This window comes from Phyllostomus discolor, chromosome 6, assembly GCF_004126475.2.
Source record: "Phyllostomus discolor isolate MPI-MPIP mPhyDis1 chromosome 6, mPhyDis1.pri.v3, whole genome shotgun sequence".
NCBI classification, from domain to species: domain Eukaryota; kingdom Metazoa; phylum Chordata; class Mammalia; order Chiroptera; family Phyllostomidae; genus Phyllostomus; species Phyllostomus discolor.
The window spans coordinates 79,557,934-79,788,246 of record NC_040908.2 but is presented as its reverse complement, the minus strand read 5'-3'; the positions used below and the strand labels follow the sequence as shown (position 1 = coordinate 79,788,246).

General features: G+C 43.6%; 4 protein-coding genes across 9 annotated transcripts in view; 2 read left to right on the top strand and 2 right to left on the bottom strand.

The window, feature by feature from the left end:
* The first annotated feature begins 34,881 nt into the window (after nt 1-34,881).
* Nucleotides 34,882-47,492, top strand: IL10RA (interleukin 10 receptor subunit alpha). Of its 3 annotated transcripts, XM_028517559.2 has the most exons (7): nt 34,882-35,064; nt 37,037-37,157; nt 37,719-37,903; nt 38,804-38,973; nt 39,566-39,713; nt 41,399-41,517; nt 44,620-47,492. In XM_028517559.2, exons 1-7 carry the CDS (start codon nt 35,004-35,006, stop codon nt 45,544-45,546), a joined length of 1,731 nt encoding a protein of 576 aa, XP_028373360.1. In that variant the 5' UTR covers nt 34,882-35,003; the 3' UTR covers nt 45,547-47,492. The 3 variants fall into 3 exon arrangements, with proteins under 3 accessions (XP_028373360.1, XP_035884388.1, XP_035884389.1); XM_036028495.1 differs by lacking the exon at nt 34,882-35,064 and having other exon boundaries at nt 36,665-37,157; XM_036028496.1 differs by lacking the exons at nt 34,882-35,064; nt 38,804-38,973; nt 39,566-39,713 and having other exon boundaries at nt 36,675-37,157.
* SMIM35 (small integral membrane protein 35) lies at nt 44,159-169,200 on the bottom strand. Its single transcript, XM_036028502.1, has 5 exons — nt 168,935-169,200; nt 73,913-74,029; nt 72,857-72,890; nt 72,070-72,201; nt 44,159-44,442 (listed from the first exon to the last, which is right to left on the bottom strand). Exons 1-4 carry the CDS (start codon nt 168,939-168,941, stop codon nt 72,108-72,110), a joined length of 252 nt encoding a protein of 83 aa, XP_035884395.1. The 5' UTR covers nt 168,942-169,200; the 3' UTR covers nt 44,159-44,442; nt 72,070-72,107.
* On the top strand, nt 159,207-194,528 carry TMPRSS4 (transmembrane serine protease 4). 4 transcript variants are annotated; one of them, XM_036028498.1, is made up of 13 exons: nt 159,208-159,488; nt 175,750-175,783; nt 179,168-179,281; nt 181,875-182,030; nt 183,029-183,158; nt 185,697-185,783; nt 186,735-186,775; nt 188,975-189,134; nt 190,397-190,563; nt 191,321-191,419; nt 191,607-191,749; nt 192,962-193,111; nt 193,529-194,528. In XM_036028498.1, the coding sequence occupies exons 1-13, from the start codon at nt 159,486-159,488 to the stop codon at nt 193,538-193,540; spliced, it is 1,296 nt and encodes a 431-aa protein (XP_035884391.1). In that variant the 5' UTR covers nt 159,208-159,485; the 3' UTR covers nt 193,541-194,528. The 4 variants fall into 4 exon arrangements, with proteins under 4 accessions (XP_035884394.1, XP_035884391.1, XP_035884390.1 ...); XM_036028497.1 differs by having other exon boundaries at nt 185,679-185,783; XM_036028501.1 differs by lacking the exon at nt 192,962-193,111 and having other exon boundaries at nt 159,207-159,488; nt 185,679-185,783.
* A 17,553-nt stretch (nt 194,529-212,081) lies between these two features.
* The window catches only part of SCN4B (sodium voltage-gated channel beta subunit 4), a 21,466-nt gene continuing 3,234 nt past the window's right edge, over nt 212,082-230,313 (bottom strand). The window contains exons 2-5 of the mRNA XM_028515943.2: nt 223,203-223,375; nt 221,993-222,221; nt 219,459-219,588; nt 212,082-215,924 (exon numbers count right to left, since the gene is read on the bottom strand). Of these exons, the coding sequence (XP_028371744.1) occupies nt 215,831-215,924; nt 219,459-219,588; nt 221,993-222,221; nt 223,203-223,375 (626 nt within the window). The 3' untranslated portion in view covers nt 212,082-215,830. The remainder of the gene's footprint in view (nt 215,925-219,458; nt 219,589-221,992; nt 222,222-223,202; nt 223,376-230,313) is intronic.

Sequence of the window (230,313 nt, the reverse complement as noted above, 5' to 3'; positions counted from 1 at the left end):
GTAGGGATAGGGATAATGATAGTAAGAGAGAAATGGGGAGAGATCCCTGTTCTTCTCCTTGAGTGTTTGACCTACAGTACCCCCTTTGAAGATCAATGTCTGTCTTCAACCCTAGCACAGACAGCACCATTCACTTAAAAAAAAAAACATAAACCAAAAAACAGTGTGACCAACATATCACATTCCAATGTTAATGGAAAGAAATATTTTATCTGGAGTTAAATCTTGACTTTGCAACTTTATTAATTGTGTGACTTCTTACTCCTATGAATCTCAGTTTACTCATCTGCAAAATAGGGAAAAGAAAGCCATGCTCTCAGGATTGCTAGGGCTATTAAATTAGTTAATGTATGTAAACAGACTTAGAGCAGTACCTTCTGTGTAGCAAATGGTCATTTTAGTTACTCAACAACTCTTCATTGGGCACTATTAAGTGTCAGGCTCTGTGCTAGCTTCTGGAGCACAAATATGAATAGGAAGAACTGCCTTTCTGCAAGGTGTCTTACAAGTACTAAATAAGGCAGGCAGTGTTCTAACTATAAGAGAGGTGAAAAACCAGAGTGGTCACAGAAATATGAGTATTTTGTTTTTCTCCAGATGAAGACTTGCTACCAATAAAGGATTTGGGGAGTGCCCACTGAGACCCATTTGTCCCCTCATGGGGGTTGGTCATAGAAAAGATATAATTATAAGCCTCAGCTGATCAACCCAAGTAAAACTAGTCTTCAACAAAATTAACTGTGCTAAGTGAGCTAGGGACTGAGGGCCTGGTCAAGGTGCAAAACCCTAGCCTTAATGCACCTCAAAGACCTTTAGTATGTTTATGCTTTAATAATCCCAGTTCTTAAAATTTCCCCTAAGAACTGATCTTAAAAAGAGGAAAACTTTACACACAGTGATGATATATCAAAAGCTGCTTTAAAAAATTTCATGCTGCTGACAAAATTCAGCATGCATTTAGGATAAAGAACTTTTAGCAAAGTGGGACTAGAAGGAACATATCTCAACATAATAAAGGCCATATATGACAAACCCACAGTTAACATCGTACTCAACAGTGAAACGCTAAAAGCATTTTCCTTAAGATCAGACACAAGACAAGAATGTCCACTTTCACTACTTTTATTCAACATAATATTGGATGTCCTAACCACAGCAATCAAAACCCAAAAAGAAATAAAAGGCATCCAATCTGGAAAGGAAGATGTAAAACTGTCATTATTTGTAGATGCCATGATACTATGTATAGAGAACCCTAAAGATTACAGCCAAAAATTATTAGAACTGATAAATAAATTCAGTTAAGTAGCAGGATACAAAATTAATATTCAGAAATAGATTACATTTTTACACCCCAATAACAAAGTATCAGAAAAAGAAATTAAGGAAGCAATTCCACTTACAATTACACCAAAAGAAATAAAATACCTAGGAATAAATTTAACCAAGGAGGTAAAAGACATATACTCAGAAAACTATAAGACATTTTAAAAAATGAAGAATATGCAAATAAATGGAAGCATGTATTCTGTGCATGGACAATAACAATTAATATTGTTAAAATATCAATATTACCCAAAGCAATCTATAGATTCAATGCGATCCCTATCAAAACACCAATGGCATTTTTCACAGAACTAGAAAAATAAACCTAAAATTTATATGCATCACAAAAGACCCCAAATACCCACAGCAACCTTCAGAAAAAAAGAACAAAGTTAGAGGAGGCACACTACTGGATTCAAACTATACTACTAGGTTATAGTAATGAAAACAGCATGGGACTCTCATAAAAACAGATGCATAGGTCAATGGAACAGAATAGAGAGCTCAGAAATAAACCAACATCTATATGGTCAATTCATTTATGACAAAGGAGGCAAGAATATATTATGCAGTAAAAACAATCTCTTCAATAAATGGTGTTGGGAAAATTGGACAGATACTTGGAAAAAATGAAACTAGACTACCTTCCTATACCATGTACAAGAATAAACTCAAAATAGATAAAAAATGTAAACATAAGACCTGAAACCATAAAACTTCTAGAAGAAAATATAGGCAGTAGCCTTGGCTGGTGTGGCTCAGTAGATCGAGTGCTGGCCTGTGAACCGAAGGGTCGATGGTTCAGTTCCCAGTCAGGACACATGCCTGGGTTGAGGGCCAGGTCCCCCAGTAGGGGGTGCTTGAGAGGCAACCACACATTGATGTTTTTCTTCCTTTCTTTCTCCCTCCCTCCCCCTCTCTAAAATTAAATAAATAAAATCTTTAAAAAAAGAAAACATAAGCAGTAAACTATTTGACATCACCCTTAGTAATTTTTTTAATGTATCTCCTTGTGCAAGGGAAACAAAAGAAAAATAAACTAATGAGACCACATCAAACTAAAAAGGTTTTGTACAGCTAAGAAAATCATCAACAAAATGAAGAGACAACCTACTGAATGGAAGAAGATATTTGTCAATGACACATCTGATAAGGGGTTAATATCCAAAATATAAAAAGAACTCATAAAACTCAACACACCCAAAAATAAACAATCCAATTTAAAAATGGGCAAAGACCTGAATAGACACTTCTCCAAAGAAAACATACAGATGGCCAATAGACATGTGAAAAGTTGGTCAACATCACTAATCATCAGAGAAATGCAAATTAAAACCACAATGAGATACCACCTTACACATGGCAGAATGACTATTATGAATAAATTACAAACAAGGATTGGTGAGGTTGCAGATAAAAGAGAACCCTCATGCACTGTTAGTGGGAATACAGACTGGTACAGCCACTACAGTAAACAGTATGGAGGTTCCTCAAAAAAATAAAAATAGAGCTATCATATGATCTAGCAATCCCACTTCTGGGCATTTATGCAAAGAAATCCAAAACTAATTAAAAAAGATATATGCATCTCCATATTCTTGTAACATTATTTATAATAGCCAAGACATGGAAGCAGCCTAGGTGTCTATCAATAAACAATCGCATAAATAAGATGTGGTAGATACTCATATATACAATGGAATATTACACAGACCTAAAAAAGGATAAAATCTTACCATCCGTGATAACAAGGATGGACCTAGAGGGTACTATGCTAAGTGAAATAAGTCAGTCAGAAAAAGAAAAATACCACATGATTTCACTTATGTGAGGAATCTTAAAAACATAATGAATGATCAAACAAAAAGGAAACAAACTCACAGTTACAGAGAACAAACTGAGGGTTGCCACAAGTGGAAACAAGTTTGGGGGACCAGGTGGAGAAAATGAAAGGATTAAGAAGTACAAATTGGCAGTTACAAAATAGCCACAGAAATATAAAGTACAGCTTAGGAAATATAGTCAATAATATTGTAATAACTATATATAGTGTCAGGTAGGTACTAGCCTCATCAAAGGGATGACTTTGTAAGGTATGTAAATGTCTAAATGAAACCAGAAAAGTCAGCATTCATGCTGTCTGTCTCACCAGAACCAGTAAGTAGAGACAAGGATTGAATCTTTATGGGTGCTTTATTCAGTTGCTGGAGATCTGAAAATGGCGGGTTACATACCCTAAAACACCATCTTAACATCTCATCTCAGGCCAAACTTTCTTTTCCTTTTTTTGAAAAGATTTTATGTATTTATTTTTAGAGAGAGGGGAATAGATGGAGAAAGAGAGGGAGACAAACACACATTGATGTTTCTCATCCCACACGCCTCCCCACTGGGGACCCGGCCTGCAACCCAGGCATGTGCCCTGACTGGTAATCAAACCAGTGACCCTTTGGTTCACAGGCCAGCACTCAATCCACTGAGCCATGCCAGGGCCTCAAGCCAACCTTTTTATAAGGTGAAGAAAATGGTAGATAAGGGGTTTGAGAAAACATTAATGAGGTAAGAGTTGCTGTCCCAGTGATTTTCCTAGTATTTCTTTACTTACTGATCAACAATTCTTTATCTGCATCATGAATGTTCCCTTCCTGGAACACAATGGCCAGATTCATCTCCATTGCTTACAGACCTGCCCAGGGCACAAAGGTTGAGTTGCTTGCCCACCTCCTGGAGCATAGGTGGCAAACACAAGGCCCAAGGGCCAAATCCAGCCTGTCACCTTGTTTTGTCCAGATCAGTACCTAGTTTCTATCTGGTGGCAGCACCAAGCTCCTTGCCCCTAGTTAAGAAGTAGTTTACTTGTACAGTCCTAAAATTACATTCAGCCTTTTGAAGGTAACTGTGAGGCTGATGTGGCCCCTGGTGAAAATGAGTTTGACACCCCTGGTCTAAAAACAAATAAATAAAATCTTTTTTTTTAAAAAAAAGGTGTATGAGGATTAAAGGGAAAAAATTAAACACCTAATCTCCTTTTTTAAAATCCTCACCCAAGGATATATTTATTGATTTGAGAGAGAGGGAGAGAGAAAGAGAGAGAAACACATGGAAGTGAGAAACACTGATTGGTTGCCTCCTACGCACACTCTGACTGGGGATCAAACCTGCAACCTGTTGGTGCATGGGTTGACGTCCCAACCAATTGAGCCACCTGGCCAGGGCTCTAATCTCCTTTTTAGTGGGAACTGCATTTAGAGTTAACTACATAAACTTAGTTGATGAGAATGAAAGAAAGCTCTGTTTTACTGAATGTCAGCTAGTCCATGTAAAAATAATATTAGAAATACAAAAGCATTTTTTGTAAGCTCTAATGAAATTGATTCAAGCAAAGATTGTTGACCAGTATTAAAATCATTATGTAATTGTACAGTAAGTGGAGGCAGTCTGGCTTCCTCACCCAGATGTCTGGGTAATTAAGGGGAGCAGTGTTCCCATAGCCTTGGAGGTATAACAGGGTGCAGCCAAGGGGGGTCCCCAAATGGGGATTTGTAATGGGATCCAGAACTCAGGGTGTTCAGGAAGTATTAGAGGAAAATATATATATGTTGTCCTCACCCCCACTAGTCTGAGCTGGGGGATGGGACACATGGAGCAGGGCCATTGACAGCTGTTTTGTACAGCAACAGCTTTACAGCTAACCTCTGGTGTGGTCATTTAACACATCTATAAACCTTTAACTGATGTCATGGATATGTTAAATAGCTGTGGCCATGCTTTGAGCCAGGGGGATGGGAGTGACTTCAACCCAGGATGTAACTGGGAAGCAACTCCCCCTGGTTACAGCGCCTACATGAGAGCTTGGAGATGATTGGCTCCACATCACGGGGCCATGCCTGCCCAGACTTACCATGGCAGCCCAGTAAATCTGGAAGGATACAGGAATGCTGGCAGATGTAACTGATTGTGGGAGGAGTTGGAAATGGGGCTGCAGAGGAAGACTGGCGCAGAAGACTAGCCCAGGCATGGCAGCCATACCAGGTTGGGACCATGTGGCTTTGGGTTGCTCCCTTTTGCCATATAGCTTAGGAAGCAGGAGAGACTTTGCCTGGAAGAAAAGGGGTGAAAGGACTCTTGCTAGTGGGCCATGAGAAGGTGCCACAAGGCTTTGGATTCACTGGAGATTGTGACGGCGACACAGCTAATGGTGCCAGAAGCCTGAATCACGAACTGCTACTTCTTTTCCTGAGATACGGTACCCCAGACTGGATAAAGGGGAGAAGGAAAGACTGTGTGGATTTGTGGGTATTCTAAAGAACTTTAGTATTTTAATGAAGACATTAAATCATTACTCTAAGTTTGTATAACTTTTAAATAAATAATTCCTTTCCTTTTCACCAATCTCTAGCATTGAGAAACATTTTTCCTCTGGTAGTGGGCAAAGCAAACCTAGTATGGGGGAGGAACCCCGGAGAAAAAGGGAGGTTCCTTTTAGTAATAGTATATCGTTCACTCCCACCCCCACCCCTTCTGTAACAGAAGGGCCTGATAACCAGTGTTCTCATAGTCTTGAAACTGGGTCTGATAAACCGTTCCCATAACATGAAGTGAGCTCGCATGTGCAGAATTATGCTATGTTATGTAATGTTCTGGCAATTTTCCAGCTTTGTTCCCCTTTAGTATTTAAACAGGTAGGGATTCCCCGCTGGGGGTGGTGATGATGAAAGACATGCAAGGGGACAGGTGCCTCTCTGGCAAGCAAGGCCCACAACATGGAACATGCAGATAGACATTCAGCTTGCAGCATGCATGGCTTGCCCACCCGTGAATAAAGGCATGCCAGACATCCCAATGGCTCCATGAATATTTTTCAGTCTGCACAAATACCATGAACCTGTCCAGCCTTGAAGGGTGGCAACACAGTAATCCACCTATTAGAATGGCTAAAAATTAAAAACCTGATCACACTAAATGTTGATGGAGATATGGAGGAATTAGGAGTGCTGGCCGGAATGGAAAATGTACAACCACTTAGAAAAACAGTTTGGCAATTCTTAAAAAGTGAAACATATACCCACTATATGCTTTAGCCATTTCACTCCTAGGCATTTACCCAAGAGAAATGAAAGCGTAAACCCATAGAAAGTCTTACACAGGAATATTTGTTCACAGCAGCTTTCTTGACCCAAAAAGGCTCTTTGTGTAATTCATAGATCCCTTTATCCAGCTCAACAAAACAACAAAATAGAGATTTAAAAAACAAAACAAAACAAAATACAGTTGGGATTCTCTAGAAGAGATTAAGTGAAGGAGCCCCTCATCTACTGGGGTTAATCCCCATGACATACAAAGGAGATCCCAAGGCTCTTGAGAATTTGATACAGCTGAAACACTGTCAGGATGGACTGAAAGGGACAAAGAGAAGACAAAAAGAAAAAGTCTGCTGGACCACCCAAATTCTACAGACAAGAAGCAGGCTGATAAAACTACTCAGCTGTAAACACATACACGTTACATGAAAAAAGAAAGATGACTGGAAGAATGGAGTCTTGAATCCAGAGAACAGAGCAGAGAACCATAGTGGATAATTTCCAGGCCTTGGAACCTCATGGAGATTACTTGGCTGGATTGTGAAATTTGGCGGGGGGGGGGGGGAACCAGTGATCCCTTTATATCTTTTATCTTTTTCCATTTTGAATGGGAATGTCTATAACTGTTAACCTATGCTAGATGCATCATTGTCTTTTGGGAACAGAAAACTTATTTTCTGGTTCCAAAGATAGAGAATAATTTTGCCCCAGGGTGGATTATATCTAGAGCCTCACCTGTATCTAATTTAGATGATTTCACTGATGAAAGGTAGATGAGATTTTGGACTCTGAGTTAATACTGTAATGCACAGGGGGCAAACAGAAGGCCTGCCAGCCAAACTGGCTCTCCACCTTGTTTCTACCCAGTGGCAGTGCTGAGCTGTTGCTTAACAGTTAAGAGGCAGTTACATTCATACAGTCCTAAAATTACATTCGGCCCTTTGAAGGCAACCTCGAGGCTGATGTGGCCCCCGGTGAAAATGAGTTTGACACCCCCATCCTAGAGTCATGTAGGTCACGTATTCCAGCTTCTTGAACAACAGCTTTCCATATGTATTAATCACTTAAGCCTATCAACTATAAATAAAACCAAAATCTTTAACTCTTGAGTTCCCTTATCACAACCACTATGTTGTACACCTGAAACTAACATAATAGTGAATGTCAACTGTACCCGAAAAAATTTAAATAACTATAACTATTTGTAAAACAAAAATTATTTAAAATAACCATAATCACAGTAATCTGTTACTCAATACACAATGTAAATAATATTTAAAATATAACATCAATAACCTACAAATTTGAGGGGGAGGAGGGATAAAAATGTAAAGTTTTGAAAAATCAAGTTATCAGTTTAAAATAAGGAATGGTCATTTTAAAATATTTTACATTAGCCTCATGGAAACCACAGGGGAAAAACATGTAGTAGTTACACAGAAGAACATGAAAGAAGTTAAAGCATACTGATAAATAAAAGCATTAAATCACAAAAGAAGACAGTAAATAAGAAGCAAAAAATATTGGATTTATAAAACAGTCAGAAAACAATGAACAAAATGGCAATAGTAAGTCCTTATTCATCAACAATTATGCTACTTTAAATGTAGTTGGATTAAATTTTCCAATCAAAAACATAGAATAGCTGAATGGATTTAAAGAACAAGATCCAATAATATGCTGCCTATCCAAGACTATAGCTTTAAAGATACACATAGACTAAGTGTGAAGGAATTAGAAAAAATAATTCAGGTAACTGTCCACCAAATAAGGGTTTTATAGCTATACTTATATCAGACAAACTTAACTTAAACTAAAAATGGTTTAAAAAAAGAGTCAAAGAGTATCATTATGTAGTGATAAAAGGGTCAATTCATCAAGAAGATACAGCAATTATAGATGTGTATGCACCCCACATCGAAACACCTAAATATATAAAGCAAACACTAACAGAACTAAAAAGAGAAATAAAGGCCAATGCAGTAATAATTAGTACTTTATTACCCTATTTTCAACAATGAATAGATCATCCAGACAGAGAATCATTAAGAAAACAGTGGATTTGAACATTATAGGTCAAAGGTACCTAATAGGAACATATGGAACATCCTTTCTGACAACAGCAGAATACATATTCCTCTCAATTGCACATAGAACATTTTCTGGTATAGGTCACCTGTTAGACTGCAAAATAAGCCTTAGAAAATTCAAGAAAATTAAAATCATACCAAGTATCTTCTCTGACAGAATGGTATAAAACTAGCAATCGATAGCAGGAGGAAAACTCATGAACACATAAAAATTAACACTCTCCTGGACAACCAATGGATCAAAGAAGAAACTAAAGAGGAAATCAACAAGTATCTTTAGACAAATGAAAATGAAAAAAACACAATATGTAAAAACTTATGCAATGCAGCAAAAGACAGTTTTAAGTGGGAAGCTTATAGTTATATATGCATATATCAAAAAATGGAAAGATATCAAACAACCTAACTTTATATGTCAAAAAAAACTTTAAAAAGAAGAACAAATTAAGCCCAAAGTCAGAAGGAAATAAGAAATAAGAAATATTAGAGCAGAAATAAATGAAGTAGAGAATAGAAAAATAATAAGTATTAACAAAACTAAGGGTTGGTTCTTTAAAAATATAAACAAAACTGGACAAACCTTTAGCCAGAATAACCAAGAAAAAAAGAGAGAGGACTTAAAACAACAAAATTACAATGAAAACAGGAGACATTACAACTGGTACCACAGAAATACAAATGATCATAAGAGGCTACTATCAAATAATTATATACTAACAAATAATACAAACTATAACAAACAGAAACATTCTTAGAAACATACAACCTACCAAAATTGAACCAGAAAAAAATAGAAAATCTAAACAGATCAATTACTAGTAAGGAGATTGAACCTTAATAAAAATTCTCCCAACAATGAAATACCCAGGACCAGAGGACTTCACTGGTGAATTTTAACAAGTATTTTTTTAAAAATTCATGCCAATCTTTCTCACACTCTTCCAAAAACTATAGAAAATGCGGGAACACTTCCAAACTCATTTTACAAGGGCAGCATTTCTGTGACACCAAAACAGACAAAGACAATACAAGAAAACCACCCTGGCTGGTGTGTCTCCATGGATTGAGTGCTGGCCTGCAAACCTAAGGGTCACTGGTTCAATTCCCAGTCAGGGCACTTGTCTGGGTTGCAGGTCAGGTTCCCAGTAGAGGGTGCATGAGAGGCAACCACACATTGATGTTTCTCTCTCTCTCTCCCTTCCCCTCTGTCTAAAAATAAGTAAATAAAATCTTTTTTAAAAAAGAAAACTACAGGCCAATATCCCTGATAAATAATATAAATGTAAAAATTCTCTGTAAAATACTAGAAAACTGAACCCAGCTGTACATTAAAAGAATCATTTGCCACAGTCAAGTAGGATTTACTCCTAGAATGAAAGGATAATTTTTTATTTATATATTATCATATAGTTATTAATAAAAACATTTTTATTTTTACATATAAGATAATTGCAAAATCCAATTGTTTGGGAGACAAAAATGTTTCCAGATACTAGGGTTTGTTAGCACTGCCTGCCCCTAGAAGTTAAATACAACTTTCTTTTTCAACTGCACACAGAACATTTACCAAGATAGACCATATTCTGGGTCATAAAACAAGTCTAAATAAAGCTCAAAGTATCCAAATCATACAAAGTATTTTCTCAACATCTATACTTCCCAAAACATTTCAAAAATTTCAAAAGAAGGAAGACTCTCAAGCTCATTATACAAAGCCAGCTTTATCCCAATTCTAAAACCAGATAAAGATGCTACAAAGAAATAAATGTATAGGCCAACATCCCTGATGAACATAGATGCTAAAATCCTCAGCGAAATATAAATTGAATCCAGCAATACATTAAAAAGATTATACGCCAGCCCTGGCTGGTGTGACTCCGTGGACTGAATGCTGGCCTTTAAACCAAAAGGTTACCAGTTCAATTCCCAGTCAGGGCACATGCCTAGATTGCAGGCCAGGTCCCCTATAAGGGGCATGTGAAAGGTAACTGCACATTGATGTTTCTCTCCGTTCCTTTCTCCTTCCCTTCCCCTCTATCTAAAAATAAAAAAATAAAATCTTAAAAAATAATTTTAAAAAGATTATACACAATAATCAAGTGGGAATTATTGCTGGGATGCAAGGTTGGTATAATATCCACAAATCAATGTAATACACCATATAAACAAAATGAAGGATAAAAACCACATGATCATATCAATAGATTCAGAAAAAGCATTTGACAACATCCAGCACCCATTTATGATAAAAATTCTTAGCAAAATGAGCCTAGAGGGAACATATCTAAACATAATAAAAACCATATATAGCAAACCCACAGCTAACATCAGACTCAAAAAGGAAAAAATTAAAGCATTTCCCTTAAGATCATGAACAAGACAGGGTTGTCCACTTTCACCTCGCTTATTCAACATAATAGTGGAAGTCCTAGAAATAGCAAGCAGACAAGAAGAAGAAATATAAAACATCCAAATTGAAAAGGAAGAAATAAACTGTCACTATTTGCAGATGACATGATACTGTATATAGGGAACCCTAAATATTTCAACAAAAAATATTAGAACTGGCAAATAAATTCAGTTAAGTAGCAGGATACACAATGTATATACAGAAATAGTTTGCATTTTTACATACCAATAATGAACTATGAGAAAGGGAAACTAAGAAAACAATCCCATTTACAATTGCATAAAAGAGATACCTAGGAATAAATTTAACCAAGGAGGTAAAAGACACATACTCAGAAAATTATAAGACACTGAAGAAAGAAATTGAAAAGGTACAAATAAATGGAAGCATATGCTGTGCTCATGGGTAACAGTAAATAACAGTTAAAATGTCCATACTGCCCAAAACAATCTCTGGATTCAATACAACTCATATAAAAACACAAATGGTGCCCTGGCAGGTGTGGCTCAGTGAATTGAGTTCCAGTCTGAGAACCAAAGTGTTGCCTGTTCGATTCCCAATGAGGGCAGCAGCCCGTGTTGTGGGCCAAGTCCCCAGTAGGGGACACATGAGAAGCAACCACATACTAATGTTTCTCTCCCTCTCTTTCTTTCTCCCTTCCCCTCTCACTAAAAATAAATAAATAAAATCATAAAAATAAAAACACAAATTACATATTTCACAGAATTAGAACTAATTATACAATAATTTATATGCATTACAAAAGATTCTGAACAGCCATGGTCATCTTGAGGGGAAAAAAAAACAAAGTTGAAAGTAGCATGCTACCTGATATCAAACTATACTACAAGGCCATAGTAATCAAAACAGCACAGTATTGGCATAAAAACAGACATATAGATCAATTTAATAGATTAGAGAACAGAAATAAACCCACACCTTTATGGTCAATTAATACTTGACCTAGGAGTCAAGGACATTCAATGGAGTAGAGACAATGTCTTCAATAATGATGTAAGTAAAACTAAACAGATACATGCAAAAACATGAAACTAGAATACCTTCTTATACCATATGCAAGAATAAACTCAAAATGGATTAAAGACTTAAATGTAAGACTCAAAACCATAAATATCCCATAACATAAGAAAACATAAGCAGTAAACTTTTCACATCACTCTTAGCAATTTTTTTTGGATATGTCTTCTTGGGCAAGAGAAACAAACAAACAAAATAACCCAATGGGACTACATCAAACTGAAAAGATTTTGCACAGCAAAGAAAATCATCAACAAAATAATAAGACAACTCACAGAATGGGAGAACACATTTGCTAATATGTCCGATAAGGGGTTAATATCCAAAATTTATAAAGTACTTACAAAACTCAACACAAAAGCCACAAACAACCCAATTAAAAAATGGGCAAAGGACCTAAATAGACACTTCTCCAAGGAGAATATACAGATGGCTAATATCACTAATCATCAGAAAAATACAAATTTAAACCACAATGAAACACCATCTCACACTTGTCAGAATGTCTATCATCAATAAATCAACAAACAACAAGTGCTGGCAAGAACGTAGAGAAAGGGGAACACTTGCACTTTTGGTGGGAATGCAGATTGGTGCAGCCACTGTGGGAGGCAGTATGGAGATACCTCAAAAAATTAAAAATGAATCTGCCTTTTGACTCAGTGACCCTACTTTTGTGAATATATCCAAAGGAACCCAAAATACTAATTTGAAAGAACATAAGCACCCCTATGTTCATTGCAGCATTATTTACAGTCACCGAGATACAGAAACAGCCCAAGTGTCCATCAATACACGAGTAGATAAAATAAATATGGGACATTTACACAGTGGAATACTACTTGACTGTAAAAAAGAAGAAAATTTCATCCTTTCCAACAGTGTGGATGTACCTGAAGAACATTATGTTAAGTGAAATAAGCCAGTAAGAGAAAGAGAAATGCCACATGATTTCACTCAAATATGGAATCTAATGAACAAATTGAACTAACAAGGAAAATGGGGACAGACTCATAGATGGAGAGTAGGATGACAGCTAGGGTGGAGAGTTTAGGGGGTGGAGAGGTGGAGCAAAAAGGAAAAAGGACCCAGGGACATGAACAACAGAGTGATGATTGCTGAGGGGAGAGAGATATAAGGAGACTAAATGGTAATAGAAACAATACAATAAATATTTAAAAAGCATATGTGGTATATAGAATTCAACACCAAAAACAAACAATTCAATTTAAAAAAACGGACAAAGGATCTGAACAAACACTTCTTCAAAGAAGACAAACAGATGGCCAATAAACATATGGAAAGATGCTCAATGTCACTAATCATCAAAACCACAATGAGATGTCAATTCACACCTGTCAGAATCGCTGTTATCAATAAATCAACAAACAAGAGTTGTCAAGGATGTGCATAAAAGAGAACCTTCTTCACTGTTGGTGGAAATTGGTCTAGCCACTAGGGAAAACAGTATGGAGGCCTCTCAAAAAATTTTAAGTGGAGCTGTCTTATTACCCAGTGATTCCACTTCTTGGTATATATCCAAAGAAACCCAAAACACTAGTTCTACAAACATATGCATCCCTATATCCATTGTAGCATTATTTACAATAGCCAAGGTATGGAAGCAACTCAAGTGTTCATCAATAGACAACCATATTAATGTGGCAGTACATGTACACAATGGAATATTACTTGGCCATAAAAAGGATGGAATATTTAAGAACTTTATTTATTTATATATATATATTTTAGAGAGGGAGGAAGGGAGGAAGAGAGAGTGAAACATAAATGTGAGAAAGAAACATCAATAAGTTGCCTCTCATTCATGTCCTTGTAACAGGGTGCAGCCAAGAGTAGGACCCCAAATAGGGATTTGGAATGGGGTCCAGAACTCAAGGTGTTCAGGAAATATTAAGATGTCCTCACCCCCCAGCCCACAGGTGTGGGTTGGGAGAAGGGACAAATGAAGCATGGCCATTGAGAGCTGTTTTGCATAGCCACAGCTTTGCAGCTAACCTCTAGTGTGGTCATTTAACATATCGATAACCTTTACCTGTTTGCATAGGTATGTTAAATAGCTGTAGCCATGCTCTGAGCCAGGGGAATGGAAGTAACTTCCCTGCCAAGAGGAAACTGGGGGGCAGGTCCCATAAGTTACAGCACCTGTGTGAGAGCTTGGAGAAGACTGGCTTCATGACATGGGGCCATGCCTGCCCAGACTCATGATGGCAGCCCAGTAAAGCTGGAAGGCTTTGAGAGTACTGGCAGGTGTAACTGATTGTAGGAGGAGTCAGAAATGGGGCTGCAGGGGAAGATTGGCTTGGGGATTTAAACCCAGATGCGGCAGCCATTGCTTGGACAGAACCACTTGGTCTTTAGCAGAGTGGGGACACCCATGGCCCTGGGAGAGAGAACTGCCACTCGGTTTTGGCAGAGTGGCAACCCCCCTCCTTGCAGCCATTGAGGAGGGAGAACCACACAGTTTTGCCAGAGTGGGGACCCCCGCAGCTTTAGAAGGGGGAACCACCACCCAACTTTAGCAGAGATCCCAGCAACACAGCTGATGGTGCTGGAACCGATGGAGGCTTACCAACCGAGACAGATCACTGAGAAGAACCAGGGGCTGCCTGAGCCATGGACTTCTATTTTCTTTCCTGAAATACAGTACCCCAGACTGGGCAAGGGGGAAGGAAGGACTGTGTGTGTTTGTGGGTGTTTTAAGGGACTTTGGGATTTTGATGAAGACATTAGGTCACTACTTTAAGTCTGTATAGCATTAAATAAACATCTCCTTTCCTTTTCATGAATCTCTGGCATTGAGAGACATCTTTCCTCTGGTGGTGGGCATAACAAACCTGGGGGGTTTCTTTCGGGTATATGGGCCCAGGCCCCCACTGTTGCTCTGTAACATCCTTACTGGGAACCAAACCCATAACCTAGGAATGTACCCTAACCAGGAATTCAACTGGAGACACTTTGCTTTGTGAGATGATGCCCAATCAACTGAGCCACACTATTCAGAGCAGAAAGAATGAAATCTTACCATTTGGGATGTCATGGATAGACCTAGAGGGTACTTTGCTAAGTGAAAAAAGTCATTCATAGAAAGACAAATACCATATGATTCCACTTATATGTGGAATCTAAAGAACAATACAAACAAACAAACAAAACACAGACTCATAGAGACAGATAATAGACTGGTTCCTTGAGGGGAGGGTGTTGGGCAGCTGGGTAAAAAAAGTGAAGGGATTGAGAAATGCAAATTGGTAGTTACAAAATAGTCATGAAATGTAAACTACAACATAGGGAATATAGTCAATAATATTGTAATATCTATGTGTGGTGCTGAATGGGTATTAGAAACATCAAAGGAAACTTTGTCAAGTACATGCCTATCTAACCACTATGCTGTACACTTGAAACTAATACAAAATAATATTGCTTGTAAATTGTAATTGAAAAATAAAATTTTAATTAAAAATATGTTCTCTAACCACAATGGAATTATCTGAAAAATTATTGCCAGAAAGATATCTGGAAAATCCTCAAATGTCTGAAAACCAAATCCTATACTTCTAAATAACCCATGATCAATAAAGAAATTGAAAGGGAAATTAGAAAGTATTTTGAACTGAATGAAAATGAAAACACAACATATCCAAATATATGGGATTCTGCTAAGCAATACTTAAGGGGAAGATTTATATTACTAAATCCCTAGACCAGAAAAGAGTTATCAAGTAAATAAGCTTAATTTCTTAAGAAATTAGAAAAAAAAGAGAAAATCTGCCTCAAACTAAGCAGGAAAAGGAAATAATAAAGACCAAGGTAGAAATTAATGAAATAGGAAACAAAACAAAAATAGAGAAAATCAATGACACCCAAAACTGGTTTTGTGATTTCTATAAAATTGATTAACCTCTAGCCAGATTGGTCAGGATAAAAATGAAGAAGACACAAATTGCCATTATCAGGAACAAGTGAAGTGACATCATCCAACAAGTCCTATAGATATTAAAAGAATAACACAATATTATAAACAACTTTACTTCAAAAAATTTAAAAACTTGGATAAAATTCTCCTTGAGAAACACAAATTACCATGATTAATTAAAAAATAAAGAGATAACTTGAATAGCCCTATATCTATTCAATTATTTTGAAGTGCAGTTAAAAAACTTCTGACAAAGAAAACTCAAGCCCAGATGGCTTTACTAGTGAATTTCACCAAACATTTAAGTAAGAAATAATATCAATTCTACACAAACTCTTTTAAAGTAATTAAAGAGAAAGGAATACTTCCCTAGCTATTTTATGAGAGCAAATTACCCTGATACTAAACCAGACACATAAATTTACCAAAAAGAAAAAGTGGGGAGGACTAATAGCCAAATTCCTCATAGACATGGAGCAAAAATTTTAAATACAATTCTAGTAAATTAATTTCAACAATATATTTAAAAGGTAATACATCATGACCAAGTGTGGTTTCAGGGCTTCAGGGTTAAATTCACATTTGAAAATCCCTCGATGAAATTTACTGCATTAACAAACTAGAAAAGGAAAATCATATGAACATTTCAATAGATGCAGAAAAAGCCCTCAACAGATGCACAAAATTTAATACCCATTTCAGATAAAAACTAGAAATAGAAGGGAACTATTTTAAAAGCATCCACAAAAAACCTACAGCTATCATTACACTTATTGGCAAAAGACTGAATGTTTCCCCCTAAGTTCAAGAATAGACAAAGATGTCCCCTCTCACCACTTCAGCTCAGGTTTTTCCGGAAGGTTCTATCCAGGACAATCAGGCAAGAAAAAGAAATAAAAAAACTTCCATGTTGGATAAGAAGAAGTAAAACTGTCTTCTCAGGCAACATGATCAGCTATGTAGCAAAGCTTATGGAATCTACAAAAAAAGCTACTAGAACTAAAAAGTCAATTTAGCAAGGTAACAGTTTGCAGATCCATATTAAAAAATCAATTATATTTTTATATACTAACAACAAATAATCAAAAATTGAAATTTACAAAGCAATACTGTTTACCATTCATAAAAAATACCAACCACCACAATTAACCATATGCTGGTCCATAAGTCAAGCCTCAATGACTTGCAAAAATTGAAATCATTCCTAGAGAGATGTTATTTACGGGCATATACTTGCAAATAGTGGATAAGTTCTGCAGATCTAATCTGGCCAACAACACCTTATTATAAAATTCAAAGCTACTAGAAGACAAAATCTTAATTGTTCTCACCACAAAAAGAAATAATATGTGATGTGATGGAGGTGTTAGTTAATGCTAAGGTGGTAATCACATAATAGTATATGAGGGGGACCCCCCAAAACCTGGAATTTTTAATAAAAAATCGTGTATGTATAGTTACATGTTTAAACTTCAGTCACCTTCAAAATACAGTATTCTCCATTTGAGGCAATACACTTATCAAGATATTTTTTTCCACTGCTCAGAAAAGTTTTTGAACTTGTTGATTTTGATGCTTTTTACTGCTTCTGCCCATTTTTTTTGCTTCACCTCTTCCACATCAGCAAAATGTTTCCTTTTGAGGAATTTTTTTTTAACCCAGGAAAACAAAAAAAGTCACTTAGGGCAAGACTGGGTGAATAGGGAGGGTGGAGTATGGGGGTCGTGCTGTTTTTGGTCCAAAACTGCTGAATGCTCAGTCGTGTGGGCAGGTGTGCTCATAAATCGCCCATCATGAACACACTGAAAAAACTTTCCAAAAAAATTCACCTAAGCCAAATATAGCCTCTCACTACAATGCCAGCTAGTACACAGATATGGATGGGTTCTTAGAACACTCACTTGGTGAGGGAAGCCTGTACTACAGAGGGCCTTTAGAAGATAATTCTAATTTGGGGGTCTCCCTTAAGCAACACTCCTATTCTGATTCATTCTTTGAACCATTGGTCACTATGATTTTATGGTTTTACATTTCCAAACATTTGGTGATTATTTCTTAGTTCATTATATTTGGTCAGAGAAGAGGGTCAATATTATATAAATTATTTGGTATTTGTATTCTTTGGTATACATTGTATACCTTAAACTTATACAATAGAATATGTCAACTATATTTCAATTTTAAAAATTAAAATCTTTCAGAGTATTCTAAAAATTGATAGAAAAGAGATAATTGCAAAATCTCTACTTCCAAGAAGCAGATAAAGTTCTTATAAATAATCCAAAGGCCAAAGTATTTTTATAACAAAAATTAATATATTTTTAATCAAGTGATATACATAACTGAACTTATGGGATGTGACTAAAACAGAGCCTAAGTGAAAATTTAAAACTTTCAATGTATAATGAGAAATGAAGAAACACTGAAAATCAATGATCCAAGCTTCCATCTCAAGATGAATTTTCTAAAAAGCAAATCAAGCCTAAAGAAAATAAAGTATATAATACAGAAGAGTAACAGTTTATGAATAGAAAACAGAATTTTTAGCTCCCAGGCAATATGTTGGTATAGGTAAATGCGGTACTTACATCCTTCCACAACCACATCAAAATTACAACTAAACTACAGAACAACCATCATTCAGAACTGCCTGAAATCTAGCTGAAAAGTAGTCCTACAACTAAAGATACAAAGAAACCACATCAAGACTGGTAGGAGGGACAGAGACTCAAAACAAGCTTATCTCACACCCACATGTGGTGCTTAAAAAAACAACAGGAGGGAATTTGGGGGTATTTGGGGGTTTGGGGGGTGGTTTGTTTTTTTAGAGAGAGGGTGAGGGAGGGAGAAAAAAGGAAACATCGATGTGGCAGGGAAACGTTGATTGGTTACCTCTCACATGCACCCTAACCAGGGACTGAACCTGCAGCCTAGGCATGTGCCCTGATGGAGAATCAAACTGGTAATCTTTTGCTTTGCTAGATGACACTCAAACAACTGAACCACATCGGTCAGGGCAGGAGGGACATTTTGGCTGCCAGGGTCTCCACCGAGGAGCAGGAGGGACATTTTGGCTGCCAGGGTCTCCACCGAGGAGCAAGGGGTCCCAGCCTCACAATAAGGCTCCCCAGCTCTGCAGGGCTTCAGTGCCAGGAAGAGAAGTCCCCATAACTTCTGGATGTGAAAACCAGCTGGGATTGAGGTTGAATGCGATGGAGGCTTCTGGAGTCCCAGGCATTCCTCTTAAAGAGCCCACACACGAAGTTACTTGGACTCACTCCCTTTGAGCTCCAGAGCTGGGGCAGTAGATTGAAAGATACAGGGACACAGAGGGAGGAACTAAATTGTCTAGCATCAGGGTGTGGGCTGGAGGGGCAGCTGTCTCCCAGACAGAAGTGCTAGCAGAGTCTAGTGCTCATTTTCTGAGCTCTCTTCCCCTGACAAAGCTAGAGGGCAGGCATTATACCTGAGTATCCATCAACCTGACTCACACTATTCGTCTGCCCTGGTGGTTCCCAAAGACCTTGCCCCACTCAACTAGAAATAAATTGTTTCTAGTGTCTTTTCCACACCAGTGGCCTGTCTTGCCTCATGCTTCAGTCTTTCCAAACAAGCAGCATTTGGTCCCAGCATGTCCCATGTATCTCGCCAAGTGGCCCTAGGCTCAGCACTAGCAGAAGCCATCCTTGTACTGTAGCTTGGCCTCTCTTGGACACCTCCAAGCCCAGCACAAGTAACAGCCATCTGCAGATTAATTTGTGGCTCATGCTAGGTAGCTTCAAGCAGAACACAGGTGGTGGCTGATCTTGGCCTGAACCTCCTCAAATGCCCCAGACCCAGCTCACCTGGTGGCCAGATGCAGACAACACTGAAGCACCACCCAACCACCTCCATAAGCAACACACTCAAGGGGCAGACTCAGCGGGCACCAGAGTCCTGCTGAAGTCCTACTCCATGGGGTAGGCCCCTGCGCAGCTAATCCTCTGGAACGATCACAGCCAGTTCTTGCAGCCAATTGACCCGGGGGTAAATCTCACCCATTGATGTGCCAACAGCAATCAAAAATCAACTACAACAGGAGGGTGCACACAGCCCACCTGGAGATGGAAGGGTGCACCTCGGGTACCCAGCTTGAGTGATCATGGAAACTGTGCCATTGGACCCTACAGGACACCTACTGCATAAGGCCACTCTACCAAGTCCAGGAGACATAGCAGCTCTACCCAATACGTAGAAACAAACACAGAAAGATCATAAAAATGAGGAGACAAAGAAACATATCCTAACTGAAAAAACAGAACAAAACTTCAGGAAAAGAACTAAACAAAATAAAGACAAGCAATCTGCTAGGTGCAGAGTTCAAAACACTAATTATAAGAATGCTCAATGTACTTAGGTAAAGAATAAATTAACTTAGTGAGAACTTTAACAAAGAGACAGGAAACATACAAAAACAGAGATAGAGCCCTGGCTGGCGTAGCTCAGTGGACTGAGCATGGGCTGCGAACCAAAGCATCACAGGTTTGATTCCTAGTCAGGGCACATGCCTGGGTTCCAAGCCACAGCCCCCAGCAACCACACATTGATGTTTCACTCTCTCTCTCTTTCTCCCTCCCTTCCCTCTCTAAAAATAAAAATAAATAAAATCTTTTAAAAAAGAAAAAAACAGAGATAGAAAACATAAAATAGAACCAGTCAGAAATGAAGAATACATTAATTGAAATGGAGAATACATTGCAGGTAATTATCAGTGGAGTAAAGGAAGTAGAGGATCAAATTAGAAGTTTGGAAGAGAAGAAAGCAGTAAATATCCAATCTGAACAGAAACTACAAAAAATGAATCTATAAAAATGAGAAGAGTGTAAGGACCTTCTGGGACACCATCACACCTAAGAACATTCACATCACAAGAGTGCCAAAAGGAAAAGAGAGAGAAAAAAATTGAGAACCTACATGAAAAAAATGACAGAAAGCTTCCCTAATCTGGTCAAGGAGATAGATATACAAGTCCAGGAAGTGCAGAGTCCCAAACAAGATGAACCCAAAGAGGCCCACACCAAGACACATCATTATTAAAATGCCAAATGTTAAAGACAAAGAGAGAATCTTAAAAGCAGCAAGAGAAAAGCAGTTAGGTATCTTCAAGGGAGCTCCTATAAGACTGTCAGCTTGTGTCTCAACAGAAACATTGTAGACCAGAAGAAATTGGCATGAAATATTCAATATGATGAAAAGGAAGGACCTACATCCAAGATTACTGTACCCAACAAAAGTTATTATTTAGGATGGAAGGACATATAAACAGCTTCCCAGATAAGAAAAAGCTAAAGTAGTTCATCACCACTAAACCAGTATTACGTGAAATGTTAAAGTATCTCCTTTAAGAAGCAGAAGGAAAAAAAGAGTAAAATATGCATAATAAAATGGCGATAAATATGTATCTATCAACAATTGAATTTTAAAAACCAAATAAACCAACAAACAGAACAGAAACAGACTCATAGATCAGAGAACATGCTGAAGTTTGCCAAATGGGATGGGGATTGTAAGGATGGGTGAAAAAGAGGAGGGGATTAAGAAGTACAAACTAGTAGTTACAAAATAGTCATGAGGATGTAAAGTACAGCATAGTGAATATAGTAAACAATATTGTAATAATTGCACATTCCTAGGTGGTTGCAAAACTTAGAAAGTTCCATTTGGGAAGATCCATTTGTAAATTATATAAATTTCTAGCCATTATTCTGCTATACACCTGAAACTAATATAATATTGTATGTCAACTATAACTAAAAATAAATAATTTAAAGTCAAAAACATTTTTAAAAAAGAAACAGAATTTTTAAAAATTGTAAAAGTTCTTATCACAAGAGAAAAATCTATAACTATGTTTGGTGATGAATGTTAATGAGACTTATTTTAATAATTACTTAATACATAGAAATATTGAATCATTATATCATACACCTAAAACTAATATAATGTTGTATGTCAATTATACCTCAATTTTAAAAAATTATTATATATGTATGTGTGTGTGTGTGTATATATATATATATATATATATATACATATATATAGCCAAAAGTTGATTTTTTGAAAAGATGAATATATTTTATAAACATCTAGCAAGACAGCCCTGGCTGGTGTAGCTCAGTGGATTGAGCACAGGGTGTGAACCAAAGGGTCGCTAGTTCGACTCCCAGTCAGGGCACATGCCTGGGTTGCAGGCCAGGTCCCCAGTGGGGACATGTGAGAGACAACCACACATTGATGTTTCTCTCTCTTTCTCCCTCCCTTCCCCTCTCTTTAAAAATAAATAAAATCTTTAAAAAAATCTATCAAGACTGATTTAAAAAAAACATGGATTAATAATATCAAATGAATAAAAAGTAATTATTACTACAGATTCTGTAGATAATATATAAATAATGAAGCTATACTTTGAGCAACTTTATTCTAATAACTGTGACAATTTGGATGGAATGGATAAATTCTTCAAAAGAAAAAAAACAACAACCCTGATGTTTAGTAAAACTAAGAGAAGAATACATGAAAAAATTGGAATATTATGATATTCAAAAGGAAACTGAGTTTCAGCTTCCAGCTCCTTGCTGGATTGTTAGAGTTTTACTGTGCAGCCACAGTATAGGAGTCCAGTAAAGATTGAAGAGGAATTTGTGGGTAGATTTGGGGCTCCCTAGTCTGTGGCTCCCTTCTTTCCCCAAGTTTTCCTTCTCAACTTCCAGCTGCTTTAGCAGCTTTGAATCCTGATCACTGACTTAGTTCTCAACCCAGTAAGACTAAGACTCATTCTTGTGTGGACTCAAGTGCCCCATGTTCCATGAATTGGGAGGAGCTTTCAGGGACCTTACAGTTTGATTTCCTCCTTTCAAATAACATGACCCTCTGGATTCTGCCTGCTTTGCTGGCTCTCTGGTCCCTCAAAATAGTTGGAGTTATCATTTGTTTGTTTGTTTGTTTTTGCAGATTATATAACAAAAAAAAGATTTCAAACTTCTAGAAGAGTTGCAAGAAAAATACAAAAAAAACTATATATTTTATAAAGATTCATCAATTGTTAGTGCATTTCCATAAATGTTTTCATAGATAGATGTATCTATCTATAATGTCTATCTATAATTATGGAAAACATTTTCATAAATGTTTTCATAGATAGATAGAAGTATGTGTATATCTAGATATGGACATATATTTTAATAGATTTTATTTCTTTAAAGAGCTTAAGATCGACAACTTAAAACTTAAGTTGTAGATCTAAAAACTTAAGAATGCAGTACAGAGGGTTCTATTATACCCATACCTGATGCGGACACTGACCCACAGTGTCCATGGCATTGTGGATGAGACGAGACAAATTCACACAGACTACCAAAGTCCTGTGGAGGAAAGGGGCTGGCATGGCCACTCTCTCAAGGGGAGAGCAACTTGGAGTGCCTTAGCCACTCTCTCAAGAGGAGAGTGTGTCAACCCTTGCCTTGACAAGCTTTTATTGGCTTTCTAATAACATACACCAAAGAAGGTTCTCATTCATTATGCTCATTTTCCTTTAGATAATTACTTTTTACCAATAGCAATGGAAAGGATGTTACTGCTTACTTCTTACAGGTTAATAAGGAAAAAATGTTACAATTGCTAGGGATTGATAAGAGTAACTGGTCTGGTTACACTTCAGTTCTTGGGAGAATTAGCACAGACTTCAGGAAGTTACTTTAAAGATATTCAGTAAGCATTTGCTGCCTCAACTCAGGGTGAGTGAGTTTTAGCAAGAGCAAGGCTTAAAGCAGCCTAGGTATAATGCAGGCCTGGTTTCCCATAGGAGAACCGACAGGTTTAGTGTCCTGGGTGCCACCACGCACCTATGGGCTTTCCCATAGGGCTGAGCTACATTTGCCATTCCACACGGATAGATTTCCTATACATACCCAGTTTCCTTATTATTAATATGAGAATATGTGGCTATAGTTAATGAACTAATGTTGATATATTTTCACTAACTAAAGTCCATACTTTTTTCATATTTCCTTAGCTTTTACCTAATGTCCTTTATCTGTTCCAGAATCTCATCTAGAGCACTACATTATATCAGTTGTCATGCCACATTACGTATAATCATCATGTCTCCTAAGCTCCTTTTGGTGTGACAGTTTCTCAGACTTTCCTTGTTTTCAATGACCTTGACAGTTTTAACTGTTTGGGTTAGGTATTTTGTAAAATTCCCCTCTACTGAAATCTGTTTGATGTTTTCTTCATGGCTATACTGGGATTATAGGGTTCTTAGAGGAAGACCACAAAGATTAAGTGCTATTCTCATTATATCACATCAACGGTAGGTACTACTAATATGAATAATCACTGCTGATGTTGACCTTGATCACCTGGCTGAGTTTGTGTTTGTCAGATTTCTCTGCTGTACAGTCACTCTTTTCCCCTCTTCTCATACTGTCCTCTTTGGAAGGAAGTCTCTATGTGTAGTCCACTCTTAAGAAGTAAGGAGTGATGCTCACATCTCATTGAGGGTAGAGTATTTACATAAATAACTTGAACTTCTAATACATGGAAGATTTGTCTCTTCTCCTAGTTGGGATTTTTATATATTTCATTCATAATTATCACTGTTATCAGTCAGAGGGTTATTCCAAATAAACTATTCCACCATTACCTGAACTGGATCTTCCCATATCTAACATTCATTGGACACTTATTATATTCCACGCATTATGCTAAACATCTTTTGTGTGTCTTGTTTCATTTAGTCCTTGCAATAACCTTGTGCAATTAACATCATCATACCCCTTTCATGGATAAAGAGACTGAGATTCAGTTACTCTACTTGTGAACCACATTATATTACTGTGTATGCCTTGCACACTATACCTATACCTTGGTCAACTTCCTTACATTCTTGGTCCACCCAAGTTTGTGCTGCTAGGTGAGCCCTGTCCTGAATCCTCTCTTTAACACATTTCTCAGTCTTTCTCAAAGGTTTCCTATCCTCCCTTCCCTGCTGTGTCTGGTTGTGTAGTAACTGGGTTCTGACATCAGTTTGCCCCAGAGCCCACCCCAGAATTCAGTTCCACAATTATCCATGGATGCCTGAACTCTCAGGCCCAGATGGCAAGATCCTGGCCATTATAGCAGCCCCAGGGGAGAAGTGGTCACAATCCAATGCCTCTGCCCACACAGAAAGTGCCCTCCTCACCAAAGGACAAAACAACACCTTGCAGCTGTGAAGACCTGAGAGGTCTAGAAGTCTGTTTCACACTCTGAACAAAATCCCCCACCCAGATGTTAAAAGGTGAGAGAGATCATGGAGGGAGTTGAAGACTCAAAAGTCACTATGGTTGGAAAAGAAACCAAACAAGACAATTTCTGGTTAACCCACCTGCCCCCACAACAGCCCAGTACCACTGAATGGTAAGGCTCAGCCAATTATATAGTATAGGGAGTTCAGCTACTCAACACTCACAGTTTTGCCCTCCTCACCCCTACCCTTAGATAGGCCTCTTATTGGGAACCATAGAGGGGTAAAAACAGAGTTGGGGGCAAAATCTCATTTGATTTTTACAAAAGCCCTGGGAGGATGACAAGACAGGGATTTATATCCTCACATTACCACAGAAGCTGAGTCTTAGAGATATAAATTGATTTGCCAAATACAACAGAGTGAGCTGGCAAGTTGTCTAACTCCACCCTGGCCTTTTTATACAAATAGTTCAATGAGAAAAAAGAGAGTCACTGCTATTATTTAAAAAACAAACAAACAAATAAGTTGAGGTGCTCGATGACAGTGGTCAATAAAAAAAGTTGCAGATGAAAACTGTTGGTCAAACAGTACTCCACAAAGTTGGGGGTCATTCAAGAAGATTAAAACCACTAGTGTTTATCAACAAAGGTTCTCTGTAGATGGTGTTGAATATTCTGCAGAAGGAGGGAAGAGGGGGGCAGGAGGAAGACCAGATGGGTCCACAGTCCCAGGGAATGCAACTCCTCTCTCTGACTGCCACCTCCTAGAGTTCCATTCTTGGTGTGGACCCCTGTGCACAAAGCACTTGGTGGCATGTGCCCTGGAAACCCATTTGGATCAAGCAGTGCAGGCAGCAGACCTAGAGCTGGAGTCCCAAAAGAGGAAACAACCAACCCCAGGGTCTGCTCCTAGTCACACAGATCTCTGAGGGTTGTCAGCACCTGGCCTACTGCCTAGCACACAGTGGGGCCACATGAAATGTTTGTTGACTTGAGTTGGGTGCTCCTGAAAGGTACTAAGGCACAGAGAGGCGACATCATTCTCCCAAGATCACATAGCCATTAAGTAGTAGAAGTTAATGGTCAACCCAGGTTGACAGACTATTCAGCACTTAAACCCTAGTGCTTTACCCTCCACCCTATAGTCTCTTGTCCCAAGGACCAGAATAATGTCATCTTCTCATCCTGTTTCCCACGATTCACAACACAATGTCTCCCACACAGCAGGCAGACAAAAGGGTTTTTTTACCAAAGCTTAGAGATCTGTCCCTAACATCAAGCTTGGGGCTTTTCCTTTCTAAAACACATGCCACATAGGGCAGGAAGTTAAACGATGGTGACTGAGGGGGGAACAAAAAGGAAGTCCCTGGGTATCAAGCAGTAGCCACAGGCTGGGACTATTGTAAAGGGTAGGTGCACATGTACCATATTGACCCCTGCACAGTTCCTGAAACCCAGATGCCTCTCCCTGTGGGCCTCACCTCAAGCTCAGCACATCCTACCAGTGCTGGTCACACCCCAGTCAGCCATCTTGTCCCTCTGCCTGAAACACTCTTCCCTCTCCTTTTTACCTGGTTCCTTCAGATTTCATTTCAAGCAGCACCTCCTCATGGAAGGTTTCTTGGGCCTGTGGCAACAAATCAAGTCCCAATTACAGACTCTCATAGCAGTTAGACAGTTACAATTTTCATTTTCTTTGGGTGATTACTTGGTTAACATACATCTCCCCTTCTAAACTGTAAGCTCCAGAAAGGCTCTGCCTTGCTCACAGTGTATTACCAGTGTCTGGTGAATGTCCAATAAACATGTCAAATAAAGGACTGATTAAATAAATATAGAAATGAATGTTGAAAAATGATCTTCCTCTATGGCAGGATGAAAATGTCTTCCCAGAAGATGTCTATGTCTGAATCTCTAGAACCTGTGGATGATACCTTATATAGAAACAGGGTCTTTGTAGGTGTGATTACATTAAGGATCTTGAGGTGGGAGATTATTCTGGATTATCAAAGTGACTCTTAAATGCAATCACATTTAGGCTCTTAAGAAGCGTTTGCTATGAAAAAGAGACAGAGGGAAATGCAACACACACACACAGAGGAAAAGGCAACAGGATGGAGACAGAGACTGACTGGAGTGATGCAGCCACAAGTCAAGGAATCTGGCAGCCACCAGAAGCCAGAAGAGGTGGGAATAATTCTCCTCTATAGCCTCCGGAGGGAATGTGGCCCTTTCAGCCCCTGATTTCAGCCTAGGGAAACCAATTTCAGACCTCAAGCCTCCAGAATTGTGAGAGAACAAATTTCTGTTGCTTTAAGCCAGCCAATTTATGATAATTTGTTACAGAAGCAGCACCCCCCACCACCACCATCAACTGATACACTTCCCAGCCTTGACCTTCCTCCTCACTCTAACCCCATCCTTCCTCTCATCAATCTCCATGAGGAAACACTTCAGATTTCGAGGAGGGAGAAGAATCACAAAAGGGAAAAAGGAAAGGAAGAATCAAGAAAAAGAGAGGAAAGGGTGAGGGTGAACGGCTCAAGTATGAGTATGTAGGGGAAGTGTATTTTACTCAGATGTGGGAGGCAGGCCAAAGCTTCAAGAAAAGCCCATGTTCAGTCTGCCCCCATCTCTCTCACAGTGAATATTCTTGGGAGGATATGAGAGACAGGCTGAGAGTTCTCAAGACCTCTGTCTTTCAGCTGCTGGAACGCTTCCCTTCCAATGGAAGAGCCATCCTATAGCCAGGTGAGCCTCATTCACTGGCCTCCAGTCCCATACTGGCCTTGTCATTCCCAAACATAACAGGCACACTCTTACCCCAGGAGCCAGAGAAATATCTCATTTTGAGGTTGAAAAGGGACCATTTCCTGAGATCAATGGGTGGGCAAGCATCTCATATTCACATGGAAACCCTTCTGTTAATTTATAAATGTAGACGCAAGTAGTGAACACTTACAAGAATTTCATGAGCCTCAGAGCATTTGTTTACTTCAGCTTTCGGAAATTAGGTTTAGAACTTCTATAATCTATAACATTAAACATGAATCGCCTATTTGGAACTTTATACTATGCATCAAAGTGTTGATAAAATTGTATGTATTTATGAACATTTGTTACTTAATCAAATAATTTTTATGTGTTAAAAATTTATTTACCAAGTCAAAGTTTTTAGAAGTGTAAAAATAACCCCACGTACACAAGAACTCTAAAAAGCTGCAAAGAAATGCTAATTTTCCTTTCATGGGTATTGAGAATTTTCTAGTTGGGTTCCTTGGTGTCCTGAGAAGAGGGGCTCAGGTAGGAGAGAAGGGCAGGTTAGTGAGGGCAGAAAGGACATTACTGGTTACCAGAGAGACCAGCAGGACATCCCTGCATCAGCCACCCAAATATTGGCTTGTGAAAAGAGTTTGGAAGAAGGTGAGAAGAGCATCAACCAACTTGTTTTCATGTCCCCAAAGGTCAGATGGCCACAGAATGAGCCTGAGGGTGAGGTGTCAACCTGCCGTCATCTGAATGAGCTCTTCCTCTCTGACTTTCGATTTCTTGTAAATTATAAGAACTACAACTGCACCCTAGATGGGAGAGCTTCCCTCTTCCATGCCCCCTCCCACCGCTGCCCCATGTGCTGGGCATGTGCACACTCAGCACTCACCACCCCCAGCTGACCTCCAGTTACCACTGCCTGTCCTTGTTATTAATTCTGTGAAAGAGAACAAAGCCATATTTCCAATATGTTCTGGGAAAACTGCTAAAACGTAAGCAGGGGGACAGAGGGATTGACATTCATGCAAAGATTGCAGGATTCAATGGGGACTTCAAGATCTCCTAGAGCCATGAGAGACACGGAGAAGAGGTTTCAAGATGTGGCCAAAATGTGCTTGGTCTGGCAGTGAACAGAAAGGAGACCCAATCCATTAAAAAATAATAATAATAATAATAATATCAATTGTACTAATACTCCCCTTGCATGTGTATTACACCTTAGAGTTTACAAAGCAGTTTATATCTAAGCTGATCCTTTTGATATCAGATCAAAGTTATTTATTACAGGCCTAAATCCCCTGAAAATACATGCATTGAAAAAGGTCATTGTCTGACTAATTTTTGTACCCACAGTGCCTAAACATAGGTATTTAACAAATAGGTACTTACATTCATCATCAACAACCCCAACAGTTTGGAAGAAAAGGTGTCATCTCATTTTGCAGTTAAGAAATCTGAGACCTGGGGAACTGTGACTTGCTCAAAGTCACAAATGACAACTGACAACCTGAGGCTTAAATCCCAATCTCAGATCTTCCCATCCAGCACTCTCGCTGCTGCAAGAGGTATGGTGGAAAATAGGTCTTTAAACTCTTAAAGCTAAAAAAGCTGTGATTCAAGGGGTTAAAGCAATTCCTGCATCCTAGAGTAATAATTAGGATGTGTCTTCAGATGGAAGCCTTCCTCTGTCCTTGTGAACTTTCTTAGTCATGTCAATATAAGTAAGTTCATGTCCATCATTTTGGGAAAAGCCCTGGGCATCAGCAGTGTACCCAAGGCAGGTGCCCTGAACTGAGGTTTTCTTTGGCAATGCCAACTGAGTATTTCCTTAGTAGAACTCACGGCCCTGAGGAGTTAGAGAAACAAGTTTTCCCCAAGTCTGAGTTTAGGCTGCCTCATCCCACACCTGAAAATCATCGTTCTTTGTCCAGATATTGCTGACAGAAGACCAGGGGCCCAGACAAGGGCAGGAGAAGCAGGTGGTCCTGGTATCTTTTCCTCTATGGATGAACAATTGTAGCAAGGCCCTGGACTAGGCCACACAACTCCGGTCCCACTTGCACCATTTCCTAGGCCTACCAAAGCGGGAAGGAGATATACCAGCAACTAGCCCCATGTGGGCCACCTGAGCTTGACTATATCTTAGAGGTGGCACTAGGAATTTACCTTGAGGGATATTCATATTCCTGTTGAAATCACTTCAAAAGAAAATTAATAGTAAGTGAACTTTAAGCAGGGGAAGGAGGCCTCTCCTCTCTGGGGACAAAAAAGTCATTCAGAGACCTGGAGATTTCCAAAGATAGAAAGTTAGCTGGTCTCTCCTGCCACTAACTGCCAGAAACTTAAGGAAGATTTTCAGAATGGTACTGACCTGGTGCAAGCACCAAGTAGCTATGTCTTGAAGTAGTTTTAAATTGTCTCTTTGGTACTTTGTTATTCTCAAGCCTCCAGCAGCATTTAAAAATCTTACGGTCTCTGTGACCACACTTGAAGTGACCAACTACAGCCCAAAGGCAACCATCGCAAGACACTAAGAGGTGAGCTATGAGATTGCCACGATGGCTTTGGGCATGTGAGGCTTCCCTGACAAACCCCCAAGCTACCCAGGAATAGAAATACAAGAGCAGATGGACTTCCTGCATTTGTGGGATGGGGACTCAGACTGCTGTTAAGTTGAGAATTCAAAAGAGATGACATCCCTAAAAACTGGAGAAGTCAAAGTCATCTGGACTAGAGAGGGAAGACACAACTGTTTCTTAAAATGACATGGGATTTTTTTTTATCAATGTTCTGTTCTTAACCTCTTGCATCCCAAGTTCATAAAGCAATGACAATGGGCTAGGTCTTCACCCTTCCTGACAAGGTCATCCTGGGGCAGGGCTCAGCACAGCATATGGCCTGGATAGAGGCCAAGTGAATGCAGACAAGCAAACAACCTGAGAAGGGGACTGGCTTCCTCTACTCAGTGTGAGGCCTTCCTGCTGAGTATTTCTACTAACCACACCCTCTCTCACTTGGGAAGCCTTTATCAGTTGCTCTGACACTTTCGTATCCGGCCTTACAACAGCTGGGAAGGTTATAATGATCTGATCTTGTCAATGGCTAACAGAGGTACAGAGACTGGCCCAAGGGCACACAGCTGGCAGTGGCCAAGCTGGAGCTAGAACTAGGTCTCTTATTTCCAAGAACCACAGGCTCCTCCCAGCAGCCTTGTGAACCATGGCACTGACTAAGAATAAAGAGAAGGCCCAGACAGACTGCAGGTGTGAGAAGGCTGTTAGCCCCAGCTCTGCTGATTCAAGAAATTAGCAGGGGAGGTCCCTCACCTTGGAAATTAGTATTTCTTCTCCTTTCCTCTAGGCCAAAATAATCTTAGGACTGTATAAATGTAACTACTCCTTAACTGTTGAGGAGTTGAAATTACATTTGGCGCTTTGAAGGCCACCTCAAGGCTGATGTGGCCCCGAGGTAAAAATTGACACCCCTGCTCTAGGCCAACAGGTATGGCACCCTCTCACAGTCTTCATAGTTCCACAAGCTTAGCTGCTGTGGTGTGTCAGGCAAAAAGAGAACTTCAATCAAGAGTACAAGGTTTGGATTTGGCCACTAACTAGCCAAGTCACTCTGGCTAGTCACCTCCACATTCTGGGTTTTCTCTCCATTTAAAGTGCAAATCTGCCATGTCCTTCTCCTTTAAGGATGCCTGTCACCCACCCAGCCAAAAGTCAAACTCCCTACTTGAGCCTGAGTCACCCTCTAAACAGTAAAGAGGGACATTCAGAAGGGATTCTGTCCCTTCTGAGCTCTTCATATGCAGTGAGGAGGGAGTCAGGCAGACGGCAGAAAATAATTAGGTTCTGTAACAACAATGAGCAGGCTCCTCCTAGAGCTGGGGCTGGCCCTTAGTGACCTCTTCATCTTATACCTGTGATTCTCCTCGACTCAATGACTACCAAGTGTCCCCAGGCAGCTTCCTTTTCTCTGTCTCCTCCTGGAGGTCAGTTCCATCTAGGGTTCTCTCCCTGTTACGTGTAGCTCTGACATAGTGACCACAAGGTCTGGGACTTCCCTAATCACCAGCACAGAGACAGAAACTGCAAGTTGTGCTTATTATCACACTTGAGTACAGACTTTCTTCCCACTCAGATGCCCACCCTGTCCCCCAGCGAGGCCTGTTTAGAAGCATCATCTTGAAGACATAAATGAAGTGAAAATGAGACAGTGGAACCATCTAGACCTCAAAATTTGCCCTAAAAATTTCCCAGTGTGGCCATGGGAGCAAGACGTCTGTCTACCCAGCTCTGTCCACAGGTTCCCTGGAGCTCACCACACTCTCTTTGCCAATGATACTCAGCCCCAAGCTGTTCCTCCTCCCCCACCCTCACTCTTTCTCTCTGTCAACTCACTAGACATTTGTCTTTTCCAAGAAATCCTCCAACATGGGGGAGGGCACTGATGATCTGCTGGTGAAAGCATGACCTCTGGAGTCAAACAGACCTAAATTGTTATTTTAACTCTGCCACTCACTGGCTGAGTGATGCAGACAAGTGACAACATATGTAAAACTAACTTCCCATCTGTAAAACACTGATAATGATGCCAATCTTGCAGGGTGGTAATAAGAATTAAATGAAACAATGTTTGTGCATTAACCAGGGTAGTTAACACTAGCTGCTATAACAAAAATTCCAGAATCTAGATACAATAATAGTTCATTCTTCACTCAAATCACAGGCTGACATAGGTATGGTGTCTTTCCTTAATTCTTCCCTCCAAGAGATGATTTGGGCACCCAAGCTCTATTCATTCCCTTAGAGTCTTGTACAGGCTGGGCCCTTTCCACCTGGCAGACAGAAGAGCACAGACAGAGACACCAGGCCAGGAAGTGGCACCCATCAATTCAACTTCATGTTGGTTAAACTCCAGTCACTAATTTCACATAATTGCAAGGGAGGCTGGGAAATATAGTTGTCCTGAGTACCCAGGAAGAGGAAATGGGATTGCTAAGCATCTAGCCAGTCTCTTCTATAATATGGCAAGCATTTAACATAGTGCCTGATACATAGTAAGAGCTCAGTAAACAAAAGACACCATTATAATTATTTTCTATTATCTGTCCCAATACTGGTATGAATACCAGAAATCACAGAACAGTAGGGTGGACTTTTTGGAACACTGAGAATGAATAACTGAATACAAATCAAAATGGGATTGGAAAAACAAGCTACAGTAATATGTCTAACATAACTCCTGTTCTGGATGCTCTCTGTGAGACCACAGGATACACTGGAATAGCCTACACTCAAATGCTGGCTCTGCCCTGAGCAAAATGTTAACTTATGTCAGCCATGGAGTTTTTCTCATCTTAAAACAGGACTGCTAACTTACCCACTTTACAGCATTCTTCAGAAATGCCGTATTCCCTCTTTCTAAGTATATACTTCCCTCTGTTTGGAACACCCTCTCTATCTGCTCCTCACCCCATTACCTCCTACTCATCCCTCCAACTTCAGCTTGTATGTCACCTCCTCCAGGAAGCCTTCTCTATCCTCCACCCAAATTGTGGTTGAGTGCCTGTTCCTGTGTCCCAATATTAGCCTGTAATTCCCATTCCAGACCACTTAATACATTAAAATCTATGTTTACTTTCTGTCTTTAGCAAACTTGTTAATTTCTTGATAGAAGGGACCTTGTTTTGATCACCACTTTATCCCAGCTTCAGTTCAGAGTATAGCTCATAATAAGTGTGCCATAATAGTTGTAGAATGAATTAATTAAGAATCCTGACCTTTTTTCAAAATGATGAGTTAAGATTTTTAAACTCTTATAGCTCAACAAAAAAAACTAAAAGTAAAGGTAAGTTCAGAAAGAAACAGCACAGTGTACAAAAAGTCACGGGGAACTAAAAAGTCATTCCAGAAAGCAGCCACACCCCGTGGGTCATGCTTGGGTACTTCTGAGCAATTGGCCACCCTTAATCTCTCAGTTGAGCAACAGAGGGTGCAAAAACATTCTCACACATTAAAAACCCTGGGCTCTTCCTCCCAGATGATCTGACACCCTGGCAATAAGAGCTGTCTGATCAGAAGGGTTGGCCGGATGGACCATATGACCCTGCTGTTCACTCTCCGTGTAGCTGGGGCATCCCTGGCCTTCATGACCATCATCAAAAAGTACAGTCTTTTCAGTCCCAAAGCAGACCCTCAGACCAGACACAGGATGGGATACCTCCACCCCCATACACAAACATACTCTGAAGCAGATGTTACCATCCAACGAAGGTGGAAGGGACAGTGTTTGTCTCCCATTCCCTCACATCTTTGGTGCACCTGAAGTTTCAGATGAGTCAAGTGACACAGAGATATAGGTGATGCTATTAACCAGCAAAAAATGATAGCTGTACACAGGAGAGTTCAGGTAAGCAAGAGAAACCAAAAGCAGCTAGGAGACATCATGAGCAACCCTCCAAAAAAATATTAAGTCAGGTAGAGGGCTGCCCACTTTAATGTCGCTCTACACTGAAGTACTAGGACAACACCAGGACTCACACACATGAGTCCTTGCACATGTCCCTGAGAACCTGGGACACCGCTCCAATCCCCACCTTACTCGTCTGGTGAAATTAGCTCTTAACAACCTCACCCCATCTCCTGCTTTCAAAGGGGCAAGGCTGTGCATAACCACTTGCACCCCAACACACGCACAGGCGCACACACCCTCCTCGGCTACCCAGACTGCTTTTACAGGATTGCAACCAGCCCAGGGGATCACACGGGGGGGGGGAGGGGGGGGGTTGACAGGGTAGGTTGGGAGAGTGGGCCGGAGCCCCGCCTCCGCCCAGGAAGGTAGCGCACTCGCAGTGCAGCTGCATCCTCCAAGCCAGCAGGGGAGGTCGGAGGCGGAGGCTGTGCACTGGCTGGGGGACTCAGCTCCCTCGAGGCCCCGCCCCGCTGACGTTAGCCACACACGGCGTGGGTGGGGCGGCTGGCCGGAGTTTTCAGTCTCTGCCCCGCGGAGCCGCTGCTGGAGGCTCGAAGCCCAGCGTTGGCGTCGGCCCAGGCCCCAGAGGATGCTGGGCGCCCAGGATGCTGCCTTGCCTGCTAGTGTCGCTGACCGCTCTCCTCAGCCTCCGCTCCGGAGCTCAAGGTAGGGATCAGGTTCGGCCAGGCCCTGCCCAAGCCGCACCCGCCCGGCTGAGTTGTGTGGTGACCAGACCCGACTCCCACTGTCGTCACCTTTACAAGAAATTTCTGCGCCCCCACGGACACCCCCCCCCCCCCCCCCCGGTCTGGCTGGCCCTCTGGAGAAAGGGGCATCCGTTACCTTCTCGCAATCGCTCTCATTCTGGCAAACCTGGGTCTCAGGCTCACCCTTTGTGGAAGCGGTACATGCTGAGATTCCTTGGAGGGTGTGTGGGGGGGCGGCGGGGGTGGGGTGGGTAGACAAGTTAAATGACTTTCTTCCCTAACTCGTCGTCCGCTGCCGCTGAGGAGTCATAACTTTATCGCTGGCTTTTTTGTTGTTCTACTTCAAATGATCGGACTGCTATCCCTCTCAGGAATTACTTTGATCCCCCATCTTACTCTACCTTCCCTTAGCCCTCCAATTAACCTGTTTCTGCCCTTTGCATCTCTCTCCCACCCCAGCTGTTTTCCTCCACTACACCTATCCCCGCTCCTTTTTTTTATCCCCTAAGGCACTCCCACTGCCATCCGCCTCCCTCCTGCCTAGTTCTACCCCTTACGTCAGTCTCCTAACTCAGTCAGCTGTGCCAGAAAGTTTCTGTAACTGAGAAGAGCAAACCCTGGAGAGAGAATGAAAGAGGGGGGAGGTGGAGGGGCCAAGAGCAGAAGCAGGGAGAGTAGGGACTGTAATCTCTTCTACATGCCAAAATACAAAGTAAAACCTGCAGTCACCCATTCACATGATCAAGAGTTGAGTTGGGGATGTGCAGCCCAAACACCACAAAGACCTGCTGCATTTTTCACTTTCTACCTAATGTTTAGAAATTGAAGCACAGACTTGAAGATCAAAGACAATATAAGAAATAGAGCAAGAGACAGGTATACTTTCTAAGTGAATATAACAGTCAGAAAAGAAGAAGCATTATTAGAGAGATGATGAGAAGTTAGGGAACAAGGGAAGCCTGAGAGAGTTGCTAACAGACAAGAGACATTGAGGGATCAAGGAGAGAAGAGGAACTGGGTGTGGATATTAGCCTTGACTTATTTCATTGCTCTTGATAGGCAAGACTTTTAATGTAGGTGTATTTGTTGTACTCTTACAAATGAGAAAAAAGATTCAGTGAGGTTTAATAGTTTGCCCAATCACACTGGCAAGTACTAGTTTGAAACTCCTGAAGTTGCCATTTCCCAAGGTGAATGATATGTGTTGAGAGGGAAGGGGAGAAAGACAGGCACTAGTATTTAGTGTCTCGCTATGGAGCCAAGGATGTTCACTCTTTGTGGAAAGAGCTGCTTTATTCTGTATGTTCTCACCCAACTCAAGGCTGGGCACCTGGCCATGGGTAAAGCCTTTTTAGAAGCTGGGGAATGGGGCAAGCCCTCAGCTTGGGGTTGTGCAGCAGACCTATGAAGAGAAACAGTCAGATGCCAACAAGCAGGGTATCTGTGTGCCCAAAGAACTCCAAAGAGAAGGCCTTGGGCTGGAGCCAGGATAGGAACCAGGTGTGAGGATTGAGGGCAGGCCTTGGAATGGGGCTGGAGCAGGGGCAAGGTGGCAGAGCCAGGCCACTTCTGCTTCTGATCACTAACTACACAGAACACTGATTCAAGGACACATCTGTTCTGGAATCAGACACATTTGCATTCAAGGCCCCACTCTTCCCCTTACTAGCCCCATTGCCTTGAGCGAATCACTTAGCCTCTCTGAGCCTTCATTTCTTCTCAGTAAAATTGGGGTAATAAATGCCTACCTTGTAGGGCTATTGTGATAATTGAATGAGACCATATGTGTAGAGTATTAGCAGAACACCCAGCTCATAATAAAGTACTCAATAAATTGGAGCTGTTAAAATGCTTGCCACCATATCACCATCACCATCATCGTTCCTGGGGGTGGGCTCTGCTAGCTCTGATACTCATACCCTTCTTCCCAGGGACAGAACTGCCCAGCCCTCCATCTGTGTGGTTTGAAGCAGAGTTTTTCCATCACATCCTCCACTGGATGCCCATCCAGAATCAGTCTGAAAGTACCTACTATGAAGTGGAGCTCCTGAGGTAAGGAAAAGGGAAGAAGAAAGGAGTAGGTGAGTCCATCCCCTTCTATTGCCCTGACACAGAAGGATACCTGCCTTGTTACAGAAGTATACCAGGAAGGACCCTGACACATATCTATCAGTTGACAGGGACTGATTAAGTCTCATATGTGCTGGGTGAGAAAGCCACAGTATTGCCTTTACCCTCAGGATTTTTCTATCTTATTGGAAAAACAGGAAAAGTACCCATAATTTAGTTAGAAAACAAAGAAACCCTAATGATTGCAAATGTAGTTGGGAGAAGGGACAGATTAGGCTGTGTTGCAGTGAGTAGCCAGTCTTTTGGAGGAGTTGGGTTTGAGCTACTCATATTTCAGTCTAAGAGTCTTTTAGAACACAGAGAAGTTGGTATAGGTCCCAGAACCATGGGAGATTGCTTTGCAATGAGATGCCCTGAACTAGAGAAAATATCCCGAGGGCTATACCATCATGGCAACCCTCTCCCCTGGCCTCTTGCTTCCCTCTTAAAGGAGATAGGTTTGAACAAAAGTGTGAACCAATGCCTACCCTGCTTTCTCCCCAGTTATGGAATGGAGCTCTGGAAGTCCATCTCTAGCTGTAGCCAGACCCTGGTGCCATGCTGTGATCTCACCATGGTGACCCTAGACCTGTACCACAACAATGGCTACCGAGCCAAAGTCCGGGCAGTGGATGGGAGAAAGCACTCCAACTGGACTATCACCAGGACCCGCTTCTCCATAGATGAAGGTGCTTTTTTCTCTCCTGGGCCTAGAACATGACTTTCGGGGTCCTTTCCACCCAGAAGCTCTAGTCCAAAACTGTTCTCCATGTTCCCAGAGCTTACCATGTTAGCCTGGCTTCTTGACCAGGGACCTAGTTGCTCAAACAAACCTGAGTCAGGATTTTGGAGAAGGTTTAGATGAAAATAGTCAAGTTGTTCAAGATTTAAAAGGGAACTGGAGTTGCTTATCCTACAGAAGAGAAGTCTTGGGGTGAGTTGGGGCAGCTCAGTCACAAGGGTCAGAACTGTGTATTTAGAGGGTTCTGGAGAGGAAGCAAATTCACAAAGTATTCAACACAGGGAAGCAAGCAGCAAGCAGAATTGGAGCAGGTACCCCCCCCCCACCCCATTAGGGATGGACCCTCAAGGGTCAGGGTTTGAGGTTTTGAAGTGGGGAGATAACTACTGAGGAAAAGGTAGGAGTCTCTCTTTGCAGAGATAGAAGAAAAGGATAAGTCCCAACCTCAGTGGGGCTCATCCATTCTGCAGATTGGGATCTACAGAGCTCTGTCCAGGTGATAAGCCTGCACTGCAGAATTCAGAGCCAGAACTGATGGTCTAGGATGGTCTAGGTCAGTGACTCCCAAATGCCTGTCTGAAGGCCACTTCTCAACTGGCGGTGGAAACATTACATGGGGAGTATGTTTACAATACTGGATGTTTCCATGGCCCTGCTTCAAAAATTTAAATTCACTGTCTTGAGTGGGCCCAGGGCATCTGTTTTTTAATGTGTTCCCCAGGAAGTCCTAATGGTCTGCTATGTTGGAAAACCTGTTTTGTGGTATGTAAAGCTTGACCCTAGAGGCCAGGCATGAGTGGGGGATCCAGGCCCTCCCCTGACCTGCATGGTTTGCCTCCCTGTACAGTGAATCTGACAGTTGGCAGTGTGAAGCTAGAGGTGCACAGTGGCCTCATCCTCGGAGAGATCCAACCGCCCAGGCCCAAGATGGCCCCTGAAGGTGACACATATGAAAGCATCTTCCCACACTTCCGCGAGTATGAGATTGCAATTCGCAAGGTGCCAGGACACAATAAGGTATGGGATTCCAAAGACCATAGGTAGTGGGCTCTACCAACCCTCACCTCTCTCATGCTAGCAGAGGAAGGTTGTATGGTCATAGGGGCAGGGAAGGGAATTGAGATGACTTCAGCCCTCAAATGGATGCTCTTGCCAGGTAGCAGGGAAGATACTACCTACTAAGTGCCAGGCACCACAGGAGACATTTTGTGGCTACTGTCTCCTATCCTCTTGAAGGTGGGTATTTTACCCATTGTATAAATGGGGAAATGAGCTCCAGGGAGCTGTGTGATTGCCCAAGGACACCCCATAAATGGGAGGTCTCTGGATCTACAAAATTCATCCTCTTTGCCTTCCACCACAGTAGATTCCAACCCCTTCTGGAAAGGTCCTTGGCATCTATAAAACACTTCCTTTTCTCTTTTAATACAAAATGAACCATGGTGATTACAGAGACCTTGGGCTGTGTTGATTATGCAGGGTTTGTTATCTTAGAAAAAGAATACTAAAGGAGATTGACCTAGATCATCTCTAATGGCCCCTCCAGCTCTCATCCTCCACGTGTCATGAAACAAGGGTATTTTGTTTATTGCTGTTGTTTTAATTTCAGCTCACAAAGAAGGTAAAACATGAAAACTTCAGCTTTCCAACCCCTGGTGAGGTGGGAGAGTTCTGTGTTCAGGTGAAACCGTCTGTGAGCTCCCGCATCAACAAGGGGATATGGTCCGAGGAGGCGTGCATCGTTGTTTCCCGGCAGTGTGAGTCGGTCAGGGCTGCAATTCAGACCACATGGCAGGGCAGAAAGGGCCTTACACAATCCAAAAAGTTGCTGATGTCAGGCGCTATGCTAGGCAGGCCCCAAACAGTTCTCCATCTCCATCCTCACAGAGCCCTGTGAAAGATCTCCTATTGTCCCCATTTTAGAAATGAGGAAACTGAAACTTAGTACATGTAAGGCACATCTTAGGGCAGAGCCAGGTCTCCTGATCCTGCAGTGCTTCCACTTGAGCACAGCTGTGCCTCCCAGAAACCCACAGGCCACCCTCAGTCAGCAGTGGTACTTCCTGTTTCTTCCGATCCCCTGCTGTCCTCTCTTAGATTTGAATCACAAAGGGCCTTCCCTATTTCCCTACCCCTCAAAGGAAACAAAACAGCTGACTCCTTGCCACAGCTGCTAAAGTCAATAAACACTATGCCAGGTTCTCAGCCTGCACTGGGAAGCGGAGGGAGGAGAGGATTTAGGATGTGAAGACTGTGGTCCTGCCCTGAGGATCTTATTTGGGGACAGGGCATGACCAGTGGAAGCTGTAACCAGCAACTCAGGAGAGCACATGTCAAGTGCACAATGAATTATGCACTGGGGGTGCCCATTCCATAGTGCTCAGGGTTCATCAAAGACCAAAGTGAGTACTTACATTTTTATAGTACACTGAATTTCATTGAGGGCACTCATAAACTCATTGCCATTTAAGCCTCTCTTCTATTTAAGCAGGATAAGGCACCATTTGTTTGTCAGGCAGCCTTAAGAGCTTTTTCTGTATTCACTCACTGATATAAGAAATAGCTTTGTGGCCCTGGCTGGCGTAGCTCAGTGGATTGAACGTAGGCTGGGAACCAAAGTGTCCCAGGTTCGATTCCCAGCCAGGGTACATTCCTGGGTTGCAGGCCATAACCCCCAGCAACCACACATTGATGTTTCTCTCTCTCTCTCTCTCCCTCCCTCCCTCCCTCCCTCCCTCCCTTCCCTCTCTAAAAATAAATAAATAAAATCTAAAAAAAAAAAGAAATAGCTTTGTGTAGAGGTCTGGGTTCAAATTCCTGCTTTCCCACTTATGAAGTATATGGCCTTGGGCAAGTTACTTAACCTCTCTGCACCTTGGGATCCTAATCTATAAAAATAAGGATGAAAATAGTATTTCCCTCCTAAGGTTGTTATAAGGATCAGATAACTTAAGTAAAGGACTTGGTAGATGGTAAGTGCTATCTATTTTACAACCATCTTATGTAGTGAGCACCATTATTTTTCCCATTTTATAGATGAGGAAACTGAGGCTCAGAGAAGCAGAGTAATCTGTTCACAACCTCACAGCTAGTGAGTGGTGGGGCTGGGATTTGAACCCAGGTCTGGTTGCTAAACCCTCTGTTCTTACCTGCTGTACCATCCCAACTCACTGCTCTGCATGCAATGGGGTGAGTACAGAGAGCCTGCAGTGGAGCCACTGTATCTAATGAGAAGATCCTTCAGGGTCAAGGTTGGGAGGCCAGGCAGGGATTCCCAAGAACCCAGACATGTCCAGAGTTGTGGTCTAGAGGTAGCCTGGGGTGGTGGGGATCTCCTGAGCCACTCACTGAGTGGCTTCCAAGAGTGGCTATAGGATCCCCAAGGACTACCCCTCCATGATCCATGGTGCCTGACCACAAATGCATCTCTCTGGGCCTACAGATTTCACCATGACCAATCTCAGCATCTTCTTTGCCTTTGTCCTGCTGCTCTGTGGAGTCCTGGCCCTCCTGGCCCTCCAGCTGTATGTGAGGCGCAGGGGAATACTACCTTCTGTCCTGGTAAGTCTCAGGGCACTGCCCTGTCCTTCCCAGCCCCAGCAAGACTTCAGAAGATAGGTGCTCAATTCCAGACTGTCCCTTCCCTCAGCTTGGATGTTATCAGGAAAAGCTTTGTTAAGCACCATCAGGAGAGAGGGAGAACTTGACCAAAAAGCCCAGTGCTAAGAACATTGTCTTCTAGTGGCCCAGATAACATATGTACTGAGTAGTACCAACCTCCCACATGTCATTTTGTTGCTATTTAACTAATAATTGGCCATGGACCAGCCCCTGTGCATTACTACCTCATTTTATGTGAGGAAACTGAGATATAGAGAGATTGTTACAGACGCAGGGTCATACAACAGGGACAGTTGGATGGAGCCCAGTCTTTCCCACCTCAGGGGCTGGAAGAGTGCTCTGGAAGAGGAAGGACAAAGGGCTGAAAGTGCTGGCCCTTGGGCTGTGTTCAGAGTGGTTTGATGCTGGAGAGATTGGATGCTGCAGAGGAGGGGTTTATGAAGGAAGCTGGGATAGCTGAGCCCTCCCCGATGTCTCCTGTTCCTACACAGTGCTATAAATGCTGCACTCGTAGTCAGCCAGCCTCCAAAACTGAACTTCCAGCACTAAACAGTATTTCCAAACCTCAGCCTCTCTCTGGCATGGGATTTAGGTTGCCTGCCAAGTACCCCACAACCAGCTCATGGCTGGAAAGGGACCATCCAGAGGGATGCCATGGTCTTTGGGAAAAACAAGGACAGAGAAAAATACCCTCTGAAATTATTTTTAATAAGAACTCCAGGAAGTGGGGAGGCAGGGAGAGAAGAGGGGTGGAACTGCCCGGTGTAATTAGGGTCTTTGTCCAAGCAAAAAAGAACTGTGCTCCTAGCTGCAGGGCCCTGGGTAGAGAAATATGACAAGGAGACTGAGACCAGGCAGCTCCCACAGCCTGTGGGACTTATAAAGTGCTTCTCCATGTCTAGCTGAAGCATGTCCTTTTTCTGTGCACTAGGCAGATTCATGGCCCACAAATGCATGCATCGGCCTGTTTGACAAGTACTTCGAGCATATTCTATGTGCAGGGCCCGGGCTGGGATGGGCTGGGATGGAGAAGAGTACACTAGAGGGCTGGCTTTCAGGATGGATAACTAGAGAGCAGAAGGGTGCAGGAGGGAGGTCCTGGTACACTGGATGGAATATTATTAGGCACCAGGAAAACATCTAGGAAAAGTGCAAATGTGGAGCAGCCAAAAATGCCAAAAGAGATGACAGCCAACCTCTGGTTTCTTTTTTCTTCTGCACACTTGGATCACAGAATTGAGTTGTCCTTGGGAATTTCTTCCTCCTCAAGACAAATACAGCCCAATTCCTACATCAAATGACCGTGGTCGTTACTAACTAGGTGAATAACTTACAGTGAACAGAGCACTTTCACATTCCTTAGCTTGTTCTCATTCATTAGTTGTTGTGATCTGATCTTTCAACAATATATCAAGGTATTATTGGACAAGTGGAGATTTCAGATCAGGACAGTTGCATACAAATTCCAGGTTTGTGCTTTACTGCTGTGTGACTTTGGGCAAATCACTTAACTTCTCTGAAGTTTAATTTTCTCCTCTAGAAAGTAGAGATAATAGTGCTTCCTTAGAGAATTATTGGAGAGTAAAACTGAATTTACCAAATATTTACTGAGTGCTTTTTATCTACCAAGCATCACTCTAAGCTTGTTACATGCATTAACTGCAACATGAGGAGGCAAGTACTGTCATTATTTCCATTTTACAGGTGAGGGACTAAAGCACAGAGAGGGAAAATTAATTTGGCTAAGGTGACACAGCTGTTAAGAGGCAGTGCTGGGATCTGAACCCATGAAATCTGGCTTCAGAATACACATTTTTAATTTCCATCTATGTAATGCTAATGGGAACTCAACCAATAAGAGTTGCATTAGTCATCACATACAAAAGGAATGAGGGCAGGTGTGCCATAGCGAGTCAGTAAATCAGTCCACAAACTTTATGAATACCTACAACAAAGCTCAGTTTAAGCTTTGGGAACAGAGTGGCAAACAAGACTAGTAGCGGCTACCCTCCAGAAGTTTGGTGTCCTTTTAGGGGTAGGGAATAATTGTGTGTGCATGCATGTTGGTGGGCTGTGGGATGGATGAAAAAAAATTGTAACATGATTGGAGAAACTAAGTTCTGGGTGGAAGTAAACTAGGTCAATGTGGCAAGAATGTCTGGGCAATCAGGAGGGCCCCTGTAAGGAGGTGACATTCAAGCTGAGACCTGAAAGACACAACCATGGAAAGTGCTAAGAGAAGAGTATTCCAACCAGAAAGAGTAGCATGTGCAAAGGCCCTGAGATAGCACCACACTGATATGTTCCTGTGCAGAAAGAACACCACTGTGACTGGAGCAGAAGAGCTCACATTAAAGGCCCTGGGGTCTTCAGCAATTAATGTTGTCCTCAGCTGCTAGTTCTATGCTTGTTCCCACACTACAGCCAGCCCATGTTTGTGCAAGTCACAATTCAGGGAAGGAAGAAATGAATTTGGTGTTTTACATCATGCATTTTAAAAACAGAAATGAATAGGGTAGAGAATACAATACAATACAACAATACAATACAATAGATCATAGTACGCAGGTAGCAATAAGTGTTTGGTGAAACTGGTTTTAGTTATTTATATATGTTACATATTTATGGGCTACTTACATACAGGTTATTGTATAACACGTTTCTTATTTCGGGTCATAGGCAAAAGAGTTTGAAAGCTACTGTTAGATGAAGGTGGGTCCTGTCTGCTTTCTGCTTGAAAGCACAGCCATTGAGAAAGCTGACCACTCCCAATCCTCCTGTCATTCCACCTGGGCTCCAAGAATGCAGGCTTTTTCTGTATCTAGTTCTGAGCTGAACTGAGACTTTCATTTGAAGGAAAAAATTCTGAAACACAGTGAAAGGAACAAGTGGCAGTGGCCAGGCTCTGTAGTCCCCTTCCTTTGGAGTACTATCTCCTAGAGTGCCCCACATTGGACTGACCCATGGCTTCCCCCTGGCAACACTGGGGTGGGTTCCTATAGATGACTCTCTGCCTTACCCACTCTGCCCTCTCCTCTCCAGGTGTTCGAGAAGCCCAGTCCCTTCAACCTTATCGGTCAGCTTCCCAGCCCAGAGACCCAAGACACCATCCATCCTATCGATGAGGAGGCCTTCTCCAAAGTGTCCCTGGAGCTGAGGAACTCAGAGCTACATGGCAGCACAGACAGTGGCTTTGGCAGTGCCAAGCCATCCTTGCAGACTGAAGAGCCCCAGTTCCTCCTCCCTGACCCTCACCCCGAGGCCGAGAGAACTCTGGGAAAGGGAGCCTCCTTGGATCTGGACAATAGCTGCAGTGGTGGCAGCAGCAATAGCACAGATAGTGGGATCTGCTTGCAGGAGCCCAACCTGAGTCTGGGCATGGTGCCCAGCTGGGAGCAGCAGGTGAAGAGTAATAGCCAGGGCCAGGATGACAGTGGCATTGGCCTTGTGCAAAACTCTGAAGGGCAGCCAGGGGATGTACAAGATGGCTCAGCTCCAGGCCAGGTCAGTCCCCTGGGGCCTGAGGTGACTAAGAAAGAAGACCCAGCTGTGGTGACATTTCAGGGCTACCTAAAACAGACCAGAAGCACAGAGGAGAAGGCAGCCAAGGAAAGCTGCCTGGAAGAAGAGTCCTCCTCAACAGATGGCTTTGGCCCCCCAATCAGGATGTGCCTGGATGCTGAGGAAGCCTGGCCTCCACCAGTCCTGGCCAAGGGCTATTTAAAACAGGATCCCCCAGAAGTGACTGTCGCTCCCTCATGGGCCCCAGCTGGACAGTGGAACCACCCAATGGAGGAGTGGTCACTCTTGGGCTTGCCCAGCTGTGGTGACCTAGGAACATCTAATTGGAGCTTTGCCCATGGTCTTGCCCCTCTGGACTGTGTGGTAGCCCCAGGCAGTCTTCTGGGCAGTGTTGACTCAAACCTGGTCACCATGCCACTGATTGCCACTCTGCATTCCAATGAGTGACTCAGGCAAAGGGGCTGCTTTTGATTTCCGTCATGTCCTTCATGGACTAGGAGGAAGGGCCCAAGGGGTCAGAAGTGAAACATGATGCCAGTCTGGGCACCTTTCTGCAAGCCCAGTGGGGCCCAGCAGTGCTGGCTGAGGTCCTGGGCAGGAGAAGGCCATCTCACTGACCAGCAGAGTGTGTGGGTGGTCTCTTCCATAGACAGGGCCCTGCTGACTCTGGCAGAGCTGAGAAGGACAAGTCAGAGACCTCCTCTTTCCTCAGGACTTCCTATATAATGAGGAGTATTTGATCAGTGGAATCATGGGGCTTCTGGAATTGTGGTGAAGATGCTGGGGGAAGCCAGCTCCAACCCAGGTCTCCCCGCTTATGCCAGCCATGTGTCAGATCCTCCAGTGAGATGGAGACTGGAAGGATGCAGTCTTCAGGGCCCCGGAGCAGGGGTCATTTCTATGGGGAGAAGGAAGGAGCAATGACCAAGTTTAATCCCTGAAAGGGTCACCTGACCACTAACCAGCCTGGAATGGGCCCTGTGGAGAAGCTCCCTCACTAGCAGGCCCCCAAGACAGGAAGCTTGTCATAGATCTTATGGTGGTTCTGTACTGGTCAGCCAGTCAGTCAGTTAGCTATCATAATGGAGCCACAGGGGAAAATAAAAGGAACTAAGACCCAAAAGGGGGCTTCTGGCTCAGAACTCACCCCCCTAGGGCTGTCTCATGTCCACATGCAGACATGTCCCTCTTTCCAGCCAACACAGCAGCAGCCCCCTGAGGGGCTTGCAGTGGCCACACCACTCATCAGCCTCATTTTGCTGCCCCATCATTTACCAACAATGCCAGAAAAATCATGTGTGTTGTGTTGGTCAGAAGTCAGCCCTTTAGGTAGCCCCTGGGTATGGGCACCTCCTTGTCTGCCTCAGGGTCAGGGTCAGGACCTAAGCTTGTCTGCTGCTGACGTCAAGCCTCAGGCCCCCGGGACAGGGCCCTGGGCTGTGATCTTGCTCTCTCAGTGCTCAGCTGTGTGACCTTGGACCATCCACTTTTCAGAGGGTCTCAGGAACCCCATCTGCAGAATGAAGTTCTCTCCATGCTGAATGTTAGTGAAGCTTCCACCTGTGTCTGACCTGGGCTGGGAAGATACACCACAGAACCCATGTCTGCACAGAGCCAGCTTCCTTCACATGCTGGGGCTAACAGGTGGAGCAGAGTCCACGGCATCATGCTGTAAAAGCTCTAGACACTGAGCCCCACAAGGGGCAGGTGTGGGCCCAGCTTCCCAGCAGTCAGTTTGGAATATGAATTTAAAGCTGATTTAAAATCCATGGACAAGGAACTGGGAGGCGTGACAGGCCTGGGGTACGCCCTCCTAAGTCTTCCCATGGCCTTGCATTTCTCTGTGCCTGAGAACAGATGTGCTAGCCCAGGGAATCCAGCCAGAACCCCTCCATCCTGCCAGCGAGCTCTAAATGCCAGCCTTGTAACAACTCCCTCTGGAAACAGGCTTGAGGGAAGATCCCTCAGGTTTCCCTTGGAAGGGTTATTTATTTATTTATTTAACTTTATTTATTGGGAGGCAGCATAGTACAGTGAAAGAATTCTGAGTATTTCAAGAGCCCAGAAGTTCCAGTTCAGACTCCACTGCTTCTAGCTGTGTGACCTTGGGAAAGTCACTTGTCCTCATCTGTTTTCTCATCTGTAAAACTAGAGAGCAGCACCTGACTTGTTTCATCCCTAGGGGTGTGAGATTCCCCTGACAAAGTGGTTGTGAATGTGCCTTGAACACAAAACTCTGTAAATGAGTGATGTGTTTTTAATGTGAATAAATTGTCAAGACCAAAGGAATCATGTGAAATCAGTCTGATTTCTGATGACATAGTACCTGGTGGAGGAATAAAGTTGTTGATAATTGGGGATGATAATGAATAAAACGTGTGATGTCACCCTAAGAACTGAGGACTCAGGCTCAAATCAGACAGGCTCAGGTACAAAGTCCTCATGCCAACATTTATTGTCTATGACCTTGGGCAAATTACTGATCCTTTCTAAGTTCCAATTTCATCATCTATTAACTGGGAATAATTCCTCATGTGAATGTCATTCAGTTTAAATGAGATCACATGTAAAGAGTTTCACACTGTGCCAGGCACATGGTAGTCTGTGCATAAATAGTTCTCATTCTCATTTAAAGCTGAAAGGAAAATGGACAAGTTTTCTTGGAAACCAGTGAAAATGAAAGATAATGACAATATATGTAATAAAAATATGTAAAATAATGGAATGGAGTGTAAAAAGTATGTAATGTAATGAAAGAGATTATGAAAATGCATGTAAATGAAAGTATGCAGGGGGTTCTTTCATAAAATGGAAAGAAAAAGGTAGAAAGTATAACAGTATTTGGGGTGTAAATTCTGACTACTTGGAAAGGCGACCCTGGAAACCCCTCCCTTCCAGGAAGACAGCAAACCAGACCTCCCTGGAGTCCTGCCACCTGCTCCCATGGACCTGGAGCATCTACGGCTGTTTCTTCTAAGTGCGGAAGCAATCAGCATTCTCTTCTAAAAGCCTGCTCCTTCCACGAAAAGCCACAGGTGTGTGGGTTTGAATCTCTCCCCATGCTCAGCCCAGGGGGTGGAGCAAACCCAGGGCTGGTGGCCTGAGTCTCTGGTGCACTTTGCTCTTTGTCCCAGCCTAGATCCTTGAGGAGGTGACTGAGGACATCTTGTCTCGTCCCCTGAATCATCTCCAACGATGCCTCTCCCCTTTTCACTCTAAGAAAATAACAAGTTGTGGGGATGTCTCACTTTCAGAGAACTTGACTAATATCACACTATTTGGAACCTGCTCAGGCTTTTGCCCCGGAGGCCTCCTTGCCAGATTGGTAAGAGGTGTAGGTCACTTTCTCCTGGAAATGAGTGTTGGAGATGGCTTCTGCCCTAAGGAAAAGCCTGTGAGATAGGTTGGATGAAGGCTGGCCAAGGTGTAAACACTGAGAGAATGAGGCCATCAAGTTCAGGGAAAGCAGTCAGCTGGAAGGATAGGAGTGTCCAAAGCCATGAGCTCTGGCTGCAGGGCATGCCTGCTCCCCTCTGGTAGCATGAGGGCAGTTCCTGCCAGGTCTCTTCCACTTTCCAGCTGCTCTCAGACTGCCTGGCACAGCCCTGGTGGCCAGAGAAACTGAGCAGGTTCTTCCAAACAGCAGGCAGTGAGACACTTCTAGGCTTCTCAGGAATTTGGATTAAAGTCCCCAACAGAAGGCCCCATTGATTATTAAACTGAGTAACCTCCTCCAGGGGCTTTTCCAGGCCGAGGAATGTGTGATTCTGTGCTTTTGTGAGCTAACGGAACTTCCTCTTAGTAAGGAGAGAGGGGAAATGGACCAACGTTGACTGAAGAGGAAATTCTACTGAAGTGTGTTTTCCGAACTTTGTAAATTGCTATAGTCAGAGTCTGTCCTGTCTTCTCCAAAAGATCTCTACCCCTCCCAAACCACCCCCAGTGCACACACTATCACAGAATACATACAGTCTCTGGGAATGGTGAATCATATCATGGAGCCCATGCCGCACTGCCAGTGGAAGTTCTGTGAACCCCACATGTGAACAGAGAAAAGGGTGCTGTGGGCTGTGCCTGCCTAGGGCAGCACCCTGGTAACTGAACGAGGCAGGTTTAAGCAGTTAGTGCTGATTTTATCAAGCCCCAACCTAGAGGACACTGAGTAGTAGGAGGCATGACTCATCTGTTTCCTGTCATGATCATGAGTCTGGGGTTTCTTTTAACGCAAATCCACAATTTAAAATTAAATGTGTTTTTATTAAAATCCCACAGCAACTTTTCTCACTAAAAGCTTGGTCTTTACTTCACCTGGCTCCCATAAACATTCAAAAAGGGTGGAGGTGTTACAGAACAACAAGGGGGGGGGCCTCAAAGGGCAATATACTATTCCCCGAAGGAACCCCCCAGCTTCGTTATGTCTGCTGCCAAAAGAAAGATATCTCTCAATGTCCAAGATTCAATGAAAAAGGAATTTATTATTCATTCAAAATAACAAAAACTAAAGTTCCCCACAAATGCACACAGTCCTCCCAGTGCCCTCCACGTGGCAAAAGGGAACACTTCCAAAGCCTTGTGGTCCTGACTCTCACCCAAGCCACATGGTCCCAACCAAGACACCAAAACCACATGGTCCTAAACAGACGCATGGTCCCCAAAAAAGAGAGATGTCCGGTCCCAAAGAGAGATGTCCGATGGCTGCCTCACTGGGTTTATATCCCAGCACCAATCTTCTTCTGCAGCCCCATTTCCGGCTCCTCCCAAAATTGGCTATAGCTGCCAGCATTCTGGGCAGGTGTGCCCTGTGGTGTGGAGCCAATTACCTCCAAGTTCTTCTGGATCCTATTACAAATCCCCATTTGGGTCTCCCCTCTTGGCTGCACCCTGTTACAAATCCCTCCTTTCAGATTTATACCCACTTTATAATCTTATAAAGGACAATGGATGAAGGTCTCATCTTCTTGTAACTACTTCCTGCTGGACATGGACATCGTCCTACCTACCTTTGGTAAGGGGTACTCTGAAAGGGGGGGAGGGATTCCTTCCTGTAAGGGGAAGGACCTTACAGAATCCTGGTCAGTTGGCTGTCACCAGGAAGTCACAGGCTTAGTGTCCAAAGGCTGGCATTACTGGACCATTGGCATCCTGGTCATATTCTGGAAGTTACAGACTTGTAAAGAGTTGGAAGCACAATTAAATCATAATCCACTAACTGACAAAGTCAAGGACTTAAGTAAAGAATGGCTTATCTGGAGGAAGGTGTACAAGGCATGCTACACCTATCCAAAACCTTTGTGGCCCACTATAGTTCACTCAGGCTGAGGGGTATATATATATGTTAGGATTTCCCTCCTTTCAGATTTCTGGGCCCTTTCTGCCCAAGCCCTCAAGACAGAAAAGGGAAAATCAGTTCAAAGTGAAGCCCACAGATCACCCGAACCCTTCACCAGCCCAACCACTTAGTTCAGCCAAACCATTGAGTCTCAGGGGGCGATGATGAAAATGGGCTCCTTAAGTGAGGCCTGTATTACCGTCAATCACTCAGGTAATGAGGTTCTAGGCATATGCCCTACAAAAACAGAAGAGCACACAGGTTAATGTACACAAAAATTCCCAAGCCAGTCTCTGTGCCTGTGACACTGTCTTTTGGGAAGACATCTTGTTACAAGGCCCTTGCTACAATGATATTTAACAGTGGCAATTTGAAAGATCCTTTGTGCCTGTAAATTGAAAAGCAAATTTTCAAGACAGTTAGTTGCGCCCTTTCTGATGTTCAAAACTGAGTATTGTATTTTCCTCAAACGTTAATTTTTCTTCCTAAGATCACCCTCACTGTTATTAAAGGGACTACTTTGAGTTCTGCTTTTAATTTTGATTCTTCGTTTGCATAAACACACCAAGAACAGCCTGGATAACTTATGATCTTTAAGTCTGCTTTGCTGGAACTCACAGGGAACCTTTAGATTGACTTCTCAGTCCACCCCTCAGGGCACAGAAGCAGAGCCACACATCCGCCATCTGGCTTCACCTGTACCAGTTGTTTCACTCAAATCCTTGAGGCCTCCAATGTGCCTACAGGTTCCTTTTTGGCCATCTTTTAGGAAAGCAACCTTCGTTGCTTTCCTTTCAGTTCTTCCCTGAAAAGACTGGCACGAACTGCACAACCAACCAAAGTACCAGGCTTTTCTTGTGGGCTTACACTAGCTTTGCAAGTCAATCCCAGTTCCCCAGGGCTTTCTGGTGGTGACCAGAACCCATACATGCCTCCTTAGGTGTGACATTCCAGTCAAAGTCTTGGTTAACAAACCCGCTATTAATGACAGGTCGTATTGGATTTATGGAAAGAAACCTTATGTCATCATTCACTCCTTCAGAATGCCAAATTCTGGAGGGATCAGGTAGGGAGAAAAATACAAACTGAAGGAAAATCCTTTCCCTTCTGATATTCACCAGGCTCAAAACTTTCCTACAGAGTGTGAAGTTTCAACTTTCCTTGGAATCCTCAATTTCCTTTTCAGAGCAAATACAGAGCAAAATCCAAAATACAGAGTTCCAAAACAATACAGGTATAGGCATTCTCTTGCACCAATGTATCCATCGGTGCCTCAGAGACATGCTCCTTCAGGCCATCTCTTGGCAGAGACATGCCCCTTTGCCTCTGGCCGAAGCACTCGTCAGCCCCAAATGACCCTTCCTGGGTCCCGAGCAGCAAAGGCATACTCCCCAACCCGTTACAGCGACCTTTCCTAGGTCTTACAGGTGACCTTAAACAGGTCTTCAGAAACAGGTTTCTGATCAGAAACAAAACCAATGTTAGAAATTTGTTCTTTTCCCATGAAACTAGAAAACTAGTTGAGGTTTCCTTTACTCCAGGTTTAACATCCTTTATACTAATTTTACTCATCCAGATTTAACCATCATTTTATTTTAATCGTGGTTCCTTTCCCACACTGGGAAGGATCTATACTTAAACTCAGTACTTAAACTCAGTATGTGGCAGCCAAAAGTCCCTAGCTTTACAAACACTTTCATGACATGACAAACACTGTCACCCTATATCAGGATTCGTTGTCTCTTTCCAAAAGAGGAATTTCAAACCTTCCTTCAGAATGCAGGTCCAACTTTCCCTTTCTGCCTCAGCAGCAGCAGTAGGGTTTTCATCTCCCTTTGGCAGTGCCCATTTTACCCATGTGTGGTGAATCCAGGGCTTAATTCCCATCAGCTTCAGGGAGGAATGTGTTGTCGTCAGGACATTGTAGGGACCACTCCATTGTTCAGACAACTGCTGTTCAGGGCTTGGCTCTTCCAGGTCTTTAGAAGGACCTGGTCCCCTGGCTGGAATGGGTACAGGGACTCGTCAGAGGGGTAGACAGACCTGCAATGAGCAAACTTATGCAAAATGGTTAGTGTTTGCCCTAAATGCTGTACGTATTGCTTAATTTGTGCCTTGTGTTCCAAATCCAGAGGGGGTGCACCTAAAACAGAAATTTGGAGGGGTTTCCCATAAAGTCAACTGGCTCATCCCCCACAGTCACTTGTACCTGGGGCTCCTGTGGGGAAAGAGTGATGGGCTGGGAGATGTCCATTTGGAGCCCCTGGGCCTCCTCATTCATTGTCATCCTCCATTTCTTGCTTTACCATCATTCGTCCTGGATTCTTACTCTTCCTTTTCCTTTTATGATGTGGACACTCATTCTCCCAGGGCCCCTCCTCCTTGCAATAGGCACATTGATTATGGCCTAATGCACCTTTCTTCTTCTCCATAGGGCCCCTTCTGCCACTGGCATGGTGGCAGGCACCCGATGAGTTTCCTTTTTCTGCTCTAGGGTCCCTGCTTCTTTTGGATTCCCTGGGCTAACTCCAAAAACACTGTGGCCCATGTTGCCTTCCCTGCTTCCTGGGCATTGTAGACTTTAAATGCTATGTCCACTAGCTGGGAGGAGCTCATTCCCAGTACTCCATCTACATACTGAAGTTTGTTCCTGATATCCGGAGCACTCTGTCCAATAAAAGTCATGTTTACCATTCTCATATTCTCTGGTGCCTCTGGATCAACATCAGTGTATTTCCTATACGCCTGATAGATCCTTTCTAAAAATTCAGAAGGATCCTCATCTGGCTTCTTCTTGAGAGTTTGTATCAGGTTCAGACTCCTCTGCTTGGGCACTCCTTTCCTAAGTCCTTCCAATATGCACCTTCTATAGTGTCTCAAAGAGGTTAAGCCATCTCTGCTATTCGGGTCTCACTTAGGGTCTACGTGAGGAATTGCCTCAACTGGGTTAAGAAATTCCTTGGTGTCCTCATCGTGGAGGTGCTGGGCCTCCTGATCAGCCCTATTTAGAACCAATCGTCTTTCATCTACTGTTAGCAAAATGTTCAGGAGAGCCTGTACGTCTGCCCAATTTGGGTGATGGGCGGCAAAAATAGAGGCAATAAGATCTGCCATCTTCTGAGGATCATTCCTATATGAGGGATTGGCATTCCTCCAGTTTTAGTAAGTCCAAAGTAGAAAACGGAGTATGTGCCCAATAATAACCAGCGCGCTGGCCTTCCTCATTTATTCTGCCTATCTGGTATTGCCTCAAAGGGTATTGGCTGACTACACCTTTGAAGGCTCCCCAGTTATAGGAGGTACCCTGGTGAGCTTTGGGGGGTGAGACACAATCCTCAGCAAGTAGACGTGGAAGAGTTGGCTTTACAATCTCTGCTCCAGGGGAAGTTACAAAAGGAGATGGTTCTGCCTGTGGAGGGGGAGGTACCATGGCAGTGGCAGTTCTCATCACCTGTGAGGCTGGAGGTGTAGAAACCACCACCTGTGAGGACAGCAACCCCATGGAGGCCCCTCCCACCTGCAGAGGGTGGTGCCCCAAGGTTTCACCCTGCAGAGGGGGCCAGGCCCCTCCCAACTGTGAGGGGGATGGCCCCATGGATATGCCCCCTACCTGCAGGGAGTGGGGTGGAGGCAAAGCACAGATCCCTCCCACCTGCTGGTGGGGCTACGGAGCAAAGCTACCACCCACCCACTGGAGGTGGGGTGCCCCAGATGGAGGCAATGCACACCATCTGTGAAGGTGGCGGGGAAACTGGCTTGGGGAGCCAGGGAGGCCTCAAAGGTGCCTCCCACCTGCTGGTGAGGCAGCAGGACTCCAGAGTCGACCCTCGCCCACTGGGAGTAGGGTGCCACCAGTGCAGGGAATGCGCAGGCCCCGCCCACCTGTGAAGGTGGTGGCAGAACACAAGCTGCACCCACCTATATAGATGGTGACAGCCCTTGGGCTCTGGTTTCGGGAGCCAAGGACACCCCTCCCACCTGTTGGTGGGGCTGGTGAGCAGAGTCAACTCGCAAAGGGTGCAAATCCGTGGTGGAGACTTCTCCCACCTGCAAGGATGGGGGAGTCACCGTGGTTCCCACCTCTTGGGGAGGCAGCTGCACCACTGGAGTTCCCCCTGCCTGCGAGCCCCCATTTTCTGGGTTTCAAGCATTAATGAGGTTTATTTCCTCATTCTCTCTCTCTTCCTGTGTTCTACTATCAGGGAGAGGTCCTGAGACCACTTTTCCCTTCATGACCATTACATGCTTCTCTGTCTCTGGCACAAGGCTGTTGTGCAATATTATAAATGCATTAAGATAGTGCAACTTTCGATAGTTCACACTGCTGGCAATACTGTTTCAATCTAGAAATGATGCAGCAACTCAAAGAACCATTCACGGGCCATCTCAGCTCATCACCCAAAACATAAGTAGGCCACACCATGTTACAACAATAAACCATTAACTGCTTAATCAAGGGATTTTTGTATGTCAGCTTAGCACAGTAGTTCTCCCAATCCCTTAGGATCCTACCCAATGGGCTCCACTTAGGAACCGGCTCAGAACTATTCTTAGTTTCAACAATGCAAGCAAAAGTTCAGAGCAAGAAGAATACAGATGCCATAAACACCAGGTATTTCCAGCTCCATTATTCCAAAAAAAGCACTCAGAAACCAAGTTTTCAACCAAAACACTTTCACATCTCTGCTCCCTCCCCGTTTCATTTCCTTTTCACCTTTCCAAGCGTGATAGGTGGCTGATGCCCTCAGGAGGAGTGCAGAGAAATTCTCGAGACTGGGAAAACTCCGAAGGCTCACTCTCTCACACCTGAGGGGGTCGGTCTGCTACGGACAATTATCATCCCATCTGGGTCGCCAAAAACTGTTACAGAACAACAAGGGAGGGGCCTCAAAGGGCAATATACTATTCCCCGAAGGAATCCCCCAGGTTCTTTATGTCTGCTGCCAAAAGAAAGATATCTCAATGCCCAAGATTCAGTGAAAAAGGAATTTATTATTCATTTAAAATAACAAAAACTAAAGTTCCCCACAAATGCACACAGTCCTCCCAGCACCCTCCACGTGGCAAAAGGGAACACTTCCAAAGCCTTGTGGTCCTGACTCTCACCCAAGCCAGAACAACAAGGGAGGGGCCTCAAAGGGCAATATACTATTCCCCGAAGGAACCCCCCAGCTTCGTTATGTCTGCTGCCAAAAGAAAGATATCTCAATGCCCAAGATTCAGTGAAAAAGGAATTTATTATTCATTCAAAATAACAAAAACTAAAGTTCCCCACAAATGCACACAGTCCTCCCAGTGCCCTCCACGTGGCAAAAGGGAACATTTCCAAAGCCTTGTGGTCCTGACTCTCACCCAAGCCACATGGTCCCAACCAAGACACCAAAGCCACATGGTCCTAAACAGACGTGTGGTCCCCAAAAAAGAGAGATGTCCGGTCCCAAAGAGAGACGTCTGATGGCTGCCTCGCTGGGTTTAAATCCCAGCACCAATCTTCTTCTGCAGCCCCATTTCCGGCTCCTCCCACAATTGGCTATAGCTGCCAGCATTCTGGGCAGGTGTGCCCTGTGGTGTGGAGCCAATTACCTCCAAGTTCTTCTGGATCCTATTACAAATCCCTATTTGGGTCTCCCCTCTTGGCTGCACCCTGTTACAGAGGGACCCAATAAACACTGACCAAGAAGAGCGGGGTCAGGTGAAATTAATGTTTTAAAATGATGAACTTGGGCCTTGGTTAGTGTGGCTCAGTGGATTGTGGGCCAGCCTATCAATCACAGATTGCCATGTTTGATTCCCAGTAGGGCACATGCCTGGGTTACAGGCCAGGTCCCCAGTGGGGGACAAGTGAAAGGCAACTGCACATTGATGTTTCTCTCCCTCTTTCCCTCCTTTCCCCTCTCTCTAAAAATAATTTTTTTGAAGGTAAACTTGGCATGAGTTAGAAGGACAAGGAGAATGCAGAAAGACATGGTTGAAGGCATTTCTCATAGTCAGCATTTCATTTAATCAAGAAACATATTATCAAGCACCTAGTATATGCTAGACATGGTGCACAGTTCTGGGTCCAGAGTGGTGAACCAAAGAGGCACAGATTCATAGAGGGCACCATCTGGTTATGAAGATAAACGTCAAGCTAATAAACAGACTAACAAATATATTATTACAATCAGTGATAAGTTCCATGAAAGAAACTAAAATTTCACACAAGGGGTGAAGGCAGGAGTCAGTGTTAAAGAGAAAACCACAGGCCTCAAATGGCACCCTTGTGCTAAAGCCTGTGATACCAAACCTAGACATAATTGTCGTTTCAACCTTTCCCAAAACAGTAATAAATCTTCCAGTCAACAGTAGTAGTGTAATCTGTCACATGGGCCCTCTCCAACCCCCATGAATGAAGAGGCAATCTGCATGATAAAAATCCTTCCCATTTTCTTTCCCCTGAAAGAGGATGTTCTGTTCTAAAATATAATCCTTTCTTTTCTTTTGTTAACAGCTCCCTTGCCCTCCCCTTCTTTCATAAAAACCAATTGCTAGATGGAATGCTGCCTGATTCATGAATCACTTAAATAAAGCCAATTAGATATTTTTTTCTGCCTGTATTTTCTTCTAGGATATTGTGTTGTCTTTGTTACCTTTATGTTTTTAATTCATTTTGAATTTATTCTTATGTATGGTGTAAAAATGTAGTCTAGTTTCATATTTTTAATGTATCTATCCAATTTTCTCAACACCTTTTATTGAATAGACTCAATATGGTATTTTTATCTTATTGTATGTTCTTGCTTCCTTTGTCAAATATTATGTGACCATAAAGTATGGGTTTGATCATGGTCTATGACCTTTTTAATGTATTGCTAGATCTAGTTTGCTAATATTTTGTTGAGAATTTTGGCATCTACATTGATCAGGGATATTGGCCTCTAATTTTCTTTGTCGTTCTTTTTATCTGGTTTTGGAATTAGAATAACATAGACCTTGTAAAATTAGATTAGGAGTCTTCTTTTCTCTTGAACTTTTTAGAATAATTTGAGAAGGATATGTGTTAGCTTTTCTTTGAATATTTAGTAAAATCTACCTGTGAAACCATCCAGTCCAGGATTTTTGTATGTTGGCAGTTTTTTGTGTGTTTTTTAGGATTTTCTTTTTTTAATTAAATACATTTTATTGATTATGCTATTACAAGTTGTCCCATTCCCCCCACACACATTTTCCCCTCTGCCCTGCACACCCCCTCCCACCCACATTCCCCCCCTTTAGTTCATGTCCATGGGTCATGCATATAAGCTCTTTGACTTCTACATTTCCTATACTATTCTTAAACACCCCCATCTCTATTCTGCCTACCACTTATGCTACTTATTCTCTGTACCTTCCCCCCCTCTCCCCCTCCCATTCCCCCGCTGATAACCCTCCATGTGATCTCCATTTCTGTGATTCTGTTTCTGTTCTAGTTGTTTGCTTAGTTTGTTTTTGTTTTTCTTTTAGGTTCAATTGTTAATAACTGTGAGTTTGTTGTCATTTTACTGTTCACATTTTTTATCTTCTTTTTCTGAGACAAGTCCCTTTAACATTTCATATAATAAGGGTTTGGTGATGATGAACTCCTTTAACTTGATCTTATCTGGGAAGCACTTTATCTGTCCTTCCATTCTAAATGAGAGCTTTGCTGGATAGAATAATCTTGGATGTAGGTCCTTGCCTTTCATGACTTTGAATACTTCTTCCCAGCCCCTTCTTGCCTGCAAGGTTTCTTTGGAGAAATCAGCTGACAGTCTTATGGGTACTCCTTTGTAGGTAACTATCTCCTTTTCTCTTGCTGCTTTTAAGATTCTCTCCTTATCTTTAATCTTGGGTAATGTAATTAGGATGTGCCTTAGTGTGTGCTTCCTTGGGTCCAACTTCTTTAGGACTCTCTGAACTTCCTCGACTTCCTGGAAGTCTATTTCCTTTGTCAGAGTGGGGAAGTTCTCCTTCATTATTTGTTCAAATAAGTTTTCAACTTCTTGCTCTTCCTCTTCTCCTTCTGACACCCCAATGATTCAGATGTTGGGACGTTTAAAAGTGTCCTTGAGATTCCTACGCCTCTCCTCATTTTTTTGAATTCTTTTTTAATATATTTTATTGATTATGCTATTACAGTTGTCCCATTTTCCCCCCTTCACTCCCCTCCAACCTGTACACCCTCTCCCACCCATATCCCCCCTTAGTCACGTCCATGTGTCATACTTATAAGTTCTTTAGCTTCTACATTTCCCATACTATTCTTACCCTCCCCCTATCTATTTTCAACCTACAACCTACAATGCTACTTATTCTCTGTACCTTTTCCCCCTCTCTCCTCCTCCCACTCCCCTGTTGCTAAGCCTCCATGTGATCTCCATTTCTGTGGTTCTGTTCCTGTTCTAGTTGTTTGCTTAGTTTCTTTTGGTTTTGCTTTAGGTGTGGTTGTTAATAATTGTGAGTTTGCTGTCCTTTTACTATACATGTTTTTTCTGTATCTCCTTTTCTTAGATAAGTCCCTTTAACATTTCATAAAATAAGGGCTGGGTGATGATGAACTCCTTTAACTTGACCTTATCTGAGAGGCACTTTATCTGCCCTTCCATTCTAAATGAAAGCTTTGCTGGATAGAGTAACCTGGGATATAGGTCCTTGTCTTTCATGACTTGGAATACTTCTTTCCAGCCCCTTCTTGCCTGTAAGGTCTCTTCTGAGAAATCAGCTGACAGTCTGATGGGAACTCCTTTGTAGGTGACTGTCCCCTTATCTCTTGCTGCTTCTAGGAGTCTCTCCTTCATTTTTACCTTGGCTAATGTAATTATGATGTGCCTTGGTGTGTTTCTGCTTGGGTCCAACTTCTTTGGGGCTCTCAGAGCTTCCTGGACTTCCTGGAAGTCTATTTCCTTTGCCAGAATGGGGAAGTTCTCCTTTATTATTTGTTCAAATACGTGTTCAATCTGTTGCTTTTCCTCTTCCCCTTCTGGTACCCCTATAATTCGGATGTTGGAACGTTTAAAGATGTCCTGGAGGTTCCTAAGCTTCTCCTCGTTTTTTTGAATTCTTATTTCTCCATTCTTTCCTGTTTGGTTGTTTTTTTCTTCCTTCTGGTCCACTCTATTGTTTTGAGTCCCAATTTCCTTCCCATCACTATTGGTTCTCCATGCATCTTCCTTCATCTCTTTTATGGTAACCTGCATTTTTTTTCATCTAATTTGCGTCCAAAATCAACCAATTCTGTGAGCTTCCTGATCACCAGTGTTTTGAACTGTGCATCTGATAGATTGGCTATCTCTTGGTTGCTCAAAAGGATGAGTCCTGGGGCATTGATCTGTTCTTCTGTTTGAGACATATCTCTCTCTCTGTGTGTGTTTTTTTTTTTTTTTTTTTTTTTGGTCTGGTCGCTCCTGTTATGGTGAGAGGCAGAGGCAGAGCCTTAGGTGTTCACCAGGGCTGGGCACCCCAGTCGCTAGATTGTGACGTTGTATGTGGGGGCGGGGGCAGGAGGGAACAATGGGGGTAGCTCTGTTCTCCTGGGACCTCAGTCTCTTCTCTGGGATCCTGGGTTGCGCGCTCTGCCCTGGTCCACAATCGCTGCCTCACTGGGTCCTCCAGCTGCTGCTTGCATACTCAGGGTCCACCCGCTGCGATCTTCTGCACCCCAGATGCCTTACACACTCCCCGTTGCCTTATGTGCCCAGTTCTCCCTGTTTTCCGTGCTTGCGACCTGCACCTGGCTGCTGCTGGTCTCCGCCCCTCCTACTGGTCTGGATGAAAAGGTCTACTTCAACTTCTTGGCTGTCCGACTTCCATTCAGATAAATTCTCTGTCAGTTCTGGGTGTGATTCTGCCTCTAAATTGTTGTTGTTCTAATCTTGGTTGTGTGTGGAGGTATGGTGTGTCCACCTATGCCTCCATCTTGCTGGAAGTCCCATTTTTTTTTAATTCTTGTTTGTTCATTCTCTTCTGGTTGAATATTTCTTCCTCAAATCAACCGGTTGATTTGAACCCCTGTTTTCTTCCCGTCACTGTTGGTTCCCTGTAAATTTTTCTTTATTTTGCTTAGCATAACCTTCATATTTTTCCTCTAACTTGCAATCATATTCAACCAATTTTGTGAGCATCCTGATCACCAGTGTGTTGAACTGTACATCTGATAGGTAGGCTATCTCTTCATCACTATGTTGTATTTTTTCTGGAGCTTTGATCTGTTCTTTCATTTGGGCCATTTTTTTTTGTCTTGGCACGCCTGTTATGTGGTAAGGGGTGGAGCCTTAGGTGTTCACCAGGGCGGGGCAACGCATGTCCATGCATTGTGACCCTGTATGTGCAGCAGGGGTCTGAGAGGGGACAGTGCCACTTGCTCCACTCTCTGCCAGTTTTCAGTCACTTCTCCTGCTACCCACAAGCAAATTGGGCCTTTCTGGTGCAATGTCCTGGGTAGGCAGGTTTGTGTAAATTCTAGGAGGCTGTGGGTCTCTCCAATGAACTCTCCTGTGAGGCTGGGAGTTTCTCCCATTGCTGCCTCAACCCTCACAGGTGTTTTCAGTCAGAGGCTTTGAGGCTTTATTTCCCCGGGCTGGAGCCGTGGGTTGCATAGTCTGTCTCACTCTCCAGTTGTTCCTCCCAGTTTATCTGCATGCAAATGTGGGACTGCCCGGTCCTCCAATCACCACCTTGCCTTGAGTCCTCTCTGCCCCTCCTACCAGTCTAGATGAATGTTTCTTCTTTAACTCCTTGATTGTCAGATTTCCATATAATTCAATTTTCTGTCAGTTCTGGTTGTTTTTGTTTTTAAATTTGTTGTTGCCCTTCTTTTGGTTGTGCAAGGAGGCACAGTTTGTCTTCCTACACCTCCATCTTGGCCAGAAGTCTAGATCTTTAAATTTACTCATTGAATTTTGGTTTTTGACAGCACAGAAACTGAGTGGAAGGCTGCCTTAATCAGTTTGGGCTGCTATATTGACAAACTTAAACAGCACACACTTACTTCTCACAGTTCTGAAGGCTGGGTAGTACAAGATCAAGGTGCTAAATTATTCAGTTCTTTTTTTAAAGCATATTTTATTGATTATGCTATTACAGTTTTCCCAATTTTCCCCCTTTATCCCCCCTCTACCCTGTGCCCCCAGCCCTCCAGTATCCCCCACTTAGTTCATGTCCATGGGTTGTACATATAATTTCTTTGAGTTCTCTGTTTCCTATACCATTTTGACCTCTCCCCGTCTATTTTATGCCTACCAATTATGCTTCTTATTCCCTGTACATTCCCCCTCATTCTTCTCTCCCCACCCCACTGAAAACCCTCCATGTGATGTCCATTTCTCTTATTCTGTTCCTAGTCTAGTTGTCTGCTTAGTTTTTGTTTTTGTTGTTTTTCTTTTTTTCATTTGTACCTACAAAGGAGTGCCTATAAGACTATCAGCTGATTTCTCAAAAGAAACCTTGCAGGCAAGAGGGGGCTGGAAAGAAGTATTCAAAGTCATGCAAGACAAGGACCTACATCCAAGATTACTCTATCCAGCAAGGCTTTTATTTAGAATGCAAAGGCAGATAAATGCTTCCCAGGTAAGGTCAAGTTAAAGGAGTTCATCATCACCCAGCCCTTATTATATGAAATGTTAAAGGGACTGATCTAAGAAAAAGAAGGTAAAAAATATGAACAGTAAAATGACAACAAACTCAGAACCATCAATAAATGATTCAGTTCCTGGTGAGGACTCTCTTCCTGGTTTACATATGACCTCCTTCTCCCTTTGTCCTCACATGACAGAGGGAGGGATTTAAGAAAGAGGGAGGAAGGAGAGGAAGAAAGTACATGCATGAGCACCCATGAGCACAAAAGAGGGAGACAGCTGGTCTCTCTCATCTTATAAAGGCACTAATCTCATCCTGGGGGCCCACCCTCATGATTTCATCTTATCCTCTTCACTTCTCAAAGGCCCCACCTCCTAATACCATCAAATTATGGTTTGGAGCAGGGAATTCAGATGTGAAAACTTTTGTGCTCACTATGACTCAGCTCATGGGTGATCCCACACCCTGGGTATGGAGATAAGGATACTGGGAGAAGATCACCAAGCACACCCAGCAGGCAATATGCAGTGAGAACACTCACCTGATGATCTCTGCCTGGAGGGAAAGCAGGCTCCCATCCCTTTACTCTTTGAGTGACAGGAGCCATGCTTATGTTTGGCACCTGTCTTGCCGACCGCAGCCAGGAGCCTCACTGACACCATGTTGTACCTTAGAAAATTGTGGCCTACCACAAGAGTTCACCTGAGGGTTTTCAATAAACCAATTTATCTGTAGAGGTGGTAAGCTCTGGAGTCGGCATGGGTATGAGTGCCTGGTGCAGACTGGTACATGATGGGCAAATTCCTGCCACACCTGTTTGCCCCTGCCTGCACAGGGAAAGAGGGGTTAATGGAGGTTAAGTCCTCATAATGGCCCTGGAAAGAACATAAATATCCTTCAGGATTCTGCCACCTTGTCACCCCAATCCTGGCAGTATTCCTTGCCCTCCAACTTCCCCACACTCTCATCTACCTATGTCCCCAGGGCATTTCCTCAAAATATCACCTGCCTAAGAATCACCTGGAGGTCCTTTTCTTCCTAAGCTTCTCCCCTAAACCCAGAAGTTCTGAATGTTAGTTCTCAGGGGCCTCCTTAGTAAACAAGTTACAGGTGATCAAGTTGCAGGTCATCCTCATACACACTCAAGTTTGAGAATCACTCTTTCAGAGAATAACTTGATGATTCACTGCTTGTTCCGTTAAACACCCCACTTCCCCATTTGGATGTCTGCTATGCAACTGAAAATTATAATGTCTTGCTTGCCACACATTCATTTGTTCCCCAGGCTTCCCCTCCTGAGTAATGGTGTCACAAATCAACACTAGGAGTCATCCTCCCACCCCCCACACACCCCACATCCGATCCACTAGGTAGGTCCTATCAGCTCTACCTTCCAAATACATGGTGAATCCAACCACTTGTCACCACCCCCACACTAACATTCCAGTCCCATCCATTATCATGCCTCACCTGGACCACTGTTCATCCCCTTATTGTCCCTCTGTTTCCACTTTGCTCCCTTAGTCTAATAGAATGTGATTTGTACAGTATGCTTAGTCTAAGACAGTAGCTGGCGTAATCTTTTTAAGACATAATAGAACTCATGTCATACTATTCCTCTGCTGAAAGCCCCTCATTTGTAAAGAAAATATTTTTAATTAATTTTTTTCGAGAGGGGAAGGGAGGGACAAAGGGGGAGAGAAACATTGATTGGTTGCCTCTCGCACGCCCCCAACTGGGGTCCTGGCCCACAACCCAGGCATGTGTCCTGACTGGGAATCAAACTGGTGACCTTTTGGTTCACAGGCTGGCGTTCAACCCACTGAGCCACACCAGCCAGGGCAAAAGCCCTTCCCTCACCCCTTTGCTCTTGGTCCAATCACAATGTAAAATACAAATGAATTGGTATCTGCAAGACCCTGCTGACATGCCTCCTGCACTCTCCTCCTTGCCCACTTTGTTTCAAGCTCATTTCTGCCTCAGGCCATTGCCCTTGTTCTTCCTAGGTCTTCTTCTGAATTCCTTCCTCATTTTATTTGTGTTTTCTCAAATAGAGCCTCCTTGGAGAGGTTTCTGCTAATCACCTTACCCAAGTATCCTCCCCATCTCAGTTCCATCCCTCTCTAGATCTAGCTTTTTTCCTTCAGAGCACTTATCATTATCTGAAAATTATATGATCTATTTATGTGTTTACTTGCTCATAGTTTGTCTGTCCCAACAAAATATAAGGTCTCTGAAGGCAGGGACTTTATCTGTTTTCACTCCTGTATTCCCACAACCTAGGGAGTAGACACTCAGTTTGTATCTGTTGAATGAATGAATGAGTGAGCAAGTAAATAAATGAATAAAGATAGACTTACAATATAAGGTGGTAAGTGTTGTTTTGGCCTAGATTGCTCCTCCAGAAGCAGAACCTGATTCAAGGACTTGTGGGCAGGTACTTTATTTGAAAGGTAATTACAGGGAGTGAGAGTGAGTAAGGGACCAGGAGAGAAGGAAAAACCGAAACTGGTCCTTGATCCTGTCAGAATGTTTGTTGGAGCATATAAACGCCTCTTCCAACCCATCAGATTCTGAACCCTATTGGCTGAGACTTCCTCTATAAGTTCTGACTCTCATGCACTCTCAAGCTACTGGTGTGCAGGAGGAGGCAAGGCAGAGAGCAAGAGATGTGCAGTGGGCACTGGAGATGAGACTTGTCAGCACGAAGCCGGTTACAGCCCACTTGAAACTGGCTGGAATGAGAGGCGGAGCCAGGGATGTGAGGCAGGGCATGAGAAGCATCTACTGTATGTGTCATGACAGAGGTGTACACAAAAGTCCACAAGGTGCGGAGAAGGGGTCTTAGTCCAGCTAAGCCATTAAATACAAATGTGCTGGAGTGAATCAAAAGTTGTAAAATATGTGATTTATTAAATTATATTAAGTGTGGTTGGGAAACTCTCCCAAAAGTTGAGAGATAATAAGATTCAAGCCCACAATTCAAATGTGGGGCAAAGGGACAACACATGTAGTAGAACAAGCACCATGCAGCACAATGCAATGGAGGGAAGAAAGCAGGGCACTCACACAGAGTGAGCTTCTATCAGTCCACTCAGGCTGAATGGGCTTCCGTGGCAAGTTTGTGGGTCTGGAGATGCCCCAAGAGCATGCAGGAAGAGGCAACGGACCCAAGGAGTAGAAAGAATTCTGGGCTGGGCTGGACCTCAGGAGGCTGGTTCTAGGCTCACCCAGCTCAGTAACCATCTGTATCGTTTTGTTTTGTTTTTTCAACGTAAGTCTATGTGTTAGCTCTCAGCCTCAGTCTTCTCACCTAGCAAATGGAGAGAGTAATCTTTAATCTGATTTCTCTCTTAATGCCCTGGGCATATTGCTGCTATTGAATCTACTACATTCAGTACTCAATTATCTGTGAGTGCTCAGAGAACAGAGACTATCTCAATTCATCTCTGTATCCTTCATACCCAATCAATGTCAAACACACAGTATATGTTGCTCAATAAATCTTTAATGGGTAAATGAATGCATAAGAGAATGGACTTCCTCACAAAGAAAAGACTGTAAAGAGGGTGAAGGAGTTTAATATCTACATGTGAGATGGCAATAGCAGCCTGAAGGTGAATGGATAATTGAGAGAGATTGGACTAATCTGAAAAGAAAGCAGGCTATACATAATTTTCATAATTTTAATTTTCATGCATGTCATCTTCTAAGCTTAGCCATATTATACCATGATTATCCCCTCCCTTGCTATTTTCATCCGATAGCTCTTAGGTGTTGTAGGAACTCAGGGCTACAGACCAAACAGGAAGCCTAAAGTAAGGGGATGTGGTCAGGAGGCAAGACAAGGAACTGTGAAAATATTCAACATGCAGTCATTCACTCCTTTAGCAAACATGCACTGAGCACCTGCCATGAGCAGGTCCTTCAGGAATACAGTGAGAAATAAGATATGATCCCTCTCCTCTGTGCCTCACTTCTGCAATACACACACACAGAGATGCCTCTGCATACCTCTCCCCCACCCCCATTCCCTGGCACTGTGGACCTGAAATCAACCAGGCTCTGAGGTAGCCTCATAGCTGGAAGGGACCTCAGAGTCCTCACATCCAACAGCAGCTTTATACAAACAAGGGATCCAGAGCCCACCAGCTACTTGGTCTAAAATGGAAGATGAAGCTTCTTACATTTTCTACCTGTCTCCCTCCCAATGGCTCCCTGCTTATATATGAAGAACTTCACCCAAGGCTTTGGGGAAGGGAGACCACCCCATGGCTCCGCAGGTAAAGATCCAGGACTTGGGGAGTCCAGCAGAGCCTTGACCTGCAGTGCTGGCCCACCTGTTGTTTTGTTGGCCTGCTGCTACTCTGGCAGACAGAACATTTTCACTTCTGGTCCCCAAGTGTGAGAACTCACCAGGCCACTGGCTTCCTGTTTTGTACCAGATCTTCTCAACTATCACTGTTTTTTCATCACTAAGCAGTTTTAAAAATAGACTAACAATACTCCCATCAGCTCCTTACTTTGGTTCTCAGATCCCTGGGGCAGAGAGAGGGGCATCATAGATGCTGGGCCTTCCACAGCCACTGGCAAAGAATGAGGTCATTGTAACTACATGAGAATCTACCAGAGAGCAGAGCCTCTCCACCTGCCCAGTCTCCTTCTGCTTTTGACCATCCCTTAGGTTATGCCTTAAATAGGAAAAGTCACTGTATGTGTTCTGTCTCTGGAGCTGTGCCTTACTTAGTATTGGCACCGGGTTGAACATGACTGAGGATGAAAAAAGAAATCAATAGCTTTGGTTTTTAGAGCAACCAGGAGCAAAGCCCAAGATTCTATAAAGAAACAGGAATCTTTCAACATCAATTTCTTTAAGAGTTCCTGGCTATGGCCACAGCCATGCAAGGCACTATAGAGAACTCAGAAAAGGTGTGTGACCTGACTTTTGCCAGCAAGAAGTATCAAGCACAGAGCGAGGTTAACCTCAGAAGAGACTGGACACCCCTGTGGTGCTTAGTGTATTATGGAAGTTGCATGAATGAATTGTTATGTAGCAGCTAGGAGTGAGTGGCCAGAGAGGAAATAAAGGCAGAGCCCTCACCATTGCAGTCTTACAAAGAACTTAATACAGGAGGCTAAAAGCAAAGGAAGACATGTCTCATCCAGTTGTCCTGAGCCTGGTTCGGTAAGACTGGCAGGCATTGTGAACAATACCAGCAAAACTATGCTAGTGCAGGAGTAGGGAGCCCTTGAAAGTCTGTGTGTATCATCTCCACTATCTGGGGAAAGGAAAACCTTGAGACTGTGTATTCATTCCAAGACCTGGAAGAGGGGAAGGGAGAGGGTACACAGTGCCCAAAGAAAAAGCCCATAAAACAACTTAGGTTAGTTGCCTGCCTCCTATCATGTATGCAAAATGAACAAATGAGGTCTGGAGCAAGATAAGGATTTGGGCTAACAGACCCCCACACATACCTACGTTTGTGTAGTCACATCTACCCAGGGGAAGCTGGGACCACCTTCGCATGTCAATCAGTATGTAAACTTCACCCCCGTTCCGCCAACTATATAAGTCCTCAGAACAAAGGACTCTCTCCCTTGGTTCTCCTGCCACATAGGTGACTCCTGGCCACCTGACCTCTGGCCACCCTGCTCTTGCCCACCTGCTTTTGCCACTCTTGTTTTTGCTTTCCCATTAGAACTTAACACTAATAGACTTTGTTTGCACACTAATAGGCTTGCTGTTCTGTAATTCTTTACTAAGTCAACAAGAAGAACTGAGTTCCTAGGAGTTTCTCTCACAACAGAATGAATACAAGGGGGACCATCAGTAATTAAGTCAGGGGAGCCAGAGAGTATTTGTAATTAATAACCAGAAGATGGCAAGATTCACAGGTCTTAAAGAAGGCACCCTGGAGAAGCTGGCATGAAGAATGGGCCGAATTTGATGATTTGGAAGCAAAGGAAGTACAAAAAAATAAGAGGAAGAATGAGGAATGGGTCAGTGAGAAACTCAGATATGAAGACAGGACATGGGGAGCCCAAATTTCTGAGAATCCCTACTCACCCCACTAGGAGACCCAGAAAAGACATTAGAGACAGAGGGAGAAGCCTGCTTCCATGGGGGCCAGGGAGCTCATGGAAGTCACTAACAGGGACAGAGGCTAAATAAAAGTGGGTGACAAAGGATTATAAAGAAAATACATTCTGCCCTAGCTGCTCTGGCTCAGTGGTTGAGCCCTGTCCTGTGAACCAGGGGTTTGCCAGTTTGATTTCTGGTCAGGGCACATGCCTGAGTTGCAGGCCAGGTCCCTGGTGGAGGGCATTTGAGAGGGAACCACACATTGATGTTTCTCTCCTTCTCTTTCTCCCCCTTTTCCCCTCTCTAAAAGTGAATAAATAAAATTTTTAAAAGAAAATACATTCCTCCCTGGCCTTAAGCAAATCACTTCACCAGACCCTGAGCCTCTGTTCCTTCACCTGTGAGGTTGTGCAGATAAAGCCTGCTCTGCAATAAATATGTGCCCAGCAAACTTGAATGTTTTGTCTTCCTGGTAAAGAAGGGTTTGGTTGGCAATGGTCCAGTCTTGGATGCTGGTCAGATAAATCCAAAGCCAATGAAAGGCTGAGTAATATCTAGGACCCTAGACCATTGGGGTCTAAAGAAACTGTAGCAATCAGTCACCTTTCAACTGCCACTTCCTGAGTTGCGAAGTTATAGCTACACTTTGTGCTTGCATCTTTTGTTTATAGAATAAACAATTCTGCATCTGTGCCCCAGTGCACGGCCAGTGGACAGCTGTGTAGACTTAGGCAAAGCATGCCATCTCTCTGATCCTAGGTTTCCCCATATGTAAAATGGGGCCAAGAATAATCCCCATGTCAAAAGGTTGTCCCAAGACTCAAGATGCAGTAACGTGCATAAAAATGCATTGTACTCTGTAGACTGTGCATTGTACAAGCAGTTCTGTTCCTCCTCAGATCACTGGGCATATTTCTCTGGGACAAGACAGCCTCCTGTGGCCACAATGGGTGTTTCTTCTCTGCCCAGCAAGCATCTATTGAGCACCTCTTATGTGCTCCATGTTTAATTACTAAAAACCCGTGGGACATAACCCTGCCTACAAAGAGCTCAGCCTGGTACAGAACAGTACAAATGGATGAAACATGGTGCTCTACAGTCTGGATCAAAATGAGTGGTCTCAAGTGTGGAGGCCTGAGGAAAACCATAGGAAAGATGGGCTTGAGCCAAACATGGAGACTAAATGTGGTTGGATGGGTGGGTGGGGGCAGGGGATAAAAGGCATTCCAGGTAGGAGAAGAGCCATGGCAAAGGCACCAAAGAGAACAGAGTGGCAGAGGAACTAGAAATGGCCAGCCCATAGCACTGCTGGCTTTCATGACTACCTCCTGGCTCTTGGGCCAGTGGCATAAATAGAAGAAGGTTCTGGGGAGGCCTGGCATGGCCATGGGTCTGAGTGCCTAGCCAGTGCCCAGCCCAGGCCATCTGTAGCCAGATTTCTGGGAGTCTGTTCCCTAATCATTTCAGAATGAGTTGAAGTAGGCCCTCAATAGAAACCTGTAAAAGCCTAGGGTGGAGTCAGGGGCCCAAGGGTAAAGAAAGCCACTAGGACTGTGGAAGTCAGGACAATGAGGGGGAGGCAGAGGGGACAGGGAACACGTCAGAGGGCCCTAAAAGAGGAAGCAGCCCAGTCTCAGTTCCGCTCCCAAGGATGGGAAATACCCTCCATTCTCCCAGCCCTCAACAGCTGTCCCTATCTCTTTACCTGAAGTTACCAACCCTGGGGCCAGGACCACCTGGGCTCTGTGCCCCATCCTTTCATGTTTCTCCAAGGTTGCTGAGTCCTAAGCATTTCCAGGGGCCTGGAGCAGTCCCGCATGGGTTACAGACTCAGGATCCATGCTGAGCAGGGCATAGTTGAAATTTTATTGAAGCTGGACACCCCATGGATTAAGGAATGGGACCCAGCCCTCAGAACTGAAATCCAAAGAAGGGTACCAAAGTCAGCCCCTCCCTCCTCACCCTTCCTATCCCACTGGGCCTTCAGGAAGGGAGGGATTCAAAGCCACTGGGGCTCTTCCTCATCCCCACTTATTCAGAGACAGAAGAGTTGGAGCTCAGATGAAGACTTCCAACTGCAGAGATTGGTTTATTAAGTCTGAGCCTGGCTACACTGGGAGAATGGCCCTCAGACCCTGACAGGAAGCAAGGGGGTAGTAGTTGGTAAGTCACCTCTCCTTTCCCCCTTCCTATACAATCTGCTGTGACCCAAAGCAAGAAAAGGAAAGAGAAGATAGGAAGACAAATATTATGACTTCTCTCCTCCTCACCTATCCCTGTCCTGGGCTTCTGAACCTTGTTGGCCTTTTTGTTGGGACATCAGCAAGGAAGCCATGGCTGGAATTTCTAACTGCAGGTTGCGGCAGTGTCAAGCCTGCTGTATTCACAGCTTCCCCAGGAACTCAGTTTCCCTGGATTGAAAAACTCCACATTAAGAAACAACCTATTAAGATGGCATCCCAGGGCAGGCTCAATCTCAGCAGGGCAGAGACTGGAGGAAGTAGTGACTCACAAGGCAAACTGTTCTGCTATCTACCAAGCTGCACTTGGTTCCTGACTTCCCTTGTGCATTCTCTGTTTTTTTTATGTCTGGCCTGGGCTCCTCCCCCCCCACTCTACCATTTCTGGTCTAACTTCCCCATCTCAGGGCAGGCCTTGCACAGGAAATGCAGAACACCAGGAGTCAGAGCTCTCCCACCCCATGCTCACCCCATTGCAAGAGACTAAAAACAAGAACATGTTCTAGACTGTTATCAGCCCTGCTGTCGAAATTGTCTTGGTGGCACTGAGACCGGTAAGCAGCAAGGAAAACAGAACCAGGTGGTGGACAGTGTCTGGAATCACCTTCATTCCCATATCATTTTGTCTATTAAAGATAGGACAAGTTTTCCCTGGTGTCAGCCCTGCAAAGGGAAGTGGTCTCCTGTAGCATTCCAGGTAGAGCTCCCTTCTGGTCTCCAGGTCCAGCCCACACTGGGCTGAGCTGGGGAGGGCTTTGCTTTTCAGGATACATAGAACTCCCCACACAGGCCCAGGGACCTCCTGGGGACCAGTCCTTCCTCCCTAGGGAATGGCTGCCTCTTTTACTCCTGTAAGAAAGCCACTGCTACTCCGCTGGACTCTGTCCCCAGAGGCCTGACTCTCCTGGACCTTTTATGCCACGGGAGGTTTGGTATGCCCAGAAAAGTTGTTGTCCACAAAGACCAAGGAAGATAAAGGCAGCCTGAGGGAGCCCAGGAGGTACCGGTGCTGACCCAGGAGCCTCCTCCTACAGAAAAAGAAAAGGGAGGCTGACAAAGTGATGAGGCTTGGTAAGGATTCCTTTATATTGTCATGTCTTCCCCAGCTTCTCCTGAGCAAGAGGAGAGTGGCAGAGGGAGGAACACCTGGAGAAGCTGAGTGTGGTGGTCTGTGGGGGGCAGGGGGAGAGATGACAGAGAAACTGAGGATCCACAAGGGACTGCTGGAGAGAGAAAATGTTTGGATTGAGAAGAAGCAACTGGGATGTGGAGAAGGGATGAGCTTGAAGGCAGGGGAAGGAAGGTATGACCAAGGAGTCAGCCATCCATGAGGCCAGCCCATGGTTCCTGGGCTTAGAAACTTCAGAAATGAAGATCTGGAGTGATGCTTCTTGGACAGAGTAGGCATCTGGAGCCTTAATCTCAGAGCAAAAGGTTGAGACATAAGTTCTACTTTAGAAGGGTCTGTCTGATTAGAAATAGAACCTCCCCAGGAAAGAAAGGCAGGGCATGAATTAGATGGACAAATGCCAAAGAAACAGCCCAGGGCTGGCAGGAGGTGGGGATAGCATGACCCTGAGCCTTCATTTCTGAGATCATCTTCTACAGCAACCACCCCCAAGAAGGTATAGGATGAACCAAATTATCACTTTGGGTTCCAAGCAGACCTTGGTGCTAGGCTTGCATGCCTGGACTGTCTGAAAAGTTTACTGGGACATCACTCAGGAGCTCACCAACCTTTCACTCACCTCTCATGGGCTCCAAAAAGCTGGATGCTGCCCCCACATCAGACTAACCTATTGGAGAATCTCAGGTAGCCTGGACTGCTGATGTGGCCACTGATGGTAAAGGGTAGACCCATCTCCTGCTCCTTCGAGTTCCTGAGAAAGAATATCCAATCAGGTTATTGGGGCTGAGAACCTAGCTTCTTTCTGAACCAGGACATGGAAAGAAGTTCCTGGCAGTGGCTCACTGACTTACCTTCCAGAATAGAAGCTACCCCATCTCTCAGAAGCAGATGAGGAGCAGGCCTGCCCTGTGGCAGAGAGGACAAGATGGCTTATCCCAAGAGGATTTTCTGACTCTTGTTCCCTGAGTCCCTGATTGTCTTCATTTGCTCCTCTCAACACCACACTATACTTGAGATTACATTATTTGTAATTAGACCTAGACACTGAAATACCTGGAGACAGAGACTATGCTTAGTTATCTTTGTACCCTTAGAAACTAATACCACAATACCTGCCATAATAGATCCTTCCTGAATAAATGATGAGTAGATGATGAATGAATGAATGAATGTTAAGGGAATCACTGTCATCAGGGTCTTACATGATCTTATCCATGTACAAAGTTTTCATTCACTTTCTAAAAATTCTAAATAGCCCCTGGCTCCTTCTGTTTCTCTTGTTTGCTTAGGGGAAGGGGAGGAGACAGAGAAGGGAAGCAGTAAGCTTTGGTTTCATATCTGATCCTTTCTCAAGCATACTAACCTTCCACCCCCACCTTACCCAGACCTGCGCTGAATCTACTCACCGAATTTGATACAAGTTGAAGACAAAATTAGGTCCTAGGGAGACAATCCAAAAAGAGAGGATTAGAATATCCAGGGAAAGCTGCCCGTCACCCCTCTGGGAACATCTGGTGCTCCCTTACCCCTGTCTGGGAGGAGTGGAGTGGCTGGTTGGGCCTCAGGATACTGTGGGTAAGTCCCAAGTTCCTGAACTTTCTGCCTCCTGCCCCATACCCCATCTTCCCAGACTGAATCACCAACTTTTTCAGGACATATGCTGCCACTGGGTATTTCTCTTCTAAGGGTATTGATTACCCTGGGAAGAAAGCAGTCCTAGCTTGGAACCCCAAAGAAGCAGATCTGGGCTTCAGTCCAGACTCTACCATTTCCCTGACTTTAGCCTCACATTTTCATCTATAAAAACAGAGACTAAGAATTTTGTTCTTGCATGGAATTTTAAAGAAAATCATATTATGAAAATGGGCATTGGCACATAGCAGGTGTTTAACAAGCATTTGTGGAAGCTGTTGAAGTTAATTGCAGATCTGGGAAATGTTCTCTACCTCTCAGCATTTCAGCAGGCCCTCCCAGCTCTCCCGGATCCTAAGAAAAGTGCAGCTGTGGGTCAGAGTTGGGCATATCACACCAAATTCCAGGAGCCTCCCACTGAAGCTAAAGCATCAGCAAGCTTAGGAGAGGACCCCAACCCACAATCGGGGAAGAGATAAACAGGGAGCCAGAGCCAGGGACACTTGGAGCTTGGCCAGTCTAGGCTGTTGCCTGTGGCCTGGAGGCCCATACAGGCCTTAAGGATGAATTCCTGTGAGCTCTGAGAGAAAAGGAACCTGGCTGTTTGGGGTAGGAGGGGTTCCCACTCCCTTGATAAAGGTGCTAGTACCCTACCCCCACCACCTCAAGTGCTCATCCACCTACCCAAGTCTTCAACCACTGCAGCCACCACAGGAAACATTTTTGCATGGCACCATGCTGAAGAGTTTGCAGCCCCACCCAATTCCCCAACTGCTACAGGAGAGGAGGGATTTGGCAGAAGTGGGCTACAGAGTCAAGTGTTCACTCACCATCCCAGCAGTACCCATGCTGGTACCATTTGGCCAGGCTGTAGCCCAGGACGAACACAAGCAGCAGTGATAGCCCCATGCCAAGGATCAGACCCAGGGTGCTGATGGAGTCCTCACCTGCAGAGACACAGCATACTTCACCCAGCTGCCCAGAGCCCTCTCAAAGCCCCTACACCAACTAACCATGTCTCATTGTTATTGCCTCCCTCCCCATTGCCATCAAAATGACTGGCCCTTGAGACTCTTGATCTGAGCTAGCTAGTTCAGCTAAGTCATACTAAGATATGAATGTCAGATACCTGATTTTTTACAGTTAGCTTGTTTATCCAAAGCAATAGTTCACTGGCAGTAGAAACTGAAAGGCCTTTCCAAAGCCACAGACATTCTAGTTGATAAAAGAGGCACTAATGGTTAGGGAAGAATCCAGGAGGTCACTCCTCAGCATGAAGGCTGCTGATCATGAAGGGAAGCTTGGAGGGCCCTAAGAGCAGAAACCTAAAGATCCTCAGTAGCCTCCTCACAAAGCCCACATACCCCGTGTCAGGGTGTTAACTACTCTTGGGCTCTGTTTGCTACTTATACTCATCACTTCTTCCCTTTATGTGGTATGAACTTCTAGCTAAATTCATATTTTATTTGTAAAGCCAAACCAAGAGAGAGAAGAAGAGAAAGAGAGGGAGAGACACAGACAGACAGATGAGGGAGGGAAGGAGAGAGACAGAGAAAGAAAAAAAACATTCAGAGAGATGAGATGGGCTCTAAGAAATGGCAGAGAGGGAAACCAAGTTTGCAGGAAAGGACTGACACGGGCGTAACATGGAGACAAAGCATCCACCCAAGAAGGGAAGGAAGAATAAGGCCAGCCCCACCCCTGCCATATGGCATACCAGAGTGTGGGAGAATAAACTGATGCTCCATCTCCATGGCCCCATGTGTGTGTGTGGGGGGGGGGGGGGGCTCCAGGGTGTTGCTGAGAGCCTAAGAGGTACAGTGAGTAAGTACTACCTTTGGCACAGCAGGCTTGTGTTCAATCCCAGGTCCACCATTTGCAAAATGTAGACCAAAGCAAATCCCTTTCCCTCACTGGAGTTCAATTTGTTCTTATGAAAATAAGCATGATAATAAATATACAGTCCATGTGATGATTAGTGGAGATGCCATATAGAAAGAGCACTTAGGAGAGGAACTGACATACACTAAGTGCTTAATTGACATTAATTATATCATCATTGTTGCTTTTAATACGTTATCTAATAGTACAATTGTATTTTCAAAATACTTTGCAATACCCCCAACCCACGCCTTTCCCTCTCCCATGCCCCTTGGCCCTTCTTCCCATTAAAGCAGCCAGGTTATTATCTCCTCATTAAAGAGTATGTGAGAGCAGAATGCAGAAAAAATAGGTCTCTCTTATAGTTTTAGATTACAAAAGCCCGGGCCCTTAGATAAATGGAAAGGATTCACAACATAGACAAGTGAGCAAAGCAAGCTTACCCTCCTAGCCAAATCAGGAAAAAATTCTCCAGCCTGGGGAGGGATGGAGAAAGATAGCACTGGGAAACACTGAAAAGATGTCACTGGGTCCCAGAGAGAGTCCTCATTCTCTGATTCTAAGCTGAGCCCCAGGGAGGCAATAGAATTCCCAGGCAGAGCTGTGGATCTGAGAGCTGAACTGAGCCCCAGAAAAACAAGAGTCCAGTAAGAATAGTTGAGTGGAACTCCTTGGCAGACAGAGCCTCAGACAGCCTTGAAGAGTTGCTGTACTCTCTCATGGCATGGAAATAACCAAATGATTTGTGTCCCTAGGAAAGCAGGGAAAGTCCCAGAGAGGCCCTCCAGATCTGAAGGAATCGCACAGCAAGGGTCTAGGCTCACCTCTGTAGCACCCTGTATGGCTGATGCTCAAAGCCCAGCCCAGTGGATGGTCGTCACTGGGGATGCACCATGGGTGCCAGTGTGAGCAGAGGGCATCAGGGATCAGGCATCCTCCCCAACTCCTTAGTTCCCAAGAAAAATGGGAGAATCCCCCAAACCACTAATGGCATCTTCTCTGTACCAAGCACTGTTTCTAGACACTTGTGGCAATAAATGCAACAACAACAACAAAATAAATCCTTGTCCTCATGGAGATGATATTTCCCAGTGGAGACAGATAACAACAAATAAATTATATGGTATATTGGAAGATGATTACATGCTAGAGAGAAGAAATAGAGCAGAGGAAGAGATGGAAAGCATAGTGGGAATGAAAGTATAGTTTTAAATAAAGCAGTCAGGAAAGGCCCTGTGAAGAATGAGACAATGGAGGAGAAAGCCCTAAAGGAAGTGAAAGAGAGAACACACCATGGAGATAGCTACAGCAAAAATGTTCTAGGCAGAGGGAGCTGTAGGTAAAACTAAGGCAGAACATGCCAAGCACATTCCCAAAGCATCAAGGAGCCCTGAGTGATGAGTAGTGGCAAGGGATGAGGCAAGCAGCCAGAAATGAGGGAACAGGAGCCAGATAAAGTAGTGCTTGAAAGCAACAAGGGTAGTTTTGTTTTTTGAGAGCAAGATGGAGAGGATTTTGAGGAGAGAAGTAACATGATCCAATGTTTTAAAAGGATCATTCTCATAGTTACTGTGTTAGAATAGATGGAGTAAGGGATAATGATGAAGCAGGGAGACCAGTCAGAAAGCTACTGTAAATCCAAGCAAGAGATGACCATTATCCCTGACAGGTGTGGCTAGGTGGGTTGGGTGTCATTCTGTAAGCTAAAAGGTCACTGGTTCTGTTTCTGGTCACGGCACATGCCCAGATTGCGGGCCAGGTCCTCAGTTGGAAGCATGAAGGAGGCAACTGATTGATATTTTCTCACACATCAATGTTTCGTTCTTCTCTTTCTCCCACCTCCCTCTCTCTCTAAAAATAAATATTTAAAAATCTTTAGAAAGAGAGAGATGATCGTTGGAGGGAAGTAGTGCAAGAAACCAAGAGGTCAAAGTCAGGGAAAGATCATTTATGTGGATAATGGAGAGCGTAACAGTGACCCAAGAGCTCAAGAACTCAGGATAGGACCCAGCCATGAGTGGACAGATGACTCAAACAGGTGTGGTAATGATGTTATTGGTGTTTGTGGGAGCTGAGGTTTTGCAGGGTTTCATAAAGAAAAGTCTCTTTGGGAATAAAAAGTACCAGCAGGGGACTCACAGGCCTTCTGGAGATCCAGCTGGTGAGGGAAGGAGATGCATCACCTCTGCTTGCTAACCATTTTCCCCTCCCCCAAAAGTGCTTTCTGTCCTAGGCAGCTTGCAGACACAATTGCTCTATTTATCTCTTTATCTTCCTAGGATGCTCCTTTAACTAATATTATTTATTTAGTCTCCCTTTGTATACCTTTAAATTTTTTATTATAAAATATTTGATGCACACAAGAAGTGCATAGAATGACATGATGAACATCTATGTGCCTACTATTAATCTTCAGAGAATTCAAAAATTTTGCTATTATTGCTTTATAGGCATGGATCTCAATTTCAAGAGTAGTCTTCTTCTACCTCTCCCTCTAAGTAACTATTCTCCCAAATTTGGTGTGTTAGCTCTCTATTCATGTTTTTTATACTGTTATTTCATTTTATCCTCATAAGGTATACATGCAAGGTCTGTCCAGAAAAAGCCCCAACAATTACTTAATATAATGAGAATGGTTTGTGCAACATCAAAGTAACCTGGCAGCCAAGGATAGTGGAATGGAATGAGCGTGAATGAACAATGACAACTTCACTGTACTAGTGAGTGGGGGTGGTAGACACTGTTGAGTGAGCATGTGTATTGTGTGGCTGTCACATTCAAAATGATGAGCAAGTAGAGCAACAAATCTGCATCAAATTTTATGTTAAGCTTGAACATTCCTCCATGGAAACTATTTGGATGATTCAGAGGGCCAAGCTATGGGCAACTGGTGATTGGCAGCTTCATCATGACAACGCACCCACTCATGCATCACATCTCAGCAGAGTTCTTGGTGAAACATCAAATCACCCAGGTGACTCAGCCCTTCTATAGCCCAGATTTGGTGCTCTTCCCAAAACTAAAAACACCTTTGAAAAGGGAAGAGATTTCAGACCATCAATGAGATTCAGAAAAATACCATGGGGCAGCTCATGGCGTTGGGAGAACTGTTGTGATGTCCCAAGATGCCCTACTTTGAAGAGGACTGAGGCATCATTGTCCTATGTGCAATGTTTCTTGTATCTTGTATCTTCTTCAATAAGTGTCTCTATTTTTAATAGTAATAGATGGATACTTCTGGACAGATTATATATATATTAAAAAATTGATTTACATGTTTCATTTGTTTTCAAATTTTATATAAATGATACTAGGTTTACTAATCACTGCTAGAATGTGAATCTACCTGGAATTCATTTTTGTATAAGAGAAATACCAAATACTTAAAACTGAATAATACTGAAAACACAACATTTCAAAAACTGTGGGTTGAGGAGACCAGGTCCCGGGAGATGAAGGCAGTGCAAATTCCCCGGACAGAGCTGAAAACTTCACAAAGCAGAGAAGCCCCACAGACGTGCAGAGTGTCCCCCACAAGGATGAGCTCAGTGCATGTGAGAGAATCTGAAAGGATTAATGGGAACAGTGTCTAACATTCAAAGAGGACTAAGAGTAAGACCTGTTCCCATAGGCCATACTGGAGAAACTCAAACTTCACAGGGCATTGGACAGAGAACTCAGGAAAGCGTTGCCTCAATAGTGGGGAGCAGTAAGCCCCAGACTGATCCCACCTAGCAAATCATAAAACTAAGACCAGAAGGATGAAATGGCTTCCAACAAACTTAACGCTTCACAGAATATTGATAGGAAACAAAAATATCCAGCACCCAACAAGGTAAAATTCACAAGGCCCAGCATTCAATCAAAACTACCAGGCATGCAGAGACACATGTCCATAATGAGGAAGATAATTACTCTATTGAAACCAACCCAGAAATGACAGGGAGTGTTACAACTGGTAAAGAAAGACATTTAAAACTAGTTGTTATAACTCTATTTTATATGTTCAAAAATTAGACAGAGACATTCAAGATATAAAAGAGGCCCCAAATCATATTTCTACAAATGAAACCACAATGTTTGATGATTAAAAGTACTTTGGATGTGATAACAGCAGATTAGACATTATAGAAGAAAAAAAGTGGTGCACATGGAGACATAGCAATAGAAACTATCCAAAATTGAATACAGAGGAAAAATTAATAAAGCAAATGAAAAGAGCAACCTAGTGCATGTGTAATTAGGGTCCTCAAAGGAGAAAGGGAGGACAGAAAAAATATTTAAAGGGATATGCCCCAAAATTTTCCAAGTTATACATTCAAACAATATATTTCCACCCTGGTTGGTGTGGCTCAGTGGATTGAGTGCTGGCCTGTGGACCAAAAGGTCACTGGTTCAATTCCCACTCAGGGCATATGCCTGGGTTGTGGGCCAGGCCCCCAGTTGGGGGCATGCAAGAGGCATCTGATTGATGTTTCTCTCACACATCAACGTTTCTCTCCCTCTTCTTCTCTCTCTTTTCCCCTTTCTCTAAAAATAAATCAATTATATATATATTTCCTTTCCTACAAGGAATTCTGGTGCCAATGGTTGATAACATAACTGACTTTCTTTTTCATTACATCACAGAAAGCCTAGACTGCCTTAGGAAAGAAAGGATTACATTTCCTTCAACCAACTCTCCATAAGATTCACCCCTTTCAACAAAACTGTATGAGTAAATTAGAAAGTGTTCAGGACAATGGTATGGTCTCTGGTAAGAGCTTGGGGTGTATTTTTTTTATTGTTTATAATGACAAATATTTAGAACTAAACAAAGCAGATGGATAGTTAAGGTGTGCTTTCTTAGCAGAAATTGGGCAGCTGTACTCTTTCTCTTCTGTGCCATGCCTGTGCTGAAGTGGGACACTCCTCAGACACAGCCATACTTCCTCAGAAACAGGTTTAGAACATCTCTGCTATAGGAAAAATTAAGATGAACAGAAAATCCTCTCCTGGAAATTTATATAGGGAAATGTTTCAACCAACTCTAATACTTCCATTGAAATGCAGGTTTTATATAAGTCTTAGTAACTATGAATTTATGGTAAATTGATAAAGTTAATAATATCTGTTTCCCTTCACAAAATCAAGTTTAAGAAGGGTTAATAGAACATTAGTCCCAAAGATGGTGCTATAGGTAGAAATTCTTTCATATTTTCCAAATATGTTGTCAGATATGTGAGTCCAAAAAGATTTTTTTTTGCTTAAGTTAATTTTTACTTTTTTTAGGCTGCAGTGTTACTGCCACTGTAAATAGAGCTTAAAGGAGTTAAACAATTACTCAAATCTACATGTGAGCTCTGCATGCCAGAGTCACAGCAAGAACCCAATTCTTCCTGGCTCCAAAGTCCGTGCATGCTTTTTCCACTATCCTTTACTGTTTAAAATAATGTGCTCTGCAAAATTATTAAACAGAAATCAAATAAATTTTAGAAGGCATCTTCAAAACTGTGCTATCACTTTCAGAATCTTCTTTATGTCAATAGTAAGATAACAATATTAACCGATTACTGAAGCTATTGCTAATTTAATATACCAATTACCATCAGCTTTCAAAGGAGTCATACTTCCATTTTCTATGCTGGGGAGGCATACATCCACATTATCCAAAACCAGTTTGAAAGCACTAAGATATCATTAAAAATGAGGTTATTCAAAACTGAAGTTCTATTTTTGTCCCACTCACAGTTGTTATTTGACCTGGGGGGAGCCACTCTCTCAACTGTCACTCTTACCATTAAAATGCAGATTTTGTGTATGGATCAGTAGCCATATAGTCAAAGGTTAATGAGGAGACCGTGTGACCACACTCTTATTAGTCCTGATCCCACAAGGAACTGTGGGTGGTGGGAGAAGAGATGCATACAAAACCACCTTTCTCTCCTTACTTTACTGCCTTCCCTGAACCATGCTGATTGGCCCAACTTTGCTAGTGGGCAGGATCAATGTGTGTTAAAAGGCCATAGTTGTGATCCTTCTATTCTATTTTCATATGTCTAGAGCACTAGGAAACCGGTCTAACCATCATATCCCCCTCATTTACACTTAGGCACTCTTAGTATGACAGGTCCCTGCTCTTTCAGGCTAGAGTGTGATAAGATTCAGGATTTAGATTTGGGCTAACAGGAGAAAATATGTCTCAAGGGTCTTCAATCATGCTTATTAATATACCAGACAACTTTATAAGACAAGTATGTGGAGACTTGAGACAGAGGACCTAAGATATGTTACTTTATCTTTCTTTAACCTTTGTCTATTGTTTCTTCATGCATATCTCCCTCAGAGATGTTGCGTACTCAAAGGTAAGATTTCAGTATTCCTGGGTCTGGCCGAAATATCATCTTCATTCCATTAAAACTCCTCTTAAAAACCTATAAATATTTATTTTACCTGGCTGGTGTAGCTCAGTGCATTGAGCGCAGGCTGCAAACTAAAGTGTCGCAGGTTCGATTCCCAGCCAGGGTACATGCCTGGGTTGCAGGCCATAACCCCCAGCAACCACACATTGATGTTTCTCTCTCTCTCTATCTCACTCCCTTCCCTTTCTAAAAATAAATAAATAAAATCTAAAAAAAAGAAGAAGAAAATTTTTAAAAAAAATTGATTTTATGAGCAAGCCTATACTTGTCCTCAGGTAAAATATTAACCTAGGAAACTCACATGTTTAGTTTGTAAAGGAGAAAATTGTAATTTTTACTTAGATTGATGAAGAAGAAAGAGAAGGTGGAAGAGGAAAGAACAGTCTGAGTAAAAGTAGGGATGAAAGGTAAGTTAGGAGTCTGGGGAAAGAGAAAGAAAAAGAGGTAATTGAGAAAAGAAAAAGAAAAATGGCAGATACCAAGTTTAGGTGAAAATAGTATTTTCCTTTTTAGAAAATTAAGATGCAGATGAATGGAGCCAGTATTCAATAGGTCAGACAAATAGAGTGTCTGGACTTCACTGCCTGAACAAATGGCATAGCAACCACACAAAGTGTAGTATAAGTAAATAACCAAACCAATGTAAATTTTTTATAAAAATGTAAAAAACGTACAAAGATCCCAACCTAGAACAAAACATTACTCAAAAAACAGAAGAAGGAAGGTTCTGGTCAAGGTGACAGCGTAGGTAAATGTGGTACTCAAATCCTCTAACAACCACATCAAAACTACAATTAAACTTCAGAACAACCATCATTTAGAACTGATCGAGACCTAACTGAACAGAAGTCCTACAACTAAGGACATATAGAAAAAGCCACATCTAGTCAGGTAAGAGGGTTGGAAGCACAGAATGGGCTGGTACCACACTGACTGGTAGCAGTTAAAAATCAGGAGGGATATCTCAGCTGTGGAGATTCCCTCCCACCCAGAAGCAAGGGGTCCCAGCCCACACCATCCCTGGCAGCCCAGGGTTCCTGTGCCATGAAGAGAAGTCCCTTTAAAAACCATTGCGGATGTTAGCTAAGTGAAAAAAGGGGCTGCTGGAGTCTGAGGCATTCCTCTTAAAGGGTCCATGCATGACTTACTTGCTGTGACCTCCATTCACTTGCTGTGACCTCCAGCACTGGGGCAGCAGCTTGAAAAGCACCAGAGACATATGGGGAGGAACTGAATTGTGTGGCATCAGAGAAAAAGCTGGGGGGCAGCTTCTTCCAGACGGAAGAGCCGGCAGAGGCCACTGTTCCTTTGTTGAGTACCCCACACACAGAGCCTGCAACTGGAGCCATATTTGAATCTCCATCAACCTCATAATACTTTTCATCCCATCCTGGTGATTCCCTGAGACCCTGCCCACCCCAACTTGCAAGTCCATCCAGGCCATTTCTAGTGGCTTTTCCATACAAACTGACTCTCTTGGCTCATGTGTTGTACTTTCCTAAAATCTCTTAAACAAGCAGCATCTGGCCTTGGCATGCCCCATTCATCTTGACAAACAGCTCTAGGCCAGTGCTAGTGGCAGCAGCCTTGGTACACAGTCTGGCCTCTGTTGGGTACCTCCACATCCAGCACAAGTAGTACACATCTGGAGATCACTTTGTAACTCATGCCCAGTGGCCCAGTATGGTGGCTAACCTCACTCTGCACCTCCCAAAAGACCTCAGAGCCAGTGTACCTGATAGACAGCTTCAGACCATGTCAAAGGACCACCAAACCACCTCCATAGGCAACATACTCAAGGAACAGATTGGGAGACACCAGAGCCACGGTGGAGTAAGTCCTGCTTTGTGTGGTAAGACCCTGACCAGCTGATCTTCCACAGTGGTTGGAAGTCAGTGGTCATAGCCAATCCTTGCAGCTGATTTTCCTAGGGATAAATCCTTCTCATTGATGTACCAACAGCAATCAAGACTCAATTACAACAGGAAAGTGTACATAGCCCACAAAGGGGTGGGGGAGTGCACCTCAAGTTCCCAGCTTGGGTGAATAAGAAACCTGTGCCACTGGACCCTATAGAACACCTACAACATAAGACCACTCTACCAAGCCCTGAAGATGGTAGCAGCTCTACCTAACAAATAGAAACAAACACAGGGAAGATGCCAAAATGAAGAACAAAGGAACATATCCCAAATTAAAGAACAGACCAAAATTCCAGGAAAAGACCTAAATAAAATGGAGACAAGCAATCTACTAGACACAGAATTCAAAACACTAATTCTAAGGATGTTCAATGAACTTTGGGGAAGGGTAATAATTCCCCAAAGTTCTCTTGGAGTTAGTGATAACTTCAAGAAAGAGATAAAAACTAAAAAATAGAGATAGAAAACACAAAAACAAACCAGTCAGAAATTAAGAACACATTAAGTGAAATAAAAAAATACATTACAAGGAATCAACAGTGGAATAAATAAAGCAGAGGATCAAATCAGAGTTTTGGAAGACAAGAAAGCAGAAAAAAACAATCTGAACAGCAAAAAGAAAAAAAGAGGAGAGTGAAAAAGGCAAGTCACCAAACCCATCTCCAGTTTTTTCCCAAAGGCCCCCAGTCCACCACTGTGCCACTTTGCATCCCACACCACAGGAGACATTAAGGAGACTCAGTAAAAGTGGAAGGGAGGACAAGATGGCAGAGAAGTGAGTGGAAGCAACACTAACCTCCTCCATGGACCAATCTGGAATTACAACAAAACTGTGGAGAAATTACCCAGAACAAACAACTGAACAATAGCAAGAGAGAAGCTGTATAATCCTGCACAGACAGAAGAACCAGCTTCTGCACAACTGGTCTGCACCTGCACAACAGCATACAAGTCATGGTGTGCGGAATGACCCCCAGTCAACCAACTGGAAGGAAAGACCCACAAAAGAACTACCCAACAACAATCAAAACCCAATTATATCCAGAGAGCCAACCTAAATGGCATCCCAAGAGCAGCAAGTTCAGATCAAGGAGACTGCACCACTGAATCTCACAGCTTTCCTACCATGGAAGTTCACACCACAAACTCTGGAAGTCAGAAAAGGTCAATGTAAAAGGAAGAGGCTAACAAGAAGAGTCTCACAAACAATGGGAAGACAAAGAAACAACCCCCAATGAAAGGAAAGGAGGAAATCTCAGAAAAGAATGCTAAATGAATTAGAGGCAAGTCAACTATCAGATATTGAGTTCAAAACAATGGTTATAGCTCAGTGAGCTCACTGGGTATTACCAAAAACTACAGGGAAACTATGAGAAACTTACTGCAAACTATATCAGCATGCAAAAGGACATAGAAACTATCAAGAAGAGCCAAGAGGAAACGAACAATACAATTTCTGAATTGAAGAACACAATAGAAGGCATCAAAAGCAGGCTACATGAAGCAAAAGATCAAATTAGAAAGCTGAAGAACAAGGTAGAAAAGGGGATTTCCAGCAAGATGGAGGCATAGGTGGACACACCATACCTCCACGCACAACCAAGATTAGAACAACAACAATTTAGAGGCAGAATCACACCCAGAACTGACAGAGAATTTATCTGAATGGAAGTCGGACAGCCAAGAAGTTGAAGTAGACCTTTTCATCCAGACCAGTAGGAGGGGCGGAGACCAGCAGCAGCCAGGTGCAGGTCGCAAGCACAGAAAACAGGGAGAACTGGGCACATAAGGCAACGGGGAGTGTGTAAGGCATCTGGGGTGCAGAAGATCGCAGCGGGTGGACCCTGAGTATGCAAGCAGCAGCTGGAGGACCCAGTGAGGCAGCGATTGTGGACCAGGGCAGAGCGCGCAACCCAGGATCCCAGAGAAGAGACTGAGGTCCCAGGAGAACAGAGCTACCCCCATTGTTCCCTCCTGCCCCCGCCCCCACATACAACGTCACAATCTAGCGACTGGGGTGCCCAGCCCTGGTGAACACCTAAGGCTCTGCCTCTGCCTCTCACCATAACAGGAGCGACCAGACCAAAAAAAAAAAAAAAAAAAACACACACACACACACACACAGAGATATGTCTCAAACAGAAGAACAGATCAATGCCCCAGGACTCATCCTTTTGAGCAACCAAGAGATAGCCAATCTATCAGATGCACAGTTCAAAACACTGGTGATCAGGAAGCTCACAGAATTGGTTGATTTTGGGCGCAAATTAGATGAAAAAAAATGCAGGTTACCATAAAAGAGATGAAGGAAGATGCATGGAGAACCAATAGTGATGGGAAGGAAATTGGGACTCAAAACAATAGAGTGGACCAGAAGGAAGAAAAAAAACAACCAAACAGGAAAGAATGGAGAAATAAGAATTCAAAAAAACGAGGAGAAGCTTAGGAACCTCCAGGACATCTTTAAACGTTCCAACATCCGAATTATAGGGGTACCAGAAGGGGAAGAGGAAAAGCAACAGATTGAACACGTATTTGAACAAATAATAAAGGAGAACTTCCCCATTCTGGCAAAGGAAATAGACTTCCAGGAAGTCCAGGAAGCTCTGAGAGCCCCAAAGAAGTTGGACCCAAGCAGAAACACACCAAGGCACATCATAATTACATTAGCCAAGGTAAAAATGAAGGAGAGACTCCTAGAAGCAGCAAGAGATAAGGGGACAGTCACCTACAAAGGAGTTCCCATCAGACTGTCAGCTGATTTCTCAGAAGAGACCTTACAGGCAAGAAGGGGCTGGAAAGAAGTATTCCAAGTCATGAAAGACAAGGACCTATATCCCAGGTTACTCTATCCAGCAAAGCTTTTATTTAGAATGGAAGGGCAGATAAAGTGCCTCTCAGATAAGGTCAAGTTAAAGGAGTTCATCATCACCCAGCCCTTATTTTATGAAATGTTAAAGGGACTTATCTAAGAAAAGGAGATACAGAAAAAACATGTATAGTAAAAGGACAGCAAACTCACAATTATTAACAACCACACCTAAAGCAAAACCAAAAGAAACTAAGCAAACAACTAGAACAGGAACAGAACCACAGAAATGGAGATCACATGGAGGCTTAGCAACAGGGGAGTGGGAGGAGGAGAGAGGGGGAAAAGGTACAGAGAATAAGTAGCATTGTAGGTTGTAGGTTGAAAATAGATAGGGGGAGGGTAAGAATAGTATGGGAAATGTAGAAGCTAAAGAACTTATAAGTATGACACATGGACGTGACTAAGGGGGGATATGGGTGGGAGAGGGTGTACAGGTGGAGGGGAGTGAAGGGGGGAAAATGGGACAACTGTAATAGCATAATCAATAAAATATATTTTAAAAAAAAAGAAAGAAAGAAACCTTATAGGCAAGAAGGGGCTGGAAAGAAGTATTCCAAGTCATGAAAGGCCAGGACCTACATCCAAGATTGCTCTATCCAGCAAAGCTATCATTTAGATTGGAAAGGCAGATAAAGTACTTCCCAGAAAAGGTCAAGTTAAAGGAGTTCATCATCACCAAGCCATTATTATATGCAATGGTAAAGGGACTTATCTAAGAAAAGGAAGATCAAAAATATGAACAGTAAAATGACAACAAACTCGCAATTATCAACAAATGAGCCTAAAAAAATTTAAAAAAAAACAACAAAACAAAAACTAAGCAAACAACTAGAACAGGAACAGAATAGGAGAAATGGACATCACATGGAGGGTTTTCAGGGGAGAGGGGGAGGGGAGGAATGGGGGAAAATGTACAGGGAAGAAGAAGCATAATTGGTAGGCATTAAATAGATGGAGAGAAGTCAAAAATGGTATAGGAAACAGAGAAGTCAAAGAACTTACATGTATAACCAAGAACTTACATGTTCATGGAGATGAACTAAGGGGTTGAGTGGTACAGGGTGGAAGGGGGATAAAGGGGAGAAAATTGGGAAAACTGTAATAGCATAGTCAATAAAATATACTTAAAAAAAAGAACAAGGTAGAAAAAAACTCCCAGAAAGTGCAAGATAAGGAAAAAAGACCCAAAAAGAACAAGAAGGCATTAAGGGAAATGCCAGAAAAAAAATGTAATAATATCCATATAATAGGGGTACCAGAAGAAGAAGAGGAGCAAGGGATAGAAAATCTGTTTGAAAAGTACTGATAGAAAACTTCCCTAATTTGATGAGAGGAAAAGTCACACAAATCCAGGGAACACAGAGAGTTCCAATCAGGAGGAACCCAAAGAGGCCCACATCAAGACACATCATAATTAAAATGGCAAAATTCCAAGACAAAGAGAGAATCTTAAAGGCAGCAATGGAGAAACCAGAAGTAACACACAAAAGATCCCCAATAAGGCTAGCAGCTGACTTCTCAATGGAAACGCTCCAAGCCAGAAGGGAATGGCAAGAAATGTTCCACGTAATGAAAAACAAAGGCCTGCAAACAAGACTACTCTATCCAGCAAGGCTCTCAATTAAAATGGAAGGCCAAATAAGAAATTTCCCAGAAATAAGAAGGCTCAAAGAATATACCTCCACCAAACCAGCACTGCAAAATGCGTTAAAGGGACCACTTTAAGAAAAGGAAGAAAAAGAGTGAGAGAGAGAGAGAGAGAGAGAGAGAGAGAGAGAGAGAGAGGAACACATGTCCAAAGGGGTAAAATGGCAATGAATAAGTACCTATCAATAATAACTTTAAATGTAAATGGATTAAATACTCCAATCGAATGATATAGGGTAGCTGGATGGATAAGAAATCATGAACTGCACATATGCTGCTTACAAGAGACCCACCTGAAAATAAAAGACCTACAAAGGCTGGAAGTGAAGGGTTGGAAAAAATATTCCAAGCAAATGGACAGGAAAAAAAAAAAAAGCCAGGGTAGCAATACTTATATCAGACAAAATAGACTTCAAAACAAGGGCCATAAAAAGAGACCCAGAAAGACACTTCATAATACTCAAGGGAAGAATTCTTCAAGAAGACATAAACATTATAAATATACATGAACCCAAAATAGGAGCACCCAAATATATAAAGAAAAATGTTGGAGGACTTCAAGAAAGATATTGACAGCAACACAATTATAGTAGGGGATTTCAACGCCTCACTGTCAAAAATTCATAGATCTTCCAAACAGAATATCAACCAAGATATTGTGGCATTGAACAATGCCCTAGATGAAATGAACTTAACTGATATATATAGAATCTTTCATCACAAACGAGCAAAATACACATTCTTTTCCAATTCACATGGAACATTTTCAAAGATAGATCACATGATAGGACACAAAACAACACTCAACAGATTCAAGAAAACTGAAATCATATCAAGCATTTTCTCTGATCACAAGGGACTGAAACTAGAAACAAACCTCAAGGAGAAAAACTCAAAAACTCTCAAAATCATAGAGAATAAAAACCATGCTATTAAACAATGAATAGGTTAAAAATGAGATCATGAGGAAATCAAAAACTTTCTGGAAAGAAGTAAAAATGAACTCACAACAAACCAAAACTTATGGCACACAGCGAAGGCAGTCCTGAAAGGGAAGTTCATAGCCATACAGGCCTACCTTAAAAAGATAGAAACATTTCAAACAAACAACCTAACCCTACATCTACAAGAACTCGAGGAACAACAACAAAGACAGCCCAAAGCAAGCAGAAGGAAGGAAATAACCAAGATCAGAGCAGAATTAAATGATGTAGAGACTAAAAGAACAATTCTAAGGATCATAAATTCAGAAGCTGGTTCTTTGAAAAGATAAACAAAATCAACAAGCCTTTAAGCAGACTCATCAAGAAAAAGAGAGAGGATCCAAATAAACAAAATCAGAAATGAAAGACGAGAGATTACAATTGATACCACAGAAATACAAAGGATTGTCAGAAATTACTATAAACAACTATATGCCAAGAAATTTGAAAACCTGGGTGAAATGGACAAATTTCTAGAAAAATATCATCTTCCATAACTGAATGAAGAAGAAGCAGAAAGCCTGAACAGACCAATAACAGCTGGTGAAATTGAAGCAGTAATCAAGAAACTCCTGGCGCATAAAAGCCCTGGACCATATGGTTTCACAGGAGAATTTTACAAAACATTTAAGGAAGAGCTACCCCAGATCCTGTTGGGAACCTCCTGCCTGGTTTCAAAACCTGTAACCCCCCAGACTAAGGCAGAATAAAAAGACCTTGAGACCCTAAGCCACTAAAAAGACAAAGCTTATCTCCCTGGCAGAGGCACCACCTCTGTCCACTTTACTTCACCCTGCCTGGCTCCCAATGCATGACCGGTTAGCCAATGACGTGTAAGATTCCTCAAAGGAGGGATACCTAAGACAGGCATGGTCACAAGGGGGCCCTCAGGGAAGGACTTGGGGGCTATAGAGTAAGGGGGTGGTGGACCCTTGCCCCTCAGCTTTGACAGCCCGAGTCCTCATTCTGTCTGCAAGAAGTCTCCTAATCTCTTGGCTGCCTTACTTCACCTGCCTGACTTAAGCCTGAAACAATGCCGGAGGTGGGTGTGACCCTGTTCTGGAAAGGATGGGTTCCCCAGGGCAATCAGACCTAAGAACGAATGCATAAAATCCTATGAAACCTACTTTGCTAATACCCTTAATTTAAAGGATAAGGGTCCAAGCACAAAGTGAGTTTCCACAAAGTTTCTGGCCTTTTAACTATCTGACCCTGACTCAGAATCAGCCCTCATAGTTCTTTGAATGTTATCTATTGTTTGATCATCACTGCCTGACAATGACTGATGAGCTTTACATATACACCCTGTATTCCTATGAAAATTAAACCCAATAAAAGACTATTGAGGAACAGGTTCCAGGTCCTTCTCCTTTGAGAGATTGGCCACCTTCCCTCCCTAGGCAGATCATGTCTTGGTAGACTAATTCTCAACTGTAGCAGCTGCAGGGGGTAGGGCCTGCAGGTGGCCCCCCACACACACTATCCTTCACAGACTATTCCAAAAAATTCAGAACATGGAAGACTCCCAAACTCCTTTTATGAAGCCAGCATCATCCTAATCCCAAAACCAGGTAAAGATACAGCAAAGAAAGAAAACTTCAGACCAATATCACTGATGAACATAGATGCTAAAATCCTCAACAAAATATTGGCAAACTGCATCCAACAATACATTAAAATGAGATCATATACCATGACCAAGTGGGATTCATCCCAGGGATGCAAGGATGGTACAATATTAGCATATCAATAAACAATACATCACATAAAAAAGGAAACACAAAAGTCACATGATCATATCAATAGAGGCAGGAAAAGCATTTGATAAGATACAGCACCCATTTATGATAAAAACACTCAGCAAAGTGGGTAGAGGGAGCATTCTTCAACCTAATAAAGGCCATATACGAGAGACCTACAGACAACATCATACTCAATGGGCAAAAACTAAAAGCTTTTCCACTAAGATCAGGAATAAGATGAGGATGTCCGCTTTCACCACTTCTATTCAACATAGTATTGTAAGTCCTAGCCACAGAAATCGCAAAGGAAAAGAAATAAAAGGCATCTAAATTGGAAAGAAGAAAGCAAAAGTGTCATTGTTTGTAGATGACATGATAGTGTGCATAAAAAACCCTATAGACTCCACCAAAAAAACTACTCCATCTAATAAGTGAATTTGGCAAAACAGCAGGATACAAAGTCAATATACAGAAATCAAAGTCATCTTTGTACACCAACAATGAAATATCAGAAACAGAAATCAGGAAATAATCCCATTTGATATAGCAACAAGAAAAATAAAGTACATAGGAATAAACCTAACTAAGGAGATAAAAGACCTGTATTCAGAAAACTACACAACACTGAAGAAAGAAATGAAGGAAGATATGAACAAATGGAAGCATGTACCATGTTCATGGATTGAAAGAATTAACATCATCGCAATGTCCATAGTACCCAAAGCAATTTACACATTCAACAGAATCCCTATTAAAGTGCCAATGGAATATTTCACAGATATAGAACAAACATTTCAAAAATGTATATGGAACCATAAATGACCCCAAATAGCTGCAGCAATTTTGAGAAAGAAAACAAAGCAGGAGGGATCACAATACCTGATATCAAACTGTATTACAAGTCTAGTGTAATCAAAACAGCCTGGTACTGGCATAAGAACAGACCCATGGACCAATGGAACAGAATTAGAGAGCCCCAAAGTAAAACCAAGTCTCTGTGATCAATTAATATTTGAAAAAGGGGGCAGAAGCATAAAATAGAGCAAAAATAGCCCCTTCAACAAATGGTGTTGGGAGATCTGGATAGCTACCATCAAAATATGAAACTCGATAACCAATTTACACCATATACAAAAATAAATTCAAGGTGGATAAAAGTCTTAAATACAAGTCATGACACCATAAACGTCCTAGAGGAGAGCATAGGCAGGAAAATCTCAAATATTCCACGTAGCAGTATTTTCATTGATATGTCCCCTAGAGCAAGGGACATAAAGGAAGGAATAAACAAATGGGATCTCATCAAAATAAAAAGCTTCTACACAGCTCAAGAAAACTGCATTAAAATTAAAAAAGAACCAACCATATGAAAAACATATTTCCCAATGATATCTCAGACAAGGGTTTGATCTCCAAAATGTATAAAATATTCACATGACTCCACTCTGGGAAGACAAACAACCCAATTAAAAACTGGGCAAAGGGCTTGAACAGACACTTCTACAAGGAGAACATACAAAGGGCCTAGAAACATATGAAAAGATACTCAGCATCACTAGCAATCAGAGAGATGCAAATTAAAACCACAATGACATGCCACTTCACACCAGTCAGAATGGCCATCATACACAAATCAACAAACAATAAGTGTTGGAGAGGATGTGGAGAAAAGGGAACCCTAATGCATTGTTGGTGGGAAGGCAGACTGGTGCAGCCACTGTAGAAACAGTATGGAATTTCCTCAGGAAACTAAAAATGGAACTACCTTTTGACCTGGCAATTCCACTGGTAGGGTTATACCCTAAGAATCCTGAAACACCAATTCAAAAGAACCTATGCATTCCAATGTTCATAGCAGCACAATTTCCAATAGCCAAGTGCTGGAAGCAACCCAAGTGCCCATCAGTAAATTCGTGGATCAAAAAACTATGGTGCATTTACACAATGAATACTACACAGCAAAAAGAAAGAAGGAATTCTTACCCTTGGCAACAGCATGGATGGATCTGGAGAGCACTATGCTAAGTGAAGTAAGCTGGGGGTGAAAGACAAATGCCATATGATCTCACCTATAAGTGGAACCTAATCAACAAACAAATGATCAAGCAAATATAATTAGAGACATTAAAATTAAGAACAAACTAACAGTAACCAGAAGAGGGGTGGGAGGGGATAATGGGGGGAAAGAGGGAAGGGTTTTCAGGAACATTATAAAGGATACATGGACAAAACTAAAGGGGATAGGATTAAGGGTGGGAAGTAGGGATGGTTGGTGTATGTGGGGGAGTGGCAGGGGGCAAATGGAGACAACTGTGCTTGAACAACAATAAAAATAATGTGAAAAAAGAAAAAAGAATCTACAAAAAATGAGGAGGGTGTGAGGAGCTTCTGGGACAACATCAAGCATAATAACATTCACATCACAGGGGTGCTAGAAAGAAAAGAGAGGGAGGAAGAAATGGAAAACCTATGTGAAAAAATAATGACAGAAAACTTCTGTAACGTGGTGAAAGAGATAGACATAGAAGTCCAGGAAGCACAGAGCCTGAAACAAGATGAATCCAAAGAGTCCTACACCAAGACACATCACAATTAAGATGCCAAAAGTGAAAAACAAGAAAGGATCTTACAAGCAGCAAGAGAAAATCAAGTAGTTACCTTCAAGGAAGCTCCCATATGACTGTCAGCTTATTGCTCAACAGAAACATTTCAGGCCAGAAAAGAGTCACATGAAATATTCAGAGTGATGAAAAGCAAGGACCTACAACAAAGACTACTTTATCCACTAAGGCTATCATTTAAAAATAAAGGATAAATAAAGATCTTCCTAGACAAGAAAAAGCTAAAAGAGTTCGCTACCACTAAACCAATATTATAAGACATGTTAAAGGGCCTTCTTTATGAAGGAGAATGAGGTAGAAAAGAAGAAGGAAAAGGAAGGAGAAGAAGAAAAACAGAGGTGTATAGTTAAAAGAATAATATGGCAATAAATATGTAGGTATAAATAATCACCTTAAATGCAAATGGCTTAAATGCTCCAATCAAAAGTCATGGGGTAGCTGAATGAATAAGAAAACAAGACCTATGTATAGGTTGTCTACAAGAGACTGACCTCAGAACAAAAGATACACAAAGAGTAAAAGTAAAGGGATGGAAAAAGATATTTGATGCAAATGGAAAGAAAAAAAGTGGGGAAGCAATATTTATAGCTGAAAAAATAGACTTTAAAATAAAGGATTTAGTAAGAGACAAGGAAGAACACTAAATAATGATAAAGGGAGCATTCCAACAAGAGCATATAACCCCTGTAAACATTTATGCACCCAAATAAGAGCAGCTAAATATGTAAAGCAAATCTTGATGGACATAAAGGGAGAAATGGACAGTAGTACAGTCACAGTACAAAATTTTTAACACTCCTTTGATATCAATGGATGGAACTTCCAGAGAGAAAATCAACAAGGTAATAGTGGTCTTAAATGACATACTAGATCAGATGGATCTAACTGATATCTTCAGAGCATTTCACCCCAAAGCAGCAAAATATACACTCTTTTCAAATGCACATGAAACATTATCTAGTATATATCACAGCCTTTAAGAAGATTGAAATCATATCCAGCACCTTCTCTGACCATATCTATAAGTGCAGAAAAAGCAGTTGATAAAACCCAGCATCCATTTATGATGAAAAAAAAAAGAAAGAAAAGAAAACCTCTCAGCAAAGTGGGAATAGAGGGAACATACCTGAGTGGAATAAAGGTCATATATGACAAACCCACAGGCAACATCATCCTCAGTGGGAAGAAACTACAAGCATCCCCCTTAAGATTGGAAACAAGACAGGGATGTCCAATTTCACCTCTCTTATTCAACATAGTACTGGAAATCCTAGCCACAGCAATCAGATTAAAAAGAAAGAAGAGCATTCAAACTAGAAAGGAAAGTAAAACTGTCTTTATTTGCAGATGACATGATACTGTATTGAGAGAATCCTGAAGATTCCACCAGAAAACTACTAGAACTGATAAAGGAATTCAGTAAAGTAATAGGATACAAAAGTAATATCCAGAAATCAGTTGCATTTCTGTGCACCAGTAATAAACTATTAGAAAGGAAAATTAAAAAAACAATCACATTCACAATTGCTTCAAAAATAATAAAATACCCAGGAATAAATTTAACCAAGAATATAAAAGATCTCTACTCAGAAAATTATAAGACATTGAAGAAGGAATTAAACAAGATGTAATTAAGTGGAAGGATATGCTGTGTTCATGGATAGAAAGAATTAACATTTTAAAATGTCCATACTACCCCAAACAATCTATAGATTCAATGCAATTCCTCTGAAGATACCAATGGCACAGAACTAGGACAAGTATTCTAAAAATTTATATGGGACTACAAAGGACCTTGAATAGCAGCAGTAATCTTGGGGGGTGGGAATGAAGTTGGAAGAATCATGCAACTTAATATTAAACTATACTACAAGTCCATAGTAATCAAAACAGTGTGGTACTGGCATAAAAACAGACATATCAATCAATGCAACAAAATAGAGACCAGAAATAAACCCATGACTTTATAGTCAATTAATATTTGACAAAGGAGAAAAAACATACAACGAGCTAAAGAAGTTTATTCAATAAATGGTGTTGGGAAAATTGGGCAGACTTGCAAAAAAATGAAACTAAACCACCTTCTTACAACACACAAGATTAAACGCAAAATGCATAAAGACTTAAATGCTATACTTGAAACCATAAAATACTAGAAGAAAATATAAGCAGTAAAATCTAGCACAATTCTTGTAGCAACATTTTTCCTGATATAAGGCAGGATCCCAAAAGAATGGAATTTATTTATAAAAACTTGCATACTTATTCTTACATATTTAAACTTCAGTCACCTTCAAAGTACACTGTATTTAATGCAATACACTTATTGAGACATCTTTTCCACTGCTCAAAACAGTTTTTGAACTCAATTTTACTGACTTTTAGTGCTTCTGCCATTTTTTCTTTCACTTCTTCTACATTGGAAAAATTAGACTGACAGTGACCAGAGGGGAGAGAAGAGGGAATTTCAGGGGAGAATGGGAAGGGTTTACAGGAACAAATTTAAAGGACACATGGACAAAAACTAGGGGGAGGGTGGAAATGGGGGGGGAAGTGGGGAGGGTTGGGTGGCTGGGCTGGAATGGGAGTAAAAGGGAGAAAACTATACTTGAACAATGATTAAAATAAAATTTAAAAAAATAAAATAAAAAATGAAAGTGTCCAAAAAAAAAAGGAAAAAGAAAAATGTTCCCCATTGAGGACTTTTTTCACCTGGGGAAACAACACATAAAAAAAGTTGCTTAGTGTGAGATTGGGTGAATAAGGAGGGTGGGGCATAAGAGTCATGCTGTTGTTGGTCAACACTCAGTGTGGTGTGGGCAGATGCCCAGCATACATTACCCATTATTAAATGGACAAACATATTGAGTCTTCAAAAAAAATTCATTGCATCCAAATGCAGCCTTTTACAGCAATGCCAGCTAGTACACTGATACAGATGGGTTCCTAGAACATCCACCTAGTGAAGGAAACCTGTATTACAAGGGACCTACCCTCTAGAAGGTAATGCCATGTTTTCAGGGATGTGTCCCTCCTCATATATTTCCATGGGCAAAGGAAATAAAAGAAAAAATAAACAAATAGGACTACATCAAACTAAAAAGTTTTTGCACAGCAAAGGAAACCATCAACAAAATGAAAAGACAATCCACTGAATGTGAGAACATATTTGTCAATACATGTGATAAAGGGTTAATATCCAAAATTTATAAAGTACTTATGAAACACAACACCAAAAAAAAAAAAAACTAACCCAACTTAAAAATGGGCAAAGGAACTTCTGGCCAAGATGGAGGCATAGGGATATACACTTTGCCTCCTTGCACAAACAAAAGAAGGACAACAACAAATTTAAAAACAAAAAATAACCAGAACTGCCTGAAAATCAAACTGCATGGAAGTCCTACAACCAAGGAGTTAAAGAAGAAACATTCAGACTGGTAGAAGAGACAGAGATGGGCAGCCAAGATGGAGAGGACACTCATAGCAAGGTGGCAGCTGGCAGACTGGACAGTCCTACATTTATGTACAGATAAATCATGAGGAACAATTGGGGAGTGAGATAGACCATGCAACCCAAGGTTCCAGCACTGTGAAATAAAGCCTCAAAACCTCTGGCTGTAAAAACTTGCAGGTGTTACAGTAGTGGAAGAAACTCCCAGCCTCACAAGAGAGTTTGTTGGAGAGACCCACAGGGTTCTAGAACATACACAAACCCACCCACCTGGGAATCAGCACCAAAGGTGTCCAATTTGCTTATGGGTAGCAGGGGAATGACTGAAAACTGGCAGAGAGGAGCAAGCAGCACTGTTCCCTCTTGGACCCCTTCCCCACATACAGTGCCACAATGCAATGATGTGGGTTGCCCTGCCCTGGGAAATACCTAAGGCTCTGCCCCGTATAACATAACAGATGCTTGAGATAAAAAAATACGGCCCAAGGAAAGAACAGATCAAAGCTCTAAAAACAGAACTGAGAGATGAAGGGATAGCCAACCTATCAGATGCAGAGTTCAAAATACTGGTAATCAGGATGCTCAGAGAAAGAGCTGAGTATGGTGGCAAAATAGAAGAAAAAATGAACACTATGCAAACTGAAATAAAGCAGGGACCAACAGTAAAGGGAAGAAAACCAAGACTCAAATCAATGAAATGAACATTCAACCAGAACAGAATGAAGAAATGAGAATTAAAAAAAATGAGGGGATGCTTAAGAACCTCTAAGAAGCTTTAGAGGTCCCAACATCTGACTCATAGCGGAGCCAGAGGAGAAAAAGAAGAGCAAGAAACTGAAAACTCATTTGAAAACACAATGAAGGAAAACTTCCCCAATCTGGCAAAGGAAATAGACTTCCAGGAAGTCCAGGAAGCTCAGAGAGTCCCAAAGAAGTTGGACCCAAGGAAGCACACACCCAGGCACATCATAATTACATTACCCAAGATTAAAGACAAGGAGAGAATCTTAAAAGCAGCAAGAGGAAAGGAGACAGTTAGGTATAAAGGAGTTCCCATAAGATTATCAGCTGACTTCTCAAAAGAAACCTTACAAGCAAGAAGGGACTGGAAAGAAGTACTCAAAGTCATGAAAGGCAAGGACCTTCAAGATACATTACTCTATCCAGCAAAGCTATCATTTAGAATGGGAGGGCAGATGAAGTGCTTCCCAGATAAGGTCAAGTTAAAGGAGTTCATCATCACCAAGCCCTTATTCTGTGAAATGTTAAAGGGACTTATCTAAGAAAAAGAAGATCAAAACTATGAACAATAAAATGACAATAAACGTACAACTATCAACAACTGAACATAAACAAAACAAAACAAAACAAAAACAAACTGAACAAACAATTAGAACAGAAACAGAATCACAGAAATGGAGATCACATGGAAGGTTATCAGTGGAAAGGGGGTAGAGAGCAGAATGGGGGTAAAGGCACAGGGAATAAGAAGCATAAATGGTAGGTAAAAAATAGACAGGGGGGTGTTAAGAATAGTATAGGACATATAAAAGCCAAAGAACGTATATGCATGACCCATGGACATGAATTAATAGCATGGTGGGAGGGGATGCTGGTGCGAGGGGGGTGCAAGGTAGAGGGGAATAAAGAAGAGAAAAAACGGGACAACCATAATAGCATAATCAGTAAAATATAGTAAACAAAATAAAATTTTTTAAATGGGCAAAGGACCTGAATAGACACTTCACCAAGAAAGACTATGGATGGCCAATAGACATATGAAAACATGCTCAATGTCACTAATCATCAGAGAAATGCACATTAAAACTACAAGGAGATACCACCTCACACCTGTCAGAATGGCTACCATCAATGAATCAACAAACAACAAGTGTTGGTGAGAAACAGGGAACCTTCATACACCATGGGTGGGAATGCAGAATGGTGCAGCCACTGTGGAAAGCAGTATGGAGTTACCTCAAAAAAATTAAAAGTGGAACTGCCTTATGATCCAGTGATTTCACTTCTGGGAATTTATTCAAAGAAACCTGAAACACTAATTTAAAATAATATATGTACCCCTATGTTCATTGCAGCATTATTTACAATAGCCAAAATATGGAAGCAACCCAACTGCTCATCAATGAACAAGTATATTAAAGTGGTGTTACATATGTACAATGGAATATTACTGAGTCATACAAGAAATGAAATCTTTCTATTTGTGACAGCATGAACATAGATGGTATTATGCTAAGTGAAAAAAAGTTAGTCAGAGAAAGACAGATACCATATGATTTTACTTATATGTGGAATCTACAGAACAATATAAATGATCAAATAAAAAAGAAACAGAATCACAGATACAGAGAATAGACTAATGGTTATCAGATAGGAAGAGTGTTGGAGGAATAGATGAAAAAAGTGAAGGGATTGAGAACTACAGGCTGGTAGTTACAAAATAGGCATGGAGATATAAAATACAGCATAGGAAATGTAATCAATTAGGTTGTAATAACTATAAATGGTGACAGATGGGTACTGGAAATATCAGGGGAACACTTTAAAGTATACGATTGTCCTAACTCTATGTTGTAAATCTGAAACTAATACAAAATAATATTGAATGTAAACTGTAATTGAAAGAAAATTTTTAATTAAAAAAGAAAACCTCGGAAAATTTGGTAAGAAAGTAACAATCTGTGGTTTTGAACCAAGACCACTGCCTCTCTCTTCTCTCTCAGATCAGCAAGAGAGAATCAACTACAGACAACTGCACCTAGAACACAGGGCTCTCTCCCGCAACAGGAGCCAGTTGAAGTGGGGTTTTTGTAGGAGGAACAGAGCTTCAGCATTTCTCAGTCTGTTCCCAGCTATTTTTGTTGAGACTAAGTTCTACATGAGGGCAGTCAAGAAGTGGGGACTTTCTCTTCTACCAAGGCCCCTTCCATGAAATGGAGGCTCTACCTTGGGCATGGTGTTAGGTAAGATAGATAGCAAACCAAGGCAGGGAAGAAGAAGCAGACATGTCTTACCCACTAACTCAGCAGCCCTGAGCCTGGTCCAATAATATTGTCAGCTGTTACAACATCACAAGAAACACCATGCTAACATGAAAGGAGTGGAGTCCTTGAAATTCTGTGTATCATCTCCACTGTCTGGGAAAGAAAGCCTTTGAAACTGTTTTTATCCCAAGACCTAGAAGAGGAGGGGATCCACAGTGCCCAAAGAAAAAGCATGTAAAACACTTTGGTTAATTGCCTTCCTCTAGTCACTGTCTATGAGGGAATCCCTAGTGCTTACAGAAAGAGCCCATAAATAACTTTGGGTAACTGTCCCAACTTTAACTAACAGCCTCCTGTCATGTACCTGTTTTACAATAAGATGAACAAACAGAGTCTGGAGCAAGATGAGGATTTGGGCTAACAGATCTGCACACACGCTTAAGTTTGGATAGTCACATCCCTTCAGGAAAACTAACACCATCTTGACCCATCAATTAATATGTATCCCCCATCCCACCAACTACATAAGTCCTCAGAACAAAGGACCTGCTGCTCTTGCCACCCCTGCTCTGGATGCCCTTACCATGCCCTGACCCTATGTCTTTCACCACCCCCTTTATTAGTGATACATTCTGCTTCATGAGAATGTATTACTAATAAACCCTGCTTAAATGCTAATGGATTTTTCAATCTGTAATTATTTACTGCATCAGCAAGAAGAACTGAGTTTCTCCAATAACAATAGAATGCTGGGAAGACTGGGGCCCAATTGCTTTTCACTCAGTTCATTAGGCAGTGGTTCCACACCAGAAACAGCAACCCAACAGGAACTCAGGCTGCTGCTGCTACCCACCCCACTACTCACACACCTACTGGTTATTTGGTATCACTCAGAGACATTTGCCATTGTTCCCATTGTTAGTTCCAGAGCCCTGGCCCAGAGATTTTTCCTGAGAGGAAAGCAAGCTATAAAAAAATAGTTCATAATATCTTCCCAAAGGAACTGACTTCCTTTGCAATGGAGCCTGGAGAAGTTCTAACCTAATGTTTGCTCTCAAGACAGTAGATGCTGTGGAGAACTGCAGATGGGGGAAAATTTATGGGCTGAAGGAAGACACGGCCCAGATTTTAGACTGGCTAGAGAAACATGGAATAAGAGGCTGGGAGAAACTCACATGGGATTGGAACAAATATCAGACATATACCTCAGAAACTAGTCCTTCGAAGGAAACAAAATTTGATTGAATTCATTTGTAGAGCAATTTATGCCCCAGAGCATTACTGAAACAATAGAGCAATCAACCAGCAATTATGGAAATTTAATAGCTGGGTGTGGTCAAGGAAAGGAAGAAGGAGAGCCCTAAGAATGTCACAATCATTTTAGGGTAACTGTAGGCATACTCAAAGCTACATCTTTCTGAGGAGCAGCATCAGAGGCTGGTGGGAAGAAGATACTTCACTGAAATAATCCAGCCAATCACTAAAAAACAACCAAAAATTACAATAACAACTCTGGAAGGGGAGGGACCAGGAACCAGAATTGCTAAATTATATCTTCTAAAATGTCCAACAAAAATAAATATATGAGGCACATGAAGAAATAGAAAAGTATAAACCATACACCAAAAAACAAATAAATGAAAAAACAGGCAGCCCTGGCCAGTGTGGCTCAGTGTGTTTGAGTAACATCCCATAAACCAAAAGGCCACAGGTTTGATTTCCACTGAGGGCAGATGCTTAGGTTGAAAAGTCTGTCCCCAGTTGGGGCCTTCACAAGAGGAAACTGACTGATGTTTCTCTCTCACATTAATGTTTCTCTCCCTCTCTCTCTCCTTCCCTTCCCCTCTCTGTAAAATCAATAAGCATGTCCTCCGGTGATGATAAAGCAGGCAACATGAACTGTCTGAGAGAGCAACTAGGTGTTGGTTCTGATATGCTATGACTTCAAAATAGTCATGTTGTGTTCAAAGAACTAAAGGAAAACATGTTAAAGAAGTAAAGTCACATTAAATAGAAAATATCAATAAAGCAACAGAAATATTAAAAGACTCAAATTGAAATTGTGGAGTTGAAAACTATAATAATTGAAATTAAAAGTTCTTTAGAAGGGCTCAGCAATAGATTTAAGCTAGCAGAAGAAAAAATTAAAGAACTTGAATCACTAGACTGATGGAGATTATGCCAGCCAAAATACAGAGTGAAAAAAATAATGAAGAAAAGTGAATAAGCCCAGAGAATTTGAGGTACCATAAAGTGCTCTGAAATGGTTGTAATTGGAGCACCAAAGTTAAAGAAGAGAGAAAAAAGATCAGAGAAACAAATTTTTAATGCCATAAATCTTCCTAAATTTATTGAAAAATAACCTACATATCTAGAAAGCTTAATGAACTCCAGATATTATAAGCACAAAGGGACCCACAAACAGACACATCATAGTAAAAAAAATGCCAAAAATCAAAGAGAAGCTTTTGAAAGCATCAAGAGAAAAATAACTCATCACTTACAAAGAAACCCCAATAAAATTAGCAGCTAGTTTCTCAGCAGAAATAATATAGGCCAGAAGTAATGGAATAACATTTAACTTGCTCAAAGAAAACAAACCATCAACCAAGAATCCTACATTCAGCAAAGCTATCTTACACAAATGAATGTGAAATACTTTCCCAAGTAAACAAAAGCCAAGAGAATTTGTTACTAGCAAACCCACCGTACAAGAAATACTATAGGATGTTCTCCAGGCTGAAGGTAAATGATCACAGATGACCATTTGAGCACACACATGCAGGCACACACACGTAATTATGCATCAGTAATTATTTTTTTAATTATAACTGTATATTTCTCTCCTTTCTTATTCTAACTGATTAAAAAGCAATTGTATATAAATGTAATGTTGGACCTATAACATATAAAATGTAATATATTTGTCAATGACAAAAAAAAGGAAGTGGATAGGAACAAAGTCTAAATTAGTTAGACTGTGGTTAGTAATGTAAGTATAGCAATGTATTCTTGGGTTTGTAATATTAATAGGTGTGATATGTATAATAATAGTACACAAAAGGGAAAAATAGAATACAGCTATATAGAAGTAATATTTCTACACATTGCTGGAATTAAGCTCGTAAATATCTGAAGCTGATTCTGATAAGCTAAGATGTATATAGTAAACCTTAGACCAACCACTAAAAAAATTGTAAAAGAAACTAAAATTCTATGTTAGAAAATATACATTTGATGCAAAAGAAAGCAATAAAAGAAGACTAGAGAAACAAAAAAAGATATGGGTCATATAAAAAAGTAAAATAACAGATTCAACTATATCAATAATAGCATTACATATGAATGAATTAAACAGTCAAATAAAAAACAAAGATTGTCATACTGAACTTAAAAACAACATGGTCCAACCATATGCCATCTACAGGAAATACAATTCAAAGATACAAATAGTTGAATGTAAAATGACAGAAATTATATATATGCAAACAGCAACCACAAGAAAGCTGGAATGGCTATACTTGTATCAGATAAAATGGACTTTAAAAGTAAAAAAAGTCACTAGAGATAAAGAGGGACATTTCATAACTATCAAATGGTCAACCTATCAGGAAGGTACAATAATTATAAACATATACTGAACCTAATAACAAAACATCAAAATACATAAAGTAAAAACTGACAGAAATGAATGGAGAAATAGACAATTCAACGATAGTTGAAAATTTTAGTATCTCACTTTGAATACTGAAAAACAACTACACAATTATCAGTGAGGAAAGAGAAGACTTGAACATTATAAACCACCTAGACATAGCAGACATCTATTGAACACTCTACCCACCAACAATAAAATATACTTCTCAAGTGCAAAGAGAACATTCTCTAGGATAAATCATATGCTAGTCATAAAACAAACTGCAATAAACTTAAAAGGATATAAATAACACAAAGTATGCTCTCTTACCATAGTGGAATGAAATTAGAAATGAATAGAAGAAAATTGAGAAACTCACAAACATGAAAATTAAACAATAAACTTCTAAATATGACCTATAACCAATGGGTCAAAGAAGAACTCAAAAGAGAAATCAGAAAATACTTTGATATGCATGAAAATAAAGATACCATATACCAAAATTTATGGGATGCAACTAAAGCAGTAATTACAAGGAAATTTATAGTTATAAATGCATACTTTAGGAAAGAAGAAAGATCTCAAACCAATAGCCAAATCTTTCTCCTTAAGACACTGGAAAAGGAGGACAAAAACTAAACCTCGAACAAGCAGAAGAAAGGAAATAGTAAAGATTAGAGTGGAAATTAATAAAATAGAAAATAGAAAACAACATAGAATCTAAAGGAAACTAGAAATTGGTTTGAAAAAACAAAAAGAGTCTTCTTCTGATGCAAATTATTAGAATCAGAAATGAATGAGGGGTCATTACTACCAACATTACAAAAATTAAAAGTGTTATAAAGGAACACTAAAGGCCTTGGTAGGGTAACTTGGTTGGTTAGAGTATTGTCACAATATGTCAAGGTTGAGGGTTCAGTCCTGGTCAGAGCATATGCAAGCATCAACCAATGAATGCATAAGTAAGTGGAACAACAAAATGATCTCTCTCTCCGCTCCATTCCCTTCATTGAAAAGACCTCACTTTCTCCTTCCCTCCCTACACTCTCTCTAGAAAATCAATCAATCAATCAATAAAAATATTAAAGGAACTCTATGAACAATTGTATACTAACAAATTAGATAACATATAAAATGGATAAATTCCTAGAAAGACACAAACTTCAAAAAATGATTCAAGAAAAAATAGACTATCTGAATAAATATAACAAGTGTAGACATCAAATTAATAATCAAGAACCTACACAGAAAGAAAAGCCTAAGCCCAGATAGCTTCACTACTGAATTCTACTAAACATTTTTAAAAATTAATACCAATTTCTCCACAAATGCTTCCAAAAAGTAAACTCATTTTATAGAGCCAGTATTATCCTAACACCAAAACCAGACAAAGGTATCACAAGAAAAAAAATACAGACAAATATCTCTTATGAATATGGACACAAATATCATCTATAAAATACTAGCAGACATAATCCAGCAACATATCAAAACAATTATACATCATGTCCAAGTAAAATTTATTCCAGGAATATCAAAATGTTTCAACATCTGAAAATCAATTAGTATAATACACCATATCAGCAGGAAAAAAATCAAGTGATTATTTCAATAGATGCAGAAAAAGCATTTGACAAAATTTAACATGCTCCCATTATTAAAAAAATAATAACAAACTAGAAATAGAAGGGAAATTTTTAAAAATTGTATTACATTTATTGGGGTAACAATGGTTAATATCATATAGGTTTCAAGTGTACATTTCTATGATACTAGATCTGTACCCCACCACCACCATCTTCCATCACCATATATTAGGTCCTCTCCAGGCCCCTACCACTACCTCCTTCCCTCTGGTAACCACCACTCTGCTGTCTGTGTCCACGACACAGTTTTCAGTTTCAGTTTTTATATTCCACATATGAGTGAAATCATATGATACTTAATTCTTTCTGACTTATTTCACCTAGCATAATATTCTCAAGGTCCATTCATGTTGTCACAAATGGCAGTATTTCACCTTTTCCTATGGCTGAGTATTATTCCATTGTTATATGTACCACATCTTCTTTATCCAATCATCTATCAAAGGACGTCTTGGTTGTCTCCATGTCTCGGACACTGTGAATAATGCTGCAATGAATATAGTGCATGTGTTTCTGTGAATACAAGTTTTTAGTTTTGTGGGGGAAGATACCCAGGAGAGGGATTGCTGGGTCATACAGTAACTGGATTCTTAACTTTTTCAAATTTGGTAAAGGAGCTCTATGAAAAACCCACAACTAATACCAGGCTTAATGGTAAAAAGACGGACTACTGACTTCTTTGCTCCTAAGGCTCCTGAGCAAAACAAAGTTGTCCATTCTTACCATTTCTATATAACATTGTATTGGGGTTTTAGCCAAGGCAATTGGGCAACAAAAATAAATAAAAGGTATCTACATTAGACAGAAAGAAATGAAACATTTTTATTCACATATGACATCATCTTTTATATTTTAAAAATCCTAAGAAATCTACTAAAAAACTATTAGAACTCCTAAACAAGTTCAACAAAGTTGCAGAAAGCAAGATCAATATACAAAACTATTGTATGAACAATCCAAAAATTAAATTAAGAAAATATTGTAAGTGAAAAAAGTCAAAGATAAACGCCATATGATTTCACTTATGTGGAACCTAAAGAACAAAATAACAAACAAAAACAAACAAACAAAATATTGTAGAAACAGACTCATAGATACAGAGAACAGTCAGGTGGTTGTCAAATGGAAGGAGAGTTGCAGGGCTGGGTGAAAAGGGATTCAGAAGTACAAATTGGCAGTTACAGAATAGTCACAGGGATATAAATTACAACATAGGGAATATAGTCGATACTATTGTAATAACTATGTGTGAGGCCAGGAGGGTACTTAAAATAGCAGGGGGACCACTTTGTAAAGTATGTCATTGTCTAACCACTATACTGTACACCTGAAACTAATACAAAACAATATTGAATGTAAACTTTTGTTGAAAAAAATTAAAAAAAAACAAAACATTCATTCAAAATAGCATTAAAAATAAAATATTAAGAATAAACTTGACAAAGTGTAAAACTGATATTCTGAAAATTAAAAGTCATTGCTGAGAAAAATAAAGGTCTAAATAGATGGAAAACATTGCATGTTTATGGATCAGAGGATCAGAGGGTTAACATTGTTAAGATGACAGTACTCCACAAACTGGTCCATCGATTTCAAAACCCTAGCCAGATGATCTCCTTAAAGGAATTGACAAGCTGATTCCAAAATTTCACATGAAATTGCAAGGAATCCAGAATAGTTAAGCCCTGGCTGGCGTAGCTCAGTGGATTGAGCGTGGGCTGGGAACCAAAGTGTCCCAGGTTCAATTCCCAGCCAGGGTACATTCCTGGGTTGCAGGCCATAACCCCCAGCAACCGCACATTGATGTTTCTCTCTCTCTCTCCCCCTCCCTTCCCTCTCTAAAAATAAATAAATAAGATCTTAAAAAAAAAAGGAATCCAGAATAGTTAAAACAGCCCTGAAAAAGAAGAAACAGGTAAAAGGACTCACACTTCCAAATTTCAAAATGTACTACAAAGCAGTGGTAACTAAGACAATGTGGCCTTGCACATGGATAAACATCTAAATCACTGAAACAGAATCGAAAATTCAAAAATAAACCCATACATCTGCATTACCTTTTTACAAGATGCCAAGACTATTCAGTGGGGAAAGAATGGTCTTTTGAAAAAATGATGCTGAAACAACTGGATAGCCACATGGAAAAAGACTGAAGTTGAACCTCACACCACATACAAAAGTTAAATTAAAATAAGTCAAAGGCCTAAATGTAAGAGGTACAAGCCTAAATGTCTTAGAACAAAATACAAGGATTTATTTAACACAAAGTTGTGTATTTATTTTTACATGTTTAAACTTCAGTCACCTTCAAAGTACTCTCCATTTGATACAATACACCTATCAAGACTTTTTTCCACTGCTCAAAACAGTTTTTTAATTCATTGATTTTGATGCCTTTTAGTGCTTCTGCTGTTTTTTCTTTCACCCCCCACATCAGCAAAATGTTTCCCTTTGAGGACTTTTTTCATCCAGGGAAACAAAAAAAAGAAGTTGCTTAGGGTGAGATTGGATGACTAGGGAGGATGAGGTACAGGAATCATGCCATTTTTTAGTCAAAAACTGCTGAACACTCAGCACAGTGCAGGCAGGTGCCCTTGTAAATCACCCGCCATGAAATGGGCAAACACAGTGAAAGAGTCTTCAAAAAAAAAATTCATTGAAGCCAAATGCAGCCTCTTACACCACCACCAGCTGGTACAGACACAGATGGGTTCCTAGAACACTCACCTACGAGGGGAAGCCTGCACTACAAGGGGCCTGCCCTCCAGAAGATAATTCCATTTTGGGGGGTACCCCCTCATATAAGTTAAATCTTTATGACCTTGGATTTGGCAAAGAATTCTTTGGTAAGACACCTAAAGAATAAACAATGAATGAAAAATAGATAAGCTGCAATTTATCATAATTTAAAACTTTTGTGCTTCAAAAGACATCGATAAAATGAAATTTTTCCACAGAATGGGAGAAAATAATTGCAAATCATGTCTGATAAGGGACTTGTATCCAAAGCACATAAAGAACTCTTACAACCCAATAATAAAAGGACAAATAAACCAACTTTTTTAAAGATTATTTATTTATTTATTTTTAGGGAGGGAAGGGAGGGAGATAGAGAGAGAGAGAGAGAGAGAGAGAAACATCAATGTGCGGTTGCTGAGGGTTATGGCCTGCAACCCGGGAATGTACCCTGACTGGGAATCGAACCTGGCACACTTTGGTTCCCAGCCCACGCTCAATCCACTGAGCTACACCAGCCAGGGCAAATAAACCAATTTTTAAATAAGCAAAGGATCTGAATGTATTTTTCTAAGGAAGATACACAAATAGCCAATAAGCACATAAAAGATGCTCTCAAATCATTAGTCATTAGGGAAATGTAAATCAAAACCACAATGAGATACCACTCACATCTACCTTGGATGTCAGATAATAAGCATTGGTAAGGATGTAGAGAAGTCAGAACCCTCGTGCAATGCTGGTGGGAATGTAGAATGGTGCAGCTGCTTTGTTATCATCTGATTCAGCAATTCTACTCCTAGGTATACAACCCAAAGAAATAAAAACATATGTCCACACAAAAACTTGTACACAAATGTTTATAGCAGCATTGTATGTAATAGCTTAAAGGTAGAAACAACCCAAACATCCATCAACAGGCAAATGGATAGATAAATGTGGTATTTTCATACAATGGAATATTATTTGACCATAAAAAGAATAGAATATTGATACATGGTACAACTTGGATGAACCTTGAAAACTTTATTCTAAGGGAAAGAAGTCAATCACAAAGGTCCACATGTCATTAGATTCCATTCATAAGAAAAGATCAAATAGGAAAATCTACAGAAAGTAGATTATTGCTTGCTTAGCAGTAGGAGGTAGAAGGGATGGGAAGGATGGGGGTGGTTATAGCTAAAAAGTATAAGCTATTGTTCTTTTTTGAGGTGATGAAAATATGCTAAAATTGACTGTGTGTCCCAAAGTGTGTGTAAGTAAAGTAGGGGTAGGAACAAAGAGAGACCTTCCAGTTTTGTCTTCATATTAGATTGAATCACATAAAATTGCCATTTTTTAAGTCAAGAACAGATTCCAGCAATTTCATACCATTCTAATTTTTTTCAAAAGAAATAGTTGTGTGATAAAAAAATATTACTGAAGAAAACATAACAATCATGTAATAATAAAAGAACAAGTATTGCCCTGACTGGTGTGGCTCAGTTGGGCAGCATCCCACAAACTGAAAGGTCGTGGGTTTGATTCCCCATCAGGGCACATACCTGAGTCACAGGTTTGATCCCTGGTCGGGCACTATGAGAGGCAATGGACTGATGTTTCTCTCTCACATTGATGTTTCTCTCCCTCTCTGTCTCCCTCCCTTCCCCTCTCTCTAAAAAAAAAAAAATCTTTTTTTAAAAAAGAAATCTGTCCTCAAAACTATACTCAAGGTGTTGTGAAGGAATGAATAGGTAGAGCACAGGAATTTTAGGGTAGTTAAAATCCTCTGTATGATATGATATTGTGTACATGTCATTATACACTTGTCTAAACCCATAGAGTGTGCAACTCTCAGAATGAACCCTAAGGTAAACTGTGGGCTTTGAGTTATAGCCATGTGTCAATGTAGGTTCATCAGTTATAACAAATGTACCACACTGGTGGAGGATGTTGACAATGAGAGAGGCTGTGCCCATGTGGGAAATTTCTTCCCCTCAATTTTGCTGTGAAACTAAAACTACTCTAAAGACATAACTTCTTAATTTTATAAATATTAGAAACATTGGTTTGCTTACTTCCTCCCCAAATTTTAACCTTGGCTTTCAACCAGTCTTTCAATCCAGTATCGTGAATGAGCAGACAGCAGAGCTCAGGCAACCCTTCCTAACTCTCAGCCACTGGAAGACTAGCTTTAGTGTCTGAGATCAAGGGAATGAGACTTGGATCAGACCATCTAGAAGGTGACATATTGTTACTTCAGGCAAGATCAGGTTTTCATATTCACCTATGTCAAACGGAGATCAAAATATTAACTTCAAATGGTTATTGTAAAGATCAAGTGAGATGCATGTGCAAAAAGGGGAATCATGTGGTTTCTGACACATAGTAATATTCAGTAAGTTACTTGCCTTCACTGAAGGTCAAATTATAATTTTCTAGAATAGTATTAGAGTGTCAGCCACTTTGCATCAATCTAGCAGCAGCAACAGCCTTTGACAGCCCAGGACAGAAACCAGACAGGCACCAAGCTATGTGAGCACACACAGATCTCCACCTACTCATGTGTTCAAAACTCTGCCTTTGATCCCTAATGGGCAGAAGTAGCCTTCTGACAGATCATGATTTCCTGTGACAGAAAACAAAGCTGTTTTATTGGGCCCCTTTCTCTTTAAGTGGTGCCACGTGATCTGATATCACTGTTAGATTAGATGGACATGTGGTCTCTTTCTAAGCACACAGGAAGATAACCACCACCATTTACATTGATAATGGAGTTTATGAAGAACCAGGAGGAAGCCTCTAGAAACTCTGAACCCTGGTACCTGCTTATGCAGAAATGCAATCTTAACATCAGGTAATTCTCTGCCTACTCAGCCCTGGGCCTTGACATACCCCTGTGATTCACAGACTCCAGCTTAAGTCCTAAACAAGCTCTCCTCACAATTTAGACCAGTCAGGGCAACTGCAAAGCAGTTGTTCTCAAATACTTCACAGTCCCCCTAAGCATCTTTCAAAAATTGGAGTTACTGGGACCTACTCCAGACCTATCTAATCAAACTCTGCAAAGGGAGAGCCCAGGAATCTATAATTTACAATAAGTACCCCAGGAGAGTCCCTTACCTCCAGGCTACCACCATTCAGGTTTGAAGGAAAGAGGGGTGAGTCCACAAAGGTCAGTACAGGGAGTTTCCCAAAGAAAATAGTTCCAGTTATCTCACACTGAAGAGGAAGAAGGTGAGAGTCATACTGAATATACTTAAGGTTAGATGTGAAGATGTTTAGGTTTGGTAATGTGTTGTTTTGAGTAAGAGTTTAAGATAAATAAACATTTTAGATTTCTTGGTAGGTGCCAGTCCCAAGAAGACTTAGTTAACTTTTAGTGCTTCTCCGAGCAAGATAAAGTCAATGAGAAAATTAGAAGTGAGCCTCATTTCTACTAAGTGAGTCTTGGTAATAAATTAACTGCTGAGAGTTAACCCCACTTCTACTGTGGTGACCTTGAGAGAAATGATCCAATAGATTTCTAACAACAGAGAGATAGACACAGAGACAGAGATCATGCAGAGACTGAGGGTTGGCCCTCAGGCCACTGAGGTTGGCATCCTAGGGACTTCCTGGCAAATGATCCCCCAAAGCTCAACTCTTGTCCCCTGCCTCTTCCTGAACAGAGTTGTGCTGTCCCAGTGTTGCCAAGATGTCATCCAGGGGAGGCATGAGAAGTACCTGTGCTGCCAGCCCTAGCCATCTCAGAAGACCGGAGGCCTTAGACTGTCCTGCCCAGAAGCCAAGGCTGGAGCAAGAGAGATGGGGAAGGTGCTGCCACTGCTGGCACAGTCTGGCCCCATGAACAGAAGCAAGTAAAATATCTCAGCACTCTTTTAGGGAAATTCAAAGCAAAGGTCCTTTTACATTGGCTTAAGCAAATGAGTACTGAGGGCTGGGAATTACTCTGGCCCTCCACCCCCGACCTACAGTGTCAGTTTTGTTGCCCAAGGTTTGCTGGATAGAGTCTGAGTCTTGGGGAGTGCAAGGTGAAGAAAGCGGCCCTGGGTGTTTCAAGTGGCTTGTCAATGGTCTCTTAGGAGGTGGCTCAGCTAGAACCTGGCCAAGGACTCTCTCTCCATTCCCCCATATCAGTGCTCCCCACTGTATAATACAGGGCATTACAGTGGGACCCGGGGCCTTTTGTGTTTATTTGTTTAATAGTTATGCATTTATTTTAACGTATTTAAGAGGAATAATTAAAATGTCAAATCTGGATTTTGTCAACTTTATTGCTTACAACAAGGTGAAAGGAGGTATTTAATATTTAAAAGTGAATCAGATTTAAGAAAAATGTTAAGCAAATAACAGTACAAGTGGCTTGGGGATTTAGGCAAAGGTCATAAAGTGGTTGGGAAAACACAGGTCTGTATCAGATGCTTGAGAAACAGACAGGCCGTCCCAGAAGAGATGAAGATTCTTTCTGGGAAGAAACATGTCCTAAAGGAACAAAATGCCACAGGCCCAGGAGCAGGAGAAGGCTGGGGAAGCTGCCCTTCATGTTCCCTCCCACCCACAACCTCATGCATGTAGCCCAGGCTGAAGAGCTACAGAAAATAACATGTAAAAACCACAATGGCTTTGTGAATAATCATAATGTATCACTTTTGTAACCAATATATATATACATATATTTTTTTTAACTTAAAAAAAGTACTATTTCACTAAACTTCCTATGGGACATTGCAGACAGGAGCCCTAACAGCCACAGGGGAAAACAGCCCCGTGGTGCTGATGGCAGGCCCCAGTCTCCAGACATCCGCAGGCACCAGAGCCCGTCACCAGGCTCTGTGGGGCAGCCACTGCGCACGATGCCACACTGACCAGGGAAGGGGAGTGGCTCTGCTGGCGAGTGGCCTTGAAAGCTGGTCCAAGCAGTGAGCCTGAGGCGCTGTCCAGGAGCAATTTGGAGGGAAACTATAATTGTTGTATATTTGTTCCACCTTCTTGTTTGTAATTTATGTTTTTTTCTGAGTGTTTTATAATGGTCACACATACTAGAGTATAAATACAAATATAATTTATAAATACAGAAGTATCAGAGTGCACACTCAAAATTGTTCGTGAGTGGCCCAGGCCGTTATGGCTCAGTTGGTAGCAGTATCCTTCCATGGACCTAAGTATTGCAGGTGGGATTCCTGGGCAGAGCACATACCCACAGTGGGAGTTTGATCGATGGTCAGGGGATATGCAAGGGGGCAACTGATAGATGTTTCTCTCTCCTTCAACTCCTCCCTCTCTCTCCCTTCCTCTCTCTCTCGAAGCAGTGAAAGAATGTCATCGAGTAAGCATTAAAAAAAAATTGTTTACAGATGGGAGGCAAGATCAAAAATGTTTAGCAGCAGTAAGTTTATGTTGCTCTCTAAACTCCACCAGCCTGGTTGCTGTCAGCTCTATGTAAACTGTGCCTCCAAATCTAGAGGCTGAGGGAGAAGTTCTGGGGAGTTGTTGGAGTTCCTGTGCTACTAAGTCTAAACCACCCCATTCCAGTGTCTAGGTGAAGGGCTCTGAGGGCTCCTTTGAGGGAGCAACAGGCATGAGGAAGCTTCCTGAAGTCTGTTTAGGGCCCTAGAAGGAGCCCAGGGTTGCTCAGGGGCACCTGCATTAAGCCCCAGCCCCATCACACACCGTCTGTGCAGTTTCCAGCCAGCCATTCTGAACTTCAAGTTCCCCTTCTGTCAGCAAAGAGCTAATGAGTGACATGTACCAAATGGCATTTTTGTGAGGCTGATGTGAGGTAAGAGGGACAGGGTTTGGGGGATTCATAGAGCATCTTCCTTCTCACAGGTAGTATCCCACACATGGGATGGCCCCAGTGGCTCCAGAGCTCCAAAGCCTACAGAAGAGATGCCACAGTGCCAGCCAGGGAGCTCTGGACTGAGGCACCTGCCCAGACATGGCCAGGTCTCAGCTCAGGTGGACCAGGGATGCTAGAGTGTGGATACCTAGCCACCTACCCCAACTATGAGCTGTCTCCAGGCTCCTGAAGCTGCTAGGGAAGGAAGGTAAGGAGTCTTTCACTCTTCTTGTGGAGAGGGAGGAAAGGAGACAGCCAACACACCACAGTGGCAGGCACTCATTCTGAGCACCCCAGGGGGCCTTCTGCCTCACCACCTCCATTTCACCCAAGCTTCTGCCAGCCTCTACCTCTTCCTTCCTGGCCACAAGCACAGGCTGATGATTTGTACATGTTGCAGAAAATGCAATAAACCAAGGCTACTTGGTAATGGATGGTTGCAAGTTTGGAGATTTTGGGTTTTTCTAGGCCTGGGCTTGAAGCCTCTAGAAACACCTGAGTGCCTGAATTATTCCCATACCTCTCTCTCCCTCTCATCACCCCAATCACTTTGATGTGTACTGAACCCCAGACAAGAGGCTCCCAAACTTTGGGGGGAACCAGCCAGCTTTACTGACCTCCCCCAATCCACTCCCATCCCATCTACTTCCTTTAAGAACTTCTCTGGGAGCAGAGATGTGCTTTGCCTTACACCACTCCACCATTTCTGATTCTTACCATCCAGGGAAGCAGGTGAGAGGGTTCTTTTATGCATCTTTGTGTGAAGGATGAGGGAGGTAGAAGGTGACTTATCTTTCCCTGTGGCAGGGCCAAGACAGAATCAGTGGTGGTCAAAGGCATTGCCTTTCACTCCAGCTGGTGGCATAAGAAGCAGAGAAAGTATCCTTTCAAGTTTTGTACAGACTATGTTATGACATTTACTGTGCTCTGAAACAAACTGTGAGCTTCTCATGCATAGGCACATGGTTGCTCCTCCACGTCGTGCCTCCCAACCCAGATGGGAGACTGATGAGAGATGGTGGAGTGAGCCATGAGGACAAGGCCACAGCTGATCCAGGTCTATCCTGCTGGTGTTAACACAGTGTCTAACACAGCAGATGCTCAGTACTGCTTATTTGGTTAAAGATACAGGAGGTGGCCACCTCCCTCCTCCCCCTGCCCTGTCTGAGAGCTCCAAATTAAACATAGGCTTTGGACCACCAGTAGATCTTGCAAATTAGAGCTAAGTCTCAGATGCATTGCACAGGTAGGCAATAGCCTGAAGTGGAGATTTTACCCAGGTGCACGAGACTTCCCAATAGCCTAGGGTGGGGGTAAAGGTGAGAACTCTCTCTTACCACAATACAGACAGACAGGGTCAAAAAGGCTGTCAACTCCACCCCACCTGTGCATGCCCTCACCATGAAATCTCACTGCAGGACTGGAGAACAGCAAAGCCAGCCACATCATTGGTGGTTTCACTTTGACGGTGAATCACTCCCCTATGCTGGTGCCCAAGTAGGGCAATCTCAGCAGTGAGAGTGAACAAAGGCAGCAAGATGAAGCAGGGAGAGGGCTAGGTGTAAAGTCCCACCTGTGAGGTTCATGGTGCCAACTATTCTTAGGCCAATCAGGAACCTTCTGCAGAGGGAACAGTCTGCCTGCCTGCCTGCATGTGGTGAGAATGACAGCACAGGTGTGAAAGTAACTGGCAAATGGGAAATCCTCCACCCCCGAGCCTTACTTAACAGGAGTCAGTGGGCAGATTCAAAGGCGCCCCTTGGAACAACTGCGGAACATTGTTATCCCCACCAATTCCTCCTTCCCCAACAGAGCAACTATGCCTCCTGTCCTCCAGAAGAGACTGGCAGCTGGCTTCTGGGGTCCAGCCTCATTCTGGAAAAGAGAGAAAGAGAAAGGAGGGAGAGAGAGTTAAAGCCTTGAGGCCAGTGGGGAGCTGCTGAAGGCAGGCAAACTAAAGTGGAGTCGGGAAGATGTGAAAGATGTGTCTCCACACAGAGAATTTTCCATGAAGCAGTACCCTCACTTACACAGGCCCTTCCAAACCTCTCTACCTAATTTTGTATTTATAATTTTATATGCTTGTTTTAAGAAAGGCTAGAAAACAATATAAACTTCAGGCCCCACAAAACCTGGGTTTTCCCTGACTCTCAAGCAGGACTCCCCTCTCCTAAGAAATAAGCTGCCATTTCTTCCCCAAGTCCATAGTCAGCGCCCCAAAGTCTACCTCCTCTCATTGGAGACAATGGGAACAGCTGGTGGGTTGCTGTCCCCAGGCCTGGGCTCCTGGCATCCCCCTGCCTCCAGACTGCATTTTCCCTGACTTCTCAGCCTGTTGCATTCCTACCCACTTGTGAAAACCCACAGAAAATACTACCAATAGTAGGAAGCCTTCCCTAGTCCAAGGTAGACCCAACCCTGCATGCTGGGTGCCCCCACCACACACAGGACAGACACTCCACGAGGAAGCTTCCATTTCTCGCGTCTGCCTCACTTCCCAGGCTGTGTGCTCCTCCCAGGTTCCAGGTGGGCTTATCTGGTTCTGTGTCCCCAGAGCCTACCAGCTCAGAGCTGGCCCCTCCCAGGAGCTGGGCAAGTGTTTCTTGAATAATGAATCAATGAATGGCCCTAGTGCTGGAGACAATGACAGAGTGATTTTGAAAGGTCACAGTTCAATCCTAGTGACTCCCCTACAGTCACTGCTATCACACTCTGGCCACCATCCCAAACCTTATTCTGCTTCAGGAAGCAGAACCTGAGAAACCATTCCTGGAGCCTGGGTGCCCCCTTGTGGCTGAAATAGCCACCAGCGCCTTCCCCTGAAAACTGGAGGCGGGCTCAATCCTTAGTCTGCCCAGTGCGCGCGTGCGCGCGTGCACACACACACACACACACACACACACACACACCCCACCCCCACCCCAGCAATGTGTTTACAGGGTCTTATTCACATGGAGGCTCAAGTCCTACAATTTCTGTAATTCCTTGGCCTGGAAGTGATAGGGGCTTAAGACTTGGGAAAATTTAGCTTAAGGTAAATAGTCATAAATCTAGCAAGTAATGTGTATGTTAAGTTTTTGTTTCAGTAACTACAGATAAGGCCTATCTTGGCACCTAAGAGTAAGCAGATGACTTCTTGGAGACTGTCTGTACCAGGAAGAAGCAAGCGACTACCCTTCCCCCTTGGAGGCAACTGTTGAATTTCAAAGGCTTTCACTGACACCTTGTTTGCCCTCCCCCAACCCCCTTATAAAAGATCTGGCTGGGAAAGGGAGAGGAAGATGGTTTGTTAGGGTGTGAACACGCCATCTTCTCGGATCGCTAGCCATCTGAATAAAGCGCCTATAAAAGATTCAATCACTGCCATTGCTTGTTGGATCTGGTAGTGACAGGCAGCCCAAACACCGGTGTCTTTTCCAGTTACATATTTTGGCGACTCCGCTGGGGCAGACTTTGGGACTCTCCGGTAAGTTTGGGTGTTTGGCAGGGAGTTCCATTGGCTGCCTGGACTGAGGGGCCCTGGGGGCTTGGAGTCAGAGAATCCCAAGCAGCTGCCAAGTGATTTCCCTTGGGGATTCTCACCCCTTGCTCCCAGCACCTCTCGTCGTGCAACACACTGGATTGAATCGTTGCACTTTCTGGTTCAGGTTGAAATCCCGGGTCACAACTTAAGTTATCTATTCTGTTTGGAGCTCCGTCTGGTCCAAAAGGACATCTGTTCTGGTCCTGAAAGGGGCGTCTGTTTGGAGCTCCGTTGAGCTCTATCTGATAATATGGAGGGGAAACTCTCTGTTCCAAAAAACAGCCTGCTGAGGTGGGTTCTGGTAAATTGATCGACGTATGAGTGTATATCTCGGAGGCGTATGTTGTTTTGTTGTAGTACTGTTCTGTTTGTGTCCTGTATAATTTAGACTCAGGAGAGTGCTGGTCCCTGAATGGGTCTTTAAATTACTGTATTATACTGTAACTAAAGTTGTTTTGTCAAAATCAGGGAAGTAGGACAAATTGCCTTACCTAGAAGTGTTTGGGTTTACGTGATAAAGATGCATGCAGAGTTAAAAAGGAAAGAGAGGAAAAGAGTTAAAGGAAAGGAAAGAGTTAAAAAGGAAATAGCTCAGAGAAAAGAAAATTTACACATGAAAGATAGAAGGTCAGAGGAGAGGGGACAGGAAGATCTAGGTATTAAGACCGCTGCAGGCTGGCCAGAGTTCCTGCAGCCCCAGGGAATCCACTCCTGTGAGTGAAATGGGAAAAGTGAGCCTGAACTGGCATCGCTATCTTGAATTGGCCAAGAAACCAGATTCGGTGGAGGAAAAGCCCCTACCAGGGCAGGGCAATATCCTTTTTGGAGACTTTTTTTCAGTGAGAGTAAAGCCAGAAGGCCAGTCTGCTAGATGTTATCTGGCACATACTCTGTTTTGTACATTGGATCTGTTAAACTGGAAAAGCTCAAACCCTTCTTATGGACATAACCCTGCTAAAATGACTGATTTGATTCTGCCAGTTTTTTGCCACTTATCATCTCAATTGGGCAGACTTAGGAGCCTTATTGAATTCTTTGCTTCAGTAAAGGGAATGAGCAGAGGCTGGTATAAGAAGAGGCTCGGAGGTTAAGCCAAGAAAATCCAGATGGGGCTCTGGGCCTTCCCAGGGCAATACCTATAACTGAGCCCAACTGGGACCCTTAAGGGGATGGCGTTTCTCTCTCAGAGCATTATAAGAGATGCCTCCTTGAGGGAATGGGAAAGGCATCCCTGAACAGAAAGTCTGAGTAAGTGCAGGCCGTCCAACAAAAGTTCACAGAGGACTCCTCCCAACACTAAGAAACAGTTAAGGAGATTCCCAAGGATGGCAAGAGACTGCTGCATTTGAATTCCAAGCTTTGGGCTCACTGCTAATCCACTCCGTGAGGCTCTAAAGGAACCAGAATATAGCCCTTTAGAGTGGACAAAGGAGAGCACTCAGGCTTTTGAGTCTCTGAAAGTGCACCTGGTTTCAGCACCAGCCTTGGGGCTTTCAAGCCTACTGGAGCCCTTTCAATGATGTGTGTGTGTGAAAAACAGGGTGTTGCCCTAGGATTCCTCACCCAAATGCTTAATGACATTCGCAATCCATCACATAATTGTCAAGGATATTAAATCACACTGTCCAGGGGTGGCCAGCCTACCTGAGAGTGGCAACCACCTGCGAGCTCTTGGAGGAAACTGAAAAAGTTTGCCTTGGGGCAGCCTATGCCAGTTATGTGTCACAGCAAGTGTTGAGCCTGCTGGAGCAAAAGGGAAATATGTGGCTGACTGCTGAAAGAATGGGCAGGTACCAAGCCCTTTCTGCTCGACAATCCCAATGTCTCCCTCAAAACTGTAAGTAAAGTAATTCCTGCCTTTTTCTCCCAGACCCTGACTTGGCTGCACTAATACATGACTGTGCTGAAATAACTGATGAAGTGTATTCTAGCAAAATTAATTTACAGAACCATCCTGTAGAAGAAGCAGACTGGACTCTCTGTACAGATGGAAGCAGTTATATGGACAAAGGAAGCAGAGGAGCTGGATATGCAGTTGTGACTCTTCAAGGAATAGTGGAGGCCAAGGCCTTGCTGCCAGGAACCTCTGCCCAGAAGGCTAAACTGGCTGCATTGACAAGGGTGCTGGAATTGTCTCATGGAAAGAGAGTGAATGTGTGTATCAACTCAAGGTAAGCTTTTTGATTTTGCATGCACATGGTTCCATCTGATAAAACAAAAGACTGTTAACCTCCAGTAAAATGGAAATTAAGCATGCAGCCGAAATTCTAAAGTTATTAGAGGCTGTCCAGGCACCCTTACAGGTAGCAGTCATGCACAGCCCGGGGCATCAAAGAGAGGGAACTAAAGTGACTAGAGAAAGCAATCTGGCTGAACGGGCAACAAAAGAGGCTGCTAAAGGAATATTTATGATGCCATTAGTACTTGTTTTGGACTTGTCAAAATTTGACCCTGAATATTTGACTACAGACTTAGAAAAAGTTAAGGAATGGAGTTTTAATGAAGAAGGTCCTGATAGCTAATAGAAAAGAATAAGAAAGAAGCTATACTGTTTTCCTGAGCATTTAGTAGAGCCAGTCATAAAGCATTTGCACGAGGCCACGCACTGTGGAAAAGACTCATCAACCACCTATGTCAACTGTGGCTCACAGGTTCTGGAATTTCTAAAGCAATAAGAAATATAACTGCTAGATGTGTTGTATGTCAAAAGAACAACCCCAAAACAGAACCCACCAAAAGAAAGAAAGAAAGCAATATTAAGGACAGTGCCCATTCGAGGACTGGCAAATAGACTTTACCCAGATGCCAAAGCTCCAAGGGTGGAAATATTTGTTAACCTTTGTGGACACCTTTTCAGGATGGGTAGAAGCCTATCCCACTAGAAAGAGAAATCTTCAGAAGTAGTAAAACCATTATTAGAGGAAACAATCTCTCCCTAACAGTATTCAGAGCAGTAACGGAGCTGCTTTTGTTTCAGAAATCACACAGAAGGTTAGTAAAATCCTAGGAATTAATTGGAGACTCCACACAGCATGGAGACCCCAGGCTTCTGGGAAAGTAGAAAAGATGAACCACATCTTAAAGAAAAATATAGTCAAAGTGTCACAAAGCTCATCTTCATTGGGATCAAGCTTTACTTACTGCCCTGCTCAGGATAAAGGTGGCTCCTCGAAGTGGGATTCAGTTGAGTCCCTATAAAATTGTGTACAGGTAGCCATTTCAGGTCACAACTGGGGTGAAAGATATGTATACAGATAAAAATCTGAAGGTCCACTGCATTCATTCAAATCAGGAGATAAGGTGCTGCTCAAGATTTGGAGGACAGGATCCCCAGAAAATCAACTAGAAGAAAAGTGGACTGGACCTTGGGATATACTCCTCACCACCCCAACTGCAGTGAAGCTGGCAGGAATAAAATCTGAGATTCATCACACCAGAATAAAGAAAGCACAGGAAGAAGATCTGAAAGTCATCTTTGAAAAACAGTGACTTATGTTCTCTTCATTACCTCCTGTTTGACCCCTTGTTATGGACAACTTATTCCATTCAAATGAGATGAAAACATCTGGGTATATTTGGAGAAAAAAATCCTGAATATTTCTGACTTTTGTCTTGCAGGAGGAACTTATGTAAAACAAACTTTCACTTCATGTCGTATAGGCGTCTGTGCCCCTTTGGAAAGCTTTAGAAACTATACTATGTTTGAGGATATTGAAAAGAAAATGGCCTACTCTGACATTTATAATTGGAGACCAGTGGTAAATATAAAAGATAGGGAAATGTTTTCACTGAAGGTTGCTAATGTAACCCCAGCTAGGGAATATGTAATTTTTGTTGACTGCACTAAAAACTATCTTGTGCTCTCAGCAGATGTGAAGATGAATTGCACCACCACCACTGATGTATCTTATGCTTATGCCCATGTTAAGCTGCCAATAGGATGGTTCCTGATATGTGAAATAACAGTTTATTCTTATGTTTCAGCAACCATCTCTGGGGGACCGTGCTCTCTGGGAAGACTAATGGTTTTTATGCCTCAGAAGCTTCACTTAACCTGGGTTCAACGGGATGTCTCCCTTACACCTGATTGTATCAGTGACTTGCACCTTTTAGCCTGCTGAATATGTGTCCTTAATTGTGTTTATAATGTCAACCACGGTAACTTATTTAATGTAAAAATGAGCAGATTAGCCTGCACTATGGTAAAAGCCTTAAATGCCACCTCTCAAGCTATTAGTGCGATTAGTCAAAAACTAAGACAAGTCAGAGAAGCAGTACTGGAAAATCGTGCAGCTATAGACTACCTTCTTTTGAGACATAATCATGGATGTGAGGAATTTAAGGGACTCTGCTGTTTTAACCTAACTGATACTTCACAGCTTATAGAGCATGAAGTAAAACAAATAAATGATATGGTGTCCAATATAAAACAGGGAAAAGGATTCTTTGGCATTGATTGGTCTAACCTGACCTCCTGGCTGCCCAGCATATCTGGTCTTCGAGAAGCTTTTATTGTTTTTATCCTTGTCATTTTCTTCAGTATCATAGCTTGTTGTTGTATACAGTTTGCCCCCTTATGTAAGCCCACAGTTTTGTGTATTCCTAAAACCCCCACTGAACAATCGAGTGTCCAGCAACAGGCACGGCAACAAAGTAAATACTTCCATAGAAAGCTGATCTCATAGAAATGAAATAGTTTAATACTAATGGTGGGGAATGACGGGGGCTTAAGACTTGGGAAAATTTAGCTTAAGGTAAATAATCATAAATCTAGCAAGTAATGTGTATGTTAAGTTTTTGTTTCAGTAACTACAGATAAGGCCTCTCTTGGCACCTAAGAGTAAGCAGATGACTTCTTGGAGACTGTCTGTACCAGGAAGAAGCAAGCGACTACCCTTCCCCCCTGGAGGCAACTGTTGAATTTCAAAGGCTTTCGCTGACACCTTGTTTGCCCTCCCCCAACCCCCTTATAAAAGATCTGGCTGGGAAAGAGAGAGGAAGATGGTTTGTTAGGGTATGAACGCGACATCTTCTCGGATTGCTGGCCATCTGAATAAAGCGCCTATAAAAAATTCAATCACTGTCATTGCTTGTTGGATTTGGTAGTGACAGGCAGCCCAAACACCGGTGTCTTTTCCCGTTACAGAAGGAGCTATGAGGACTCATCTTACCCAGGATCCCAAAGACCCCACCCTGGACCCAGTTCCCCTGACAGTGAAGTGGTCTCCATAGCTCTCTAGATGTCTCAGGAAAAGAAAGGGAAAGCCATCCCTGCTTCCTGTGTCTCTGGTTTGATGTTCCTGCCTGTACCTTCTAAGGCGGGTCTGACATCCTCAGAGTGAGTACCCCAAATCTGAGGGCCTCCCAGACACCAGTGCTGGCTGCCAGAACCAGAATAACCTGTGGGAACCCAGGCTCATGGGGAGCCATCACATCAGTCACACCCTATTTCCATGTTTTTAAAGGAGCCCACCAACTACTCTATTCTGAGAACCACCTTCACTGTGTAGTACACCGTGCCGCCGCCATCCTGAGCCCTGCCACCAGGAATCGGTGAGAGCAAATCACTGTGCTATGCTCAGCCTGGGCACTGTTGTCATCATACTTGAAATGTGATAACTTTTGGTGAGGAGTGCCTTCTGATATCCCCTTGGCCTCCATTAAACAGCTAGTCATTTGCTCTTTCCCCTGGCTCCTGAAGGAATCCGAATCAGATTCACCACTCTACTCAGTTCACTCACATTTTCCATTTTACACCATTTCATATCTGCCTACAAAATACCACTTCATAATGGCCTCTTCTAGGTAGTTCTTCTTGATTATTTATTCAATAGTCATATTCCATTGTTTTGAGTAAGCAGCTAGAAATATGGAAATACAGTCCCAGACATCTGGTGAGAGAGGCAAAGGAGTTATTATTACAATGATTTATTATAGGGCATTAGGTGCTTTAAGAGGTAAGCATGGGGGCTCTGAGAGCCCAGACCCAAGATTTGAGGGTGGTGTCAAGGAAGCATTCCTGGATGATATGACATTTTCATTGAGTTACAAAGAATGACTAAGTACTCAGTTGCCAAGTAGATGCTGTGGTGAAGGAAGAGGGAGCTCTAAGCTGAAGGATGAGAAGCAGGAGAGACTATGTAGCACTGAAGGTTCTGTGTGGCTAGTTAGAGGCTTTGCGTGTCATGTGGTGGCGAGGACAGTTTGTGGGGGACTTGCTGCTCTGTCAGGTAGGAGCATGACTGCATTGGCTCCTTAAAGGGGTTACTCCAGCCCCAATGTGAGGATGTCCCAGTGAGGAGAAAGATTGGGTGTAGGAGACCCTTTAGACAGCTGTAAATGTCATCCTGGAGAGAGATGGTGGGAGCCTGGTCTAGGACAGGGGTCTTGGGGAGAGGTGGAGATGATCTTGAGGGGGAGAGAGGTTGGTCACTAACTAGATGCCCTGAGTTAGGAAGATTGAGGAGCCTGTTGACTCCTAAAACGTTGTAGGCAACAGGGCAGGTGGCAGTACCACTGATCAGCGAGGACATAGGAGGAGGCAGTTCCATTTTGCCCTCTCAGATTTGAGGTACCTTTGTAACAGGGTGAAGCTGGGGGGACCCCAAATAGGGATTTGTAATGGGGTCCAGAACTCAGGGTGTCCAGGAAATATTTAAAAATATGGGATGTCCTCACCCACTGCAGGTCTGAACTGGGGGATGGGATACATGGAGCAAGGCCATTTAGAGTTGTTTTGCGTAGCAACAGTTTTGCAAATAACCTCAGGCATGGTCATTTAACATATCTATAGGTTTTAACTGATCTCATGGATATGTTAAATAGCTGTGCCCTTGCTTTGAGCCAGGGGGATGGGAGTGACTTCCACCCAGGATATAACTAAGAGGCAATCTACCCTGGTTACAGTGCCTGCATGAGAGATTAGAGATGATTGGCTCCATGCCATGGGGCCACACCTTCCCCGGACTTATTCTGGCAGCCAAGAAAGGCTAGAAAAATACAGGAATGTTGGCAGGTGTAACTTACTGTGGGAGGAGTTGGAAATGGGGCTGCAGAGGAAGACTGGCTCTGGGATTTAAACCTAGGCACAGCAGCCATGCTGGGCTTTTTGGGACCACGTGGTTTTGGGTGCTCCCGTTTGCCATGTGGTTTAGGAAGCAGGAGAGACCTTGCTGGGAAGGAAAGAGGTGAAAGAACTCTTGCTAGTGGGCCATGAGAAGGTGCCACATGGCTTTGGATTAACTGGAGATTGTGGCAGCGACACAGCTGATGGTGCCAGGAACCAAGCGGCTACCTGAGCCACGGACTTCTACTTCTTTTCCTGAGATATGGTACACCAAACTGGGCAGAGGGAGAAGGAATGATGGTGTGCAATTGTGGATATTCTAAGGGACTTTGGGATCTCAGTGAAGTCATTAAGTCATTAGTCCATATAAGTCTAATAGTCTAAGTCCATATAAGTCTTTGAATAAATAATTCCTTTCCTTTTCACCAATCTCTGGCATTGAGAGACATCTTTCCCTGGTGGCAGGCAAGGCAAGCCTAGTACAGGGTGGGGGGGTCCATTTGGTAATAGTATATCATTCACTGCCCCCCAGGTCTGTTCTGTAACACCTTGGGACCCTCAAGAGATGCCCAGGAGATATAGATTTAATGCTTAGGAGACCTCTCTGGCCTAAGAAAACTTAATTTGGGAAATATCAGCACCCAGATGATAGGTGCAGCCTTGAAAGTAGATGAAATCCCCAGGAAATGAACATAAGCAAGAAAAAGAGGGCCACAGAGGGAGCCCCAAGGAATGCTGAAACACAAGGTTGAGGAGACAGAAAAGATCCCACCAGAAGAAGGAGAACAATCCTGGTAGTGGAAAGGTTCCAGGAAGACAGGGAAGCTCTGCAGACCATCGCACACCATTGGCAGGGCACGACACGCAAGTCATGGGCACCTCAGCAATAGCAATTCTGGCAGAATAAAGGGGCAGGGGCCAGACTGCTGTGGGTGGTAGAGCGAATGCAGATGAAGAGGTGGTGGAAAATGGAGCTATACAGAGAGGACACACATTTCCATGAGAAGTGGGGGTGATAGGGTTGAAGGGAAGGACAGTTGTCTGGCAGCACAAGAGCAATGGGATGTAGAATCAGGGAGATATGTTGTGGGGGTGGGGTGAAGACACAGGAGGAGCTGCTAATGGATTATCACTTTCTTAAAAAGTTCAGAATGGGGTTCAGAAGGCTTTGAGGGGATAAAAACACATTTTCCATTAAAACTAAAGGGAAAATAGGAAGGGTTTGGATACAAGTATGTCTATGGTTATGGCAGGGATGAAGAAGAACAAGAAATTGAAGGTATTCCTGTCTGAGGGTCTCTACTTCCTTTGTGCTGTACAAGATCAGGAAATGTGTTGTGGGAGGGGTAACATGATGGGGAACTTGAGGGGAGGCCTGAAATGTGACAGAGTCACTGTGGGAAGAGAGCTGACCATGAACATATAGAGAGATATGAAGTGGGTGGGGAGAGCTCAGCAAAGAGTTGGAGATAAGATGGTTGCTGTGGCTACAGTTATGGTTGAGGATTTTTCTAGTATCCCAGGTGCAGGGTGGTGCAGGTAGATGGCTGGCCTCTTGCAGGGTTGGAGTACTGCTGGCTAGGTGTGGCAGAAAACAAGATGAGAGTATTTGCAAGTGAGTGTGCATTGAGGGGAACTAGCCTTGGGGTCTGGGCAGGAGGAGGCTAACAGGGAAGCTAAGAGGGGGGCTGATGGATTGAGAGAAATTGGAGTGTTCGGAAGGTGGGAAATTGGATGAGAATGAAGAGAAGATACAGTGAAAGTTAGGGGGTGGAATGGCTGGAAGGGTGGGAGAGCATGATTAGAGAATGGACAACTGGAAACTGATTTATTTAATGCTAAGAGAACACAGGCCACAGGAAGCCAAGGGAAGGAAAGGGGAAGTGGGACCTAGATGAAGGACCTAGATGTTAGTCAAGGAATTGTGAAGTTAAAGTGTTGCTCAAGGGTTCGCCCATTCAGCTCCCCTAGGGAGGATGGCTAGATCTGGAGAGGAGGGGAAGATCAGAGGCCAGACGTCAGACTCTTCATTGAAAGGGGAGAGTGTTCCAGTCCATGGTGGGAAGCTATATGCATGGAAACCAATGGCCCATTGGAAGGGATCAACCTACTCAACGTGACTGTAATATGAATCAGGTCCAAGGTCATTTCTATTTTCCTTTTCCCAGTAATCCCCCCTTAATGAGTGCTTCATAGTATATTTTTGTGTATGTATATGGAATTAAACATGAACAGCTTAGATGCAGATAACTACACTCATCTTCAGTTAATAAATGCCTACAATTTGATACCTGGCCACAAAAATAAGGTAACCTCATGCAGAAGACTGAACTCTATTGATTCTATGACCCAGCTGGGAGTTGGTCCTCTCTAATTAGAACAAGTCTCATAAATGTTTTAAAAAAGATCTCAAGCACTCACACCATGGGGCCAGGCCAGGAGTACAGTATCCCTGGAGCAGAGCAGTTGCTCCCCTGAGCTCAGTTTGGCTACTAAGTTCCTCTTGAACATCCCTGCAGCCCCCAGGTGGTCCACTGTCCCCCTTTCCTGGGTATGCCCCTCCTTCAATTGAGGTCTCTCTTCTCCTAGCCCAACCTCAGGTTCAATATTCACCCCACAGCCAGGCTTATGGGGAAAGGGCCAGAGTAGGAAATGAACCCAAAGAGAAAACAGTGTAAGCACAGCTGAGGCAGCTGTGGGCAGGGGTCCAGAAGGCAGCCATGACATGGACACAGGAAAAGGATGGATCTCAGTTTGGTAGGCCCAACAGGTGGGTGAGAGGCAAATGTCAGGGAACAGGGTGGCCTGAGTACAGAATCATGGAACAAGGGCTTGGAATAGGGACCAAACCAGAAAGCCACTTGTAAGAACATGAGAAAACCCAGAACTTGAGGAAACTCAGGAATGGGTACAAGTGGGTTGGCTGAGAGCTGGCCAGGGCCCCTGGCTTGGTCTGCCTATGACTCCAGGGCTGGAGTACTATGGACATCCTGCCTCTAGGCCTGACTGCTCTGGAATTTGACCAACAACCCAGCTTTGGGGACCTGGCAAAGAAATGGGGTGAAAAAGTCCTTCTGCAGAAGAGGAGGCAGTAAGTTCAGAGCACATCCCCCACCTTCCTGTTCATAAAACAGAGCACTGTGCCTCTGAGGTTTTTCTGGTGAGTAGAGAGAAGCAGGAGAGAGGTCAAAGTGGCAAGTGGGGCAAGTTACAGACACACCAGAACCCCTGTCATGGCTGGGGTGAGGGCCCTCTTGCCAGGCCAGAGCCTTATTTGGAGAGGGGGGCTATCACAGCTCCCCCACACTAATGCTGGTCTGAGGCAGGGCTCTGGGTTCAACCTTAGCCCAATTCCCCAGGCACTTCTGAGCACCTACTGGATCCAGTGTTGGGACTGCAGGAGCCAGCCAGCCAGCCTGGAAAGCTGCTGTCACCTGAGAGGCCCATGGCACTTCTGCACAATAAATGCCACCCCATCACACAGAAACGACGGGAGGAGTAAGGTGAGGTCACGAATGTGAAGACCCTTGTCACCTGGGAATCCCTGGACCTGTATACAGTGAGCCTCAGTCTGGGGAGGGGAGTGATATTTCCTAACAGATGTTCAGGCATGGAGAGGAAAGCACCCCACATTGAGCCCTCGGGCCCGTTTGAGCCCGGGCTCTGGCACTTACAGAAGGGTCACCCCTCATTTGGAAGGATGAGCAGCCTCATAAGGCTCAAATGAGAAAACCTGTAAAGAACTTTGTCAACTGCAAAGTGCTACAAAAACATTTGCCGCCATTGATAAGAATACAGAAATGTGTCTTGGAAGCTTCACTGCCAAGATAAGCAAACAATGGGCATTTGGGGGCGCTGGGCTCATCAGAACCCCTCAGTCTCAAGAGCCCTCTGGATGTAGCTCTGTCTGCCTTTCTTTGCTGCATCATGACCTGGAAAAGCAAGCAGGACTCCCCAGGTCTCTGCTTCACTCTGGGCCCATGTGAAACCTGGAACAAGTGCTGTAAGGAGCCCCCAGGTCCAGGGCACAGGGTGAGGTTTTCAATCCCTGCTGAATAAATTCATGTGGAGCCACAGGTCCCCCCCAGAGCAGCAGGGCCCTGCTAAGGCCCAGTGACCTCCCACTCCCTCTATGGTAGGGAAAATGGAGGGAGAAGACTGGCTTTGCTGAAGCAAGCTAAAAACCTGTAGGCAGAGAAGACCTGGAAGAATTCAATTAGCATTTTATCTCCTCACCCTGAGGTTGGGAGCCTATTGGAAGGGGTGGAGGCCGCCCTGCCTTGAAAGACAAACCTGCAGACCCACCTGTGTGAGACAAGGAGGAGGCCTGGCTGGGGAACGGTAGGCTGCCAGGGCCCTGAAATAACAACAGATTCCCATACTCAGAGGCTCCCTCAACCACACCCACTCTCCTGCCTCTCCCCCAGGTGGGGGTGGGGGCTACCTGAAGTCCCCACCCAGAGCCCAGACAAATTCTCATCTTCCAACCACCCTGGACAGCGAGGAGGTGGAGGGAGGCTGTCTTCCAGCACAAACAGGAGTTCAAGGCCTCTCCCATCTCCCTCACAGCCCTCCTGCAATGAACTCCGTGCTGATGAAAGAGCTGGGATGCACTCAAATGTGATCGACTGACTTTGGAAGGCATGAGTCAGGGTTTTACTGTGGCCAATGTCATTACCAGTTGGCTTTTATGCACTGGCAGTGGAGAGACACAGGGGCAAGCTGCCCTAGGAAACAGTAGGGCTGGAAGCCCAGAGATGGCTGCCTAACATCTAGAGAGACTGGCCTTAGCCTCCTCTCCCTTCCAAGTTTAGATCCTGTGAGCCTCTATCTTCTCCGGAGGGAAGAAAGCAGCTGCCACTAGCCAAATGCATCCCCCTCTACAGAGCTGGAATCTAGAGGGGCCCCTTTCCTTTCCTCCCTTTCTCAGCTCCCTGCCAGTTCATCTACAATGCTGGCTCCAATCTGGCTTCCCAATCTCTGTCCAGCCAGCCCTAAGGACAGATATGAGCCCTCACATTACCTCCCCTCATGCTTAGTTGTCCTCATCCTTTGGAATTCTGGGCTGACACCCACACTGGTCCACTACAATTTTTCCCTGATTGACAGAAGAGTAAGGGACAGAGGAAGTACCTCCATACAACTCCTCCAGCCCTGTGTCCAATCACAGTGGTCCTATTTGCAGGTTTGGGGGACTCCAGTGGGGAGGACCCAGGCCAGCAGAGGCACTTCTGCTGACTCACTGGTTCTAGCTCCTGGTCCCAACCCTGTTGTCCAGAGATGGGAGCCCTTGTACCACCATCTCAGTGACAGGCCCCTGCCTACATTTAGTGCAGGTAACAAAGAGGCTGTAGACAGACCTGGGCTCTATTCCTTATTGAGCCTCATCCTGGCTTCTCTAAGAAAGTAGGTGTTAAGAGACCAGAATTTGGCTTTGGGGAACTGGCTGCAAAACCCAGATCTGGACCCATTCTTCCATCTATAAGGTGGAGAAAATAATGCCTACCTCACATGATTGTTGGCAGCACTGGATGATACACATATTCACATAAAGCATTTAGTAGAGCTTGATAAGGGCCCACTTACTCAGTGTCATTTCTTGCTACCATTATGCCAAGGTACTGATATTTTAGTAGTAAATTATTCCAGAGAATAGTATAGCAACTCCCACCTCAGGTTATCTTCTTTGTGCATCAATGTCCCAGGGAAGCTGTATCAGTAACTAGATACCAGATGAACACATAATCAGATCAAGGGATATGGGAGGGTGCCGGGAAAATTTCACATGCATGCAGGGAAGGCCTCACACACAGCACTAGGCCTCCACAGAGGTGCCTCTGTAGGTAGAACCTGCTACGACATCCACTCCCAGGACCTGGCTTCTGCCTGGGCTTGTTAGGATCTGTGGGGTGCGTTTCCTCCCCACCACCCTCACACCAGAATCCCCCTTTTGATGACACTTTGTTTCTCTCAATGTGTGAGTGTCACTGACTAAACCAGAGTCAGACCTCTGAGCCTTGGGCCTCCGAGATGGTGTTTCTCTTTCCATTATGAGTTGACTTCACAAAACCAGCCCTCATGACTCAGGGGCTTCCTGCTTTGTCAGCCCGGCTATTGATGTATAAGTAACAATGCCACTCATCATGCACGGACATGACGGTTACACAGTGCCACCTCCCCATGCACTGTATTGGTCCAGGTGATTACCATGCACCCCCCGCCCCCAAACTGGAAGGTCCTTGACCACTGGTCACACAGGCTTATAATCTGTTTCATCACATGGAAAAGCAGGTCAAGACAAGCACCTAGTGCTGCTCCATCCAATCAGGCACCCCTTCAGTTCATAGGGACCAGAGCTGTAGGTCAGCTGGCTCCTCCCCAGACCCTGCTGAGAGCCCCTACCCAGCAGAAGCAAAGGTGACAACTGCCTCTGACCCCTTTCAGCAGCCAAGATGGGTGTTGAAAATGGAGATGGGGTGTTCACTGGGGCTCCAGCTTCTTATTTTGTGATTGGGAACAAGGCAAATGGGTGGGGAAGGAAGATGGAGGACAAGGAAGCAGGTCTCTCTGCACCCCTTCCTCCACATGCCTGGCCCTTGTTTCTCTGCTACCTCCTATCCCTGAGTTTCTGCCTCTTCATTGACCTCCATCTGTTTTTCTACCCATCTCCCTCCCTTTTTGTCTCTGCTGCCTTCATTCCATTCTTCTTTCTGTTTCTCCCAGTGGCTAACTTTCTATGGAACTTTCGGTTCTACCTATGGTTTCCTGGCTCTCTCTCTCTCTCTCTCTCTCTCATCCAATTTTCTGCATTTCTAAATCTACTTTACTCTCCTAATTACTCAATCTTTTTGCCTATCTATATACCTCTCCCCTTTTGTCTTATAAAAAAAAATACTAAAATGGGAGATAAGATAGCCACCAACCTTCTATTGATTTCACACACACTCCTTCCCCATACACCAGACCCCAAGATGCTGCCAGATGTTCAAGTTCGTGGTTCTGAGTGCCATCCTCAGAGTCAACACTGATAAAACTGCTAGCCTTCTCCATGTCAAGGCCCAGGTGAACTCAGTCAAATATACCCTTGGAAGCCCAAATAGTTGGGATATTTGGCAGTCCAAATTCAGAAATAACAGTCAGAAATGACAAGATCAGGACAGAATGAAGTATTTCCCCCAGTGGAGCCCTTCTGACTGTCCCAACACCCGTCCCTGTGTTGGCAACTGCAGGGCACCCAAACCCCATCTGCCCCATCCAGCCCCTTCCCTGCCCTTAACTTTACTTAGCTTAGCACAAGAGGTGAGAGCAAGAACACACCCATCCTAATTGGGTTTTCCCAATAACTTTGAGCTGAAGTACCATGGGTTAGTAGCCTGGTCATATCCAAGATGGCTCAGAGGAAGGAAAAAGTAAGGGGTCCTATACTTTGGGTGGTTCCCAGAAGTAAAATATGGGAAGTGATCTCTCTGTGTCTGATCCCTAGGACATGATGCCCAGTGGCCTGGCTAGAATCTGGAAGACTGGACAGAAGACACCATTCCTGTGCAATTGACTTACTTCATTTCTTTCAACACTTACCATCACCATCACTCAGCAGAGCCCTCCCTGGAAACGGGGTACCTCCAGCACTAAGACCTGCAGAAACCTGACTGAGCTGAACAGCTCCACTCAGGGTTCTCACTGGCATATGCAACGCAACCTGCTCAGATTCAGACTCTGTACTTTCCTCCCCAAACCCACCCGTCACCTCTGTTTGCAATGTTGGTAAATGGTACCACTATTTACCCAGTTACTCAGAGAACTGGGACTCCCCCGGACCACCCCTCCCCCCACCTCATTTTCCAAATCAAATTAGTTACCAAGTCCAATTGATGTGTAAAATTTCTCTCTGCTCTACTGGTCCCCTAACCTGGGTCCAGGACCTCATCTTCTCTCATTTGGGCTTCTGCAATATTTCCCTGCCATTCTCTCTACCCAAGTCTCTCAGCACCCTGCTGTGGGAAGGAGGGCCTCCCAAAATTAACCAAACAAATAAACAAGGCACCCTCCTGCTTAAACATATTTTTCTGGCTCCTTATTGCCCAGAGCTGTGATCTCCCACCCTCTTTGATCCCTTGATAGCAAAAAATTTAGCACCCATCTCTAACATGTCTATTTATTTATGTATAAACTATGTTTACATGTACAACCATCATCAGCCAATATCTGAAGAACAGTAAACCTTTAGAGAAAATTACTAAAGGAGATTTGAATCTATATTTCAAATTATCTTGATAATGTTGAATTTTTCTAGCCAGCTTCCATCAGTTATGTAAGTCCATTAATACATGAGTTTTTAACTTGGGGTGGAAAGCCCATTCTTAGTTTAAAAATACACATAAATAAAAGTTTCTCTTTTTTTTGCCCTGGGTTCTAGAACCCAAGTCTGGGAACTTCCAGCCTATATACAAGGTCCACATACAAATTCCTTATTTTGTATAGAGGTTCTTCAAAAGGAGATGTTTTGTGAGTCCCTCATAATTGAAGCCATTTTTTCACATGTTGCTGTTATTTTATTTAATACTTGTTACATGGCCAACACTGAATCAAGCACAGCATAAACCTGGAATTCTCCAGTATAGTCTCTATTATACAAGGGACACTTCCACCAAACTTGCTCCAGGGTATTAAGTTCTCCAATACAAGGAAAAGTAGCCTCTTTTACTAAGAAGCCATGTATTATTTATATTCCCAGCACCAGCACAAGGCTGGCATAGAGAAGGTTCTCAGTCAATATTTGTGGAAATGTTGTGGTATAAATATATCTGTTTCCCCAAACACACACAGCTGCCTGTCCACGCTAAAATGCTCTTCTCCCCGTTTCAGCCTCCACTTCCCCACTTGACCAAGTCCTCTTCATCTTCATAAGATCATTTCAAATGTTCCCTCCATCTGGGGAGGCTGCCCTGGCCTCCAACTGTTTGCTCTTTCCCACAACATCACCAGCAGATCACAGTGCCATGTCTGGGCTAGGTCACTCCTCCACCTTGAGTTTCAGAGGCAAGAAAAGAGTTTCAGAGGCAAGAAAAGCACCTTATTCACCTGTGTGTCCCCAGGTAAATGTGTAATGGATGACTCTCACACAGCTAGGGATAAGGTCAAAGGACAGTCTTGCTCAGAGACTTTCAAGTTCAAGAACTCTGGGGCTGGGTCGTAGGCAGGGAGAGAACGAGGGCCAAGGGAGATCACATGCAAGCCCCCTAGGACTGTGTTTGCATGTTGAACCTCACAAAGCACTGCTCGGTGATGGCCTTTCAGGACAGAGGTAAAGCCTGGGAAAAAAGCAGGGACCTAGATGAGGGAGTGAGCCTCTACCGCCTGACAGCACTGTGTCAGCATCTTGCAACTCCCTGGAAACAAAGCAGCTCTCTGTGGCCAAAAGCACTCAGTCAAGCCAGAGACACCAGCATTATCAATAAATAATGGTCTGTGGGATTTGGCAAAGGCCTGTACATAGACTACCTAAAAGCATTTACCTCTTCCAATACGGTCAACCCAATGAACTCATTTTTTAATGGCCTACCCTCAACTCCACCACCCATATGGAAACCTCAGAGTCATCCCCAATTCCTTCCCCAACCAGTTTCTGGATTCTGCATCAGCAATGTCTCTAAATTCCAGCAGCCCCGGGTCTTGCACAACATGAGCTGTGTGCTGTCGTGCCAGTTACCTCAGTTCCCTCATCTGTAAAATTGAAAGATTAAGACTTAGTTTGCAAGCTTATTGGAGCAAAATTAGATATCTTACATATAGCACATAGAACGTTATCATATAGTATGGCCTTCCTTTTCTTCATCGTCTCCATGCCTGCAGCCCATGCCTTCCTCAAAGCTTGTCCACCTCTTACCTGAACTACTGCAATTGCCTCTTGCTGGTCTCCCTATCTCCCTCTACTCTGCCATAATTATCTTTCCATGGCAGAAGTTATGTTTTCAACTAAATTTACACACCACATTTAAACACTTTTTGTGGGCCGGGCAATGCACTGGGGTTACAGATATGAAGATAAATGAGATTTCCCCAGGAGCCCAGCATGGGGTCCATAAATACTTAAGACTGGTTTAGCTAAATGGCCACAAAGCTTGGATTCAAACTGAACCCATGTTCTTTCCAATTCACCACCTCACCCCAATCACCCCTTACCTGCCGTTACCTCCCAGCCTACCCTCAGCACAAGAACAGATAACAGGAAGTCCCAGAATAAAGAGGCTGTCTAAGGACGGTAACAGAAATAGTTAATAGGCAAAGCTTATGACTCAAACATCCACAAGCACCTAGCTAGCTCAGTGGCTCTCCTGGAGGAAGCACCCTTTCTTGTGTGCAGAAAATGGGAAAGGGTCACTTCTCTCCTCATTATTTCCCTTTACATGGCAGTCTAAGCAAGAACAGATCCTTACCCAGGAAGGCTTCCTCATACAAAAGCAAAAAAACCAGCATCTCTGCCTCAGGAGAAGCAAACCCATGGCCCCTGGCCTACAACCAGCTTCTTCAGGCAGCATTGGTCCTGCCTGAACTTGAAGGTCAAGGCCAAGATCCAGCATGACACCTCAGTCCCAGACTGAGACCACCAGTCCCAGGCAGAGGGACTCAAGGGATTCTCTGAGGGGTCTGAGAATAAAAGCCTGTTCTCAAGATGGTCATATCACCTCCTATATCCCCTCCCAGACATGATCACATCACAACACAGACAGAGCATACTCTTGGTATAGATGAGATGGTAGAAGGTACACTGAATAAAAGCCAGAACAAAAGAGGATTAAACAGGTAAGGTACTGCAATAAATTAATGTAGGTCAAGGATCAAAACCCTTATCTGTATAAGACACAAGCAGCCAGGATGGAGCCACTCTGTGCTTATAACTGTCCAGGAAAAAGAAGGACAGCTTCTGGACACGATGGAGGCGTAGATACATACACTTTGCTTCCTTGCCCAACCTAAAGAAGGATAACAACCAATTAGGAATAAAAAAATAAAAATAAAAAACCCCAGAACTGCCAGAAAATCAAACTTTATGGAAGTCCAACAACCAAGGAGCTAAGGAAAAAATCATTCATCCAGACTGGCAGGAGGGGTGGAGGTGGGCAGCCAGGGTGGAGAGGACGCTTGACAAGGTGGCAGCTGGAGCCCAGGATATCCCACATTCATGTGAATATAAGCTGGCAGGAACAATTGGGGAGCAAGGCAGACCACGCAACCCAGGGTTCCAGTGCAGGAAACTAAAGCCTCAGAACCTCTGGCTGTAAAAACCTGTGGGCATTGGAGTGGCAGGAGAAACTCCCAGTCTCACGGGAGAATTTCTTGGGGGAGACCATGGGGTCCTAGAACATACACCATCCCACTCACCTGAGAATCAGCATCTGAAGGGGCACAATATGCTTGTGGGAAGCGAGAGAAGTGACTGACAGCTGGGTGAGAGCCAAGCAAATGGCAGTGTTCCCTCTCTGATCCCTCCCACACATACAGCACCATAACACAGCAAAGTGGGTTGCTTTGCCCTGGCGAATACCTAAGGCTCCACCCCTTATAACATAACAGGCATGCTGAGACAAAGAAATATGGCCCAAATGAAAGAACAGATAAAAACTCCTGAAAAAAAACTTAGTGATGAGGAGATAGCCAACCTATCAGATGCAGAGCTCAAAACACTGGTAATTAGGATGTTCACAGAAATGATTGAGTACAGACACAAAATGAAGGCTGCACAAAGTGAAATAAAGCAAAATGTACAGGGAACCATCAGTGAAGGGAAGGAAGCCAGGACTCAAATCAACAGTTTGGAACAGAAGGAAGAAAGAAACATTCAACCAGGACAGAATGAAGAAATAAGAAATGAGGAGAGGCTTAGGAACCTCTGGGACAACTTCACATGTTCCAACATCTGAATCACAGGGGTGCCAGAAGGAGAAGAGGAAGAGCAAGAAATTGAAAACTCATTGGAAAATACAATGAAGGAAAACTTCCTCAGTCTGCAGTCTGTAGAAGGAATTACACATGAAAGTCCTGTCAGCTTGCATGCAAGACCTGTTGTCAGCATGGTCCTGACAACACCTGGATTTCAGACTTCTGGCATCCAGAGTTGTGACATAATAGGTTTCTGTTTGTTTAAGCCACCCAGAACATTGTACTTTGTTACTGTAGCCCCAGAAAACTAATAGACGGTCAGTGGCAGGGGCATAGATTACTCTTCATTGTATCTCATGTTTCTTCTTGAGTTGCTATGTCCTCCTTCCTTTTTTAAAAAGTATATTTTATTTATTATGTTATTACAGTTGTCCCATTTCTTCTCCCCTTTATTCCCCTTTGTGTTGAATCCCCTCTACTTCCAGCATCCCTCTTTGTTCATGTCAAAGAGTGAGCTACAACCCTGGTGTTGCCAGGGCCATGCTCCTGAAGGTTCTAGAGGAGAATTCTCCTTTGCCTTTTGCAGCTTCTTGTAGCACAGATGCTCCTTGACTTGTGGCAGCATCATTCCAGTCTCTGCCTCCATATTATCACAGTCCCTCCTTCCATGTCTTACACATCTTTTTCTCTCTGTACATGTTTGTCTTCTATTTTTTTAAGTATATTTTATTGCCCATTTTCACTGCTCATATGCAGAGCAAGAGGTTGAGTGAGTTGGAGATGCTAAAATTAAAAAATATATATTTTTATAATATAATATACATATCTTAGAAATCATCACAATTTTTAATTTAAAAATTTCAAGACAACATTCTATAGGGTATTTTTAATATAAAACTTGTTTATGAATACTAAAATTATGCTAATAAAATATTTCTCTAATTTTTCTAAATAAAAAGTATAGTTTATTGATTATGCTATTACAGTTGTCCCACTTTTTCTCCCCTTTATCCCTCTCCACCCTGTACCCACCTCCCTCCCACACCCCCCCCCCACACACACCTTATTCATGTCCATGGGTCATCCATATAAGTTCTTTGGCTTCTCCATTTCCTATACTATTCTTAACCTCCCCTGTCTATTTTATGCCTACCAATTATGCTTCTTATTCCCTGTACTTTTTACCCCATTCTCCTCCCTCCTCCCCACTGATAATCTTTTATATAATCACCATTTTTTGTGATTCTGTTCCTGTTCTAGTTGTTTGCTTAGCTTGTTTTTGTTTTTGCTTTAAGTTGTTCATAGTTGTGAGATTGTTGTCATTTTACTGTTCACAGTTTTGATCATCTTTTTCTTAGATAAGTTCCTTTAACATTTCATAGAATAAGGGTTTGGTGATGATGATCTCCTTTAACTTGACCTTATCTGGGAAGCACTTTATCTGCCCTTCCATTCTAAATGATAGCTTTTCTGGATGGAGTAATCTAGGTTGTAGGTCCTTGCTTTTCATGACTTCAAATACTTCTTTCCAGCCCCTTCTTGCCTGTAAGGTTTCTTTTGAGAAATCAGCTGATAGCCTTATGGGAACTCCTTTGTAGATAACTGTCTCCTTTTCTCTTGCTACTTTTAAGATTCTCTGAAAACTGTACTTGAACAATGATTAAAATAAAATTAAAAAAAAGATTCTCTCCTTATTTTAATCTTGGGTAATGTAATTATGACATGTCTTGGTGCTGGTCCTCCTTGGGTCCAACTTTTTTGGGACTCTTTGTGCTTCCTGGACCCTGTGGAAGTCTATTTGCTTTGCCAGTTTGGGGAAGTTTTCCTTCATTGTATTTTCCAATGAGTTTTCAATTTCTTGCTCTTCCTCTTCTCCTTCTGGCACCCCTGTGATTCAGATGTTGGAACATGTGAAGTTGTCCCAGAGGTTCCTAAGCCTCTCCTCATTTCTTATTTCTTCATTCTGTCCTGGTTGAATGTTTCTTTCTTCCTTCTGTTCCAAACTGTTGATTTGAGTCCTGGCTTCCTTCCCTTCACTGATGGTTCCCTGTACATTTTGCTTTATTTCACTTTGTGCAGCCTTCATTTTGTGTCTGTACTCAATCATTTCTGTGAACATCCTAATTACCAGTGTTTTGAGCTCTGCATCTGATAGGTTGGCTATCTCCTCATCACTAAGTTTTTTTTCAGGAGTTTTTATCTGTTCTTTCATTTGGGCCATATTTCTTTGTCTCAGCATGCCTGTTATGTTATAAGGGGTGGAGCCTTAGGTATTCGCCAGGGCAAAGCAACCCACTTTGCTGTGTTATGGTGCTGTATGTGTGGGAGGGATCAGAGAGGGAACACTGCCATTTGCTTGGCTCTCACCCAGCTGTCAGTCACTTCTCTCGCTTCCCACAAGCATATTGTGCCCCTTCAGATGCTGATTCTCAGGTGAGTGGGATGGTGTATGTTCTAGGACCCCATGGTCTCCCCCAAGAAATTCTCCCGTGAGACTGGGAGTTTCTCCTGCCACTCCAATGCCCACAGGTTTTTACAGCCAGAGGTTCTGAGGCTTTAGTTTCCTGCACTGGAACCCTGGGTTGCGTGGTCTGCCTTGCTCCCCAATTGTTCCTGCCAGCTTATATTCACATGAATGTGGGATATCCTGGGCTCCAGCTGCCACCTTGTCAAGCGTCCTCTCCACCCTGGCTGCCCACCTCCACCCCTCCTGCCAGTCTGGATGAATGATTTTTTCCTTAGCTCCTTGGTTGTTGGACTTCCATAAAGTTTGATTTTCTGGCAGTTCTGGGGTTTTTTATTTTTATTTTTTTATTCCTAATTGGTTGTTATCCTTCTTTAGGTTGGGCAAGGAAGCAAAGCATATCTACCTATGTCTCCAGCTTGGCTGGAAGTCACCCCATGTGTATCATCTTACCAGTGATATTGGATTAAGAGCCAATCAATCTAAGCATGATCCAGTCTTAGCTAATTACTTCTACAAGGGCCTTATTTCCAAATAAGGTCACATTCTGAGGATTCAGGTAGACTTAATTCTTGGGGGACACTATTCAACCTAATATATACATCAGGATATACTTGGCAGCAAGAAATATTGCCAAATTGTTGATAGCAGGAAGATTGGTGTAACAGGTGAACTCGCTTGGGACTGGTTGATTCCAGGTGGACATCTTAGTAGCTGTATAACCCTGGACACATTGCTCAATTTCTCTGAGCCCCAGTTTTCTGTTTGACTGCACAGAATTGTTCTGAAAGTCAAATAAGAAAAAGTGCTATTTTATTATAAAGCTCTATGCATAAACACCCATGATGTTTCTTCACCAACCAGTGCACTTTCTCCAAAGAATGCCAGATAAGACACTGACACTCACGTCATTTTTCTGGATCCACTGTTTCTGCTAGAATGGCCCTCTGTACCTGTGAGACCTTTCTCATACTAGTTACATTTGGTTTCCTGGATGAATTGGGGACTGTTCTGATCTCAGCAGAAAGCGTTTGCCAGGGTACCTCTATAAAAAGTCAAAGTTGGATTATTTTATGCTTCCAGGTTTCCAGACAGCGTCCTTAAGTAGCTGGGCCAGAGGGAATTGGGTGTGTTGTCTCATTAAGCCCCTGGATGGCTTGCCCTCTCCTCTTGTTCAGGCCCCTGCTTGTAGCTGGTAGTTTTTTTTTTTTAAAGATTTTATTTATTTATTTTTAGGGAGGGAAGAGGGGGGGTTGAGGGAAAGAGAGAGAGAGAGAAACATCAATGTGCGGTTGCTGGGGGTTATGGCCTGCAACCCAGGAATGTACCCTGGCTGGGAATCGAACCTGGGACACTTTGGTTCCCAGCCCGCGCTCAATCCACTGAGCTACGCCAGCCAGGGCTTGTAGCTGGTACTTTGATTTCACCTCTGCAGGAATCAGTTTGCAGTTACATCCCTGGCAACGTACATAAGTGGAGTGCCAGGAGACATGGCAGCTAAGCCTCCTCTGCAATGGCAGGGAAACACAGAATGAGCCAAGCACATGAGAAACAAAACTCAAGGCAGCTCTGCACACCTGGAAGGACTGTAGCTGCAGGGTGGCCCAGCCCTTCCTAGAGCAGGCAGATGAACTACATCAGGACCTTCTAAATTCTCATAAGTCTAGATCTGTAAGAAACTTGTCCCTTACATTGACAGTGCTCTGCACAGTGGGCAAAGTCCTCACATATGCACCCTCTCTTCCTATTCTCACAACTACACTGGGGAAGACTGTACAGCCATTTTAAATCTACATGTAACTGAGGCCTAAAAAGGTAAGGGTCCGGCCCTCACCCATAAAACTGGCAAAAGATGGGACTGGAGAGAGAGGGAGGGAGGGAGAGAGAGAGAGAGAGAGAGAGAAGAAAGGGCAAGCCTGGCTGGCGTAGCTCAGTGGATTGAGTGGGGGCTGCAAACCAAAGCATCACAGGTTCGATTCCCAGCCAGGGCACATGCGTGGGTTGCAGGCCATGGCCCCCAGCAACCACACATTGATGTTTCTCTCTCTCTCTTTCTCTCTCCCTCCCCTCTCTAAACATAAATAAATAAATCTTTAAAAAAAAAGAAGAAGGAAGGAAGGAGGGAAGGAATGAAGGAAGGAAGGAAGGAAGGAAGGAAGGAAGGAAGGAAGGAAGGAAGGAAGGAAGGGACTGAAGAGATTTCCAGTCAAGATGGCAAAGTAAGTAGATGGTGTGTTTGCCTCCTCCCATACTGACATCAAAATTACAACTAAATTACAGAAAAATCATCATTGAGAATCACCTAAAGTCTAGTCTAGCTGAACACACATCTTATAGCTAAGAATATAAGAAGCAGCCACATCAAGGCTGGTAGGAGTGGTGAAGACATAGAATGGGCTAGTCCCACACCCACATGTAGCAGTTAAGATACAGGAATGTATCTCAGTTGTGGAAGAAAAGGGTCCTAGCCCCACGCCAAGCTCCCTACCCTGGACCACCAGTAACTTCTGACTGTGAAAACCAACAGGGATTGTAGCCAAGTGAAAGAGGGGGCTTCTGGAGTCCAAGCTATTCCCCTAAAGGGCCCATGCAGGGACTAGTTGCTCACAGGCTCACTCGTTCTGAGCTCCAGCACTGGGGCAGCATCTTGAAAGTGCCAAGGTCATACAGAGAGAAGTTGGCTTCAAAGCAAGGGCTAAAGGGGCAGCTTTCTCTCAGACAAAACTGTTGGCAAATTCCTTTGTTCAGCCCTCCCTGCACCCAGCTGGCAGGCACAGGTGAGTGCCATATCTAAGTTTCTATCAACCTGACTAACACTATTCACCCCACCCTGGTAATTCCCTGTGATACCACCCCACCCAACTAAATACCTGGCCCAAACTTCTTCCAGTAGCTCTTCCACACAAATGGCCTGTCTCAGCTCACACTGTTGACTTTCTTTAAAATCTCTCAAGGTCCACAACCCCCAAAAAAGCAGCATCTAAACTCAGTGTGCCCTGTACCTCTTGCTAAGTGGCCCCAAGCCCAGCACTATTGGCAGCCAGCCCCCATTCAGAGCTTAGCCGGTCCCAGGCACCTCCAAGCCTGGCACAAGTGACAGCCATGTGTGTATCACTTCGCAGCTTCTACCAGGTACCTCCAGGCTGACCAAAGCAGTAGCTGACTTTCACCTGCACCAGAGCCTCTCCCAAAAGGCTCCAAAACAAACACAGCTGGTAGCTGGCTTGAACCCACATCAGAGCACCAGCCAATTAGCACAATAAATGGCACACCCAAAGGGTGGACTCAGGGTACACCAGAGCCCTACTAAAGCAAATGCCACTCCATGGAGTCAGGCCCTGCACAACAGCTTGTTCCCTGTAGACAGAGCTAGTCCTCCCAGCCAATCAGCCTGAGGGTGAATTTCAATCACTGATGTGCTAACAGCAATCAAGGCTCAAGTACAACAGGGGGGTACACACAGCCCACACAAGGGATACCCCTGGAACACCCAGATCAGGTGAACAGGGAGACTGTACCACTAGGCCCCACAGGACACCTACTATATAAGGCCAGTCTGCCAAACTGGGAGACATAGCAAATCTACCTAATATTGGGTTGACCAAAAAGTCCTTATGGTTTTTTCTATAAAATAAAAGACACATTTTTTGTTTTCACCAATAACTTCCTTGATTTGGATATTCTCAGTATTTCAGCTATCTCCTGCATGGTATAATGTTGATTTTTCTCAATTAATGTCTCAATTTGGTCACCATCAACCTCAACTGGGCTACTAACTGTGGAGCATCATCCAGCAAGAAATCTCCAGCATGAAATTTCACTAACCATTTTTGATATCAGTTTGTTCCATCAGTCATAGCACCTTCTTCATACACTGCACAAATCTTTTTTTGTGTTTCAGTTGCATTTTCACCTCTTTTGAAATAATAAAGCATAATATGCTGAAAATGTTGCTTATTTTCTTCCATCTTCAATATTAAAATAACCACACAAAAATTCAAATTTTGATCAACTTTTTGAATGCACACTGATGTGACAGGAGTCACAATACAATCTCACAAAATTGTTTCAAATGAAGTTAAAGACCACTAAGTGCCACTAGAGCCATCTAATGGGGGAAAAAACACACAAACTTTTTGGCCAACCAATACATAGAAACAAACACAGGGAGTTAGTCAAAATGAGGAGACAAAGAAACATGTCCCAAATGAAAGAACAGTGCAAAACTACAGAAAAAGAACAAAAAAAAAAACAGAGGCAAGCAATCTATTAGATGTAGCATTCTAAACACTAGTTTATAAGGATGCTCAACAAACTTAGGAGAAGACTAGATTTCTCAGTGAGAACATCAACAGGGAAACAGATAGCATAAAAATGGAGATTAAAAAAACATAAAGAACCAGTCAGAAATAAAGAGTAAATGAGAGGGAATCAACAGCAGATTAGATGAAGCAGAGGACTGAATCAACACTTGCACCATAGCAGTAACAAGAAAAGAAAAAGAGCAAAAAGTTAAAAGTGTATTTGAAGAAATGACCGAAAACTTCCCTAACCTGCTGAAGGAAATAGACATACAAGCACAGGAAGTACAGAGTCCCAAACAAGATGAACCCAAAGAGGACCCTACCAAGACACATCATAATTAAAATACCAAATGTTAACAGAGACAAATACAGAACTTTATTTTTTAATTTTTAAATATAGTCTATAGTACTTTTGTATTAGTTTCAGGTGTATAGCAGAGTGGTTAGACAATGATATACTTTGCAAAGTGTTTGCCTATGATATTTCCAGTATCACCTGGCATCACACTAGTTATTACAATATTATTGACTACAATCCCTATAGTGTACGTTATATCCATGACTATTTTATAACTACCAATTTGTACTCCTTAATCCCTTCACTGTTTTTACCCAGTCCCCTACACCTCTCCCCTCCAGCAACCATCTGTTCGTTCTCTGTATCTATGAGTCTGTTTCTATGTTATTTACTCATTTTGTTCCTTAGATTCCATAAATAAGTGAAATAATTCAGTATTTGTCTTTCTATGTGACTTATTTTACTCAGCAAAGTACCTTCTAGGTCCAACCATGTTGTCACAAATAGTAAGATTTCACTCTTTTTATGGCTGAGTAATATTCTACTGTATATGTGTACCACAGCTTTTTTATCCACTTGTCTATTGATGGGCACTTGGGTTGCTTCCATGTCTTGCCTATTGTGAATGCAATGAACATAGGGGGTGCATATATTCTTCTAAATTAGTGCTTTGGTTTTCTTCAGATATATACCCAGAAGTGATTGCTGGGTCATAAGGTAGAGTTCTATATTTAATATTTTTGAGGACACTTTATACTGTTTTCCATAGTGGCTGCACCAATCTGCATTTCCACCAACAGTGTACAAGGGTTCCCTTTTCTCTATATCCTTACCAACTCTGTTGATTTATTAATGATACTCATTCTGACAGGTGTGAGGTAATATCTCAATATGGTTTCCATTTGTATTTCTCCAATGATTAGTGACATTAAGCATGTTTTCATATGTGTGGCCTCTTTGGAGGACAGTTTATTCAGGTACACTGCCCATTTTTTAAATTGGATTGTTTGGGTTTTTTGGTGTTGAGTTGTACAAGTTCTTTATAAATTTTTTTATATTAACCCTTTATAAGATATATCATGGGCAAATATGTTCTCCCACTCAGCCATCTTTTCATTTTTGATGGTTTCCTTTGCTGTGCAAAAACTCTTTAGTTTGATGAGTCCTATTTGTTTATTTTTTTCTTTTGTTTCCTTTGCTCAAAGAAATATATTAGGTAAAATATTGATTTGGCCAAAATGTCTGTTTAGCTTTTTTCATAAAATAAAAGACACATTTTCAATTTCACCAATAACTTTCTTGGTTTGGATATTTTGAGTGTTTCAACTATCTCCTGCATAGTATAATGTTGATTGTTCTCAGTTAATGTCTCAGTTTGATCACCATCAGCCTCAACTGGTCTACCCAACTGTGGAGCACTGTCCAGCAAGAAATCTCCAGCACAAAACTTCACAAACCATTTTGACACGTTCCATCAGTCATAGCATATTCCCCATGCACTGCACAAATCTTTTTGCATTTCAATTGCATTTTTACCCTTCTTGAAATAATAAAACATAATAGCTTTATTGAAGGTGGACGCTTATTTTCTTCCACCTTCAATATTAAAATGGATCTACAAAAATTCACTAATTTTGATAAGTTCTTTTAAAATTCATACTGATATGAAAGTCTAACAAAGTTGCTTCAAATGAAGTTAAAGTCAACTAAGCACTAATAGAGCCAACTTATGGGGGAAAATGAGATTTTTGGCCAACCTAGTATTACTTAAGAGAAATGTTCTGGAGGAAAACACAGGCAGTAAAATCTCAAAGTTTTATGGTTTTGAGTCTCCCAGCTAAGTCTTTAATCCATTTTAAGTTTATTCTTGTATATAATGTAAAAAGGTGGTCTAGTTTCATATTTTTGCATGTTTCTGTCCAATTTTCCCAATACCATTTACTGGTTAGATCGCCTTTACCCTATTGTATATTCTCTTCTTTGTTACATATTAATTGACCATACGGGTGTGGGTTTATTTCTGGGCCCTTTGTTTTGTTTCCTTTTGTAAAAAAGATTTTATTTACTTATTTTTAGAGAGAGAGGAATCAAGAGAGAAAGAGAGGGAGAGAAACATCAATGTGAGAGGGAAATATCAATTGGTTGCTTTTCATACACACCCTGACCAACATGAACCCACAACCCAGGCATGTACCCTGATCAGGGATCAAACTGGCAACATTTCACTTTGCAGAATGACACTCAACCAACTAAGCCACACCAGTCAGGGCTCTATTCTATTTCCTTGATCTATGAGTCTGTTTTTATGACAGTACTATGTTGTTTTATTACTTACAAGCTTTTAATATAGTTTGATATCAGGTAGTGTAATACCTCCAATTTTGTTCTTCTTTCTCAAGATTGCAGTGTCTATTCAGGGTCCTTTGAGTTCCCAGGTAAATTTTTGGATTATTAGTTCTCATTCTATGAAACACACCATTGGTATTTTGATGGGAATTGCATTGAATATATAGATTGCTTTGGGTAGTATGGACATTTTTAATGATGTTAATTCCTCCAATTCATGAACATGGTATATGCTTCCATTTATTTGTATCTTCTTTAATTTCTTTCTTCAGTATCTTATAATTTTCCAAGTATAGGTCTTTTACTTCCTAGGTTAAATTTATTCCTAGGTATTTTTTTAAGATTTTATTTATTTATTTATTTATTTTTAGAGAGGGAAGGGAGGGAGAAAGAGAGAGAAAGAAAAACATCAATGTGCAGTTGCTAGGGGCCGTGGCCTGCAACCCAGGCATGTGCCCTGACTAGGAATTGAACTATTTTTAGGTATTTTTTATGCAATTGTAAATGGGATTATTTTCTTAGTTTCCCTTTTTGATAGTTCTTCATTGGTGTATAAAAATCTAACCTATTTCTGGATATTTATTGTGTATCCTGCTACTTTACTAAATTCATTTATCCATTTTGCAGTTTTTTGGTGGAATCTTTAAGGTTCTCTATATACAGTATCATGTCATCTGAAAATAATGAGTTTTACTTCTTCCTTCCCAATTTGGATGCCTTTTATTTATTCTTCTTGTCTCCTTGCTGTGGCAAGGACTTCCAATACTATATTGAGTAACAATGGTAAAAGTGGGCATTCCTGTTATGTTCCTGATCTTAAGGGAAAGGCTTTTAGTTTTTTCCCAGTAAGTATGATGTTAGCTGTGGATATTTCATATATGACCTTTATTATGTTGAGATATGTTCCTTCTATTCTCACTTTGCTGAGACTTTTTATCATAAATGTGTGCTGGATTTGGTCGAGTGTTTTTTCTGCTTTTATTGATGTGATCATATGGTTTTTATCCTTCATTTTGTTTATGTGGTATATCACATTCGCTGATTTGTGGATATTGTGTCAACTTTGCATCCCATAATTAAATCCCACTTAATCATGGTGTATGATCTTTTTAACAAAATGCTGGATTTGATTTGCTAATATTTTGCTCAAGATTTTTGCATCACCTGATGAACATAGACCTGTAGTTTTCTTTCTTTACAGCGCCTTTATCTGGTTTTTGAATTAGGATAGTGCTGACCTTGTAAAACTAACTTGGTAGTCTTCCCTCCTATTGAATTTTTAAAATAATTTGAAAAAAGAATCTTAATAGTAGCAAGAGAAAGGCAGTTAGTTACCTACAGGAAAGCTCCATAAGACTATTAACTGATTTCTCAACAGAAACTTTTCAGGCCAAAAAAGGAGAGCCTAGAAATATCAAAGCAAGTGATGGAAAAGTGATGGAAAGCAAGGAAACCAAGGACTTACAATGAAGATTATTCTACCTAGCAAAGCTATCATTTTGAATTTAAGGACAGATAAAGAGCTGTCCAGAAGAGAAAATGCTAAAGGAATTTATCACCACAAAATCAGTATTACAAGAAATGCCAAAAGGGCAAGAAGGAGGAGGAAGAAGAGGAAGAAGAAGAAATATCAAAAATATAAATAAGAAAATATTGCAAAGAAAAAAAAATTCTCATTGACAAGGGCAAACATATAATAAAATCAATGGATCAACCAACACTAAAACTAGTACAAAGGTTAAAAGGCAAAAGCAGGAAGATTATGTATAATTACAATAGTAAATTAAAGGATACACACAAACAAACAAAAGAAGAAAAAATAATGACAAAAACATAAAAATTGAGGGTGGAAGTAAAAATGTGCGCAATTTTATAATGTGTTTGAACTTAAGGCTACATTAAATTTATAGACTGCTATAAACATAGTTTGTTATATATGAAGTACATGGTCACCAAAAATCAAAAAATTATAAGAAATATACAAGAAATAAAAGCCCTGGCTGGCATAGCTCAGTGGATTGAGCACGGGCTGGGAACCAAAGTGTCCCGGGTTCGATTCCCAGCCAGGGTACATTCCTGGGTTGCAGGCCATAACCCCCAGCAACCGCACATTGATGTTTCTCTCCCTCTCTATCTCCCTCCCTTCCCTCTCTAAAAAATAAATAAATAAAGTATTTTAAAAAAAAGAAATAAAGAGAAAGGAATCCAAACACAACCCTGCAGAAAGTCATCAACATAGAAAATAAGTCATGAACATACAGAAGAAAATAAGAAAGGAACAGAAAAGAACTACAAAAACAATCAGGAAACAATAAAATGACAATAAATACACACCTATCAATAATTATTATAAATGTAAATTAATTAAATGCTCCAATCAAAAGACAAATGGATAAAGATAATGTGGTACAATCAATGGAATATTACTTGGCCATAAAAAGAATGAAATCTTACAATTTACAACAACATGAATAGATCTAGAGGGTATCATTCTAAGTTAAAAATGTCAGATGGATAAAGACAAATACCATATGATTTCATTTATATGTGAAATCTAAAAAACAAAATAAATAAATAAACAAAATGAAAACATACTCATAGATACAGAGAACAAACTGGTGGTTGCCGTATGGAAGGGGAATTGGGGGCTGGATAAAGAAGGGAAAAAATTAAAAAGTACAAATTGGCAGTTACAAAATGGTCATGGGGATGTAAAGTACAATATAGGAAATATAGTCAGTAATATTATAATAACTGTATGGTGCCAGGTGATTGCAAAACTTATTGGGGGGGGGGTCACTTTGTAACCAATTTGAAACCAATCTAATATTGAATATCAACTGTAACTTACAATTTTTAAATTAAAAAAATTAATTAAAATTTAAAATAAGAAGGAACAATCCCATTCACAATTGCACACACACAAAAAAACTAGGAATAAATTTAACCAAGAAGGTAAAAGACTTATACTTGAAAAACTATGAGACACTGAAGAAAGAAATTAAGGAATATACAAATAAATGGAAGGATATATTATGCTTGTATATAGGAAGAAGTATCATCATTAAAATGTCCATACTACCCAAAACAGTCTACAGATTCAATGCAATCCTTATTAAAATAACAATGGCATTTTTTGCATAAATACAACAAATAATCCTAAAATTTATATGGAACCACAAAAGACCCCAAAATAGCCAAAAAAAATCTTGAGACAAAAGAACTAAGTTAGAGGTATTACATTACTTGATATCAAACAATACTGCAAGTAATGGCAATCAAAACAGCACAGTAATGACATAAAAACAGACACATAGATTAATGGAGCAGAATAGAAAGTCAAAAATAAATCCACACCCATATAGTCAATTAATATGTGACAAAGGAGGCAAGAATATAAAATGGGGTAGACAGTCTCTTCAATAAATTTTGTTGGGAAAACTGGACAGACACATGCAAAAGAATATACCTAGATCACTTTCTTACACTGTATACAAAAATAAATTCAAAATAAATAAGACTTAAAAGTAAAACTCAAAACTGTAAAACTCCTAGAAGAAAACATAGGCAGTTAACTTTTTGTCACTGCTTTTTTTTAATTATATTGTATTGATTATGCTATTACAGTTTTCCCAATTTTTCCCCCTTTTTCCCCACTCCACCATGAACCCTCCAACCCTCCAGCAACCACTTTCCCTTAGTCCATGTCCATGGGTTGTACATAAAAGTTCTTTGATTTCTCTGTTTTCTATACCATTTTTTACCTCTCCCCATCTATTTAATGTCTACCCGTTATGCTTCTTCCCTGTACCTTTCCCCCCTATTCCTCCCTTCCCCATCGCCACTGAAAACCCTCCATGTGATCTCCATTTCTCTGATTCTGTTCCTGTTCTAGTTGTTTGCTTAGTTTTGTTTTCATTTTCTTTTATTTTTTTAGGTTCATTTGTTGATAGTTGTGAGTTTATTGTCATTTTACTGTTGATGTTTTTAATCTTCTTCTTCTTGAATAAGTCCCTTTAACATTTCATAGAATAAGAGCTTGGTGATAATGAACTCCTTTAACTTGACCTTATCTGAGAAGCACTTTATCTGCCCTTCCATTCTAAATGAAAGCCTTGCTGGATAGAGTAATCTTGGATGCAGGTCCTTGCCTTTCATGACTTTGAATACTTCTTCCCAGCCCCTTCTTGTGTCCAAGATTTCTTTTGAGAAATCAGCTGAAAGCCTTATGGGCACTCCTTTGTAGGTAACTTCTTCCTTCCCTCTTACTGCTTTTAAGATTGTCTCTTTGTCTTTAATCTTGGGTAACTTTAATGATGCTGTGCCTTTGTGTGTTTCTCTTTGGATCCAGCTTCTTTGGGACTCTCTGGGCTTCCTGGGTTTCCTGAAAGTCTACTTCCTTTGCCAGCTTGGAGAAGTTTCCTTCATTATTTGTTCAAATAAGTTTTCAATATCTTGCTATTGTTCTTCTCCTTCTGGTACCCCTATAATTAGGATATTGGAACATTTCAGGTTGTTTCAGAGATTCCTCAGCCTGTCTTCATGTTTTTGGATTCTTGTTTCTTCATTCTGTTCCGGTTTGATATTTATTTCCTCCTTTTGTTCCAAATCACTGCTTTGAGACCTGGTTTCCTTCCTGTCACTGTTGGTTCCCTGAATATTTTGCTTTATTTCATTTTAGGCCTTTCATTTGTTCTTTCATTTTTCAACCAAGCTCAATGAGTTCTGTGAGCATTTTGATTATCAGGGCTTTAAATTCTCCATTGGATAGGTTGGCTATATCCTCCTCGCTTAGCTCTCTTTCTGAGGTTGTGCTCTGTTCTTTCATTTTGGCCCTATTTCTTTGCTAGGGGCCCCTGATAAGTTGTAAGGGGGCAGGGCCTTTGGTATTCACTCAGGCAAGGCAAACCTCCTTGCTATGCTGTGGCACTGCCTGTGGGGGAGGGGCCATGGAGGGAACAATGCAGCTCACCTGCTTGTCTCTTTTCAACAAGCTCGTGTGAGACTGGGAGTTTCTCCCACCACGGCAACTGCCGTAGTCCACAGACACCTCTGAGTCTCAGTTTCCCCTTAAGTCAGCCCCTCCCTCACAGCCTGCCACCACACTGCAGCTGGCCCCGCCCCCACAGTCTGCCACCTCACCATGGTTTCTCTCCATCCACCATTTTACCAGTCTGGTTGTTCTGTGTGACTGTTTCTATAATTCCTTGGTTGTCAGAGTTCCATGCAGTTTGAATATCTTGCACTTCTGGTTGTTTATTGAGTTTAGATTGGTTATTTTTCTCCTTTTAGTTGTCTGAGGAAGTGAAGGGTTTCTACCTATGCCTCCATCTTGGCTGGAACTCTGTCATTGTTTTTAGTAATGTTTTTGCATATGTCTCCTCAGTCAAGGGAAATAAGAGAGAACATAAATAGTACTATACCAAACTAAAGAGTTCTTGCACAGTAAAGGAAACCATCAACAAAACTAAAAGACAACCTACTGGATGGGAGAAGATACTTACCAATGGTGCATCCAATAAGGGGTTAATATACAAAATATATATTAGAAACTCATTCAGCTTAATACCAAGAACAAATCCAATTTAAAAATAGGCAGAGGACCTGAAAGACATTTCTCCACAGAGGATACACAGATGGCCAATAGACATATGGAAAGATGTTCAACATCGTTAATCATCAGAGAAATGCAAATCAAAACTATAATGGAATATCACCTCACACCTGTCAGAATGCTATCATCAAATAAATCAACAAACAAGTGTTGGAGAGGATGTAAAGAAAAGTGAACCCTCATTCTCCATTGGTGGGAATGCAGATTGGTGCAGCCACTATGGGAAACAATATGGAGGGTCCTCAAAAAATTGAAAATAGAACTACCATATTGTTACAGAGTACAGCCAAGAGCGGGGACCCCAAATGGGCATTTGAAATGGGGTCCAGAATTCAAGGTGTTCAGGAGATTTTAAGATGTCCCCACCCCTTCCCCCACAGGTGTGAGTTGGGGGAAGGGGCACACAAAGCAAGAACATGCAGGGCAGCTTTGCAGCTAACCCATGGCATGGTCATTTAACATACCTATAGTCTTTGGCTGGTCACTTAGATATGCTAAATAGCTATGGCCATGCTCTAGGCCCGGGGGATGGAAAGGGACCTCCCCCCCCAAGATGTGACTGGGGGGCAGATTCTCCAAGTTACAGTGCCTGTGTGGGAGCTCGGAGAAGACTGGCTCCATGATATGGGGTCACACCTGCCCAGACCCACGATGGCGACCAAAAAAGCTGGAAAAGACAGCAGATTGAGGGTAAGTGTGCCCGAGTGTAGGAGGAGTTGGAAATGGGGCTGCAGAGGAAAATTGGCACAGGGATTTAAACCCAGACACGGCAGCCATTGAAGAGAGAAGCACGCAGTTTTGGCTGAGTGGGGACTCCCGTGGCCCTGGGAGAGAGGACCATGTGCCTTTGCCAGTATAGGGACCCATGCAGCTTTAGAAAGGGGAGCCACCACCTGGTTTTAGCAGAGATCATGGCGACACAGCTGAGGGTGTCAGGAACCCAGGGAGGTCTCCCAGTCAAGACAGAGTACTAACTGGGAATAACTAGATGACTGCCTGAGCCATGGACTTCTATTTCCTTTCCTGAGACATAGTACTCTGGACTGGGCAAAGGGGGAAGGAAGGACTGTGTCTGTTTGTGGGTGTTTTTAGAGATTTTAGGATTTTTTGATGAAGACATTAGGTCACTACTTTAAGTTTGTATAGCATTAAATAAACATTTCCTTTCCTTTTCATGAATCTCTGGCATTGAGAGACGTCTTTCCTCTGGTGGTGGACATAACAGACCTGGGCGCTTCTTTTAGTAATAGTATATCATCCCAGGCAACCCCTTGTTGTACTCTGTAACAATATGACCCGGCAATTCCACTTCTGCTTATTTTTCCAGAGAAACCCAAAACACTAATCTGAAAAGACATACGTACCCTTTTGTACATTACAGCATCATTTACAATAGCTGAGATATGGAAGTGACCTAAGTGTCCATCAGTAGACAAATGGATAAAGAAGAGGTGGTTTGTATATACAATGAAATAACACTCAGCCATAAAAAATAATGAAATCTTGCCATTTGCAACATGGGTGGAGGGTATTGTACTGAGTGAAATAAGTCAGACGGAGAAAAACAAATGCTATATGATTTCACTCATATGTGGAATCTAAAAACCAAAATAAACAAACAAAACAGAAATATACTCACAGGCACAGAGAACATTTTGATGCTTGCCAGATCGGAAAGGGTTTGGGGCAATGGGTGAAAAAGGGGAAGAGATTAAGATGTACTAAATTGGCACTTACAAAAAAGTCATGGGGATGTAAAGTACATTGACTATATTAGCCGTATTACATAGGTAATATAGTCAATAATATTGTAATAACTGTGTATGGTGTCAGGTGAGTAATAACCTTATTGGGGTAATCACTTTGTAAGTTATGTAAATGTCTGATCACTATGTTGTAAACCTGAAACTAATATAATATTGCATGTCAACTATAATTGAAAAATTATTTAAAAATACAAAAATCAATTATAAAAAACATGCATATTGATGAAGCAATAGAAGATGAATGAGTTCTATAGAATATATGGCACATAGTCATCAAAAAATACATTTTGAAGGTAATGATTCATTTAAGCTATGACTGAAATAATAATCATTTTCACTTCACTGATAATACTTATATGGCACTTACTATGTTTCAGCACAATTGGAAGCACTTCACAAATATCATCACTTAATCCTCACAACAGCCCTAGAAGGTAGGTCTTATTATTATTAAAGTGAGGCACAGAGAGGTTAAATAAAACATCTAGGGGTCAGAGCTGGTAGGTGACAGAGCCCTTATAGTTAAAATTCAAGCTGTACATAGAGATTATTCCATGTATAAGCTGTTTATTATCTAGATCCTGAGAAAATATAATAAAATTTCCATCAATACTATTTAATTTCTAGCCATACTCTTAAAAAAAAACACTCATCAAAGTTCAATATGTTCTATAGCTCAGTTAGGATGGAAAGCAGTATCTCCCAGCCCATTGCCCTTCCTACTTCTTAAAACTACTGGGCTGCTCCAGAGTGAGGTTTAGAGTATCCTCTAGAGACAGATGCAAGGAAAGAGGCCAGACTCAGAAATAATCTGAAATTCATTCTTTGTCTAATTTGGGAGGAGAGATTTGAATGAAAATGGTTTTTCTGAGACTGATTTCAAAGTACAGGGCAATGTGGACACTGCCCCTCAGATCCACGAAGGCCTATGTAGCATTCAGCACACGTGAGAACCAATATCGGAGACTTTCAGGGGTTCAAAGATGTTATTTTATTGGCCAAGTTTAACCTGCGCAGGGGCGAACTCTCAAATTGTCCAGCGACACAGTGCCCACAAGGAGCTGCAAACGAGAGCCACCCGAGCTCATACAACTACGTTCTTATATAGGGGCGGGCAAGCAAGCGTTATACAGAAGCAGACGTGGCAGTTAGCAATTCGCTTACAAAGACCACACACGGGAATTTCAAACCAAGCATTCTCGCATAAGGCGGGAAGGCAGGCTGTTTGTTCATTAACCTAGTAATCTCCTGGCTCTAGCTAGCTAGTTTTCTATTTTCTCATTAAAAACTACAAAGCACTGCTTATCTAGCCTACCCAGGGGAGAGCGTCTGCTAGACACGGGATGTTTGCTTAACTGCACTGTGCCTCCCTTATCATTTCCTTTTAGCTACAATGTGGTTCTTGTCTATTAGAGGAAATTTAGTTCTTAATTTCCTTATTCCCAACAGCCTACACAGAGACCTGGTGCTGTAAGGCCTGAGTGGCTTTGCAAGGTCTCCAGAGGACTGCAGAGACCATTGCAGTCCCTCTTCAAGATCCATGCAGAGCCTATGCATGCACAATAGAGTGGGAAAGGCCTGGGTGTCCTAGGTTACACTGATCTGAATCCCAACACTCTCTGAGCTTCAGTTTCCTCCCTTGTAAAATGAAGGTATCAAGAGCACCCAAATCCTAGAGAGGTTGCAAGGACAAAATGAGGAAATACAATTTCTTTGCAGAGGCATTAAAGCCTGACATACAGAGGCACATATTACCTGTAAGCTACTTTTTATTCCTGTGGCTTGTTGAAGCAAATGTGCCCTGTCATTCTGTTAGACACACCTGTCTACCCTCATACCAACCTGCAGCCTTAGTGCCCACACTTGTGGAAGTTGACCCTGGGATGGGTTACAGAGGAAGTTCAGCTCCCACCCAATAGAAATCAGCCAGGGTTTGGGAATCTCTACTTCCCCAGCTCTTTGGTGCAGATATTTGAGGCTCCATCTACAGCCTGGGGCCTAAACCACACCTTAGGAAAAGAGTTGTCATGCAGTAAAAATTCCTTCCAAAAAATTAGAGAAACAACAGAGAGCCAAACTAGCACCACTCACAGTGAGCCAAGATGTCTCTGCTGTCCCCAGACACAGGCAGTGCCTTCTCTATCTTCTGCATTTCAGAGCCACTGGCCAACACATACCCACCAACTGACTTTCTCCACTTAATTTCCTGGAGAAGCTGGAACAAAAGGGTCTGTTACTATTACTGATGTCAAATTACTTGGGCTCAGAGGAAAAACTGTAGATTCTGCTGGCTAAAAAGAACCCCAAGGTTCATCTATGTCAAGATCTAGTCTTTGAATCCAGCTCACTCCAGGAATAACAGCCTCTACCCACTCCTGAGCATGAGATCTAGAACAGTAATTTGCCAACTTGAAAGTACATACAAATCACCTAGGGATCTTATAGTGTTATAGGGTGCAGCCAAGAGGGGAGCCCCAAATGGGGATTTGGGATGGGGTCCGGAGCTCAAGGTGTCCAGGAAAGGTTAGGATGTCCTTAGGCCCCACGCCCCCACAGGTATGGGTTGGGGGAAGGGACACATGGAGCAGGGCCATTGAGAGCTGTTTTGCATAGCAACAGCTTTGCAGCTGACCTCTGGCATGGTCATTTAACATATCTATAACCTTTAACTGGTTGCATAGATATGTTAAATAGCTGTGGTCATACTCTGAGCTAGGAGAATAGAAGTAACTTCCCCCCAAGATGTAACTGGGAGGCAGGTCCCCCAAGTTACAGTGTCTGCCTGAGAGCTTGGAGAAGATTGGCTCCATGACATGGGGCCATGCCTGCCCAGAGTCACGATAGCAGCCCAGTAAAGCTGGAAGGATAAGAGAGTGCTGGCAAGTGTAGTCAATTGTGGGAGGAGTCAGAAATGAAAAGCAAGATTTTCTGCAAAGCAAGATTGCCGCAGGGATTTAAACCCCAACACTGCAGCCATTAAGGAGGGAGGACCACAGCCAGTACAGGAGAGAATCACTTGGTCTTTAGCAGAGTGGGGGCTCCCACAGCCCTGTCAGAGAGAATCACCATGCAGCTTTAGCAGAGATCCCAGCAACACAGCTGATGGTGTAGAGAGCCGAGGAAGGCCTACCAGTCGAGCACAGATTACCGGGAAGAACTGGAGGCTGCCTGAGCCTCGGACTTCTATTTCTTTTCCTGAGATATGGTACCCCAGACTGGGAAAGAAGGGAAAGGAAGGGCTGTGCGTGTTTGTGGGTCTTTTAAGGGACTTTGGGATTTTGATGAAGATATTAGGTCACTACTTTAAGTCTGTACAGCATTAAATAAACATTTCTGTTCCTTTTCACAAATCTCTGGCATTGAGAGATGTCTTTCCTATAAGGCAGCGGACATAACGAACCTAGGGGGTTCCTTTCAGTAATAGTTATTGCCCTTTGGCCCCCTTGTCTTCTATAACAATAGTGCAGATTCAGTAGGCACTGGGGGGGCACCTGAGAGTCTACATTTCTAACAAGCTACCAGGTGATGCCAATGCTGTTGGTTCCACAGACATGCCTTGAGCAGGAAGGATCTAGAGGGCTAGCTGCCCCCAGGAGCTCCCACTTTTAATAAGGAAAGTGCAGTAAGTGTGCAGACTGAGCTCTCCAAGGCAAGACTTATTTTTTCCAGTCACAGTGTCTAACCAGAGGGCCTGATAACACCATAGAAAATATTTCTTGGATAGATGGATGGATTGTCAAACACATATGGATGGATAGGTGGATGGTTGCTGATATTAAGATCAAATGTGCAATCAGAAACAACTGGCAAATAATATACTGCCCTATAAATTACACATTTAGGTAAAAAATGTCCTAGGGGGGAAATGGAGAAAAGGAAAAGGAAGGAAGAAAAAAGAATGGAGGAGAGGGCATTGAAAGATGAAAAAGGATCTCTGAACCCCCAAAGAGTTTTCACCTCTCCTAGAACATCTTTCTAATGTAGTCAAATGTATGGCTGAGTCATATACCTTCCAGCAGACTACGTGGTACATGTTCAAGGCCTGTGTCTTTTATTTTTTAAGCCTTGGTGTCTGGCACAATAGCTGGCTCTAGCAGGAGCTCCATAAATACCATTCTGTGATGAATAGGGCTAACACCTCCATTCATGAAGTCTCTTTTAGGAGCCAGACACTTCACAGGGATTATCAGATTTAATCCTCACAACAATTTTATGAGGCCAGTGCTATTATGTTCCCCATTTTACAGATGAGGAATGTGTAGCTCAGGAGAATTAAGTAAAATGCCCACAGCCACACAATCAGTAGTTGGGATTGGGACACAGGACTCCAGGCCACCACAGCCCGTGGTCCTGACCAAGTGACAGCCATGTTTGGTAAAGCCTGAAGCTTTATATTTTGAGGTGCTCCTTTTAAGAAGAAAGTACACCCCAAAAATATGCTGCAAAATTTGCAAAAGCATATGAACATATCATGGGGGCCCTCCTGTCCTTGGTGAGTTGTACAAGGGAGGGGCTCTGTGGCTTGGGCTTTGTTAGCTACATGCCAACACTGCCTCTCATCTGGACCTCCATGCTGGACACAAGAGCTAAAGGAAGAGGAAAAGGAAAATTGGTTGAAGAAAGAAAGGAAGAGATAAAAGGGGGGCAAAAAGGAAGAGAGGCAGGAGAATAAAACAGGAGAGGGATCTAAAGAGATGGATCGAAAAGAGAAAAAGCACTCGGGGCAGGGCAGGGCAGGACAGTAAGGGGCTGGGGGGAGCTGCACCCGCCTCTGATGAATCCCTCATTCATCAGAGGTGAAGGTGGGATTCAGCCAGCTGCTCCCACCCGGACCCTGGGTGGAAGGGCCCTTTGCTCTGTCCAGGCCTCTATGCCTCTACATGTATACCTTGCAACCTCCTCCCCCAGCATTACAGTGACCCTGCTGACATCCTACCCAAGCCTCTCCCCAGGCTCCCAAACCCCCAGAAGGTGGGCTAGAGCAGGAGCCAGAAGGGCTGAGTAATCACCCTCCAAACAGCCGCACCCATCAGTGTTTTTCCCCAAGCAGCTACATCTTTCCTGGTTCATCACCTGCATGCCCAGCCAGTAGAAAGAAAAAAAAAACCTGGGGCCAGATATTTAGCCTGGCACATAGAGGAACAAAAGAGGAGGAAAGCTTGTTCCAGGGTAGCCCACTAGCCTTTCACTGCCCCACTGCTGGGTCATCCTCAAAAAAGGAGATGCCCACCTGGGTCTTTGAAGCCTGTGCCCTTAAGTCACCTGTTCTGAGATCACAGACTCTTGACTCTACCCAAAACTTCCAACTCTAAAGGCTACCAACCTAGAGTGGAGAAGCATTGGGGCCATGTTAGTTCAAAAGATTCTCCAGACTAGCCTCAGATCTCTCCTGCTCAGAGAAAAGTCCAAGGCCATACTGCACTGAGCAGCTGAGATCTGGCCAACAGTCAGTCAAATCTACCTTATATTTCTTCTCAGATGTCACCTGGGTCTTCTATGGGCAATATCTCCCCAGATCATGTAGGGGAGCTTTCAGACACTTGTGTTATATTCAGCCTCTTCACATGGCTGGTAGTTGTAGGAGAATGAGGTGCAAACCTCAAGTCTGCCCCCAAAACTGGTATGATTTAAGGGCCAATCACTTCATGAGCCATGAGCTATGATTTCCTCAACTGTCAAGTGGGAACAAAATATTCCTTACAGGATTGTTGTAAGAACTAAAGAGATGGCACACAGATGCATGTTTTCAATGGAAGGGCAAATGCTCAAGTCTAACCTGGGCTGATCTCCAAAAGGGGCCAAGGCTGAGAAATGGAGGAAGATCTGGATTTGTTCAGAATCCGACACTAATTTACTATGTGATCTTGATACTTGACTTTGCTTCTCTAGAATTTAGTTTCCTCACCCACAAAAGGAGCAGGAGAAGATAGTTGCCTAAGACTCCTCCAGCTCCACAGTTCCAAGGTCTTGCTTTCACATATCCTAGCCAGGGGCAGGTCAGGCCTCAGGGTGTAGCAGGATGTGAATTATAAATTACCCTGCCAGGAGGGAAGACCTGGGTCTGAGCCACAGCACCAACAGTGATATTCAGGATGTGAAATAACTGGTGAGGCAAAGTCAAGAAGCTCTTGGGTGGCTGGTAATGTTGTGTATAAGCCCTGCATGGGAGAGCTTCGCACCTGGGGGCCAGGTTTATCCCATCTCAAGGGATGGAAACAATCCAGTTCCACTGGGCAGTAAATTTTGTCATCCCAACCCCCAAACTCCTCCAACTTATTACAACCCGAAACAAAAACATTCACACAGGTGAGAAAGAGAGCCTTTTAACATCACTGTCAGCCAACATCAGGTTGGGTGGAGTAATTCAGGCAGGAAGGCTTTTGTGACAAATAGGTGTGCCACTTGTTCTAAGGTAAAGGACCTATGAATGACTCCAGGTGTTGCTCCAGGCCCTAAGATGGATATCAGGTTACAAGACACATAATCATTCCAGTTTAGCAACTTCGGCTGTAGGGTTGTTCTAATTAACCTGCACCACAGTCCCCAAATCACTCTTGTAATACTGCAGAGGGAGCTGGACAGATCATTAAGGGGAAAGAGATGCTGGACACAAGGGACCAAGGCCTGCTCTGCACTAAGGCTTCCTCCAACCAGTGCTGCTGGGGATCTCTGACCTGCTGACCAGCCAGGGGCCCACCAGGGGAGGACTTCCTCCTGATTTGAGTTGCTGATCTCAGCTCCGGGCCATCGAGAAATCAAGATCTCAAAACCAGCATGGTGAGTGTGGGGCCCTCTGCATGGGGGTGAGGGTGCGTGGTCTCCCCACAAAGAGTCTTCAAGGCAGCCTGAGAGGTTATCATCAGCTGAGAATTTTATAACACCCTCCAGGTTAAAAAGAGGTCACACCTGCATTGACGCCACACTCCAGCCCCTTACCTCTTTCAGTACCCACCTGCCCTGCTCTCTTCCTCCCCTCCAACAGCCCTTGCACCAGCAGCAAGGCAATTGAAACACTGAGGCCAGAGCTATCCTTTCTGACTATTCTCCCCCTGAATCCTGCCTGCTCTCTTGCCCACTGCCTTCTGGTCTGTTAGCTAGAGGCTGATACTTTTCTAAGAGCTGGGGGCTGTTTTGATGCCACAGGGGCCTTTTGCCACTTCCTTGGAGAAACTGGCTCCTTTTCTTTTTAAAGAAAACAGTGGACAGCTGCCTCAAAACAATGTAGAGTGCCTGTGGGAATCTTCTTTTCTGTCTCTTCTTTGGCCCTGTCCTCCCTCCCCCTTCTCTGAACACTTGCCCTGCTTGCTGTCTTGAGGCAAAGAGAATAAATCCCAGACTTCTGAGTACACGAAGGGGAGAGATAAAGTAAATGGTGAGTGTGAGAGGGGACCCAGGGAATCTTCCATTTCCAATCATTCACCAACATGCACAGTTGCCCAACAATTAACATGAAAATGAGAGGGGAGGGAAGGGACCAGAAAGGAAAGGGGAGCATCCCCTCAAAGAGGAAAAGAGGTGACTTACTGGGGCCCCTCAGATGACTCCTGGCCTGAGCACTTCCCATGGGACTCCTCTGAAAAGTCGGGCAAAGTTCTAGCCCTAGTGCTTAGGTGGCTGAGGGTCAGAAAGGGGTGGGGCTTGCCTGAGTCACACAAGATGCCCAGGTCCCCATCCAAGGAAGCTCCCAGAAGCCCAGCCTGTGTGCTGAAAAGCTGCATCCTGCTGGGGCTCTCAGAAGAGAAGAGGAAATAGTGCCAACCCACCTGGCTGTGAGCTGCCCTGAGGGAACCTGGGGTTCCTCTTGGGGGAGCAATTCAGAAGACAGTAGTTTCTAGGGCAAATAACCAGAGCACTAACTATAGAATCAAAAGGTCAAATAGCCAGCTCCCTTGGAAGCATATTAGTCTTGAGACTTTAGTCTTTCTAAGACTCATGTTCTCCCTCTGTAAAATAGAAATATTATCCACACACACCGCCATGCACACACACAGCATCAATGGAAAAGCTGAATACGCTAATAACGTATGTGAATAGGCTAAAAACCATGAAGTCCTGTGCAAATGTAAGGATTATGACTGAAGAGGAATTCGCTCCAGGAAATGAATGACAGGTCAGTGGCATTGCCAACCCTACACTTCACCATTCAGGAAAGGCATTATGTAAGTGAGGGAAGGCAGGTAGGCACGCTATGGTATAGGGACCATGCCTGGGGCCCCAAAGGCAAGGCAGCAACATGGGCAGGATCCATGGTAAGACCAGGAAGCCTCTGGCCCCTGAGCTAGGCATGAAATTACCCTGTCATCTTCTTCTAGTCAGGCCAGGACAGTCATAGTTCCCAGCACTGGGAAAAGATAGGACACCTCCTGCCCAGGCCCACCCTTCTCTTCCCCTTCCCCTCCCTGCCTCCTGCCACACCTATCAGGTCCTTCCTGGGACTGAGAGTCAGAGTTCTACAGAGTTGCTGTTTCTTAACAATGGTTCTCACTTGAGCCTATTCAATGGGGTGTGCCCAGTGAGAGCAGGAGGTAGAGAAGGCCATGTGTGGAGATCTGAACACAATCTCTGTCCTGGAGGTGAATGTGTCCCTTGACACCTAGGCTGCATCTGAGCCCTGAATGGAAGCCCAGGCTTTATGACCAGCCATCCTGGTCTTGATCAGCATTTCCCAGGGGGCCTCCCATATCCCAGGAGCCACCAGACTAGAGTGTTCAATGCTTGAGGTCAATTCCAACCTCTGGCTGCTATGGAGGAAGCAGGTTCTCCTACCCTCTCCACCCACCTTGTCAGCTGGTACATACCAAGGGGTTCACTGGGCTTGGCTGGGACTAAGGAATGAGGCAGGTCAGCAGGCCAGCCTGCTGGCAGCAGGGATCTGGGAGCATGGGCAGGGTCCACCCCAGATGGAGGCAGAGTCCAGGAGCCCACTCAGGCCTGTTGGTGTCATTCTGGGCTGCCTAAAATGGGTGGACAGTAAAAGACCCAAGAGGGCAAGATAAGCAAAAGAAGGCTAGGCCCTGCCTATTCTCCAGGACCCCTCACTACCTGGGGGTGAGAGGGGAGAGGTTCTTGATTCCACTATGACCCCCAAAGTAACTTCATCCTTCCAATCACCACTTAATCAGTCCCTGCTATTAACTACCTCCAGGTGGCTGGAGCGGGTTGGGGACAATAGGGTGCAATGCATAGGTTCTGCCCTGGAAGTACTCAGAATCCAGAGGTAGACCACTCCATAAGAAAAGGGTACTAAGAGAGTGTGACCTTGTGTTACCTATGGTATTGGATAGGTGACACAAGGGGTCATACTATAGGTGACACAAAGTACCCCAGGGGCAGAAAAGGGAGTAAATTCTCTCTAGGGTAGTTGGGGAGTTGTCCCAAAAGAGAAAGTACTTTTTCTGGACCTTGAAAGGTGAGCAGGCTCTCTCCAGGCAATATGAACAGGAAAGAGTGGCAGTGGGGACAAGGTGGATGGTGCTTTGGCTAGAGAGCAATAGGCCTGGGGAGCGGGGCAGGGAGGAGGGGCATAGCTAAGGTCAGGGGCCCATGGCATAGTCATGCAGGCCCCTACATTAAGCTCAGGTTCAGGGTTCCCTGGAGCCCAGTGGGGCTGGGCCAGGGAAAGGCCCCAGCAATTGCCAGGGTCTCATGTTTGGGCCCCCTCCAGAATTTGGCCCAGACCACCCTTCCCCTACCAGGCAGGGCAGCAGGCGTCTAGCCCTGTTCATTCATCCACAAAATAGGTGGCATGCCTCCTCAGTACCAGCACCAGCCATGCTGGTAGGAGGAAACAGACAGGGGTCCTGCTCTCAGTGTCCAGAGAGGGTGGGTGTGGAGAGAGATAGGGGGTTATCAAACAATCATCTAAACTCATGTTTAAATAGCAATGACTGAAACTCAGGGCACTGTGAGAGTTCTACCAGGCCTGTGACCTTGTTGAAGGTCAGAGGAGGCTGAGGGTTGCATGTGAGCTGGGAGGGTAGGGAGAATGGGGCATTTCAGGCAGAGGGAACAGCATATACAAATGTGGAAGCACCACCTCCAGGCCCTCTTCCATGTCTGAGGGTGCTTCTCTCCTACCCTAGGGGTCAGCTCTGTGCCTGGCTACTGACAGGTAGAAGTGAAGTCAGGCCTTCCCCCTGCTTCAGGCCTCTTTCCTCCTCAGTCTTCCTCTGTACAGTTGAGAAAGCCAGCAGTCACCTGCAACAAATGACCCTAGCTTGTCCCTATAACAAAACCCAAGGGAATCTGAGGAGCTGAATATAGGAAATGAGGAGAGATGATGGCAAGGCAGAGGGGGTAATAGGGAAAAGAAACCAGGGTTCAGGAACTCTGGACAAACTTTCTGAAGCCCCAGAGACAACCCAGAACAGCAGGAGATGAATGCAGGCCTCTCAGACTTCCCAGACAGCTCTTTACCCTCAGCCTCCCTTCTTGCTCACCTGAAAGCATCTGCCTCTGTAAACACCTCAAATTCCCAAGCAATGATTGCCCAAAATAGTTAATTCCCTCAAACCTAAAGTACATTCATCTGCTACATATTTTTATAAACTTGCTGCCACCAGACTGGGACTTTCTTTAGGTTGGAGTCTATGTCTTTTCCATTTTTTAGCCCCAAACCTAACAAGAGCTGGCATACAATAGGCAACTGTTATGTTTGTGAATGAATGACAAACAAGTGACCAAGACTGAATCCCCTATAACCAGCTGTCTGATTTACCTGACACTGAAGACAAGATAAGCCAAAGCCGATTGGAAAAAAATGCCAAATTCTACCAGAGGTGTTACCTAGGTGTTTTCAACCCAGACAGGACTTGGGTGAGGGAGGGACAGGCCTGAGCCCAACCAGAAACCCCAGTGGTAAAGAAGAGAGAGAGTATGTGAGCAGAGCCAATGTGGCAACCCCCCTGAGACTCTATCGTGATTGCAGCAGAGAAACTTGTAAACAAGACTTAATCCCTCAGCGTCTCTCCCCTGCCCTTCCCTCCCAGAGCAGCATCCAGCTTCCTAGAATAATCCACATGCAGCCAGAGACAGCAGTGTTCCTGGATAGGAATCTATCCAGGGGTGGCAGCAATGTACCACCCTGCACATAGGTAGGCCTGGGTTCTGCCTGCTGGTGTGGCTTAGCCCACAAATGCTTTAGGCATTTTCTGCAATCTCAGTTTCTTCCTTTATAATATGCATTCATGCATTCAGCATGAATTCCCTGAGCATATACTATGTGCTACATGCTGACAAGACCCTGTGAGAGATTCAGAGAAGAATACACAAAATTGAAGTTGTCAGTTCCATATAATCCATAGGTGGAACAGAGGTATCTGTTCCCCTACCCCAGGTAGAGTGGAAATTTGTTCAACCACAGATGTCAGCAAGAAGGGGGAAGTGTAGCTGAGGTCACCTTGCCTTACCTTTACCTCATTCCTACCCTGACACTGGTCTATCCCAACTCAGAGAGGAGGGCCCTGCCAGGTTGTTTGGAGGAACTATCTTGATGAGTAGAAATCACTAGTGGTCTTAACGAGAATAACAACTGCAACCACAACTCATCTCTACCCCAATGCAGCAAGTACAGCATTTTGAGGCTTGGGAAGCACATTTGCACCCAGAATCACCTCAACTCTGGAAGGCATCATGATCCTCATTCCACAAATGAGGAAATAGAGTCTCAAAGAGCTTAAGTGACTTGAAAAGGGTCACTCCACCAAGAAGAGTTGGGGCTGAGCTCTAGGACTTCAATATCAAGTGCCCTGCTTTTCCATTATGCCCTCCTTCTCCTCTAATATGTGTAACTACGAGACCTGAACTGAAACTAGAACCTGAATTTGAAACAAAACTAGAAACTGAAGAACCAGGGGTCCTCACTTCCTTACCTAGAAGCTGATGGATTTTATAATAAATTCTTCATTGAGTGAAGACTGCATCAGCTGGCACAGCCAACTACAGGAAAGACAGTTTTGTTTTTGTAAAGACACTGCATCCTTCACTACTCTACCAAAGGTCACTAAGGAGATTTAAAAAAAAAAAAAAAACCCTCTTAGATAAAGAAAACATAGACTGTTAAGAAGACAGAGATCTAGTTTTATACCCAGTGCTGCTTAGGAAAACAAAACCAAGTTACCATGAGATGATGAAGGATAGAAACTGATTTAAAGAGAGAACAATTTTAAATAAACCAGACCTAAAAGGAGTCTTATCTGTGGGAGGATTCAACCGAAGAAGTTCTAGACTAAAGCAAGCCCTTCAGAATCAGCAACCCTAGGAAAAGACCTCTGAGGTCTTCTAGAAAAGAGGTTTCCCCAAATTAGTTTCAGCCTCAGAGCCCTTTGCCCCACTGACATCTAATGTAGAACCAACATGTGGAAAACAGAAAAAAAACAGAGATGCGGGACTGTGATCCCCACCCACTCCTGCTCCGCCTCCCTCCCTTTGCAACAACCTCTGCCCCTCCTCCCACCCCAGGGTGCTGTGGAACCCTTATGTGGCCTTGCCTTTGTTGGTGGAAATCTCCTTCACCATCTAGCTTCTACTCACACACCTGTTGCTTAAAATAATCTTTCCTAAGCCCTGGCTGGCATAGCTCAATGGATTGAGCGCAGGCTGGGAACTAAAGTGTCCCAGGTTCGATTCCCAGCCAGGGTACATTCCTGGGTTGCAGGCCATAACCCCCAGCAACCGCACATTGATGTTTCTCTCTCTCTCTCTCTCTCTCTCTCTCTCTCTCTCCCCCCCCCCCGTCCCTCCCTAAAAATGGATGAATAAAATCTTTAAAAAAAAAAGTTGCTTTTAAAACAAATAATAATAATAATCTTTCCTGTGCCAAGAGAAAGCAGTCCCTCTTACTTTCCCCATTAATCCCCAGCATCATCTTTGCCTCTTTCTTGAGATGGCCTTTCTCATTTTTTGTGTAAGGTTTTGTTTACTTTTAGACAGATGGGTAGGGAGGGAGAAAGAGAGGGAGAAAAACAACGATGTGAAAGAAAACGTCGATCAGTTGCCTCTCATACATACCCAGTGAGGGACTGAACATGTAACCCAGGCATGTGCCCTGAACAGGAATTGAACCTGCGATCTTCCACTTTGTGGGATGATGCCCAACCAACTGAGCCACACTAGTCAGTGTGGCCCTTCTCATTTTAAAGGTCTACAGTTGTCCTAATGTAGGTCTTCACTTCTCTGGACTGCACCCTCCACCCTTTGTTCATAAAGAGGTGAATAAATGTCATATGACATTACTTCAGGTCCCCTAACTGCCTGGGTCACTCTCCTCCAGTGTACTCTAGCCCATCGATTCCCCTCCTGAAACCAGGCCCCATGACCTAGTGAAACCATAAAAATAGCACCACTTGTTCAACTCCTATCACATACATGCTCAGCCCTCTATTAGGAAATAATTAATGATTTTTTGAGTATCTACTATGCTTAGCACTTGCTAGGTTCTGTATTGTTATTAGTTACTAATAAAAAGAATAGAATAGGTACTCCATGGGCAAAAAGACTGCTGCTTTTGTTCACTGTTGTATATTCGGCCCCTAAAACAGTGCCTAGTTGAATGAATCAAGTATTATTTTATAATTTTCATTATTATTACTAATATTAATTGTATTCTTACTATGTATGTACCAGGCAATGTGCTATATGCTTTCAATAAGCACATTGATCTCATTAAAAGAAAGACTTATTTTTTTTCTTTCTCATGAAACTGAGGCTCCCAGTGGTTAATTTGCCTAAGGCCTGTGCTCCATCCACTGTAAAATAGCCTTTCCTGGCAGACAGCAGCCCAGCAAGGAAACCTTCATGAGGCACACACAGAGTATTCTAGTGTCGAGAAAGTGGTAAAGAGGCTTTGGGTTATGCAATTGCAAAGTGATAGATGCAGGGAAGTCACTGACAAACCACTGAAGCACTATTTGGAAGATCCACATTCAGTTCACAGGAGAGACCTGGAGTTACCACAGACCTTGATGAGGAGATGGTAGCTCTACTGCAGCTGTCAAACAGTCTCCCAGAGACAGTTTGCTCTGGGAGAAGACAGAAGAGGGAGAATGCTCAGTCTTGCCCTTGCACAGACACACAGGCACCCCCTCCTCCAACACTGTGTGGAGTTTCATTCCCCAAGCCTCCAGGGTACCTGCCCATGAGGGGACTATTTTCACATGCTAAACCCCTCTATGTGTCAAGCACTGAGCCAGGTGCACCACATGCATCATCTCAGTTAATCCTCACCAACAACCTGTGAAGCAGACTGTATTCTCCCCATTTTACAGATGAGGAAACTGAAACTCAGAAAAACTAAGTAACTTGCCCAGGAGCACATGGCTGGTATGCGGCACAGCAGGACTAAGGTCAATGCTTCTTGTCAGGATGGGTGGGGTAGGACAAGTGGGAATCTAGTTACAATTAGCATTTTGGACTACAAATATGGCCACCGTTTGGACTACAAGTAATATGGTGACTGAACTCTGACCCAGAAGAGGTGCCTGACATCAGACCAGGAACCACCAATGCTAAGTTGCTTCTTTGTTCACCAAGAACCAATCCTTGGCTCCTGCGAGAAATCCAGCCGTATAAAACTCCCACCCTTTCCCTTCTCCCAGGAGGTCTTTTCTTAGCCCCTTCTCTGGGTGGGGAAAACGTGGCCCAGGAGCACAAACTTCCAAAATAAAGCTCATCTGCCTGTTTTCATGGCTAATTGGCTGTTTATTTCCTCGGCAGGTTCTAAGAAAACCTTACACTTCTGACTCAGAGCTCAGGAGTAGCTGAGTCCACTCTGACCCCAAAGACCAAACAAGGGGGGCCATGAGCAAGCCTGTAAAAACATGAGAGGGCTAAATATGGTTCTTGTGGGCCTGAAAAGGCATGTTGTAACCAGCAGGTGCAGTACCCAGTGGAAGTTTTCCCACTCTCCAGTGTTATCATAGTACTATCACACCTACTTCCAAAGGCACAAACTGGGTCCAGGAAGTGACTTGCCCAAGGTTGCTCAGCTGGTAAAAAGTAGAGTGAGTCTTTGTAAAACCAAAGCCCCTCTGCCCTCCTACCACTCCACTCCTCCTTACAATTCAAAGGACAATTCAGAACAAGTAAAAGGGAGTATGATTTTTCAAAGGTTGTATAAACTGTGTGGGATTCTTTCATAAATATCAGACTGCATCATGGGTAGTACGTTCTTCATTCAGGTAAATTGAAATGTTTAGAGCATACTCCAACCTTTAAGATCTATCAGACCTTCCTAAACACAAACTTCTGAGAGTCCCTGTCAGTCTCAGTGTCCTGACCCCTGATGGCTCTCAAGTGTTCCCTTCGGCCGCCGCCCAGGCATTGCCCTCAGGTGTGCAAAGGTGGAGCTTCTTCCTTCCCATCTGACTCTCCTGGGAAGGGAAGGTAGATGGAACTACCACCCTGGGACAGAAAGTTCCTGAGCAAAGTAAAATTGTTGGGAACTCAGACTGGCTGAAGAGAATGTACTGCCTCCCTGGGACCAAGAGAAGGGCCTGGGAGGGATTTATAAGAGCAACAGCTAACAGCAGCACCACCTGGTGTCACGGGCCCTCCATTGAGGAACCAGGTCTTCCAGTTCAACTCAACCCAACAGGCGTGTACCTCGCTCCTGCCCACCTTGCTGTTTGACATGCGACTTGGTGACAGATAGAATAGTGGCTCTGTGCTTGTGTTTCATTTCCTTCCCTCTCTCCTGGCCCTACCTAGAGTTAAGAGTCATGCTGAAACACAAATGCTGATTCTTCTTAATTGAAGGCAGCTGGGCAGCAGGCTGGCATTGGAATAATAGTGGGCTACCTGACACCTCCTGTCTGCCCAAGGCCCTACCCTGAGCTATTATGTGCTGGGATGGGGGCCAAGGTATTCAGCACAAATTGCCAACAGGTCAGCACCTATGTGGCTTAGAACAAGGCACAATGATTTCTAACATAGCAGCTGAGTCTGAGGTTAGTCCTTAAGGAAAATGTGCTGCTGTAGGACACCCAAACATAAGGTAGGGGAAGTAAGACATTTCCTGAGGTGCTGCACGGGAGAACCTGGATACATACCTGCACATGGCACAGGCAGGATGGGGGGATCTGTCTAGAGACAGGGAACAGTTCAGAGGCTTCCTGAAATCTAGGATGAAGGCTGATGCATCACAACCAGTCTCACCTCAGGAAACTCATGCCCTCCTCTCCTGAGTAATGATCACCCAGCCCTCATGTCCCCTCTCCTCACCTTACCTGTCATGCTGAGGCACCCGAAAGAGGTTATTGCTCCAGTCTGGCAAAGGTATCAAACTGCCCTATCCCCGCCACAGGTGGAGAGGAGACAGCTGCCTGCTGTCAGGTTGAGGGTAAGATGCAGGTTCAAAGACCAGAGAGCAGTGTGAGGCCCCCTCAGAACAGCCCCCTGAACACCTGAGCCAGAGGTGACCAGTGGCCCATCTATTCTGCGAGATGACTAGGAGCAGCCTCTGGTCTCCTGCCTTACCCAGAACTTTCCCCACCCCCTCTCTCCCCTGGGTTTTCCCCCAGTTGTGTCACTGGCCTCAGCAACCTAGCAGCCACCTGACAGAGCCACAAAGGGTCTGTTTATTTCATCACCTAGAAACAACAGCATCCCTGGCTCTAGGTTTTCCCTGGGAGACCTTGGGAAGCTAGGGCTTTAGCTCTCACGGGAGCCTGAATCTTCCACAGACTGAACCAGGCTCAGAAAGCCCCTTTTATGTGCCCCTGCTTTTTGCCCTTCTCCTACACCTCAACCATCCCAGCTCTACCCCCTACCAAGCTCCTTCCAGAACAAGGAATTGCAGTAGCAGCATTGCAGAGAGGAAAAGAGAAAAAAGGCCCTGGAGACAGGCTGCTTGGGCTGCTTGGCAAGAACAGCAAACAGAGCAGCTGGCCAGGCTCCCTGTTCCTTCAGCCTCTGTGAGCTACCACCTCTTCTTCGTGGCATTATTGCCCCAGTACAGCACACCCATTTCACCTTGTGGTTTTTAACCTTTTTATCTGCTTCACCAACCCTGAAAGAGAGTTCCCCATTACCCTAGGAGATCTTGAGGTTCAGAGAGGTGGAAGGGCATGCCAAGGCCACACAGCAAGTCAGAAGACAAGACAAGATGAGAAATCACACTCCCCAGGATGGGTCTACAGCACACTTAATCCTCACCTCCATTTAAAAATAGGAACTTCCCCCACTCCCTCACCCCACGTATTTTGACTCATCATCCCTGAGCTGGAAGGTGGCAGCTGAGCTAAGCCCAACCAGGAGTTTCTCTGGGATCTAAAACATTAGAGCCTCTGGGTAATGGGTAACAAAAGGAAAGAGAAAAAGGTGAGAAAGGTGCAATCCTAATGGAAGAGGAAAACGAAGGGGTGCTGCTATCAATAAAGACCCTCCTTGGTACCAAGCACTGCAGTAGGCCCTTTCCCCATACACTCTGAGAGAATGGTCTTCTTACCCCTGTTCGGGAATGACCTGGCAGAGCCAGAAACCGAGCAGAGGTGGGTTTGCCTTCAGACTGAGGGAGGGCTGGGAAGACACTGGTGTAATCTCTGCATGCTGATGGATGCTATTTATATGCAACTAGTCTTCTTTGCAGGAAAGTAAAGAATCAAAAGACCGCAGCACCAGCTAGTGACACTTATCCAAATAGGGTCCTGAAGCTGTGGAGAAATGAAAACAACTGTCCACTGGGTCCAAAAGCCTGGCCCTAGGAGCTGTGTTCATTACTTACTTGCTCTGAGGCCATAGTGGTTTTCTGTCCTGTAAATTGGGGAAAATTTCTCAGGGTTGTTCTGAGAATTAACTGTAATAGCATTTATGACATATACTGTAAACTATATAACAATACCCAGCTGCAGTAATTAATTGTTCCTCCACATTTGAGTCTTGGATTAATGTTCAGTCACCAGAAAAATACTGAGAGGCAGGGAAAGATGACTCTGAGCTAATCAGGCAACTGGGAGGTGTTTCCCAGGCATCCTTCCACATGCCCACTTCCACCTCCCTGCCCTACTGCCTACCTCCTCCAACTTGAGCCTTCCTGGACTCTGGGGGTCCAGGCATTCCTGCCCCTCAGTATTCCAGATAGCAGGAACTTCATTCCCAGAAGTGCCCTAAGTCAAACACTGACTGGGCTGGACCCATGAGTCAGGGCTCTGCACAGACTGAATCAATAGAGCAGACAGACCTGACCCAGTCAGCAGCCCCAACACAAAGGAAAAGGCTGATGCCTTCCCATGGTCTGTGCTGGGCCTGGCCACCATGGCCAGGGGCTGAATCAAGCTGGGAATAAATGTACCCACACTTCCCTGCCCATCACCCCCAATACCTGTGACCTCCAGCAACTCCCCTTCCCCAAAATTTAGCAACCCATCATCTCTGATCTCTGTGTCAGAAATGTTTGCTAGAGAGACTTCATGAAAAGCCGGAGTGGGCCACTGAATGGAAGAAGTCAGGCAGCAGGAGAAGCAGAGCAGAGACAGGATAGCAGTTGGACTCCTTCAATCCTCAGTCTAAGTAGGCAGCTGCGTGTTAATCTTCTCTTTGACCAGCAGGTGCACAGCACTAAATGGGTCATAATCATTGATTTTTCACTATTGGTTCATGCAGGACCCACTTGTAACTCATCAGCCAGTTAGATGGTTTTAACAATGTAATAAACCTCCATAAATCCACCACACAAAACAAAAGCTAGGACTTAACAATAACCTACATCTAATCATGAGATCCTTCTGCTGAGGTAGGTGAGCAAGTCTCTTTTGTTTGCACATCTTGACAAGTCTTAATGTCAAGGCTTGCACATCTGTGGTAGGTCAGAGTATGGTAGAAAGCTCTCACAAAGTCAATACCACCCTGAACCCCATGTTCATCATTTCCTTGCTTTTTTATGGAAAAGATTCTGTGTTCTATGTTGTCTTCTGGGACTTACTTTATCCTACAAGATTGAATTGCTAGCACCATCTACATTGTTTGTGGAACCATACTCTATTTGTTTTGACTGCAGCATAATATTCCACTGGTTGGCTATACCATAGTCAGTGTATGGCTGTCCTGGGGCTGAGTCTTGAAACTGAGATATTTTCCTTAATTCTTTCATTCAACAAATATTTATTAAATACCCACTATGTGCCAAGCATTGTAGGAGACCCCAGGGATGGAGTAATTATCAAGATAGCCACAGTCCCTCTAATTCTAGCCTGCAGTTTTGGTTTAGTTGATTATATTCTCTTTCTCCTTTGTTTCCAAAAAGGTGTGAAATTTTTCTGTATAACCACTATTCAGCGGAGAGCAGTTGAAAACATATTAATCAACAAAGTACTGAGTTCACTTCAGTTCCAGGATGAGGAATTCAAGGCCCCAGAAAATGCAGATTGTAAGCATCCTTTGTTCCCTCTGTGTCTCAGCTTCTAGCATATTCCAGGTACATCAAAGGCATACAGTCAATATTTGCTGAATTAATAGTAAACAAAGGGGACTTCCCCTACCTACTTCAACTAATGCAGGCCTTGTATATGCTGGAAGACTCAGGGAAAAAGAATAAGTTGACAGAGGAAGGGCCACTAAATGGATGTCCATGATACCCCCTTCAAACAGCCCCTCTTGTAGCCTTTCACATCCCAGCAATCTGCTCACTAAAAACCCAAGATCATCCAATCTACTGGCAAAGACTATTGCCTTTATCTATCCACATGCTGAAACTTTTCACCACCAGTGTCTTTCCCCCCTTCTCTTATCCTCCCTTTATCCAGCCACATAGATCTCTGTTCTGTTCCTCCAACACCAAGCTTGCTGCTGCCTCCCTGCCTGCCTGGCTACTTCAAATCATTCAAGCCTCAGCCCAGAGGCACTCCCTAACCATCCTAACCCCTCCCCTATACCTCCCATGTTAACTATCCATCCAGCCACTGTCTCCTATAACCTGCTTTCCTCTCAGCATAGCACCCATTACTCTCTGATCTTTTCTTGTTTATCTGTGTATGACTTGTCCTCCCCTTACTACTCCCCTTCACCCCCTGCCTTACCTGAAGTTAGGACAGTGTCTCACCTGTCTAATGTGGGCACTTCTCTCATCCTGCTATAATCATTTCTCATTTGTCTGAATCCACAACTTCGAGAGCAATGCCTGATATAACACAGACACTCAACAAATCTTTGTTTAATTTAACACTTAAATATTTCCCTGACTGGGTGGCTCAGTTAGTTGAAGTGTTGTCCCATACACCAAAACATGCAGGTTCAATCCCAGGTTAGGTCACATACCTAAGGTTGTGGGTTCGATCCCAGTCGAGACACTCACAGGAGGCAATTGATTGATGTTCCTCTCTCTCTCTCTCTCATCAATAAATATATCCTCAGGTGAGGATTTTTAAAGGGTACTTAATTATTTAATGCTACACATACTGGTTATCAGACAATTGGTATCAATCCTATTAACCCTTAAATTTGACTTAGACAAAGGATTTTGTAAGCTGTTATGTGCCCGTTGTATATAGATTACTGCTGATATTATTATCACCTGACTCAGTGGCCATAGCAAGGCAGAGTGGCCCGATTCATTCTCGTCACTATTCTGGAAATTGACCCCCATCCAGGCCCTGGTGATGGTGGAGGAAAATGGCTGGAAATGAACTATAGTGCAGAGGCCAGAGTTTAGTTCCATGTAGCAGTCATTTATCCAGTCTTTGCCAGGTAAAAGCCCAATGCAAAACACTGAGGGCACAATGGCACTAACAAATGGACCCAATGGCAGAGTGATGTAATAAAGTCCACACCAAATCCTGGAAGGAAGGAAGGGCACAGAGTGGGGACTCAGTGTGTGAGCCAGGCACTGTCCATCCACACAGTAGCACTCAGAAGTAGGTATATTTTCCCCACTTTACGGAGGGTAAACCTAAAGCTCAGAGAGGTTAATTATCTTACCCAAAGGCTCATAGTTAATAAGAAGCAGAGCCTGTATTACAACTCAGCCCCTGCAGACTTGGGAGCCTGGCTGTGTCTGCTACATCTCCCAGCTGCCCATATCCTAGTGTCACCAAAGGACAAAGCCACGCATATCCCTCCAGCAGACTACAGAGTTTTGGAAGAAAGACCTCCTTCTCCCAATGACTGTGTCTGCCGTGCTCAGCCATGGGAGCAGGTACCACCTGGGGACCTCGCCCCCATATCTCTAGACACTCACTCCCTCTCAAATGAGACTGGAAAAATCCCCAGCCAGAAATGTCCAGGGTCCTGTGGTTTCTCCACCTACCATGAGTGAGCGCAGTCAGATCCTCAACACAACAGCAGTCGAGTCCCTGGGTGGAGACCTAGAGCTCGGCAGACCTGCTGTTCCTAGCCTGGAGATTCCATGTCCTGTGCCAGATTTGGAAAGGGAAGGAAGAGAAGAGAGGTTTTTAGAAGGCACAGGAGCAAGGGAAGTATTATCAGAAAGCATGAATATTGGAGCACCCTCTCCCTTACCCTTTGCTTTGCAGAAAGGTGTGCAGGTACCTTGTAGATGAGCCTTTGTGTGTGGCCCCTTCCCATGTGTACTCCTGAGTGCACTGAAAGTGGTGTGACTAAGTGGAAGCACAAAGCCTTGCATTTTATTGTTTATGGGTATCACTGGTGACTTAAAACTACACTCACAGAAATGCCTTAGTGCTCTGGTAGTTTTGTATGTTTGTCTGCCTGTTTGTTTTATTAGATGTAATATATATTCAGTAAAGTATTCAGATCTAAAGTATACCACTCAATAATTTTTTACATATATATACTCCACATAGCCAAGACTTAGATCATGAAATGGAAGTTTTCCAACACTACAGAAGACTCCATTATGTTCCTTTCAATAATCTTCCTTACCTTGCCAGTGGTGGCCACTATTCTGAATTCTATCACCATAGATTAACTATGGCATTTAAATTTTATATAAATGAAACCATACAGACAATGCTCTTTTGTGTCTAGTCTCTTTCCTTCATTATTATGTCTGAGATTCATCCATTTGTCATTGCATTTAGCATTAGTTCATGTCCATTACTGAATTATATTCCATTATATGAACATACCAGTGATTGATGTCTTGGGGTTTTCCAATTTTTAGCTATTATGAATGAAGCTACTATAAGCACTAATGTACAGGTTTTTTTCTAGATATATGTACTTGTTTTTCTTGGATATAATTACTGGGTCATGGAATCATAGAATAGTCATGTGTTTAGCTTTAGTAGATTCAGACAAATCATTTTCCAAAGCATTTCCAAACCAATTTACACTCCCACCAACAATGTATGAGAATTCCAGTTGCTCCACATCCTCATCAACAGTGTTGTCAGCCTTTTTAATTTTAGCCATTCTGGTGTCTATATAGAGATATTTCATTGTGGTTTGAACTTGCATTTATCTAATGAGTAATGACAGTGAGCATCTTTTGGCACTAATTGGCCACTGGAATAACCCTTTTATGGAGTACTGTCAAGTGCTTACAGAACTACATCTATAAAAGAAAACAAATGGCCCAGGCCAGATGGCTCAACTGGTTGGAGTGTTGTGCCATACACCAAAAGGTTGTAGGTTTGGTCCCCAGTCACGGCGTGTATAGGAGGCAACCAATCGATGTCTCTCTTTCTCTCCCTCCCTCCCTCCATCTCTCTCTCTCCCTCTCTCTTTGTCTCTCTCTCTCTCTCTCCATTCTTCTCTTTGTGAAATAAATAAAAACATATCCTTAAGTGAAGATTTTTTAAAAAGTGGACAAATGATTGACAAAACAGACAGTAAAGCAGAATCATCTTAAGAAATTCAGCAATACACACAACAAGGCAGTAACTGGTCATTTCATCAACTGCTAACTATTTGCTACAATTAGTAAACTCGTTGTACTAAGACATATAGACATATAACTGAATCTTATATTTTGAACCAATTATTTGGATACCACAGAGATCCTTCAACTTAGATTCAGCAGGGAGAAGGAAATACAGACAAAGAAACAAGAACCTCCCCTGGGCTGTTAGCCCCAAGTTGAGAGGTTTCTCCTTCAATTCACCATCTATTTTTCATTCATTTACAGGATCCTGACAGTGATCAACCCCTGAACAGCCTTGGTAAGCTCAGTTATCACATAGACACTAACCCCTCTTGCATGGCCCTCACTACTACCTCCAAGTGTTAAATGCTATGGGAGACATCCATCTACCCATCCACCCATCATACAACAACACTACTAAACAACTATAAGACCCAGGATTTATTCTAGAACTAGGAGACATGGTCTCTGGGGAGAAAGGACCAACAAACCTAAAACCCCAAGAGCAGTGATTCTTTAATTCACTCATTCAAGCACTCATTCTCACATTCATTCAACAACACTGTGAGAGCCTGCCATGTGCCAGGCCCTGGGCTGAGCCTAGGGACACAATTGTAAATAAGACAGCCAAAGTCCTTGTCCCTGGGGAGTTTACATCTGACCATGCTACCAAGAAAAAACTGGACAAAAGTGTTTTCACTGGTAGAAAATAGCAGGGTTCGCCTGACTTACAGGAAAAAAGTAAGTAAATAGTAAAAGTATTCCCAAATTTAAGAATTTTTTTCCTCCCATTTTGTTTTAATATGGGAGGAAATATTAAATTTCCACTGATACCTACTTCGGATACCCTCCTGCATCAGTAAAATGATTGAGCAGAACAAACTAGTATGATCAATAAGGAAATGACCAATCTCGCTTACTTTGACAGCTTATTTATTTCAGGGCTGCAAGTTAATAATTATCACAAATGATATAATCTTCAGCAAGTTTTATACTTTGGAATTTCAGATATCAATTGGCCAAAGTTTCCCTAAAGCACACCAGATGTCCTGGTGCTCCCCGACCTGAGTGAGCCTGAGAACTGCCAACCCAGAAAACAAGTTAAATTTGCTACCAGTGCCCATGGTGAAGGGTCCTGGGAAGGGGGAGATCAGTGCCAAGTGATCAGAGATAGTGTCATGGGTCAGATAGACTTTGACAAAAGCCCTACAGGTGTAAACTGTCAGAAAACAGAAGAAAGGGATGACGATCTCAGTGGTAGAGGGAAGAACAGGAGCAAAGACTCAAAGGTAAGAATGAATACAGGCTGCATGAAAACCAGAAAGTGAACCTGTTTACATAGAACTGGTGGTTGGCAAGGACTAGCAGCGGGAGGACCCCTTAGCTAGGAGAGTCAGGCTAAATTCCACTGACTTTGAAAGTCCTGAATAGAGCTGTTCCAGATATAGAGGTCATGGGGACCCCTTGAAGTTTCTTGAGCAGGGAAGTTACGGGATGAAAGTCTGGCAGGACTGGCTACAGGAAGGAACAGTGGCAGGCAGGAAGGCTATTCATAGTACAGAGGGTTCATTAACTTAAACCAAGTATGAGACAATATACCAAGAAATCCCTTCCCTTCATGATGATGTTCTCCCTGAGAACCTCAGAGAGTCAGAGACATTAGGCTCTGGACACGGGAACTTGTCAAGGGGCTCCCAAAAGATCATTCATCTTTGAGAAAATGAGACAACCTTATGCCCCCAGAGGCAGGTGCTCAATAAATAAATCATGCATGAATGAATGAATAAAATGTCACCTGTCCATGGCCACAGGAAAGAGGACAGTTTTGAACACTGACTGCTGGAATTTTAAAAGCAACATCTGCTAACATTATTGATAACCTACTATATGCCAGGTTCTGATAACAACAGGTAATGCCAGCCCACATCCTCAGGGCCTGCGCTCTGTGTCTGTGGTTTAAATTCTCCCTTTGGAGGAAACACAAAATTTCCTGTGCTTTCCCTATCAACAGGTTCAATAATATCAGTACTTACTGTGCATCAGGCTCTGGAAAGTTTCCATTCCCTGATTTTGAAGAGCTGAGGAAAGTGATAGAGGCAGACATAACTAGCCATAATAATTAAAGGCAGAATAAAATCTGGCCTGTAACAAAGATGGAGGGATGTGCTTAAGAGAATGGGCAAAGAGTGATTCCTTTATCCATTCAACAAATATTTGCTGAGTGCCTACGGCAAACCAGGCACTGTTCTGGACACCAGGGATTTGGCAGTAAACAGAACAAACAACAATCCCTATCTTCATGGAGTCTTCATGTCAGGCAGGGATGGAAGGATACAGAAAAGACACAAAATGGGTAAAATATAGTGTACATTAGAGGAGATATGTTTTTTGGGAAAGAAAAAAGCAAGAAAGAAAGATAGGAAATTTTGGAAGATTGTCTTTTAAATAGGGAAGCCAAGGAAGACCTAATAGAGAAGTGACATTTGAAGAATAATTTGAAAAGTGAGGGAGCAAGCCATGTGGAAGTGACCAGGAAGAGAGCCTACCTACTGCTTTCTAGGGATTCTCAGTCTTCCTGTGACAACTGTCTTAGTTCTCCCTGGAAAAGTCCCCATGGAACCTCCCCAGCTTATTACCTGCAAGAAGAGGGGACACAGGAGAACCTATCTTTCTCTGATACTTCCTGAGCTTTTTACCACCTCTGTGAATAATAATGTGAAAAGAACAATACAGTTAGTATGACCTCTGCTTTAAGTATCAGTAGGCTCCTGTCTGGTCTCCCGAGTTCCAAACTCTTGTTTCAACCCATCTCTTCACTGATAAAAGATACATCTTGATAAATGTTAACATGATCATGTATTCTGCTGCTCATAGCTTCCTAGGTCTCCTCACTACCTTCAGAATAAAATCCAAACCACTAGAATTGTATTCAAAACTCTCTAACAACTGACTTTGCCAGTCCTGCCTTCATAACATGCTGCCACCAACCTCATATCCCAGGCCCACCAGGAGCTCACAGTCCCTAACCCCAGGTCTTTGTCAGTTGCTCCAGCTCCTCCCTCTCCCATCTTCACCTACAGAGGCCCATTTAAGTGCTTTGATGTGTCCAGAGTGGTACTGTCAGCTGTGTCTCTGTTTGCTTCTCCCCCAAAATTATAATCTCCTTAAAGACAGGGACCATTCTAGAGACTTGCTGGGTTTTTAATTGAGTTATAAATGCATTCATTCACAGGTACTTATTAAGTCTCTACTAAATACATACTGTGATAGAGGCTCTGCCCTCCTTGAGCTTATAGTTAAATCAACAGATAACTAAGGGAGGAGGATAAATGATAATAAAATGAATGGGCCCTGCCTCTCCAGGGCAGAAGCAAGTCAGATTGAACAGGGTAAAACATCCTAGAACACAGTAAGATAAGACAAGGAAAACAACGCCATGGGCTGGAGGCTCATCTGAAGGGCCCTCGTGAAATGGAAAAGCCTGGGTAGTACAAGGAGGTTGGTGACCATGCGCTGATGAAGCTAAGCCTATGCTGAAGGAGTAAACCCCCCAACGCTAACCAAACTCTCCCCAAAGCATTTTTGCAGCTCAGCATCAGGGGGTAGAGGGCGGAAAGACTATGGGCCTTGTCAGGGGAGGTCTCCAAGTGCTCTCCACAGGCTCTTCCCCTCTACTTCACAGGTGTCACCCCTCTGCGCAAACCCCGCACTTCCCTGAAGACCTTCAAAAAAGTGGGGATCCCCATCATCGCAGCACTGCTGAGCCTGGCAATCATTGTCATCGCGGCTGTCCTCAGTAAGTGGCAGCCTTCACACCCTCATTAATGCCCCCACCTGCAACTTCACCCCACAGTAAGTGGCAGCTCCCCTCCCCACATTCAGAGTGATGCCCTCATCTTCCACCCTTCCACCCCATCAGAGTCATAGGCTTGTATTCTGCATAGTGCTTTGTATCCACATGTATGCATCCCCTGCTTTGAAGGGAGCTTCCACTAAGAAAGAAGATGAACTCAGCCCTCATCCATCCCAGATGGCTTCTATACCAAATGATTTCTTCTGTAGAGAGAGCACAGTTGTACATGTTATGAACCCACACAGGTCATTTGCAGGTGCAGCCATGCCCCCTGCCTCCCTTGTTTCATGTCTACAGACTGAGAGCTGAGTGGATCTGAGCAGTTACACTGGCTAGAGGAGCAAGGAGCATTTCTGCTGTGCCTGAAGAGGGAATAAAAAAGAGAGGAGGCATCAGGGACCACCCAGGCAGATAGCACCCCTTCCCACCTTTAGCTCTGTCTTCATCATGGACAATGCCTAAGACCCTGTGTGATCTTGGGCCCACCACTCTGTGACAAAAAAAAGTAAAGTGAATAAGCAGGGATTCCCACAGTCCCTCCCTTTCAGTGCCCACATCCTGTGATTAAGTCCTTGCCTTTATCTGCCCCATAGTCATAGCAGGTTTTTGCCCACAGTTTCACACAGGGAGTAAGGAAGAAGGGATCAAGCTAGGAAGTACCTGGGACAGATATCATGGCACTGTCATTGACTACTGTTTAACCTTGAGTAAGTGCCTCAACCTCTCTTAACCTCAATCTTCTCACCTATAAAATGTCCTGTCTCCTTCAGAGGGACATCAGAGGATCGATGAGATCACGTGTGTAAGGTACCTGGATAAAAACCAGGTTATGCAGAAGTGTAGGCCATTGTGAAGTGTGCAGAGATATAACCGATGCCACATACTTGCTAACTGGCCAGGATGGGCTTTTCAGGAGCCTGCACTTGTAACTGTGGTGGTAGTTCCACCAGCCACAACCACCACCTCACTGAGGACACTCAAAGATCATCTGGTCTAACCCCTCATTCTCCACTTGAGTGCTTAGGCTCAGAAAGCAGGCATGGCAGCTAGGGACAGCTGAGACAGGCCCCCAGGCCCGCAGTTTTCACCACCTGTGGTGGTGGAAATGCAGATCCACAACACAAACACCACCTGATCCATGAAGGGCCTACAGGGTATGAAATGCAAAGAACCCCAAATCATTTCTTCTTGACCGTGGCTGGTACAGTTGATCAAAGTGGTAGTGTGTTTACAGAAGCAGTAGCAGACTTGCCATCCTAAGCCTCTTTTGTTCAGGCTAATATTAAAATGAGCTTTCTTTCTGAGTGTATGCCCCACCACAGTGGAGAACAAAGAAGTTCCAAGTTTACCCATAGAAAGCCAGGGCAGATCTAGTGCATGATTTTGAGTTGGACTCTCCCAACTGGGCTCTCCCAGTATGGTTTCCATGTCCTGGGCCCCTCTGCATTTGAGAACCAGAATGGGTAGCCTGATCTCCCAGCCTGGGCAAGGCTCCCTCAACTGTTGGCTTCTAGGGTCTCAACTGGTAGTACAGTGTCCTGGCTTTGTCCCAGGAGGCTAGAGTGATTCTGCTTTACCCAGGCTCCTGACCATGAACTTAAATCTGGAGGTCTAGGAAATATTTGACCTGCTCCTTCTTCCTTGCTTTACTCAAATCAGGAGAATCAGGGCCAGCAGGTAACATCCTGAGATCTTGCAGGGAAGATGTGGAGAGACAGCAAAGAGCTTTGGAGCTATACAGACACTAACTGAAATCCTGGTTCTACCATTTAAGTGCTGTGTGGCATTAGAAAATAAACCCTAACTCTCTAACCTCAGTTTCCTGATTTCTAATGCAGGTTAATAACAGCACATGCCTTCTAAAGTTGTGGTCAGGATTACATGAGGATCATAGAAAGCTCTTAGCAGTGATAAGTGGGGGTGAGGGTGGGGGCTGCTGTTCATCAGGCTTATGGCTTCAGGCCAGGGAGAGTTCAGGGAGGCAGGAAGAGCACTTCTTACCAGGAAAGAATCCTAGAACTGCACTAGATAGTTATGATCCACTTTCACAACCACCAGCTCACCAAATGTTCTTAGTAACCCTGTGAAGTGGTGTTATCATCTCACTGTACAGATGAGGAACTGAGCCCCAGAAAGGGTAAGGGATTGGTCTAAAGTCACACAGTAGGTGGCAAAGTCAGCAGCACTCAGTCTTCAGACTCCACACCCAATGTGTTTCCTCCATTATCAAAGGCATTATGCCAGCACCTGGCAGTCAGAGGCTGGGGCGGGGGGCTGTTACCAAAGGGCTCCCACACACATCTCTCTTAATTCCTCACCTACCTTTAGGAATGAGACAGATTTTATTATCTCAAGTTTATGGATAAGAAAATTGAGGATCAGGACCAAGTATACCAGCCAATAAATGGCAGAACTGGGCCCAGAACCAGTATCTACCTGTCTCCAAGCACAGTATATCTTCAGGAAACACACAGCCTCTTCTGCCCCTGGACTTGTTCCTCAGTCTTCTATGCTCCTCCCTGCCCTTGCCTTCCAGTCAAGGTGATCCTGGATAAGTACTACTTCCTCTGTGGGCAGCCCCTCCACTTCATCCCCAGGAAACAGGTATGTGATGGCCATCAGGACTGTGCCTCAGGAGAAGACGAGCAGTACTGCGTCAAGAACTTTCCCGACAATGGGCCTCCAGTGGCAGGTAAGTCCAGGGGCTGAGGAACCAGGTAAGTGGGCTAAGAAGGAAGTCAGCGCAGGTTTCATTGTTCTACTGCATAACACCTTCCACCTGACTGTCAGTTTCCATCCCTAATGTAAGGTTCTTGACAATAAAATCATTATCTGGTCTACTAGATCCCAGTACTTAGTGTATAGCAAACTCTCAGTAAATATCTGGTGAACAAATGTGGACCAAAGGAAACTGGAAACTATAACTGAGTCTGCCCCATTTCTGCTGTACCTGGGTAAAACTGAGGCAGAAATGTGGATTAGATGACCTTGAGACGTTCCCTCCTATCTATTATGTCAAGAAGACCAGAAAATACAGGAAGACCACTAATTCTTTCTATTCATTAGGTAAGTATTTATTGTAATATGCTATGTAACAAGACTGAGCTAGGTCCTTCAAAGAAATATGAGATGTTTAAACATAAAAACCCATGATCTTTCTTGGACTGGGCTAGCCCCACTTGATCCATCTAGCACCTGGGCTCTGAAAAAAAAAAGGGACAGCCTAGGCTATGGGTGATGGGAGATTCTGAGGAGAAGCACTGAGTGACTACTTGCATATTTGCTTTTTTTAAAAAAATCAGATGCCTACAGGTACTTCTCACTCAACCTCTCCCATCTACCCCGACATAGAAAAGGGGAAGGATCCTCACTGAGAAGTTTCCCTGGGCCTTGAAAGCTGTGTGAACCGTGTGTAGGGGCCATGAGAACAAAAGGAGGAACTATTAATAATTATGCCAGAGCAACAGGTCAAAATGAAGGTTGACCCCAAGACATTTGATCACCCTAACTTCTGTCAATACAAGGCTCAAGCAAAGCCAAATGGAGGATCTTCCCTTGAGGTTGAAAAGGTCAGTGTTCTGTGATGCTCTCCAGTTCTGAGTATGGGGAGCTTGGCTGGTCTCATGAGGAATTCTGAGGGAAATGGGCCAAACGGGCCCCTGAAGCTGACCCAGCTTCCTCCCCTTCCAGTCCGCCTCTCCAGGGACAGATCCACCCTTCAGGTGCTGGACCCAGCCACAAGGAAATGGGCTTCTGTCTGTTTCAACAACTTCACAGAAGCTCTGGCCCAGACAGCCTGTGGGGAGATGGGCTTTGACAGGTACCCAGCCCAGCTGTTACCTCACCCCTAGGACCTCTCTCCTTCACAGTATTCCTTCCTCTTTTGCCCTTCTTTCCCATTTCCTTCTTCCTTGTCTCTTTCTTTCCTAAAAACATAGGTGTGGGAGCCAGTCAAAATTGCTTTAATCCCAGCACTTTTACCTACAAGCAACATGAAGTTAAATCTCTAAAACCTTGGTTTACTCAAGAGTTACCTGGGAAAGTAAAGTCACCTCCATAGGGTAAATATACGGTGCCAGTGAGAGAATGTGTGCACCACCCCCTCCCTTACACACACACATGAGTTCCACCCCTTTGCAGTCCTCTCCTTCCTTTCCTCCCTGTTCCCTCTTATCTTTACACGATGCATTCCTGCCCCAGAAGACAAAAGTCTTATTGGTGAAAATTTGGTTTAAACAAACCTGATTTCCTTGGGGTTCCATCTGTAATCCCAGCTCTCAGCAAATTCAAAAGCAGTTCCAGATCTTCAATGATAAAGAAGAATATAATTATAATAAAGGTAATTAGCATTATATATTTATATTCATTTGATCTTGGCAAAAATAAAAAAAGTAATTATCTATTTTAGAAATAAGTTTGGAGAAAATAAATAATTTCTTTGGGTAGTAGCTGGGAGGGAAAGGGCTGGAATTTGTGCCCAAGACCTGTAATTCCGGGGCATCAGGAGTTCTAGAAGCATTTGTTACTACATTGGGTCATTCTCTCTTCCTGCAAGATTTCATGTATAAAAAGAGGAGGAGGGACAGTTGAACCTAGCTGGGAAGGATGGGAAAAATTCCATGTATTCAGATGCAGAGGAGGACAATCTCTCCCTGGCAGGCCCCAAGCTTCATGAATCTAAGAAACTGCACTCAGAGGCTAGGCAGAAATGATAAATGCTAGGCAGACACCATCAATCAATCTCAGAACTCTGCCATCCATCCCTAAAGCAGCCTCAAGGTTCTCTTCAGTAAATGCTCCAGGCAGTCATTACTGATCCATCAGACCTGTTTGCCCTCTGCTCTCTGGTGAACAGGTTTCTACTGCTCTCTACCCTTCATGGGGTGAAACACCCAACACCCTCTGGAGAGGATACCCCACCACCTTCATTTTCGAGGACAGCTGGGAAGGCTTGCCCTGCCCCTGCTATTCTCCCCTCCTCCTGCAGCCACCCTTCCTTCATGCTACAGTCCAGCCAACTGCAGAATCAGCTGTACCCAGCAAGCAGGCTGTGGCTTGATTGTGAAAATAGGGTGTCCCTCAGAGTTGTTAAGGTAATAGGCTCCCGTAATCTCTGTTCTCTTGGAGCTCCAAACCACCTGGCTATGGAGCGCCTACAAAATCAAATCTGGTCAGAAGTATTCATCAGGTTATAATCAGTGAACATAAGTTAACTTGTCTGGGACTGTTCATTTCTATCACTGTACCCCCTGGGTCTCAGATTTCTCTACTTTTCTTCTTCCAACTGCATTGGTGGTCCTCCTTGTCCCAGCACCACAAAATTCTAGTTGGTTAGAAGTGGGAGGGACTCTGGCGATCATCTGGTCCACCCATAATTTTACAGAAGGGGAAAGTGAGGCTTAAAGAGACCCAGAGAAGGGGTATAACCTGTCAGGCTAGTGTCAGAGCCAAGACAAGCACCTCGGTCTTGAGGGCTCTTAACACAAAACTGAGTACTGCTAGGCTCTAGTCCTCCCAGATGTAGTGCCATCAAGTAGTGCCAGATTCCTAGCTGCAAATGTGAGAATTATCATTCAGGCAGTGCCATGGGTTGGCCTGAGCCCTGCGTTCAGAGCTCGTACTAGTGGACTGGATAGGGAAGGATGCAACAGATGGAAAAGAGTACAGGAACAATTGGAAAGATGGGATTAATCAGGAAAGACTTCCTGGAGGAGGAACTCTTAAACCCAAGGTTTGAAAGGAGATAAACATGGATTAGCAGAAAGAAAAAATGAGAGGTCCAAGTGAGAGAAATGTTTGTTTGGACTCATGTGAAGACTGATCTTGTCCTGTCTTACCTCCAAGTGGACTGTAAATGTATCTGTACTACATAATTCAGACTTGATGCCTCAGAGAACCAAATATCCACATTCCAGTTCCCTCCAAGGTAGGGGGAGCTAACCTGGGTTCTTTCTGGGTACATTTGCCTCCTTGTTCCCCTTGCTGTGAAACAGAGGAAACTGCTGCAACACTTGAAATAGGGACAGAGCTGGGAGTTAGGAAAGTGTGTCCCTAACATTTCTTCAAAGTTTTGTGTTTTGGATTAAGCCTGCCCACCCAAGAATACAAGGGTACGACAGCATTGTGCCTAAAGTTGAATCCTGGGGTGCCAAGGGAATATCTAATCATATAGCAAAGCAGGCACCACCCTCACTGTCCAAGACCACCTCCACCTCCCTGCCATGCCCCACCAGGCATCCTCTGCCACCCTCTCTCCTGCATGTGGGCTAGTCCCACTATCTTGTTCTAAACTTTTGCCCTAACTCACATCTCTCTCTCTCTCTCTCTCTCCCAACATGAGTGGCAAACCCACCTTCAGAGCTGTAAAGATTGGTCCAGTCCAAGATCTACATGTTGTTGAAATCACAGCAAACAGCCAGGACCTTCAGGTGCAAAATTCAAGTGGGTAAGTGAGAGGACATCCTCTGGTGAACAGAAGGCTCACACATGGAGATGCCCTCAGAGCTGCAGCCAGCCCACTCTGAACAGACACAGCAGGGAAATGTAAACCAGACGACAGGAAGAACTCCTGGCCAGGCAAATTGTTAGATACCAAGAGTGGAGAATCACATTTGTGAGAGATTTCCAGTGTTGACTCTTTTTTGAATACAATGAACAGCTGTCCAGCACAAAAGCCACCTTGGTGGCCTTTCCACCAGTTGAAGAGCAAAACCATTTATTTTTCCGCTGCCTTATGTTCTCTATTAAGCCCAACAGGGAATAATCCAAAGGCTACTTAGTCCTTCCCTGCCACTCACCCATGCCACTATAAGACCTCTCCACACTTCCAACTCTCCAGAGCAGAGACTGCAGGCCTTTGTCAATGGTCTCTTCCTTTGCTTCACTACAGTGAATTAGAGCACAGCATCTAAATGAAAACTGTCCCCTGCAGCAGACAAGCTCAGAGAAGATTCTGGCTTCTTAACATTCAGGGATGTTACTGAGTACTGCTTTTTTATCAAAGAGTAAATCTTGAAAAGGACAGGGATAGGAACAGAATGATCATTTGCCTAAAATTCATTGAAATCCCATTCTTCTCTGTGGCAAGCCAGCAGAGCAGCAGACACTGCTCCAGGCTCTGCTCTCTTCTATCTCAGGCTGCCGAGAACCCAACTTGGGTTCTGACTCAGGCAGGACCCAGCACAGTGTAGATGCTCCTCACTGGAGGGTGTTGAATCCAAGCAAATTAAATCAAATTAAACTGAGTGGCAATGTAGTTTCTATACAGACCCCCTATGCAGATTCCATAGTTCCTATATTGGGAGGGGATTTGACTCAGTACTGCCAAAAGACCTGAGTTCCTGCCTCCCAGCCAAGAGAGGAGCAGAAAACTCAGGGCCCTGTGTCGCCCTTCCAGACCCTGTCTCTCAGGCTCCCTGGTTTCCCTGCAGTGCCTTGGTGAGTACATCCCATCTCGAAGGGTTTGGGTCCTGGGCCAGCAATGAGCATGACAAAAGACCTTCACTTTCATTCCTAAATCTCTCAGACTTCAAGTTTCATTCTGTTTTTGTCCCAACATTACTTCTTTAGGCCTTGGACTTGTAGGTCAATGCTCCTTCAAGTGATTGACATTAAGAAACTTCCTCCTACCAACAACACATAGCCCCAAAATCTGAGTGGAGAGAGAGTAAGAAAACTGGACAGGGTAGGACGAGGCCCCTACACTTCTCTTTCCTGCTCAGGGCCCAGATAACTTCCTTTGTCACAATCAGCTCAGTTATCTAAGATTAGATTATCCACATTCCATTTAGCAAAGAGTCACTGAGCTTGTGTCTAACACTCTCAGGTGCTGGCTGGAAGCAGAAAAGTAAAAGAAGTGGCCACTATCATCAGGAGTTAATAATTGAGCAAAGAAAGAGGCACAAGGCCACATGTGGAAAGTACCAAATTGAGTAGAAGTCACAACTGACATGCTAAAGAGAGAGCTGCACAGTGGTTCAGGAGACCTGAGCACCAGTCCTATAGGCTTCCAGGGTGACCTTGAGTAATTCACTTGACCTCTCTGAGATTAATTTTTCCAAGAAACCATTTAGTCCAACTGCCCAAGAGGATCCCAGGACCCCCCCACTTCCAGCCCTAACAGAAGAGATCAGAAAAGAAAACAGGCATTGTGGCCCAGCTCATTCTACCAGTCTCTTTGGAGAAGAATGAGCAGAGCCCAGAAGCCCTGGAAACTAGACAGAAAGGAAGGCCATCATTACTGCCTTTGAAGTTCAGCAGTATATGTACTTCCTTTTTGGACATTAAGACTTTTAGTCATTATCATGTGACCACCCCCCACAATAGCTACTGTGTGGGGGCTAACACATGGTAACAAATTAATGAATTAACAGTCATATCATCTGATGTGCTGAGCTGAATAGCACTGAAGTTACAAAGAAGCTTAAGTCACAGACACTGCCTTGAGGAGCTTTAGGTCTCACTGAGAAGACAAGACAGAAGCATGACAATAATGAAAGGCTGGCCAACACCCAGAGCAGTCTATGGAAAGTCAAAGAGGGGGAACTCCCCAGGGAATGAGTGGCCAGGAGGTAGTGCTCAAGCTAAGTATTGAAGAGTGAACAATAGGGTTCAGGAGGGGAGGGACCATGTCTGTCTTTCTGTCTTGTCCATCACTCCCTTCTTAATATCCCTGAGAAATAGTAGGCCATCAGTACAAATTTGCTGAATGAACCAATGACTTAGCTAAACAGAGAGGAGATAGTATCTCATAGACAGAGGCTTCCTTGAACAAAAACAGAATTACTATTTAGGAAGCTACAAGCATATTGATTTGGCTAAATGGAAACTTTACATAAGGAGAGCAGGAGGCTGCCAGGATTTAAACTCTACCCTACAAACAAAGAGTGATGCTGAAGTGCTCTGATTGAGTGAGTGAGGTAACATGTAGAAAGCATTGTTTGGAATTCAGTGGTGTTGGTAAAGTCCCTGGTTAGCATAGGCTCAGAAAAGTTGGTAGCCTTTCCGCTTTAAAAGCTATGGGGCAGTGACTGCCAGGAGATTGAAGAGGCTGAAAACAGGGCAGGGAGATGGAATTGGAAGTTTTTTTTTTTAAGATTTCCAGGGTCAAATATGAAAGCCAGGACAGAGAGATATGAAAGAGAATAGGGTGTCAAATTGGGAGATTCACTCAGAAAGGGGAAAGACACTTGGAGAAAGGTGATTTTAGGATGGAAAGAACCAGTTTTTGAAACTTTCTTCCCACTGCTGGCTCCCAAAGCAGCCTGTGGGTGTCTGCTTACTGTTACTCAGTGGGAGTGGCCTGGGGACACTCTACCTGGGTGGGACTTTCATAATTCTGCATCACTGTTTAGTTTGAAGGTCATAAAATTCTCAGCACAATGGACACACCCATGTTCACAATGTAAACTCCTAAGCACATCCAAACCTGAAAAGAAAGGAGGGAGATTGGAGGAAATCCTGTGCTCTAGGACACTCAATATCTCCCATGAATCATTCAAATTTGGCCTGATCCCCTTCACCACCAGCTCCTGTTCCTAACAGCCTGCTCAGGATAGACTTTGGGCTCTAAGGAGAGGCAACCCCATCTCTCGAGAGCCTGACTCCTGCTTTCTCCCTCCTTCCTGCTGAGCCCAGCCTGTGGGAAGAGCCTGAAGGCCCCTCGGGTGGTCGGTGGGGAGAAGGCCTCGGTGGATTCTTGGCCTTGGCAGGTTAGTATCCAGTACAACAGACAACACATTTGTGGAGGGAGCATCCTGGACTCACACTGGATCCTCACAGCAGCCCACTGCTTCAGGTAAGGACCACTCTGCAAGGAGGCCTTGTAGGAGCCAAAGCCATGGAGGAGCCCTGACTGATATGACTCAGTGGGTTGGGCATCATTTCACAAAGCAAAAGATCACTAGTTCAATTCATGGTCAAGGCACATGCCTAGGTTGCTAGTTCGGTTCCCAGTTGGGGTACATGCAAGAGACAGGTGACCAATGTTTCTCTCCCTCTCTCTCCCTCCCTTCCCTTCTCTCTAAAAATAAATAAATTAAATCTTGAAAACAAAAATACAGAAGCCATGGAGGGGCCTGAGTGCCTGGCTCTCTATCTCCCGACTTGTGTTCTGTGGCCCTCACTGCCCTTTACTCTGCCCTTAAAAACTATGTCCTAGATTGTGGCCACCCCAATAAGATGCTAGACATAATATCTCCCTCACTGGGGCTCTGAGCAGAGGATGGTGATCACCAAGTTTGACCTCTTCCAAGTTAGAAACCATTAGAAACCCAGTGTCCTCAGTCCATCTCATATCATTCACTCCACAAAAGCTTTCCAATCTACCTGAGAACTCTCTCCCTCTTTGCTAGTCTTCCAGGAAGTGTTTCTAGGATCTAGAGTCACTGCTACTCCCTCACTATGTCCAGAAACTTAAGGGAAAAAAGTATAGATTTCCTTACAGCCCAGCAGAGATGCCTACCCCTACCCCTGGGAAGGACCAGTTCCAGGGCTTCTTTACTTTTATTCCTTCATTCCTGTAATATCTGGTGAGTCCCTACTAGGGACCAAGCATTATATTATTAGGGACCATTGCTGCCTTAGAGAAACTCACAGTCTAGGCCAGTGGTTCTTAAATGTTTTTGAGAATCTGACAAAAGCTATAAACCTTTCCTGGAAAACCATCTAGTGTCAGAAGGAAGACAAGTACATAACATAAGTGTCCACAGTACCACTGCAAGTACTACATGAGTGCCAACAATAATGAACAGCATTGCAGATGACAGTGCCAAGACCCCAGAGCTCAGGCAGTGGGAATGACCCCTTCCCCAGACCTCCAGTTAGAAGTTTTCTTGAGTAGGTTCCACTGGGGAAAAAAAGATCAAGTCCCCTTTTAGAATTTGATCTATAGTGGGTGATTCCTCAGACTGTCCCTTCTCCACCACCTTGCCTTCACCATCATTACCTCCTAAGGCAGGAACCTCTAGCACCACAATCCCCAGGGCCCTGGGGACCTAGCCTTCTGCAAGGCCTACTCATGCTTGGCTCAAGCCCTAACCCCACTGTCTCTGCCCCCAGGAAGCATCTTGATGTGTCCAACTGGAAGGTGAGAGTTGGCTCAGACAAAATGGGCAACTTCCCATCCCTGCCTGTGGCCAAGATCTTTGTCACTGAGCTCAATATCACATACCCCAAAGAGAAAGACATTGCTCTTGTGAAGCTGCAGTACCCACTCACATTCTCAGGTAAGAGGTGGCACTTGGGAACAGAGCCCCTTAGGTTAGGTTATGTCCCCACTCTGCCACTAGCTCATTAAGCGGCCTTGAGCTCATCACTTCTCCTCTCAAGACCTCAGTTGCCCATTTGTTTCCAGCAAATATACCAGACTTACACCAGTAATGCCATGAGGCCTCCTCCAGCTGTTAGTTGACATCCCACCCCATTCCCTGCCAGAGCTTCTATGGTCTGCTGTTCTCTCCATGTAGAGCATCTTAAGTGAGGATCATAAATTCATCCAGTCTTGGAGCTGTGAATTCATCTAATCTATCCTTCTCCACCAACCAATGCCAAGAACCTGTACAGTATCCTGCCAAGTGTTCATTCTACCCATTCACTTTCCTTCAGAGTTAGGGAACTCACTACTGTTAAGGCAGCCCATAGAATCTTAGAACATCTCTGTTAGATGGCTCATCTTTATACTATATTTAGATCAGCATTTCCAAATGTTGGTTCTTGGGGAAAAGAAGGTTCTATTCTCAAATAAATTTGGGAAACATTTTTATACTTCAGCTCTCTTTCTTGGAGCACTTTAGTATATTAAAGAATTTTTAATTTTTTAAATAATTAATTTTATTGTGTTTAACCCACATTTTCTAAACATATTTGACCACAGAACCCCTTTTCTCCTATTACTTCTATTAACATCCTGTGGAAACTGTGTTACAAAATGCTTAACCACCAGGCTTGCTGAACATTGGGTCTCCTCTTCTCTGCTCCTGGCAGACACAGTCAGACCCATCTGCCTGCCCTTCTCTGATGAGGAGCTCACTCCAGCCACCCCACTTTGGGTCATCGGATGGGGCTTTACAGAGCCGGGTGGAGGTAAGTCCTAGGCTCAGGATCACAGGGCAGAGAAAGCAGAAATCAGAGGTAATGGGAAGGAGGATCATCCATCAGGAAAATCCCATCCTGGAGGTCCAAACACCAAGGTGCCTGATAACCCACAGTATTATCCTGGACTTGGGGAGAGGGCAAGGGTGAGAATGTGAGTATGTTTTCAACCTCCCAGGGAAGATGTCTGACATACTGCTGCAGGCATCAGTCCAGGTCATTGACAGGACTCAGTGCAATGCAGAGGATGCATACCAGGGGGAAGTTACCAAGGAAATGCTGTGTGCTGGCGTCCTGGAGGGTGGTGTGGACACCTGCCAGGTGAGTCCTCTAAGGGTCATGAGGGAATCCTATGGATAAGGATGTAGATCCTAGAGAGACAAAAAATCCAAAAGCTGAATGCCTCACACAAAGTCCTATTGAGTACCATATGTTTGGTTCTCAATGTCTAATGAAGGAAGGAAAGGAGGGAAACATGGAAAGAAGAATTTTATCAGCTAAAGATAGGGACAGATAGATGGATGGAGACATGCAGAAAGATTTTAAGTGTATATATGTACTTCACATACTAAGGTGAGGTTACCTTCCCCGCCTACCCTCCCTTCCATCATCTAGAGGAATAAGTCTCTTGAAGACAAGAATTCCAGGTCATTTTCTCTATAACTGTCTTTAAGCTACTAAACCACACTAGGGAAAACTTATCTCATGCTGGATAAGTCCTGGTGCTAGGTCCTCTTGCCCCACCCCAGACATCTGCTGAGATATCCTCTTTAAACCCTTGAACCTACTCCCACCTCCATTCTCAGTCATTCAGTTCTTTCACTCAAGAGGCATCTCTTAGTTGTGTCTTGAATGCCAGGTAAGTGCTGGGCTTGGAGATAGTGCCTTCCCTCAGGGAGCTCACAGTCGGGGACAGGGGCACATAAACAGCAGTTTGGCCACCGTGTTATTGAGTTTTGAGGGAAGAGGCCTCAAGGGTTATAGGTGCTGGAAAGACAGACACCCAAATAAGTGAACTTTTCACTATCTGATATTTTTTGTCTGTCTTGTATGATTATTTATCCCCTCTCTCCCTTTCTTTCTTTCTCTCTCTCCCTCTCCATTTAATTCTAAGCTTTCTGAAGGCAGAGATCTTTGTTCTTTTCATTGACTGAACCCAATTATCTAGAACACTGCCTAGCATGAAATAGGCACTCCATAGGTGGTTAAATAAATTTGGGAAATACAATATTAAACATAGATAACCAGGCCTCCCTGTTACAGGGCCCCTTACAGCCTTCAGTCTGCTGGTATGAGTTGTGGATCTCCAAGAGAGGGGCTATGGGTACACCCACAACTTACTCGAGCTCCAACAGAACTCTTCTACCCCAAAAGAGAAGGACGTTCTAGGCTTCACGAACAGTCTGAGCAGGTCAAGCGAGGCAGGCCAGCAGACAGAGATGGGCCAGTGCAGGGAGGGGAGAAAGGAGAAGCCCACCCCTCTATCTTATGCCACCTGCTCTACCCAGCAGCCCCTCCTCTGTCCTCTCACAGGGTGACAGCGGTGGGCCCCTGATGTATCACTCTGACCTGTGGCAAGTTGTGGGCATCGTGAGCTGGGGCCATGGCTGCGGGGGCCCAAGCACCCCGGGAGTATACACCAAAGTCACAGCCTATCTCAACTGGGTCTACAGTGTCCGGAAGGTAAGCATGTTTGTCCTATCTATTGTGCCCTCCCTTCCCTCCTCTACTCTTAGGACACCCAGTCATCCTTGGGTTTAATTTAAATGGCTCTGAGACCTTTTATATCCCAAAGAATTTTCCCTACCAGTAAGTAACAGCCTGGCCTTCCACCACTAAGAACTGAAATTCCTTAGATCAGAAATTCCCATTAAATGCATACCCAACCTTATCATTGTCAATTGTCTGGCAGAATGATACTATCTGATACTTTCCAGAAAACAGATTCTGATGAGAAGGAAGGTAGAAAAGCTTATGCGACTTCCCTACAGGGTAGAGAGAGGAGCAAAGAGATTCAGGAAAGGAAAATCAATTGTGCATACATCGTTGTTTTGTCCATTTTCAAAGCATGACTCTCTTTTCATTGATCTCTTATTCTAGTCTGAATCATGATGCTGCTGCTCCTCCGCAGTGCCCGAAACTGCTTCCTCCCTGTCCTGCCTACCTGGGGATCCCCCAGAAGCCAGACACAGAGCAAGAGCCTCTTTGGGCACACCTCTCCACCCACAGCCTCAGCATTTCTAGGTGCAACAAAGGGCCTCCATTCCTATAGGAGACCCCATAGCCCACACACACTCAAGACGAAGTTAGGAGCTCCAGTACAGCCAACCCCCAGTGCTCCCAATATCCCAAGGAGGGAGACACAGCCCACTGAACAGGCCAGCCTCTGAGCCAGTCTCAGAAGGCATTGCTGAGCTCAGAAGGAACATCCCCACGCCACTAAATAGAAGTAGACTCTCTGGTGAGAGCCCAGATCACCAAAAGCTGGAATGCAGGGAGGAAAGGGTCTGAGCCAGCTTTCTCTTCTCCACCCATCCCCACATCTACCTGGGCAAGAAACCAGTTGTAATGTAAAATGCACCGTCCTGCTGTTGGCATAGCTACCCATATTTACTGTTTTTGTTATTGTTACCTATATGGCTGCTTTTATTAAACAGGTATGTCAAGTCCTTGCCATAGTTTGACTGGGTTGCTAAATAAGAACTGAGCTAGGACTATCGAACCACAATCTTTCTTCTTTGTCCTGGGTAGGGACAGGCCTTGGAGAGACAATTAATTCTCAGAGTAGAGGATTGGAGAAAAGGAGACATAGAGACCAGGGCTGCTGAATGGGAGCAATAGCAAGCTGCAGACTGGGGAAGCCACAGTGAACAAGTCTTTTTCCCACTCAGGCCATCTCCCATTGCCCTCCTCCCTTCCTACTGCCTGTGGTGTCAGCCATGGGCCAGAGATAACCTATGGCTTGGGAGGGAGATGATTTAGGCATTCAAGGGTGACATTAAATTATGGCTCCCCAAGTGGCTGAAAAAATAACATGCACCTCTAAGGCCTAACTTTTATGTATCTAGTGAGCCCTGGGTGTGGTTTTTATCATTAATTTTTGAAAAAAGGTTATTTGTCACCAGCCAGGTATGAAGCGGTTCCCAAAATTGATTCTGGGAATATGAGCTTCTGCACTCAGAAAAGTAAGCCCCAGTGGACTTCTCTGGCCACTATATGGAGGCTCCAGTTTGGGGAGGGGTTGCTTTTGTTTTTGTTTTTTAGAGAGAGGGGAAAGGAGGGGGAGAGAAAAAGGGACAAAAACATCAATGTGTATCAATGTGTGAGAGAAATTTTGATTTGTTGCCCCTCATACACTCTCAACCAGGGACCTGGCCTACAACCCAAGCATGTGCCCTGACTGGGAATCAAATCGGCAATAGGATTTGCAAGAGGATGCCCAACCCACTGATCCACACCAGTCAGGGCAATGCCCCAGTATTCTGAGGACCTTCTTGCTATAATTGACTCAGATCCTAGATAAAATATACTTGTTAATGCCTTACTAGGTTCCTTTAAGACATAATAGAAATCCTCAAAAAACAAATAAATAAATAAATCCATTAGAATCATGAGCTGAAACTAAGGTGGAGATCTGGGAGCAACAGCTAATTAAAGTTTTGGGTTACCCTAGGGTAACCCAATATGAAGGCTGAGAACAGAACTAAACCCAGATCCACTGTAGGGAGGGAAGCTGAACGTAGGACTCCCAAGTGAAATAGAAACAACTGGAGGAAACAAATGTGGTCACAGGTGTCAAATGTAATGAGGAAGGAAAATATTTCAAATTTAGAGACTTGGGATTCCCAAAGACTCTCCAAATATGAGTTCACAATCAAAGATCTGCCAAGTTTTTCTGAAAAGAAAAAACCACCATGAATAGGAATCACAAAAACAGCAAATTTAGAATCCCCAGGACTTCAGATGTTAGAATTATCAAATAATCATAATAATTATTAAAACTGCAGAATACCAGACACTATTTCAAGTGTTTCATTGTATACTGATTCATTTAATACCCACACAAACCTGTGAGCTAAGTATTGTTCTTATCCCCACTTTAAGGATAAGAAAACTAAGACACAAGGGGTTTTAAATACCTTTCCTAACGTTACATACTGTGAAACTGAACATCAGCATTCTGACTCCAGAATTCATGTTATAAACAGCTGACTATAGGGCCTCCAATATAATGATAATTTGTAAAAATTTTTAAATAAAAGCTGATTTTTCCATATTTTAAAATTATTTTTAATTGTAATAAAATACACATACAAGGGGGTACCCAAAAAACAGAATTTATTTATAAAAAAGTGTGTATCTATTATTACATGTTTAAACTTCAGTCACCTTCGAAGTACTCTCCATTTGATGCAATACACCTATCAAGACTTTTTTGCCCCTGCTCAAAACAGTTTTTGAACTCATCAATTTTGATGCCTTTTAGTGCTTCTACCTTTTTTTCTTTCATCTCTTTCACATTGGTAAAATGTTTCCCCTTGATGAATTTTTTCATCTGAGAAAACAAAAAATAGTCGCTCAGGTGAAATTGGGTGAATAGGGAGGATGGGACATGGAGGTCATACCATTTTTGGTCAAAAACTGCTGAACATTCAGCACAGTGTGGGCAAAGAGTTTGAAAGAGTCTTCAAAAAAGACTGAGTTCACTGAAGCCAAACATAGTCTGTCACAACAGCAGCTGTACACTGATACAGATGGGTTCCTAGAACACCCACCTGAGTAGGAGAAGTCTGTATTAGAAAGGGCCCACCCTCCAAAAGATAATTCCAGTTTTCTGGAGTCCCCCTTCATGACATAAAACTTGCCATCTTACCTTTTTTAAGCATATGATCCAATGGTATTTTTATTCACATTTTTGTGCAACTGTCACCACTATTCATCTACGGAACTATTTTTACCTTGCAAAACTGACACTGTATAACCATTAAACAATAATCCCCCATATCTCACCTGCCCCCACTTCTGGCAACCACAATTTACATTCTGTCCTTATGAATATGGCTACTCCAGGCACTTCATAAGTGGAATTATACAGAATTTGCCTTTTTGTGTCTGGCTTATTTCACTTAATATAGTGTCTTCAACATTTACATCCTCATCAACACTTGTTAGTTTCTATTAAAAGTGGATATTTTAATAATCAACCAAAAATGGCAGGCAGATTTGAAGAACAAAATAAGAACTTTTAGAGATAAAAACTAATTTTTTAATTCTCACCTGAGGATGTTTTTACTGATTTAAGAGAGAGAAGTCTCAGTGTGAGACAGAAACATCGATTGGATGCCTTCCTTATGTACTCCAATCAGGGATCAAACCCACAATCTAGGTATGCACCCTGGATGGGAATCAAACTGAAGAAATTACTAAATTTGCAGCAGAAAGAGATGATGCGATTTAAAAAATATGAAAACAAGGCTAGGAACAATGAAAGCTAAAAGGATAAGGTCTAACACATCCAATTAGAGATCCAGAGACAGGAAACAGAAAAAATGAGAGACAATATCAAAAGAGATAACAGCTGACATTTCAGAACTGATTAAAGATATGAATGTACAAATACAGCATATGTCACCAGAGTGTATGTATACCCATACAAACAAGGTGGAAATGTTAAAACTAATCCTCACCTAGGCACATTATAGGAAAACTTCAAAATACCACATGGTGGGTAAGGGAGAAGAACTCTCAAGTAGCGAGAGAGAAAACCAAGATCACCTACTGTACCACAAAGTTACCACAATTAGACTAACAGGAGATTTCCCCACAGGAAGAAAGGAACTAGAAGGCAGTGGAATTGTATCTTCAGTGTGCCAAAAGATAATAATGGTCAATCAAGAATTGTGAACCTTACAAAACTGTCTTTCCAGAATAAAAGCATTGCCCTGACTAGTGTGACTCAGTGAGTTGGACATCATATTGCAAACTGAAAGGTCACCAGTTCAATTCCCCATCAGGACACATGCCTGGATTGTGGGCCAGGATGCTGGTTGGGGATATATGAGAGGCAACTGATTGGTGTTTCTCTCATACATCCAAGTTTCTCTCCCTCTCTTTCTCCCACCCTTCCCCCTCTCTAAAAATAAATAAAATCAGTTTTAAAAAGTAAAGGTATTTTTAGGAAAGAAAAAACTGAGTGTTTAATACCAACAAGCATTCTCTAAAGGACTATATGAAGTATATACTTTAAGAAAAAGAAAAATGATCCTAAAAGGAAGAACTGAGATACAAGAAGGAATAGTGAAGCAATTGGTAAAAATGTAGATAAATCTAAACAACTTCATCTACATAAAATAATATCTATTTTGTGGGTTACATTTTAAAAGCCTAACTAAAATACAGAAATAATAATAGTATATAAGTGAGGTGGAGGGTTAGTTGTAGTTAAAATATTTTGAAGTGCTTATGTTGCTCAATAAGGAAGTTTAAATGCTGATTAAACTTATGTTATATATAGTGTAGTTATAGTATTCCAAATGCTCAGAAGAACAGAAGGAATGTCTAACTTCCAAAACAATAATAATAAGAAATACATTAAGGAAAAACTAAAAATCAAACAATCTCAAAAAAAGGAGGAGAAAGAGGAGAAGACAAGAAAGCACAGAAAAATGGAATGAGTAAAATGTACAAAGTAGGATAGTAAAAACAAAAGTATCAATCATCAAAAAATCAATACATCACAATAAATGTTAAACTGCCTACTATATATAATCAAAATGGATACAAATGTAAAACTAAATTGCCTGTTATTTATGAGACAACCCCAAAACATTACATTACAGAACCAATAAAACTAAAAAGGTTGATAAAGATATGAAAGCAACTACTCAGCCAAATTTAAGCTGGTGAAGCTTTATAAACATTGTTTTTAAATAGAGATTTAAGACAAAAAGACAAAAATGCCTTTAAGATAAAGACAGTCAGTACATAATCATAAAAGGTTCAATTCTCCAGGAAGATAATAAGTTAACACTTGTAAACCAAAAAAAGGAAAAAGAAAGAAGAAGAAAAAAAAAAGCAATCCTTTTGTCACCACTGGCATTGACTATACCAACTTCCTACTCTCAAATGGTTTTTAAGAGAAAAAAAATAAGCATTCTGCTTTGCCATAGAAATCTACAACCAAGTAACAAAGTTGGCTCAAGATGGTGAGGAAGAAATTTCCTCTTTGCAGAAAAATGTAGCTAATCAATATGAACTACTTACTAGTTCATGAAGTAAGTCTCAATACATTTCAAAAATAGCATGAGCACCCACCAGACCCAGTTTGGTGTTCCCATCAATTTCCACACAGCCTTGCCTGCATCCCCTACTCTCCCACCTCTAGGCTGTAGTCATTGGCCTGATTTCCTGCTTTAGGCCAACCCAGCCCTGGCCCCTTTCATTTCCCTGGTTCTAAAACGGTGGCAACTGCCATCGCCTCTTCTCCTAACACCACACTGGTCTCCACCTTCCCTGTAAACAGGGCTGGGCTTTGGCTTGGGTGGTCTTTGTCACACCATGGTGGGAACCACAGTAACTCACGTGCCCAGAGCCAGCAGCTGTACTCACAGAGCTCTTGTTTCCCCAGGGCTGCCTGGAAATTATTGTCTAATGGGACAAATGTTGATTACTGAAAGACAAGAGACAGGAAGAATCCAACAGATAAATTACTTACCCCTCTTTCCAAGATGGAACTATTCAGAGCAGCCCTGGTTCCTCAGAGACAATCCTTGTGATTCGGCGATTAGTGAGTTGCTTATGGAGCTGTGGTCAGTGCAGTATCACAAGATTTTATGTTTGCTTTCCTTCTGTCCCTTCCAGGCTGCCCTTCCCCATACTCCTGCTTCCTTGGGATTGAGCCTAATAAAGTGTTCAGATGTTAAACTTACAATAGATAGGAAAGTGAGGCAGAGACTTATACATCAGTTCTGATGTCCTCTTCTTGTCTCCTCACTGAGGAAACCATGGATGATTTCTTACTTTCCCTCTTTGTTTGCAGCTCAGGCTTCAGGAGTAGGAAATATTAGAACAGCAACCGATTGTATCTTTGCCCCTTTATCTATAAATTGCTTAAATATTTTCTTCTGTCTTCTTCATTTCTTGTCATGTTGCATATGTCCTTGATATAGCAGTGTCAAATATTATATAATGTGAACATGAATTATTTTCTAGGTACTGAAATTAAAACAAAATGCTTCTTTAAGAAGAAATGTGAGTTTAACTTAGAAACCTTAAGTTTTCTAAGCAACCTGAGCAAGACTATCAAACAGATTAAGCTGTCTGATCGTACTGCTATTCAGTTATAAGGTAATCACAAACAATAATTTTTAAAGTATAAATATATGTATATGTTAAAAACACTTCTAAGTAACTTATAGGTCAAAAAAAAAGAAATTATGAAGAAAAATTTACTTAACATAAAATGATCTGGTCTGTCTAAAAGGTATCCAGCCATGTAATATGAAAAATAGAGACGTTTATTGCAGAAGATACAAGATACAAAAAACATTGTATGTAAGACAATGATGCCTCAGTCCCCTTCAAAGTAGGTGCCTTGGGACCTCATACAATTCTCCCAATCTCCATCAGCTTCCCCCTTGTATTTTGATGAACTCATCAATGGTCTGAAATCTCTTCCCTTTCAAAGGTGATTTTAGTTATAGGAAAAGACAGAAGTCACAGGGATCAAATCTGTGCTGTAGGGATTGCTGAGTCACCTGGGTGATTTGATGTTTCACCAAAAAACTCTGCATGAGTGTCAGGGAGCTCCATCCAGAAGAGCTCTCCCAGCCACAGCAGATAAGAATAAGTCTACCAAGACATGATTTGCTTGGGGAGAAAATGCTGACCAATCTCTCAGAGGACAAGGGCCTTGAGCCTCTCTCTCAATGGGCTTTTATTGAGTTTAGCTTGCGTAGGGATGCATATCAAAGAAAGGAGGTATGGTTTACAAATAATATTTCTGGGATCATGGGGGTCCTTTTGAGTCAGGGTCTGGTAGACAGGGTAACATCAATCGCCCATAAAACCTGGGGTGGGGGGAAACTTACTTTGTGCTTGGACCCTTAACATTTAAATTGAGGACATTCTTAGCCAAGCGGGTTTCACAGGATTTTATGCATTCTTTCTCAGGCCTGATCATCCCCCCCATACCCCTGCCAGGAACCACTGGTTCCAGCACAAGGCTGTACCCCCCTTCGGCATTGTTTCAGGCCTAAATCATGTGGGGGAAGCAAGACAGCCAAAAGATTAGGAGAGTTTTTACAGATAGAATGAGGACCCAGGCTATGATAAAGCTGAGGGGTGAAGGTCTTTTGTCCCTACTCCATAATCCCCTAAGTCCTTCCCTGATGGCCCCTCCGTGACTGTGCCTGTCTTAGGTTGTTCCTTCCTTGCGGAATCTTACCCATCATTGACTATCCAGCCATCCTCCAGGGGCCAAGCAGGGTGAAGTAAAGGGGGAAGAGGCTACGCCCCAGCCAAGAGAATAAGTTTTGTCTCCTTAGTGGCTTATGGTCCCAAGGTCCCCTAGCCGTGGGGCCTTTTCACCTGTTGGCAAGGTTACAGCTCCTGAAACCAGGAAGAATGATTCCCAATACATGAGATGCGATGCATGCATGAGTAAGTGTGTTGTCATGATGAAATTGCCAATCACCTGTTGCCCATAGCTGCGACCTTCTGAATCATCCAGATAGTTTCTGTGGGGGAATGTTCAAGCTTAACATAGTTTGATGCAGATCTGTTGCTCTACATGCTCATTCATTTTGAATGCCACAGCCACATAGTACACATGCTCACTCAAGGGCATCTGCCACCCCACTGACTGGTACAGTGAAGTCATCATTGTTCACACATGTGCATTCCAGTCCACTCTCCTTGGCTGCCAGGTTACATTGATGTCACACAAACCATTCTCATTATATCAACAATGGCTGGACTTTTTTCTGACAGACCTCACATACAAGAAAGATAGATATATGATTGATGAGAGAGAGAGAGAGAGAGACTATAAAAATACTTCCATGGAATGCTTTAGGGTGACATTCAGCAGCGAAACTTGAAGTGCTTGTGCTCTTTCTGGATCTAGGCTTGTGCTAAGATGTGCCTATCCTTGCATTCTGTACTCAGGACATAAGTGATTCCATGGGGGTGGCCAAGTGGAAACTAGACAATATACTATGACTAACACAGAGACTCTTATAGCAGACCCTCATCATTTCCAGAAGGGAGGGTATGGAGAGAAGTTTGGTGGATAAAAATCTTCCCCCTTTCCACAAGGAAGTGAGGGAGCTGAATCCCATAAGATAAGCTGGAACATGGGCCTGGCTGTCGCAGCTCTGGGTCCAGAGCTCTCTCCATAAGAAGGTCTTTACCTAAATGCCAGTGATTACACCAGGATATGTGGAGGATACCGGCCAGCAGTATCCATCTCGGCTGCGGATGTTTGTCAAAACATGCTAAAAATATACACAGAGACAACCAGGTCCTGTGGGGGAATAGGAACAGAAGGGCCACTCCTCACGTGGGGAGCGCCTTGGCCACCCTCTCTCCTGGAGGGTGCCATGGCCACTTCTCAAGTGGGGAGCACCTCGTTCCCCCTCCGGAGAGGCTTTTTATTGGTTTCATTTGAACAAGAATTCAGGTAAAAGCTCATTACTCATTGCTAGGAAGTAAGGATCAAACAATAGATAACAAGGAAGTCTGAGGGCCTATTTTGAGTCAGGGTCAAAGAACCATAAAACTTTAAGGAACAAACTAACTTCCTCCTTGGACCCTTCTCATTCAACTGAGAGCATTCTAAACAAAGCAGGTTTCACAGGATTTTACATATTCTTTCTTAGGCCGGATCACCCAGGGAACCCGCCCTTTCCAGTACAGAGCTGCACAACCCTGTCATTGTTTCAGGCTTAGGTGGAGCAAGGAAACTAAGGCAACCAAGAGATAAGGAGGTTTTCTCCCAGACAATGAGGACTCAGGCTACATCAAAGCCAAGGAGCGAGGGTCTATCACCCCCTTTTGCTATAGCCCCCAAAGTCCTTTCTTGGGGGCCTCCCACATGATTGTGCCTGTCTTAGATCATTCCCCCTTGGGGAATCTTACCCGTCATTGGTTAATTGACCAAGCATTGGGGTTCAGTTATGAATGAAGCAGCAGAAACAGCACTCCTGCCAGGGAGATAAGCTTTTGTCTCCTTGCTGGCTTACAGTCCAAGGCCACTCCCTCAGCCTTAGCCTTGGCAGGGGTTACAGCTTCTGATACCAAACAGGGCAGTTCCCAACAAGGATAGAGCTCTGAGTACAAACTTGGGCCAGGTACTAGGGGAGGCATGAGGGAGAGATGAAGAGGACGCAGCCTGAGCCCATTAGTGTGGTGGGTTTGTAGGAGGGTGTAGCCAGGGGGCCCCCGAAAGAAGGATTTGTAATGGGGTCCAGAACTCAAGATGTCCAGGAAATATTAGAAAGATATACATGGATGTCCTCACCCTCCACCACAGCTGCGAGTTGGGGGAAGGGACTCATGGAGCAGGACCATTGAGAGCTGTTTTGCATAGCAACTAACCTTTGCAGCTAACCTCTGGCCTGGTCGTTTAGCATATCTATAACCTTTAACTAGTTTCATAGATGTGTTAAATAGCTGTGGCCACGCTCTGTCTGAGCCAGGGGGATGGAAGGAACTTTCCCCCAAAATGTAACTGGGAGGTAACTCCCCCTAGTTACAGCGCCTGCGCGAGAACTTGGAGATGACTGGCTCCACAACATGGGGCCACTCCTGCACAGACTCATGATGGCAGCCCAGTAAAGCTGGAAGGATATTTAAACCCAGACTCAGCAGCCATTGAGGAGGGAGCCACTCAGCTGCAGCCATGTAAGAAAGGGAGCCACGCAGCTGTGGCAGTGGAGAGAGAACCACGCACTTTTGGCACAGGGGGACCTCCCCTCCCCCCATAGCCATGAGAAGAATCACCATGCAGTGTTAGCAAAGAATCATCACGCAGCTTTAGCTGGAGATCCCGGCAACACAGCTGAGGGTGCTGGGAACCGAGGAAGGCCTACCAGCCAAGCACCGATTACTGGGAAGATCCGGCAGCTGCCTGAGCCATGGACTTCTATTTCTTTCCCTGAGATATGGTACCCCAGACTGGGCAAAGAGAGGAAGGAAGGACTGTGTGTGTTTGTGGGTGTTTTAAGGGACTTTGGGATTTTGATGAAGATATTAAGTCATTACTTTTAGTCTGTAACACTTAAATAAATAACTCCTTTCTTTTTCACCAATCTCTAACATGGAGAGCTATAATTCTCTGGTGAAGGGAAAGGTGAACCTAGTACAGGGAGACTCCAGGAGAAGGAGTGGTAGCTTTAAAGTAATACAACTACTTGTACATGCTCAGTAAAAGCCCACCAAAACTAGCCAGGAAGGATCAGCCCTATAAGAATAGAGTCCCTTCAGCCCATGAAGTCAATCTCTGCTTGGAGTTGGCCTGCTCCCATGTTCTCTGCTATAAAATCTGAGTGTTCAGTTCAATTCTTTGTCCCGATCACTAAGAACCTGGTTACCTGTGCCCACCTGTGACACAGGTATAGGAAAGAACAACCCTGGACTTAGAATCCAGGGGTCTAGGTTCAGGTTCTCAATCTATCATTTATCAGTGAAATGGCCTTGGCCATGCCCCCTGACCTTTTTGAGCCTCAGTTCCCTAAGCTGCCGATGGGTACAGTTATACCAAATACTGGTGTTCTTGTGAGGATTTCATGAGACAGTAGAAGTTAAATGGTTTAAAACTCCAAAGTACTGGCCATAAATGTAAGTAGTTTCTAAGCCTGTTCCAGGTAACAGTTTGAACAAATGTTTCAGTACTTAAAAACGACTATCCAAGGCAAAGCACCACTAAGGCATTGCCAGTGGGACTGGAGGCAAGCCAAGGTGTGGCCATCATTGAGCATTCACCCTCCTGTTCCTGTTCAGGAGATGCTGTCAGCTGAGTGGGGCAGACCTGGATAGGGAGTGGTGTGTGTGTGTTGAAATGACTTCCTTGTAGACATGGTTAAGTCAACTGTTCAAAACTGGACTCATGATCTCACCTCATTCCATCCCCAAGCCTGCTCCTCCCTCATCTTCCCTGTTCACCCAGTCGTTGAGGCCAAAAATAGTAGAGTCTACCATGACTTCTTATTTTCTTTCACATCTGAATCCTTTTTATCAACAAATCTTATCAGTTGTGTATTCAAAATATATCCTGAACTCAATTTTCCCTCACCACCACCATCCTTGCAATCCTGGACCAGGTCACCACTGGCTTTCCCCAGGATTACTGTGATAGCTTCTTCACTGGTCTTCTTACTATTGCCCTTGCCCATTCTTAATCTAGTCTCCAGTGTGACCCTTTAAAATAAAATTAGGTGATGTCAACTCTGCCTCTGGCCAAGATGGAATCTTGGGGATTGTTTACTCTTATACTGCAAACAACTAAAAAAAGGGGGAAAATATATGATATAGTATTTTTTTAGACATAGGACAATAGGGAGCAGAGGACAATGAATCCTGAGAGGGAGAAACAAATGAGGTGAACCTTACTGCTGGCCCAGCTTATAGCCTGGGAAGCATTTCCAGGCTGCAGTGCAGGGAGGGGAACCCAGGCTAAGTCCAGAACTCTCTCTGAGTTGATGGGAGGTGCTGAGCATCCGGGAAGGCTAAGGCAGTTAGAATTCGCAGGGCCAGAGACCTGCAGAGGGTCACCTGGGTCTCCCGTACAGCTAGCTAGGTGTGTGAGGATGTGACGGGCAACCGCCATGTTGAGCTCCTGTGCTTCCCTGTTGAGCCCTGTGCTTTGTTCTTTATTTTAGCCAAATAAGATAACTAGATCTAACTTCCGAATTTGGGCTTCTGTAACCTTGCTTCACCACGTAGGCAGGAAGCCCGGGGTTATTTAAACCCCAGAAGGTCAGAGTTAGGGGCTCAGAATTTGGAGTCCCATTGTCTCCTCTGAGCCTGTGCACATAATAAAGGGTGGTGCTCCACCATCTCTACTGCGTGTGAGTTATTCTTTCCCACAACAAGGAAACTACTTGGGGACAGGAAACACACACACACACCAGAAAGGATTAGAGGGAACAACCCCTGGAACTGACACAAGGCAGCCTTTCTTCTAGGGCTGATCTCACCCTACTACTGAGGCAATTCTCTTTGAATACTCTTCCTCATCTCCCGTGAATTATGAAATTTTTCATTCTAGTTGGTGACAATGTTCCTATTCCTGTGTCTCTGTGAGCTCCAGTGATCGTTTTTGCCAGTCCTTTCTGGTTGTTCTTCCTTAGCCCCAGATGATTTTGTCACACACCTATGTTGATCGGAAGCCAAATATCTGAGGGACCCTATGTAGCTCACTAAGCTCTCTCTCTGTGAAAGTCTTCTCTAGGACTTTTCCAGGTAAGCCCTACCTGCTTCAGCCTCCTTGACTTCTTACATCCATCTCCTTGATTCCAGGAAGCTGCCAGGCTCTGCCTGAGTCCCCCTTCCTGTACTGTGGCAGGTCACTGTCCTGTGCTGCCTGATGACCTATGTCTGAAAACCACTAGCAACATTTCCTCCAGCTTTTTAGTTGTTTTGGATGGGAGAGTAAATTCATTTCCTGTTACTGCATCCTTGTTAGAAATAATTCATGAAAGCTTAAGTTTACATAAAAACCTGTACACAGGTATTTACAGAGGCTTTATTTTGACATACCAAAACCAAGAAACTGTAATGGGTATGAAACTATTACAGAACAGACCCAGGCAAATGATATACTATTACCGAATGGATCCACCCTTGTGCTCTGGCCTCCCCCCCATACCAATCCCCCCCGCAACCCCTGTACTAGGTTTGCCTTGCCTGCCGCCAGGGAAAGATGTCTCTCAATGCCAGAGACTGATAAAAAGGAAAGGGATTATTTATTTTAAAATTTATACAGACTTAGAATAATGACTTAATGTCTTCATTAAAAATACTGAAGTCCTTTAGAATACCCACAGACACACAGTCTTTCCTTCTCCCCTCTGCTCAGTCTGGGTTACCGTATCTCAGGAAAAGAAATAGAAGTCTGTGGTTTAGGCAGCCCCTTGGTTCCAGCACCATCAACTGTGTTGCTGCCATGAACTCCAGTTAATTCAAAACCTTGTGGCATCTTCTCATGGCCCACCAGCAAGAATCCTTTCACCCCTTTTCTTCCAGGCAAAGTCTCTCCTGCTTCCTACGCTATGTGGCAAAAGGGAGCACCCTAAAACTGCACGGTCCCAACTTTCACCAAAGCCATGTGGTCCCAGAAAGCTCAGTATGGCTGCCTTGCTTGGGTTTAAATCCCCGCACCAATCTTCCTCTACTGCCCCATTTCTGACTCCTCCCACAATCTGCTACACCAGCCAGTATTTCCATATTCTTCCAGCTTTACTGGACTTACATAGTAAATCTGGGCAGGTGTGGCCCCATGGCATGGAGCCAATCATCTCCAAGCTCTCACATAGGCTCTGTAACCAGAGGGAGTTGCCTCCCAGTTATATCATGGGTTGAAGTCACTCCCATCCCCCTGGCTCAAAGCCTGGCCACGACTATTTAACGTATCTATGAAACCAGTCAAAGGTTATAGATATGTTAAATGACCATTCTAGAGGTTATCTGCAAAACTGTTGCTATGCAAAACAGCTGTCAATGGCCCTGCTCCATGTGTCCCATTCCCCAGCTCAGACTTGTGGGAGTGAGGACATCCTATATATATATTTTTTCTAATATTTCCTGGACACCCTGAGTTCTGTACCCCATTACAAATCCCCATTTGGGCCCCCCCTTGGCTGCACCCTGTTACAAAATGAGGTTCAGAATGGGGTATTGGCTGAGAAGCCCCCAAGCCCCCCATAAACCTGGCTTGGGGGCTGGGAAGAGCAGCAGCACAGCAATTGAGTCACTTTGCATACCAATAACAGCAGGCCACCTTCATAGTAATGCTGAATAGTTTGCCTGGGCCAGGGAGATGGGCGTGAATTTGACCCATGATGTAGCAGGGAGGTGGTCCCCCACCTGCTTCCCCGCAGGATAAGTGAATGGCAGGATCCTGTTTTATTTTGTGGTTTTTTTTTTTTTTTCTGGAAGGTGGTTCTTCTGACTGGCATGCTCTGAGACTGGCCTGGCTGGGCAAAGGGGGACAACAGGGCTGTGTGTGTTTATGGGTGTTCAAAGGGAATGAGGCTTATGGCAAAATTCTGCCATTACTCTAAACCTGTATAACTTAGGTCATTGCTTTCCTTTTTACCAAACTGTAGCATTGAGAGACACAGTCTTTACAGGCAATGGGCAAAAAGAACCAGAACAAAAGACCCACAGGAGCTCTTTGCTTCAAAACTACCTCAATGCCCTTCAACTAGTGAATAGATAAACAGACTGTTGTACATCCATACTGTGTAATACCACTCAATAATGAAAGTTCCATATGCCAACATGGATGAATCTCAAATGCATTATGTAAAGTGAAAGAATTCAGACTCAAAAAGGTACCTACTAGACAGCTTCATTTATATGAAATCTTGAAAAAACAGAACTATGGGGACACAAAATAGGTCAGTGGCTGTCAGGTGTTATAGGTGGAGGTGAGGAGGCTATAAAGGGCAAGGGGGACTTTGCGGGGTGGGGGTGGTGATTGAGTTATAGTTGCATGCTTGTACACATTTGTCAAAATTGGAAGAACTCTGCACTAAAAATTTACTATATGTGACATCTTAAAAAATTACCAAAAAATTAGATTATTTCATTCTTTTGCTCAGAACTTTCCAGCTTATTTTATTCATGCCTCACAGTTTCCTAGAAGGCCTTATTGTTCTGGCTCCTGTTGATATCTTCTTTTTCTGACACTCTTCTTTTGCTCACTCATTCTACTTTTTCTCATTGTTCTCCTTGCTGTTGCTCAAAATATCAGCCTCTTCCTGTCTCAGGACTTTTGCATATGCTTTTTCTCTACTAGAATTCTCTTCCTCCAGATGTTCACAGTGTTCATTCTCTTCTTTCAATCAGGTCTCTGCTCAAATGCCTTCTCCTCAGAAAAGGTTTCCCTGGTCCCCTATCTATAATAACACCTTGTACAAGCTCAGACACTTTCTTCTTATCCTGCTTTATTTGTTTTCAAAGCACTTATATCCAGAGATATATTTATTCACTTGTTTATTATATGTCTTCTCTAACTAGAATGTAAAGTCCAAGGTGTCAGCTGATGGTAGATGGTCCTTGGTACCAATTCAATGCCAACAGGAATCCCCAGTTTAGGGCACAGTAAAGAAGAAAACTTGATTCAGTGCAAAACAGCTCAATTTTGATACAGAATGGCTGTGACAACAGCATGGCTATAAGGCACCCCTGGGGCCAGACCTCGCTGGCTAGATAGCCCTGCCCTGCTCTGGTCTGCTTTACCCTGCTCTGGTCTGCTCCATTTTGTTTTAGACAGACATTTTTGGTATTTCAGCTCAGCCAGGGGAGACCCGGTCTTAAATCCTCAATGGAAAGGGAAAGTTAAACTGTCACAGGTGGACACAGGTAACCAGGTTCTTGGTGATCAGTACAAAGAATTGAACCAAACGCCCAGAGTTTATAGAAGAGAACATGGGAGCAGGCCAACTCCAAGCAGAGATTGACCTCATGGGCTGGGGGGACTTTATTCTTATAGGGTGGATCCTTCCTGGCTAGTTTTGGTGGGCTTTACTGCGCATGTACAAGTAGTTGTATTACTTTAAAGCTACTGTGCATGTGGTCTCCCATGATCCTCCCCGATTGGCCACCAGAGAAGAGGGTCCCACAATGCTACTGAATTGACCCCCATTTCTCCTGGGGTCCCCTCTACTAGGTTCACCTTTCCCTTCCCCAGAGAATTATAGCTCTCCATGTTAGAGATTGGTGAAAAGGAAAGGAGCTATTTATTCAAGTTATACAGACTAAAAGTAATGACTTAATGTCTTCATCAAAATCCCAAAGTCCCTTAAAACACCCACAAACACACACAGTCCTTCCTTCCCCTCTTTGCCCAGTCTGGGGTACCGTATCTCAGGGAAAGAAATGGAAGTCCATAGCTCAAGCAGCTCCTGGTTCTTCCTAGTAATTCGTGCTTGGCTGGTAGGCCTTCCTCGGTTCCCAGAACCATCAGCTGTGTTGCCGGGATCTCCAGCTAAAGCCACGCAGTGGTTCTCTGCTGAAGCTGCATGGCAATCCTTCTCATGGCTGCGGGGGGTGGGGGGGTCCCCCCACTCTGGCCAAAGCATGTGGTTCTCCTCACTGTCACAGCCGCATGGTCCCTCTCCTCACATGGCTGCAGGAGTCTCCACTCAGCCAAAACCGCATGGTTCTCTCTTCAATGGCCACCAAGTCTGGGTTTAAATATCCTTTCAGCTTTACTGGGCTCTATCATGAGTCTGCACAGGGGTGGCTCCATGTTGTGGAGCCAATCATCTCTAAGCTCTCACGCAGGCGCTGTAACTAGGGGGAGTTGCCTCCCAGTTACATCTTGGGGAGAAGTTCCTTCCATCCCTCTGGCTCAGAGAATGGCACAGCTATTTAACATATCTATGCAACCAGTTAAAGGTTATAGATGTATTACATGACCAGGCCAGAGGTTAGCTGCAAAGGTTAGTTGCAATGCAAAAGAGCTCTCAATGGTCCTGCTCCATGTGTCCCTTCCCCCAACTCAGCTGTGGTAGAGGGTGAGAACATCCTATATATCTTTCTAATATTTCCTGGACACCTTGAGTTCTGAACCCATTACAAATCCTTCTTTTGGGGACCTTCTGGCTGCACCCTCCTACACTACCACTGACTCTTGCACACCCTGAAATCAAACTTCTGCCACCTCCCACTCCTGGTCATCTCATTCCACTATGCTGAGCTCGCTGGAGTCACCAACAGCCTTCATGAGGAATGATCCTTAAGTTAACAATGGACATTCTCTTCTAAACATTTCTTGCTCCCTTGACCTCAAAAACACTTTGCCTTGCCCTTGGGCCCTTCCTCATCCACCCCCTTTATGACCTACCCTCGTCCAACCAGCCCCTGAATGTTAAAGCCCATCTTTCCCATGGTCTGAACAAACCACTTACTCCTAAGGTCTAGACCCTTGTTTTCAACTGTTTATTATTCTGCTATCCAATGGGAAAATGCAACATTTTCATAAATGAACTTACCCTCTCCTCCCCATGCCCCAATATGCCACTCTCCTCAGTTCCCTTTCAGGATAAACTTACCTCTAAGTACCCAGTCATCTACAGGAGAAACTTAGAAGTTATCCTAACCACCTTCTTCTCTTAGCCCCCTGAAATTGAGCTCTGGATATTTCACTTCCTAAATTATGGCAGCCCTTCTTCCCATCCCCTTTCTGCCGTAGCTCTGGCTTGAGCAACTGCATTGGCCCCACACTCCACCCTCTCCTTGCCTGCTATCTCCAACTCAATCCCATCTGTCCCCTCATGAAATCTTCCAATGGCTTCCATTGCCTACAAAATAAAATGTATACCCTGTGGCATGGCCTGCAAGCCCTGCATGATCTAGACCCTGCCCACCCTGCCTGCTGCCCACCTCCTCCTCCCCACTTCTCACCACACCACCTGTGCGTTAGTTGCAGCTGCACCTCTTACAGCCCTGTCATCTCACAAACTGCTCTGTGTTCACCCAAACACATTTCTCTGTTCTGCTGAGTACCCAGGGACTACATTTGCCAGTCTCCCTTTAGGAGAGTATAGAGGCAGAATGATGTGACCATCTTCCAGGCCTGGCCCATGAAAATTGCAATACACCATCCTCCTTCACTCCTTCCCCATCCACCAGCTGCATCTTTGAAATGCAGTCTGAAGTGAATCCACTGAAAAGGATATGGTATGTTGAGAAATCATGGTGTGATAAAGTCCAAGAGTATAAGCAGATACACACTACACACATGCACGTGTATCCCCAGTTTCTTCTCAGCCTGGCTTTATGCCCAGCAGCTAGAAACTTCTGAAAGCAAGAGTGCTTGGATAATCTAGGTTAAAATAATTTAAGATGGACAATATGTAGTGTGCATGGATAGTGTCATTCCTAAGGTATAAGCCTAAGCTTCCTCCTTCCCCCACCCCAGATAGCTTGTCCCCTGGAACAGCAATCTGGAGGGACCAGCCATGCAAAGCCTGCTGTGCCCATAGACTCTAGTCAGTAAGCTGTGTTGTGCTGTTCCTCTTTAAAGTTGCCTTTGTTCATTTGAAGCAAATTTCATCTGGGTTCAAATGTAAAGCTGGGGTTGGGGGCAGCCTGAGGAAGGGGTATAATAGCATTTAATACTAATAGAATCATTACCCAGGTCATCAGTACAGCGAGGACCCTGGCAATGATTTCAGTGTTAAATTCCCACCTTTCCAACCTCTCCAGGGAAGGTACTGGCACTAATATGATTTGGGTGCCTGTGACTATGCCAGACCTTCTTAGGCCTTTTATATGTGATATCTCACCTAGGCAGGTAACATTTTCAACACAAAGAGACTAGACCTCACAGAAGTAAAGAAATTCAACCCAATTACAGTTGGCAGGTAACAAAACTGGAACTCAATACCCAATTAGCCAAAAACGAAGACCACAAACCATGTCTACTCAACATAATTTTTATTTTATCCAAGGCAAAGCTAAATAAAAATTCTACAATGCAAAATTGTTGTAAAGGCAAGAGAGTCTGATCACATCCATTCTGTGCTTGAACACAAGTCAGTGCTGAAAATGTGCATAGCTGTGCTTCCCAGAGGCACCTTGGACTTGAGGCCTCCCAAGGCCCTCTGCTGCATCATTTTGATCTATAGTTATACAGGAAATTGACTGTGGGTATTGTTTACATCCAAGCCAGAGGAATAAACCATGCATAAGATAGTCAAAAGCACTGCATATTAGGTGGGATGTGAGAGGTTAGGGACTCCAACCTAGGATAAAGTAAAGTGAAGCAAGCTGCAGATTTTTCCGGAGAAGTGCCTCCTCTTCTACCACACCCCCATCCTCTGCCTCAGCACTGATGGTAGCGGTCTAGGACAATGAGATTGAGTCACGGAGTTATGGAGCCCAGGAATATGGCTGGTATACCCCTGTTTCTTGGCCTTTCTCAGTCCCAGATGCCCCAGCAGGTATAGCTGAGGCCAGAGAAGTAGCTCCTGAAATGTAGTCTCCCCATCTCAGTCATGCTCAGCCTTCACATATTCCCTCTCTCTACAGAGCCCATCCACTCTGCAGTCATGCATTTCCACATGCATATTCCATGCCCCTCCATTTTATAGATGAGGAAAGCTGAGCCCAGAGAAGATGCATGACCCACCTACTAGGCACACCCTCACCTGTCACCATCTCAGGAACATACTCTTACACCTTTACTTCACCTCCAGCTCTGGTCAGCCAGCCAGATATGAAAAGTCTGAGCTCCATCAGTTCCTCTCCCAGACCTCTCTAGCATCACAGATTCATTCTGGCTGCCTTCTGCTCAATTCTTACATACCAAGAAACTCAAGGCCTGGAATGCTGAGGCCCTGTTTTGAGGTCAAAGATGGGAAGCTGAGAAAGACTTTGTCTTTGGTCTCACTCACTTTACAATTGGCACAGCTGCATGTGTCCAGGGGTCCCAAGATCCACTTTTTAAATGGTTCTGTGTAGCCCACAAGTCCTGAAAACACCCTTGCCAGCCCTGGACGTCACCTTGAAGTCTGGCATACATTGAGGGTCTACATGGGAAGGTGGCTTTGCATTCTACTGCAAATCCATGTCAATGTTTCTCCACGGGTATAATCCCAGCACTGGGGCAGGACAATCCTTTGTTGTGGGGACTTAATTTAGCTTTCTTAGTCCCCATTTACAAAGTGCCAGTAGATAGTCCTAGTATTTAGGACAACTAAAAGTGTCCCCTATTATCCCAATCACCTCTTAAAAACCACCAACCAAAAGCCATGGACAAGAAGCTTTAAGCATCAGAGCCAAAGTCTCTAACATCACAAAGACTAAAATAATTCCAAGGAGGGAAAGTGGGAAGAGAGGGAGAGAGGAAGAGAGAGAGAGAGAAAGGAGGGAAAGAGAGTTAGTTACAGGGATGGGACACAGAAAAGAGCACAGAACAAACTTGGAACAATCCCACCAATTATAATACCTGGCCTCCTAGATCCCTTTCCAAGTCCAAAAAACTTTTTAAATAATAACCTGTCAAGCCTCACAACAATCCTGGAGGTAGGGTAAGTATTATTATACCCATTTTATAGATGGGGAGGCTGAGCCTAGAGAAGACGCATGACCTGCCTACTAGTCAGCAGTAGAGGCAGGAGTGGGGAGGATGATGCACCCTCTCTCCCCACTCTGTGTGCCTGGGCTGCCTCTCAAGTATGCCTCTCCTCAGTAAGGGGAGCCCAAGACCTTACCCAACCAAATGTTGAAGCTGGGAAAGGAGAAAGCAGTTTTGCATGATGGCAGCTACAAAAATTTTCTAAATGGCTAGTGGCTCTGGTCTGTCTGTTCCCAAAACCAGGGAAATTTGAACGAGAGCCCAGGATGAGTTCTGGGTGTCAAAGTACACAGAAAGGACAAAGGCAGATCAGAGTAGGACCCTATGGGCACATCTGGTTAGGCACCAGCCACAGGCCACAGCCCTGGTGCCCTGCAGCTGCTGCCGTTTCTCATTATCTCCCCACCTCCACCCTTGTGGAAGCTTGCTGCTGCTTTCTGGGAGGGAGAGCCCTGAGGCAGTACCCATACTCTCTGATAAAGGGGCTACTCCTCACCCCCACCCCTCCCAGGGACCCAGAGAACAAGTCTCAGAAGTCCTATAAGAGAGCGAGGGAGTGGGAACAGATGGTGGAGACTTCCATTGTCACAGCTCCATGCCATCTCTCACTTCCCCATTTCTACTCCACAGAGACAACACAAGAGGACTTCCATCAGGAGGGCCCACTCTCAATTCCACTACATCCTTTGTCAGGGACCCCCATGGGAGCCCTGGACAGTGTCTCAGTCACTGCCCCAGGGGCTGTTAGTGACACAACTCCAGCTCCCCAGTCCACTGCATGACCCAGGGTGAGCGCCATTGGGATTCCCTCACCAGTGCCACTCCAAAGGCCGCTGCTATGTATGGGCTGAAGAGGGAAGGGAGGGGATGAGCTGGGACCCTGGAACTAAGGCACAGTCTAGCCCCACACACAGGGGTGTGCAAACCAGTTCCTGGAAAAGCAAAGGAAAACTGCAGCACTCTCTCCTTGCTCCTGGGATGGGAGAGGGGGTGGCACAGCTGAGCAGGAAGCAGCCAGAAAACCCAAGGGTCCTCCCACCCAAAGGAAGAGAATCCCTGAGGTGAAGGATAAGATGTGGTGGAGGGCACAGGAAGAGCAAGCCAACAGGAGGGTAGGGTGTAACACCTCAAGCAAGGTAATGCCACTTGTCGCATCAAGGAAAGAGTAGGGCAGAACCAGACTCAGAATTCCCAGTAGTGGCAATGGTCCTGCCATGCCAAGGAGAAGGGGTGGCCAGCACTGGCAGGGCTAGAGTGGGCATTCCAGTGGCCGCAAGGCCCAGGACACTGTCTCTCCTACTTTCACAACTCTGAAATGCTAGGGAAGGGGTAGGCAGCACCCCAGTGCTTCAGAAAAGCCCAGCAGTCCCCTTCATGAGCCCCTCAGTAACCAAGAGATCAGAGGAGCAGGCTAGGTGGGCCAGCACCCCCCAACACCAAAGCAGCCAGCCTCCCATTTATGAGGTTTCAGGAGTCAGAGCAGCAGGGTTTCAGGGAGCAAGGATTATGGGCCCAAGGCAGGGAGGCACCTTGCCGTGGGGGAGGTAAAGAGAAGAGCATCACTATGGGGGGTCAGGAATCCATCAAAACCTCTCACTGTAGCCCCCCCTCCAGTAGCCTCCCACCCTCAGATCCTGCACAGAGTCTTCTAGGCCACTCCCACCATCAAAAAGGTTAGTAATCCACACACAAGACCCAGCTACTAGGGCAGCCCTCACTAGTCCCCCAAGTCTCTCTAAAAGAGAGTTCTGGAGGAAAACCAAGGCATTATTCTTATAAGGTGGAGAGACTTAAGGAGAACCACCTACCCAGGTATTGGGGGACAGACCCTCCACCCTCTGAGCCTTTCCTTTTCTTTCTTGAACCTTCCACTGCCCATCTACCCCCCACCAACCCTCATCCCTGGGGAGCCCTGGCTGGGGAGAGGGTAGGGCAGGCTGGACAGGACCTTAATTTCTCCCCACCGAGAAAAACTACAGTTTGAGCCAAGCAGCAGATGTCTCAGGCACGTGGGTTCACAGACATGGCTCAAGCATGTTTCATCATCAGAAAGTGAGGCTCTCTGTGGCTGCTTGGCCCCAAGCTGGGGCTCACACCTTTGTTGGTGGTTTCTCTTCCGCCTTGGAGCCCGGCAACCCATTCTCTGTATTGTCATTCCCTGAGGAACTTACAAGGCACTCCTTCCTGGAGAGAGAGGGAAGAGAGAAAGGCACTGGTGAGAGGAGAAGCAAGAGTACTGGACACATTGTGGATGGGGAGCCAAGGCCCCCTGTGGCCAGCTCTCTCCCTAGCCTTCCATAGAGCTAAGGTAGCCAGAGGCCAAGCCCAGGCCTAAGCACTGTACCTCAGTTTCCTCATCTATATGATGGATGTAGCAATGACACCTTCTTTATGGGGTTGCTAGGAACAGTCAATGAGCATGTGCAACAGTGCTTGGCACATAGAAAGTACTCGGTGAGGCTAGCCATCACCTAGTCATCTCAACATGGCAGGAAGCAAGGGTATCAGGCTCTGTTCCCAGGTGTCAGAGCTGAGGGGAAGCCAAACCAGGGTAATTCTCACACTGTGCCAAACAGGGAAAGAGTCCAAGCCTAGCAGAACCGGTTGGGCGGGGGCGGGGGAGTATGCTAAGGGCAAACAGCGCCCCCCCCCCCCCCCCCCCCGCCAGGGCCCTAGCAGGCCCTTCCTCCCTGAGCTGTGACCAGCAGAAAAAGAACAGGGAAGGGGCAAGGCAGAGGTTCTGCACCAAGGATGGCAGGTGTGGGCAGACAGTGGTGCAATAGTGCAGAAGGCAGCAGGAAGGAGAAATGCTTAGATGAGAAGACACCATCCTGCCAGCCTGTGCTGAACATGCTCCAATTTCAGTTCATCTCACCTCAACGGCAGTGCCCAGGTCTCCAGGGAAGACCTGACTGCTACGTCACACCTGGCTTTCTGCCAATGAAAATGTCCAAGGCTTTTCCACAGCTGCCGTTGCTAAACTACATTTTAGCCTTGCCCTGGGCATAGCCAGGTGTGAGATCCTCAGGAAGGACTTAACATTTTGTCTGCATCAATTTCATCTTGCAGAAATTTGTCCGGCCTATCATGATCTTCTGGATCCCAATTTTGTTCTCCAACATAGTCACTAGGTTCCTGGAAATTTGATTAAGTATATCATTCCTAGTGTAGTTGAAATCTTAATAACCATGAACAAGCAGATCCTGTGGCATACTGCTGAAGACCTCTACTGAGATGGGTCTAGCTGTTTATCTATTATCTATCTAGTCAACCTGCCAATTCCTATTTACCTAACCATCCATATTTTTTTCACCAAGAACCTCCTGGGCACCAGGCACTATAAGACTAGAAGGGTAGGCAATTTTACATGGTGCCTATGCTCAGAAAACTTGTGGTTTTTCATGGAATTTGATATTAAACAAGGTACACCAAGGAGGAACTCAATATAGAAAGGCTTCTTCTAGGCATCAGGGAAGGCTCTTTGGAAGTGTCATTTAAGCTGAGACCACGAAAGATGAGCAAGAAAGTAGGGAAGAGACATTCCAGGCAGAGGGAAACACACCCCTATGTGAAAGCCTGGAACTGATGATGTGAAGCTGTCCAACACCTCCCTTCTTCTCAGGAGGCCACCCCATCTCTGCTGCTAATACAGGTTTTCCTTGCCACTCAGAGGACCCTTCTCAGGTTTCCCCAGGGCCTGCTTCCAGCCTCCCCACACAGTCCATCTGCCCACTACGGCCAGACCCTTTATTCTGAAGGCCTCTGACTGAGCCCTAGCTAGCTCCTCTACATTCAGGAGAGCCAATCCCAGCCTGGACTCCCAGGCCCCCCGAGTGCTTCTCGCCAACCCCCCTTGTAGGGTTTTTATCCCCTTCCTTCCTAAACCCATCTCCCCCTGCCAACAAATACAATGCCTTGTTCTCCAGACACTTACCCACTTCCTAGACTTTCTGCCTTTTCTCTCAGTGGTTCCCACATCTGAAACAGCCTTCTCTTCACCCTTCCCAGGGCTTAAATTAGATCCACCTATCAAGGCCCACCATAAAGTCCCTTTGGCCAAAAATTCTTAGTATCCCTAGTATTCCACCCTCTTCTGACCCCCTGCAGCATTCTATCACACCTCTTTGCTGCCACCGATCCCTTCTACTTTCTATTACATTTATTTGTATGCACATCCTTCACTTAAGGGCAGAATGTCAATCCTTCCAGAATTTCCTACAGCACCTGACACGTGCCTTTGCACACAGTACCTCAAAAATAGCCACTGAATGAATGCATGAGCTCTAGATATACCCCATGAATCAGTAGGGTATAATGACAATGGTTCAAGCTTTGAACTCAAACAATCCAGGATTCAAATCTCACCCCTATCACTTACTAGCTGTGTAGAATTGGGCAAATCACTTAACCACTCTGAGTTTCACTTTGCACAACTGTAAAATGAAAATTATGGTTATTACATAAAAGTGTCTGGAGACACAGTAAGTATTTGATGGATGCCGGGAAGTGCTGGTGCCTGTAGCAGTTCCCTGACCCACCAGTGCCCGAGCCCGAGTAAGAAAACGGTTAGCCTGTCTTGTTTTCAATGAACCTATGGTGGCACCCAAGGGTCACTTTTCTTAAGTGCTTTAAAACCAGATGTTAAATTCTTTCTTCTTCAATTTTGTTAACCATTAATAGTAACATTGGTTATTAACAACAAAATTTGGTCCTTCTCTTTGTTCCTGGCCCCTCTGAAGATTTCCAAACCCTTCACAGCCTCTGTCCGTGATGCAGGGAGACAACTCAAGAGCTCTTCCTCTCAGCCAGGACCTGGGACGAGGTGCCCAGTGGCTCCTCACTCCGACATCCTTAACATTCCCCCTGCCTTCAGTTCCTTCCCTCCTTCCCCTCTCATCAGTGTAATTTCTGCCCTTCCCAGTCTAATTCCTTCTTCTCAGCCAAGCAGAATGAAGCCAATGGAAGCAAAGCAGTTCTCCCGTCCTCGTCCACCTCCCTGTCACTGTCACCTCTCTGCTCCAATGGCAGACCTCCTTCACCTCGTCTTCTTGTTAAGAACACAACTTTCAGTGTCTTCTCCTTGGGCAGTATTGCAGCAGTCCCCACATGTCCTGGCAATTCTTCCCTCCCCTCCCTCTTAGAGATGTCTATTTTTATGTATGAATTTATCCTTCCTAGAGCTTCCTAGAAAGCAATATCAGCGTTTTTAGATTTCTTTATCTCTCCCATTTGAATTTTCAGAATGTCACGGAAAAACTTCCAACTCTTCAGAAGGATGTTCCCATTTCAGAGTTTCTGTACATGGATTCTGAGACTTTCTCTGATTTAGACCAAAAGGACTTCCTTAATTCTTTAGTAGCACTTGGGGTTGGGGTAATACGAGTAAAAGAGAGAGGCTAATGGGGTGGGCAGAAAGACAGTGGGATGAGAAGGGGTAAATAAGTTGCATTTATGTACTCAATGAATTCAACATATTCAATAAATACCTTTTGGGAGGATGGGGAAGAGGGAGTGAGACTAGCAGAGGGGTGGAGGGTTGCAGGAATAGGACAGAGAGCGGTAGGGTTAGGAAGACAGGGTAGGGTGAGGGGATGGATGGAAAGAGAAGGGCTGACGGGGTCAGATGACAGTGGAACTAGAGGAGGTTGTGACCACACACGAGATGAGAGTAGGTGGTGGGCTGGTGGAAAAGAGAAGTGTGCTCTGGGGACAACTCACTTCTGTTCCTGAGTCTTCTTAAGGATAAAGGTGATGAGCTTCTTGACCAGCAGGATGAAGATAAGGAGCCCAATGACCCCACCCACAACAGCCAAGATGATAAGTGTCACCGTGTTGTCCACTTCTTCCACTACATGCCACAGCCAGGAGAGAAGGAAAAGAAGAAGGGGAGCAAGAGTCACCTGGAGCCAAGCAGCATGTGACCACACAGCCTCCAACCCCAGTATTTGGGACATGTCTCCCCACCTGGGCTCCTGGCCCTCCCTGTCAAGCCTTAGAGCAAGTGGCAGGAAAAGCCAGAACATGGCACCCACCGGTCTAATGCACCACACAAGGGGGCCCCTCCTCTCCCCTACTCTCCACACATCTTCCACAGACACACGTACAAGTTCTAAAATAATTCAGACTCCAGGTCCCCAAATAGCCCCATGAGAATATCATTTCTTCTTTCTAGGTCTTTTTTGCCTGTGCAGAAAAAGTAAGACTCTCTATATCTCCCATGTTGTGGGAAGACTTTGGAGTCAGTCTGGATTTTAAGTAAAGGATCTCAGCAGTCACTAACAAGCTGGAACATTGAGCAGGTCATTTAACCCTTCTCGCCCGTTTCCTCATCTGAAAACTGAACTCTTGATTTCTTCACAAACCTGTTCTACCCATAGCCTCTCCCATTTTCGTAAAAAAAACTCCACTTTCCAGTTGCTCTGACCAAACTCCCTGGAGTTATCCTTGTTTCCTCTTTTTCTCAAACCCCATATCTAATCCACCTGAGAATTCTGATGGCCGTAATTTAAAAAAAAAAAATCCAGAATCTGACCCCTAACCACCACTCTGGCATCTCTTGCCTAAGTGTTTGCTGTAGCCTCCAAACTGGCCTCCGCACTCCACCATCTATCCTTGGCACAGCAGCCAGAGGGAACCTATTCCGGCATTAACTCCTCTGCTCAGAGCCCTTCAGCAGCCCCCATCTCATTCATGCTTGCAGAGCCCCACACAGTCTGGCTTAATTAGACTCACTTCTTACTACTCACCCTGCTCCAGCCACACTGGACTCCTGTTTTTTTCAAGCATCTGTCTCAGGGCCTTTGCACTTGCAGTTCCCTATGCCAGGGACTATCTTCCCAAAGACATCCTCACAGCTTCTTCCTCTCCCACTTCCTTCAAATGTTCTGATTCTATGTCACCTTTTCCAGTGAGGCCTTCCCTAGTGACCCTGCTAGCACCCCATGTTTCCTTCTCCATTTTACCTTTTCTCCCTAACACAAACCATCCTTTTTTATCTTGTTTTCTGTGTATCTTCCCCTACTAGAAGGCAATCTCCATAAGGGCAAGAATTTGTCTATATTGTGCATGCTATAACCTCAGGATATAGAACAATGCCTGCCACATAGTAGGTGCTTAATAAATATTTGTTGAAAAATGTATGAATGAATCTGTAAAAATGAAGAGAAAATCAGCTTGAGGAGATACATGAGGAGCAAAGGAGCAAAGGTAAGTGAGAGCACCTAACTTAGTGCCTGGTACTCAGAAATGCTCCATAAATATTGGTTCCCTTCCCCTTCTCTTCCTTCCTGAAAAAGCTAAGCACAAAGTGGGTGACATCCAGAGAGGAAGAGGGGATACCATATGCAGACTTGACTCATGACTGACTCCGGGCTCACAGCAAGCTGCCTGATCGCCTCTGGTTCTGTTCTTGGTACAGCCAACATTGAATTCGTGAGCATCTCCTGCTCCAGGCATTCCATGTGAAGCCCCAGGATACATAAAAACAGCACAATCAGTATCCTTCAGCAAGGTCCCTTCCCTTCATCTCTGCTTCTGCACTTCCCCAGCCTTCCAGGCTCTCCCTCCATAAAGCCCAGCCTAACTCCTCTAGCCCCACCTTCAGAGTCTGGGTCATGGGACTACTTGCCTCCTTATCACATGCTTCTTCATTGTCTAATTCTTCCACCTGTGTCAGACTAGAATGCTCACCTGGGATTTAAGCTCCAAAGAGGCAAGACCATTCTTACCAATCTCCATTGCTTATATCTCTACATGTTCTGCCTCTATTTCAGTTATCTGGCTACCTATTTTCTGCCCTACCCTGAACTGTAAACCCCTCAGGTAAAAACCCTATGTAGCATTTATAGCACTCTTTGGTGCAATACCTGGAATTCAACCAACTTTTGCTAAAGGAATACATAAGAATAGTAATAATCAGCAATTACAGAGAGAGTTTTACCCATCTCAAAACCCTTCCATGGAGCTTCTCTAACTCTCACAACAACCCTAGGAGAATGCAACCATATTCCCATTTTACAGATGAAGAAAATGAGGCTCAGAGGGGTTAAGTGTATTTTATAAGCTATTCAGTGGCAGAATAAGTGTTCAGACTAAGTTCTATGAGGTTCCAAAGGTAACTCCTTTAACTCTTGAAAGAATAAAGTGAAAGAAAACACCAGTGTGGTCCATTTTACCATTTCACTATAACATTGAGGTGGGTATCTCCTAGTCCTTCCCACTCCACTGCCCTTGTCTCTGTTCCCATAGCATACGTTTATCAACCACGTGGAGGAAGACAGTGGCCTGGTGCTGAAGATCTTTCTCCTTGGGATTCTTCACATGACAAGTATATTTGCCTGTGTCACTGAAATCCAAGTCCTTCAGCAGAATGGAAAGGTTGTTCATCTTCTCCTTAGTGGAACCCTCCAGAGAGATGCGATCATCAATTTTCAAATGCACCTTGGGGTCAGCCTTCTCAGTCTTCACAGTCCCACTTATGAGCTGGGAGGTAGATGAGGGAAAGACGGTGGACAAGAAAGAATCAGGGTCTTCAAGGGTCACGACATCACTCCAGCCCACTCCCTGGGTCCCTGACCTGTCTCAGAAGTGGGCCCTCCCTCCTGCTTTCTTTTCTAGCCTCACTAGCTCTGCCAGTCTAACCTGAATTTTGCTTGCTTCAGGCTAAACCCATGTTCTTTCTTTGATGTCTCCCGGGGAAATAGCCCAGCTTTTACTGCTTTCTTCCTAAAAGCCTTTTATAAGAACTCCCCCAAATACCACACTCATTCCCCTCTGTGATTCCTCCAGCCTTTGCTGACATGCATCCCCTCCCTGTCCATCTCAGTTGAGGCCCTCCACTAAGATGTGGATCAATCCTCCAGCACCCTCCAAGTTCAGCATGTAATTATATCGAATTGGTCACTTGTGGCTTCTCTATGTTTGTCTCTATGGTTCCTACTAGACTGCAGAATGAGTCCTCAATAAACACTGGTTGGTTGACCCATTCTGACCTATAACCCTGTGGATGTTCCTACAGATCTAGTTCTCTTCTCAGGTTCCTCTCGGCTCTTTTCAAGTCTAGATCCCCTGCCCTCCTCCCATTTGGACTCCTCATTCCCTCTCTCCAAGTCTTCCAAAGGCCCTACTCTCTCCTGTTTTATAAATTAAATTATTAAATTTTACACAAGCAATTCAAGTTTCAGGTATTCCTTCAGAGCAAACAGAGGACTCTAGCCAAGAATTCCAAAAGGTCCCAAATTCTGGCAACATGATTTAAACATCTCTCCCACTTAGATCTTTCTAGGTAGGCTCTGCAAAGAACACTGGGAGAAAGAATGACAAATGTTGAGTCCTGGGGACCTTCTCGGTGGGGTCAGGTTCCAAGGGCCCAGAGTCTAAGATGGAGGAGGGGGGTGGGGCAACAGGGAAGAGAGAGTAGGAGAATCTGATCTGTCCTATCTTGTCCTTTCCCCAACTACTTACAATCTTGAATGTATCACTGCTGTTGTAGGACCACCAAAAGCCAAGGTCATGGAAGCCAAAACAGCTGGAGAAGGTGCAAGGCAGCAGGATCTCCGTGCCATTGACAGCGTAGAGGTCGGTGGCCTTTCCCACAGATACCTCCAGCGACAGGGACACCGGGAGCAGGAAGAGACCTGTGTGAGGGGGCATCACCTCCCATAAGAAAACCCATAGGGAACCTCCAGGCTGGAGCTCTGGAAGGAGAGTCTCAGTAGGGTGGCCTGGCTGTCAGGGGCGTTCCAGTCACCCTCAGATTCAACTTCAAGAAGATGGTACTCTTTACTTCAATTGACACTAGCAGGGCCACCAGCCTTAATTCTCCATTTCTCCCACCCTTGGCCTGGGCAGAATTGAATTCTGGGCTACTTAGCCCTTGTGGCATTCTGAATGACCGCTAGGGGTCACCCCAACCCAAGAAAATGAGGCCTTTGCTGCGACGCAAAGTCCGTGCCCTAAGGGCACTACCGGCTCCTTAGATTTGCCGCAGAAATTTCCCCTAGAACAATGTGTGGCCTCCTCTTTTACATTTTCAGAATTGGGGGGTTGGGGTGGGGAATGAGGGGCTCAGAACAAGGCTCCCTGCGGTAAAGGAAAAAAAGTACAGCCGCAGTACCCGGACACTGTTCTCCAGCAGTCCTGGAGGCTCCCACCAGCCCAGAGGGGTGGAGGGTCAGAGGGACACTGAGGATGGACCTTGCTAGACGATCTGAGTCCAAAACCCTGTGGCCACCGAACAGGATCCTGAGAACAGAACTGATGGGCCAGGACAGAATGTGGCGGGGGCGTGGGTGTTGCCGGGAGCAGGGTGTGGGAATGAGCCTTGTCTCAGCATTGGGCAGCAGCAATGGCGGACCGACTAAACCAATCAGGGAAAGAAACTTCCTAAGAAGGCTGAAGGCACACTGGGAAGGCAGATTCCGGGCAACCAGATGCACGCCAAGTAGGGGATGGGGCAGAAAGGGTGCTGGACCCCCTGTCCCTTCCTGACCTAGAGTGCGGGTTCTGCCTCCACACCCCACAGCCCCACTCTGGCCCTGCCTCCTGGGATGAGCCGAAGAGCACCCTCCATCCTCCTCCGCACCCACACCCACTTACCAGCACACTAATACCATCCCCATCTCTTGGGCAAGTGGAAACCATGAGTTTTCATTTGTGGGAGAAAGGGGGCCACGTGCTGACCTGATAACCTGTGGCGGGGGTGGGGCACCTGGGTGATGGCTTTACAAACTCAGAGGCCTAAAGTAAGAGCAAAGGATGGTCTGAAATTACAATTTATTGACTAAAAGCAGTTTATTTATGGCAGGTAGTCGTGTCCTAGGTTTGAATCTTCCCTGACAAAAGTCAATCCTTACCTTAATTAAGCCTTTCTGTCATCTTTTTACATCTACAATAACATACCTTTGGAATGTCAAAGTAATTTCCTTTTTCTGGATCCCTCAAGCTGCACCAGAGACCACAGATCCCCTCATTGTTATTGCTGCCGTGTTAATTGTCGATTGTTAACTACCTTGTACCCACCTATTGAAAAGAAGTGTCTAGCATTTTACTTTTTATCTAATCCCAAAGGTCCTCCCCTCCACTGTGCTTTCTCCTACCTCCCTAATCTGTCACCGATGGATTTCATGTAATTCTGTTACTTCTTTTGTTGTTGTCGTAATGCATAAAGATGCAAAACTGCCATTTCCCAGAACATTTTATCAATCCATTTTGTTTCCCAGCAATTCTCGTCAACTGACAAAAATTCTCTACAGGTTTGAATGTTTCTTATGTTGGCACACTCATGGGCTCTGGGACCCACCTCATGAGTCCTTATAAGGGGACCTAGCTCTTCTCCTATCCTTCAAAGTCCTTAAGAAAACCCCACTGCACATCAAGGTCTTGGGAGGAGAGGGACAGAATAGAATGCCACCTCTCCTTGCCACTAGATAAAATGGTACTTGTAGTGGTCCCCGGAGTGGGGTTATAGAGAGCGCCCTACTTAGGTTCCCAGAGACCCCTGAGAATAACGTCCCTTTCCCAAACCCAGATTCTTGCTAAATGCTGCACGTGAGTAATCTCATTTCCTTCTCACTTCATACCTGTGAAGGGGGTGTTACTAGTCACATTTTACATGTGGGAAAAATGAGGCTCAGAAGACCAAAGTGCTGTGCCCAAAGCCTTACGAATTCTAAGGGTAGTTGAAATATGAACTGGAGTCTGACTCAAGGGCTCGTGGGCAGTGGAAAACAGCCACCTGGCTGTACTCCCTCCTATCCCAGTTTCCCTGGCTTGTGTTACTAGACTGCTGCTTCCCTCAACTGCCTGGTCCTCCAGCCTGCCACTCAGAGCTAAAGGGCCCACACTGATCCATTAATCCTACTGCTTCAGTTTAGAGACAGAACCATCAAGGTCCTAAATGGGAGGAGACTTGGCTGAGCTGACTGAGTTTAGTGGCTGGGCCTTTTGAGAACCCCTTTTAGCCAAGGTCAGCTCCCAGCTCTACAGGCAAATCTTAGAACCATTCTTGTTCCCAAATCAGCCAGGGCCAGTCTTTGTTTCAGAGCTCACCGACCTTGCTCTTTCTCCCATCCTCACTCTCAAGGAAGAACATCTTTAGTATAACTTAATTCTATTGGGGCTCATCATAAACCAGTTTCCCCTTGTTTTGCCCACATGAGATAACAATGCATGGCACGCACCTGAGCAATGCTTTGTAAATGACAGTGTAGTAGCTCCAAGGAGTGCTGGCAGCCTGGCTCCTGCCCCCAGGGCTCCCCTCAGTTTCTTCATCTCACCTTAGCTTCTGGAGGCAAAGTGGTATACTCTTACCTCGAAGCTCAGAAATAAAGCCCCAAGGTCCAGAAACCCAATCATGACTCCTGCCATTGTTAATAATAACTAATATAGTAAGTGCTCACTTTGCATCATCCATAAGGTCTGTGATTTTAAGCAAAACAATGTAGAATGAAACCAATTCACCCTAGGACAATTAATATAAACAGAAGTTCCTATGGCATCTTATTAATGTTGTCTCAAAGTGACATTGAACAAGATGACCTAATTCAAGGACCTGCTGTATGTATTTATTGTGCATTTACTATATGCCAGGCACGTTTAATCCTCACACCCACATTATGAGTGAAGTACTATAATAGGTCCGTATTACAGATGAGACAACATAAGAGGTTAGGTGATTTGCCTAAGATCAACAAGAGGCATTTCTATCATCCCAAAGCAAGGTGATACATTTTAAAATAGCAGGATTTGCCCACCAGGGTTCAAATTAGTGTTAAGTGGTTATTTCAGTTATCCCTCACCCTTAGGTCAGCTCCTGTGTGCCAGGAATCATTGTAAAGTAGTGGCTTTCAAACTTAAGAGAGCATCAAAATCACCTGATGGATGATTACAGCTATCTTTGCCCAAAGTCTGGAGTTTGTGATTCAGGAGCTCTAGAGTGGAGCCTGAGAATTTGCATTTCTAAAAAACGTTCTCAGGGAATGCTGTGGTCAGCAGGACACTTTGAGAACTGCTGTGCTAGAGGATGTATACATATTAACTCCAACTTTTATTAGAACGCCAAAAGGTAAGTATAGTTTTTCTCATTTTACAGGTGATGAAACTGAGGCTCAGAGAAGTTAAGTAACTTGCCCAGGGCCATATAATAAATGATGAACCTGAGTATTTACTATCAGATAGGACAGGCATTTTATTTATTTTTCAGATTTTATTTATTTATTTTTAGAGAGAGGAGAAGGGAGAAAGAGAGGGAGAGAAACAGCAATCAATTGCCTTCTGCATGCACCCCAACCTAGGACTAAACCTGCAACCCAGGCATGTGGCCTGACTGGGAATCAAACGGGCAACCTTTTGCAGGATGATGCCCAATCAACTGAGCCACACTGGTCAGGGGAGGACAGGCATTTTATATACAATGTCTCATTTGAGCCTCATACTAAGCCTATGAGGTAGTTATTATTTTTACCCCCAAAATTCAAAATGAAGAAACAGACTCTGATATTACTTGCTCAAGTCTACATATCCAGTGAGTAGAGTAAGCAGTGTTCAGAGGTATGTTTGCCTTTCACCACTCTATGACAGTGCCTCTCCAAGAGAACAATGCCGTTGGGCGGGGCTCGCTGTCCTTAGCATTCCTAGTTTTCTTTTTATCTCTGCTCCCCTAACTCCTGCAGCACCCCACCAGAGGTCTAGGAACAGAAATCAGAAAGAAGATTCCACCCTCCAGTCTAGAAGATGGCCTTCTGGTCAGAGGCCAAAGCTCTGCTTCTCACTCCCCCCACAGACCAAGGAACATAGTGCAGAGCTGTGACAGGCAGCTATCAGGAAAAGGCAGTGTCCTGAGAGCAGCAGACCTCCCTCAGGACCCAAGCCCATACTCCAAAGGACATTACAACTGCAGCCTGCAGAGCTCACAAGCATCCCTGCAGAGGAACTGGGATCCTGGGGAAGTTGTGAACTCCAGTCAGGGCCAAATCCCTTCTCTGCTCCCAGCCAAGATGGCATATCTAAGAGCTTATCAAAAGTGAAGTATTTTTTACTTCATTAAACAGATAGGAGCAGAAAAAGAAGAGTCCAGAACAGAGGAGAAAACTATTTCCTTAAGGTCTGGCTAATGACACGGCACATTTCTACCTGACTAGAGCATGCCTAAGTAGATGACTTAACTCACACTCAGAACTCCCAGACTCCCATTGTGGGGCATTGCCATTCCCACTATACACTGAAGGGAAAAACGAAAGGCTGAGATGTTTCCATAAAGCCCAGAGACCCACCCAAAGTCAGGCATCAGAGAGGGTAGGCAAGCCTGGCCTTTACACACACACCCTTCCAGTGCTCAGAAAGTCCTGCCAGCTATGTCTGGGAGGCTTGTGCACAGAAGAGCCTCTGGACATCAGGACCAATAAAATGGCATTGGTCTGATCAAGATAGCATGAAGTATATGAAACAAAGTGGATCCACTTATGTCAACTAAAAACGGCTGTTGGTCAGCCATGACACTTTGGTTCAAGAGGAAAATAACCCAAGTCAGAGTAAACACATCTGGCAAGGACACACTTGTCTGCACACGTGGTCAGAGTAGCTGTGTCTGCACATCAGGACCACCCATAGGCTCCTGGGTAAATTCCACTCTTGGCATCAGGGGTGCCAAAATATTAATTGAAAAGACCCAGAAGGGTGGAGTACACTGCTTTTAAGCTATAACTGAGACAGGTTCGAGACCACTGCTGAGACAGCCAAGCTCCACACACCAGAGTGGTGCTCCATGCCATGCTGATCTCCCTTGGCATCAACCACTGGAGGCTCTGCCCTGCTGGACTGAGGACTTTGTCTGCCCCGCTGCCCACCTGGCTCCAGAGATCCTTCCTTGCAAGATGTTGACAATTCACTTGACTACCATCTGTCTCCTGGACCTTCAGACTGAGTGAGACTCTGGGACTTGGGTTTGTTATCCCCCACTGATTGCTGTATGTGTATGATATTACTATTAGATTGTTAGAGTGTGAGTAGGATATTAATGTATGTCGATGTTCTACTGAGTGAACCTGCATTCAATAAAAGCTGAGTGAACAGTATAGTTACTGTGTGTGACTCTTGTCTATTCCTTGGTGCTGGGCTGCTCAGCAGGCAGGTAGCCAAGCAGTTGCCCAGCTGCCTTACAGGAAAGACTGTATCATGAAATATGCTCGTGACAGAGCCCAGGTGCCTGTCTGCTGCAGTCTCACCTGTGAAGCTGTGCTAGGGGGAGAGAAGGGAACATGGGAAGACATGGACCCATAGAGGCCCCCAAGCCAGGAGAGGGCTGATCAGGTACAAGACAGGTCACACTGTGTCTGCTGACCTTGTGAAAGTCAGAGATATCACATCCAGTGTACACATCCCCAAACCAGGGATGGCTGTTTTTCCTGCCTCTCCACTTTGGTGCAAAGCCAAAACATGAGATAATAAAATGCAAGAAGGGCTTCAGTGAGTTGATACCTCTGATCTTGGCACTCTGCAGGCAGAGGAGGATAGTAATTGAAAGGAGGGAGGGCGAAGGAGGCAACTCCATCACAGGTCTGGATGTAACCAGAGCACACCTAGCTTAATGGCCAATGTCAGCCAAGAAAGTCTCCAGGCCATTTGCACATCATTTTATACTTCCACCCTCTACCACTCTTGGAGGTAATTATTTCCATGTGGTGGGCTGTTTCCCTGAGTAAAGAAGGACTTTCTTTGCTTTGTCCAAAACCTAACTCTTTAGAATTTCAAGGAATGCATGTGTGTTTAGAATTGGAGGACCTGTTTCTGGCATCATGGGACTGATGAATAAGTTCTCCTATTCATCAGCCTGCAGGATTCAATCCTGAGCCCCAAAGTTTTGCCTTTGCTCACTGAAAGGCCCTAACCATTTGCCCACTCTCAGAGGAGCCATTTTGTTTGCCATACTCCAAAGACTTCCGCCCAATCCCACCCTCATCCAGGTGCTGCCGTTTTGTCTAGGGGTTGACTCAGGACTGCCAAGTTTCCTTAAAGTAAAAAAGTTTTCAGTATATGCAAATGTTATTATCAAATATTCACACCAGCAGGAATCTAATGGCTACCATCAGATATTCCAAGGCAAATGCCACATTCAAACATCAGTCACACCTACTCAGTGTGGAGGAAGGAAAAAGGGACAGGGCCATGCCTAGTCTAAGCTGGGCTCCCAGGGCTTGCTGGCATGGCAGGCAGAAACTGGCTGACTTTTACAGGGAAGCTGACACACTCTGGCCCCAGAGGAGTCAGACAGACTCAAAATTAAAGCTGGAAGGCAGAGAGCAGACTGAGGCCAGCAGGACAGACCTCTCCTGGGGTGCAGGCCCTAGGGGCTGTATTTGGCAGGGCTGGGCCAGGCAAGGCCCCTGGGCCCAGAGACAAAGGAAAGATTTGAGCTCCCTCTGCCTAGGCAACCTGCCTGCTTCCTGCCCACCCCCAGGAGCTTTGTTGTGATAGAATCATGCTCCTGAGATGTTCTGGAATGCTCAACAAAAACCAGCTTTGCAAACAAGTCCAAGCAGTGTGCTCATCCCTCTTCTGCAGGCCACAGAGCAGGTAG

Coding starts and splice junctions, on each gene's coding strand:
- IL10RA (XM_036028495.1), top strand. CDS start 36,889: ATGTGTAGAGTATTAGCAGAACACCCAGCTCATAATAAAGTACTCAAT. Junction 37,904..38,803: donor CCGCTTCTCCATAGATGAAG/GTGCTTTTTTCT, acceptor CTCCCTGTACAG/TGAATCTGACAGTTGGCAGT. Junction 38,974..39,565: donor AGGTGCCAGGACACAATAAG/GTATGGGATTCC, acceptor TTTTAATTTCAG/CTCACAAAGAAGGTAAAACA.
- TMPRSS4 (XM_036028497.1), top strand. Junction 179,282..181,874: donor TGTCATCGCGGCTGTCCTCA/GTAAGTGGCAGC, acceptor CTTGCCTTCCAG/TCAAGGTGATCCTGGATAAG. Junction 191,750..192,961: donor GTGGTGTGGACACCTGCCAG/GTGAGTCCTCTA, acceptor GTCCTCTCACAG/GGTGACAGCGGTGGGCCCCT.
- SMIM35 (XM_036028502.1), bottom strand. Junction 72,891..73,912: donor GCATGGGTACTGCTGGGATG/GTGAGTGAACAC, acceptor TTGTCTCCCTAG/GACCTAATTTTGTCTTCAAC. Junction 72,202..72,856: donor TTCAACTTGTATCAAATTCG/GTGAGTAGATTC, acceptor ATTCTTTCTCAG/GAACTCGAAGGAGCAGGAGA.